Genomic DNA, 247,386 nt, shown 5'->3' with positions numbered 1-247,386 from the left:
GCTCTGCAGGCGTTGGTCCGGCCTGGGCATCCGGCCTGGCAGCCCGACCGCTTCAGCGAGACGCTGCCTTGAAGGCTGATCCTCCCAGACTAAAGGAAAAGCTCATCAAAGCTGAATTTTTTGCTTCAACCCCCAACAGCTCCTGTAATTGAGCTCCTTTACGAGGAAAGGCTGAGGGCGCTGGGCTTGTTTAGCCTGAAGAGGAGAAGGCTGAGAGGGGACCCAATAAATGCCTATAAATATCTGAAGGGTGGGTGTCAGGAAGATGAGGCCAGACTCTTTTCAGTGGTGCCCAGAGACAGGACAAGGGGTAATGGGCACAAACTGAAGCTCAGGAAGTTCCAGCTGAACAGGAGGAAGAACTTCTTCCCTCTGAGGGTGATGGAGCACTGGAACAGGCTGCCCAGAGGGGTTGTGGAGTCTCCTTCTCTGGAGATACTCAAGACCCACGTGGACAAGGTCCTGTGCAGCCTGCTGTAGGTGACCCTGCTTTGGCAGGGGGGTTGGACTAGATGATCCCCAGAGGTCCCTTCCAACTCCAAACATTCTGTGATTCTGTAATCTCCGGAGCTGCGCTCAGGCACCGGAGCAGCTGTGACATCCCTGAGGTGCCTCGCTCAGTGTCTCTGCCGTCTCGCACTGATGACTGACGGCATCTTGGTCGCAGGAGGAGAGAGAGTCACCCCAGGACACGGCCTCCCCATCCCCGTCTGCCCAGCAGGAAGATCCCCCTCCAGCAGCAGATGCTGTTGTTCTCCTGCACCCTCAATCCCTCTCAGGAAGGGACGGGGATTAGATGGGGGTAACACGTCTTAAGGTAATTTCTCTAAATGGCATTTTGCTGCCTGGCTTTACCCTCAGTCGCTGGCGGGGGGCTGTGATGCTTCAGCTCTCTCTGCGGTCCCAGAGGCCCCACGCCAAGACACGGGTCTTGCTGCGACGGCCGCAATGGCTACAAGTCACGTCTTTGACCCAAAGCAGTGAGGCCAGGTCACTGAGAAGCCACATCGGTAACGGGACCCCTGTGCAGAGGTACTTCTTTTGTATTCCACTAGGCAAGCAGCTAAAGCTATGGACCACGGGCAGATCAGGCACCTGCTATACTGGGAGGGAGGCGATGACCCTGGTCTAAATAAACACTACTAGGGGCCGCATTTTGCTGGAAAAACATTTAGGCAGAACACTGCCATAGGCAAGTGAAAGGAACAAAATCCTGCTCGCAAGGGTTTTGAAGTAGAGAGGGTTCTTCCACCCCCAAATTCTCTCTTTTTCATCTAAACTTTCTCTGCATCCCAGCAGGAAGGGGGAACAGCAGCAGCTTTTCCGCTGGACCCAGCGGCATCTCACACAGACAGAGCTGGTGGGAACACAGGTGCAGAGTTAAAGGATGATCCTGAGCGAAATCCATCCTTAAGCAAGGCGACTGTTCCAGACCTGCTCCAAGGAGGTAGCGGGGGTGCCAGAACCACATCTAAGGTGGACCTGGGCCCTGCGTGGGGCTGCTGCAAGGGACTGCTCTGGCAGGGCAGCAGCACCTCCGTGTTTACAGCTGAATGCTCCAGCTCACTGGAGCTTGGGCACAAGCCCTGCCGGCACATCTGGTGCCTTCTGCTCCCTTGCAGGGCCCAGCTACTGTGGCAGCTGCTTGTGTAGTGCTGGCCAGGTGGTCTGACTGCACCCCTGCCCTCCCGCCCCTGTGACCGTTTGCAAAGACCTTGCTGCTTCTCCTGGACAAGGGACCTTCACATCTTCACATCACTTGAATCTCTGCATTACCCAGAGCTCTGAGGTGGGTATATGGCCCACCTCTAGCCAGCGCTCACAGCAGAGCTGCTGACTCCTCGCGACTGATCTTCACGTTAATGATGGAGTCATTCACACTCTTTCAGAGGTGCCCAAGTTGTGGTCTGTGACGCCTTCCTGCCCTTCTCACACCTCCACCTTGTAGCAGATGCAGAGTTCAGATTTGTTCCTATACTCTGCAGAAGACCTGGAAGTCCCCATCTTCCAGCATCACCCAGTGTAAGTTCACTTCCCATGAAGCTCAATGCTCCTTGCTCTGCAGGTCTCCAAGCTGCTAAACTTCCCTTGTAAGCAGGCCAGCAGCATTGTGCACCCTATCGAGACAGGTTTAGCATTTGTTCTTCAGTTTCTTTCAGCAGAGGTTGGACCAGTTCCTGTAGGGAAGACAGAGGCCGAGGAAGATCCTGGATCACAAATCTTCCCTTCATCACCATGTTTCTATCCACAGAGATCAGAAATGTTCCAGTGGCCCTGGCGTTGCTCCACAAGGCTGTTTTTCCAGCTCCTGGATGGGTTTCCACACAATCAGAAGTCTCATCTGAAGCAAAAGCATGTGGCTGGCTGCAGCTCACGTACTGCCCAGCTGCCTGAGGCTCCTGCTGTCCTGCCTAGAGTTAGTAACGCAGAGCTACAGCTTGGAATTCAAGATCTACAATGAATAAAGGGAAGGCTAGGACACGTCGATATGTAGGTCTAGAGCCATGGACAGGACGGCTTGCAGTATGGACAGGTGACTACAAGCAGTATAATCTTCACTAATTTGAAAAAAAATGATATCTGCTTTCATCTCTGAGGTGTCTTTGAAGCAGTGTGTGGCTACTGGTGTCACCAGGTCACTCAGGAAGTCTGCAGGCTCCAGCAGAAAACCACTGAAACACCCCTGCTGAACTGGCAAACAGCTGCTGGCCTCTTCTGTGCACGTTCAAGAGGTGGCTTGTCTGTCTGCAGCCTGAAGTTCAGGAGCACGTTTCAATCCTTTCCAATAAGTTTTTGATTTTTATTTAAACACCAAGAACTCCAGCTCAGAGGCATGTTGACACTTACCACCGTAGCAGGGATGTGGAAGCAGGAAGAGATGAAAAACATTACTAAACTAGGTTTGAGAGCAGCTTCAGACTGAAGCTATTCCATGCTACTCCTCACTCTTGTAAGTTTAGAGGCAGCTGTAGTAAGTTCTTCCTGTAGTATACCCTGGGGAAGAGACTGTGGAAATTAATTAGTTACCAAAAAACCAAGCCTAATGCTGTTGCTTTGAACTGAACAAAGGTAAATACAGTGAAACCGCCTCTACCGCAGCCATTCTGGAGCCCCCTAGTTTGAGTGCTCACGGCTGATTCATCTACACAAGGGGACTGTGAGAGAAAATCCAGATTTCTTAATTTCTGGTGGTAACTAAAGTACAAGAAATGCCTTCAGGCCTTGGGGAAAAAATCCCACGGGGGGACGGACCTAGTCCCACACTGCCTTTCAGCACAACGCAACAAGCGCCAGGGGAGGGGATGTTTCTGATCAGATACTACAAGAACCAAGAGCAAACTGGTAGGAACTGCAGAGTAGCATTAACACTAGATTTAAGGTTCCAGGTAAACTTAAAGCTCATTCAAAACATTTTTTGGGTGGTACAGCAAGCGACTGATCAGCTTCTCCTCTGCTCCGATGTGGTTAGCAGATGTGACAGCTGTCACAAATTGTTTGTCCCCTGCTCTGCTTTTATAAAAAGAGACCAGAGCAGACATCCGCCTGGGTGCAGACAGGAGGATCTGTTCTGTAATTTACAGAGGAACAAGGCAAAGCCTGTACCGTGACACACTATCGTTTTTAGTGTTACTCGAACAGCAGCTGACGAGAACTAGTCAAGACTCGCAGGTTTTGTGCACGCCGCAGCCCGGGGTGGGGGGGTGTAAGCTTAAGCACAAGTTGACAAACAGCACTTAGCTTATCTCAAGATGAAACTTGAGCACTTTCTCAGCAGATGACTGGGCTGTAAATCATGTCACATATCACTCTAAAAGCACCATGAAGACAACTTGAAATCGTTTTTATTAGATAAGAAAATTTTTGGTTTGCAGCTATAAAGATGAAAACATCTTACAGCCCTGTGTACGTTCTGTATCCAACTGAAAAGCCTCCAGCTGTGTTTTAGAAGGGCTAAAATAAGTGTCTCATAAAAGCACCGCCAACAGCCTTAAACTCAAGATGAAGTTGATAAGTTGGCTGCAAGAATGTAAGGTGTGAAGCTGAACTTTTACTTATGGATGTTTGCTCCTCTGTCATATTCTGGTGTCCTGGCACAGGAGGGTTACTGATGTAGGGTGCAAATGGCATGAAACTATAAATTTACAACAGGGTAGAGTGTGGGCAAAGTAAAGTTGGTTTTTGTTGATCGCTGGGTGAACTGTCACACAGAATTAGAGTCTGGGGAGGGGGGACGCATCTGAATACAAATATTTATGGGGTTGGAGTGTTTGGGGTTTTGTTGGGTGGGAGGGAATTATTTCTAAGTTTCCCTGCTTGGTATTTCAGATTTGCACCACTTTCACTGGTTCTGATTACCAATTGGTCTCTGGTCAACTATGAGCTTGAAGTTTGCCAGGAAAAGGGTAAGCAGACCGAAACTTTGAACAAGCGAGCTCTCTGGACATGCATTTGTCTTGGTCTCTTCCACTCCAAACAGTGTATGAGCTATCTACCTCAATTTTGGCTTGCAAAACTAAATCAATACATGTCACTGAAGAACAAGTAATACAAGTAGGACAGAGAACTGAGTAGATTGGAATCAATGGATCTCTGAACGCTGTTATCTGAAATACTGTGACAAGGTAGAAACTGAGCAAGAGCAGAACATTTAACCAGACTGCTTTCCCTGCCCCGTGTCCATAATTTCACACATCCCTCGCTCCATATGTTTAGCCTATATAAATTTAAAGGCCCCAAACTAACTGAGCAGAACGTTCTATGACGAATGCAGGCTATGTCTGCGCTACAATTCAGTGTTCAAGAAGCCATCTTACCACAGCGGTCTCCTGAGCCCTGTGCTGCTGCCGTTACTATTTTTGATACAAACCAGATCTGGTAACTCCACGCTCCAACTTTTCCTCTGGCTAAAGGAGATTCTCATTGCTTTCTAGCAATTTCAAGTGACTTGTTCTTTTTGGAGCAGTTTTGAGAGGCAAGGGTCTTCAATGAAAACTTCCAAGAACCGAGTCAGGGAGGGGAAAAATAATCTCTGCACGCTGGGTTGGAGCTGGAATTCTACGCAATAAAGTCACTCCATCCAGGAAAGGCTAGTACTGCCTGGGTCGGTTTGAGAGCTGCTGTTGGGTTCGGCAGTCCTGTGCACAGGCGGAGGAGGGCCGCGTCCGGGACACAGGGCCATGCTGAGCCCTTCTGTTCAGCCCGAAGGGCCAGCTGTAGAAAACAAGACACAGCGGGCTGGCTTTCGTAGAGCCCACTGAAGCCACAGAGAAAGCAATTGAAACTCATGGACAAAGTAAGTGTTTTGATGCTAACTTTAGTAAGTAAAGTTTTTCCAGATAAAGGCAATTGCATCCATATTTAACAGCTGTTAAAGAGATACACATTGAATTGCATTATATAAGGGGTGCTTTATATTCAGGAGAAAACATTTCAAGTGTTTTCGTTCTACCTGTTTGGAATCCAGACTTTCTCCCTAGAAGATATTCCAGTTGACAAAAGGGCCTTGTTCAGATATCTGGGATCAACTGAATACATTTATTTAAAGGCAATTTTAAATATTAAAAAAGTAGAAATTAACACATACAGTACTCAAAAAACTGTCACATTAAATACAATGTGAATAGACATGTGTACTGATGTTTTACCTTAACATTCAATGAGAAGTCAAGATTTTAACTAGTGGCATGACCAGATCTGATTTCTGTACACGCTGATGTACTATGCAATAAAAAAATAAATAGCAACTGTTGTTCAACAGTAAATACGACATCATCTGCAGAGCATACTTCCCCCTCTGGGGGCACCTTCCCCTGCCCCTCCCCCCAACCCCTTTTCAGCTCTTTTTCCATAAAGATTTAGACTTTCCAAATACTATGTCATGTACAAAATTGCAGACAGTGGCTCATTGAGTTCAAATATAATACTGTACTTAAACTCAATCAATATCATACATTTTCAGATCTCTTATGACCCACAATAAGCCAGAATAAACAGAACTATTGTTCCAGATGGAACTCATTTAATTTTATAAAATGCATATGTATACTATTTTAAAGAGCGTAGAAAAGAATAGACATTTGACTCTACATAATTTTACATGCCTAGGTTTTCTTTGTATGATTTGCTTTTATCAGTTTATTTCAAGATCACTTAAAAATACAATTGACCACAAAAGTGAATAGGTTTTGTTCTTTAATGCAACTTAAAACATTGTAGTAATGGATAAAATGGAATGCTAAAAAAATGCTAGTCCTGACTTCCTTTCCATAAAAAAACCCAGAATATTAAGTCTGAAATACTGGAGCTGGTAATACTGAAGATTAGATGCCAGCAGGCTCACTCATTGCATAATTTTTTTTTTAATAAACTTTTGTTATAAATGATAAAACCATTAACAGTTGATAAATGTTTTGCAATTTTTCCATGTGGGGTTTAGACTGGTATTTGTTTCTATATTAACCACAAACAGAATTAAATATTCACTGACTACAGTCTTGGAAAACTGAATTAAAAATGAAAGCCCTCAGAAAGTCTGAGATGTGTTTTCATGAAATGAAAATCTTTCCATGCAGCCAAGACAATCTGCTTTGAAACAGCAGTACTAGGTACTGAAGCCAAAATAACATTTAAAGCAAGTAATACAAAACTACACATGAAAGTCATGGAACCTGCTACAGACAAAGCTATGGGAAAAACACAACTGCATTATGTTTCAAAGTTAAAAAATCATGTTGAAAGTGACATGGGAAATGAAAGTTTTCAGTGATACATTTAAGTGTTTTCTGGCCATGCAACTTTATACCAACTTTCAAGAAACCTCAAGTCAAATGCAGCCTTCCAAAGATTTTCTTAGACATTAGCTTTATAACAGTATGTCTGTTACTTGGTGCTTCGAATTAAGACTGTTACAATTACATGAACTCTACTAAAACCAGCCTGATACTTGTGATCTGAGTTCTATCGTTAACAGCCTGATCAAATGCATGAGAGGTCATCTCAACTTCCACTTTTTAGAGCAATTAAAAATAATTTAAATTTATCCTTATATCACCACTTAACAAATTTTATTTTAGGTAACTAACTTTTAGCAAGGTTGAAGACAGAGGAAAAAAAAACCCACAAAATCATTTTTCAAAGAGCCAATTTAGCTATAAACAAATACTGTTGCAAGCTCACATTAATCTGAATAGCAATTAAGTTAAAATGTACTTTTCTTCAAATGTAGCTATATGACTACAGTACTACTTTTGTACAAAGGCAGGTTTCAAGTAAGCGTCTAAATGCATGCATAATGTCAACAGTTAACATTTTCTAGAAGTCCTTGGTTACTAAGAATTCAGTGAAAGAAACCAGCAAATTTCACATATATCTACTAAAGAACAATATGACTAATTTTCATTAAAATAAGTTTTCGAATGAAATAAATTTGTAACTTTTTATAGTGAGGTAATATCACAGGGGAACTGCAATCACAGTTTGGCATAGGTCCACAGAATATAAACATGAAATGCTGTATGCACACCATAAAACATTACTGTTATCTGTAAAGTCAGTGAATATTTGTCTTCATAATTACACTTAACTGAGCACTATATTAAATAAATACCGAAGTGGGTTTCATAGCTGTAAACTGCATACACTTATAAACTGCAGACTGATTTTTAAATTGTCCAAAACCATTCACTCATTCTAACTTTCTGCTAATTGTATATTGAGAATACCGAGTTATTAGGAAGAGTCATTGCTGTACAGTTACATGGTTGACGGAGACCACCTATGTCTGGAAAGCTGGCAGTCCATACGTATTTTGAACAGCATAGACAGAGATGTAAGTGCTAGATGCCGAGGATGGCTTCAACGAACCCAATAAGGCGTGCCAGGTTCCAAGGCTACCATAATACTGGCAAAGGCAGAATAACACAGTATATTTACAATACATGTAATTCAACCTCATGAGGTGAAACTTAAATGAATTCTTAATTTGTAACAGCAGCTATATATACAATTGTGCACAGGATTACAGGGAGGCAGCAGCGTTCGCTTTTGCTAAAAAGCCCGTCTTGCATGAAGAATGTGCAATGCTCAAGTTTAGGATTGTTTGTTGGTTTGTTTTTACTAGTCTGACAGAATGTGCACAAAGGACACTGGGAAGACCCCTTTCCTCTCTGGCTGTCCTTCGATGTGGCCAATCTGGAACACAGGAGAAAAACATATGTAAACGTATAGGTGTGCGCAGATAATAGACTCATAGAATCATAGGTTGGAAAAGACCTCTAAGATCATCAAGTCCAACCATCCGCCCAACACCACCATGCCTGCTAAACCATATCCTGAAGTGCCAGATCTACACGTTTTTTAAACACCTCCAGGGATGGGGACTCAACCACCTCCCCGGACAGCCTGTTCCAATGCCTGACCAAGAGTTCGCAGACTGCATTTCATTCAAAAGCAGCAGAACTGCATGGATCCTTGGGAGCCTTTGCAAGTTCTTGTACAGTTTAAAGTAGATGTTAAGTTAGTTAACATCTGAACTTGCGTAAAGGAACAAAATAAAACCATACAAACACATTATAAATAAGACCAATTAAGCCAACTAAATCAAAGGAGAACAAAGCAACTACAGTTCCACTGCAGTTGAACGGGGAAACCTAGAAGGGCTACGTAGACCACTGAATTTCAAGAATCTCACCAAAACAGAAGCCTTATTTTCTTTTGCCTGATGCATCTTGCTTCTGCAAGTTAATCTATGCCTTTCAAACTCACTCATCTTCATTAACTGAATAAAGCCTAAACATCTCACTTGAGGGAAATGTCTGCTACAATTGTGAAGTTAGTTATGATAATCGGCATGCTTCATGAAGTGAGAAGGGCCCAGCTATTTTCTCACTGAATTAGTATGATTCCTAATGATTTAGGTGAATACTAGTGTTTATAATGAATCACACTACCATCTGATTAGGTATCCTTCATGTACAACTTCTTACATGTTTTGCATAATAATAATTAATGAAGAAATAGCCAAGCAACTTCTAAAAAAACAGCTAATAATGACACCTTCTGTATGAACTTTGCACGTTTAAAATGCATAGTTCTAAACAACTATCAAACTGATAGCACTGGAGTAGCAGCCTTGACTGACCACATAACCCTCTTCTCATCCTGCTACAGTGCTGCTCTGTACTTTCAGAATAATGGTGCACCTCCTTCCTCTCCCACAAGCTAAAAAATGGGAAGGGGAAACATGCAGGGCTGGCCATTTCCTCTTGTAGAGCCAAATTTTTGAAGCATATGAGTCAACAGCCCTCGTTTCCCTTCTCAGAAACACTCAGACTGGAGCACTTCATGGAATGTGTCAGGCATGTACCCAGGGATCTTAAAAAGCCACTTCACAAAACAGATTCAGCAACTAATACAACCATAATCGGGGACTGGATGATAGGGTTAATAAAGCAGCTTTTCACCGGGCATTGCTCGTTTGATGCCATCTTTTCAGTGGAAAATCTTCCACACTTTAAATGATGGGTGAGAGGAAACCGTGTAGCTAGAACCAAACCAGCAAAGGTTGCGCCGCATTTAGATTAGGAAGACATAGGCAGCATTGCGATAAGAAGTTGTTTCAATCAAAATGAAATCCGTCTCATTTTCCCCAGTAATAATTCTTAGGTAGGGAAGGATGATGTAAGCAGGGCTCTGGAGGCAAGAAGCAGAGTGTCAAGGGAGGGTTGGAGCCTTCAAGTGGGGTTGAGAAAAACCCAGTGTTAGGACTCAAGAACCAAAGACAATATGCAGTCCAGAGTAGGGGGGAGTATGATACAAACCAATGGCACCGGAGGGAAGAAGGAAAAGAAAATATTAACTACCTCGCATTTAAGGAGGAAAACGATCAGCTTACAGCACCATTTACAAATAGTTTTTCAGACTTCCAGCAACCCCTGTAGGTGTAACTTAACATTTCTGGTGAAGATAATTACATACCTTATTTTTCACGAAGGGTGTAAGCATGCTAAATGGAGTAAAAATCACCACTTTTTCGTTTAATGAAAGGTTAGTGTGCATTACAAAGTGTGACGTATGTAAATACGTGTTTTTACGAGCCAGCAATAAAACCAAACCTAGTCAGGACGGTTCTAGCAGACCCCCAGGAAGAGACAGACCCTACCAGAGAAAGGGGGTCTTCTCTAATACAAGTTTAAGGGCTGGATGTTAGCTCAGGCAAAAAACTCCCCAAAACCAACAAAATAAAAAACCACTACCCACAAACCAAAATAACAAGAACCTCCCCAAATCTGCAAAAAGAAGCTTTCCTGTAAAAGTCATTAGTAAGTTATGTGGAACTATAGAAGGAAAAGATACATACCCACCACTCTTGGTCCTCTTCACCAGTTACAATAATTACTTCTCCTTCAACAAATGTGAGCTCATCATCATTATCTGCCTGACAGTCATAAATGGTCTTCACTCGCCTAACTTTGTTTTTCCCCTAAAAATAGAATGAAGGTTTAGATGAAGGACATGAGGAACAGCAAAAACACATATATGATATGAATGTTGCCTTGCAGTTATGCTTTATTTTACAAGAAGGTGAAGACTACCAAATTGCTTTCCTTGCAATCGGGGAAATAAAAAAATCAAAAAACTCTGCTTCAACAAGACTATTTAAAAAAAAAAAAATTTACCTACACAGGTATAGGTTTTCTTTTTCTTAAGATTCAGAACTCCCAAGAGACTTTAACGTGCAGTGCATGGCTTAAGTAACCTATGCTTCCTCTGGTAAAGAAAGTTTAAATAAAGTCTTTACATCGTTCCAGTCCACAAACACTCCCCTTCTCCTTTAATACACACTTCATTAAAAAAACCACCATGAACAGCAAATGAAACCCAGTCTCCTCTGAATGTTAGGAGAGAGGTAAGGGCTGAGGAAAATGCTGCACTGAAATCCCACTATTCCCTACAGTTTTGGATGTAGTGCAAAAATACCGTATCCTTTGATTTCAGATCTGCTTATAGGACTGGAAATTATTTTTTGAGTGATTTTTCATCCAGATTGTTAGCAATTTCTTACCTAAAGAATCTTAAATTTCAGATGGCAGTACTATTTTGTGATGATAATTCACAATAGATACTCTCACAGCTCTACCATTCTGAGTCCAAGTATTTTCTAGGTCATACTTCGCTGCATACTGCTAATTCAGATGAAAAAGCCTGAGCCGTGGACTCCTCCCCAAACATATGTTTCTCACGGCAGGGAAAATGCTTTAAAATATTTCCAAATATAGTAAGGAAGCAATATTCACAGCAAAACAGTCCTGCTACTTTATATTCTCGTATTTTCATACCCACAGTTCTTCAAAAACTACAGTTCCTTCTTTGAACAGAAGTAGTCAGATAACAAGAATGCAAAAAAACAAGAGCAGCAGAAGGAGATGAGAAGCAGAAGGGCTACGAAGGAAAAGTCAGCAGGTTTAGGCAAATTTGAGCCAAAAGTAACTTCACAGAGGACATCTCCTAGGGACCCTTCTCTTTGCTATTACCCACCCACTTGAAATACCTCCACGTTTTGGCAAAAAAAAATTCCCTGCCAATCAACAGCAGAACAGACACACAGCAAAGAGCACTCACACTCAAATGATGGTACAGAAAAATACCAATGACAGCGGGATCCAAGGGACAAAGCAGGTAACACAGTAACATTAGAGTAAAAACCCCCATACTCAAGACAAACAAACAGAAATACCTGAAGTTCATATGAGATCAAAGGGGGGTTTTTTTACAGCAAGAGCTTGCTGCAACAAGAAGTTACTTCAAAGAACACTTTCTCTCATTTTTAAACAAATTCATATAATCTGAACAAAAATCTCCGCTATCACTAGGGACTGGAATTCAATATTAATGGGTATTTGGGGCCAGGCCCAGCTTTCAACGCCAGAGAACCTTTACAGACTAAGAGTGCTTCCAATCAATCCTCCAGTGATGAAGGGAAGCAACTACTTCTGCTACGTAAAAGTCGTCTCATTCAATAAAGAGACTAAAGAAAGTTAAATTCCTCTAAACTCAGAGAACTGTATGCAACTCATCTTGTACGAACACATGAAAAATGACAGCGATTGCTCCTGGTTCCTTCTGATTAGTATCACAAATGACATTTTAATATTCTATTCCTTCCACTTAGGAGAGCAGTAAAAAGGAGAATTCAAGCTCAAGGTGTATTTAATCTTGGGAAGGTTTAAAAAAGGAAGGCTCTGAAGAGAGTATCTATTTTCCAGAACACGGTTTGGGGCACTGGTGTGTAAAGTAACAGAAACAATAACAGGACATGTAATCTGCGACAATGAAACAAATACTAGTCTCCCCCCAACTCCTTGTAGCCAATATTTGTACTTATTAAGAAGAGACTTTTATGCTTAAGACTGAATAATAATCAGCTGCTGTGGTCATTAATAATCCCTCCATGCTCTTACTTACATTCAACACTTTTTTTTTTAAAAAAAAAAAAAGTATTTTGTCTCCGTTATAGAAAACACACACACAGAGAAGAACAATCAAGTGCTCAGTGTGATTTTAGAAGCACTCAGAGCAAGTTTCATTTCCCTAAAAATATCCTTTCAAGTCCTTATATATTAACAACTTTGGTATTTTTTACCTAATAATTCTAAACAACCGATTTTCTAAAACATCCAATAAAAAAAAAAAAGCGCTTCTCTATTTAGTGGCTTAATAGTCAAACCCACGAGTGAAGTAGCCACAAGTACTAGTGGCTGCCGTTACGGGTCTTACTGCTGCACTGCGATGTAGCATTGCACCCGTTTGTCGGCGAGGACAGAGCCACAGGATGAAAATGGAGGCAAGATACATTTAAGAGGAATTCTTGCACATCGTTACTTGAGCAAAAAAGACCGCAGTGAACAAGAAGAGATACACATGTGCATGCAATGGTGTGCAGAAAACTGGGAACTAATTAGCACAGATTCATCATAATTTTCATCACTTCAAAGCAGTGAAACTATTTACTGCACATGTGAAAATGGCTGAATTTGGAGAACACGGAATTTTCCTCAGAATTTTTTTGTATAAAGTAAGTTATGAGCTTAAAAAAAACAAAACAACTAATCCACTATTTGCTCTCTTTCTTTAATAAAGTGAGAAACAGCTGAGAATGTCCAGCATAATTTGCCTGCTTATATTTAAAAGCATGCAAGTAAACAAATCGTAGTTGCAGCCACCTTTTGCTCAGGTCCACATACTATTTTATTTACTCTCCAGAACACTGAGGAAGCCCAAGCAACAGCCCTGTCATTCTCGGTTCAGACAGGAGTTTGCAAGTAAGTCCATGACAGAAACCAAGCTGAGTGACAGCTCCAGAGAAAGGGTGTTCTTCCTCAGACAAGCCCAAAAAGGGAGAAACTCACCCTCTGCTTTCACTACAGGAACGGAAGTCTTATTTCCTTTTACATAAGTGCTTTGCATAGCCAATTTGACATGCAAAACCTCTCCTTTTTGATGTATTCTTAATGATGAAAGTCTTAAGAGAGCTCTGGAGTTTCGTAAAAAGATTTCACTATACATATGCATGAAGAATCCTCTGCTGGATGGAGACTGCACTGGTTAGCAAGATGAACAGCACGATGAAATGGGGGTTGAACAGGAGACTTGGAATTGAGTTATAGTTCCGGCTCTGCTATCACACACCGTCCAGCAATGTCAATTCTGCCACTTCAGCAATGTATCTGAACCTCTGTTAACCACTTAAAAGCACTGACATTAAATACTCAAAACAGGCACATTTACTAGTTTGTCACAGTTGTCCTTACTTTAATTTTTTTTCATCTACTGACAATAGGTGCTAACAACCCTTCTTAAAGCTCACGAAAAGCAAATATATAAATATTCTAGTAATCTAAGGAATACAAAGCAGTGAGCAAAGGCAGCAGAGAACATCACCAATTAATTCCGAATTATGACTGGCACAGATAAAAATGGCCAGGTTCCCTAATAAACCTAAATACACCATCATGCTCCCAAGGATATCGTTTTACATTACTAGGATTTGTTCCAGCATGCAAGAGGCCTTGTAAACCCCCAGCATTTGCACAAAAAGAGCACCCCATTCCCAGCCCATAACGTTATGTTACTTAGTGTTCATAGCTCAAGGGTGGTGGGTTTTTTTCTTGCACAGATAGTGCTACAGTAACTTCAAAGCCTTCCATGGATGCTCTCAACTAGCTGGAATAATACCTACCATATTTATTTTCCTGGGAAGTGGCACGGGGGTTTCTGGCAGGGTATGTGTTATGTCATTAGACTCTTCAGATGCTTGCCTTTGGACGGTGTCTCTAGATTGTACGTTTAGAGAAAGATCCAAGGAGTGAGATTTTTGATTTGCCTCTGAGGGCTGCAGCTTCGGTGATGCTTCTCCACCTTGAGTTTTAGCCAACAGCTCTCCTAGCTGAGGCTTTGGAGGAAGGTCCTTCATTTGCGGCTTTGGAGGCAAGTCTCCAAGCTGTGGTTTTGGTGGTAAGTCTCCTAGCTGAGGCTTTGGGGGTAGTTCTCCAGGTTTTGGGGGTAAATCTCCCACTTGAGGTTTCTGAGTTAATTCCAGAGGCAGAGGCTTTGGGGGCAAGTCTCCAGGTTGTGGTTTCTGTGGTATATCGATGGACAGTGAGGGCTTCTGAAAGATTTCCGTGTGCTGATGGGATTTATCTATTGAAAGATGATGACTGGTTTCTATTTTTCTTAGTGCCACTAAAACAAAAAAGCATAACAATGGTTTTTCACAATTTCATTTTAATATTAAATAAGTTAAGCACATATCAAAACTGTAATTGTGTAAATGACTGCATGTTCACTGAGCCCCAATAACTGCCCAGATGTCCCCCTAGCCTATGACAAGTGCAAGATAACACAACTTTATGTAACCCTCTTTCACTGAGGTCTCATTTCATTGCTCCTCCTGGAGGCCACGAGTGTATAATCCAGCAGCCACTAGGTGTCAATCTATAGATTAACTACTTAAAATGAAATATAGTGATCACTTTTTGGACCTAAACCAAAAAATATTAAATATAAGAAAAGACGTATTTTGCAAAACAGCCTATTAACCCATTGACATTACTGCAATGAAAATTCTCTTTAATCCCAGTTATTCATATATACAGTTGAGGTCCATACAAAAAACCCACAATTCTGGCTTAGTAGCTGCGACATCTTAAAGAAGAGAGCAAGTGAGCACCTACGTCTACACAGTGTACATAATGAACTGTATTACAGACATTCAAACTAAAACTAATAAAAACTGAATTATTGTAAATATGATTTAGTAAAGATGAGAAGTTTTAAAATGTGTATTTTGCAGATTTGATGGAAGTAAATTGAAAATAGCTTTTCAAATACTTTTTTCTCAGTGTCATGTATTGATTCTAGAGCTAAGTTGCCTAAGAAATCTTGACTGAAATTTACCTTAAAAACAAAACATAACAACACAATAAAAAAACCCACAAACCCCTAAACCAAACAACCCTATATTAAAACAGATGAAGGGGGACAGCAGAGAAAAAATTATGACCCATGATGAAAGCAACGCATTTTGACTAGAAGAAGTAATTTGCTATTGTATTCTGCTTTGGTATCATATAATACCAGCCAAAAAGGTGGCCTGACATTTTACTAGGAAAGCAACGACACTTGCTTTGGATATCACCTACTGCAATAACACTTCCATGCTATATTTACGGTTATTTATACAAAAAAAAGAAAATTTTGCACAATTTCCATAAAAGAATTCGTTTAGCTACTATCAGATGCCTCATTTTCAAAAACGTCTGTGTTGATACCTGTCTGCGGCTTTGCCTCCTGGCCTTATCTAGTACCAAATGCAGATGTACTGATCAGCCACATCGGTTTGAGGCTTACGTAAATGAGAGGAGAAACTGACAGTATCCCTTATCAAAGTGCTTTGATTGCACCCATCTTAAATTTTAACCTTGGTACCCTATCGTGTCATCGGTGTCTCTTTCAAAAAGATGATACCATGTCATAATAATCATAATTTATATAAAGTTGAAATTTCAGATTTGCATTTTCTTTTAAAATGATTTGCAGTCTCAGTTTCAGTCATCGAGCTTCCGAAGTTGGGACAAGCACAATTTCCTGACCATCAGGCTCTATAGCGATCACCCACTCCCGCGGCCAATGTATTTGTGATGGATTCTGCATTAGACAGAGCTACAAGGTAGGTCTACTTTCAACTTGTAGTCAACTGATGCAAGAACTCAAAAAACTATAAAACCTGCCCAATGAGCTTAAAGAGAGAGTAGAAAAAAACATTTCTAAAAAGAAAGGCCCATAAGGTGTCCACTGGGGTGATGGTTTCAGCAAGTTCGTCACCAGTATATCAGTGAGCATGTAACAGGACCTGATTCTTTTCAAGGTATTTATCAGGACAACAACCCTGATCGCCAACACACGGCGACAGACACAACTGACTTCAAGGGTATCACGAAATTTGATTTATGGATATTAAGAAGAAAAAAGAGTTTAGCAATGAGTATGGTCAAAGAAACGGGAGCCCGGATAAATTATCCACGGAGATACTCAAAACACGACTAGACATGGTCCTGAGCAACCTGCTCTGATGTCAGAAAGTTAGCCCTGCTCTGAGTGGGGGATGGGACCAGCTGACCTCCTGTGTTCTCTTCCAGTTTCAATTAGTTCATGATTTTTTCTTCTTCCCTCCTTATGTTCCATAGGTCTACCTATTTTTTCAGTTTAATAAAAACCTTCCCGATCATCCAAAATCCTTTCAGTTTTGCTGGAGTTTCATGGTTTGTGGCATTTTAGAAATAAAATTTTTGCTGAAAAGATCCATATATTTAAAACAAGTATCTACTTTCATACACATTTAAAAGATATCATTATGTGAATACCCACAAAGAGAACTCTTACCTTTCTGAGGTAGTTTGGGAAGAACTCTAGGGCCAAGTGCAGTTTTTGCAGTCCCACTGCCAAATCAACAGATGTGAATTATTAGTGCTTACAACTGTTATAAAACATATTCTTCCTTCCCCATTTCCCCCCTTCCACATCCTTAACTTAAAAAAAAAATATATATACACAATTATTTTGCTTCTTTTGTATAACCATCTTGTCTGTGGATCAATCCCGAAACCCAAAGCCCTGTTAAGAATGAACTGCTTTTTTCAGAGAAAGAGACATACAAACCCCACACAGCTCTGATGCTACAGGGCAGATATATTCTATGAACTATGGTATGTGCAAAATCGTACTCTGAAAATAGGTGAAGCTGAAAGACCAGCTCAGTGGGCAGATCCTGAACTTTGCAATAATCACACTGAAGCATTCAAAACATAATCTGTCCTTTATGTCAGGGGTTTGAAGTCTTCCAGGACTGAGCCCATGCCTTGCAGCCTACTGCAGGAGTATGATATTGTCTTGGACACAAACTGCAGCTGCATTGGGAGACAAAGCCTCTGCTGCTCCCAGGAAACACACTGCTGATTGTGGGAAAACAACATGCTTTACTCTGTCAACCTACATTACACCTCTGTTAGCTACTCGCAGTGATAAGCAACAAAACAAGCAGGACAGTTGCAAGCAATTTAATTACAGTGTAAAAATCTGAGAGAGTTGCATACTGCCAAAACTTTCCATCTATGCTTTCTGTTGTTGGCAATTTTTTTCAGAATCAACATCAAACTGACACAAATTTGCAAATATGGCATGTGAGGGCAAAACATATTACAAGTTTCAACAAGAAACCACCAAATTTCTTCCACCAAAACCACACCTGAGTCACTTTTATAGAAAAGGACTGTGGAAGAAAAAAAGAAAGCCACTTGATTTAAGACATAAAAATCAAACAATAAATAATCAAATAAAAATCTGCATCACCTCAAAATAATTACTCAAAAAACAAGGAAAAGGAAAAACTAGGGAGGAAGTTGTCAGAGTGTGTTCAACAGAGCAGAGTCTTCTGCATCAGCAGCCTTGACTCTGGTATTAATTGCCTCTGAAGCTAACATTTCAAAATGAGTATGATGAAACAATTTTATCTTAATTTCCTATTTTTGTTTTTAAATAGTCAAAATATATGATGACACAAAACTGAAAGAACAGTCAAGGTCAATCTTGATCCAATAATTACCTGGGCCTTTATCTACTGCCATCAAGCACAAGTACCACACTTTTGCCCTTTTTTTACAAGTATCAAGCATGGCACCAGCTCTTTGTGCTGTAGAACATCACCTGAACGGATTCAGCAAACAGGGCAAGCCAGCTGTGCTACCACCGCTGCGTCCACTGCCTATCCTGACAAGGCAGATCACAGCCTGAGGAGCGTCCAGAAACTCTACCTACACATCTCCTACTGTGATTTGTTTGATGTCGCACATCCATCTCCAGTCATGGCCCGATCACGCACACTCCTGGTCATGCAAGGTCTCCACCGCATTGCCCAAGGCACACGTTTATTAGAATTACCATGCTTTGAACCTTTTGGAATCACAACACAGATAAAGGAGTAACAAAGTGACAGGAATGTATGGCTATCCTTACTACTCCAGCGACTGGAAAAGGCACCTGTAATGTACTGACCTGATGAACCACGAGCTAAACGCAGTTTGTGTTATTACAGACTGCGTGTCAGCATATCAGCTTGACAGACTGGAAACCAGTTAATCTGGAAGACTGAGATGGATTCTCTCTCTTACTGAGCTATCTTCGATGCCAGCCTGTACCCAGAGCGACTCTTCGGCAGCTACAGGCATGAGACCTCACACTGAAGCAGATAAAATGAAATGCCCAGAGACATGAAAATAAAACTTTTGTCCTGCCAGACTGCAGGTCCGAGGCAACATTCCCCAGCCCAGAGAGCACTTCTGTAGGAGCGGTAGATGGCTGCTGGTACAAGTTGTTCTGTCCATCCCGCTCAAAGGATGAATTGTGCACGGACAGCTACGAACACAGCGTGGGAGGCTTGATGAAGCCAAAGTATTCATATGGTAGTAAGGCATGCAGAAAACCAGCAAAGAAACAGAGCTAGGATTTTATTTCATATGAAAGGCAATTTTTTTCTAATTTACACATTGGATGTTTAGATAATTTTTCACCTTTGCCTTCACATACACAAATTTTACCTTGACTGCTGAGACATCCCCTCAAACTTGTTTGCAGCCTTAGTTGAAGGTGGGCCCAAATCATTACCTGAGGTGAAAAAAACATAAATTAAAAAAAAAATTATCATTAGGGTACCTGAAATATAATCAGCAGAGGGTGCAACTTAAAGCAAAGTACCCATCCTTCCAAGTATCTTCTATACAACACGTCTAAAGATTTTAAAGATCATTCTTTAGTAATGATTTCTTAACTGAAAAAGCAGCAGGGACCATAATAATCCAACTTGACCTTTCATACAACACAAATTAAAACAACCCACTGGTAGCTCACATCTGCTGGCAAGGAAAGATTGAATGACATTGCTGAGTTACTGCTGTAGGGCTTTTGTTTTGAATAGTGTTTCAATGTTCTCTGAACAGAAGGAGATACTGCAGGCCAGCATCAAATCAATTATCGCAGATGTTTACATTTTGTGTTACGAGGCACGTCTTTTTAAAACCACCATGAATTTGATTTTAGTCACAAAACATCAAATTTCTAAGGATTGGTGTTTTATCCTACGTGAAGAATAGCCTTAGCTGATTTAATGACTAAGTCAGGATGTTACCGTAACCTGAACGTTAACCGTTGGTAAAGAACTGAACGTGGGTATACTCAATTCTGTCAAAAGCAGTGAAATCCAAACCCAAGTGCTTTGGAGCTCCTTCAGCAGAAGGCTTCTCTTTCATCAGCCGTCACCATGCCCAAGGTACATTTATACAAACTACTTCGTTTTAGTGCCTTTATCATTCCCCCTTCCTTCTTCTATTACAGCATGTCTAAACAATCTTAGAACCAACTTCAACAGCCATTAGTAAATTCTGTCACTGAAACAGATGTAAAGTGACGTTTAATGATCCAAGAACACAAAATACTTCCCATGCAAAAGAATGGCAGATCTGCCTAGATACCATTCTTAGTGCCCTCAAGTCTAAACAAAACAGCAGAAAAGGCTCATGCTGAGCCTAGCTAGAAATATGTTTATATTTAAAAGTAAAAAGAAAAAAAAAAAAAAGAAAAAGAAAAGCAAGTCAAACAGCAGTCCCTTCACATGTAGATCCTACAGACAAAGGAAGGAAAAATATCTCATGGTTGCTATGGAAATCCAAAATAATCTAAAGGACATTTTTAGAATATCTTTGAATGGTAACTTAATTTGCTTAGACATAAGCTAAGGATTACTCTGCTTGAAACTTCAATTAATGCACAGATTAGAGAACAAATGCTGAAATTCAACATAACAAGAAATACAGCAACACAGAAAAAAAGCTTGTGAAAGGGAAAGCAGTGAGCATCCAACAACATTCTTAAACCACAACCACAGAGGCAGATATAAGAAACATCTTCCTTTATAAACACAAAACTTCCTATTTGCTAAAAATCCAAATGGACTTTGAAATAAGTTTTTGTACAGATCTCAGCTAAGAAAAAGGGGGGAAGAGGCCCCTCTTCCATCCACTGACGTGTAGTCTGCACTGTGGAGCAGAAAAGAGACAGAACAAGCAATGATCTCCTCTGGCCCTGCTCTGAAAAGTTATTCTACTGCTGCAAGGTTCTTCAGCTCCACACCTGCACCTTTCCCAGATTCTCCTTTTCCTTCATCTGTTGTCCAGTACTTTTAGAGAAAAGTTGGCACTAGCTTTACAACTGTTCCTACCACACTTTTCATTCTAATAGTGTTACACTATATAGTATTCCAGTATATTGTAGTTTACGTGCTGCTTTGGACATAAATATTTGGGCTTTTAAAAATTTGTCATGTCCAAGCTCTTGAAAATGCATTTACTCCCTCAGAAATAGGGCAGGGCTGTTGGATTCCAGAACATAGGAAACATTTTTTCCACAGCCCAGATATCTTAAAAGTGGAGAACTGAAAAGATTGCCATTATTTGTATTCCTTGAGAAAAAGACTTTGCTTTTCATCAGACTCTGTAATTCTCTTCATATTAAGTCCTAGATTAAATCACATATTCTACATGAGTACTCCAGGATTTACTACATTTAACTGAATTTGCTGAAAAAAATGGTGATTTTTGGCTTACAGGTTTTTATAGGCTAGTAATTTTGTCTGTATTAGAACTGAGAGAGGCTACTCCTAAGATGTAAGTTTTGTATGGATAACCTCCCAATGTAAGCATTGGATTCCAGCTCCAAAGTTTATTGATTTATGGAAGTCCTGCCACCAAAACTAAAATTATAGAAAATTACACGGGTTTGAGATTTATAGCTACCAGGAGAAGCTGACTGCATAGAGCAATGTTTATCGAAAAAAGCAAGCATTTGTGTAGTCTGGAAAATAGAAGCTTTTAAGAAACTGTCAGAAAAGTATCCTGTTTAAAAAAAAAAAAAAATGCTGTTTCTCTATAACTTCTGCAGGTAGCAGGACGCAAGCCCACCAGTCTTTGTATCCGTACAGACAATATCACAAAATCCGCAGACATCAGACATGAAGACAACACATCCTCACCAGCTTGGTGCAAACGCGTTACGGGAGAGATCTGGCACAGAGCCCAGGGAAACAAGCCCTTGGGGCAATCAGGAGAACCGCAGAGGTTCCTCGAGGTCTGTCTGCCCCAAACCAAGACCCGCCTAGATCACCGAGCTGGTCGGAGCAGGAGCAGGGGTGGGGAGGGAGATGCAGAGCGGATGCAGCAGATGAGGGGCCAGGGTGAGGGCAGCCTGGGCAGCTAGGGTGGAGAGGGGGAGGCAGCACAGGAGACTGAACTGGGCCCCAGGGGAGCGTGGAATATTTTCAGTTTTCTCAAGTGAGACTCAGACACAGAAGCCTGGAAGCTAGAGTGACAGAAGACAGAACTGTTGATTTATCTGAGCTGACGTTACATCAAGCTGCAATCATTAGAAAGCAAGCACCAGGTAAAAGAAACCAGAGATCATGTATCATCCATCATAAAGGTTTTTCCCCTGCCCTTTTGTTCTGCGTTTCGAAACTCACCCCAAGGAATTGGGCCCTTATTCTGGGGTCCATGAGGTAGTGGGCTTGGTGGGTCAGAGAGGGTTCGTTTGTGTCCTGGGGGTGGGGGAGGTGGTCTCTTCTTGGAAAGAGTGGAGCTGCCACTAGAGGTTTGAGTGCTTAGAGGGAGGGTTGAAGGTGGGCCTGCAAAATAACAAACAATCTTCTTACAAATACATGGGCATAAACATCAAAGCAGCACTGAAAAATTCACAGTCAGACCCACAGCGAAGTGCAGCAAGAGACTAAAATAAAAAGACAAGCCATGCCAAAACACCGTTTAGATTAAACGACACGTTCACCACATTTTTAACCATCGTAGCTGCGGGAATATAAGCAACTTGACAATAGAATGACATGTGTAGTTACATTTAAAAAATACAGGATTAATCACTCCAGGATTTCAGATTTTAGGCATTGTTTAAAAAAAAAAAAAGCAAGCATGAAATCTTAAAATTAAGTAATATTTAGCATGTGGGATTAAAATTACTATGAACTTATAGCAGAACGATATAGCTTTCTAGATGTTCTATTATGTGGGGGCTTTTTTTCCCCTCTAGACCATCCCATATCTGTTAATAAACTTGGGGGGGGGGGGGAGGAGGGGAATAGAAATCTATCTACAAATTTTTCTTGCATTTCGAAAACAGAATTGTAACCTTAAAAAGTTCTTCTGTAGTTATTTTCCCTCTTCTGTGTCTTAAATAGACCAGAATATGCATTTTTAGAGTGATGTAAATCGTATGCAGTGGATATAAAATAAAAATCAGAAAAGCCCTTTCTGAGGCTGAATTAGATTTTTAATGGTAGCATTGCTTATACGAGCTTACACAGTCACACCTCCACTTAAACCCTTTATTTCCCCCTGCATCAGCGTTGGCACAAGTATTATTCAACGCAATGCATGTTTTACAGGATACGGGAACAGATACAGATTAAAAGACAAAATAACTCAGAGGGAAGACAGGAGTTTTCCCCACTCAACTTCACCATTCACCTTCAAAAATGTCTTTAATACGAGGTTCAAGGAAGCAGGTGGTGCAGGGTGCAAACATGCAGCGAGGGGACAATTGCTCAGGTCAGCTGCCACGACCGCCAAAAGAAACTACTTGTAGCACTTACCTAAATTAGTTCTACACTAGGTTAGAATAGCTTTAGGGTTTTGTTGTTGGGGTTTGGGGTTTTTTTGTTGGGTTTGTTCTGTTTTCAATCTAACCAACAAATACTACTTCACTGCAGTCATGATCTTGCAGTTAATTTTGCATGCAAGAGAGCTTTGCCACCATAGGCTCTGGATAAATGCAAAAAAATACAACTTTTAAAATCAAAGTTTATTGATGCCTGAAATTTCAAGTCTATCATCACATATTTTTGTAGAACTACAGAAGCAACTTGCCTATTTTTGAAAACTTGTTTGAACAGTATCTGAGACAAAAATCTTCATTTTGTTAATCAGCACATACCCTCACTTGCACACAGAACCAGAGCTGCCTCTTTACCAATCTCTGTAGGAGAAATAAAGATTACCAAAGTGTGCACTCCTTCCCAAATTACTACACATCATAGAAGTATAAAAATCAGAGAAGAATAGTCTTTGCTGAAATTCCTTAGGTGAAGTATTAAACATTGAAAAAAGTAACTTCAGTTATCGTCTAAGCATGTGTACATTTGCCAGATATGTTCAGCAAGTGACCTCCCTCTTTCTTCTTAACCCCACAGAAGAGATTAATAAAACTGCCCATAATGAGTTCATAATTCAATCTATTCTCTTCCAGATTCAAGCCTGGAAGGCCTTTCACTGCTCAGGAGAATCTCTCAACCACAACCCCAGCAGGTGTTTTTGGCCTGGCTTTCCGTTAATTGCTTACTCTTGTAAATCAAATTATATATTTTGTGATTGTTCCTCTCAATTTACTTCCAAGTTCGCAAAACCATCAACTGACAAATAGTCAAATGCTAGTGCAAATTAAACAAGATTGTTCTCCAATTTTCATCCTTTCTCATTTTAATTTCTTGCATGAGCTTAAGAAAGCGAGCTGATTTAAACCACGCATTGAAAAGCTTCTGCCAGCAAAAAGAATAAACTTTTCTCATGCTAAGTTTTGACTGACAATCCCTTAGACTTCTGCAAGTTATAAATTCTTTAGTTCGCTTATATAAATGTGAATCAAAGGTTGTTCTATAAACCATAAGTAACTCAGAGTACACCTAGGCGTGGCGACGGGGAACTCAATATCCAGTGTTAACAGTAATGTTATTTTTAAAGCCCGCAGAAAACATACACAGTCTGTCAGTGTAGTATTTTTCCCTTGTCCTCACACACTGAAAGGGAGTTACAGGCTTCCAAAACGTCTGCGAGCGGGCACGGCCAGCACGGCCGAGGGTCTGTCCTACCACCGTCTGCCGTGCTGCTGTTCATGCTGCACTGAGCCGTGCCGTAGATAACGGCGTCCCCAGCCCGGCCACAAACAGTTCCAACTCGGCGTGAAGGAAAAAAAAGGGGAGGAAATGCACTGACATAGTAGTGAGCACTTACTGCAAAAATAAAACTTCTGATGGGAAGTAAAATTGCCACTTTTTATTGCCAATAAAATGAAGAAATCCTCCTCTACAAAAATAAAATCTAGTAGGATTAAAAACTCTTTAAGTGTGGTTGTATGGACATATTTTTTACATTTCAGACTAGTGGTATATCTCCAGACATCACAGAAGAGTTGGAAAACATTATCACTTCATAGCTGTCAAGAGTTCTCGTGGCATATAACAGTTCCAGGGAAAAGGTGTTGAGGTATTAAAAACAGTGCAACTTTTCAGACTCCTAGCATTTGTTCCTATATTAATTTCATGGAAGGAATAAATGATACACTAATGATCAGATGGCTGGAATACAAAATAACTTACTTTCACATAAACAGAAAACAAAGGAAAACTTCAAAACATCTTTTCAGAAAAAGGTATAAAGTCACATCACGCTTTGAATAGGGCAAGTGTGGGAAACGTTCTGGAATGTAAATCAGTTTACGGAAACAACTGGCGGAATAATATAAAGATCCAATGATGTATGAAGTGCAGTAAAATTATTATAAAATACTTTGTATTACATACATATATACACAAAATCTCAAAAAAATTCTCACGTGATATTTTTGACTATGCAGCACTAGCCAGGTATTTCTAAGTAATGATCCGAGCAGTTCTTTTTCTGGAGCAAAGACTTTTCATGACTCTAACCAGGCAGCAAGTAAGCCAACCATTTCTTCTCATAGTCAACTTAATGACGATTTCTCACACAGCTGCCAAGTTCACATTTCATGTACATAATTTTCCTCACACAAGTGAAAAAAAAAAAAATCTTGACCTAGAATTTTATTTTTTAATTTTACTTCCTTTGGGCTCTCTTGTCTTCAGCTGGCTGGGGAGCAGTTGCTTTCAGTAAAGCTGCTGTCATCTTCTCTCACTTTATCTTATTACAAGAGTCATGTGCAAATAAACCAAACTGCAAATTTCCTGTACTAAGGTAAATAACTGGAAAAGGTCTGCAATTCATAGTGCATTGCCCTTCAGCTTTTGTGCAGTTAGTATAGTATCAACTTGTGTACTTGTGAAACCATGCAAAGCTGTTACCATCCACTCAAGAAATGGTGGGTTTACAGTATAAAAACCTCATATTTTATTTGTTTTTTACCCCTTAATGAGAGATATGGAAGAACCAGTATTCCAGTTAATGGCAGAACAGGTACTGCAAAGGAAAGTAAGTTTATATTAAAAATAGCATTTTCATTAACAAGTGTGGTTATACTTATTTTTAATGCTCTTATAAGTGACATTTTTGCAGAGATATTACTAAAAGTCTTTTTCAGTTTGTCTTAGTTTGGATCATATATCTTCAGTACTGAAAATAAGACTATAATTAAAGAAAAAATGATCACAATCATTGTGAACAACAAAGCTAAGAATATACATTGATTCAACATTGGCATCTGAAGTATATTCTATAATTAATGCTACAAGAAATCCTGTTTAAAAAGAAGCCAAAATTTATATTGAAGAATGTTGTTTTTTAGGTTGATGCAGAAATACAAAAAACCACATGAAATCAACAGTTGTCAGCCTTCCCTTCCTGTTCTGGTACTGAAAAGATACAGAGTTTGAGAGGGAAAACTAGTATTATTTAACCAAAATGTACAACACATTTGTAAGAATATTGAAAAAAAGTAAGTCTTTAAGTGTATGCAAGACAGCCATAGAATTCTGAAAGCATTCAAAATAAACAGAAGAAACTGGATGACTTCCAAGACTGAGTTAACAGAAATGACATTAAATACAACAGTGTATACAGCATTAAAATCCTAGACTAAGAAAGCAGCCGTACTTTAAATTAGGGACTCTGCTTGAAAATGGTAGTCGAGGCTACCTGTGTAACGCCCGCTATGCCATAGTATGATGCAACCATGAAAAAATAAACAGGATGAAAGGTTGTTTTGATATAGTATTTCCAGCAGAAACAGCAAGGTTTTAATGCTGTTCCCACAGTTCCAGTCAGTTATATTCAAGAAAGCTGATTTAAACAGCAAAGGTCAGAGCAGGGCTCGTACGATGAAAGGACAGCTTGGATGACAGGAGAGTGCCAATGTTCTTCTGTCAGAAAAGGTGAAAGATACGTGATTTGTTCAGTCTAACAAAACAAAAAATGGAGACCTGTATGATTGCTCTTTAGGTAGTGCCTCGATACAGACACCAAGGACAAAAAAACCCCCATAACACCAAAGCCAAACAACAATGCTGGTACATGAACACAATAATTTACTGGACTTGAGAAGATTTCTAATCCCACGAGCAATGCAGCCAGACAACTTCTAGAAGTTACCAGTAAGTGCAAACAAGCTAATTGTTTAGAAATTGAGTCTGATCACGTGAAGAAGCAGATGATACGACACGGTGCCTGCAGTGGCCTGAACCACAAAGGAAGTGCCTTCTGGGCTTACGTCCCTAACATCAGAGCTGTGAAAGAGTGTAAAGCATGCAAACTTGTATTGAAGATCCAAACTTCACTTCATTACATAAAACTGACCCCTAACCTCCATGTTTGTCCCATATGAGAGAAACAGGCAGAACCATTAACAACCAATTACCTTTCTGCTAAAACTAAGGAAACCTGTCTCAGACTGCCTCACACTTCTACAAAACTTGTTAGCAACACTGCCCTCACACTGGATTTGCAATTGAGGTTGTGCAAAAGTTTATTTAGCTACTGTGCTGAGTCATGCAACTACTGAAATGCCGGTATTTTTTTAAAAAAGCTTTTTGTAATAAAAACAGGCAGGACACCTGTTAGATGTCTGAGGCCATAGTGCAGGTGTAAGCTGGAAAGAATAATGAAAAAGATGATTTTCAGAATGTTATAAAGACTTGCCTGACAACACAAGGAAGTTGAAGCTGAATAAGCTTAGATAAACTACTGGAAAATGCACAGAGTGGCTGACTTCTGCAGCTACTGTACTTGTTCTGTACTTTCCATTCTATTAGGATTAACTAAATCTGTAGCAGAGATAGCAGAAAGTAACATGTATCCACAAATGAACTGGTATAGAGTAGAATACACTTAGAATACACTAATGTTACAGCATTTTTTAAAATATTTTGAGAAGTTATCGAACAGGAAAATCTTGCCTTACTTCGTAATGACGTATGGAGAAACTTAAAAAAATCCACATATACAGGTCCTCCAACAATTCTACGTGTGTAATTTTAATGATGAATCAAACTAATTTTTAGACACCATATCCACTGAAAACCATGGGCAAGAGTGGTGTGCATTAGGTAAATTGCTTTAAACTTACTTTCTCTCCCCAACACAAAGTTCAGACTTGATGGCTTCCAGTCCACTGTTCCATCCAGCAAACACCACGGAATCTTGCTACCAAGGAGCTTCACTGGTGAATGAAGCCAGCTTACAGAGGGCTAAAGGGAGGTGTTTTTGCTTAAATATACAACATGTTTTGGAAAAGAGTTTTATCTGTATGTCCCAAAGGATAAAAAAACATAAATATTCAAAACCCTCTGCCTCCTTCTCAAAGACAGATTCCACCAGCCATTCCCTCCCTACAGACTATCTCCATGCTCTAGCAGGGTCCCATGGTATCCGCTGGGGCCTCACTGCAGAGCAGGGATGAAAATCAGATTACATTTGGGGACAGAAGGTAAGCTTAAACTTGATTACAGATTCAAAGCTCTTCTTACTCCTGCAATTTAGGGAACTTAGAGTGAAATTTAATACTATGTTTTCATATAATCTTAAATAGGTAGCTATTAAAATGAACTTTGCTAACAAAAAAAAAGTATCTCAGACTGTTTCAAAACTAAGATGTGTCACTGGTGTCTTACAGAACTGAAGAGACTCTACTTTTTCTTTTAAACAATCTGTTTGGGAGCGACAGCAGGAGAAGACAGCAAGGTGTAGCACAGTTTACAATAAAGCATAAGTGCATCTGCAATGATGCTTCTAGCGCGACTCTTCCAGACCAATGAATATTCCATGCATTTGCCACTTTGTTCCCCTGTGCCTTTAAGGCCTGTAAACATAGACAGCACCAACCTGTATTTAAGAGATGATTCTAAAACTGATTAAATAATTTATAATATTATTGAATAGAAATCAACCAACAAACCAGCATCGCTCACAGACTGTAAAACTGTGGCACGTTTGAAGCAAAGAAGCCGAGTGACTTTAAGGTAACAGCGGTTCCATTCAGCCTCTCAGACTTACACTGTGAATCTGGCATTTTCCACCCTGCTGATGCAGTTAATATAACTGTTATCATTAGAAGGCAACGATTCTCTTTTTTTTGGATAATTTCATATTATTTTGTTGCAATACAGATAAGGATTCCTTTTGTGTCATCCTTGACATGAAAACACAAAAGAATTCAATGTGTCATTTCTTTCCAAGCAGCTTTGGTGTTGTGTTGATTCACTCATCTGGGAAAGCTTGCACAAACACCTAGGAAAATGTCTAACATTTCTGAAACTTGAATACTTACTTAGAATGAAATATGCACATAAATATTCCCCTTCCTGGAGAAAAATACAAATTTCTGAGTAAGTCTGCATGAAAGCTACACTATTTCATGACAAAGAAATAATGTTCATTATAATCCACTGAAAGCTGACAACGTACCAAGCAGTGTACAGACAGATACAAGACAGGAGCTCCTTAACCTTCCTAAGGAAAGCGGATTCATGATTAGGCTTGAAGTCCTGAAACTTTATGACAAAAAAGCCCAAACTTCTCCTAGGTCAGACTGAAGGAACTTCTAAGCCAGGGTACTGTGTCTGACAATGGACAGTCAGTAGCAGCCTGATAGACAGAGCATGCAAACAAGGTGGGGGAGAGGGGAGGAGAAGTTAGGAATGTGTAATACCAACAGGAAGGTCAACATAATAAAGTCACAAGGAGTACAAATGACTCCCCAGTGAAAATGATATAAAGAAACTCAGACTGTGAAGATGCATATCCTGGCAAAGTTGCTTTGCCTCTTCATGGAAAACAAACCTGTTCAAAAAAATTTCATTCAGAAGTTGCCAGCACATGACATAGACTGATGGTGGAACAGCAGCTCTTGAGCACAGCATCTGAACTGCGTATCAAAGCAGATAGCTGACGCCAGCAGACTGTTCTGTCCCTTTTACTCTTTCACATTTTAGTGAGAGCTGTTCTTCATTATTCTTGAAAACAAAGTTAATTATCAGTTGAGGAAATCAAATATGAAGTTACAGCAGTGCTAACAAAATGGAGCATCCTTCAGCATAACTGCTGAAGCCTTAAACTATACTGTAGCCTTCATCACAACTAGAGTTTCCTCTAAAAAGTAGATTTGCACAAATTATCATGAAGTAACAGGTTTTGTTGCATAAATATGTCCTCTAAACTTGAAGTTTATAACTATCTAGGTCAAAGAACCACCACCCACTACCGCTGCAAGATTAAGTCTCATTCTCTTCCCTTTCAAGCACTACCAAGAGTGTCACTACTGTTACTCAGAAGAAAAAGCATCTGATTCATTACAACCTAATGTAGGTTGCAAAACTGATTGAACTGCAGCACAAACCCTCCTTATGGATAATTCCACAACAGCAAAATGGTGGTTTTACTCAGGGAAGAATGGGTGATGTTTAGTTTAGATCTTCAGTGTGTGACTCGTTAGCTATCTGGCAATAGGCCTGGTGTCTTCTCTGCAGTTCTTTACACCCCGCTGGCACTCCCCAAAATGGAAGAGGAGAGTATTGATGCCCTGAGAGGGAAGGAACTTTAATACCAACCTGCTCAGGACTTCACAGGTCATTCTGGTATTTTTCCACAGTGCCTGACTGCAAGGAGAGGAATCTTCTTGCACCTCCTCTCCTCCAAGCTTTGTTTCTTTGCCCTCTCTGCCAGACACTACACAGCACACTATCGTGTACCACTGCGCACCATCAGCCTTTTTCTACAGCACCTGTATTTTTGTGACTGCAGACGCTTAAAAATGTTTCTCCAAAATAGGAACAGAATTTCTACATAAAATGAACCAACTTTTATTTAGCAAAGTATTATTTTATTTTTTCACTTATTCATGTACACTTTTATAAATGAGTCCACTACAAAGCGTCCTGTCCCTCTTTTTTTTTTTTTAAGTTTTGAACATGCATTGTACCATATTACTGCATCAATGTAATACGAAAAATACACTACATCTTGAAACATTGTAATGCACCTGGCCAAAGGAAGGACAGCTGTGGAAAAACTACTGCTTACAAGCCTAATTTGAAGACAGACTTACCTTTGCCGGCATTTCTGGGTGGAAGAGGAGGAGCGTCTGCAGTTGGAGAGGTGGGTGAATCTGTGCTTGCAGAAGCAAAGATCTGATTGGTAAAAGCTCCATAAGAGAGTCTTTGCTTGTCTCTAGGAGTGCTAAATGCAGGATGAGTCAGTTTGTCTTGGGGAGAAATGCTCGAAGAGTGACAAAAACTTTGGGGCCTTGGAGATCTTTCTTTTTTTATAGGACTAGGCTGTGAATAGAAAAACAAATGTATTATAGAGGTGTCTAAATACTCAATATAGTTAATATAGTTGCAAAGAATATAACAGAAGATATTCTAGTAAACATGAGCATAATTTCTTTCTTTATTGGACAAATAAGCCCACATTCCCCCTTTTCTCAGGAATCCAACCTGCATGATCCTCTGCTCTAACTGAAAAATAAAGATTATAGCATCAACAAATCATCATGTACACAAAGTTAGATTTATTCTTAAAGCAGTAGATACACAATAATACTATACTAAATAATTTACTAATAAAAGCCTAGTAAGGTTTTCAGAATATAAGAGTAATTTTCAGTTCAAATAGCTCTTTCCTCAGCCCTGACAGTTATCCTCAAGCATCAATATGCATCATATTGCATATGCATATGCAATAATATACTTATATTACCCCATTGATGCATATTGAAAATAAAATAACCACTTCTGACACATCAGACTTACTTGTTGACTGAACTAGCAATACATTCAGTGATATGTCTCTTCTTTTAAGCGTATATAATTCCTCTTTGAAGAAATTTTACACAGCAAATTTGGACTGCTGTATATTAATAGCTGCATATGAAGCACGATCTGTTTCACTGCAGCTCTGGTTCGGGCAGGCTATTATCTCCAATACAGCATTAGTCATCCTCCTGAGGCTCCTTGCACAGATAATCATTTTGTTCTCTACTGTCCTTGAGGACACGTAAATTATTTGGGTTTCTGAATTTTTCAGTCCCAAGTGTCACAGAAAATGAAAAGTTGTCCACATTTCTTTCTACAGCAGCCGTATAAAATAGGAGAGATGTATTCCCATTTACTACAGAAACCAAGCACAGACTAATTAACTGACTTGCAAAAGTAGGACACTGAAGCTAAGTTTTCACATGTTCTAGGATGGCAATTATCCTATGCCCTCAAGTTTTTTCTTTCTGTTTCTTCTTTTTTTAATCAAGAATAAAGTGCAAAGCACAGCTTTTGAAAAATAGAGCTAATTGATTCAACAACTAAGTTTTAAATTAATTTATGGAAAAAAAAAAAAAGTATGTAAGCTTTGGGTTTCCTCCAGCAAAAAATGAACAGACTAGAATTCAGAAGGGGATAAATGACAAAGTAATCTACATCTACTGCTTTATATTATATTGTATGTCTTGTCAAAGCAAAACTTCTGAAACTCAAGTCCATAATAACTAGATTGACAAAGGGTATTCAAAAACCACTTTGGCAGTCTTTAATACAGGCCTCAAAACTAGCTTTTTCCCCACCAAAAAAAATCTGTAAGAAAAAAAATGTTAAACTGGGTCTCTAATTTCCATTCATTTCCACTGAACAGAAATTTTGAAGGTTCTTATGCAAAGCTGTATCAGTAATTCATGCTCACCTTATCATCTAAGTCATCATCACTTTCATCAATTTCTTCCTGCCGAAGATTCCACTCATACTCTACATGGACGTGTGGGTTTAGCTTTCCTGCCTTGGCTTGAGAAAGCTGAAAAAAATAACAATTCTCATTAAAATACTTCCTGTTCCTCTGGTGTCAACGAAGTTAGTTTTGTAACAGCAAGCAATAAAACTGAAATATTTATAGGTTTAAAGCTTTTCCAGACATTAAAAAGAAACAATTCCAGGGCAATCACACAAACATCCTTCAATTGTTTAAGGTGTAGAAAAACAGCTAAAAGGCAAAAAGGGAAGATTTTCTCAAAATGGGCAGAAGTTGCCATGTGTGACACGCAGTTGAAAAGATGACATGAAGAGAAGGTACATGCACAAAAGCAGAAGCAGAATGCATCTGGAGCCCTACTTTCCAAAACAGAAAGGCAAAACCTATTTATAAACTCCAGTATGCACAACTATTACCCCTCCCCAAAATCACAGTCCTTGTGGAATAAAAAATAAAAGGCCTATATCCTTTATTTAAATATTTCCCTCCCTCTCACTGGATGAGGCCAATGTGTCTTATGCACAAAATTCCTCTACTTTGCCAGCCCAAATAATTTATTCACATTCTTTAAAAATCTAGTACTTCAATAATCAGCAAAAAGGAAAATTGCAGTTCATGGCTATTCTGAGGAGATAAATTCTCCTTCTCAGTGCTTAGATTTCTCATCATTATTTATTCCTTCACATCCTTTGAAATGTAGTCTGCTTAGTACTAGTTGATTCAGGAGAGCCTTTAACCACCTTCCCAAAAGAAAATTTGAAAGAAAAAAAAGTTTTTTCAATCTCTTATGTAAGTATTAATGGACCCACTTGAGTTGAAATTTAATTTAATTATACAGTTCAGACACCAGCTATAAAACAGAAATTAGCTTAGTACATCTACCATATTGCAAACATCTAGATATTTATTTTGTACCTTTTTATTGCCACAGTAAACAATGTGCTTACTTGTATTTCTTTTTTACTCTCAGTCTTATTTCATTGCCACTTTTGAGAAAAATGCATAAATAATTTTCCTCTTCAAAAATGAAAAAAAGACAAAATGCGTAAATGGTCTATTATAGTTAACTGAAATAATCAGTGAGGTATTAGTGGAATTTCGATTACAATAATTGAAACAATTAACTGCTAGATAAGCTCACGGATAACATCCACTTTGTTTTTGTTTGTTCTATAACACAATCAGTTGGTCCACATTAATGGCAGATCAGATGTTACTTTATTAAATATACACTGCAAAGAAAAAAGCAATCCATACCAATTGTGTGTTGTACAGCTGACCTGCTTTCCAGCTGACAGAATACTCAAAGCACTGGAAGCCGTACTTACACAGCAGACACGGGAGTAACTGAGAAGTCAGTGAGAGTACCACCTCATCAACCAAAGCAAAGTGTTGACGTGCATCTCCAGAAATATGCAAAATTATTCTGATTTGTGAAGGACAAGCTCTCTTGATTATGCAATAATTAATTAACACATGGCAAGAGCTTCCAATTGTCAAAGGAAAGACATTAAAATTACCAACTGCAGAGAAAAAGTAGATATCCTCCTTGGATCATCAAAATGAGGCAAAAAAGTTCTGAGAAATAGAATTAAGCAGCAAGTGACAACTGTTATGTAAATTCTTCTGGTTTTGTCCTGAATGTTAAACTGCCACACTACTTACACTTTCTAATCTCTCCATGGTGCTTGAATTTGCTTGCCTGCTAAATGCATCTGGTGAGAGGCACCCTGGAGGGCTAAGAACAAACAAGACTGTGGTCTCACATAGAATCCTTAGTTCAGGCTAACGGCTTCAGGGCAGTACCTGTGAAAATTCCTTAACCTCAGCACCTTTATTGAACTCCAGTTCTTTTCTTGAGTGACGTCCCTTAACATCACTCACACATTCTCAAAATTTCAGGAAGCTTTTCCTCTGATCATGTTCAGTAGAGGGACAAAGTCTCACAAAAGATGGTGTCTTATATTTTCTGATACCCTAACTTCCAGACATTATACTTTTGCTTCTTTCTCCTTTCAGAAGGGTTAATTTCAAGTTATTTCAATTCTCCTTGTAAGAGGACTTGCACCATCTCTGAACTATCTGTCCCATTAAAAAACTGGAAAAAGCCAAAGCAAGAAAAGTCAAAGAAAGATCCAGACCTAAAAGGTCTTGACAGACTGGCTGGGTAGATGAGGGGAGAGGAGTGGATGTTGTCTACCTCAGCTTCAGCAAGGCTTTCAACACAGTCTCCCATAACATCCTCCTAGGGAAGCTCACGAAGTGTGGGCTGGATGAGTGGTCGGTGAGGTGGATTGAGAACTGGCTGAATGGCAGAACTCAGAGGGCTGTCATCAGCAGCACTGAGTCTAGTTGGAGGCCGGTAACTAGTGGTGTCCCTCAGGGGTCAGTACTGGGCCAAGTCTTGTTTAACTTCTTCAGCAATGACCTGGATGAAGAGTTAGAATGTACCCTCAGCAAGTTTGCTGATGACACCAAACTGGGAGGAGTGGTGCATACATCGGAAGGCTGTGCTGCCATTCAGCGTGACCTGGACAGGATGGAGAGATGGGCGCAGAGGAACCTGATGAAAGTCCACAAGGGCAAGTGCAGGGTCCTGCACCTGGGAAGGAACAACCCTATGCACTGGTACAGGCTCGGGGTGGACCTGCTGGAGAGCAGCTCTGTGGAGAGGGACCTGGGTGTCCTGGTGGACGACAGGTTAACCATGAGGCAGCAGTGTGCCCTGGTTGCCAAGAAGGCCAATGGGATCCTGGGGTGCATCAAGAGGAGTGTGGCCAGTAGGTCGAGGGAGGTTCTCCTGCCCCTCTACTCTGCCCTAGTGAGGCCCCATCTGGAGTACTGTGTCCAGTTCTGGGCTCCCCAGTTCAAGAAAGGTGAGGAACTACCGGAAAGAGTCCAGCGGAGGGCTACGAGGAATGATGAGGAGACTGGAGCATCTCTCCTATGAGGAGAGGCTGAGGGAGCTGGGCTTGTTTAGCCTGAAGAAGAGAAGGCTGAGAAGGGACCTAATAAATGCCTATAAATATCTGAAGGGTGGGTGTGAAGAGGATGGGGCCAGACTCTTCTCAGTGGTGCCCAGCGACAGGACAAGGGGCAATGGGCACAAACTGAAGCTCAGGAAGTTCCAGCTGAACATGAGGAAGAACTTCTTCCCTCTGAGGGTGACGGAGCACTGGAACAGGTTGCCCAGAGAGGTTGTGGAGTCTCCTTCTCTGGAGTTATTTAAGACCTGCCTGGACGAGGTCCTGTGCAGCCTGCTCTAGGTGACCCTGCTTCGGCAGGAGGGTTGCACTAGATGATCCCCAGAGGTCCCTTCCAACCCCGAACATTCTGTGACTTAATATTTCAGCAAGTGTTTTGTACTCCTGATAGAAATGTCTGTAATAACTTCTGAGGTGATGAAGCCCAAATGTCCATGAATGACGCATTATTAGGTATTCAAATACCTGACCTTCCGGTATTTAAGGTCTTCGAATACGCTGGTCAAAATAACTAAGTACTTTCAGAGAAGTAAGATCTTTAACTGCTACAAAGGAAATGACTGTTGTGTTTTGAAGTTAGAAAATATTCATCGATGGTAGGGCCTTCAGATCAGCCTACAGCCAGCTGGCAGCAATACCAAGTTTGAGATTCAGTGGTAACAATATCTTAAGTAGATCACATCCTCAAAGAAGTAAACATGCCCCCCCCCAACCTCTTCCTTCTGCCCCCCCTCCGCCCCGGTTCTTACCAGTTCCTCACACTGGACAGCTTTCACTCTTTTCGCTGTGTCCAGAGCCGTCTCTCCAGCTTGGTTTACTACAAAATGAACAATAAAAAAAAAAGAATGATTCTCTGACATGTCTAAAGAATCAATTCATTAAGTTTCACTGTTTGTAGCAGAGTAACATCTAAAAGTGATCAAAAACATTTATTTACTCTATAGCAGCTGCAGCTCTTTCAGATTCCACCCTAAGTGCTCATGCATTTCATGTATCATCAGGTTCTTTCTGAATAGTAGCATCTGCTGGGACAGTTCCCAAATCCCTCCTAACCATCCTAGCCGAGAATATAAAGAAATTTAGTCATTTCAATCTCCGCTCAACTGCTTTGCCAGTAAAACTCTCACATGAATAAGCAGGAAAAGCAAACAGAAAGGGTAAGATAGCTTAAAAAAGAAAACTATTCTAAGATTAAAAAAAAAAAAAAGCAAATGTTGATCCAAGCATGTCTTACTTTGATTAACAGGTAGCAGCTTGAAGTCTGAATCTGAAAACAGAAGCCCTAGTCTAAGATGACATTTGAACAAGAATAACTTTAATACTTTCTAGCTGTTTTGTCTTTATAAAAAGTCTATAATATGTTTTACATTTGAAAATACTGCCTGATTAGAAAGAAGGCGGTATCGCAGCACTCTAGCAGGTCCTCTGGCAGAACAGCTAATGGGACCGTTCCTAGATGCTCAGTAGCAAGTCTCAAGAAACAAAAACAACCCCACACCCCAAACTCATGTGGACAAACCTCAGGTAAAATTCATTCTTACAGTATAGCTGGAAATGTCACGGAGCTGCAACAGAGTATGCTCTACACCCCATCCAGATTGTAAAGCATTTCTGTGATGGGAACTGAAAACAGTCAAACTGAGGTCTCATAAGCAAATATATCTATGTGTAATATTACATATAGAATATCAGTTATGAATTCCAGAAAATACAAAGCAGTCATCTAGAAAGGCCTAAGAAGGTGAAAGAATTAAGTTCCCTAGAAGAAGGAGGACTCCTTATGGAAAGGTCTATCTGAGATGGTTCAGGAGTTTTAATATAAAAAGGAATGAACATATAGTATTTCTTCACTCAAGTTAACACACAGCTAGCTTAAGAGACTACATAAATTCCAAACTTTCAGCCTCTAAGTATAAACCTGATGTTTCAAGGTACAAAGAAGATACACAGTTCCTATGTGAGAGCATTAAAAAGAAATTGACAAAAATATCAAAAAGGTAAGAATAAGAACACTCTTCTGGCATCTACCTAGGAGATGGTTCAATGTAAGGACCAAGAAACACAATTAAGCTTGTTCAGACAGCTCTCCCATTTTCTTAATTAGGCATATATCTGCTAAAAAAGGTCACATGACATTTTTTGACTTATGATAGTATTAGGACATATTCTAAAGATATACGAAAAAGCGAAGGAAACAAATGACTTCTGCCACTGAGTTATGAACTTAAATTCCTGCAAGTTTTTTTACTGAGCAGTGGAGGAAAATGATATGATAGCTATAAAGAAAGAGGGAGAAATAAAAGTTCATACCCTTCCTCCTATACCTAGAACTGACAGAATGCAAATGTTTTATAGGCATGCTGATGACATTTAGCTCCTGAGCCTGAGAAGCTGGATTCATGGAATTCATTCCTAATTCTCAAAATATGGCAGGGAAAGGACGACATCTAGTATATGAGAGATTATCCAAAGCATGAGCAAACGGTTTACAGAGGTACTATTTCTGATTAAACTTTCGCTAAATTATGATGAAAAATGGACTGAGTTAGGTACAGCAAGTGTTATACATCTCTCACATATGTAGACGGCAAACAGAAGCAGCAAGGCAGCTGAGAAAGCTAATCCCTTCCTAATCAGCCACAGTGGTGGCCAGGGCATGCTGGGTGAAGCCGCAGTGCCAACTGACATTAATATTAAAAGAAGAATTAACTGTTGTGTACACAAAGCCCACCTACATCTAGAGTGGAATTAATGTGAGTAGCCATTTGAAGCACTATAACATACAAGTACTAGATGAATTTTACAATATACACAACAAACCTAAATTCCAGGACATTTACAATGCATCAGAAATAAAACTCTTCAGAAAAAAACAGGGTTTGCCATTAGTATCTCGTATTAGAAAATTTTTGTCATTATTATCTTATTAGAATTTCAGTTCTGTTTCTTAACTGAATGCTTCCTTTAGGCTTGTTGGTGATATAGTCTTCATCTTTCTAATACAGTTTTATTTTTCCTTTTAGAAGTTCACTTAACACAGTGGGACATAAATAAAAGTGGTTAAAATAATGGAAAAAAATTTAGGAAATCTTTGTTTCTCAGTTTTAAATAACGACCTTACCTACATCAATAGTTGGCTTCCCCCTCAAAAGCAATTTCAAACACTCAGGCTTGTTGTACATACTGCAGTAGTGTAGAACTGTATTACCCAATGCTGTTTGCTTATCCAGGTTTCCACTAAACACAAAAGAAAAAACGATGAAGAAAAGTACAGTAAGCTGTGCTATTCATTTTAGATCTAGCATCCCTACAAATAATAAATGCATAAATACTTTACTAGACAAATAGGAAATGGAGGGAGAAAGAAATATTTTGAAATTAAACATTACTTTCAAAGACTATTCAGAATAGTTCCAAGCATACTGGAACCTGAGCTGTGGCTGAAAAGGAGGAAGCAGCTATAGATGTTGATGGAGAAAAAAAAAAAGGGGGAAAAAAAAGAGAAACTCAAAAATTCAAGCCCAATTTTTTGTAAGGTCATGGCAGTAGTTTTCCACCTGCCACTTACTGGAGTTTCTTTTTCAAACATGCTAAATTAGCCCAATAAAAAGTATCTGTAATATAGATAATAAACACAGACAGCTGACAGAAACACGTAAAAGATGATAACTGTCTGCAGAAACTATGAAGTTTCATAACTAAACAAAATAATTTTAAACAATCATCCAAAATAATAAATCCTTCAATAATGCTCAAAATAATAATGTGGACTTCTAAAACATTTTTCAAATTATGACCTCAAACAACTTGCAAATATTAGTCACTTATTTTTTATTGTACTTTTTACTTTAATAACACTCCTACAGTAGTCAGCACTCCATTTAACATGAAGGAGTAGTGGTAGAACAAAGTTTAAGAGCAGGCCACACAGCTCATCCCCACAGGCCAAGAGATGGTGTCAGGAACATGGATTCCAAGTCTGTGCTGTTACCAGAAGATCAAACTTTCTCTCCAACACTCCCTATATACAACGCTACAGAAACTATTAGAGAGGGGAAGGAAAAGAAAGAAGTATTCATTGCATTTCAATAGCAGATATGACTTGCTATGCCCAGTGAAAAACAAAAAAAGTTTTAAAAATTCTCAAGCTGTCCCCCCGCCAGCTCAAGCAAGTTGGGATGAGTCCTCTGCGTTTCCCAAAACCTCTCATTGTTCTGCAAAAAACACCATCTGACACAGCAAGCGACTGCTGCTGCTTTCACTTAATAGCATACTATGGAAGCAGACTGGAACTGATCTCATTTAATCATTACTTATATTGTGAAATATATGTAAAAAAAATGTTGTACCACTGTACCATTTGATTTTTTTAAATAAAATGTTTTCATTAAGGTTTTTCACTTCTATGAACACAACTTTTGACAACAAAGAATAGCTCAGCCAATAAACTAGATGTTGAAAATGACTAGTTACAAAGATTATGCCCTCAATACCTTTAATACAGTTTATTGACTTTGAAAATGGTGTTCTAATAGTTAATCTAGCTTCTATGCACAATTTCCTGAAAAGATCCCTGTTTTGTACTCTTACAATTCTTTGCATGTGTCCCATATTTGGAATGCTTACTTGTCATCCCCTCTTTACCTGAACTATTCGTTTGCATTGTTTCATGCTGTCCTGTGTTCTAAATCAATGCTCCCTTTTCCTCTACATAGGAAGAAAGGAAAAACTATTTTTATACAACTGCTTTCTATGTTTTTAATGTACACTTCTTTCCCTCTCTCTACTCACTAGGAGCACAAAGGTCAACTCAAGGTATTAAATTATGCTCTTTTGAAACACATCTAAGGAGAACAACTGTAAGCGATGAGCAAACACTGTCCAAAGCACAGCAAGGATAGCTTTGAACATCTACAATTTAATGAAAAATGAGCAATCCATACCAGTTTTGTACAAGGAAGTCAACCAGATGGAGAGAGGTTTGGTCAGCAGTCCGGACTGCTAAATGAAGTGCTGTTTCACCTGGCTCCTAAACACATGTAAATAGAAGTTAGATCTTTGTATCTTATTTCTGCAAAGCTTATAACATCAGACCCACTGACATATATATCACTTACTCTTTTACAACAAGTCCTTCAACAAGAAAATATTAGGTAATTATGACCAAAACAGTTACTGCCTTTCTGATCTCTAAAAGACACTATGTGCTGCAAAGGAAACGACATCACACTTTCTGAGATCATAGCTTTCTCGAAACCAGTCTTCCTTTTTTTTCCCAACTGGGTGTAACAATCCTGAGAAGCCTTTAACCATTTTGGCTACTAGTAACTGAAGGGTATCCTGTAAAGGAATACTGAGCAAGTTTACAGTACTTATTGCTTTATGACACTTTGGTGAGCACCAAGCATAGCCACAACATTACTTCCTACAAAACCAGGGGAAAAAAATCCACAAAAATCATAGTGCTGCATACACTATATGTCTTACAGAATCACAGATTTGGTTGAAGTTGGAGGGAATGTGTGGAGGTCATCCAGTCCAACCTCCCTGCCCAAGCAGGGCCACCTAGAGACAGTTGCCCAGGACCACGTCCAGATGGCTTTTGAATGTCTCCAAGGATGGAGACTCCACAACCTCCCTGGGCAACCTGTGTTAGTGCTTGATCACTGACACAATTTAAAAAAAAAAAAAGTTTCCTGATGTTCAGAGGGAACCTCTTGTGTTTCAGTCTATGCCCATGACCTCTGGTCCTGTCACTGGGCACCACTGAAGAGAGCCTGGCTCAGTCTTCTTTGCACCCTCACTTCAGGTACTTATATACATTCATAAGATGCCTCTGTGCCTTCTCTTCTCCAGGTTGAACAGTCCCAGATCTCTCGGCCTTTCCTCGTACATCACCTGCTCCAGACTGTTACATGTCTTTGTGGCCCTTTGTTGCACTCTCTCCAGTATGTCCAAGTCTCTCCAGCCCAGAACTGGATACAGTACTCCAGCTGTGGCCTCACCATTGCTGAGCAGAGGGGAAGGATCAATTCCCTCGACCTGCTGGTAATACTTTGCCTAGTGCAGCCTGGGATACCATTGGCCTTCTTTGCTTCAAGGGCACACTGCTGGCTCATGTTCAACTTAGTGTCCACCAGGACTCCCATGTCTTCTGCAAAGCTGCTTTCCTACTGGGTGGTTCCCAGCATATATTGGTGCACAGGTTTGTTCCTCCCCAGATACAGGATTTTCCCTTGCTGAACTTAAACGGACTCATACTTTATTTTTATACTTACAAAATATGCATTACTACATTTAAATAAAAATACAAATGTTAATTGAGTTTAAAAGTTGCATGAGAAATTAATCTAAAACCAGACATCATTAACTGCTATTGATCATAAAAGGCATTTAAAAAAAAAACATATTACAGTCTGGATATTTAGAATTAAAGTCACAACTTTCAAAAATACATGACTTTATTAAACATCATAGAATTTACAGTGGAGAATGCTGCTACAAATGTCCTAACTGCAGACTACATTTCACTCAGTGTTCATACCTTTCTAGCTATCACTGATTGTAATAGCTGAGAAACACTAAGGAGCTAGTTCTCTGGTAACTGCTATGGATGACAAATATAGAAAATCTACCGTGCAGTTAGAGAATTTTCAGTGTGTTTCCATGATAAGCACTCTGCGGTATCTCGGGCACTAAGACTAGATTGAACTTACTCCCTCCACTAGATACAGACAGGCACTCTGTCCTTTGCCAAGTTAGCTATTTTCACAGAACTTGTTGAAAACATTCTCTGAGATCTGTCTAAGTTGGGTTCAAAAGAAATGGGAGAAAATATTGCCAACCAAGCGGTTACACTGCTTTAATTATCTATAAAAACAAGTTCTGTGGCTCGTGAGCAACATTTCTATGTGGATACCTGAGGTCAATCTGCACTGATTTTCCGAAAAACTGTTACTGACTTCAGAAGGAAGATCAAGTATTGGCAACTTTATTTAAAAAAAAAAAAAAAAAAAAAATCTCTTCCTATTTGAAAGAAATTGCACTTCTGTAATTGTTTCATCAGAGGCTGCGAAGGCATCAGATTTACTCTTTCCTCATATAAACAGAGATTTGTATACAGTCAATAAAGTGTTCCTTCAGCAACTATTTTAAAATCAGATATGATACTGCCTGTGATACCAGGTGGCCCCGGGTTATCAAGTCAATCCCTCTCTCTTTGGGCCTTCTCCCAAAAGGAACCTATTGCGGAACAGGGGCTTTTCAACATACTACAGCTGCACCTAGAACAGTGTATGACATTACTATTGCATTTCACACTCCTTTAGAGTCTTCTCCCTCCCCACAAGGATGCCACATTAAGAAAAGAAATAAAAAATGCACCATTTTAATCTGTTATTTCTCTTGTTTTAGCATCTAAAGCAGCAGTCCCAGGTCCTGGACATTTTGCAAATACACATTTATTTAAAATACTCTGCCTTGTTTACCTGATAAGCTTACCTGTCCAGGCTCTAACAGTGGCTCCATTAGCTCTACCCCCTCTGCATAGACTTGAATTAGTGCAAGTAAATCCCTGGATTTGACAGCCTCAAGTAATTCACTCAGTTTAGCTGCTGCAGATACACAAGTCTTCCTAGAGAACTTATGATCTACATATTTAGCAGTGATAAATTCTTTGCGTGCCGTCCTGTGGGGTGTGAAAATAGAGCTTAGGTTAGAAGTTTTTAGAAAAACGGGTCAATGATATATATTTAAAATCACCTTGCCTAACTCAGGAGCTGAGGAGCAAAGAGGAAAACGATCAGATAAAGACTGTGTTATTTATCATTATAAAACATGTCTTTCTTGCAAACAAGCCCAAAAGAAAGTACATATTCAATTTTATCCTGCCGCCTTGTTACACACGAAAATTACACTGACTCTAGGGACTAAGACCAAGGAAAAAACAAAGCCTGAAGTGTGATTTCTCATGGAAACCTATCTACATGTTAAAAACAGGATAAGCATGAAAAACATGCTAAAAACAGGATAAAAGAAAAAATACTAAGTCAGCTAGAAAACAGCATAATAGGTTAAGAGGTCTCCTGTGACAAAACCACACCTTTTATGTTCTCTGTAGAACTCCTACACCAAGCAAAGGAAGAAAAAGCTCGTCACTGTCTCAAGGCAGTACCTGAAGCTAGCCTCATTTAGTCAAACTGTGCTTATCACTCAAGGGTATACTACAAAACTCAAAAGCATTCCAGGTTCAAAATAATGAATACTGAAAGTTTTCTACACTGAGAAGCTGAGACAGCTAAAATCTGACTATATGACAAGAGACTGAACTTCTAAAACTCCACAACTGGAGTAAAAAATCCCAGTCTTCTGCCATGCTACCCCTCCTCTGGCTTGGTTACTGTTTAAGACATTTTATGTCACATATATATTCCACAGTAAACTTAATGGTAAAGAATTTAGAGATTGAAAACTTACATGTCACTTGATGGACTGGGTTTAGGTGAAGGACTAGGTAAATTCCCTTCCATAATATCATTAAAACTAGTATTTCCTACATTCTTGGCCAGCTGCAATAAGATCAAATGAAAAAAAATTAGTGTGGGGTTTTTTTGAGTGTAACAGCAACCTAAAAAATGGACTATTAACATGCATTTTCCACACTTACTAATAAGAGATGGAACACACAGGATTGTAAAATTAGAGCATTTAAATATAAAGCAATTAAAAAATATTTTGAAGTGTGAATGTTGTCATCCCAGAACTTGTACAATAGGCTCTACAGTCACAGCTAATTATTTGTATTTCAAGACAATCTGCTTCCAGTATAAAACCAGAATGAGGAACTGGCAGCATGAACATTGCAAGAGTACTAGTCCACTGATCAGGAAGTTACTTTAGGAAAGAAGCTCAGACCTACTGGAAATCCATGCTTAGCAAAATTTGATCTAAATAAATAGTAACTCTATGAATAACTCAAGATTTCAAAAGAGTAACTAGTGCTAATGTTAAACCTATACACAAATCCTGAATTGCCATCTATCTTCTCTCAATTTTCCCATACAAAGCTTCTGTAACAAGTCTCTTCTCACAGGCCAAACACAGTTGGAAAGATAAACCTGCTGTAACTGGATTTTTTTTGTTTGTATTTTTTTCTTCCTGGTTGGTTTTTTTTTTTTTAGTAGTCTTACATCAAACTCCTTTCATAACTTTAATTTTACAGGGTTTCTTCCATCAAATTAAAAGATTCATCCAACATTTTTCCCTCAAAATTAGAAATAGTCATTCTCACTTGTCAAGTTAATTTAGCTTTCTTTTTTTTAATCACATGAGATTTTAGACTGTCCTGGTTTAGGGTCAAGATCAACTAACAAGACGCAACATTCTGAAGGCACTAATGACAACAGATGTCAATGTTAATTCTGCAAAACCTCAAGAAATGAAATGGAGAAGTGACAAGTGGTCAAAAGCATCAATAATACATAATACTAAAAGCCCTCCCATAAGACTGTAAAAAATATGAAGGAGACATTCTGCAAAATCCATACCTTGAAAAAAAACTAACTGTAAATTATACACCTGAATGTTTCCTATACACAGGTCAGCATTTGACTAGAAAAAGAAATCCAAATTAAAGAAACTTACCAAGAGTTCAGACGTCCCTAATTTGTCTAATTCCAAAGACTGGATTCGAGAAATATGGACACCCATTTCTCTGTGTATTCCAGAACACTCAATGCAGGTTAAAATGCCCAAATTAGTTGATAGCCATGTTGGATCTGTAGAATTGAAAAATAAAATATTTAATCGAAGTCCAAGAAGAGGTTTCTGATGGCAGTAAGAAATCCCAATGTATTCTGAAATAATTCTTCATTTAATGTTTTAACAAATGAAAATAAACAAAGAATATTCCATAATTTTGTCCAAACTGCAGTGCAAATTTAGCCACAAATTGCAACCAAAGGAATTTTTTTGGAGAGTCCCCAAGGCACTGAATTTAAATTTATAAATCCATACTGAATTACCATATTTGAATACATTTAGGATTTGTTTCTTGTAGAAAGAATTTAAAGCTTTTGTTTCCTGTTTTTAAAAGGAACAGATCTCCTAAATTCCACTGTTGGCAACCTCTGAAGTTTTAATCTTTACTTCTTAAGGTTTAAATAGTCTTTCTTCATAAAAGATTAACAACGGTGTTTTCCAACATGTAAAAAAAGTACTATGTTGCAGACAATTTAAAAAACCCTGGATAGTCCAGCAAAAAAATAAATAATTGCTGTCATGGATGAGATCTGCAATGTAGCATTTGACTAGACTGTATACTATGAATGTTACATAAGAAGGAAGACCAGTTTTTAAGGAAAAGGAAAAGCTCCAGACATCTCTTGTGTACATACATGTCTTCAAATTCATCTCTTCCTTGATCTTAAATAGTAACTGATAAAACGCTCAGTCAAGAGTTTTAAAGCAGCAAGCTGGGGTGCAGGAGCAAAACTTAAAACTTCACTCTGAATTAAAAGATGAATGAGAACGGTAATCCAAAGTTTCTATAGCTTTACACGATAAAATAGTTGAATGAACCAATTCCAGGATTTGACACAATCATATTCCACTTTGTATTTTTATCTAGGTATTTCTTATTTGGATCAGTCCTGCGTCAGTAAGCACCCTCAAGATACATACTACCTACTCAGTTCCAAATGAACATCACCTTCTCGAAGTGTCTCTTTAGATGCGACAGCTGCAACAGCTGCCAACTACCACATCGATTCAGCAGTTCTGTGACAAGCTGACTCTTCTCAAGCTCTAAGCGACATAAAACTGACCTGTAACTCTGTACTTCTGAAGATACAACCTGATAGGATTCAAACTCTGAGTCTCATTCTTTGCACAAGACTACTACGTCCGCATCTGAATAATTTTGATGCTGCAATTCCAGTAGTCTCATGCCAAGATAAAACCTCAGAGTAAGACCTTGGCCAGGTCAATTTTTCCACAATCATTGTCTAAGCATTACTCACTTCTACTTAGTAGCATGCACAGGATCAGTGATGCCAAGCAACTTCCATTCAAGTGCAACAAGCATCTAGAGACAGTGCAACAAGAACAGTTCAAACTCCAGAGGGGCTTGAACTGCTGGAAGTAAGCACAGACAACACACAAAAATATTTTAGTGAATTAAACGGGACTAACGTATGAAAGTCATATTTGTTCTTTTAAAAACAGGTTGAAGACTGGTCAACACATCACTTAGAAAATTAGTTTGCACTCTACAAACATTTCTTTAAAGAAATTACTTTGCTCCCAACAAGAAGTTGATGACATTAACAAATTGAGATACCTGGTGAGCCACAATCACAACAGACTTCATTGCCGGGTAATCTCTGTATGTCATCAATAATGGCTTTTGTCAGATCCTCTAAACTGTTTTCCCCTGTGCTCTGCTCTCCACGGAATGCCATATTTAATGCTTCTTCCTTGCTGTTAGTCAACACTGATATCCACCTAGCACAAGATAAAGACCTTAATGAAGATCTGCATTTGCAAATACAAGTTAATCTATAAACTGTAGAACGCTTGCCAGGAACAAATTATTAGTGGGAACATGGGGAAGGACTGCCTTGTGGGGGAGACCGAGTGGGGGAAAATTGAGAGACGGGAAGGAAAGAACTGAGAAAACGTAAGTAAGAATGAGAAAAGACACAGAGAAAAGGTCTTAATTCTAATCTCCCTTTGGTGAACAATTTTGAAGTCAAAGCAGTACAGTTCTCAGGTTCCTCAAATGAGCAGAAGCTGTGGAAGAGAAAGGGTGCAATTAAGCTGCTGTAAATGTAACTGCTTTAAAGGAGGTGCCTAATATCTTCCTGAAGTCTATCCCATTATTAAAGGAGAAAATTATAACCACTACTTTCTCCAGTGTGCATCTCTCTCTTCATAGAGGAGACAGCAAGCACATTTTTGAATGTGCTGATGTGTAGTTGCCTTTCAAAATGCAGGTCTCGGTGCACTAATCAGAGTCAGATTGTAATGTCCAAATTAATGAAAATTGCCATGGCAACAACCGGGGTAAGGAAGAGAAGACGACAGGAGAGTAACAATATTGATAGCCAACATAAAATTTTAAGAGTAACTGCTGACTGCAACAAATCAAGGCTCTTTAATGACATTTCAGGCACTAGTTCCCCCCACCCTCAACCACTCCCCAAGTTTTTGTTTACACGGTAAGGTTTTAATTAAAAACAAACAAAAAACCTCTCATTGGCTGCTGCCCTACAGGTGGAAGTAAGACAGGGAAAGTGGTTATACTAAGGACAAGCACATTGCAGATGCAGTTTTGCCTAATTTAGAAAAAGACCAAGTTAAAAAAAGAATCCTCCCAGGTACAGGGATTTTAGATGTTTTTAGATCTGCTGCAAATACACATTTCTTACACAGAAATATTCTAAATTGGCCATGTCCTCAAGCCATCTCCTGTTTACAATATCACAATTATCTGCAACCATCAATCCTTTGAAATGTGCTAAAATGGCCATGGTCATCTAAAACTAACAGAACTTCAGACTGAAATTCATAATTTCTCACTGAAATAATACTGCAAAGAAACTTTAAAGGATTTCAGAGGTAAATTTATGTATATAATCTTGCAATACAGACTCACAGCCTGAACTGGTATATGGGCATTGTATATTATATACTTCATACACATATGTTTTTTAAATTTTTATGGGCAGAGAATAAACTGGGAACTTTTACTTAAAAGAAAAATGCTTAAAACATTATTAAGAAATCAACTTTAAAAATAAAAGAGAAACTGAAAGATTTGAAAAAAATTTGCTCCATGGTTTACATGCTGAAAACAAATATATTTACATGAATCTCTCTCTAGTTATATTGTACAATATAAGAACCCACACTAGATGGCATCCTTCTGCAATTTTTCTGATGGAATCCAATGTTATTAAAAAAATAAGAGGCAGCAGTGTCTTGCTTCTAATATTATAGCAATGTTGTGTTAAACACACAGAGTAAAACAATCATTAAACTCAGACAGACAACATTTATTCTGACATTTGTTGACAATTTCTTTCAGGGTTACAGTTTGATTAGTTTGTTAAAAAGGCATAATTTGAATAAAACTCAACTACGCAGTAATAATTAAAAAAATTATTAGATGCAATTAAAATAAACACGACGTGACTGAGCCAGCAGTTAGTTTGATACAGATTTCCACATTACGAGTTTCTAAACCATAAGAGCAATAACTTATTTTGGTCGCATTTCCTCAGCTAGAAGGAACCCGCTGCCCACGGCTGCATGTCACTGGTGTCACCTGCGAGACAGCCAGAGCAAGAGGCACCACCGCATCAGCTCTTCCCAGGCAGCAGCAGTAAGACCCAATTAACACCAGCACAGTAACACACCCATTCTTAATGACTGGTGCTATTTATACCAGAAGTCCCTGGTCCCTGACCTACCTACCAGAGGTCACCAAGCCTTCCTGGCAAGTTGCACACTCAAAAGTAAACAAGTCAAATCAGTAAATATGGTATTTTAACTCAGTGTCAACAGTTTATAAAATACTGTCTTACGACTGCTGTTTTCCCCCTTTTTTATCTGCACTAGTCTCTTTTTCTTCCCTCCTTTTTTTTCCCCCCCCCAACGAATTCGCTTTATTTCACAATACCACCAGTCTCAAGCTAACAGTCAAAAAGCTGCTGGCAACTCTTTGTAGTGTTCTTTCAAATAATTTAAAAATTACTTAAGTCTTGCAGAACTGCTTTCTCTTCTATCCAATACAAAAAGATAGGCTGTTCAATCTTCTACTGCACTTCTTTTTCTGTGTCTTGGCAGTTTCTCATCGTCCTTTAAGGCGTTTTGTTTGCTGGAGATTCCCAGCTTTGAAGAAACTCATGACGCTAAACAAAAATCTGGCATCATGAGTGGCTTCTGGATCCAATGAAGGCAACAGAAGTACTCATTAACCTCAGGTGGACCGGCCTCTTGGATTCCTCTTCATTTTTCTTCAGTATTTTTAAGCCAATAAAAGCCCCCCCCCAAAATAACAAGGCTCACAGTTTTTTTGGTTTGCAATAAAAATATATCTCTGTCTCCTCTGACAACCCCTAATGCAACATTGTTGTTTCCAGGTAAGCACATACACAGAACGCTAGCATAGTAATTTTCAAACTTTCACAAAAAAACTTTTTGCATGGAACAAGCAACGGCTAGTACCAAGAGTTTCCAACTCAGTCTCCCCAAAGTAGAAAACGTCTGAAGACTGCTGCTAAACAGTAGGCTGAAGTCAGACGTTGTCTCTTCACAGCAATATTTCTGAATATAGCTTTGTTTATAATCCAGGCTTTTCCTAGAGAAATGGATATACTCTTGACCTTCAAAAAGAGTAGAAAAGAACTAAAAGGTCATGTCCAGAGTATGTTGGGCCCTATTCATAACTGTGAAAAACTAGAAAGCATCTATTATTGTATATATTAAAAAAAATAAATGTGGTTATTTTAGAGATCTGAGGTTACATTTCTTACACACATAAATATACACACACTTCCTCCCCCACGCTGTACTTTATCTACCAGAGAAACTAATAGTCCACTGATAATTTTGAAGCCCAGTCAAGCAGTAATTAGAGGTCAACAGCCAGCTAGCTGAATATTAAAAAAAAAAAAAAAAAAAAAATCAAGAAATGCACTGGACTAATGGAAATGTTTGAGGGGAAGCAGTAACAGACCTATAAAAGAATGTAGGCATCACTGATTTGTGTTTTAAACTGTCTGCTTTTTATTATTATTCTTTTTAATTAGTTTGAGGAGCTATTTATGGAAGCAGTTTAAAATGATCACTAGGACAACGTATGCAAGGTCTGTTAAACTAGAGTATAAAGAAATGCATCTTGCTTTTTTTCTCTATTTAGATGTGAGGCTGGAAGGGAAGTCATTTGAAAATCTATTTATGCATTTATTCCTCAACTGGTGCACAAAGGAAAAAAGGCAGAACAGAGGCAACACTAAAACTGGGTGGACAAAACGCAACAAGATGGAGAAGAAAGGGATGAGAGGGACACACATGTAAGAGTCAAGTGGAAATTAGAACAAGAGGATGACAACTCTAACCAAGGAGCTATGTCACACAGCTCCTACAGAATGTTCTTAAATCAACAAGGTTGGAAGTCAAAGGGTGCTGTTTGCATGCCAAATTAGATAATAAAGCTATTTAGGACCTACTAGTGGCTGCACAAATAAAACAGAACATTCCATTATATCGTAGTTTTTCATTAATATGTTAACAGACATTCTGGTTCATGAACTTCAACTAACTAAACATGTTGCACAAATTTTCCTGAAGAAAAAAGCAAGTAAGTTTCTGTGTGCATCTCAAATTACATACCATTACTTGGGTCACTTCAGTAATTTTCTGAAACAGGAAACTTGTCCTAGTGGCATTACAATACCTTTTTGTTGGTGGATTAGTGGCAACACAGGCAAAATACACTTAGCATCTCTTAGTTTGTCTGCATGTATTCCAACACTTGGATGCAACTAATGTGTCTTCAGCTAAATGAAACTTTTTAAACTCGCAGCAACATAAAAATATAGCAGTACAAGCCATTTTCTCAGCCACTGGACTTTGAAGTGATACATCAGACGTTAGTGGTTAACAAACAGAAACTCTAGTTCTAATGGGAAACAAAACTAGCCTGGAATTCCAAAACAGTCCAACAGGCAGCCAGCTAAACTAGATTTATTGACCTGCCAATCAGATGAATTAACTTACTAATGTATTCTCCCCCTACCTTCTTCATGCGTTAAGACAAAAAAAAAAAAAAAAAAAAAAAAATCAACTTCACCTTTTAAAGCAATAAATATAGTAAAAACTAATTTGAGGCAGAGACACAAAAACTTCTGACTCACCAAGTGCATTACTGATCAGAAATAACAGTATTTTCTTCTTGACTAAGCAACTTACTGGAATAATTAAGTTCCAGAATGAATCCTGTAAGCATGATTAGCAAGTCAGCCTTGCACTCTAAGAGCCAAAATAAAGCTGTGGAAGACTCTGGAAGCAAACAGCTGCACAGCTGCATGACAAAGCACTCTCCAGCCTTCCCATTTCATTCACACCTTCCAATGTTGAACTGTCAATGCCACTGCCCCCCAGTGCTACCAAACAACTGAAATACCCTACAAACATTCCCTGCACCTTTAAAATACACACGGAGCAACACAATCTTCCATTCAAATACGGACATGCAACAAAAGAGCACAACAGTCCTGAAGAATGAGGCAGCCTGGAAGGCTCAGGCTTGCTGCCCCCTTCACTTCAACTTTATTCCTAGAATTGTCAGGCGATGAGCGTTAGACTGCAGTGTTCTGCACAACGTGTTTCCAATGACATCGAGAGCAATATCCAGGAGGAAAAAAAGTGGTACACGGTTCTCAGGCCAAGAAGTAGTTCTGACATGGCAGGAAGAAAGATTGTTTTAAAGGAACTAATCTGGTTGGAAACATGCATTAATGAAGGAAGTTACTGGATTCTGAAGTACACAAATCTCAAAGAAATATGCTTTGCTCTTTATTTCTAGACCTACAGTAGAAAAGATAAATATTCTATATATTGTAAATACGTTCTATGTGTTATATAGAGATCTTTTATCTATTTATTATTTTTAATTTAAAGGAAAAGATTGGATCAGGAAGAAAAGAAGTAACTGCAAAAAGAGGGTTGACACAGAAGATTTAAGAAGAATTTAAAATATTTCATTTGAACCCTAATAACCTGATCTGCTCTATCATGCCAAGCAACCGCATGCGAACCATGTGCTGGCAGGGTACACAATCTACACAGCTTTTTGGTTGGATCGGATTTTTTTTTTTGTTTTCTTTTTAACGTTAGAAAGTTTTCAGAGCACCCCATACCGTGTCACAAAATAGTTCACATTTAGAGATTCACAACAGCAGATAAAACAGACAGTAGGCACTACCTCCGCATTAACTAAGAAAACTATTTCCACTGTTATATGTGATTTTTTACGCCTCTGTTGGCAAAATAAACTTGAAAAAATGTGAACATTCTTACGCTACGTATTCCTGTTCATCTTCTGCTTGAAAGTGGTATGTTCTGTTATCTGAAATAAATAAATACATCTTTTCATTTGGCACATGATAAATTTTAAAAAATCAACACATTTGTTACTTAAACCTATTTAGCAGCTACAGCTTTTAAGAGCAGTTGCTCTTAACCAGCAATATTAATACTTTATTTATAGGTATAGAAAATAATTCTAAAAAGAAGAGATGAAATTGTGAATTTTGATTTACACCAAATGCATGTATTTCAAAAGTCTTATGTCTAGAAATATTAAAGAAAAATAAGCACATGAATCAAATTTTGCCCTTCTGAAGTCAAATCTGAAACATAAGTAGCAGAAAAGGGCAAAATGAATTTGTTCCTATTGTATACTTAACCCTCCGCTTGTGTTAAGAAACTTCCTTTTACTAACTAAAGGATGAGATATGAACTGGGTACTGTTCCTCACATTCAAAGGTTTAATATAGACTGTCCTTGTAAATATAGAATGTCGGAACTATTTTTTGTTCTATATGTAGTCTTTACTATATATGTAAAGACTGAAAACAGTAAATTGACTCATTAATTTCAAAAGTGTTTTCAAAAAGATCAGAATCGATACAAATATCTGCTATACCAGACCAAACTGGGAAGAAGGGAAATCAGAGAAGCTTTAACGCTGAGAAGACAACTAACTACCAGTTTCAGACAAACAGAAGCATATTTTAAAAGAAGGATAAGAGGACAAGAGAAATTGGGTTCACCTTGCCTTCCTCAACGCCCAAACTGCACTCAAAAAGCAGAAGTTTCCAGTGAAGGAAAACCAAGATGAGGTGAAAGGTCTTTTCCATTTCCTGGTAGATATAGCTTACGCACGTTCCACTAAGCTGTTAAACATCTCTCTGAACTTAGGAGAACAGCACATATGCTGCATTTCATGGTTTGTCACACATGAACAGTATTTATGTCACACATACACAGAAAAAAGGTTCTTTATTCATTTGTCTATTTAACCCTTCTTCCAAACTAGAGGGATCTGAACGCTTGTGAGGCAATGCATGTATCTGGATGCAGACAGGAATTTTGAACTGTAACCTTATTTTTGCTCAAAGTAGCTTTTAATGACATTTTTAGAAATCCCACATAATGCAAGATTGTACTAAAGTTGCTACATACGTGATATTAGATCAAAAGACTTCTTGTCTTCAGCATTTGGCTTCACCTGGCAGGTCAATAAATTCAGTTTAGCTGGTTGCCTGTTGGACTAAAAAGAAAATTTATTTTACTTTAAAAATGTCTTTATTTAGGATTATTTTTCTTTTCTGGGCAGTGGGCATGTATGATATTTAATTTAAAGCATGGGCACGCATACATGTACACCCTCAAAATGCTTGAGACCAGCATGACTTCGTCTGACTTGGTCTGTCAGAATGAACAGATGGCTAAATCTAAACAAAATTAAAGTCTTCAGGCAACTCTTCCTGACTATTTGTCAGGGACTAAAGAAATAAACCTTAATTTGGAATATGCTAATACTGAAGTTTTTAATTTTATTTCATAAACAATGGTAAAACTATTATGCAAATTTTCATTACAGGATGCCCATATTCCAATTTTCGTCCCATTCTGAGTAAATCAAAGATATAATCCTAAAACTTTAAAAGAGAAGTGGGAAGCAGGAAGCTGGAGATGTGGAGTTTCAGAACTTGGAATAAATACAGCTACTAATATTCTCTGCTGTAATTCAGCTACTTAAAACATGATAACTAAATGTGTCTTTGAAGTATTTTGGGTTTATCCAGGTTTATCAGAAACCATAGAGGTACTGAATTAAAGTTATTACAGCTGGCAGATACAAAATGAACTTGAGAAGTCAGTTATCGGTAAATACTTCTGAACTGAGTTTTGGAAGTTCTTCATGTTAGAAACTGTAAACCAAATATAAAAGTAATGCAAAAGTAGTGAACAACAACAACAAACAAAACTTGAAGTGCATTTCCCACACTGTCAAATGGGCAAAAAAGGCAAGAAGGAGGATCCAGGGAACTACAGGCCAGTCAGCCTCACCTCCACCCCAGGAAAGATGATGGAGTAGCTCATTCTAGAGGTGATCGTCAAGCAAGTGGAGGAAAAGAAGGTTATCAGGAGTAGTCAGCATGGATTCACCAAGGGGAAATCATGCTTGACCAATCTGATAGCTCTCTACGATGGTGTGACTGGCTGGGTAGATGAGGGCAGAGCCGTGGATGTTGTCTACCTCAACTTCAGCAAGGCTTTCAACACTGTTTCCCATAATATCTGCCTAGGGAAGCTCAGGAAGCGTGGGCTGGATGAGTGGTCGGTGAGGTAGATTGAGAACTGGCTGAATGGCAGAACTCAGAGCATTGTCATCAGTGGTGCTGAGTCTAGTTGGAGGCCGGTAACTAGACGTGTCCCCCAGGGGTCAGTACACAGCCCAGTCTTGTTCAACTTCTTCATCAATGACCTGGATGAAGAGTTAGAATGTACCCTCAGCGAGTTTGCTGATGACACAGAACTGGGAGGAGTGGTGAATACACTAGCAGGCTATGCTGCCATTCAGCGAGACCTGGACAGGCTGGAGAGATGGGCGCAGAGGAACCTGATGCAGTTCAATAAGGGCAAGTGCAGGGTCCTGCACCTGGGAAGGAACAACCCCAGGCACCAGTACAGGCTTGGGGCGGACCTGCTGGAGAGCAGCTCTGTGGAGGGGGACCTGGGTGTGCTGGTAGACGACAGGTTGACCATGAGCCAGTAGTGTACCCTGGTTGCCAAGAAGGCCAATGGGATCCTGGGGTGCATCAAGAGGACTGTGGCCAGTAGGTCGAGGAAGGTTCTCCTTCCCCTCTACTCTGCCCTAGTGAGGCCCCATCTGGAGTACTGTGTCCAGTTCTGGGCTCCCCACTTCAAGAAAGGTGAGGAACTACCGGAAAGAGTACAGCGGAGGGCTAAGAGGATAATGAGGGGACTGGAGCATCTCTCCTGTGAGGAAAGGCTGAGGGAGCTGGGCTTGTTCAGCCTGAAGAAGAGAAGGCTGAGAGGAGACCTTATAAATGCCTACAAGCATCTTAAGGGTGGGTGTCAGAAGGATGGGGCCAGACTCTTTTTCAGTGGTGCCCAGTGACAGGACAAGTGGCAACGGGCACAAACTGAAGCATAGGAAGTTCCATCTGAACATGAGGAGGAACTTCTTCCCTCTGAGGGTGACGGAGCACTGGAACAGGCTGCCCAGGGAGGTGGTGGAGTCTCCCTCTCTGGAGATATTCAAGACCCTCCTGGACAAGGTTCTGTGCAGCCTGCTGTAGGAGACCCTCCTTCGGCAGGGCGGTTGGACTAGATGACCCACAGAGGTCCCTTCTAACCCCTAACATTCTGTGATTCTGTGCAATATTTGTCAGAACAAGCCCATCAACACAACATTTTTGACACTCAAGGAGCAACGGTTCCTTGAAGGAGTAAACATGTTATTGCAGTCTCAGTTTTCAGAGTTTAGTCTTGAATAGACTGTCATGATCTGAACTTTTCATCATTGAAAAGAAGAAAATTACTTCCCTGTTAGCACTGCAACAGAAAAGAGCAAATGAACTATTTTTCCACAGCTACATACAAGAAAAGGAAAACTACATTCAGTAGCGCAATTCAAAGAATTCTGAAGTGGCAAGTCTTGAGCTTGACAATACACTTAAAAAAAAAAATGCTGATAACTGAATCATTACTAACCCTGGCATAAATAATTTGACTAAGCAACTCCTCAAAGCGGGCAAGGATATCTTCCTAGCTATTAGAAAAACTGAGCTCTCCAGTACAAAATGTAGTGGCTTCCCTTTAACTTGCTTAAGGTAAGTAGTTAAGTTTAGACACTGATACTCATGGCCATCAGTGGAATTTGGGGCAAAGGAGATGGTAATCAGTGGAATTTGGGGCGAAGGGGAAAGAACGGTGATAAAACAGGACCATCTCCTTTAACAAGAGTAACAGATGTTACTCTTGTTTGCAACAAGTTTGTGCCATACTGCTGCAAGGCAGTTTTCGGACTGCCTCCACCATGATCATGTTGTTGCTTCCTCACGATCTAGCACTCCTAGGAATATACTTCAGATACATGCCTGATTCCCAGAACTCATTATGATCAAAACACTCTAAAATTCCACACTTCAGTTGAAAGCACTCAACATATTAACACATTCACTCATCCGTCAGACTCTATTAATAACATCTAATATCAAACACTTCCCAAGTTTCCACATTATACGCTTCACAGATCTACCGTGACAAACCTTACAAGCAAAACCAGTCGAAGTATTCATTGAAAGGTCCGTTCAATTTATTTGCTGTTTTCTTATCAAACTATTGACAAATACATTTAAGTATTAAATCAACTGTCATAAGCTATAGCAGTGGGAAGAAAAAATGAAGAAAAATTTTAGAAGGCTAAAGAAGAGTTCACTTAATACAGTTCACAGGAAGTTTTGAAATTAATTTCAAACCAGCCTTTAGTCTCATTTTCTCACTCAGATTAGTTGAATTATTTTAAATTTTTTACAAAATGAACGAGTAGGCATTAAAATGTATTAAACAGTTATCCTATGTAGGAATAAAACATCTGTAATACAGACATCTATGTATGAGCTAGTTATTGGTCTGCTAGTACAGTCAGCTAGTTATTGTACTTCTAGCACAACAGCCAGAACTGAGTTTATAACAAGACATCCGATCAAATCTACCCAGACTCCTTAGACTACATTGACCAGCTCTCCAGTGGCTAAAAGAGGAGTCTACATGATCTTGCTCTGATGCAGACAGCTACACTCCATACACTTCATTTTATTCAGATGAATCTCATGCCATATCTCTAAGGTATAGTAAGAACAGGTGTATTGCTCTGTTTAACCCAAAGCACTGTTCCCATTAGTGGTCAGCAGCAGACAACCAGGAAAAATTTTAACAGAGCAAGTGTAACAATCCTTTTGTAAGTCAGTCTCCAACTCTGATAATCCATAGAACTTCAACAGTCAGAAGCAGAAGTGACATCTTCTTTGTAACAGCAGAATAACACCAACAGATTCACTGGGAAAGCATAACATTAATTTATTATTTTAATAAAAAGATATAAAAATAACTTACCGTTGCATGTGATATGGTAAGAATTCCATTTTTAACAGTGCACTTTCTTCTTTGCCATACTTTCCTTAACCTATATAAGAGCATCAACAACAACAAATTCAGTAACTAGACACGATTTCAAACACGTCTTAATCCCATCAACATTTTGAGAAGATTAGCCTTGAGAAAAAAACAGATGCAGTCAAAATTTTACTAAATGTCTCATCCGAAGTAACTTGGAGATTTATGACAGGTCTTAATCACCTTTCAGAGACTTCTAAAGACAATAGCTTTCTTTTTAATATAACTTTCTTATGATTGCTTGTCATGCTTTTTATATTTATGATGTTAAATTCAGATCTGTGTTCAGATCTGAACTGTGAAATTCTCGAGTACTTGTGGCACATGGGTTAGCAGAATGTGCCTTAAGCACCCACAGTAAAACATCAGTGCATGAACATAGTAATAGGTCTCACTATGTATTATATGTTCCAAGAACATACCCATCGCTCTTCTTTAAAAGATAACCTTTCTTCTCACTGCCATATTCCTTATTCCCCTGAAGCTGATGCATACTATATCCTCCTTGCCTGCTCTGTGAATCCTAAAAACAGGAAAACACCATTAACATTTCCTGACATGCACAGTAAGTTTTCTTAACCTTTAAGCCTATTTTACTGTATTTCTCTTCTCTACCACAACTTCACAAATTAATAAAGGTTAAAAAAAAAGACAGAGAACTCCTAATGCATGTTTTACATCCGTAGGAGACCTTGCTTTTACATCCCACAATCGTGAAGTAACCGCATGTTCGAGATTCAATTACTTCATTAGGCGTTTCAAGTACACTAAGGATGCAAATATGCATCTCAAAACAACAACTTCTGAAAATATAGAAATATAATACTGCATAATTTTCTAGTCAAAGGCTAAGATAAAAGTTCACAAATAAAGCAACAGAATAGAGCATGCATATACACAGAACACACATATATAAACAAACAAAACCAAATGCTGATAATTACTATTTTTTCTAATCCAGTTAAAAATACAATTTATGAGTTTAGCGAATGAAGTCAACTGAAATAACTTTTGGCCTGATCTAATGAAACAATTAAGTGAAATGTATTAACTTATTATAAGCATGTAAAAAAAAAAAAATCCCCAAAAGTTCATTAAAACATTGACTTACTCTCCTAGACTTCGATCACGAAAGGCAAAAGCAATAGAGGAAAGAGAAAGCAAATAATTTAAAACAAGAATTATTATTTTATTTAATAAGCATGCTCCTCGAATCTAAATTTTATAGCCCCCGTATCTAGTAAAACAATTTTTCCCCTTTTTTAACGACACTACTAGAAAGAAGGCAAGATTTATTTTTTTTTAGGCACACTGGTGCTTTTCCTCATCAAGTAACAAAACATCACAACAAAATTCTGTGCAACATTGCATATATAACATTTGCTTCATAAAGCAACTAAGATGACTGCAGGATCAAATTTTACTAAATATCTTCAAGTGTTTATTAAATTGTCTAAAATGACAGCTATATTGTATCCTCCACCAAACTGAAGTTAATTCTGAATTTCCATTGAAATAGATCAGGCCCAAAGTTAACTTTTAATTTTTTCAAATTTATATAAAAAGGTATAATTAAGGATACATTGATACGGTTTTAAATATAGCTGTGAAACAATTGTCTGCAAAACATCTGACAAAATCCCACAAAAAATATCAAAAGAATGCGAAGTTCAATTACTCTCTTGGCAATCACCTTTTCTCTTTGATAGCAGAGCTTCTTACAATTACCACAAGCAATACGTATCGAAGATTACTCCCTCCTATTTTACTCAGGGTCCTTACAATTATTTTTCATTTTGTAACAAATTTGTCAGAGGAGTTTAGAGAGAAGTGCTTTGGTAAACTGGCAGTTGTGGTTGGAACCAGCAATAAGGCTGCTACATGCCATGTTTACACCATCACAGTAAGCAGATAATTTGTTCTAAGTAAATTTCAAACCCTCACTGGAATTAGGGTTCTACTGGCATTAGCATAGGAAAGAATGTAATGAGATATAATTCCTGTTCCAAAGAGCATACCAGATGGACATTTGGGGAAATAATTTAAAATGTAAAGAAACAGTTTACAAAACAGACAGAAAACATGATTCTAAAGACTCGCTATATCCAACATAAAGCTGTTCAGTTATATTTGTACCAATAATTAATACACAAAAATAGGGAATGAAAGCCTGTATTAAAGGCCTGGTTTCCTTTAAAGTTTAAGCTTCTTAACATATAAGCATTTTTCAACATATAAAATAAATATTTACACAATTAAAATTACACTAGTATCCCTTAATATATTTTCCCCAAAACCTGTAAAGCACGGTCATTTTAAAAATCGGGTAATTCGTGCGCAAAATAACAGAAACTGTCGCAACTCGATACCAAGACAGTACCCAGCGGCAACAAGAGACACGGCATGTAACAGACCCACAGTAACTTGTAATTCCCATAGCGAAGCTGCCTCACTAGCACTTCCCTGCAACTCAAGATTCAAAAGATTGTCAGGATGTGCTTTTCCAAGAACCATGTAATTGCAAAAATTACAGTCACATTTTTTTCATGAATGAAAGGACAGGTATCCCAGAGAAATGTGTAAGAGCATTCCAGATGTCCACAATGCTAAACAAACTCCTTGAATGCACGCCACAGTAGAACAAGAGTTGCACTGTGACACCTCCAAAGCGTAGAGAATGAGGTTAGCTCACTGAGTACATGAGGGTTTTTTCCTGAATGAACGCATGGGTGCTGAGGAGTAATTTTTCCATACATATTATTTTAAATTCAAAAAGATTCTAAATGCTTTAATAGATATAACAGCCATGTCATCTGTGACAGTAAGTCAGTCTGAGACTGCTAGGAAGTCTCACTTATCTAATGGCAACTCCAAAGACGTTAAAAGGTGAAAGAATTTACAATTTGGACAGGAGTCACTGGTTTCAACTTCCTTCTCTTGCCCAAAGGGTCACAGAAAACTAAAAATACACACAAACCAGGGCCTCAATTTTATTATTTCAAACTGTTTCCCTGCCAAAGTAATTTATGGTAAGAGCACTTCTGAATCTTTACAAATTCACCAGAGAAAATCACATTCATTGCATGTTCTTCAATAGCGTCATTAATCTATACATTTTTCAATGGTGAAATTATAACGTACTAATATAAGGGGGAAGAAAATGTATTCTTAATCACAACAAACCAGGGCATCTGCCCCAGCAATAAAGTCCAGCTTTAGGTACCTGAAAATTCGGATACACACAATGATGGAGAGCTGACTGGTGAAACTCAGGGCATGTGTCTTCAACTTTCCTTGTCAGGTAACTACTGAGTAATGAATGTTTGCATGCTATTTCAGGATTAAAACATTGAACATCTAAATAACAGAGACACTGTTTAAACAAGCTGCTCAATATCTGCCAGCATCATTATGCTCTGACTCATGTAATGTAGCAGAATCACGAGTGAAAGTCCTCACGTTGATTTTGAAAGAGACACTTGAACATCAATGTGATCAAAGAGCTACAGCAGGTCTCTCTCTCTCTCTCTCTCTCTCTCTCCAGTGATTTGCCTGAATATCTGAGAATCACAATATTGCTCCTTTTTCTTCTAAGACACAATTTTAATTCTCGTCAAGCCAAACACTTTATTTTTATATTTATCATGTAACTTTCTATAGATATTATACATACACACATGCAGTTTTTTCAAGATCCTTAGGATTTGTCTGCACTATAATTAAAGTCAGTAAAGTTGCATAGTTTATTTTGCTGATGCCTTTGATGCTACCTTATTACATACATCTAAATTTCAGAATTTGATTTGTTTAGTTTTTATATTTTAAATGAGGTTACTTTCCACTGAAACAGAATAATTTTAACCACATATCCAGGAAACAGGTAAACAAAAAACCTAAAGATTATACCCAATTTAGTCACTCTACCTCATAATACTCTGTGAGCAACTTTTGACACTTGACATGTACAGCATGCAGCCATGTACGTACAATAGAGAGCACTGAAGAACAACCCATTTGTCCTACTTTATTTCTGAGATCTGGCTGATTACCAAGTAGTTCCAACTTAACAACATACGCAGCAGTCACAGAAAGAGGTATTTTTCTTTGCTTCCCAGATCATCAGCTTGTGGAAGAAAAAGGTACCCAAGGAGAGAGCAGGTCTTGTTCCTCTGTGTGTTGAGAATCGATCCATATAAACACTTCAAATCCTAAAGTTCTTTCCAAATAGCTCTTGAAATCTAATGTTGGCAGTTCAGCTTTTAGGGGTGAGGATGGAGAATGAGCATGAGTTACGTTCAGAGTGATTTAGACACTAGTGAGATTACAATGTAACACATGTATTATGGAAGAGATGTAGTAGGTCCATGTGCACATTGGAGATGGAAGACAAAAAATAGAAAACAGAGCACTGGGAAAGACTGTAGAGTATGAGATGAGGAAAAATGGAGTACTACAAAGAGCTGGCAAGTCTTACAATAAAATTGGATCTATTCAGAGGTGCTCTGTAGTGCTCCTGTCATCATTTGTGACATCAAATAAATTCTAAAGACCATGTACAGTGTGTTGTAAGGTTGTGTCATCCTTCAGAACAATGGGATTAAAGATGCACGGAGAGGAACAGCCTACTGGCCAAGGTTTATCTGCCATATAATGTACACCTACATTATGAAACCAAACATGGGCAAGCATTCAAAAGAAAAAAAAAAAACACACCACCACCATAGTGTAAGCAATGACTCAGCAATCATTCCTTATTAATTATGATTCCACCTGAAATAATTCACTAACTTCAAGCTATTTATCTACAAGCAGCAGCCATAATTACAATGTGCCACCTACAAAATTACATGAAACACCACAAAAACACTTGCTCCAGTTACTAAAGTCCTATTTTCGAAGAAGTTCCAGAAGAATTCCTGGGAAAAAAGATTAGTAAGCTTTACACCACATAAGAAAGACTAATGAAAACTACTTTTAAGAATACATTTAGTATTATATATACACTATTACATCAGTGCAGCTTTTGTACAGAAAGGTCATGTCTCAAAAATATCCTGGAGTTCTTTGAAGGAATCAGTAAGTAGATACACAGGAGAAATCAGACTGATGCAGTGCACCTGGACTTTCAACGGCCACTTCGTGTTATGAAAGGGAAAGCACGACATTGCTACAGGACAAGAGGAAAAGTCCTCAGAGAAGCTACCAAGTTAAAAGCAGGAAACCAACCAATGAGTTTCACAGGATGATGTGCCAGTGCAAGTGGCGTCTAGCACTAAAACAATCTGGAAGAGGGGGAACAGTAAACTGTCAAAGTTTGGTAGATGGCATTAAATTATTCAGGATACTGAAGAAAGGCTGACTGAAGAATTACTCAAGGACCTCACTATAGTGAGTAACTTGATAATAAATGACAGGTGACTATCCGCATAAACAAATGGGAAGCGATGCAGAGGGGAAAAATAAGACTCCAAGTTGACTATTAACATTCAGAAACAGGATGATATGGTTATAACTTAACAGCTGATTAAACTTTACTTTCTCCGCACTAAGCACTGGTCAAAAAGCAAGTCAATGTTAGGGCTTCTATTAAAAAAAAAAACAACAAACACCAAACAGTTAAGCAATTAGCTAGTGATGGTATTATAAATTCACAAGTCATCCCATCTTGAGTAGGGTATGCAGATCTAAAAGCTCAAAACAAATAAAAGGAAAAAGATTTTTCCACGCAACATGTAGCGATGGTGGGAAAGACACAGCTGTAACAGAACCTGATAGTTACACTGCTTCAAAAAGCAACTGCACAAATTCAAAGCGAGGAAATCCACAGGGTGGTGGAGAGACTGCAAACACAGTCAAATTACTAATGGGAGGGTATTCTGGGGAAGCATCAGTGTTTATGGCCCCGCATTTTACTCTAAACATCCATGATCGATTGCTCTTGGAAACTTGGCTGATTCAGTACATCTAGCTGTAAATTATATTCTCATGTATATTTGAAATACTGTCCAATCATATACATGGATGATCATATAATTGCAGCAGAATGACATTGGCCTAATGTTTAATTATAAGTCATTCACATTTAATAATAAATGTTTAATAAGCTGAGCAGACACCTGGCAAATACTAACGTTTTATTTACCTAAGAGAAAACTGAACATAGAATAAGCAATCTTTACGTAACAGAAAGCCACTCTCTCCCCTCTGCCCCCCCCCCCTCAGCTTCACCACAGGATATTCAGCATTTCTGACCCTCTTGCACTACGATTTGGAAAAAGTCACAATATTATTACTGCTTTTTACCTGAGATATCATATCCTATCTCCTAGTTCAGGGAGTATTCCAGAACATCTGCAATGGACATTGCATGTTCCCTCTTCGCATCTGACACCAGTGTAATTGATGATGCATTTATCTTTTTAACTGTCCTGTCTCGGCCACTTCTATCTGCTTAACACACAAATTTTCTTCCTCATGATACAGTATTAGCAAAAGGGGTTTTGGAAGGAGAACAACAAATCCATGTGAGTTAGCAGATGAACAGTAATATGGAAAACATACGTAAAGGCAAGACTCCAGTTCTTGTTCTGGTTTACTCGGGATCACCTAGGTCAGGAAAACCCTGAACACAGTCTAGCTGGAGGATGGCAGGACATCAGAAAGAAGTGTGCATCCCATCCCTTTGTATTTTTTCCTGAACACTCATTCTTTGTCGTTGTCAAGGACAGGATACCAGGCTAGATGAAGCATTTATCTGATCCACTATAACTGTTCTTATAGTACATTAAAAAAAATACATTAAAATTTAGTTACACAAAAAAAAGAACAATTTCTTTTCATATATAAAATGGAAACAAAAAATTAATCTAAAAGTATTGTTTGTTGATATACAGTTGAACATTCCAAATATTAGTATTGTCATGATGTTCTAAGTCCAACACTTCTGAACCAATAACTACACAAATTGAACACCAATTAAACCGATTTCTGAATACAGAATTCATAAATTCACATTATCTCTTAGAATAACATGTCTGAATTATTTACCTCCTTCTGATCAAGCTGCAGAGAAGATTTTATCAAATCACGAAGAGCAGTAAGTTGTTTCTTCTCTTCATCTTGTGTCTGCTTTATCTATGGAAAGAGATTGCCATTATATGCTTTCTGGATGCAACTTCATTTTTTATGCATTCCAATATACCATTTTAGATGTCCTGAACAACCAGCTCAGCTATTCTGTGTTTCTTTAATATTTGAGTTAATTTTCATGGACTCGTCCATTCTTACGTATTCACCTTCTACGCACGTATTACTTGAAGAGCAAGCTAAAATGAACGCACAGGTCCACACGCTCTCTCTGTTACATTTTAATGGTTCACTGTACGCAATGCAACTAAATTAGTTTCTGAAATATTAATTAAATAAGTCCAATAAGCTTGACATATGACTTAAGGAATGAAAATACAGTTTAATTTAGCCCCAAACTACAACAGCAAATGGGATTATTGTAATTCTGATTACACAATACTAAAGCACTTGGGTGACAAGTGAGCTTTGATTTCGCATTATTACTTGCATTCAATGAACATCACAAGTTAATTCATTTAAACACTGTGGTGCTATCATCAAGCAGTTTGGTTTTGAAAAATGAAAGTGGTAGCTAAAATTGGTGCTAATAATGTAATCTGATTCAAAGATTCCCACTTTAATAGTTTTATTTTAATGCAACATTAAATTCATAGTAGAATGAAAGCTACTTTTCCTAATAACTATAGAAACAGAATACAAAGTTTAAGACAGTCAACACGCTTTTTCCTCACTCTAGCTATATTCAAAGTTACAAGGAACACATTTTTCATTTATAACATACAAATGAAATACAGACTCTTGTAGTCATATCTAAAATGTATTCATATAAGCAAAATGTTTCAATTTTCAGACATCAAACTACTTATCATTAAACTTACATTATATAAGTCAGTAGCCAACTTTTCAATATATTGTTTAAGTTTATCAGCTGTTTTCAAGCCATCTTGGAAGAAACTATAATGAAAAATACCTGTGATTTATCAGGAATACATATAATTCACAACACAAAGTAGAGTGTCTTGTGGAGAAAAACAACCAAACCAACAAAACCCAGCTTCTCCCATGTTCAGAAATAAAAAAACCTAAAAATATCCCCCCCAAATCCAACCAAAGAACCCCCTTCTTAGTAGTTTTAAAGTATGACATCTTTCAGCAGCAGAGATACACCATTGTGACTTTAACAAATATCAAATTAGAGAGAGTATAGCTTAGCTTATTTTTATCACTGTTAGACAACATGTTTCCCCTTAGTAATTTCTAAAATCTTTTCCTGTATGCTTGCCTCTGTCATTCTACTGATGACAAGGTCATATCGTACCATTTCCACCTCAGGGAATTTCAGAGAAATTGCTGGCTTTCACAATGGTTTTAAAATTTACATAAAAAACTAAAAACCATTAAATAGAATAAACAAGCTATTTTAAAAATTACATTCTAGATCTACACCTCAGGAACTATAATTAATTTTGTATGCAACATGCACGGCTTTCCCTTGGCCTCTTTCTCCATCACTCCCCTCCCCCCTCACTCACTTTCATACTCTCTACTGAAAGACTATAGCCTAATAAAATGAAGTTGCAGACACCTGGCAGACAACAATTATGATAAAAATTCCCGATGTTATCAAAACAAACTCAAAACAAAGGGCAACAAGCACTTGTGTAAAAAAAGGAAAACTGTAACTAAAGCCTAAAAGCCTTGCACTTACTTGCACTGTGCGTGATAATACTTAATAAGGTTCTGCAGAAGGTCCACGCCTTTTTTTGTCTTGATTTCATTAACCTTAATAAGATACTGTATAGACAGTGAAAAATATGTTGATAATCATGCCTCACAACCTTCGACAGCTTTCAATCAATAAACTGTAATTTGCTAAATGAATTCACTATCTCTGTGTTTAACCTGGGTGCTGACTCCTAAGCTACCAGTCCATCACAGTTAAGCAAAACCTAGAACAGATAACAGTTTATTTGGCCATTCCTAAAAAATTCAAACGCCCCAAAACATAAAACAAGTTCAGGAAAAAGTTTCATCTTTTACAATTGTCTGAAGATGTCCCTTCTTTAATGCTATTGCAGTAATTAGTCAAATATTCTAAAAATACAAATACTATGCAATTTAAAGTAATCACCACTAAAATATAATAAAGACAACTATTAATATAAAAAGCAGTTTTAGGGAACTAACGCATCACCATCATTTATGACTCTATTAGAAATTTTAAAAGGCTTCAGAAAGCATGTTGGAAGAAAAATATCAGAAATACTTCCCTAACAGCTCAACCATAAACCTGAAAAAATAAGAAGTATTTCCATAGTATATTTTCAGCCCGAGAACCTTAACATAATAATCTAAAAACACAGAAAAAGAATAAAATAAAAGGAAGCCAAGTTTTGCACAGAGTTGCTAAAATAATTATCTTTATATTGCTGTACTACGCAACATTGAAATAATTTCCTCCCTCCATCCCCACTACACGACATAGTAAATTTCACCACTTTTAAGTAAGGCCCACAAGGTACGTTTAAGTTATGGTGTCATAATTAAAAACTGAAACTTGTTTCTTACTTCACACATCTGTAGCTGAAATAGCCGCCTTTCCTTCTCCATTTCCTCTGCTATCTCAGCTCCTGTTATTTCGGTTCTTATCATCCCATGCTGTTTTGCATGTTCTCTTTTTTCCTTTTCGATTTTTGTACTGAAATTTAATTAGAGAATATTTTAAAGACTTTCTTCTACTATCATGTGATCTAGTATTATTTAGGAAAAAAACAGTAATCAAGAAATATTAAGGAAGACATTCTGAAGACTAGTTCCTCTATGATACCAAATCCTGTATATTTTTTCTAAATGCCCAGAAGTAATGGAGTCATGACGCCACCCTTCCTTCCCTTCATCCTGTAACTTTTTTCCCTAGTCTGTGTGCTACTTGGCGGGGGGGAGGGGGGCGGAGAAATCTCATTCCTTCTATACGATGTGCTCCACAGGCTTCAGCTCTATATACTGCAGTGTAAAGCATACATGTTAGGAACAACTGACTTGGCAGCATATGAAGCTTACCACCTACACCAAATGACATGACTTCCAGCTATCACATTTGCAGAGAAGGCCAATACCGAAACTGTGAAATAGTTAAATGCAATCCTGAGACTTTAGAGTTTTGCAGTGTGGCTGTCCTTATGCATCTACTCTGCAGACTAACTGGATACTCCATTTGTAAGCAAACTTAGATTTCCAACCTAGAGCAGAAAAATCTAAACAATTTTCGGATTACTTTTAAAAACAAAAAATCTTTCTTCTCTAGCAGTCTTTTAGAGGAAAATAAACACTGATGCTGTACTACTGTAAACCAGGTGACAAAGCACTGTGTGTTTATTAGACTGGTACTCCTTGCTAGGGAAAAAAGGAATTAAAAGGATTAATTTATCTGTTTTTGAACTCTGCTTTTCTCCAGCTAAGAAAAGCACCATCTTTGCACGCAGAACAAAGTACTTTTCAGCACTATGTCTCTAAAGTTGACTTGATATTTGGTCTTGAACAAATTCTGGGCAATGGGATTCTCTCAGAAATTTAAGGGACATCTGCTTCTTGGTCTTTATAAGCCTAAGTGAAATTTGCACACAAGAGAATAATAATAATAATAAATACTAACACGACAACAGGCATTTTTCTGTGAACTTCCCAAATTCTGAACAGAAACCCACAGAAGATTCCACGTATTGAGTCCGTATGCCATACCTCTATCTCCCAAATTCTGTTTAATGGCATTTGGTATAAATAGGCTGGCAACAATATCCCTGATTTTACATATAGCAAATCGAGAGGCAGAAAGAAATATTTCTTTAAACCAGTTTGCTGTCTACAGAAAAATATTCAATATTGTTGTCAAATATGCAATATCTGTAAGAATTAAATAACTAAAAAGGAACAAAAAAACCCCAATTCTGCATGTAAATCTGAATGATCTATTGAGTATGACGATGCGATTTTGGGCCAGGAATCTCCTTTTTGCCTTCGATTAGTAATAATCTCATTTCCAGTTAGGTCATCCAGGATTTAAGATTGTAATGAACTTTTAAGGCAAAAGTTCCTATATGTAGGTAAGAAAACTATGCCGATAATAAATATTTCAGCAGTACTTAATGGCCTTTCTCTTTCATTGCTTTTTTCCCTTCCTGGTTAGACATAAATAAAACAAAGCTAATAATAGGATTAAAAAGGAGAATAAATGGAAGGATACAAAATACGATTAACTCTTGAGAGCTCTCGAATTCTGGCAAAGCAACTGCCCATCACTTCCTTGAGAGCATTCTGAACCATTCCACTAACAGTTCTGCAACTATAATACTGCTTGTTTCCAACCTTCCATTTTTATAAATCATTCTTTACCCACAGAAGACAGAAATTATAGCAAGAAGATATTTTCAAAACCACAGATATTTTAGAAGACACACCAACTGCACTAAAATTCTTGCCTCTTGAGAACATAAAGTTCTGCAACATAGGACAATATATAAATCTCATAGTTTTTACTATCGATAGATTTTATGTATATGGTTATAGGAATGTGTAAATGCTATTTGAAATCTCCACAACTCACTTGACATTGTTCAGTATCTAAGCATTAAGTCTCTACATTAAAGAAATATTCGGCAGTCATTTAACTACTTCACAGAGCACATAACATATTTCATTTCTATTAGTGCAGAGGACAGATCCACAGAAGAGATGCCTTGCTCATATTTACATTTACATCCACAGATACAGCACACAGCTTGGGACCAGGAGGGAAAAGGGGAAGGGGGGAATAAAAGGGGGGGGGGGGGAAGAGGGCAGGAAGGGGAGGAGAAAAATACTTACAATTTGGTTTCATAATCCTTCCAGGCTTTGTCAAATGGCTTTTTGAGGTCCTTGGAAAACAGAAAACTTGCTTAGAACATTTTTAAAACTGTCTTTGTAGTTATAAAATTATAAATAGTAACAAAAGATACTGTTCTCTCTTCAAACTTCTCAGACAGCCGTTGGAAAAAGTACTATTTTTGAGTCTTGTAAAGTACTGCTTTCCTGTGTACCTTAAGACAGGAATTCACAATGAAATTCTAAAGAAGCACCACAGTCATGCCAATTTTGAATTTTTACTTTGGACTCCATATAGAATATTAATGTATACCAACATAAAAAATAATATCCTGGGTGAATGGAGAACAGTCACAAGACAGCTGAACCTGGATACATTTCCCTAAATAAAAAGGTAGTTTTCAACACTTACCCCTTTGACACCTTTTAAGTCTCCTTTTAAGAGAGAATCCAAAGTGAAAATAACATTGTGGCTTAAACCCTGGAGCTAAAAAGAAAAACATTATACTGTTATCATTCAAAAAGATATATTATGATCTTATCAAACTACTGCCAACAAGTCTTTTAACTTCACTAATGAAGTTGCAATCACCTCCAAATTTCTGAATTAATAGTAAATTCAAGTCTGGGAAGAATTAATAAATATTCACTTGCATCAGACATAGCAGCATTATAATTAATCTTCACTTACATAGGGTGATATAAAACCAGAATTTTAAAAACAGCATATAAGCATAGTTCTGAAAGCAGCTCAAGGTAATCTTCAGTCTCTCAAAGAAAACATTTGAATACTGCTTAATTATTTAGGAAGTGAATTATTTTTTGGAACAAATGTTTCTTACAGTCTCCTGAGTAAGAAGGTAGGACCTGCTGTGCCACAGGCAGATAACATGCAAGGCACATGCCAATTCAACCCCAAACAAAAGGAGCAAAGAGAGTCACCAGCTCTTTGATTATTCCCAGTTATTTGGGAAAAACACTCCTTTCCTTGTCCAGTGTGGAAATCTGACATCTGCTTAAACTCCCAAGAGTTTAAATTTCACCCTCTTAAGTCCATGCCTGTTTGATTACGTCTGTGGAAATGTTCCGTGCATCTTTGCCAGTCTGAGGGTAGATAAACCTACTACTGCGATCCTTTCTGAACACGTATGGTGTGTACAGTTCCTGAAGACTCATGATCACAGGAAAGAGATGGATGAGGAGCCAACCAAGAGCTTATGGGTCAGGATTAAAGGCAGGGCTGAGACTGGTGACATTATAGTGGGGGTCTGCTACAGGCCACCAGACCAGGCAGATTGAGCGGATGAAGCCCTCTATAAGCAAACAGGAGCAGCCGCACGTTCACAAGCTCTGGTTCTCATGGGGGACTTCAGCCACCCTGATATCTTTTGGAGGGAAAACACAGCAGGGCATAAGCAATCCAGGAGGTTCCTGGACTGTGCTGATGATGAGTTCCTTCCCCAAGTGACAGAGAAGCCCAGGAGGAGAGGTGCTATGCTGGACCTTGTTCTCACCAACAAGGAGGGTCTGGTAAGGAATGTGAATCATAGAATCATAGGTTGGAAAAGACCTCTAAGATCATCAAGTCCAGCCAACACCACCATGCCTACTAAACAATATCCCAAAGTACCACATCTACATGTTTTTTAAACACCTCCAGTGATGGGGACTCAACCACCTCCCTGGACAGCCTGCTCCAATGCGTGACCACACTTTCAGTAAAGAAATTTTTCCTAATATCCAACCTAAACCTCCCCTGATGCTCTATCACTAGTTACCTGAGAGAAGAGACCAACACCCGCCTCACTACAAACTCCTTTCAGGTAGCTTTAAAGAGCAGTAAGGTCCCCCCTCAGCCTCCTCTTCTCCAGATTAAACAGCCCCAGTTCATTCAGCCGCTCCTCATAAGACTTGTTCTTTAGACCCTTCAGCAGCCTCGTTGCCCTTCTCTGGACACACTTCAGCAACTCAATGTCTTTCTTGTAGTGAGGGGCCAAGTGAAGCTCAATGGCAGCCTTGGCTGCAGTGACCATGAAATGGTGGAGTTCAAGATCCTTAGGGCAACAATGAGGGTGCAAAGCAAGCTCACTACCCTGGTCTTCACATGAGCAGACATTCACCTCTTCAGGGACCTCCTTGGTAAAGTACCATGAGATAAAGCCCTGGAGGGAAGAGCAGCCCAAAAAAGTTGGTTAATATTCAAGGATCACCTCCTCCAAGCTCAGGAGTGATGCCTCCCAACAAAGAACAAGTTGGGCAAAACTGTCTGGAGGCCTGCATGGATGAAGAAGGAGCTCCTGGGCAAAGTCAAGTACAAAAAGGAGCCTACGGAGCGTGGCAGCAAGGACAGGTAGCCTGGGAGGAATACAGAGAGATTGTCAGAGCAGCCAGGGATCACGTTAAAAAAGGTAAAGCCCTGACAAAAGTAAATCTGGCCAGGGACATAAGGGTAAAAAGAAAAGCTTCTACAGGTATATCAGAGATATAAGGAAGGCTAGGGAAAAAGTAGGCCCTCTCTGGAAGGAAATGGGGAGACCTGGTTACCCAGGATATGAAGAAGGCTGAGGTATGCAATGACTTTTTTGCCTCGGTCTTCACCAGCAAGTGCTCCAGCCACAGTGGCCAAGCCACAGAAGGCAAAGGCATGGACTGGGAGAATGAAGAACCGCTCACTGTCCATGGAATGTGGAAAGAGAGACAAGCCACTTGGGAAGAATACAGGAATGCAGTCAGAGCATGCAGGGATGCGACGAGGAAGGCCAAGGCCCACCAGGAAATGAATCTGGCAAGGGATGTCAGAAACAACAAGAAGGGCTCCTTCAACTACATCAGCAGCAAAAGGAAGGCTAGGGACAATGTGGGGCCGCTGCTGAATGAGGCAGGTGTCCTGGTTACGGAGGACGCAGAGAAGGCAGAGTTACTGAATGCCTTCTTTGCTTCAGTCTTCAGTGCCAAGGCAGGCCCTCAGGAATCCCAAGCCCCGAAGGTAAGAGAAGAAGCCTACACAGAGGATGACTTTCCCTTGGTTGAGGAGGACTGCGTGAGGGATCGCTTAAGCAATCTGGACGCCCACAAATCCATGGGCCCCGATGGAATGCACCCATGAGTGCTGAGGGAGCTGGCTGATGTCATTGCTGAGCCACTTGCCGTCATCTTTGAGAGGTCCTGCAGGACAGGAGAGGTGCCCGAGGACTGGAGAAAGGCCAATGTCACTCCAATCTTCAAAAAGGGCAAGAAGGAGGACCCAGGGAACTACACGCTGGTCAGCCTCACCTCCAGCCCAGGAAAGCTGATGGAGCAGCTCATTCTAGAAGTCATCATCAAGCAAGTAGAGGAAAAGAAGGTTATCAGGAGTAGTCAGCATGGATTCACCAAGGGGAAATCATGCCTGACCAATCTAATAGCTTTCTATGATGGTGTGACTAGCTGGGTAGATGAGGGGAGGGCCGTGCATGTTGCCTACCTAGACTTCAGCAATGCTTTTGACACTGTCTCCCATAACATCCTCCTAGGGAAGCTCAGGAAGTGTGGGCTTGATGAGTGGTCGGTGAGGTGGAATGAGAACTGGCTCAATGGCCGAACTCAGAGCATTGTCATCAGTGGTGCTGAGTCTAGTTGGAGGCCGGTAACTAGTGGTGTCCCTCAGGGGTCAGTACTCAGCCCAGTCTTGTTCAACTTCTTCATCAATGACCTGGATGAAAAGTTAGAATGTACCCTCAGCAAGTTTGCTGATGACGCAAAACTGGGAGGAGTGGTGAATACACTAGCAGGCTGTGCTGCCATTCAGCGAGACCTGGACAGGCTGGAGAGATGGGCGCAGAGGAACCTGATGCAGTTCAATAAGGGCAAGTGCAGGGTCCTGCACCTGGGGAGGAACAACCCCAGGCACCAGTACAGGCTTGGGGCGGACCTGCTGGAGAGCAGCTCTGTGGAGGGGGACCTGGGTGTCCTGGTGGACGACAGGTTAACCATGAGCCAGCAGTGTGCCCTGGTTGCCAAGAAGGCCAATGGGATCCTGGGGTGCATCAAGAGGACTGTGGCCAGTAGGTCGAGGGAGGTTCTCCTGCCCCTCTACTCTGCCCTAGTGAGGTCCCATCTGGAGTACTCTGTCCAGTTCCGGGCTCCCCACTTCAACAAAGATGAGGAGCTACTGGAGAGAGTCCAGCGGAGGGCTACGAGGATGATGAGGGGACTGGAGCATCTGTCCTATGAGGAAAGGCTGAGGGAGCTGGGCTTATTCAGCCTGAAGAAGAGAAGGCTGAGAGGAGACCTAATATATGCTTATAACTATCTGAAGGGTGGGTGTCAGGAGGATGGGGCCAGACTCCTTTCAGTGGTGCCCAGCGACAGGACAAGGCGCAATGGGCACAAACTGAAGCACAGGAAGTTCCATCTGAACATGAGGAAGAATTTTTTCCCTCTGAGGGTGACGGAGCCCTGGAACAGGCTGCCCAGGGAGGTTGTGGAGTCTCCTTCTCTGGAGATATTCAAGACCCGCCCGGAGAAGGTCCTGTGCAGCCTGCTGTAGGTGACCCTGCTTTGGCAGGCGGGGTTGGACTAGAAGAGGTCCCTTTCAACCCCTACCATTCTGTGATTCACTGGAGGAGAACACCAGGTTCAAGACCATCTAAGGAACCTGAAGGTGCACAAGTCCATGGGACCTGATGAGGTGCACCCGTGGGTCCTGATGGAACTGGCAGATGAATTTGCTAAGCCATTGTCCATCATATTTGAGAAGTCATGGCAGTTCAGTGAAGTTCCCACTGATCAGAAAAGAGGAAACATAACTCCCATTTTCAACAAAGATGACCTGGGGAACTACAGGCCAGTCAGTCCTGCCTCCAGCTCTGGAGCCCTCAGCACAGGAAAGACATGGACCTGGTGAAACGGGTCCAGAGGAGGCCACAAAAATGATCAGAGGGACAGAACACCTCTCCTATGAGGAAAGAACGTTCCAGGGAGACCTTAGAGCAGCCTTCCAGTACCTGAAGGGGGCCCACAAGAAAGCTGGAAAGGGACTTTTTACAAGGGCATGTAGAGATAGGACAAGAGGTAATAGCTTGAAACTGAAAGAGGGTAGATATAGGTTAGCTATAAGAATGAAGTTCTTTGCAACAAGGGTGGTGAGGCCCTGGCACAGGTTGCCAAGAGGAGCTGTGGCTGCCCCCTCCCTGAAAGTGCTCAGGGCCAGGTTGGACGGGGTTTTGAGCACTCTGGTCTAGTGGAAGGTGTCCTTGCCCATGGCAGGGGCATTGGAACTAGATGATCTTTAAGGTCCCTTCCAGCTCAAACCATTCTATGATTTTATGAACACAGATTATTTTCACCTGATAGTTTGTCAGCCACCCCTGAAGTTTTGTTCTTTTTGGACAGCTTGCAGATATCATAATTGACAATTATTCTAGAGTGAGATGGATTAAAATTTAGAAAACACATGATACACTTGTATCTTCATGTTCAAGATATCTTGACAACCATTTCATGTGTCAAGATTTTATATTTTTTACATTCACAAATCTTACGTTCAAAATGTATTCAAAGCAAGATGAAGGACAGCCAGTGGGACACCTTGAGTTGCACATTCAAACAGTAACATGAACACAGAGCAAAGGTTTGTCAACGCTTAAAAGATAAAGATCCAGGAAGGGATTTTCTCCTTAATTGCAACAACACAATCAGTGCTCAGATATTAATTTTGTGTGAAACAAAAAAGCAACCTCATCACTTTCAGCAATTAAAACCCCCAAAGTTGTTTTTTTTTTTCTTTACCTGGCTTCACCAAAGGTGTTTATAGCAGATAGTCTAACCTTTGATTTCATTTAAAGAGCTAGGTTCTGTTTTTCTGTCTTCTTAGCTTAAACATTTGCACATGCACACATTCCCCTCCCCCTATTATTTAATAACAGAAATAAAAGCAGCCAGCGAATTTGCAGAGGATTACACCTTTTTGCAATCTGTCCTCTGTTGGCTTTTTATCTCCATACATCATAACTAACAACTCCCTGGCAACATCAATTTTATTGGAGAAGGAAAAGAATTATGAATATAAAGGCAACAAAAGATTAAAGTAATAACCTCTTTTATCATTACACAGATTAAATAAAAGGTATTATTGTTTTCATTCTCAACCATTTCAATCAGCTTCCACTTAACAACCCTAACTGAAGTTCATATTCCAAATGTGAATTCTGTGAAAAAAGTATTCAAAAGATTATAATCCCAGCCTAGTTCATAAAAACAGACAGATGCATATTTCTGTAATATGGGCGAGTATGACAGACTTGAAATAGTTACCAAGGCAGGCACGAATAACAGTAGATTACTGCAGCTTTTTTTTGTTTTTCTAAGTGTATCCATTAAGGATAACCAATTCAAGCCATTAATATTTGGCTTGAAATTACTGAACAGTAGCCAGCGAGTATGTCAGCTAGGAAAAAAACACCTTAAATAGCAGTGCACTACTCCAATATGGGAAGATTTTGGACTCATTTATTGCATAGCTGAAGATTTGATAAACAGTAGCCCAAACAATTTGGAAACACGTCTGGTAAGAAAGCAAAACAGTCTCATATCTAGAGAAAATAAAGGAAAAAAACCTTAACAGATGGAAATACATATCATAATTTGGGGAGGAGGGATGTTAACAGAAGATGATTTGTCCACAAAGATTAGCTGAAGACATTTACAGGAAAGGGAGGTGGGAAAAGCCAGACTTTAAACATTTGGAAAAAGCCAAGCACCGTGCAAAATTTTAAAAAAGAAAACAAAAACCAACAAAAAAGCAACCTAATCTGCAAGTGCTCCAAATGTTCTTCCAAAACCTCATCTAGATCAATTTAAAGATATTGACACACTCAGTTTCACATACACAGACCGTCATACAGTTTTTTAACGCACTATCATAATGAATTACTGCATAAAGAATGAAACCTGGAACAGGAAAGGAGGCAGAAGTAGAAAAAAGCAGAGAAACCGATTCTGGTGGGACACTCAGAGATTGGTGTAAACGTACACCAACGCTGATAATGGCCAATTATAATGTAATTACCTTTACAAAATGTTACAGAAGTGGTCATTGTGTGTCACTATTATAATATAACCTTAAACAAAAATAAACTGAGAAATATAAATGATATTTATATGTTTTAAGTTTCAGATATTATATGTAGTGATAACATCGATAGTTTATAGTAAGATTTGCATAATGACTTATTTGTTTCTGTTGAAATGATTAATGGATATGCTTTTATTCTCGACCTTTTGTGCAGAACAATCATTTCAAAATGACAGTTTCCAAGAGTTGTCTATGTAATACAAGTTGCTGGCTTTACTTCATAGCAAGCGATCATAGCAATTAAATGAAGATCACTCTTGAAGTTATCACTTTATAATTCCTTCACACAGAAGAAAATAATTACTTTAAATAAATAAATAAATGATCCCCCACTTCTTGTTTGCCAGTTCAAAGAAGTTAAAAATTTCTGTGGAAGCCCTGCAAGGAATGATGAGGTTCAGAGAGTTTCCAACAAACTTGAGTTCCAGTCCCAAACTGTCCTCAACTGCACTTTAATACACATTTTAAAATACCTATTTTTAACTGTGTGCTAAATTAAGATTACAGGAGGCAGAAGTAACCCAGAATGACAGAAGCCTTTACAGAGGAAAGCAGGTCTATCACATATCTACTGGGCATTAAAACGGCCAACATTGAAACAAACAAAAGATGATCCAAGTAATAGGCCAGAAAAAAGCTCTTAAAGAAAGCAAGCTTCATTAGGATAAGTGTGATCATCCTTAAATGAGTAAGTAGGTGATGAAGAAGAGGCAAGAAGAAATTAGCACAAGCATGAGGCGTCAGAAGTGACACCCCATTTTGACTGTTGTTAGGGCCTGTGCAGTCTGAGATGTTTATAACTCAGAGGAGTGCAGACGGTCAGGTGAGAACATCTGCTGATACTAAGCTATTCTGGGTAGTAAAGCAAAAGCCAGGTATGAAGAGTTGCGTAAGAACGTTGTAACTCTTACCCCTGAGAGAATGAAATTAAAGAGTGAAGTCTATGCTGAAAAATGTGAAGTGAAGCACAAAGAGATAAAACTGCATACAGAATCATGCTTATGAAATAACAATCACCAAGAAAAATTTCTCAAGGAAAAAATACTTTGAAATTACAACACAGAATCCCCTGAAAACATCAAGCTCAATGCTCAAGAATCATAAAGCAATCAGGCTTCAGAAAAGGGGATAAGTAATGGAACCATCTTCAAGTTTGTCCCCCCTCATTTCTGAAAAGTGTACAACAGTACTAAGAGAAGACACAGCAAGGACCAACAAGGACAATCCAAGTTATGGAACAACCAAGATTCAGCTAGAAAAGTAACAGAGGAAGGGAAAGGAAGAATGATACCTATCTGTAAATTCCTGGGAAGAATAGGGAAATTCTTACTTTTCTTGTAAGATACAAGAAACAGAGAACAACAAATGAAAGGACCAAGTTCAAAAGAAATAGAACTGACATTTCAGAGAGCAGTTCATGTTAGTGCTCTGGAGGAATCCACCATAGCATACATTCAAGAAATCCTTAGACAAATTCATGGAAGTGATGTCTAAGAAGGACTACAAAGCAAAAGATACTGCCTGCATCTCCAACATCTGCGGACTGAAAACTGTGCTCATGACCACAGTACAGAAGTTATCCCTGTATGTTTGCTCTCTTCCAACATTCCTCCCTAAAGATTCACTCTTGGGCAACTGGCAAAGCTAGATCCTGGCTACATGGACCTTTCATGTGACCTAAAGCCGTTGTGCTCCTCCTAGGGACTCTATCAAAGAAAATCTGTAATTTTGCTAATACTTTACACACCAAAAAGCTTGGAGATAAGCCCAGCTATAAGAAAAACATAAAACTGAAGCTACCACTTCCTGAATACAACAGCTATCAGACCCATAAAATATAGTTTCACAAGAAACGTTGCTTCGTTACTTTCAGTGTTCAAAGACATTTGCTATGACTACAGATTTACCATCCAGCCTTCAGACATAAGAGGCCCAAGACAAACTTCAGATGAGACAAACATTTAAAACACCTTCATAAGCCTAATATTTAAGCAATGGATGCTTTGTATACCACCGGGAGAATGAACTATTTACACCATTTAAGCACGCCTCCCAAATTATTTTTCTTCAAAGAAGTGACAGTTTCTCTTTTTGAGGCAAGACAAAACAGCCATAACTAATGGTATTGGATTTCTAACTGGAAGGACTTCAAGTCAGGGAATAATTTAAAATTACGGTGCATAAGAAGAGATATATAACACCGTCAATCACTTGAGAATGATGCCTCAAGTGATGTCTCAACATTTATATTTTTCTTCTTCTTCTTAACTGCCAATTAACAATCAAACATCAGTGTGTAATAACACCCTTTAGACATAATCTCTGCAGAAATCATGGTGTTGTTTTTTGAAAAAGAAATGAAAGCATCTCTAAAATTATCATCAGGATCATGAAATTGTATCGTACTTTATTTTGGGAAAAACTAACAAACTAAGAAAGTTCGAATGTCCTCACCAGGTTCTTCAGTAGCGTTGATAATTCTTTAGTAAGCGTGGAAAATTTTACAAAAGCCGTGCCAAGATCTGGATTATCCCGACTTAAAAAATTACTTCCAAATTTATCTAGTACTTGAGCATAGTTTTCTTCATTTTGAACATGATCTGCAAAGAAAAATTAAAAGTCAGAAAGTTTATTTCTTGTAGACAGTCAATTATTGTTTTAAGATTCTGTACTGCAATATAGTGACAAATCAATTGACAAACAGTACTTTCAAAAAAGCCACAAGTTAATATTTTAATACTAAAAAGAACTATTTAGCAATAGACATATACATGCTTCTTCTAAATCACTGACTTGAGTTTGTAATACATCAATGAAAAAAGCTCTGTAGTCATTAATAAAGTGGCAAGAGCAATAAAAGATCAATTGAACAATATAAATACATGTGCTGATTTTGAACAATTGTCGACTGCAATGCAAACTTTTTTTTATTGTAATGTAGGACACTTATGCAGAACAAATAAAGTCAATAGTACCAGTTATAAAACTAAGGAGCCCAAGTCTGCATCTGACTGCAAGTGTAAAAGACAAAGCATGTCTAACAGACAGATTCCCTTTTCACCTGCTTTGTAAAACTGAGTTACCCCACAGAATGAAATGTACATTGATATGTAGACAAACACTTGTTTCAATATGTTTAATTGAAGCTTGGACATACAGAGAGGTCAGAACCAAGACGATGAAACTGAAGACAGTGAAAGAGAGCAAAATCCTTAACTCTAGGGTGAAGGAAATCCTGAATTACAGACCAGTGTGCCTGAAATGTTTTTCTTGCTTCTATTACTCTCCTTTGTGGCATCTGTTTGTATATTTTTTGTTACTTCAATTTTAGCATCTTGAAATAGAAAATGTGCCACTACAGCCCTTTGGGACACACTTTATCACCTCCATCCCTCTTAGAGGAATATTGTTTGTATTAATTAAATCAACTTTTCACTTTAATGAGTCTCCTAGTCTTACTACATTTTTTTCTGCAAGCCACAAACACAAAACCACAGAGCTATTCCAACTAGAACAAGTTCTGTGTAGTGAAAGCGGGTAAAGACAGAACAGTTGCCAAGAGGCACCATGTTTTTCCCCAAACGACCTGCAAGTTTTATATTCTTCAACTTGTTGTATTGCCTGAGAACATTTGAAAAGAGGGGGACGGCATGACAAAAAAGACGTAATTTTCAAACAAGGCTCATGAGTGATGTCCCACAATGCATGAATCTGTGTTTCATCCGTTCTTAGCTAATGACAGAGCTAAACAATAACACTTGTAAGATATTACAGGTACTCAAAACCACAGTGCACTAAAGCTCCAACAAAAAAAAGTGAAAACCTATTAGAAGACAAAAAACAAACACAACAAAAGAAATCACAATGCTTATTTACTAAAACCAAACCCCAAACATCAGACAAGTTACATTCTAAACTCAGACATTAACACTGAGGTTTTCAAAACAACAAATATTTAATCATATGTTAACATGGAGTTGCAACTTAAACAGCATGTTTTTAATAAGAATAAAACTGTTCCAAAAGCACACGATTTTAATCAAGTAGCTTAGCACCAAAACCTAGGAAACCATTGTGTAATAATAAAATACACGTTTTGTTCTGATGTAAAAACTGTTGCATAAGTATACACAGAAGACTTCATCTAAGAAGGAGCTTTGGCTTATGCAGTCCTGAGCTATTAAAGCTCAAACGTACCCTACTGTTCTGAAGGAAAAGGAATGATAATGGACCAAGTTCAGGAAGGAATCTGCTAGATCATGGAATCCCTGTCCTTGCCAGTGAAGCTCTTCTAACCCCACCATATTTCCTAGTCCTTTGATTTTAAGCGCTTTGTTGTTTCATACAGCATTTTCAAAAATAATTTTGTAAAGAGACTGAAAGCGAGCTGAAGAAAAGAGTTTCCCTTATCTGTGGAAAGGCAAAAGAAACTCCCGGTCAGAAAGAGGAAGCAGGAAGCAGCTCATTGTCCTAGAACAATATATAGGAAATTCTCAAGAATCCCAGATCGCAAATCACCTAAATCTAGAAATGAAGCTTTGACTATGATGTAAATGGAATACTTCTGTAATTATCACACATACACACACAAAATTCAAGTACTGTGTGAGAATGATAAACTTTCAATTTTTACAGCTGTATCAATATAAATCTCGTAAAAGGAGAAAATATACTTTCTATTGAAGAGGTAAGGGAGTTCCCTACTTCACCCTAAAGGCACATAGATTAAAAATTAAATCTGCAATGTAGCCTATGCTAAAATGCAACATAGGAAAACCGACATGCTTAGAGCACAGCACATGCTTTAGTCTCTCTGTAGGTGCCTCATGCAAACACAGAAATACTTCCTAATGTCCTAGTAGAATTTTCTTTGCATAAAGAAAGCTATATCGTGCATGACGATGTTTACTTCCTTAGATACAAGTATTGTAGGAAGGACTTTAATAACCCTAGAGAGAGACAGGAACACTGACAGCAATACACAGGATAATCTTTGCCTTCTAGAACTGGCTCATGTCTTGTCAATATTGTAAACAAAGCTCAGTACTGTGACGAAAATGGAACAGCTTCCCCAGACAGACATCCTCCTCCAGCAGCTCCCCGAGAGGTGCCAGAACCGCAGACATTTGAGGATGGGATCTAACGAAGGGAGCTCCCTTCAAAGGGGCCTCACTAATCATCCCCTCCCTGATGGGATCTGGCACAGCAGATGGTGCTTGAGCCCATGCCGAGGGCCTCACTATAGAACAGCAGAAGTAGTATAAAGCAACACACTGGACTGGATAGAGCAGTGATATTTTCTGAGCTGAAAAATGCATCTTTTCTTCTCTGTAAGTCATACCTTCAACTGCAGGCAGTTGGACTAGATGATCATTGTAGGTCTCTTCCAATTGAAATATTCTATTCTGTTCTAACTCTGAGAAACACTCAGCACAGAATTTACCTTTTTTTCTTCGAAAACCCTGGCAGGGCTCACTGCACAGCAATCTTGCAGCAACCTTCACACTGTGCTATAATGCATATATTGAGGATTATGTGTTCACAGCAGGAAATAATACAAACAAATTGGAAGACACAGATGCAGGCAACTGAGGAACGAACAAGAGCCACTGCTGCTTACAGCAGCCTTGTGCTACACAGAGTACTCACCAGAAGCAGGGAGCACTCTTGCTCTGAGCCCCGAGGACTGCGGAAGCTCAGGCTTAAGGGCTCACACGGCTGAATCCGGCATCGTTCTGCCGCCCCAGGCAGTCTCTGAATTTGCCTATGCCTAAAGCCATCCTGTGGTAAACTTTTCCCAGGACAAAGACAGAAGTCTTAAATCAGATTCCCTAGGCATACAAAGAATTTGTATGCTTTCACTGAAACCCACACCATTCATTATGATGTTTATTTCCCATTCAGAAGTTATCAGAATTTTAGCATAGGCTTCTGAACCCAGTGAAATTCCTGTCTACTTGTGCACATTACCCACGGAAACCAAAGAACAAATACTGTGAAGAGAGGTTGAAGAACAGCCGTTCTATTCTGGAGCTAGAAAACACATCACTAAAATTGAAGTCTTAACTTTCCTTCGTCTAAAACAGTTTTGTTCAGATATATTACCCTGCAAACACTGGAGAACAACAACAATAAAAAGTTAAATAATTTACAGAAGAAATATGCACAAATACTATCCTGTCCTGTGATTATACCCAAACTACACTCAAAGAAACATGAAGAAAGTCTAAATTACTGAGAATTACTTCTGCATATCTGGTTACGTCCAAAAAAGAAGAATCATGATTCAGAATCCTGATCACTTGAAACTATTTTTATGTTGCTTTTATAAAAGAGCTTTGTTCCACGGGTAGTCAGAGGAAAAATAACCAAGGTCAGAGCCAAGCTGCATTTATGAATGGAAAAACATACACACGAAAAAAAGACTCAGAAAGACTTCAGAAAAAGCAAGAAAGCTGGCAAGGTTAAAAAGGATGGCAAAAGAAGTTATTTGAAATAAGAAAGCATCCTTTCTCATTTCACCCTTCACAAAACTGTGATCTAATGAAAAATTATCGGAAAAGAAAAAAATATTTGACCACCTTCTTCTTATCTGGATTTGATAACAATAATGCCTTCTGGACTGAAATTGCTGAAGGTAAAAGTAGTAAAAGCTTCTTTCAAAGATTTTCAGAGCAAGGAGCACCTCAGCAAGTCTGCAAGTTTCTCTAGATCATCATGGTATAAGAGCACTGAGAGATAATCCAGCCCGGAAAAGTAAATGACTTCTGTTTGCACCGGGGTTCATGGCTGATGTGCTTGAAGAAGTTCTCATGGAAGAATTTTCTTTCAATGTTGTTTCAGAGGATTTATACCAAATCTAAGTGGTAACAGCAGAATTCATAACAGCTGACAAAATGAGAAATGGCAAGCCACTTAAACCCACATACAAAAGAATAAAATGGACAAACTATATGGCTGTAAAGTAAGGCCTCTTATTTATAACAGCCTCAATACTAGACAAAGAATGAGAAGCAAATATAATAGCTATTTTTAATAAGAGCTCCAGAGAGAACTGAGAATTGAAGTATGCACCAGCAGAGCAATAATGATGATATATTCCTCAGGCTAATTTGTAGAAACTAGAGTGCAAGTCAGAATTGGTGGAGACCTGGATAAATACAAAATGCTGAACAAGAAACACAGGGTTTATAAAAAGAAAATTTTACTTCAGAAAAATCCACCCCCCACAAGAGATCAACAAGCAGGTGGGGAAAGGGAATCCACACTAAATGCTCTGTTCATATTTCTGAAAAGGTCTGTCCTCATCAAAACACTTAAAGGAACTAAGCAAACAAAGGATAACAGGGATGAGCCTCACACAGAGGAAAAACAGGTCAAAAAGATGAGGTGGGGGAAAGGAAAGAATAAAGAGTTAATTTTCTCAGCAGAGGGAGGTCCCCAGTAAAGTCCTGTATAGAACAGTGCTAAGGCCCAGATTGCTTAACAACATATAAATGAGTTAAGAAATAAGATTCATAGCAATAAATTCTGTTGTTCTTTTCCATACAATGCTATAAGTTAATCAGGGCAACAGAAACAAAAGCTGACTCCAAAGGTGAGATTAATTTGTCCAAACGCAGACTTCAACAACACAGACTAGAGCTTGGGATCTACTCTTCCCCTTACATTCAGCATAGGAAAAATTACAGCTCAGCTCACCCTAATCTAATTTCATGGGAAGTCCTCATCCTAATCTAATTGCATGGGAAGTCAGATGTATCTCACCCTAGAAGTATGTACATACTTCCATTAATTGTGCAAAGAGCCTATGGCAGCAGGCTCGTATCTGGGTAGCTCCCAAATAAGATGTCGAATCCCATGTTGAATGGCCAGTGCATGAAAGCATGCACTGGGCAGGGTTAACACATATGGAAAACCACTCCTAACTTCAAGAATTCACTGTGTAACTAGACATTATAAAGAAAGGGTTTGGAGTTATACTGCCTCACAGTACCAAGCAAAACAAAGCTGAACACCGAAATAATTAAGAAAGAAACAGAGCATGCAATAAAGCAACATAAAAACATTGCCCTAGCATGCTTAAACCCTTAACGTTCTGTGCAGTTCCTGTCCTTGTTGCCCAAAATTCACTCCTCTTTTTTAAAAAGAAAGTCTATGCTGTCAGTTTGGAGAAAGTGAGTAAAGATGATTAAATGTATGTGACAGTTTCTGTACAAAAACAACTAAAAAGCCACCCCAAAAAAACCCTAGGGCTGCTGAGTTCAGAAGAGGGATATTGTGGGTGACAGCAGAACTAACTCCATCCAGAAACCTGTCTCAACAGGTAGAATGCATGACATTGAATCAAGTTTGGATTCATCTGCCAAAACATCCTCCAACACTACTCTAGCAAGCTTTGGGACTTCATAGTCCTCTACAAACTCTCATGCCCTAGGAAGATGTAAAAGTTACTCAATTTCACATCAAACAGGTCATTCTGGTGAGCTCGAGGCCAATGCTTTGAGACATGGACAGGGCCAATGTCCTCCTCAGGGAAGCTGACGCCTGAAGAGCGTGCACAGGACAACTTCACACGGCAGCAAGGGTACATTTAACCAGATTGATGCAAGACTATGAGTGATGAAGATTTACATGAATTTAAATTCCTCAGACAAAACAAATTGTGAGAGTCTATTAAGAAGTATCAACCATCAGTCCTGACTCAGGCAATTCCTGCCCTACATATCATTGTGAACTGAGAAAATGTTCAAAAAAATAAATTTATTAAAAAAAAAAAAAAAACACTCCATCTTTGCACCATTTTTCTACTTCCTCAAGCATCCGCTGTTGATCATTGCAGGAGACCACATGCACTGTGGTCCAACTCAGTACCTTTGGCCTTGCACGGATTTTATGTTTTTATTTCTCCATTGTCTAAGTTCTTTTAACTGTATTTGGGAGTTATACCAGTGAACTAATGACAAAGAGCTATTGAAAAACCTCCAACAAAACTAATTGTGCAATCTACTGCTGTTACAATTCAATCCAAATGTTATGGGAAAGCTAGCCAGAACAGATTCCCCATGAATCTCAAGCACCATTCACGTAAGATCGTTCCTAGTTACAGATGCAATCTGTCATGCCAGAAACAAACAGCAAGCCAGATAAGGAGGAAGTGGGGAGAAAGAGGTATCCATTTGCATGTCTCACTGGATTTCATAAACAGTACTTTCCCAAACAGTACTTTCAGATAGGGAAAAAGGGAAGGGAGCTTTCCAAGGGACTTCCACATTTCTGTGCTGCTATGTTTTCATTTCCAGAGCAGATCTAAATCTAAATATGACAAATAGGTGGGGGATGAGCACAAAAAGCAAAAAGTATTTGGGTGACATTTAAGCTCTCTTCGTGATGTAAGTCAGTCCCTTGAGGTTCAGAATTCAGCAATGAAGAGGAACAAACCAACAGACCAGAAGGCTCAGGCTTTCTGAAGAATTGTGTATGAGACATCACATTGTGTTAATGTCACTGTCCAAATGTGCCTTCAGGCAAAAAAAAAAAAAACAACAAAAAAAAAACCACACCAAAACCACCGAACCCCAGCAAAAAAAAAAAAGAAAAACAATAAAAGCAAAAATATCCTAGCTATGACTTTTGGTAGATTATAAATTAGATTACTGAACTGAAGAAAGAAGATTTTCTATTGCCCTTGAATAACCATTTCTCACCAGTCCAGCTAGGGTTCTCAAAGGAAATTATGAAGCAGGTAAGTTCTGAAAAACATTTCCTACTCTAGTAGTTTAAATACGGTCTTCTAGCCAAGAATTCAGTTTGTAAAACAAAATTCCAGTTCTGAGTTCTCAAAATGTTATTGGAGGCTTTCTTTTGAAATACGAGAATAGTCACCTCTTGCTCGAACTGTTAAATGACAATGCTTTTTACAGCTGTTTTTAGTATGTTTTATGTGAAGTTAAACATCAGTGAAATCCACTTCCATCACTGAAGCATAAGAAAACAGCTGGCTTAGCAGTTCTCTTTGAACAAGCAGGGAAAATGAGTTTGAGTTTTACTTCAATCACTTTATTTTTATATTTAGTTTTACAAGGTTTCACATGTATGTCACACGCCTCACTTCTTACTAACCCTTGCTTATGTTTATCCATTACTGCATGAATTCCCTCCTGTGCATACCTTTTTAAATTAAATGTAGCCTATCACAACAGCATTCTGAAGAGGGAGCTAGAGCATTACATATAGTGCTTTCTTTATCCAAAAGGATTTATACTAATTTGTATCTTTCAAACAAGACTTATTAAAAAAAAAGAGAGAGAGAGAGAGAGAAACCGCTACCTAGCTGTCTCTGGTCCTTTTTAAGTGCAGAGGCAGCCAATCAAAACCATTAACCAACCTTCTACTGCTTTTACTCAATGTGACTAGTTCATGATACAGTATGGCATACTTACAGGCACTGAAAACCATACTACTTTTATTACAAGACTTAAATGATAGCTGAAATCTCTAATATCATTTATATTTTTCAAAACAGGCACAACACTTTTCACGTGTTTGACAACTTTCATCAGTTTTGAAATTCAGGAAGTAGGTAGTTTCAAACGGAAAAGCTGCTTGGAACATCTGAATACTTTTAAAAGCATAAAACTAAATACACATGTACCAAACACTATTCCTATTTTGTATCAGGCTCCACAGTGTATAGGGAAAACATTCATCATCAACTGAAGTTACAGAACAGCTAATTAAAACATAGTGCTAGTAGAGCAACAATATTAGTCACTGGCAGATGAGAAAAGTTAAGAATCTACAATATACTAAAAACCCCACACAAGTCCATAAACACGAGCTAATGGGTCAGCACAGAAACTAAGACCACTCAGAAGCGGCTTTGCATAAGGAAAATACTCACTAAACTGATTATTATTGCTAGGGAATAGGAACTGAGATTTTCTAAACCCCAGTCTTCACAACCAGATGGTTATTGGAAGGTGTACAGCTCTGCTCCCTTATCTGTCTTTGGCACAGATTTTTAGACCTTAAGAGAAATAGAGGTAGAAGCCAGGTATACTTTTGAATATTTTTAAAACCGAATTTGTATATTGATTTGTGTTTGAGCATCATTTGTTACTGAACTCCAACTAATCATCAATTCATACTCCAGCCACCTACCCTCTCAAAGTTATTACTATAGCTCATGTAAAACATCAACAGTGTCTTCAAACAAGCAAAATAACAATAAATCTCCACTATTCCATCTAAGAAGGGAGATAACTTGTGTTTATTGCACATATGATGAGGGGAGAGCCAAGTGTTGAAGGCACAAACACATACAGAAATATCTATAGGTAATTCTTTTCATTTATTTATTTTTAAACTTTTTTGACAAGTTCACATTCTTATTTCACTTAGAAGTGCCCTCCATAACTTCAGTCTAGGACATTTCCTAGATTGAATAGTTGAAGATAACTGCTTGAAATGTTACGTCAGCAGGAACATTTACACACGGGAATTCTCCTAGAGGCCTTTGAGACGGAATATGAGGGTGAAAGAATTGGAGAACATATTAATCCGATGTAAAATCAGAAGCAAAGAGAGAAAAATTTTAAATATAAACACTCCTAAACAGATAAGCATCTCTCATGGTAAACACTTCAACAGCATAAATTGGAAGATGCTTCTCAAACTCAAAATCAAACGCTTACGTTCTCATGTAAAACTGAAAACAACGTCTTACCTTGCCCCGAATTATATATTGCTTTCACAGATTTTTTCACCTTCTGTAGTGCAGTTCTGTCTTGATCCAATGCCTATAATAACAACAAATAAACAAACTTTAAGTATTTACTTCATTAATCAACAGAATACATTGTATTATTTAAAAAGAAATCCACAAAATAAATAGTTTCACAGGCTGGAAAAAACTGCAGATACATCATCTTCAGCCTGCAGGAAGGTCTGAGATAATTCAGTCCCTTCAAGATGAATTAAAGAACTGAACTGAAAATGCTCAGAAGACAAAGTAGAGCAGCAGTGACAGAGCAAAAAGAAAAACACTATTTTAATTTTGCAAAGGGCAAAGCATTTATTCAAATTGTAATATATTTAAAAAAAAAAAAACCCAACCAAGCAGCAGTTAGTTAATGCTTCTACTATAGCCCTACAGTTACTACTACAACTAAATTTCTTGTTAGCTTCTGTGGATTTTCCACAGTAGTAGTCTTCCAACTACAGACACAAATTATCACAGTAACCTCTTGCCCAAACTCCACAACAGAATTTTATAAATGCAGAAGATGAAAAGTAACAAATCAAAAGAAAAAGGACTAAGATCTGATTTTTTGCAACATAATGTGACTGAAAGGAAATATTTATAGTAATAATACTCAAATATGCCTTTTGAGGATTCCATCATTCTGAATCTCAAATTTTCTGCAACAGTTTCAAAATCCAGAAGAAAATGTTTTAAAATAATTATGACTGTGGGATTATATTTCTAGGTACTTCCTTCAAGCAACATAACTTTTCCCTACCCACTCTCAATCTGATGTAAGAAATTAAATTGATAGAATCATGGAATCATAGGTTGCAAATGACCTCCAAGATCACCAAGTCCAACCATCCACCCAACACCACCATGCCTACTAAACCATATCTTGAAGTGACACATCTACATGTTTTTTAAACACCTCCAGGGATGGGGACTCAACCACCTCCCTGGGCAACGTGTTCCAATGTCTGACCACTCTCTCAGTAAAGAACTTTTTCCTACTATACAACCTAAACCTCCCCTGACGCAACTTGAGGCCATTGCCTCTCGTCCTATCACTAGTTACTTGGGAGAAGAGACCAACACCTGCCTCACTACAGCCTCCTTTCAGGTAGTTGTAGAGAGCAATAAGGTCCCCCCTCAGCCTCCTCTTCTCTTCTCCAGACTGAACAGCCCCAGTTTCCTCAGCTGCTCCTCATAAGTCTTGTTCTCCAGACCCCTCACCAGCCTCTTTGCCCTTCTTTGGACAAGCTCCAGCAACTCAATGTCCTTCTTGTAGCAAGGGACCCAGAACAGAACACAGTACTCGAGGTGCGGCCTCACCAGTACCCAGTACAGGGGCACGATCACCTCCCTACTCCTGCTGGCCACACTTTTCCTGATACAAGCCAGGATGCTGTTGGCCTTCTTGGTCACTTGGGCACACTGCTGGCTCACTTTCAGCCGGCTGTCAACCAATACCCCAAGGTCCTTTTCCGCCGGACAGCTTTCCAGCCACTCTTTGCCAAGCCTATAGTGTTGCATTGGGTTGTTGCGACCCAAGTGCAGGACCCGGCACTTGGCCTTGTTGAAACTCATACAGCGGGCCTTAGCCCATTGATCCAGTCTGCCCAGATACCTCTGCAGAGCCTTCCTAGCCTCAAGCAGATCGACACTCCCACCCAACTTGGTGTCATCTGCAAACTTACTGAGGGTGCACTTGATCCCCTCATCCAGATCTTTCATAAAGATATTAAACAAGACCAGACCCAAAACGGAGCACTGGGGGACACCACTTGTGACCTGTCACCAGCTGGACTTAACTCCATTCACCACGACTCTCTGTGCTCGGCCATCCAGCCAGTTCTTTATCCAGTGAAGAGTACACCCATCCAAACCATGGGCAGCTAGTTTCTCCAGGAGGATGCTGTGGGGAACAGTGTCAAAGGCCTTACTAACGTCCAGGTAGATGACGTCCACAGCCTTTCCTAGGTGGGTCGCCTGGTCATAGAAGGAGATCAGGTTGGTCAAGCACGACCTGCCTTTCATGAACCCATGCTGGCTGGACCTGATCCCCTGGTTTTCCTTCACATGTCCAGTGAGCGCACTCAGGAAGAATCACTCCATAAAACTGCCCGGCACCGAGGTCAGGCTGACAGGCCTGTATTTCCCAGGATCCTCCTTCCGGCCCTTCTTGTAGGAGGGTGTTACATTGGCTAACAGGGCAGGTCCCAGATGACTGGAGGATCACCAATGGAAGGTCCTGATAGATCACAGAATCACAGAATGGTAGGGGTTGGAAGGGACCTCTGTGGGTCATCTAGTCCAACCCCCCTGACGAAGCAGGGTCACCTACAGCAGGCTGCACAGGACCTTCTCCGGGCGGGTCTTGAATATCTCCAGAGAAGGAGAATCCACAACCTCCCTGGGCAGCCTGTTCCAGTGCTTCATCACCCTCAGAGTGAAGAAGTTCTTCCTCATGTTCAGATGGAACTTCCTGTGCTTCAGTTTGTGCCCATTGCCCCTTGTCCTGTCGCTGGGCACAACTGAAAAGAGCTTGGCCCCATCCTCCTGACACCCACCCTTCAGATATTTATAGGCATTTATAAGGTCCCCTCTCAGCCTTCTCTTCTTCAGGCTGAACAAGCCCAGCTCCCTCAGCCTTTCCTCACAGGACAGATGCTCCAGTCCCCTCATCATCCTCGTAGCCCTCCGCTGGACTCTCTCCAGTAGCTCCTCATCATTCTTGAACTGGGGAGCCCAGAACTGGACAGAGTATCCAGATGAGGCCTCACTAGGGCAGAGTAGAGGGGAAGGAGAACCTCCCTCGACCTGCTGGCCACACTCCTCTTGATGCACCCCAGGATCCCATTGGCCTTCTTGGCAACCAGGGCACACTGCTGGCTCATGGTCAACCTGTTGTCCACCAGGACACCCAGGTCCCTCTCCACAGAGCTGCTCTCCAGCAGGTTTGCCCCGAGCCTGTGCTGGTGCATGGGGTTGTTCAGATGATGGAGAGTGGCTTCCCCAGCTCCTCTGCCAGTTGCCTCAGCATTCTTGGGTGGAGCCCATCCAGCCCCACACACTTGCAGGTGTCCAGGTGGCACAGCAGGTCGTTCACTGCTTCCTCCTGGATTATGGGAGGTTTGTTCTGCACTCTTTCCCTATCTTCCAGCACTGGGGGCTGACTACCCTGGAAATAACCAGCCTGACTAGTAAAGACTGAGGCAAAGAAGGCATTAAGTACCTCAGCCTTTTCCTCACCCTTGTTGGCAATATTACCCCTCACATCCAATAAGGGATGGAGACTCTCCTTGGCCCTCTTTTTGTTGTTGATGTATTTGTCAGAACCTTTTTTGTTGTCCCTTACAACAGTGGACAGCCAGAGTTCTAGCTCGGCTTTTGCCTTTCTAATTTCCTCTCTGCACGACCGAACGAGACCCCTGTACTCCTCTTGAGTTGCCTGCCCTTTCTTCCATAGGTGGTAGACCCTCCTTTTTTTCCTGAGTCCCAGAAAAAGCTCCCTGTTCAGCCAGGCTGGTCGTCTTCCCCACCAGTTTGTCTTGTGGCACATGGGGACAGCCTGCTCCTGTGCCTTTAAGATTAACCCAAGAAATAACTACTATGATACAGCAAAAAATAAAATCAAAGTAAACCTTAGTCTAGATCTGTAGAATTCAGCACCTTAAAAGCCACATATTGGTACCGTGCGCAGTCCACTTAAGTGGGAGGTTTGGATATTCTGCATGCTTCACATGTTGTACATGGTTCCCTGCTATCCATGGAGAACAGAGAGAACTGTTTAAATCCTTTCCTATTTAATTTTTGCCACTTACATCACAGGCAATTTCCCATCCCCTAACTAATGTTTGATCAATAATCTCGAGTTGTAACGAATCTGGCAGTGTTCGCCATATTATATTCACCTTCAAATCACTGAAGGTTGGAGAACTTGTACTCAGAATTACTGTCAGGACAGCAGCCCAGCTGAGCCCATTAGCTGTTGTAGACCCCAAAGTTCACGCTGCAGTGACCTTTGGGCAGGCCATGTTATCCAAACAGCTTAAAGCCTGGAGCTCCAGTGGGTCTGGTATCTGAAGAGTGGCAGACCAAGTCAGAATGGCAGCTACCCCTACAGCAGGGTGCACCTCAGCAAAGAGGGTCATCACCAGCAACACTATGAGTGAAAACTTAACCAATAAGCAGAGTTTTTGCTGTCAAAGCTGAGATGACTGAAGTAGATTGCACGGGGCGTTAAGAAGCTCCAGAATACCACAGCAGGAGCTCCAGGTCAACTAGAGTGTTAAGCACTGGAGATGGTCACACGCAAGGGTACCGCTCCTAGGTAAGTTCAAAACGCTGAGTATTTCTGTGTACGTACACTTACAGTAGGAACCCACACAGACAGAAACCAATTAATAAATAATAGTTCTATTTTGGAGTGGCCCAATTTCAACCAATCAATACATTATAGTTGACCAATACATGAAAGTGTGTAACAAAAGAAAATGTAGTGTTTCTGTTCTTTATCTGAAACCCAACATATTCTCAAATCATACAACAACTTCTGTGGTAGCTACAACAAGAAAGTCTGGAACCACAAAATTTATGTAAGTGCTTTCTAATGCTATTTATCTCTAGTTTTTAATTTGCAGCAGAACAATGGATTCAAACATTCAGAACTGCAAATATCATTAATTCTCTTGTTCCCCAGTAAAATAGTGGATTTTACTTTAATTTCATCTTACCAGAAATATTTAAATTTTTTTTAATAAAATAAAATACTAAGAACTCTGTATTCCTTTTCAAGACAGTGCATAGCAGGTGATTCTCCTTAGCCTCCTTTGGAAACACTGTCAAAACCTTTTGCTTCTGTCTGCATGCTCTGCCAGACAGTTGTTACACATTTCTACTGCAGTTCTCTCCATCTTCAATGACCAGAAAAAAAATATTGATTCACTTGTCTATCGAGAGTTTGAACTCAGGATAGTGCAAGAATTTGAAACCAGTATTTCAGAAAAAAGGCAACGCTTGATGCTGATTAGACTCAGAGACTAAACTTTGTACTAAATTCTAATACTAAAGCAAACAGGACACTCAGGAGGAGAAAACAAATACACAAACTCCATGGTACTTGTTCCTAAAGATATCATTCTAGAAGACTAGGACAAATAGACTAGAAAAATCTTCCAAATTGGGCTTGATATAAAATTTAATTTAGTCACTAACACGGGAGCAGGAGGGAAGGGAACATTCATTGTTTTAAGCGAACAGTCACTGAGCAAAGCAATATACAGAGATGACATCCACTGCCTGAAGGAGCCAGTGATCTAAGTCAGAACGACATCACAGGTCAATTTATATTTTTATATTTGCAAATACAATCTTTAAATGAACTAGTTCTTTTTAGTCCAAAAGTCTCTAAATAAAACAGATCCATGCACACTGAAAACCATACACCAGGGTAGAGTGTAAAACACCTACGACAGTGGAAGCCAAATCCTATGTAGGACTCTACGTATACAAAAATTGCTATCTAAGGTTTTTTGGGTGGTTTTGGGTGGGGGTTTTTTTGGTTGTTTGTTTTTGGTTTGTTTGTTGTATATAACTGTAGGTAGTGTGTTTCCCAATATATTACATTCCTCTTGAATATGTTTCACTAATAAGTTTTAGCTGCACTCTGCTGCAAAGGAAATCTGCTGCACTTAATGCTCAATTCAATTATTTTTCCAGCGTAATGTTTTAAGTCCATTAAACTAGAAAGGAACAGCCTTGCTTTCCCCAGTTAGGTGAAAGCATGCTTTTGCAGTATCTGTTAATTTTATTTTCAAGTATTGAAAATACTAAATATTTTTACTCCCCATCTCAGAAAATGCAAAAATCTGATCTTCCAGTAAAAGTGACATACATTTACATTATTGAAAACTGCAATGCCTTAGAGAACCAAGGAGTCTCTGTGACGACATCTAGGCATTCATATCTGCTCCTTCCTACCTCCCTGCATACTAAACACTTCCTCATCCTCACCCATTCCTGTAAAACGGTTCTTTCTTCATTTCTGTGATACCACCTCCCTGGAGGCCTTTTTAACTTCCCTGAGAAAATGTTTTCTTACTCTCCTATGCATTCTGAAAAGACAGCTAATCTACTAAAGGTATGTGCAACACAGATTTGCTACCTCCTTGGCTGAACAAAGCTTTATTCTTGAAAACATTCATCTAGGAGACAAGCTCCATCTTTATTCAAAATAATGAAAAATTAGTGTCCACGATGCCCCCCCCCCCGAGACATTAGTGAAGAAATTAAGGAAAAAAACCCCACACATTTAATCTGTTTATACAAAATTAAACAAGCAAAGTTTCTTGCTCCTCATACTCAGCAGATTTGCAATGCATGCCCTGTGACATATGCCCTGTCAAGGTCTCATCTTCCTGCATTACCTTCTATTGAAGCTTAAGCTCAAGAAGAAAACCCCCAACCATGTAAGATCAGCTCTTCTAACTAATCAGTTTAGAATCCCCCAGACAGATGCCCCAGATTTAATCTCTCCTTTCTGCTAAAATTCAGCTACTTTGAACCTACAGCCTGCAGTTTCAAACCACCAACCTAGCTCACAGCTGTACTACTGAAGAAAGCAGTGTCTCTCCTGCTTCAGACCAGAGCACTGACATTGGCTACACTGTGATCCAGTTCTGGAGGTGCTGCGGTGACCTCAGCTCCATGAAAACCAGGGGCTCTTTGGAGCACTGTGAATTTTAGCTCACCTTCCATCAGTGCATGAGCACACTGATAGGAAGTTGTACATACAGCCACCATTTCGCATTCAGAGGCAAGACTTTTCGTAGCACCTTCCCTCTACCAGAGCTATTCTGGTAGCTATTTGCACCAATATAAAAACAGGAAAACTTGTCCACCTGAGGAAACAAAATCAAATTAATTATGGGGTAGAGAGTGGGCGAGTCCTCCCAATGGATCATTTCACTGATGTGGATCACGAGGTAGCCACACGTAGGCTTTTACTGGCGTGACACGGCACACAAGCCAGTACCAGGTCAGAAAAGGTGTCTGCCAACATCCCATAACCCACACCGCAGCCTTCTCTGCGAGACGTGGCAGAGATGTGCACTGCTGTTCACACAGACACTGCTTTTGCCTCTCTTCAACCCTCTAGAACCTGATCTCGTCTCATCAAAGAGTACTTCTATTCTTGGGCCATGCTCTGTTTTAATAGCTACTAAATTTGAAGCCAGAAATTATACTACTGTGCAGTGTGTAAAGTGCTAGATTCTGGATTGCTATCTATCTTTGCTGTACTAAAACTTGCCAAATTCACATTTACATAGACCATTAATTATTTCTTTAGAACCTTGTGTCTCTTTGTTACATATAGGTAAGCATATATTTGTGTGCATGTATGTGTGTAGATATTAATATGTATATATTTGTATGCATGCGTGTGTATGTAGAAGTCTATATACTGGAGATCATACGTGAGAATATTTGATGTACTTATTCCTAATAAACATGAAAAGTATGGTTTGAGCAACCCAAAATATCTTCCTTTCCTGACTGATGTAAAATTACTATTACAGAAACTGATCATAAATGTGTCTCGTATACATACTAAATTTAGCTCTTGTAGAAATCAGCATCATCCTAGAGGCACACATCTCCACAGAGGATGCTACGGCCCCCTCAGCCCACTACATCTACTAAAACACCAAGCATGTTTGTGTACCTTGCAATCCTTTACAAACTGAAAAGGAGAAAAACCCCACTGATTTCTGTTTCAGCCTTACAATAATAAAAAGACAAGTGCAGCTCAAGACACTGGCAATCCCATTAGTATGTCAGCATACATTATTAATCCCTTCAAGTAAATTATTATCCAGAGGAGATGCATTTTCCAACCGGAACAAACTGCTCATCCTCATATCAGAGGAGGTTTAGAGTTTCACTCCATTTTTAGGTTTGTCATAAAAAAAAATCCATATCCTACCACTACCAAAACTCACCTACAAAAATAATATACTAAGCCAAAAATGTTTTAATCAATTACAGTATTTTGCCCAAGACAAACCCATGACAGAAGCTTGAAGGCTATTAGAGCATGCATAATCTATGTACTTATGACTAAAACACCTCCACGTATTTTAAGAAATTATTTTCATATATTATAAAAACCAATCCATGTGAAATATAAAATATTTGAGAGTATACACACAAAGGGGTATGATGAATGCTTGGTAGTCACATGCATGCATGTATTGATGCTATGATGCTATTGTCAGACACAAGATTAATTATTTCATAGAAAACATGTGGATGATATATTGGTTTCAAGGGACTAAAAGAAGTCAGTCTTCCACTTATCAATTAACACACTAATCTAACTCTGGCACTGTAGTGATTGGCATTTACTATTGTCTGTACTAGAAAATAGGCTTGCCATCCGCACAAGTCCCAATTACAACACCCACGTCACAAAGTAGAGCAATGGCACCTTACAAAGTTACAGCTGTCCAGCACCACTGTCAGTTTTCTTCACATCAAAATCCAAACTTTATCAGATGGCTAATAAAAACAAACTAGACAGGTTAGTAAGTCATTACATGCCACTGAAATTGCAACAAGACAAAACCCAGTAATTTCCCCAGTGAAATATAACCAAAAGAGTAGATAAGAGTCAAGTGCTGGTCTCCTGTAGCTTTCCCATTCAGAAATGGGCAGACTACCAAACTCACTTAATTCTGTAGATGGAGAAATGATCCCAACCACCTGTCCTGTCCTTCCCTCTGCTCGGTTTGTACTGACCCTGCCAGTCACCCGTTTCCAATCGTTTGTCTCAGCACATATCCACATGACAAAAATAGGGCAGTGGTAAAGAATTTTCTTGAGACACTTAATCTCTTCATGTAAAAGATGTATACAGACAGGCACATCTTGAACTTGTGCTGAATTACTTAAAAACCCAAAGGGTCCAAATAACAGAAAGCAAACAGAACAACCAATCACATCAACCAGCACTTATCACTGTAATAACTGCAGCCAACATCATCTAGTACACCATCATTTACCAGCTACTCCCAAAATACGACAAAATAAAAGATAATATTCTTTAAAAAATTGTGATTTCCTTGAAAACTGGGAATGTCAAGTGTTTTAACCATAAACTAAGAAAAAGAGCATCAGCAATCAAATTGAGGAAATACATTTTTCCAGAAGATAGATTTTTCAAATAATGCCAAAGCTTAACAGAGATCCAGTCAGCTGAATTTCCCTCACATCTCCATGCTGCACATGGCCTGATTCAACTTATTCTCTCTCCAAACTGGTGCACGTGAGAAAAAATCATCAGCCCCTCAGTGCTGCAGAGCTCACACTGGATGAGCAAGCTCATTTGTGTAGTCTCTAGAAAGAGCTGCAAAAATAATAGTGACTAACTTAGTCTTCAAGTATTACTCAAATGGAAGCCCAGTAGATATTCTTGCTTGCAAAATCACTCTCTCAAAAGTCCAATAATGCTAATTGTAACTTGTTTTGACAATCGATCTTTGGATCCTTCTTTGCAACCGCACTCCTACCCAGAAGCCTTTTCTGCAAGAGCATGAATGTAGAAACTAACTGCTATCTATGTATGATTACTTCTAGATAAAATACAATTAGCATCACATTTTTCCTAATGAGCATGGAGCAGATATTTGATCTTGTGTACATTCTGACACATTTGGGAATATTAACAACATTTTGGGCAGTTCCTTCCTTTAAGTTCTCGGTTGAGTTACACTAATCTTTCTGACTTTGGCTCATTTTGTGCACAAGGTAATTTAGAACTACAAAATAAAACTATGAGATTTTTTTTCCAGATATGGTTATAACCAGATCAGATTCATTTTCTAACTTCTGTTGTGTAGGAGATGCTGAAAAGCCCACAACTGGTGACAACACTTGAAAACATCCAGTGACAGATACAAAATTTTCCCCACAGGCTCTAAAACAGTTTCTGCTGGGTAGAAACTAATCTTGGTGATAAATCTCACAGAATCACTGAATGGTTTGGCTTGGAAGAGACCTTAAATGTCATCTAGTCCACCCACTCTGTCATGGGCAGCGACACCTTCCACCAGACCAGATTGCTCTGAGCCACATCCAGCCTGGCCTTGACACTTCCAGTGATGGGGCATCCACAACTTCCCTGGGCACAACAGCCAGCACCAATTTTCATGTCACTGCACCACAATTTTACCTATTTCTTACTCCAGCAGCAGATAAACACATGAGCATGATTAACAGGGTAAGATATGGTTAAAGCTCAGAAACCAGCAAACCCCTCACCAGGCCCACAGCTCCTGAAGATACCACCGTACAAGATTCCCAAGCTGCACACACAACTTCTGCTAGGATTAAAGCTGCATAGCACTAGCAAGAAGTTGCACAGAACACAAACAGAAGAGTCTTCCTACAACATGAATGCTGCTATGTTTAAAAATAAGCAGTGCTGCTGCACTCTACTTTTTAGCTAGTTATGGCATATTGTCAAATTTTTGCCTGAGTTGATTCTTCTTGTCCACATTAGCAATCTACCAAGCATTGCTTTAAAAGCATGAAGGGGGTGATCTTCATCTAAGAAACAGAAGCTTATCCTGTACCTGTGCTCTCACAAACCTCTACTTACGCTTTTTTCAAAGTCCACTGGAAATATATTACTTTGAGTGCGAGTACTGGCTACAGAATACTACCCTACAAAATCTTTTTTTCCAGCATATGGATATACAGTTCCATAGAAATAGTACATAAACAAAAATTTTAATTAATTGACTGAAGATGTTATTTGAAAAATCCAACACACTATGAATGAAGTGCCATTTTCATTTAACAAAATCTAACCTAAAAAGCTTATATGCAAAAGACATAACTAAATACAATTCAAAACAGCCCAGAATAAAAGAAGATTATTTATTTTCTAGAACAACCAAAACCAAATATATCAGAAGACAGGGAGTAGTTGAGGTAAGATCTTTCAAAAGGAAGCAAACTGAAGAGAAGATGGCATACAAACAGCATAAACACAAACACGCTAAATAGACGTGTTAGCAGATATAAATTTATCAGAAGGAAATGTGATTATTAGCAACTTGAATTGGGGAAAAAAGCACAAAAGTCTTTGGAGAATTGCTCCTCTCCACCACATCTAACTGGAAACTTCACTAACAGGAGAGCTCTTCAGTTGCCCCACCAGAGTTAAATGCCACAAAATACTTCCCTCCCACGTTAACTTTTCTCTTTCTTCTTCTTTTGAACCCACAAAATCTTTTGCAGCATGCTCTGTACTTAAGCTGTTCTCCCAGTAACTGACAGGTATTACCTAGTCAGTGAGGGAAGAGGCACTCAATCAGGACTTGTGAGTTAACAATTATTACCACCTTCTCAGACAGCAAAATTCTTCAAATATTGTACACACATTCTACGAATGTGCCAGAAGCTCAAAAGTGACCCTCAGGGATAAAGTACTCCCTCCCTCAGCCATTGCCTGCCTCATGGTGGTGTTGCAATTACACAATATGGTTACACCCCTAGCCCTATAAATTTCGATCAGTATTATTATTTGCCAATATCTGGCATCAGCTAGCAGCAGAGATATGGAGGACATCAGAAACATATTCGTGTTAGACCAAGCCATTTCAAAATGTTACTACTACTATTACAAACCCATTTTACTTTAAAAAAATCGCATCACTGGGGGAGGGGGCAGACATGGTCCCTTACTTCAGAACAGAAACAACCCACGCTTCTTCTCCTCCTAACCCCTGAATACATACTTAGATACATTCATGTATGACTGCAATATTCCATTTCAGAACTATTCCATTCAGAGAGAAACAGCAGGTATATTAATGCATTAAAATGGTTTTATGAAAAAAAATTGTGTCTATTCGTTCCAAGGTACAGATTTCAAGAGTTTAATTAGGTTAAAAAAAAATAAATGGGATATTCATCTAAACACAGACTTTGAAGACTACTACAGCATTCTAGGATACTGCTTACAGCTCAGTTTGATTTTGTTATTGGAGAGTGCTATGATGACAGACTCAAGAAGACTTCATCTTACATCATCTTAAACCTGTAATCACAACCACTTACTATGAAATTCAGAGCTACACTCCGAGGAGCAGCAAGGAGACTCTTACCATCTCATCCTTCTTAATGTACCATATACAATGTACACTGACACTATAGGATGACAACAGGAGGGAGAATAACAACAAAGTTAGAAATAGTCTAGAAAATAAGCACACATCCAATTTTTTTTGTTTCAAGGTGAAAGAAATGGAAATGAGAAGTTTTTCAATATACAACAGGAGTTGTGTTTCTAATCATTATGATTAGACTTTGGCTAGAGATGATTTACAAAATGCACAGGAAGGGTTTTGAGTCTCCTCTTACAAAAGGAAAAAAAAAATCACAAGAGCATAATTTCAATGTGAAGCATTAGAGTTAATTTTGAATTTTAATATATCATGTTCGTTGATACAAATACATTTTCTGAACATATTTAATTTAGTTGGGGAAATTACAGAAAAAGAAACACAGTAACTGGAGAAGTAATTTCTAATACTTCAATAAAAGCTTCACCTAAAAACCCCTACTTTCTCCTACATTGTCTTTAATTTCTTTTGATCAACACATCAAAATAACATAAATGTACATTAGAAAACCAAGATGCACGTCTCATCTTCACTGTTGTACAGAAAACCAGCAGACCTCTAAAAGCAATATAGGCTGAAAAAACCCAACCCAGAAATATGTGTGTAATATATATTATGTAATGACATATATGCTTTAATTAACAGAATAATTCTACACACAACTTAAAACCAGAGTGAGACCCTCTTTCTCAATATACAAGTAAAATACAGTGAAATGAGAAGGGATACCCAACCTAAAGCAAAGGCCTACAATCTAATTGGATTCTCTAGGGTTTATTTTGAAGACGCTGGCACACATTATGCCCACAGGCAAACCAGTTAGGTCTAGAAAGGAATTTTGATTTACGTACAAATGCGTAAGCTATAGCAATCAAGCCAAGCTATAGCAATCAATCAAAGGTGGAAGAAAAGGACATATTAATACTGAAATCCTACAGTGTAAAGGTAACCTTAATTTCCCAAACTGTGTATATGACCTGACAAAGTCATTGGGACAACACAGAAGCTACCACTTTCCCTTCCACAGGAAGGACACTTTAAATACAGCGCTGATTTTAAAGCTATTTTAAAACCACAATGAAACTTAAAAGAATTTCGCAGTAATTTCCAGTATGTTAGGAAACAGTATGAGTGCTTTGCAAGAAAACTGCTACTTACTTCATAGTATTTTTTAATATAGTATTGTATTTGTTAACAATAGTCCTATGCTATTTCTCTTTTAAGACTGTATTAGAGAACAGATGCCAGTACAGCATATTCTATAAATTTTCTTAACAATACTAAGCTTCAGACATAATTTACGGCCAGGATCCTAAACACAAGTAAACTACACTAGCACAACTTTCTTTAAAATATTCACTGTCAGATATAAAAAGAGTGGCACTGTATTCCATTTAGAAAATGCAACTAATTTATCTGATCACAAATTTAACTGAATATTGTTAATATAAGTAAGGCCACACTTATAACATGAGTATACAGTTGTGCCACTAGCTGAACAAATAACTGTTTTGTTAGGGAGTACTTAACTGCCAAAAAAAATATCCCAAATTAATGATGCTTTTTAATTACATTGTTTAATTTTTTGGGGAGGTACTGTGAAGCAGCTCAGGCAAATTAGCAAAAAATAAAAGTGTTTTCAGGAAAGGAAAAGTCTTAGGAATAAGCTGGGAGAGAGGTGTCTGCCTGAGGAGCCGGGGCTTCTAAAGCATTCAAATTTCACAGATACAAAAGCAAAAATCAGGCAAAGGTAACAATGTCCCCATGTATGCAGGACCTAAGTAGAAGGTTCAAATTCAGTGGAGGTAGAGAAGACCACGCACAGTCATCCTTCTCTTCCTCAAGCTAGGGCTTAAAACACTTTTGCTAACACTCGTGCTAGACTCCCAGGCATACACCCCCACTGAATAACAAATGACTGTGCAACAAACTCTGACAAAAATGCCCTGAAATAATATTTTATAGAGCAGATAAAACAGGCTTTGTACATAACTCACCTACAGTGAACTATAGAAATAAGGGACCTTAAACACAGCAATAAATACTAACTTTTTGGAAATCAATATTCTTGCTCTACTAATGGCAACAGCAGTTTACTCAGTAACAGCCAGATTCCAGCAGCAGGCATTGACTTTCAGTTTATTTTGCTTGGAGTCAAAAAAAACGAAAAGCTCCACACCCAACAAAACTTCAAAATGCTCAGTTTATCATTTCCTTGTGATATCACATATTGCATGGAAAATAGGTTTACACTGTTTACGCTTGTTTCCCCCATTGGAAAAGGCATTCCTATGGCCATTCTACAGAGAACTACTAAGGGGATTTAAATTACACAGGTCCCTGGACCTTGTCTTCTGCAAGAAGCAGCAAGGAAGGTGAACGTAGAATGAGCTTCAGTAAATTGTCAAATAGCATTTCTCACAGGATTAGCTAGAATATAAATTAGAGCACTTGGGGCAAAACAAAGTTTGGAAATAATACTTTTACATACAGGAAGAATCAGAAAACACCAGTGAGAAGGAAAATATTGTTGGGTTTTAGGCTTGCTTATTTTGTTTTGTTGTTTGTTTTTTTAAACAGCAGTCCTAGAGCTGAAGATGATATATATCACTTCAGAAGAGTACAGGCTGGCAATACTCTTCTCTAAAATAAGGGATGTAGAGGGATCAAGAAAGGAATTCAGGAAACCTAATGAAAACCAAGACTGCTACCACAAGGCAACCAGAGTGCATGGACAAAGCTGATCATTACCATGTAGTTTTCGTTCTTATATAATATGTAACTAGAAAATATAGGTTACACTTAAACATAGGACAAAGCAATAACACACTTTAAAACCCACCCAAAAGAGCAGTAATTACATAATCAAGTATATTTAATGAGAAACCAAGTTATTAATATTTTAGTCCAATGATTTTTTTCTTTTAACTAAACAATCCCTGTCCCCCCTCAAGCAGAAAATTAAGACTAATACTAAAATAATTAATTTATGGCATTTATCTTGAAGTTACCTTGGTTCTCAAAAACAATTTATTCATTCCAGCTCACTCTAAAAATTGTATTAGCTAATCCTAATGGATGCAGTTAGTGCTTAAATCAAATTAACATATCAACATCAGTCGTAAAGATACTCAAGAAGCTCATACAATTGATGAATGATTTTACATAAAAACTAGACAGACTGAAGTACTAGAATAATAGTAGATTAATAGGCTGCAGTATTACAAAATTAAATAATGACACTGTAGCTCTCACAAAGTTGCAAAGAAGCTATGAACAGAACACAGATTTCCAAATTAATGCAACAGTGTACTCTCTTGACAAACACCCTTAGACTTAGATGCTGTGGGACATGACAGAATGTTATCACCAAGAAATGTAGCACCTTTTCATGACCAGTTTTACTTAGCCAGAATATATTTTCTTCATTTTTCAATTTTGGCAGCTTCTTCATTCTATTTTTTAAAGCTTAAAACCTCCAAACGCAATTTAATTCAGCAGAGGCACATGAATGAAGATGGATTTTCTTCTTTTCCTTAGTAAATAACAACTGTTTCACTCTTTCAGATGTCTACAAAATAAAATAGATGTCTCGTAATATACACTAAATGTATGTGTATGGTTAAAAGACTCTCTTTGGAATGCAGAATGAAAATACAGAAAAAATGGTGAGTAATATCATGAAAATTTGGACAGGAAAGATGAAATGGCGAAGCAAATGAAGGTAAAAATCAATAGCATTCCACATTTCAGCTGGTATATTTTGCCAGAAGCAACAGGTCAACCAGCATCCCTGCAGGTTTCTGTGGAAAACCACAACGCTCAGTTCCTCCCATTTCCCTCCGACAACCTCTCACTCCCATCACCTCCTCTGTACCAGCACACCAGCATTCAGAAAACCACAAAGTCAAGAAATCAGATCAGATTAAAATTGGCCTTTTTGTTGCATTATGGCCACCACAAAGGACAGCTACACACATGGTGGCTCTACCCCTTCCCATGGATGCACAAATTTATACCAGATTAAAATTGCCATGTGACCATAACCTAAGAAGACTGATGATATTTAGTATTTCAAGTACATTGAGATCTGTTCCATCCCAGCTGCGCCCCTTGCATTCCACCTACTTTTGATCCACGAAGATACATTTTGAGACTAAAACTTGACTCCTTAGAAACCAACTCTGTGAAAACGCAGCAATAGTCATGCACACAGGAGTTAGATTCAATTTTCTCCTTCGCCAGCAGGGGTGACCCGGGCTACAGATTTCCTTTTTTAATCTCACATCCTTTCTCAATTTTAATATCATCATATCCTTCAGAAACTCAGTCAACTACTTACACTACAGTAACTAACTGGAGTTCCTCATGCCTTTTCTCATGATCTTCACAAATGTGTAAACCATTGCTGAAGTACAGACTGAAGTTTTACGCTTGCAGCTATGAAGAATTACCGCACTTGATGATACCAATCAAGCAAAATCTGAAAAGGACCGTAAGCAATATTCAGTGTGTTCTACGATTAACTCTCTACAAACCTAGTTTAAACATCTCCTGCTACTTTTATAAGACCATTTATCCCCTACACCACACATCGCTCCAAGCAAGCAGCACTTCCTCTCAGCATGCTTCTCGCTCAGAGAGAAGGCATTATTTAGTAAAGGTGAATTTAGTTCTAAAGGCCAGAAGCTGGCCTTGATGGAGAGCTAAACGGAAAGAAAACACCAAGTGGGACAACAGAAGCTGTAGGAAATCGACAGTAGCATCTCCAGAATTACTCTACCTTGAATTTGCTTTCACAGAGCAGCCCCTTCCAAAGTTCCACCTACTCCTCCTTCTTACCCGAGACAGTAAATGCAACCCTTCGGGTCCCTGCAGAGCAGCTACAGCAGGCACAAGCTACATCTCTGCAGAAGAGCACGTGGCAAGACAAAGGCCAAGCACCGTGCCTGACCTCACAGGCCTGTAAAAATCCCAACTGGCAAAGAGGGGTGGATATCCAACCACTGAACACAGTCTATTCCGACACAAAGGGCAGAGGGCTTGAAACAAACCAGCAGGTAGCAGATTTAAAATAAAAGAAAGGCACAGTGCTTTGCACCACATACGGCAAACTGTGGAACTCCTTATGGATCTTAAACTCTTTTATACTCAAAAAAAAAAAAAAAAAGGGGATAAAGTCATGAAAGAGGAATTCAGCATGGCTATTTAATATAAATTTAACACCTTTATTCTGCCATACCCTGAGCTGCAAGTTACTGGGGAGTGGGAGATCATACTGGAGAAGGTATCCCTACATCTGTGCCCTTTTCCTACACTCTTCCCTCGCCATCTGCTGTTGGCTACATCAGAAATGCTCCTAGGCTTTTATCAACTTCTGCACTGTCCCAGTACAGCTGTTCTTCCACTCGCTAATGGTATTTCTGTTATGTAAGCTGCAATAATAAGGAATTCACCAGTAGATAACCATATATGCACAACAGCAAGCGACAGACAAACCTTAGTAAAAAAGTGGAAAAAAAACCCAAAAAGGCCTGTAGCAAATGAGGACAATTTTTCCTTTTCCTTCATATAGATTTTGTTTTCTTCAGATCTGAATATTTACCTATCACTGCAAAACCACAAGCTATTTACATAAAGAAGGGGTAAGATTTTCTGAAAAATTTAGCAATAATTAAGTAGTAAGGTATTAATTGAACAATTATGTTCATTGGACCAAGGAAACATATCACATATTTTAGTTTTTAAATGTACATATAGCCCTTAGACATTAGTTCATGTTTCACAAATCATATCAATGTGCCCTAACAAAACCAAATGATTAAATATAAAACAAAACAAACAATTTGTTCAACTTTCCATTGTGTATTTTACAGTATGTCATAAATTCGAAAGAGAATGAAAGCTGATTTTGTTTCATGTATCGATTGCGGAATGTTTGTTTTTACAGTCACAGAAAAAGAAAACCTGTGATTTATTGCCAGTCTTAACAAGGACAGCTGTTTGATATTGTATCTTTTGCCCTAAACACACCAAGAGTGAAAGTCAATTACCTTCTTTATATTATTCCAGAATATACAGTCTTTATGCAGTGAATGGAAACTTACTGAACTAATGCATCTAATTGAAACACTAAAAGTATAAAATCTTTTCAGAAAACCATTGTGTTCTGATAAAATCCATAATCCTCTACAGAAACATGAACTGACTGTTATTAAGCTAGCTCATAGCCTTTTAAGAGTAACGTTTTTAATATCGATTTTCATTAAATTTATACTGTTTTGGAAAGAATCTTGGTGCATCAGACACTGAAGAAACTCACCATGCTGAGTTCAGCCCTTTAATGATCCTTACCAATGAGTATAAGAAGGTATGCTGTATTTGAGAAGTATCTACCTTGACACAGAAAATTTTGACAAAAAGAGAAAAATTATTGGTGAAAATCTACCAGGCAAACCACAACAACATTCCAGTTTACATCATCACAGGTTTGGATTAAATTGAGGATAGGGAAAATAGAAATGGTAAAAGGCATGGTAATGACGCTGCCTTTAAGTCAGAAAGTCTTAGCTGAATCCACAACAGCTTTTGCGGAACTCCCGCTCAAAACATCCCTGCTCATAAACAGGTGGAACAGCATACCAAGACAAATAGCACTGCATTCCTTCCACAAGGATCCATTTCTCACCTTGGTTAGAGACAGCTATTGGCCCAGCACGCACAGGTACTTACATTCCCATGATCACATATCTTTCCTTGTGAATTCACAAGAGAGTATTGGAGTATTCTACCTTTGTCTTGGCTTATTACAAGCTACCAGTAGGCAGCTAGAACAGAGTAAATCCTACACCTGGCAACTGCAGTCTTTCAAAGCTTTCATGAACGTTGCATTGTTTGGCTCTCTGGAAGCCAGTACTGCACAGAATGCTAAGGGCTGCATTTGAGCAGGGCTGAAGGCAGGCCACAAATAGAATGGAGCAGTAGAAAAGGAAGCTGTGTGCAATGATGCAAAAAAAAAAAATATCCTATTGCTGATTTGTATTCTGCCTGAATACAAGGAAGAAAATAAGAAAACCTCCAGCTCGTTCACATGAGGAATATAAATAGAAGATTCAGTAAAGAACCATTTTTCTAAGCATTGGCATTTGGAACATATTCAAACTCTAGTTATACCCTGACTAATTGTAAAAGGCAATGCTTGTTAATTACAAAATTGGAGAGTTCCGAAATTTGGAAATAGACTCCTTTAATGCCAGTGTTACATACAGTTTGTATGATGTACCCAAGTATAAATCACTGTTAAAGAGATATAATACAGTAGGCGATGGCAACCGTAGATAACTATCTCCTATGGTGGATGTGATTGTATGGCGCATTTCACAATAGTTATAAAACTATGACAGACAGAGCTTGAAAACCATAAATAAGGGATTATTTTACAGAGACTCAATCGACAAAGTTATAGGCATTGAGCAAAAAAATTGGTGTTCAGGAAATAATGCAAACAGTGAAGCAAAATAAGCAGCACACTGAAAAGCATTTAAATATACACTACACTAAGGAAAAGATGAAGCACGTTTGCAATCCAGAATTTTTTCCACGGGTATTTATTACTTGCAGCTCCCTCTTCAGAAGGGTGCACAAAAACAAAGCCACCTTAGAGCACATGGTAAGAAAACTCCTCCTAGGTGAAGCTTTGCTGTTGTTTAAAGGAGCAAAAAGCAAACAAACAACCCACACCAGACATATTTGTGCCACTCCATAAAATAAAGACCACATCAATAGCCACAAGTAGAGCACAATATTAGGGCAGGATCTGGAAAAAAAACCATACTTTATCCACAGAAGAAGCCTTTCAGACAGGTTTACTTCAGATCAGATCTAATCTGCTCTGGGCACTGCATGCTCAGCAGCAGTTGGGAGTGTACCTTCCATTTTATTTTCATCCGAAAGTAAGCCAGCTTTGTCTACTATAAAACTGCTCCATGACATGAGACAATGCATAATAAGAAAGATAATTAGGAAATTAACTTCAAAACAACACTCATGCTCCAAACTAGAACACAGCAAACAGTGGTTAAAATTGAGACCACCATCACTTCTTGTGATATGAGTCTGGCTTTCAGAAGGCAACAGTCAGCCTACTATATGCCTACTCATCCTCCAATTCTTTAAATTTTGTGCTTATTTCTATACAAAATTATATCCAATCATTGTTCCTTGAAAGTGGGAACTGTGGGTTATAGGTTGTGCAGAAAAGGGTGGCTGTCACTAGCTGCCCTTGATTTTAAAACAGCCACTATAGGAAGAGGCAAGAGGCCCTCCTGGTATTAAGTATAACCTTCAGAGGGCTCCAATAAAAAAAAATAATAACCTAAAGCCAAAAGTGATACTTGTTACATCTCAATAAAGATTTGCTATCTTTAGACTTATAATTTGGTAAATAAACCTCTTTTGAGCCGAAATCTATAAAGAATCTCATTGCCATGTTGGATATTTCCCAAGAGTCTACCTTGTACTATTTTTTAGCCACACCCAAAAGAAAACAGAGGAAAAAGACAACCATACAAACAGACTCCATCTCAATGGGTTATGGGTTGCTGATTCTAGTAGCTTGATAAAAGGGAGGTTCCACGTTCCTAGTTTCAGCCAGTTGAGCATGTATTTCCAGCAGACACATGCAGCACGAAGGGCTCCTCATGCTGGTCTCCACTGTGGCTGACCAGGACAAAGGTAGGTTACTGCAGCGTAAGATGCCTCAAGCACAGGGACACATGCAAACGGGTCTCAACCAGCCCAGAGACCTTACGAGATTTCCAGTAGTTGGCTTGGACCTGCTGGCCCCTCTAGCAGCCAACTGGCAGACCTTCTGTTTTCTCAGTCTCTCACAGATTGATGGCTGCTTCAATACCTGGCTCCCAAGCATCTTACCTACTCATCATCCTAATAATAGTCCTGCTTAATATTTATTAGCTTAATATTACACACTGACATACATATCCACACATTATGCATGCACTCCAATTGCTGGCACCCCAAGGTGCGTGGGTCCCTATGACCCAGTGGTCTGACTCCAATGTGGACTGTGTCCAGCACTAGCACTTTGCGCTCCATATATATACACACATACAGAAGTGAGCCCCCTTACCCAGGACAATACAACTAGTCCCTTTATTTCCCTATTCTCCTGTTTTCTTATGCTTATTCCTCCCCAAACCACCTCAAATCCTCCTTTAACCTTCCTTTGGTCCTTCCCCTAAACGTTCCATAATAAGTTCTTAATAATTCCATGATGTTCTTCCCCTTCATCCCATAGTGAGTCTCATGGTGCTGATTATCTTCCTGTGGCAGACTTGGGAAGAGTCAAGTCAGTGTGCTCCATTTCTCAGATTATTAGGATTTTCTCACCTGTCACCATTTCACTGGGTCCCTTTGTGTTTGTGGACACGAGCCTTGTATCACACAACGCAACTTCTACTCCCACTGAAAAGTAAAGCCAGCAAGGACTGTACCACTGCACACTTCGTACCTCAATTACCTACACGAGTTAAGGTGCTGTCATATGAAAGAAAATATTTTTGATAAAGGTTTATTTTAAAGCATGCAAATGAAATCAGAAACTTCCTAGGATGCACGTGTCATTCCCTATCCCCTTGAAAAAAAAGAAGGGAAGAAAACAATTTGTAGTGGCAGTAAGGACTTGCCTTGACCAATTAATGACAGCTTCCCCACAGACAGTATAGTCTAACAATTAAAAAAAAAAAAGAAGTCAAATTGTTAGCTTCAGCAAAGGCTGAAGTGTTCTTACTTCTGTTACCAAAGTGCCCAAGCATAAGCCAAACTCCTCTGGGGTAAGAACTCTGCAAGTGCCAAACAAAGCCTCTGATCTGACAGAGGCAACACATGAAAGAAAACGAACACGCTTTCCTCCTCAAAGGAGGAGTACAACAAGACAGCACTTGACAGCATGATAGACAGCGCTCTCTTCAAGTTTCTACTGACATCATGAAAGAGAAATATGCAACATTTGAGCACGTTTGTAAGGAGTCCCTACAAAGCATAAGAGATATCACAGAAGTAAAGAAGCTCCCTTTAAGTTTACCAGCAAGTGAGCACAGAAGGCCAGAGTCAAGCATGGGCACAAGTAGAAGACAGCGAGAAGGAGACAACAGGTTAATAAAACATGGAAAGCTGTAAGGTTACTCCTCCCCACAAAGAAAAACCAAACAGCTGAAGCTGTATACACAAGCCACCACAGCTATTTTAGAGTCATCACAAGACACCCATTTCCCATGAGAACAATCTCCAAGATAATGCACCTTCTTCATCTGTATCACACAGATCAATGAATTTGTCAAGGACTGCATTAAAAAAAGTAAAAATCTACATAAAAATCTCTGCAAAAGCAGAGAATCTCACTCTCATCAAGTTCAGACCTTGGAAAGATCCCCAAGCTCCAATATGCTGCATTTCATGCACCTCTGGAAGTGCCACAGTTTCCTGATGTCTGCCTTGCTGCACACTGCTAAAAACATACCACCACGGGTAATGCTTGTTTTAACTTACTGACCTGAAAGACCTACAGACGACTCACGTAACACTTCGTGTCCTTTGCCTGCTGTTAAGGTTCTCTGGGCTCCTCTCTTTTCTGAATCTTCCATCGTGTTTGTTTAACCTCACCCAGCATGCCTAGTCTTCCTTCCATCTAGTCTCTTCCTCCTCACTTTGAAAGTTTCATGGCTTTTTTCCTCAAGTTTCCATTATCCCCATTATCTCCATTTGTCAACAGATCAGTGCCTTGCAGATGGCTTACAAAACACATTTAGCTACAACTCGTCTGGCTGAGAGCTCAGTAAAAGTTCACTTCCTTGCAAAAAAATACTAATTTCACTACCTACTGAAACAACTAACACAAGTAACACAATTTAACACACATTCAGTATAACTGCAAAACAGCCAAGGAACACATCACATACTCACAGACCAACCAAACAGTTAAGTGAATTCATAGGTTAACTGACCACAAATTTAGAACAAATGAGTATGATAAAATACAAACCTTAAAACCACGTAGTTAAAAAAAGTTACTGTTCCCAAGGTGCTATTATAGGTACTACTAACTAAATAGAAGGCAAAAATGCAGAACATCTTCAATTTTTCAAATTTTACTCAAGAAATTACTTCCCAGTTAGACAACTCAAATCCATACTGCTGCTGTGCCCTCCACGTGGCACAGCAGAATTTGCAGCCCAGGGCTGGAAGGCAGGCAGGACTGCACCACTGCATCACCTGCTCAGGCTCAAGGAGAGTGAGCACCCTCAGCTGGCCACAATGCCTGACCCTGCAAGAGCAGATGCTACAGCAACTTTGTCTGTGAAATTCTGAAAAGTGATGATTTAGGTTTTGGCCTGTAATTATGATTTCCGCAAATAATTAGTTCAAACTTACGTGATTCATAATGCTAATATTTACAGTAAGACTTTTTTAATCACTAAGAAATTTAAATTATATTTTGTTACCCTAAACTACCTTGAATTACAAGGATTACAAGAATTAAACCTGTCTCTTACGAGGAAACGCTGAGGGAGCTGGGCTTGTTCAGCTTGAAGAAGAGAAGGCTGAAAGGCGACCTTATAAATGCCTAGAAATATGTTAAGGGTGGGTGTCAGGAGGATGGGGCCAGACTCCTTTCAGTGGTGCCCAGTGACAGGACAAGGGGCAATGGGCACAAACCGAAGCATAGGAAGTTCTGAATGTGAACACGATGAAGAACTTCTTTGAGGGTGACGGAGCACTGGCACAGGCTGCCCAGAGCAGCTGTGGAGTCTCCTTCTCTGGAGATATTCAAGACCCGCCTGGACAAGGTCCTGTGCAGCCTGCTGTAGGTGACCGTGCTTTGGCAGGGGGATTGGACTGATGACCCACAGAGGTCCCTTCCAACCCCGAACATTCTGTGATTCTGTGAATTACCTTCTCATGACAACAGGATAAAACTACGTGGTCACTCAAGTAACAACACATGTTCACCTACTGCAACTGCTGTGGGCATGCTCTTACACACAGAAACTGTAAAATTAAAAAAGAACTTCATTGCAACATCACTATTTCACAGCAGTTAGTTGCAACTTCGCTCCTTCTCTCAATTGTCTTGTGAAGTTAAGAACTAAAACTTCCTGGGCAATTTGTCGTAGTACGTAACTTGATTTTGGCTAGCATACTTAATTTAGAAAGTGTTATTCGTAGGACGAAGCATCAACTTCAGCTGGGCTCAAGTAGTTCAGAGAATCCTCAGTCTTATAAGAAAGCAAGCCTTTCTATGCTACAGTGGTATCATCACAGACTCCTGCAGCTAGGTTAGGTACGGGATTACAAGGTGCGTATTGGATGTCTTGGGAATCTTACGAAAAAAAAATCTCAGTTATATTCTAAGCTTTGTGAAATTGAAAGAAAAAGCATACCAAAACAATTAGCTGGAGGCAGTTTTCTACTATAAAAAGATTTTCCACCGATGCACGCATGAAGCTACCACAGGATACTCTTTCAGTACACATTTCTGAAACTCATAGCTAAAAAACAAACACCTTTTGCTCCTCTTAAGTTTCACAGCTGCATACTACAACGGCTAATTTGAAACCTCAAAAGTAAAGATTTTTTCCCTGGTTCTCACCAGGCGAAACTCCGTGCTGGTTCCATTGTTGCAATGAATCCAAAGTACCCTCTGCTTGGTAAAAGAACAGCTGATAATAAAACTGACACTCTAAATTGAAACAGACTCTTATTAAAACAATTTGCATGTTAGAAAGATTGCAGTGGAAGGGACAGTCACATGGCATCCTGCCTTTTTTGACTATGGAAACTTGTATAAACCCCTTATTCAAAAGTAAGGCTGTCAAAAACATACCATTATTCAGTATACAGAAACAACACTATTTGAAATCAACTTCTCCTCTTAATGTCTTATAGAACACAGATGTCTTGGCAAGGTCGGCACTAAAAAAAAACCCCAAAACTCAAGCTATTCAACCAGCTGCTTTGATTTTGTTATGCCTGAACAGTCACATGCTCAGCTGAAACCCCTATTCTGTTTATGCCTTGAGTCAGTATACAGCTTTTTGTTTATTAGCATAAGCAGCAATTTTTAAATGTTTTCTTGTGAATAAAGAAACAAAACAATTCCTGTAGAAATCATTCACTCAAATTAATAAAAATAAAGCAAGCCTTGAAAATCACTAAGCTATTAATGACGTATGAATGTCCATAGACAATACAATAGAAGTTGGCTTCTTTTTTTCCAAACCTTAGATATATAACCAACACACAACATCTTGACAAGTGAAATGAAATTGAATCGTTAGTAACTACCCCTATGCATGCTGCTAGCCTGGAGCAAATTCAAAGTAGCATAGCTCACACTTTTACAGGTTACCTTCTGCACAATCATTGCAACTACCTAACTTACAGGCTTTAACAGCATCTGCACCATAGCTGACAAAGGAGTATTACAACCAGAAAGTATGCTTTCCACATTGCCTAGCCGTTTCCAAGCAACTCACTTGTCAGGAGAAATATTCTTTTCAAAAAGTACCAAGAGAGACACTAAAACACACATACCTTAAAGGTATCTTTTAGGCACTCCAGAGATGAAATATAATTGTCAGCTTGGAGCCAAATCGATCCAAACTGCTGGCAGAAGGGGATGAAAAACTAGCTGTCCACTATTCTGCTTTGCTTGTAAATATTATCATCTGAGCCATCTTCAGTGTTCTTAAGAAGAACAATGCATCTGTGTGGTCCTAACATCAGGTAAGTCATCACTGGTGCAGTTCAGTACTACTGAACTAAGAGCAGAAATTTTTCACTGAACACTGGCATCAGTAAACATAAAGGAGTAATTTTTAAGGGGCTGTACTACAATTCATTCATTATAAATCACATGAAATAGGGAATATTTGCAATAAAATGTTTATTAATATACAAGTATTTCTTCTGAATCTTGTATCTTATTGCTCTAGTTTCGGCTGGGATAGAGTTAACTTTCTTCCTAGCAGCTGGTATAGTGCTGTGGTTTGGATTTAGGATGAGAATAATGTCAATAACACACTGATGTTTTAGTTGTTGTTAAGCAGTCCTTACACTAAGTCAAGGGCTTTTCAGCTTCTCACGCTGCCCTGCCAGTGAGGAGGCTGGGGGTGCACAAGAAGCTGGGAGGGGGCACAGCCAGGACAGCTGACCCAAACTGGCCAAAGGGATATTCCACACCATAGGACGTCATGCTCAGCATATAAACTTGGGGGAAGGTGGCCAAGGACGCACCGCTGCTCAGGGACTGTCTGGGCTTCAGTCAGCGAGTGGTAAGCAATTGTATTGTGCATCACTTATATATGCTTTTATCATGTTTATTATTATTATTATTATTCCTTTCCTTTTCTGTCCTATTAAAAACTGTCTTTATCTCAACCCACAAGTTTTACCTTTTTTTTTTTTTCCTTGATTCTCTCCCCCATCCCACTGGGTGGGGGGAGGGTTGAGAGTGAGCAAACAGCTGTGTGGTGTTTAGCTGCCCGCTGGGTTAAACCACATCACTTACTATACATTAAAAATACCCTTAAAGTATATAAGAGAATTCTTGAATGAGTTATTCTTTTCCAAGACGATGCTTTTATTACAGTTGTGTTAAAAACAATTGAATACACCTGATCCTGAGAGAAGAAAAACAATTATGGACGAAAGCAATGGGGTTTTTCATTTTGCTGAAATTCTCATTTCACAGCCCCCTTCATACTTGATAAGCAGGTACAGGTTACTGCCTACCATTATTGTAAGCTTAGCAAAAAAAGCTGGAGGTCAGTTACCCCAAAAACTGTAGACCCCGTTGTGGCTAGACCTAATTCAACACCTGTAATGATACATATTTATCCCATTCAGTACCCTGTATAAAATACCGTTGTTTGTGTACACAGTGTTAGAGTCTGCACCATCAAAAAAAAAAAGTTAAATCAGACAGACTTTGCAGTGCAACATACTTACAAGTCACAAAAAGGGACAGGAAAATTTTACCACACTCTCAGGCAAACATTTATTAATCAGCCTGTCAAATACCAAAGGCTGGTTTGCAAGACACCTTGACCCATATTTGCTTCTCTAAGCAGGAAAGAAAAAAATTGGAGAAAGGTTACAAGTCTAGATCCCTCCTTCTTTTCCACCCATGACTTAAAGGATAAAATTAGTCATACACAAAAACACTCTGCATCAAGACTGATTGTGCTGTCTACCAGGTGCAGCAGGAGGCACGATGAAAGAAAGAATCCAGGACAGGCACTTGTCCAGCTGACTCAGTGTGCTAACTTGATAGAAAGAGAGGAAAAGCTCTAAGTGAAGTCAGGTGCAAGTATTAAGTATTATTCTTCCATTTTTTTTTCCTGCATCATTCAGAAACATTTGCAACTGTGTTGTCTATTCTCAAAGTCATGATGAATGTTCTAAATTTACACTCTGTTTTACCCTGGTTTGAGCTGAGTGTGATTTTAAGGTGAAGTAATGAATTTTTCATTCTAACATGTAGCAAATTACCAAACACAGACATGCTATCAAACACCTCAGCTGCCTATTACATCCTTTAGATTATTCAAGGGGGTTATCAGAAGCACAGGTTCCCGCTTCAACTATGGTCCAAGCAGTGGAGCGGTATGGCAGCCTAACAAACTCAGAAATCATGCCCACGCAAACTGAGGATTTTCTGCAGCTGTCTGGATTTCCAAAGGTTTTGTGACCCAACACCAGTACTGGCTCACAACTCGTGCAACAGAAACTCCTACTGGGCCTCTGTATATTCAGGAATCTGGACATCAGCACCCACTCCTTATATGCATTCTGCAAAATCTACAAGGCATGCACAGTAACTCCTAAAAGCACATTTGTTATACACTTCCACAGCAACTCTACTGAAAGCCTACTTCTCCCAAAATTGTCAAACCTGCTACATATGCATTAATCCTGGAGAACTGATTTAAATGTCCTTTAGGCACACTTATCAGTCAAGCCAGTTCCTCACAAATACTTCTAGGCAATTTCACGTTAGAAAGTCTTATAAAAAGCACTGCACTATCAAACTGTGTGCTGATGTCAGGCATGTTTAATTGGTCTTTCACTACTCTGTTCACCAATCCACAGCCACATTTGACAGTTGTTGTTACCACCACTTGGCTAAGGATATTTTCAAATTCAACATTAAACTAACTTCGCTGCTAGGTAGATGTCCTACTTGGTATAGCAGGTTTACATGGCAAGGTTTTGGTAGTGGGGAGGTGGAGGGGGGCTGCACGGGTGGCTTCTGTGAGAAGACCTCAGAAGCTGCTTCCATGTTGCACAGAGCCAGCTCCAACTCCCCAAAAGTCCCCAAAGGACCAATACACTTGGAAATATTTTTTTTAGTTTTAAGTGACTCTCAAATTTGTCTTTGACCTTTGGAGTAATATTTAAAAAAAATATTTCACAATTTCATTTATTATCTAATTTATCATTCATTCAACTTCATCATACAAATTATCACTTTCATGAACTGGGTAAAGCTCTTCAGCTATGTTCCTCATAATCCCCTTTAATGAAACACCATAACAACCAGTAAATGCTATTCATTAAGAAACAGAAAAAATTACACATGTGAAAGGTTAGTGAGAACCTGTAGAAGATACAACTTCTCTTAAGAGAACCTGCAACATCTCAGTGGTATCAAGATGACTGTTCTCAGCTGCTGCAGTGGTGCCCTGCGACCTATTCAGGCCAGCCTGGGTCATAACAGGACTACAGAGACAGGAATCTAGTTTATTTATCAACCTTCAAACAGCAATCCTCCTATCAGTCACACAAAGTAACCTTAGTACAGGTGTCTCATCTGCTTCTGGGCTTAAGCTGAAACCTGGTAACTTCCTGTACATACTACAGAGATGTTTCATTAATATCAGTGCAATAGTCTGAGCTTCTGTGCAAGTTGCTTTCGATATATCCATTTCTTTTAACTGTTTAGTAAGCATGCGTGACACCTGGCTATAGTACCAGCCTAGCCACATTACTTGATACGGAAGTTTACAACTTGAGGCCTACAGAGGTTTAAATATATTGAGACTGGGGAACATAGCAAAAAAAACCCCACAAAAAAACAAACAAGCACCAGACAAATCTTTGAAAGCTAAAAATAAAATTACAATTTCTATTTGCTGCAAGTGATGGTTTGCAGGGAATAACTACTCTTTTTCTTTCTAAACAGTAATTTAAATAGGACACCAAATGTAAAGTTCTACTAATTTTATGAAGAGTCATCTCTTAAAACTGTGAAGTGACTCCATTAGAATTAAAAAACAAACATTTATTTAAAAGTATCTGAAAGCCAAACACTGAAATACTCAGAACATAAACAGGAAATGAAGTTAACTTACAATTTACTGTCTATCATAAGAAAAAAAAAGCAAGTGCAGAGCATGACATCAAGCCTGTGATGTTTTAAGTACTGGCTTTAATGACTGTATGGGGATCTTATCCATTCATATGCAACTTTAATATTAACACGCTGTTAAAAAAAATATAGTCCTTTGTATAAAAAAAGAACATTAATATAAAAAAAAAAAATCCCTTTTCCCTTGCATTAAATTTGAACCCAGAGAAGTCAGATAACCTAATTTTCTAAAGCCTAGGAGCTTGTCTGGGAAAGAAAAGCTAAAGCTAAATAAGAAACATTAACAGTCACAGGATAAAGTAAGAAACAGTAAGACTGCAGTTTGCAAAGGAAATGAAAAAGCAACTGGATAAAGTAAACACTGCCTGGCACAGACACAGAACTACTCCCTAATGAACATCAAAGGTCCCAGAAAAAACCTAGGCTCTCAACACCTTCAGGCCTCAAACAAACTCCTAGTTAAATCTAATGATATATTTTACTATCTCTGTAAAGAAAAGAAGAAACAAGATGAGGAGAGCCGCATGCTGAAGATAACATGGAAGCATATCCCCCCACCACACACAAAGAACTTCATCTCCCTTTTTATACCTTTTCCCTTTTCCTTCTCACAGAACTGCATCATTCTGCACTTCCAGCACAATGTCACTTGTGGGGCAGATGCCTTTTGGTACTTTTTTTCACACTAAAAAACTGGCAGCCAAAACATCCAGCTCAGGAAACAAATATTCTACTAGAAAAAAAAATTCCAAATGTCCAGTCAACAGCAACAAAAGCAAGGAGAAGCAAGCAATCTCCTTCTTCAGCAGCAAGAGCCAAGGTACCAGCCCTTGCTACTGTACAGCCCAGCGCTGCCCACTCCCTGGTCTAGGCCCACAGCAAGTCAAGAAACGCAGGCTGGGGAAGGAGGGCAGTAGCAAACGCCACTCCTGCTGTACACACAGCTACCACTGGCGAAAGGGGACTTGTGCAACACCAGCACAGCGGTCCACCTAGCCCTCATAAAGATGTGTATCAAAACAGAGAACAAAGAAACATCTCGGTTAAGGAGTTAAGCTTGGAGGACTACACCCTTTACTTCTTCCACGTCTACTACACAGGTGATCAAAAGGAAGAGATGAGAAAAACAACCCCAAAAGGCAATACGAAAAACCAAAAGATACCCTTCTCTGACTAACAGTGTAACTAACAGCAGTCGGCTATATACTTTTAAATCCTGAACTGATCATCCCCCCTTGAAGCCTGGCAATCTGACCTTTCTCTCTGATCAACCCCATTCAGGGGCAGAGCAGAGCAGGTACCTTCTTCCTGTCGAGACGCAGAACTTCACGCCAGCAATGCCACCTACACGACCCGTGCCACAGCTTCTCTTGCAGCGCATGCAAGCAAGTTTCCATTTCCTGCGCAGGCACTCGTGCGGTTAATGCAAGCTCCAGCAGCGCGGAGCAAAGACTCTGCCTGACTGCAACGTACCGAGGTAAGAGAGGAGGAAAAAAAGGCAGCCAAAATATTCTTGGTAAAGACACAAAGAGGATATTGTAAACTATAAAGGGCTTCGTTTTATTTTTAATTTAACTCATGCAAGTAGGTGAGAGAAAAAACACTGTGAACCTTACCCTTTGTTTTACTAAATGGATTAACTCAGTTTTAGGTACTATTCATTTTTTTGAAGTAAGCATCTGGCCAATTTTCAGACTATGTAAGAAAGCACTTAAGACCACTTTCTCTGGAGCACGATATTCTAATATTAGCTTCCTCACAGAAGTGCTGTCTAACTTTCCACAGTGAAAGAAGGAAGTTTCCTGACATTTTGAATATCAGCTCAATGGACAGGGACAGTGTCTGGAAAGCATACAGACTGATCCCATTTGCCAGTGGGTGTGAGAACCTCTTCAAATAAATAATAAAAGGAGATTTAGATTCCATTATCTTTAACATACTCCTAAGCTAAAATTCTTCCATGCAGCTTTCCAGTCTCGCACACGCTTTAAGCAGAGGCCAGCAAGTTAAAAAGGTCTTTTTTCTTGGAAATGTACTAGCATGGGCATTATTAATTGAATTGTAACAGTTTATTTGAAAACACATGAACTTTTGGAAAGTACATTAAAATTAATGTGAGATGGTCTCTTGCCGAAACAGTATAAATATTTAGCTGTACCACATTAGCACTCACATATAATTTTCAGTATTACAGTGTTTCAGCAACATATGTTGAAGGAGATCATCTTTCTCCCATTCTCCCCGATACACAACGTCAAATCTTTGACAGTAATATTTTAAGTAACTGTACCTAAGTAACTGAATGGCTGTCATTTCAGACACGTATCTTTTCAGAAAGACCACAATGACAGAAGAGCCAGTAAAGAAGATTACTAAAAGAAGACATCCTTCAACAACTTGAAGCCATGGGCAAATGAGGAAATCACACAAGTACTCCGCAAATTGAATGTACAAATCACAAAACAGGAGATTTACAGTAACAATTTTTCTAAATGCATAAAAACTAGAGTATTTTTCAACTGCATTCAAAGCGAAAAGCTTGTCTTAATTCTGCTGTGCACCTCCTCTCTCATTCACTCACCTCAAACCGACAGAGAAACTGACAAACCACGGGGAGAGGGGTAACAAAAATAACAAAAATCATGAGTTTTGTAAAGAGATCTCTCAAGATCCAAGCGATTTAATATGCTATGTCCACGTTTTGCTGGGCAAATAGTCTGTGTCAAGTAGGTTGCCAACAAACCTATCTGAAATTCCAAAAAGATGTAACAATGTTCAACACCAGTGATTCTTGAAAAAATAAACTGACACGAGATGAGGTAGCAAACAGCAACTTTTTAAACAGCAAAGTTTAAAAAGAAAGGAAATAGGAATAAACTGCTAGTTGTCATTCAAGAGAAGTCATCAGGAAGCAGTTCTATCATTTGTGCAGCTCAATGTATTCACACATTATCTAGCAAAGGATGTGAATGAAGTGACAAAGTTTGCTGATTACATAAGCTGTTTGAGTAAGAAAAATGAAAACTAGACAAGGAGAGTACAGGTAACTTCACAAAGACTAACTGCCTATTAAGACAGCAGATAAAAAAATATACATACCTAAGCATAAAGCAATGTACACAGGAAAACCACTTTTGTAGAGTTTACATACATAATGTGAATTTCTGAATCCTCCACTACCAGGGTAGGCAAAACCATGCTGCATTTTTAAGAGAAGTTTCCCTGAACTATTCCTTGAATACTCAAGAGCTACCAGGATATCAAACCATAATGCTGCAAGTCATCAGGGATGGAGTAAGAGCAGCACATAGGGGATCATTACACCAAGACGCAAGTTCATAGTACATCTGTGTTTTGTTCTTTCCATCTCTAAAAGGTAAAAGAGGGATAAATGAAGGCAACTAGGTTGAGGTCAGCTAGGCAAACATTTACTGAGAGGTGGGGTTAAACATGCTGATGCTAAGATTCTTCAACCTCAAGAAGAAATGACTGATGAAGAACAAGAGAAGTCTGCAATCTGTAAGGAACAGACAAAATAAACAGGGAATAATTACTTATTTTCTCATACTATTGAAACTAGGGACGTCAAACTAAGTCATCAGGATGCAGACAACTTAAAAGTCTGCTTTTTCCCCTAAACACCATCTAGTTAAGCTGTGAAACTTAGGTTTCCATGGATGTTAACAATTCTTTCTGAACTTGTGTAATTAATGAGAGGGATATCCAAGACATCTGCGTGTTTAATAGTTCATCACCTTCAACTTGGAACACTTCTGAGCTGCGAGTTGTTGGAATAGTATCACAGCATGTTTCCCTGTTCTTCGTGTTCTTCGCAAGGCGGCTGCTGTTGATCACTGACTGTTAAAGGGCAGGACACAGGGTTAGGTGAACTTGCGGTTGGACTCAATGTGGTGGTAGTTTCAGGTGAAAAAAACTGACAATCTAGAAAACTTTTGAGAATATCTTGTGCACATAAACGTCTTACTGTTTCAATCATAGCACACAATTCAACTATGTTTCTCAACCCACACAGCATGTTTCGATTCCTACCAATTCACCTTTCTTGTTTCTTAATACAGATGGCCATATTCACATAGCCAGGGAGTCTGAGAAGCTGTAAGTTAAAGCAGCTACAAAAATGGATAACAGAATAAAAGTCATAACTAGTACAATTCTGAGGGACATATATTGTCTTTCAGAACAAACTACACAGCAAAACAGAATCTACTAAGTTGTGAATAACAACTTTATTTCTGCAAAATAAAAGCACTTTATATAGAAAGGGTTGTTAGGCAAGTCTTTTGGAGATCTTGCTAAAAGCACTGAACCATTTAAAAGCTTTGATAGCATTAAAAAGAAGCATTAAAAAGATTTTATATCAGTCAACATCAGGCCCCTCAAGAAGGAACAAGACACAAGGTACAACAGAAGTATGGAAAGCTGGGTAGAAAGCATGAACACCAGTGTAAAACTGAGTTAGCAAAATAAAGGATTTTTCTCCTTGTAAGAATTTAACTTTTATACTTGGCAGCAAATATACTTAAATCTTAGATAAATCTTGCAAGTAAATCTTGTATCTGTAAGTAAATTGTCTACTATGGCTATAAGTTAGTACCATCCAAATGTTCTGCTCAAAGTCAGAGCAGAAATTCATATAGCTTTATTATAAAGTACTACTCAAGTTTAATACTCCTGAAGTTTTTAAATATTGTTTCCTCTTTGCTCAGTTAAAATTAGTAAGTTTTCTGCCTCCAGCGTTCTGGAGCAACGAACTGAAGCATCCTGCTACTTAGTACTAAACTGTATCTGGTCTCCAGAAGTTCCTGGAACACAATCATAATCTTTCATCATCTACCTTTGCTTTACACTTCATCATATGGCTCATGCAATTTTTTGGCAAGCTATGTCGAAGACAGCACAACCCATTACACCAATATACCATATACGCTTTCGGAGCACAACAGTTTGTCTGCTTTTGACCTGTCATTCTCCCATATGCATTTTTGTTTGTCTAGACAAACTATCTTTCTCAATCAACGTATCCTTCTATACTATTTTGTCACCTATTATTAAAACAAAAAGAAAAAAAAAAATGCTTCACAGGCTGCAAGCTCAATGGGGCAGAATAGCAGATCCAAACCAGGCAGTAGAGACCATCTACAACATACAAAGTACGCATTTGACCACGTATACTTTTAGCAACAAAGTAGTAAGCAGGGCTTTTTCAAACTCAACTGAAATCTTCCTAGGAAGGCTCAAAATGGATCTTAATATTAATCCACAAAATCAAAGCCCAACACAAATAAAAACATTGATTACTGGAAGCCAGTATGAGCCTACAATGTAGTCCAATAAACTAAAGCATGTGTACCACTCTGAACTGACCAACCGTCTTTAAGTTTCAGGAGAGGAGTGACATTGCTTTGGGCAACACTTACTCTTTACGCATCAGCTTAATTCAAATGAAATACCTATATTGCTGAACAAAGAGCACCATTTCTCTACATGCTACATTTGCCTTGCTTAGTGGGCCAGAAACCATAGCACAGAAACAGAAAAGAAGTAGCTCCATTCACACAACAGTTTTGTACTGAGGTGTGTGAGAATTTTCATACTGATGCGTGTGTATATACACTCCCACACAGGGTAAAAGCGCAAGGTTAATACAGAACACAGAAGCCCAACTGCAGGCTCCAGTCACATCTTAATTGTTACTGTGTGTAAGACACGCACACACCTATACTGTGTCACTAAATGACCACGTGTCTCTATAGCCTTTTATTTTAACTTACCCTGGTCCATCTTGTATAAAGGCTGGGTGGTGCTCAATCAATGAACTGCTTTTTAAAGCATTTTCAGTCTACTCTGATCATATACTTCTAGGCTTGCATTCTTTTTCCTTCCTGTTAAAACTACACGCTATTCAAACCCTGCTCTGAAAACTGAAATATTAAATTTCCTCTTGCAGTTTGATGAGACTGTACTACAATCTCAGAGCTTTACAATAGGAATGAATTTGCCTGGAACCCCGTGAAAAACAGCAAGATGACAGATTAGGGTTAAAATCTTCCATTAATGTTAAGTGCCCAATACACAAGCATTTTATAAAATATGTGCAATGAATACATTCAATTGCCTTCAGGTGGAGACCTCTATATTCTCTTCCTTCAACTAGACTACTCGACTTCAAGGCAAACTCTCAGAAGTTATGAAATCCCAATTACTGGTCACCTGGAAAATGTGTTCTTTACATGACTTCTCTAATATCTCAAGCAAATTCTTTAACTGGACAGGGACAAAACCCACTTCTCTACCATTCAACTGACAAGGAGATCTTAATTTCTTTTTTCCTGCAACTGCTCCCTTCACATACAGTTTTTGAGGCCAGACAGGAAATATGCTAAAAACTCTTCCAGTTTGTATAAGCACTGGATAAAAATTCTCACTATCAAAACCTAGCATTTTATATATTTGGTTAATTTAAAGTTGTTTTAAGAGTGATCTCATTCTCAATCACAGTCAAGCTGTAACTTCCTTTGTAAATTCTTCCAACAGAAGCACCAGAAACTCTGCCCTGGTAGAGTTATTCAGCAGGTTGGTAGCACAGTGCACATCCATGCTGACCGGAAAGTCTTTCAAGCACTGTGCATCACTCTGGATGCTCAGGAATCACAAACAAGTACTGTGTTTCTTACACGTACTACATTTTCTACATGTGCATCTACTTACTTTTAAAACCTCAAACAAAGCTCCAGCTCTACTTCACGCTGCTTTATGACAAAGTTCAGGTCTTCTTCTACTACAGATTAAAGGATTGTTTCAGAATTAGAGATTCATACAGCAACTTGATGAAAGATATTCCAAAATGCCCTGCTGAGTAAGTCATAAATCATGGCATTCTGGTTTAACTTCTGGCACATGGACAAAGGTCCAGCCTACATGTTTACAATGGGCAAAATGCTTCTATCAGTGAAGAGGCATCCACCCAAGTATCTTTGTACACATCGTACACGTGCTTTCAGCACACTACAACTACCAGTAGAGTATCATCACTCTGTCCAGCAGTTCACCCTTCTAGTTTGACTCGTGAATCAATCATTTTGTACAATCAATCGTTTCTCCAAGACAGTCATTGTTTCCTGGGTTTACAGCATGAACTATGCTCTGCACCCAGCTAGACTGTCTGTACTTACTCTCCACATTTCCCTTTGCTTTTCTCAAGGCAAGTACACACGCACACAAAGTACTTCAAAGAAATAGCTATATGGCTCTAAAAAATAATCACACTATGTAACGCTCACTGCAAAACAAATCAGACAGTTGTAATAAATACACATCAATTTTATTGTATAATTATCTTAGGGTAGCAGTACACACATCTGGACCCAATGAAGTAGCACCATTACTTGTAGGAACAAGTTATATGACATGTAGCAATATAGATAACAAGAGAAAAAAAAAAATAAAGGTGGAGCAGCTCTTTATTGTTACCATCAAAAGACAGCAACAGAGAGAAAAAAATTTGAAAAGGAATACACAGAAAGGCAGATAATTGCTTTATTTGCAACCAGGTTTGGCCTTCCACACAAATATTAAAGCTTCAGAAAAATGTCTAAGAATTTTGTAAGATTCAAAGACATATTAGTTGCTTCCCTATTTAGAATACGCACAATATTCATTGATTCAGTTTAAAGGAAGCTGCTTTGCTGCAACTTGTTGCCCAATTAAATAAGATGACAAAACCAGGAAGCTATACTAAACTACAAATGAATTCAGCAAATAGACTAGGCTTTGCTGAAGTAAAGCAACACTGCTACAGATATTTTAACCAGAAAGTACTGTACCCATTGACAAAAATATTTTTGAAGAACCTATCATAGACAGAAGGGAACAAAGCAAGTAAGGAAGCATTCCAAACACTTCAAATAAAACGGAGAGACAAGGAAGGGCAAGCAGTGAATTTGAGGGTTTAAGTCAGTAGCATCTACAACAAAGAGCTTCATTAACCTGCAAAGTGTGAGCAAAGAAAAAACTGCATTTCTTCTCATGTTTTTTCTGCCAACAAGGTTTCCTTCCAAGCACTTCCTGTGAAAGCAGCACTAACTTGGCAACAGAACTGCCAACAGAGTACTATAAACATTTTTAAAATGGAGATTTTTAGAGAGAACTAGCATCTCTTTCCCTATAAGTGTACTAGTGAGCAGACAATATTTTAGGCACTGAAGCTTCTGCATGTGACCCCACCCTAAAAGATGTTAGTTCTCTTGTACGTTTAAATCACAACAGTTACATAACACCACCATTTTTTTCCAAATCCGTGTACAGACAGCCCTGGTATCATAACACTGAAAACTAATTTAAGTAGGTCTTCACATCACAGAGCCTCTTCAGGCTTCTTTCATCCCTTCCAGAAGAGGCTACCAGGTGAGGGAAAAAACAAAAAAAACAAACCACCACCCCTCAAAACAATGACACCAGTAAAGGTGCTGCAGACACGACAATATACTAAAAACTATAATATATATCCCCCTGCCTTGCAAAAATCAAAATTATTTTGCCCAACTAATTTTTCCCCAAATGAAATCATAAAAAGCCTAATTTCAGTAAGGCCTCATACAAAGAACAATTTGCAAAAGAAATCACAGCATCATTTACAAGGTTAGGAAAATGCAGTGAGCAAGACAAGTTTTACAGTAAAAACAACCAACTTTGTCAAAACATTCAAGGCAACTTCATTCAACTTTCTCTGTAGTTATTTACTATTATACTGAGTTCCATCGTAATGACTAACACAGACAGTATAAACACTCTTCTAGGATAAGAGGTTGGATTAGACAACAGACATAGTCAGGATATCCCACTTGCATTGTCATAGCATCATCACTCTTAGTTTTCCAATTTTCACCATAATTCTGACACGTAGTGAGTGAAGAAAAACACCAAACCAAAACACAGCCAACAAGAATGTCAGCATATCTTATATTTAAGCTACTTCCTTAAATAATCCTAGTTAAATGTTACCCGTTCCTGCTCATTTCAAAAACACCATCATTGTTGTACATTACATTAAGAACACAGGAATGGACCATCATGGTCCTGCACGGTTACAGCACCGGACAGGCTGGCACAGAGTTTGCACATTGTTATACTTTACAGACCACTTCTCTGGAGTTCCCAGGCAACATCCTCAGCACAGAACGGATTGCTCAACATGCCAAGCGATTTTAATTTCCCAGATCCATCCCAGCATCATTCAACTGTATTAAAATCCAACAGTTTCATAAACTGACAACTAACAAATAGTTTTTGAAGGCATAAACAGGCATTCCTGTCACCAGTAAACAAAAAAGTGTAACCAAACGAACACAACTGTTGCATTTCTCTAGCAGTTGTCTTCACTTCCTTGATACACATTGGACAAAACAACAGCTCAACTACTTTCACTGTATTGTACTTTAAAGACAATGACATTGAGATGTAGAAGTATTTGTTAAGATGGTCTTGCTTGTTTTGCAGTGAGCATCACGTACATGTGTCATTGTTATGTACTTTCATGTCGTCTACCTTGACTTCTGTAAGGCCTCTGACAGTGTACCCCATAACATTCTTGTCACTACACTGGAGAGATACAAGTTTGATAGATGGACTACTTGATGGATAGGAATTGGCTGGACGACTGAATCCAAAGAGTTTGACTCAACGGCTCAATGTCCAAACAGAGAGCAGTAATGAGTGGTGTCCCTCAGGGACCCATGTTGGGACCAGTACTGTTCAATATCTTCATTAATAACTTAGTGGGATTCAGCGCACTCTCAGCAAGCGTGCAGATGACACCAAGCTGAGTGGTGCAGTTGATTCACTTAAGTGAAGAAGGGGTGCCATCCAGAGGCACCTTGACAGGTGGGAGTGGGACCATGTGAACCTCATGAAGTTCAACAAGGCCAAGTACACAGTCCTGCACCTGGGTCAGGGCAATCCCCAAGATCAAGAGACTGGGGGATGAAGGGATTGAGTGCAGCCCTGAAGAGAAGGATTTGAGGATGCTGGTGGACAAAAAAAACAAAACAAAACAAATTGGACATGAACCAGCAACGTGCACTTGCGGCCCAACCAGTCAATTGTATCCTGAGCTGCATAAAAAAAAAGCATGGAGAGCAGATCAAGGGAGGTGATTCTCCCCTTCTACTCTGTTCTCTGCTGGAGCTCTGCATCCAGTTCTAGGGGCCCCAGCACAAGACACAGACTTGTAAAAGCAGGTCCAGAGGAGGCAGGAGGGACACAAAAGTGGTCAGAGGGCTGGACACTTCTCCTACGAGGAACAGCTGAGAGAGTTGGGGTCATGCAGCCTGGAGAAGAGAAGGCTGCGGGGAGACATTATTGCAGCCTTTTAATACTGAAATAGGGGTTGTAAGATAGATGGAGAGAGACTTTTTACCAGGGCCTGTAGTGACAGCACAGGGCATGACAGTTTTAAAGTGGTAGAGGGTAGGTTTATATTGGAGATAAGGAAATTTTTTTTTTTACTATGAGGGTGGTGAGGCACTGGCACAGGTTGCCCAGAGAAGTTGTGCATGCCCCATCACTGGAAGTGTTCAAAGTCACGATGTACTTTGAGAAACCTGATCTAGTGAAAGATGCCCCTACCCACAGCAGGGGGGGTGGATTAGATGATCTTTGAAGGTCCCTTCCAACCCAAACCATCCTATGATTACTAGCAAGCAGGGCTACTAAATGCAACATAGTGCTACAGGCCACCTTCATGACTAAGGACTACCAACACCAGCTCTACAAAAACACTGTGCAACCCAAATTTGAGCATAGCTAATGTATCCCTGTTCCAGAAGATGTGTAATAACCTAACTATTGCTTGGGCAAAAATAGTCTTCATTAACTAAAATATGAAGTATCTCAGAAGCCCAAGTTTCTACACCCAGCAGTAACATGACAGTCTCATTCTAAGATGACCTGAATACAAAAAAAACCCAAAATCCAGCAACAGTATCAAAAGCATACACACCGAGATTTAAATACTGAAACATTTTCTCAGCGATATGCTCAACGTGAAAATCTTTTAATTCTAACATACATGTAAATATTTAAAATAAAATGTGGAACTTGGACATACATCTATCTGGAGCAGAGCATAACAAAAATGTTACGTGCGTCTCACGTAATCATTAGGGTTTTCTGTCTTGTTTTAAAGAAACAAGCTGACCCTGAACTTGTTCAAGACTTGCTGCTCGAGCTGCATGCACAGAAGTCTCTGGGGCCCACTGGGATTCATCCCAGGGTACTGAAAGAGCTGGCCAATATCACTGTGGGACTTCTCTGCATTATTTTTCAATGGTCTTGGGAGTCGCGAGAGATCCCAGTTGACTGGAAGTTGGCAAGTGCTGTCCCAGTTTTCAAGCAGGGTAAGCAGGGAGACCCTGGTAATTACATGCCTGTCAGTCTCACTTCAGTGCCTGGTACAATTACAGGGGTTATTCTGGGAGTTACTGAAAAACACTTGAGAGACAACACAGCCATTGGTCATAGCCAGCGAGGATTCATGAGGGGAACGTCCTGCTTAACCAACTTAATTTCCTGTTATGACAAGGTCACCCATCTAGTTACCCAAGGGAGACAGCAGATGCAGTGGTTTTGGATTTTAGCAAAGCTTTTGATACTGTCTCTCACAGGATCCTTCTGGACAAAATGTCCAGCACACAGCTAGACAAGTCCATAACACGTTGGGTGAGCAACTGGCTGACAGGTCAGGCTCAAAGAGTTACAAGTAAATGGGGTTACATCAGGCTGGAGGTCAGTCACCAGTGGGGCTCCCCACAGATCAACTTTAGGGCCAGTGCTCTTCAATGTTTTTATGAGCGAGCTGGATGCAGGAATCAAATGTACAATAAGTAAGTTTGCTGGTGATACTAAACTAGGAGGTGCTGTGGACTCCCTCGAGGGTAGAGAGGCCTTACAGAGAGATCTGGGTAGACTAGAGAGCTAGGCAATCACTAGCCATATGAAATTTAACAAGAGCAAGTGCTGGATTCTGCACCTGAGATGGGATAATCCTGGTTATCTGTACAAACTGAGGGATGAGAGGTTGGAGAGCAGACCCATGGAAAGAGATCCAGGGCTTGGGTTGATGGCAATTTGAATATGAGTTGAATACGAACCTTAGGAAAAGGTTCTTCACGGAGAGAGTGGTTGACCACTGGAACAGGCTCCCCAGGGAAGCAGTCACAGCACCAAGCCTGTCACAGTTTAAGGAGTGTCGGGATGATGCTGAGTCATATGGTTTAGTTTTAGGCAGTCCTGCAAGGAGCAGGAAGTTGGACTCGATGATCCTTATGGGTCCCTTCCAACTTGGGATATTCTGTGAAACAAAGTCTTAAGCATCTAACCAAAATATGCTACCGAAATCCTAGTGGTTTCATAAGAAGCCACAACTATCCTGGCAAACAAAACATGCTGCACTGTATTCCTTCTCACCCACCACCCCTAAGAAGTTATACTGAAGTGCTATGGAAAAGTTTCTTACTGAGAACACTTCTTCAAGGATGTTCCCTCTTTAATCCTGAATTCGCGTGCTAAATTCCAGGTGGGAGCTCCAGAATTCAAAATTCAGATCATCTTCCTCACAGAAGAAAAGTTAATCCAGCAGAGACATATTTAAGCTGTAACACAGTCATCACTTTGCAGAATAAATTAGCTGAATTTCTAGAGGTGCAGGTTGATTATTGAAAAAGAACTATACCTTTGTCAAACACTCAGTAACTATTCAAACTATTCTTAAAAATCATACAAAATCCTAAATTGTATAAACTTTCTGAAACACAGATTTATAAAAATATGAGTAGTATCCCATTTCCTCTATTAGAGAAGTCTTTCATTGAACGAAAAAAATTATCAGCTTTGCTTACATCAGTGTTATTAGGTTTAAACATGCTGTTTGTACAAGAATAAGCTCAGTGTAAACTTTTACCTGAAAACACAAAAAACACATTCATGAAACTAACCACTTCACTCTGCCTGCATATCTTCTAAAAGATTAAATTATGCAGTCTAAACAATTTTAAGAAGGACGGCTTCTACTGTCAAGTGGAGTTCTGAATGTCTGTGCGGACAGAGGTTCCACAGTCTCTCTGGGCACCTGTTCATCACACTCATGGTTCAAAATAAGCAAGCAAAAACCTCCAATAATAATAATAAAAAAAACATACAAACATGAGCCTCCAGAAAACCTCTTCAAATCTAATCAGCTTATCTGCCTTCTCAGTTTTCTCTCATTACATACTTGAAGAAAGCAACATAACCTTCCCTTAGTCTCTCTTATAAGTTGAGGAAATCCAGTTCCTCCTCCTTAACTGATGTGCTCTAGGCTGCTTATCATTTTGGTGATCCTCACCTGGACTTGTGGCAGTAAGTCATTTCTCTCCTGTACTGGTGAACCCCAAACATAGTACTTTCAGATGTGGCCTCACAACTGCTGAATAAAGGGGAAGAACCACATTTTCTGGCTCCTGTCTGCACTCCTGCTAACACAGCCCAGTACGTGGCTTGCCTTTGTTACTGTCAACCCACATTCAACTTGTCATCCGAGTCCAAGGTCCTCTCCTGGAAAGCTGTCTTCTAGCCAGCTTGTACTGCTGCATGGGGCTACTCCATCCCTGCAGCAGTATTTCGCATTTCTCTTCACCGAACCCCACAAGGCTCCTCCTGACAGACTGTTTCTCCAGGTCTTACTGAATGGAGACTCTGCCTGCTAGCATATCAAGCAACTTGGTATCATCCAAATATACCTGTTGAGATCATATTCCAGCCCATCATCCAGACAATTAAAGGACACTAAATAGTACTGGCCCGAAAACTGATCCTGGAGAGATGCCACTTGCAACCTGCTACCAGCTGGACTTTGCTTCAGTGATCATCACCCTCTGGGCCTGGCAATCCAGTCAATGTCCCATCCATGCTGCAGGTCACTTATCTGGTCCACCTCTCACCAACCTGGACAGAAGGTGATCAGAGCAGACCACGTCAAAGGCCTTGCAGTCCTACAGACTTCTACTTTGCAGAAAGTTATCTCCAGCACCATACTAGATTTTTAGTTCTTAGGAAAGGAAAAACAAAACAAAACAAAAGACTCTATTGAGATTGCAAGTATTTCTGCACCAGAAAGACTTTTGTATTTCTCTTGATAACAAACGTAACCAGAAGGATAAAACAAGTACGGTCAAGACACAGGTGGCTATTCAAAGCAAAGAAAAAGCATACACTCTCTGGCTTAACCACAGTAACAACACAACTTCAGGCCTGTCATTTCACCAGCGAGTGAAAGAGACAAGGAGGCCACGTGGGTGCCCGTGTGAACATCTATGTGTATAAAGGGGGAAACGGGATCCCAGCAGCGTTTTGTTGCTTTTGCACAGGAGCACTGAAGGAAAAGTTTCCCATAATCACCGCAATCAAACCCACTGTCCTCAAAAGATCTTACTTGTCACAATGCTTACACAAAACCACAGCATTAGCCCACTGGTGTTTAAAACCCAATATATATATAACACAGATCAATATTGTCTCTTCAGAAATATAAAATAACTGTTTGCTGCACTTCTCAGCAGGGAGCGTACTTCCAGCTGTACTCATTCAGGAAAGGAAACCCATGCTATAATCTCCGGAGTTTTCCATCACACTCACCAATAAACTTTAGGCCTCTTGGCCAGTATCAATCAAACCGGACAGAACAGTCTCTAAGAGAAGTACCACAGCACATGCTATTAACTGGATATTGATAAGTTTCCAGTGAAATATAAAAATACACTATTATTTAGGGGACTTTTTTTAGAGCATGCTTACATTGCCTATCTCTGCCCTTGAGACAATACTAATAATTAGCATCCTTGACTTGATTCTGCCCAGTGATTTCACTGCAAGGTACTATTCCATTGAAAGTTATCCATTATGTTATTTCTTACAGTTCTCCTCTGTAAATTTGTTTCACTTCTGTTTTAAAAAATTATTAACAAACACCTTCATTCGCAGTTACAAATCACAGGAATAGTTATGAAAATTGAGTTTATCTCATTGCAATGAGAAAAATATTGGAAATTAAATCAACCAATCTAATTCTGTTCCAAAACATCTGCAGTCTTTCAGTGACGCCATACTGGCATGGTTCTGTGGGTTGTTCCCTGACCCCTTCTTTTTTCTTTAAACAACTTTTTCCCTTTTATTGCTTTTTAACTACAGAAGATATTTCCACAGGACTTCCACCTAAATACTAAACCTAGCTTAAAGTCATGTCACTTTAAACGTCTCTCTCTTCTCCATCAGGGCCCAAGTTCCCAGGACTACATGGTACACACTCTGTCAGGATTTATCTGAGAGGCATACTGAGCAGAGTGCGCCAAAGAGCACTTTCACAGTTTCCTAACTGATGAGCAAACATGAAGAAGCCTGTTGGGAGTTCAAAACAAGAAGCAGTACTTCTCTAAAAAATATATGAGCTACCAAAAAGCAACAAGTACTTTCAAAAATGTGTCTAAATGAATACAAATTCTCAAAAGGCAAAGCTAATTAAACTGCCGTGACTAAAACTCTGAGCTACCAGTGAATATTTTTTTGTTTTTTTCTCACATCAGTAACATTTAGATAAAAGAAGATTGCCTGCTTATTACAACCAAATGTTTTGACTACTATCAGATGAGGGGTAAAACTGATTACATACTGAATGAATAAGTACTGTAGCATGTAAATGTAAAAGCATTCTCAACTGCATTTTTGTGAAACACACTATTGTAAATACACGATATTGCTGTTGAGTCTTCTTCATCACATTTTCCGTATTGTGATCAGTAGTCACCTACCAGACGTCAGAGCTGTCACTGTGGCCTCTGTATTTTAGAATGCTCATGTACCCATTATTACGTCTTTGGTGCAATTTGCCATTCAGTGTAAAAACAGTAATAATTATCCCGATTTTTATTTACTAGTCAAAAAAAGTTTTCTTGTCTGGTTCTTTTAGGATGGTCTGCTACCAAAAGCATATTTCTTTGACAACTGAAGATTGCTTGTGGTCAGTTATGTAAGAACCAGCTCTAAAGTACAAAGCTCTCTATGATGCAAGACTGTTTCAGACTGCTAAGTAACAGGTTACAAGGTTCGGAAAAGCTGGTTTTAAGGCTAGCGCTGCTGGAGTCTCTTGGATTCCACCCCCTCCAAAAAAAAAAATCTTTTTTAATTTAAAAAAAAAAAGAAGGATAAAGAAAAGGATGTTACAACTTAGCTGTTGTAATTATATAGAGATGATCCTTCAACAGAAATGAAGTGACAGAAATGATAAAAAACTTTCTTTCTCTTAAGACACACACACAAAATAGACCTTACCAGTTTTCACAGTCCAGGCTAATGAACAAAGTCTGTACGTACTGCCAACCAAAACAAAAAGTCGATTTAGAACAGAAGGGCTCCTGTTCTCTTTCATGGTTTCACCTGCCTCCCTTGATAGGATACTTTGTTGCTGGAAAAGGATCTTGTGGTAGGAAAGCGTATGAAATCGCTGTAGACCACCTGACTGTACAGCAGTTTCAGTGCTACACTAGTTTCTACAAAATCATAAGGAGGAAAAACCCTGTCCTCTTACCCTTGTCCCAAAAGTCAGCTCCCCAGTAGAATAAGAAAAACTCACAGAAACTGAAGCATGAAGGGAAAGTTACGAACAGGAAACTGAAAATGATTCATACACAACATACTTTCAAATAAAATTTAAAAAAGGCAAAATAAAAAAATTCCCCATACTCTCCTCTTTCCCATCTCTAATCTTAGATATGTTTCCACGGCACGATGAAGAACATTGAGAAATCTTCCCCCTTGAAGTTATCTTAGATGATACCAGCCTTGCACTGAGAACAACAAAATTTATGCTAGGCTGAGCAGGAGCCAGTCAGTCATTCTTTCACTGAAGCAGCATGCGCTCATCTGTTACAGGACCAGTCTAGACCAACAGACCTCTAAACTCGAGCAGATCAGCACAGCGAGAAACACAATGAGCAACAGTCATTGCAGGAATGGTGGTTTGGGGGTTTTTTATTTAAAAAAACCCCAAACTTATTAGCAGCCGTATTTCATCACACGCATCGGTTAAACATTTATTAAAAAAGGATGTGTATGACAAGATCTAATTCTCAGAAAGCAAATCTCGAGTTTTCAGCTTCTCATTGAAGAGGGTAAGAAAGAAAGAAAGAAAGAAAGAACATTAATCATTAAAGATGTCCAAGTATTACAGAAGTATAACAGTAAAACAGGTATCAGAAACAACTGCAACTATTCCTTACTGTATCATCAGCTTGCAACTGTCCCTTCTTATCCACCAGCCTGCCTAAGGGGAATTTAAACATTTAAGCTTAACCTCTGTATCTCAGGACAGTCCTGCAAAACATCTGCTGTTTTAGGAGAAAGACTCAGAACTGCCTGGTCATGATAACTAGTTATCCCTCAAGTGCAAAGATGTCCTTTCAGCTGGAGCTGGGACACAGCGGAATGGTAATCACAACAGTCTTGTGGTGATCCCACATGTGCACTACTACTTCTCAGAAGTCATCATTCCCTAAAACTGAAAATCAGCTCACACAGTAATATCAACTCAAGGACTAAAACCAACTCTTCAAAATCTACTGGAATAACACAAACCATGGAGCTACTGTGGATATAAAAACATATTTGATAAGAACAAAGCAGAGGCTATCTTTCAAGACACTGTATCACTAATCTGTCTATACTTATCTTAGGATTTCAACTTTTTTTATTTTTAAAGTCATTAATGACCCATCTACATATGCAATAATCCACCTCTTATACAAATATTATAAAAATCTTCTCCCAGTTTCACGCAGAAATATGAAATTAAAAATGTCTTCTTCCCATGAACGTAACACGCTGAAGAAATCAACATGGAAATTTGTACAGAGTGCAAATTTTCTTAAAATAGACCTAGACTACAATACAGTCATTTTGTACCATCCCCTCGTAGTTTGGGAAAAAAAAAAAATTAAAAAAAATCATTACTTCAGCAATAGAATGAACCTTCAAATTTGTGTTTACTGATGGCCATTAGATAACATTTATGTTTTAAAAAAAGTTATGATTAAAAAGCATTTGCAGTTCTTTGATAACTACTGCATAAGATGCTTCAGGCTGGCTATAAAGATCATGCTCTTTGTTTTGGTCTGATGTGACTGGATGACACAAAAATAAGTTTTGTCTCTTACGTGGAAAAAAAGGCTTGCACATTTCCAAGTTTCAGTAGTTTAAACAATGTAGCATGAAAACTTTCTAATCAATAAACTGCTACACAGCAGCATGTACTTACTGTTTTCTCCTTTGATAATATTAAAACAGATTTAAATAAAATCTGTGGGCTTTTTTGGGGGGAGTATTTTTTGTTTTGCCTTTTTTTTTTTTCTTCTAATAAGTGACCAACAAACACACATAAGCCCTTTGAAGAATCTTTCCTAGCGTTCTGATTTTGAGGTATGCCTTCGTATTTCGTTGGGCTCTCCACTAAAAACTTCTCAAATGCAAAGTCATCAGAATCAGTAAAAATGCCTGCTCTGGTTTTTCATCTGAAACTTGTCCCAGAATTGCATCTAACTGAATGCAAAGTCTCCTCTGAAAAGAATTTCAGTTACAGTAGGAAAAGAGTCACAACTAGGAGAGAATACGCATCAATTCACCCAGCTGAACTAACTGTACATCTACTGGAGGACAACAGAGTGAGAAAAACAGCAACTGAGTTCATCATCTATTTTATAATTTCAGCAAACTTGTCAATTGTGATTAAGGAACAGTAAATTCACAATTCACTAGTTCACTTAGTTCATGGAACTAAGCAGAAACACAGACACACACAAAACAGTCTATTTCTCTTTTTGTCACGTTCTTTGTGAAAAGGTGGTTCTGATCTAACCACTGATCTGAGCTATGGTAGGAATTACACCAGACTATGAAACAGATCTAACTCTTGTTAAATTTGTTTAATTTCCCTACCTTTTCAGTTCAGAAAATAGTTCTAGTTCACGATTCTATTTAGAATAAATAAAAAAATTAGTTTATCCACAAACCAGCTTAAGTCACTGAGGTAGGTGCAGGTTGTGTTGAATGAAGTTAACTCTAAAACAACGACCTAAGATACTTCAGGCTGCACCACCATAACAGCAAAGAGGACGCTGCCTGCAAGAGCCCAGCAAGGGCTCCAACTCACATCCAACATGAAGTTAAAAATCAAACAGCTGCAAGGATAGGATCATCCCCTTTGCTTTAATATATTGGGTTCAAAATTGAAGTTCAGGAGCTGCTTGAAGAGCTCTTCAGTCATCCACGATGCACGGACAACAGCAGCGGTAATAAGAGCTACACAGCAGCCACTTCAACCATTCCATTTCAATCCCCTGCTCCGTATGAATGACAGCCTTAGGTAAGCAGATGTACAGAAACCAATCTAGCTTTAAAGCAGCAGCAGCGGAACTGCGTATGCAAGCTCCAACTACAATAAAGACACACAATCAAAGACTCTAATGGAGCGCTTCGCCTGCCAGATTCTGACCATCTGCATTTCTTCATGCAAATTAATAAAAACAAATTTGGGAGAGCTGCAGATTTTTTACAGTAAGTAACAGCAGAGCATATTTATACCTTGTTTCCTGTCAAATAAAGCTTTTTTGTATTTGCAGACAGTAAAAAGTAATACAAACCAAGTCCAGAATCAATTCAAACTGCAAACAGCTTAAATAGGGCACATAAAATAGTTATACAAACAAAAGAAAATCAAGAAATAGCAACGCAAGCACTAGAAGCGCCCAGTATTCTCTATTTCTCTGATTTATTGCTGTCAAATCAGACATAAAAACTTTGAAAATACACGCAATCCACACAAATGACGCAGAACACTGCATATTTATCTTCCACATTTCAGTTTTCTTTGGATGGGCATTACCACACTCGGACTGTACCAATGTATCTCCCAAATCATGAACGCATTATACTGTATTCTTACCCTAAAAGTCACCACTGATGGCAGAATACATATTTTTACTTAACTCTATGAATGCTGTCACTGTACTAATAAGTATACCAATGGCTATACCTATTCCACATAGTTAAGACCAGGGGGCAGCAACACTGTCAAACACAAACCAAAACAGGTTGATTTCTGACAAATGTATAAGCAACCACGCTTAGCTACACGAGAAAAAAGCAGTGAAGGATATGGAAAAGTTACAGAAGTTACTCTAGGTTACATAATAAAAAAAAAATATATAGTTTTAAATGCAATCTTACAATCACTCTATTACCTAGTCAGTTACTGTAAATAATAGCGCTGTTAAAATTTTGAACATAGACAGTTCTTCTACTAAGCCAACATTAACTAATTTTATTCCTCTGGAATTACATTTTCCATACCCAAGACTATCAGGAGAATGCCATGGTTAATACCCTTCCCTTGCATACCGAATGCTTTGCTCATGCCAACACATTCAGCAAAACTAAAAAGAATCTATTAAATCCATCTCCTAGGTACCCACTGACTCCTGAAGAATTGACAAACACTACATGAACTCTATGACAAATTATCCAAAACAACTAACTGCAATCTATGGAACAATAGCAAAAATACTGTCTTCTTTCAGTGTCATTATGCTAGTATCTCCAACCAAGCGCAAGGCAAGAGAAGAACTACGCACTGTCTTGTTTTAAAGTCATTTGGAAGACATTTCTTCATAAGTGCTGACCTAGTCTGTAGGAAATCACACTGAAACCTCAAATAGGAAGCAGTGGACTGATATTCTACAGAAACCAGCTCCTGAAGTCTACCTGTTTTCACACTCCTATTTCTTGACAGTAAAGCAGGATGGAACATTTAAATGATGCTGATAATAAGCATTAAAAAAACCCCAACACCGAGCCTTCAAGGCTGAGATGATATGACTGCATAATCACTTCTGGTACGTTACTTAGTTCTCCTTCAACCACTTACTTTGTTTTCGTATTATTTTCCTCACTCCACGTTCATCCTTACCTCATTTCTTATACGAAGTCTCCCTTGGCAGGTTTCCGCAGTCAGAGTTCTGCACTGACTTGACCTAACCAGCGGCTGGGGAAAACCTCTACTAACGCTCCCAAGCAAAACTCAACCTTCGCCTTCCCTCTAAAAATCCCAACATTCACATTTTTTTCTACTGCGACAACCGCCAACACCAAAACCACCAAGAAGCAGAACGGCAATGTTTAAATTCAGGCAACTGCCTTACGCACCAATCTTTAAGACGCCAGGGCAGGAAAGCTTTCTGGAGCTAACTCGACCCAAGAGCAAAGTCCCACAATTAAAAGACCAGATTACACGCATACCAGTGCCTGCAGCTCCCGTGGATCTGGGCGGATGGTACTGCCCCGGCCCTGATGCTCTTTCTCAAAGACAATAAAAAAAACCCAAAACAAAATAAAACAAGAGGGGGGAAAAAAAAAAGGGGGGGGGGCTGGGGGGAATGATTTACCTCTTCCAGCAGTGTGACCGTGTTCCTGCAGTTCTGCAGCCGGGTGGTGAAGCTGGAGGTGGTCGGGGAGTTGTAATCCTCTGTGGTCTCGGCGATGAACTCCGACACGGTGATCTGGTCCGGCATGATCCTACCCCACCGGTACAGCCCAGGAGGAGCCGAGCACACGGATCCGGCGGAGGGGGAAGCCGAGTTTTTTGGGGGAAGATCGAGTGAAAAGAAAAAAGAAGAAAAAAAAACAAAAAAGCAGAGGGAGGATGTTAAGAGCCAGCAGAGACCCGCAGCATCAAAGCAGCGGAGCCGCAGAGCCGGGCTGAGGCTTCGCCCTCCGCACGCAGCCTCTCCCCGCCGCCCCCTCCTCCTCCCGGGCAGGAGGTGAGGGGGGAGAGGCCCCCGCACGGCACCGCTCTGCCCCGCCGCTGGGGAGCGCTCCCTCGGCGGACTGCGGCCCCCCGACGGCTGCGGGGACGGGGCCGCCTCTGAGAAGCCCGGCCCCGCCGCCGGCGCTGAGGGGAGGGCGGGAGGGAGGGAGGGAGGGAGGGAGGGGAGGGGAGCGGCGCCCGCCAGCCCCCACCCCGCCGGGCTCAGCCCCTTTCCCCACCCGCCGCCGACCCCCCCCCCTCCACCCCTCACACGCCCCCCGCCTTCACCGCCGCCAAGTTGAGCACTGACTTGTGCGGGCTCCGGCTGCGCCCCCCGGCCGGCCGGGCGGAGGGAGGGAGGGAGGGAGGGGAAGGGCCGGGGGCTGGCGGGGGGGGGCCGGGGCTGGCGGGGCTCCCGCCGCCGCTGACAGTCACCCGGTGACTGACACGCGCTGCCCGGCGCCCGCCCGCAGCCGTTACGTCGGCCAACGAGGAAGTGCTCTGCGCACGCGCCGCCGCCCGCCTCCGCCGCTCCCCTCCCCCGGCCTCGCGCGCGCACCCGCGCACCACCCCCCACCCCCCCCCTCCGGCCCCGCGCATCTTTTTTCTCTTTTTTAAAAAAAATTATAAAAAAGGGCCTTTTGGTAGAAAACCACCGGGGTGGCGGTGGGTGTGCCGTGCTCCCGCTCTGTCCCCAGCCGCGCCCCCCGCCTCAGCCGTGGGGGAGCCCCCGGGCAAGGCAGCGGGGTCGGTCGCGGCTCTCCCCTTCCCCGTCCCTCCCGGCCCGCCGCGGCCCCCGCGCTTCGGGCCCTTGTGCCGCAGGGAGAGCGCGAAGACAGCGCATTTCTGGCAGCCCCTGCTGACGGAGTCGTCGCTTCAGGCAACCTGACTGTATGGATTTTCACCTGCCTGGTACTGAGGTGGTTTTTAAGAAGTTCTGCTTGCCTCGGTGACACCCTTGGAGCCCCAGTTGCTGGTAGATATTACTAATTCTGCCCCTGAGCCTTGTCAAAGAGCATGGGAGGTGACCTCGCACCACAGAGCGCAGCAGCCCCGGCCTGAAACCTCGGTCACCCCATCCCCGGTAGCCTCCCTGCGTGCCAGTCCGGCATCCCCTTGCCGGCAGCGTTTCTGAAGAAGTTCAAATCTCCCTCAAATCTCCCTCAGCCGTTACTGCATCGTCTTGCTCTGGCAATTGACAGGCAGCACTAATGAGATTTTTTGCTTTCTTTCTTTCTTTTTTTTTAAAGCTCAGATTTTGGGGCCCATATGTGCCTTTCTAGCAAGGGCTGGGTCTCAGGTGGTGCGAGTAATTATGGTCATCTGCTGCTTCAGCCTGATTTATTTGGTCACACTATATGTTTTCCTTTTCTTTGCATTCGGGACTCTCTCCACAGAAGCCGGGAAATTCAGGGATGGTAAATATTCTGAAATCTGAACAGCTGAAAATGAGCAATATTATATGGGTATGTCCATTTCAAAGGTTTTAATGTTCCGTATATGAGGACCTACTCCTGTATTACAACACGCTTAGGCTTTTACAGGGCTTTGTATGTAGTTCTAATAAAATGCCTGTACAACTCAAAAATAGTTGAAAATACCAACAAAGGGCTGCGATGCCTGAGTAAGCGTAAAAAGGAGATACCTGATTTGTGTATACCCATAAAAAATGATTTGTATGCAGTTCTGCTAGCAAAAATATGACCAATGCTCCTGGGAAATGGCCCTGCCTGAACATGTCTCTCTGATTTCATTGCCTTAGCAGAAGCCCTCCATATGGCCATGTGATTGCTGCTGCTGCTGCTTCACGTGATCCAGCTTTCCGGCACAAAGCTGCGGGCTCGTACAGATGACTGTTAAACGTCATGAGACTCTGAAAGGTAGAGTAGGCAAGAGCAGGAGGAGGAGGAAGCCAAGAAAAGAACCGTGTGGGAGTTGCACTGAAAAATGGATTTGGGAAAAAAAAAAATTGAAGCACTGAAGAAGCGACTGGAGGGGTAGGAAGAATATCAGTTGAGGATCGTGTTCGTGGGAGCAGCAGAGGAGGAAGAGAGATCAAGAAGATAAAAATGGCTGGTGGCATCAAAAGCAGTATGGAAAGGAGAGTGAAGAACCATCTGGGGGCTTGGGCCAGGGTGAAGTTGTTAGTAGCATCAAAAAGAGCTGTTTGGGTGTGCCTGGGCTGCATGGAAGCGGGATGAATGAGGGGCTGGGATGTGGCCCGAGGGCCAAGCAGGGTCTCTGTGGTCATCCCCTGTAATTTCCCACAGAACATCCATCACAGGCTGTCACGCAGCCGTTCCTGAGCCAGACCTGTGGTCTGTGGGTCAGCTGCGGTGCTCACGTCAGGAGGAGTCCCAATCCCTCTCTAGCAGATTTCAAGTGAGGATAAATCCGTCGCACTGATGGGTAAACTGGTTTAATTAACTGAGTACTCTCACTGTAAAGTTGAATTGTTCTTCTTCAGGCTGAGGTTACTGAGGTTGAGCATTAATCTTTGGAGTGTAAAATAACCTCATCTGCTATCCTAAACAAATCCTGCCCCAAAGAGTGTGGACAGAAGCTGGCTATACGGCTGCAGACATAATTTCTTTAATACTGTTCAGAGGAAATTTAAACTGCAGAATTGAAGAGCAAGTTTGACAAAGAAAGGGAGGAGGAAGGCCAGGGAAACTGGAGCAGTGAAGAGTGACAGAAATGAAGGCATAGCAGAGAGTAACAGTAGCTGAGCTTCTGTGTTTCCTCATCAGGAAAAAAATGATCTGTTAAAATAAAGTATTAAATATATAAAAAATGGAATGAATACAGGAGAACACTGGGAAATAAAGAGAACAGCACAGGGCTTAAAGATGAAAAAGGAAGATCAATAGCTACCGATCATAATTGCCTATTAGTCTGTTTTTTTGACAGTTCTTGAATTATTAGCTTTATTAAAGAGAGTATCGTGCTCAGTTTTGCTGCTGTGAAGCAGCATTTCCTCTTCCCCTATACAAAAGCTAGTACAGACAGCAGCCCTATGGGCATGACCTCTTTAGGCTTGGATTGTCTTCAGTTAAACTCACTGGAAGCAAGATTAGTTTAATTAATGTGATGTTAATAAAAAATAAATGATACAACTTGCTGTAAAAATGTGCTTACATTTAAAGTAGTCAAATTATATAACTGTTTCAGATAGCTTTTAGCGGATTTCAGATTTAACCATGTTTCCTGTTTTGAATTGCGATCAGTATCTGAGATTCACTTCTAAATTTGTAAGATGCACCTCTCTATAAATTGTCACTAACTGAAATCACTGTTTCACTTCACAAATGTCAAAGAATAATCAGCAGAGTGTGAAAGTTATATTTCACGGCGTCTGCTCTAACGCTATCTCAGTCTGTGCTAGATCCTGGGGGAGGCTGCGCCGCAGTCTTTTTCTCATGTAAGGCTTGCCAGTAGAAGTTATGCTTAGCTCACTCCTACTGGCATTCGTATCATCCTGGTATATGTGCGGTGCATCTCCGTGTCCACCCTGGGACACTAGCGCGGGTGAGGAGCGTGCAAGCAGCCCTGGAAAGCACGCTCCTTACCGATGAGACATCGCAGTCAAGGAAGTTGTGCTCGCTTGCCATCCCACCCAGTGATTCAGTCTACAAATCCGTTTGAGTCCCTGGCCTTTTTACTGTGAGTGCCAACAGGGGAATTAATTACGGCAAACTGATAATATTGCCGCAATATTGATGATAGTCACTGTGCTTAGGGAGAGGCTAAGGAACATAGCAACGGCAGCACAAACTACTAACAGGTGTTTTGCAATAAGCTGAATATTAACTATGGTATTTTTCAATTTATAGTACTCTAGTCATCTTATATTGAGATTGAGATCATCAGTTCATTCACAAGAGCCGAGCGGTAGTCATCAGGTGATGATGACTATTGTCATCGTTGTGAACTTTCAAACATTACAGATATGTGCCAGAGGTGAAGAGCTGCATTGCACTCACATAGCTCTTTGTGTAGTCAGTGCAATTAGCTGTTTAAACCACGCAGCAGTGAGGTAGGGAACAGCAAGATTATCTTTCCCCTACAGATAAGGAGACAGATACAGGAGGCTGTGGCCCTGCTGACCAAAAGCAGGGCTGTATTTTTGGCTCTCTAACTTTAGTCATGCAAAATCCGCTCTTCAGGGTATCAGCGCCTCAGCTGAAGCCCGTGGTGGATCTCCTGCGGGATAGGATGAGGCTGCCCACAGAGAGCAGCCCCAGGACCACCCCGAGGCCACGCTTGCCTGCTGCATAGATAGCGAGCTCACAAATACAAGCTCAGGTGTTTTTGGAAACAAGCTTGACCCGGGTCCCTGGCTGTGCACCAAATATGCTGTCAAGCATGCTCAGACAAGCTGCCTCAAGGCCATTTGCAACCTGTCAGGGTGGCGGCAAAGTGAGTTGTTAGCTGAAGAAGGAAATCACCCTGCACATGGCTACTGCACAGATGACTCCTCGTGATTAGTACAGACATAGTCATGCCAGGCTCTCACATGTCAAATTTCGGGGGTTTTTTCTTCCCAAATATGACAGTGATGATGCCACTTTGCAAGCAAGTGTTTGCACCTACTCTCATTTCTTTACTTTGAAGGTTCCCATCTTGGCTATTACTGCTGATAAAAGTGGTGTAGATCAGGCAGTAGTGTTTAATTAAACATCAAATCATTGAAATACGCATGCTTTTGTTAGTAAACTGTATAGTTGTTCTTTTTATGCTCCTTAGCATCTTCACAAACCTGGAGAGTATCGCCAGCTCAGCAGCAAAGAGCAACAGAACTAGTGGCGTGCTAAAACTCATCAGGAAAATATCCTTAGGCTATGCTGCTCTGCTACACTGCTATTCTGAATAAATTTGTGGTTTGGTGTTATATTCGTCCATTTCAGCTAAACACAGCAGTCAGCATTACTTCCCATCCCCCCTCCTATCCTAACTCACTGTGTGGGATTACCATATGGCATAAAGCAGCCATGGCATTTGATCCCCAGTAGAGTTGGTTTGAGATTCCCTGAGAAAAATCTGTATGGTAAATTGCTGTTGCTGCATTTTTATAATTTCATTTTCAGATAACTTCGGACAAAATTAATGGGAAATACTTGTTTAAATGTGTGGCCATAACTATTAGAATATCCACAAATATTTCTGAACATCGATTCTTCTCATTTGAGCTGAGTGTTGGGCTTAGGGGATAAAAGGAGCTTCAGATCAACAAGAAGCTCAGCGGGGTGAGTTTAGCTTTTGGTTTTGGAGTATGTCATGTGCAAAACTCAGTAAACTTTTTTTGTTGATGGAACTCCCATAGTTTTGTTTTGAAAACCACAACCAACCCTTTTATGTAAGGACACATAACATCATCACTTTGTACTTCAGCGGGAAATGTTTAGTCAAGAGGAGTTTCATCTCTGGGAGCAGTGTCCTCTCAGAGGACAGCACCATCGGCTGACTGAGCCTTGTATGAAATGTAACAACTACATATTTTAAACTGCAGCATGTTTACACTTTCAATATCACATAAGTGGATGATGTACTCACAGGAAAAGGCAAAGCCTATTTTAAACACTGAAGCCTACATCACACATTGCGACTGGTGCTAATTTGCTTGAAGGGAACTTACATGGTAAACTGCGAAGGGTTTCTGCTTCAGAGAGAAGGCTGTTGGATTTGACATTTGCAAACAAAACTTTGAAATGATGGTGTTATTGGGGCAGAATAGCCAGGTAACTTTCCAGTCAAAGAAAAATGTTCTTAGCTAAATCGTATCGCTGTACATGCAGAAAACCAAAATCCAGATCCAGCAAACATGCTGAATGCAATGCTCTATTTTTAAGTGACAGTATCTACCGGTATGTCTTATGGACTACATGAGCTGCATCAACAATGTGTATTGCTGCTGTGACTGTTTTGAATACAAGGATCAGCTGATTTCAATTTTGATGCTGGCGTCTCTGAGCATTTGTCTTCATTTGGTATTTAGATAAGAAAACATAGGCAACTCTCTCAGAAACTACAGTATTAGTTTAAAAGCCTTTTAGCACTAGCAGTAGTGGCTTAAACAAAAGGTTCTTTTTGCATTCTTTCAATATTAATATGATAGCAAAAAAAGAACCCATTGTGTTCTCATTATAAATGACATTTTGGTAACGTTAAGATCTTGCGTTTTTAACGCTGTATGTACCAAATGAAAAAAGATTAGATCAAAACATCAGAAACATACCACTGAAGGATGTATTTTGCATCTTATTTACTTGAACGTCCTGTGCAAGGAGCATGACTGAAGGATATGTAAGCTCAAATAGCCATCTCAAAGGACAGCTGAAAATAACAGCACTGAAAATGAAGTGCAGCACTGAGTTACACAAGATTAAGCTGACTAATCTGCTGATTCAGTTTTGCCTTTGTTTTTTGGTTTTGTCATGCAAGATTAAGAGTCATGCAGACAAACACGTAATGGCATTCCAGGCTCACAGTAACAACAACAAGCAACGGGCTGTTCCCCTGCAACCTCTGCATCCTCCAAAGAGAAAAACAGCAAAATGCTCACCAGCAGCAAGAGGCAGCAGACTAAGGACAGGGAAGGCATGCTCTGGTTTTTTTGTTGCAGGTGTGCTGATTTTGGTATTTTTATTGCATGGAGTTTTTTTGTTAGAGATGCTTATTTAAGAAACCTTACTTCAGTTCATAGGAAGCGTAATCCTGCATGTGTCAGGAGAGATCAGAGTCGAATAGAGCCCTTGAAAGAGCTACAGAGCGTAGAAACCCAGCAGTGTATTCTTCTATAAGGACTGTATTTTGGACAGTCCAAAGATATCAAACTCTTAACAAATGCTGATGGATAAGAAAACAGTCAGTGGAGCCTCTGGCAAATTTAACCCTTGCCCGCGGTGCAAATGAGAGCCTGCTCGTTGCTCATGGAGACAGTTATGCAAGGACTGCCAGCCCCATGGGAGCTGCTCTCCCAGCAGTGTCGGTGAGGACCAGCGCGGAGGAAACCCGTCCACGGTTATCCTTGCATTCCGAACCCTGACCAAATCCTTGGAGGATTGTTGGGAAGAGCACAGCAGACTCATTAGCATGAGAGCAGGCCATGCCAGTGGGATTGCAAAGCACAAGACAAAGCCAGTGTATCATGAAGGGGTACTCGCTGATTGAAACAAGAGAAATAAGAGTCCTTCCAAAGCAGGAATCATAGTAGCTGAATATTTTTTTTTTTTTAATATGAGATAAAATCAGAGCGTGATACTGCAGAAATGAACATGTTGCAGGGCAGCTGGCATAGCAGGCTGTCCAAAATAAAAAGAGAACGAAATAAAGCCTCAGCCCGCACTGCAAACATTTCAATATTTTCTCTTTCCCTCTGGAAACGATATGGCTTTGTCATTATCAAGGCACGTCTCTGGTTCTACCTAAGCTGCTAAATGTATGCTGGTGGCAGCATGTGCCTTGCCTGCAATGAAACTGGAGGTTCAGGCCAAAATGAATCTGGGAAGCAGTCTGAGAACTAACTAAGGGCTCTGTAGACCTCGGATCATGTCCTTGAGCTGCCACTCATGGCTGTGACATGGCATTTGATCTCTGTGTGCATCATTTCTCTATCTGTGGAATGCAGACAATTACATTTATTTTTCCAGGTGCAGGGACACGCGGCTTTTCCAGTTGAGCAGCGCTATAGCAGAACTAAGTATTTTTATTATACATTTTATTGTAAGAGTTTCAAAAAAATAGCTGAAGGATGAGAAGGTCTCTCAGGCCAAACAATTTCATCAGCATTTTACTGGATAGACAAAATGGATTGGCAGATAAATGAAAGGGTTTGTTTCTACTAGTTGTTCATGATGTGAAAATATAAAGCAGAGAGATCTGGTTTTGTGTGGGTTTTTTCCCCCCTGTATTATGAATTTTTTAGCATTAAAGAGGTATTTGGTGGAAGAAGAGGGACTAAGACCCCATCGTGATAAACAGATAATGTTTAGTATGGACTTCTATTGGACTATAGTACTGGACCTGTGGGAAGCATTTGACACTGTTCTGCATGACATCTTTGTCTCTAAATCAGAGAGACATGGATATGATGGATGGACCTCTCAGTCGATAAGGATGGTCGCACTCAAAGGGTTGCGTTCAACAGCTCGATGTCCAGGTAGAGACCAGTGACGAGTGCTGTTCCTCAGGGATCGATATTCAGTCTGGCACTGTTTAACATCTTTGTCGGCGACATAGACACTGGGATAGAGTGCACCCTCAGCAAGTTTGCTGGCAATACCAAGACGTGTGGTGCAGCTGACACGCCTGAGGGATGGGATGGCATCCAGATGGACCTGGACAGGCTTGAGAGGTGGGCCTGTGGGAACATCATGAGGTTCACCACGGTCACATGCAAGGTCCTGCACCTGGATCGGGGCAATCTCAAGCACAAGTACAGGCTGGGGGATGAAGGGACTGAGAGCAGCCCTGAGGAGAAGGACTTGAGGGTACTGAATGACAGAATCACAGAATGTTAGGGGTTGAAAGGGACCTCTGTGGGTCATCTAGTCCAACCCCCCTGCTGAAGCAGGGTCACCTAGAGCAGGCTGCACAGGAACTTGTCCAGGTGGGTCTTCAATACCTCCAGAGAAGGAGAATTGACAACCTCTCTGGGCTACCTGTTCCAGTGCTCCGTCACCCTCAGAGTGAAGAAGTTCTTCCTCATGTTCAGATGGAACTTCCTATCCTTCAGTTTGTGCCTGTTGCTGCTTGTCCTGTCGCTGGGCACCACTGAAAAGAGTCCACCCACCCTTGAGATGTTTATAAGCATTTATAAGGTCGCCTCTCAGCCTTCTCTTCTTCAGGCTGAACAAACCCAGCTCCCGCAGCCTCTCCTCATAGGACAGATGCTCCAGTTCCCTCATCGTCCTCGTAGCCCTCCGCTGGACTCTCTCCAGTAGCTCCTCATCTTTGTTGAAGTGGGGAGCCCAGAACTGGACACAGTACTCCAGATGGGGCCTCACTAGGGCAGAGTAGAGGGGCAGGAGAACCTCCCTCGACCTGCTGGCCACACTCTTCTTAATGCACCCCAGGATCCCATTGGCCTTCTTGGCAACCAGGGCACACTGCTGGCTCATGGTCAACCTGTCATCCACCAGCACTCCCAGGTCCCTCTCCACAGAGCTGCTCTCCAGCAGGTCCGCCCCAAGCCTCTACTGGTGCATGGGGTTGTTCCTCCCCAGGTGCAGCACCCTGCACTTGCCCTTGTTGAATTTCATCAGGTTCCCCCGTGCCCAACTCTCCAACCTGTTCAGGTCACGCTGAATGGCAGCACAGCCTTCCGGTGTATCAGCCACTCCTCCCAGTTTTGTGTCATCAGCAAACTCACTGAGGGTACATTCTAACTCTTCATCCAGGTCATTGATGAAGAAGTTGAACAAGACTGGGCCCAGTACTGACCCCTGGGGGACACCACTAGTTACCGGCCTCCAACTAGACTCAGCGCTGCTGATGACAACCCTCTGAGGTCTGCTGGTTGGCCAGAAGCTCAGCATGGGCCAGCAATGTGCACTCACAGCTCAAAAGGCCAACCATATCCTGGGCTGCATCAAAAGAAGCATGGCCAACAGGTCAAGGGAGTGGATTCTGCCCCTCTGCTCTGTTCTGGTGAGACCTCACCTGGAGTCCTGCCTCCAACTGTAGAGCCCTCAGCACAGGAAAGACATGGACCTGTTGGAGCAGGTCTAGAGGCAGGCCAGAAAGATCAGAGGGCTGGAATATCTCTCCTATGAGGAAAGGCTGAAAGAGTTGGGGCTGTTCAGCCTGGAGAAGAGAAGGCTCTGAGGAAATCTTATAGCAGCCATACAGTACCTGAGGGGGGCCTGCAAGAACACTGGAGAGGGACTTTTTACAAGGGCGTGTAGTGATAGGACAAGGGGTGATGGCTTTACACTGAAAGAGGGTAGATTTAGAATACACATAAGGAGAAATTTCTTTACTGTGAGGGTGGTGAGGCCCTGGCACAGGTTGCCCTGAGAAGTTGTGGATGTCCCCTCCCTGGCAGTGTTCAAGGACAGTTTGGATGGGGCTTTAAGCAACCTAGTCTAGTGGAAAGTGTCCCTGCCCATGGCAGGGGGGTTGAAACTAGATGGTCTTTAAGGTTCCTTCCAACCCAAACCACTCCAGGCGGCCAAGAAGGCCAACGGCATCCTGAATTGTATCAGGAATAGTGTGGCCAGCAGAAGCAGGGAGGTGATTGTGCCCCTGTACTCAGCACTGGTGAGGCCGCGCCTGGAGTACTGTGTTCATTTTGGGCCCCTCACTACAAGAAGGACATTGAGTTGATGGAGCGTGTCCAGAGAAGGGCAACAAAGCTGGTGAAGGGTCTAGAGCACAAGTCTTATGAGGAGCAGCTGAGGGAACTGGCTGGGGCTGTTTAGTCTGGAGAAGAGGAAGCTGAGGGGAGACCTTATCACTATCTACAACTACCTGAAAGGCTGTTGTAGTGAGGCAGGTGTTGGTCTCTTCTCCCAGGTAACAGGCGGTAGGATGAGAGGAAACGGCCTCAGATTGTGCCAGGGGAAGTTCAGATTGGATATTAGGAAAAATTTTTTTACTGAGTGATCAGGCGTTAGAACAGGCTGCCCAGGGAGGTGGTTGAGTCCCCATCCCTGGAGGGGTTCAGAAAACATGTAGATGTGGCACTTTGGGACATGGTTTAGCAGGTATGGTGGTGTTGGGTTGACAGTTGGACTTGATGATCTTGGAGGTCTTTTCCGGCCGTAATAATTCTATGATTCTATGATTCCATAATACACAGAAGTAATTTTTGGCTTTATGTAAGCTTTTCTCAGACACAGTTTGAAGACGTGCACATGTATGGGCCTACTGACTTGAAGTTCAAAAGCTGGCTTATAGTGTTAACTGAGCATACTTCATTTCTTAATTTGCTAAATAGCTTCTCCTTAGAGAAATGCTGGAAATAAATCTGCAGATGTTGGATGTTATAAGAAAGGCCCTTGCATCCACTCAACTTACTAGCACATCTGCATTTCCCTTATAAAAGCTTCTGTTTTCAAGGATGCATCACTTGGCAAGACTCTAGACTTGAACTTAGCACAGGAAAATTTCAGTTCAGGAGCAATGTCTTCTGGGTTTTGTTGGGAGGGTGTGAGGGTTTTGTGGGTTTGTTTGTTTGTTTGTTTATCAAGGAGATCGAAATGTTGACAATATACGTGAGACCTGAAATAATTTGAGGCATACCTGCTTTAATGCTCAAAGTCTTGTCATCAAGCAAGAATGACTCAAATTTAAAATTAGGGTTTGAATGTTTTACTAAAGTAGATATTTGAATGTTGTAGTTGTGCAGTTCTGTTAAAACCCAGAATGGCAGACAACAATCTGGAAGCTTTTGGAAACTGGTCTTGCTGCGTGGACCTAGTCTCCCTTGGGTCAGTGTTCACATGGTGCTAAATAAAATAAAGAAGTTCAGAATTTCAGTCTAGAAGTCCATCAAAGCAGCTCCTCTCTCTGATTACTCATTTTCTTCTGCTTTTAATCATTGAAATTGAGCTTGCTGCCTCCTAAGTTAACTGGCTTTCCATTGACTACAGTAGAGGGTGATCATCTGCTCATCTGTCACGCGTCTAATGATTTTTTTTACACAATGCTGATCCCAGCAGTTTTGAAAGGGGGGCAGGAAAGGAGTGAAAATTCTTCAGCTCCTAGAAGTTTTGTGGAAGAATAAAAATGAGCAGAGGAAAATGATGTTTATTGCCCCTGTGGATAGAAAAGGCTCATCCTCATCTTGTTCTTTACCAAGATAATCTGTACAGGAGAAAGATCCTGTAAATGTCCCAGTCAGAGGAAAAGATTCACGGATGGTTTGCACCTCATCACGAGCTGCAGTTAAAACACAGATCTGTAGGAAATCAGGTTTCCTTCATTTCAGTGGTCTTATTGCTACTTATTTGCTTGTTGGTGATTGTGTTTTATTTTACTCCTCCAAGAAAATCTAGGAGCAGTAGGACATAAAAACTTCAGTGCTGTTTCAAAATCAAATAGGAATATCCAGCTTAATAGCTTCATACTTTTAAAAAGATGATTGTTTGACTTCTGAACTCTTGCTTATTTAAGGAGTCATGGATTTTAAATGGAAAAATATGTGTAGCCATATGACAAAGCAAATGCCTCAAAGAAAGATTTAGTCGGTTTTCAGAAGATCAGCAGCAGTGATTCACCTCTCTTAGCTGGGCTGGAATGCAATATGGTCAACTGTTTGCCCCAGGGAAGAAGAAAAGATGAAAGTCCCACACTGCTGCAATGGCCACGCAGGGAGCCAGGATAGGTCCAGCCAGTGCACCAGGTACAAAGAAAACCTCAGCCTTAACCGTCAATGTTGTTGTTGTAGGGGGTTCAAGTCAGACAATCCAAATGTAGCTTTTAGTGATTCAATGAAACACAGTAAAAACTTTAAAACAAGTGCACTCGACATCCAGAGACTGAATAAACCAAAGCATATTTAGACAACTGTGTGCTATTCAGCACTTTACATCACAAGAAGAGAGTTCCTCCTCTTTCACACTTCTGCATAAAGCTTGCCACAGATTTTTCAGGCTGATCTCAGAGATTTGTTGTTTTCAAAGTTAAAACAACATCAGCTACCAGGTCTAGATGAGTTCAAAAGAGTTACAGAAAGTGTCCTTTTTAAACCCTCCCCCCCCCCCCCCCATCCAGCTTTGAAATCTATGAAAGCAAAGCAAAATACGTAATAAACATTAGTGGCTGTACCAGTACTTCCTCACAGGCAGTCAATGTTTGGTAAGGATTTACCAATATATTGGATTTTTCGATCCTTGGAAGGATCAATAGGTTAGACCTTTTTTGAAAAACACACACTGTAGTAATGTCCAAAGCACAGAAAAAAATTATGCGCAGGTATTGCAACTGATAAAAGGAATTTCTTTTGGGCTTCTTCTTCATAGATTCTGAACTACCTTTTACACTTTAAATCAGTTATTTATATTTATGTCTTTCCTCGTTCTTACCGATTCCATAGTGAATCTCTTGAAGAAAAACTTGAAAGCCTGGAAGCTGAAGATCTCATGTCTCATCTGTCACGACCAGAAACCTACCTAGATAAGGAGAAAAGATGAAATAAGTAAAACTGACCAGAGCTTTGGGACTGACAAGATCACTTATTCAGACAGTCAGTTTGAAACAATGTCCATTAATTCTTTAGTGATGGCAATTTATCATACCTTATTTGAATACTGCATTTGATATTGTGAATTTCATTGCGGTAAATAGATCCATTAGAAACCTCCTGAAAATAACACCTTATTAAAAATTGCTACACGAGGGCTTCATTTAGCAGACTGGAAAAACTCTCCATCTAACTAAATGTGGCAACTACTCGCTCAACTGCACTGAGTGCAGAGCTGGTAACAACGCCTGTCCAAGTTGTCTGACACTTCAGAAGGCCCCATTTTCAGATATAACTTCAGTCTAACCATTCAGGCTGAAAATTTCGATGTCAGGTGTATGCACCAGACTGATCTTTTTTGGAAGAAGGAGATACGATTTGAAGGATAAAGAGACTGGGAGCAAGAAGTGTCCTGACAAGGAGCAATCCTGCGTGTAGGAGAGAAGAGGAGGGTGTGGGGAGACGGTCAAATCAGGACATAGAATGTTCGGGGTTGGAAGGGACCTCTGTGGATCACCTAGTCCAGCCCCCGCTGACAAAGCAGGGTCACCTACAGCAGGCTGAACAGGACATTGTCCAGGTGGGTCTTGAATATCTCCAGAGAAGGAGAATCCACAACCTCCCTGGGCAGCCTGTTCCAGGGCTCCGTCACCCTCAGAGGGAAGAAGTTCTTCCTCATGTTCAGATGGAACTTCCTGTGCTTCAGTTTGTGCCCATTGCGCCTTGTCCTGTCGCTGGGCACCACTGAAAGGAGTCTGGCCCCATCCTCCTGACACCCACCCTTCAGATATTTATAAGCATTTATAAGGTCCCCTCGCAGACTTCTCTTCTTCAGGCTGAACAAGCCCACCTCCCTCAGCCTTTCCTCATAGGACAGATGCTCCAGTCCCCTCATCATCCTTGTAGCCCTCTGCTGGACTCTCTCCAGTAGCTCCTCGTCTTTCTGGAACTGAGGAGCCCAGAACTGGACAGAGTACTCCAGATGGGGCCTCACTAGGGCAGAGTAGAGGGGAAGGAGAACCTCCCTCGACCTACTGGCCACACTCCTCCTAATGCATCCCAGGATCCCATTGACCTGCTTGGCAACCAGGGCACACTGCTGGCTCATGGTGAACTTGTCTTCCACCAGCACTCCCAGGTCTCTCTTCACAGAGCTGCTCTCCAGCAGGTCCTCCCCAAGCCTGTACTCGTGCCTGGGGTTGTTCCTTCCCAGGTGCAGGACTTGCCCTTGTTGAACCTCATCAGTTTGCTCTCTGTCCAACTCTCCAGCCTGTCCAGGTCTCACCGAATGGCAGCACAGCCTGCCAGTGTATCCACCACTCCTCCCAGTTTTGTGTCATCAGCAAACTCGCTGAGGGTACATTCTAACTCTTCATTCAGGTCATTGATGAAGAAGTTGGTCAAGACTGGGCTGAGTACTGACCCCTGGGGGACATCACTAGTTACAGGCCTCCAACTAGACTCAGTGCCACTGATGACAGCCCTCTGAGTTCTGCCATTCAGCCAGTTCTCTGTCCACCTCACCGACCACTCATCCAGCCCACACTTCCTGAGCTTCCCTAGGCAGATATTATGGGAGACTGCGTTGAAAGCCTTGCTGAAGTCGAGGTAGACAACATCCACTGCTCTCCCCTCATCTATTCAGCCAGTCATGCCATCATAGAAAGCTATCAGATTGATCAAGCATGATTTCCCCTTGGTGAATCCATGTTGACTACTCCTGATAACCTTCTTTTCCTCCACTTGCTTGATGATGACTTCTAGAATGAGCTGCTCCATCAGCTTTCCTAGGATGGAGGTGAGGCTGACCAGCATGTAGTTCCCTGGGTCCTCCTTCTTGCTCTTTTTGAAGATTGGAGTGACACTGGCTTTCTTCCAGTCCTCGGGCACCTCTCCTGTCCTCCAGGACCTTTCAAAGATGATGGAGAGTGGCTCAGCAACAACATCCGCCAGCTCCCTCAGCACTCGTGGGTGCATTCCATCAGTGCCCATGGATTTGTGGCCATCCAGATTGCTTAAGCGATCCCTCACACAGTCCTCCTCAACCGAGGGAAAGTCATCCGCTCTGCAGGTTTTCTCTCTTACCTCCGGGGCCTGGGATTCCTGAGGGCCTGCCTTGGCACTGAAGGCTGAAGCAAAGAAGGCATTCAGTAACTCTGCCTTCTCTGCATCCTCCATCACCAGGACACCCCTCTCATTCAGCAGCGGCCCCACGTAGTCCCTAGTCTTCCTTTTGCTGCTGATGTAGTTGAAGAAGCCCTTCTTGTTGTTTCTGACATCCCTTGCGAGATTCATTTCCTGGTGGGCCTTGGCCTTCCTCGTTGCATCTCTGCATGCTGACTACATTCCTATACTCTTCCCAAGTGGCCTGCCCCTCTTTCCACATTCCATGGACCTTTCTTTTCCACCTGAGCTCCACTAGAAGCTCCTTGTTCAACCATGCAGGTCTCTTGCCTCCTTTGCTAGCTCCTGAGCATGGAGGAAGTGATGTTTAACCAGCGACCAGCACTCTTGGACCCCCCTGACTTCGAGAGCCCTGACTCACGGGATTCCTCCTAGTAGCTCCTTGAAGAGGCCAAAGTTAGCTCTCCTGAAGTCCAAGGTTTTGATCCTACTTATAGCCCTGCTTCCTCAGCGCAGGATCCTGAACTCCACCATTTCATGGTCGCTGCAGCCAAGTCTACCTGCAGCTTTCACATCCTCCACCAGTCCCTCCTTGTTTTTTATTAGAAGGTCCAGCAGCGCGCCTTTCCTTGTTGGTTCCTCCACCACTTGCATCAGAAAGTTATCATCGATGCTCTGCAGGAACCTACTGGATTGCGCGTGCCTAGCTGTGTGGTCTTCCCAGCTGATGTCAGGGTGGTTGAAGTCCCCCATGAGAACCAGGGCCTGTGACTATGAGGCTGCTTGCAGCTGCCTGTAGAAGGCCTCATCAACTTCCTCCTCCTGGTCAGGTGGTCTGTAGTACACACCCACCGTAATGTCACCCTTATGAGCCTGTCCCTTAATTCTAACCCACAAGCTCTCAACTCCTTCTTCATCTGCCCCCAGGCAAAGCTCAATGCATTTTAGTTGTTCCCTCACATATAGAGCAACTCCACCACCTCTCCTTGTTGGCTAAAGAGTCTGTAGCCATCCATGACAGCATGCCAGTCATGCGAGTTGTCCCACCACGTTTCTGTGATGGCGTCGCCGTCCTGCTGTACAATGGCTTCCAGCTCCTCCTGTTTACTGCCCATGCTACGTGCATTGGTGTAGACACACTTGAGCTGGGCTGTCAATCTCCCCCCTGACCCTGGCACGCCAAGCCTGGGCTCATCCCTAGAGAGCTGGACGATGTCCCCTTCCCCCTATGAACCTAATTTAAAGCCCTCTCAATGAGCCCCGCCAGCTCGTGGCCAAGAATCCTTTTTCCCCTTTGAGATAGCTGCGCTCCGTCTGTCGCCAGCATGGCGACTTGTACATGTTGTTTCATTTTTTCTTCAGACTTCTCCACTATTTTATTGCATAATGTTTCCGGTTGTGTTGCTGCAGAGAAAGGAAGCTGATAGGGACACTGCAGAGCCTTTGGAGGAGGTGGGTAGGACTGGGGTATACCTTTCATTTTGAGACCTGCTGGGCTGATCTGCATGGTAGGTCCAAAGGGACAAGGTGGAAAAAGATTGACCAGGGCTTGGGGCCAGATGTCGGTGCTAGGGAGGAGAAGGCTACCCAGAAGTCATTAGCTTTAAAGATGAGGCAGCAAAGCAAGGAGACTGGGACAAACCACATGAGACAGAGAGATGTGGACTGGGTAGGCTGGCAGAATGGGAGACATGACAAGAGCTCATAAGGATGAGACTGGGATTGAACAGAAGGGCCAAGGCAGAAGGGGAGCAGGACAGAGGCCACCTACAGATCGCACCCTTTGCTTAGCCAGTCTGCGTGTTTCGATTTGAGCACACCACTTGATTCCATAAGGAAAAGCCCACCTCCTTCTCTAAGTCTTTTTTTTTCCTTCTCTCTGAGAGAAGCCTTGTTACTTCTGTTGACCTATTTCCCCAGAGACTACTGTAGTTTGTTTATGGGGTTTGTCCTGTTTGTTTTATGTTTCCAAATATGTCCTGTGGGTCTGGATGTTTGCCAACACTTAACATTAAAAATAACATAGAATAATCCCTGTCTCCAAGACACGTGGGATTCAATTAAAAATTGCAACATAAAAGTTTTTGGATGGGATGTTACTGTATCTCTTTTCCCTTCTGTTTCTGAGCCTTTGAGATACTTTGGAGGGTTGTTTTCGAGAGCTCTTTTGCAATTAGGAGGGCTAGACATCTATTGAACCCACAGATTTCAGATTTTTACATACTGGCTTGAAAGGAACTGAGATTCTACCTGATATGCCACCAGCTTGGCAGCATGAGAGAAGAAATGGTTATGGGCTCTGCCCATAAGGAAGAGATGTGTCCTTTGATATGAAGACAAGGGTGTAAGAGGAGAAGTATCTGCCTTAAACAAAGAATATTATGCTTCAATATTGTTACATGCAGGAAAAAGTTGTTAGAAGAAGACCTGGGTGCTGTACTGGTTTCCATGGGCTGGGAAAAGCCTCCACCAGCAGCCAGCTGAGTACCACAGTCCTACAACAAAATCAGAGCCACTGGCCACCCTGGATCTGGCTCAACCCATGATGACATGTCTGCTTTTTTTAACTTTACAGCACATCTGTTCCTTTTAATGATATTATCCATCTCCTTAGGCAAAACAGTCACCTTCATGATTATAGGTTTATGCTATTCAAATCAAAGTGATGTTAGTTTAAAAAGAAAAAAAATATGTAACGGCTCATTGCTTTCTAAATCAAATGATGACTTAAGTTCACAAGTAACTATGATTTACAGTAGATTCTGTTTTGAATTGATGGTAATTTATTTTTCATGAGCAAAAAGTTACATAATCTCCTTACATCTGCTATAATAAGCTACTGAATATTATTTGATTACCCATTTGCTATAGGCAGTGTTACCAGCATTTGTGGTTAGATCTCAGTGGCTCAGGGTGATTTTCCTGATGTAGTTGAATATGTCTCTGCACATTGCAAGGGGGTCGGACCTGATGGCTTTAAAGGTCCTTTCCGACACAAATCATTCTATGATTCTATGATTCTATTCACTTTCTAGGACTCCTACTCATTTCCAGAAACACATTTATAAAAAAAAATGAGTTGGTTGAAGTTATCAGGATTGATCAATGAGAAACAAAGCTGAGAAGAAAACATATGTGGCTCCACTAGAGAAATGATGCCCCCCTACTGATGAAGATGCTCATGTTGGTTTAACATCCTTTCTCGGTGACCTTGGGCAAGTTATTAGAGCAATGTTCAGATGGCAAATTCCACAGTCCTTACACCCATGTGAATGTTTTGTCTGGATAAAGAATCTTTCAAGGCTACATACAGCTTTTATGAAACTCTTGACCCAAGCACAATAGTAGAATTTGGGCTATGTCAAGATGGCATCTTGACTCTGTTTCTCACCCGAATAAAAAGAGTGCTTCCCAACCGCCCTCGGCAATGTGAAGGTAACACTATCAGATTTATGCAAAGTCCTTATACATGACAGTATGTGAGTGGGAGTGGGGAATGAGTAGGAGATATAAAACCCCAGAACAGATAAAGAACAATGCAAACCTGGGGAAATATGATTGCTTTTTACCTGGGGACACCTACACCTGAAAAGAGAAACACTAGTTGGGGCGTAAGTAAGAGAAAGCGGCCTAGCTCAGAACAGGGTGATGTTAATGGCAGCTGGGTGACAATACAATACAATAATACAATAGCAAATTCTATTAGTCCTCAGATGAGGAAAGCATTTGTTCTTGTGACTGATTACAAGTATGTACAATCATATTGAATTAATTGGTACAATCTAAGTGCTTGACTAATCCTAGCTCTTAACTAAGAAATATAATGAGTAGAATCCTCGTAATTTTAAGCTTTTAAAACTGATTAAATAGTGTGGAAAACCAATGGATTCTCAGGAATAGAATATAAAAATGGCCAATATATTAGATACTAGTCAAGAAGAAAATCCTATGCAAGGATTTTGCAGAGGAGAGGAAAAGATCAGGAAATATGCTTACACACTTTAATTACCTGCATTTGATATTACTTAAACTGTGTGTGATTTCATGCGCAAGCCATTTAATGACCTGTTTTGGTTTGCTTTTTGTTTTGGAGGATTTTTTTTCCTTGCGTAGTAGAATACACAACCTGAACAGCAATAATATAAATACGTATTTTGCATATCTAATGAATACTTTAGGACAAATATTAACCAGCCAGCTTTCCTGTGTGCTTGAATCGGAGTTAACCTAACTAGAAAAAAATCAAACCAGCAAAAGTTAATATTGTTTCTACAGTCACTGATTTAACAATAATAGTGGTTGTACACCACCATGCTGAAAATTAACTCCCTTTATGTCCAAACAATAGCATGAATCACCGAATTCTGACCTTGACATACAAATGTGATCATGTAGTAATTATAGCTCTTGTGCTTTCTGTATAAACAGACTACTTCATCTGGAAATGCTGTAGGGTAGTGCTTCGTTCTGCAATTTACAGCTAATGAATGAGCAGAAAGCTTTTATGTCCCAAGAAGTTTTAAAATAAAGCAGGTAAAAAAAATCTTTTTTCCTGCAAATGAAAAAATTAAACAGATTATTTGAACTACAGGGAATCAAGTCTATATATATTCAGTTGAAAAGCATATCCTACAAATCTAAAGATTGTCTTCAAAATCACATATTGCAAAGGCTATTGAAGCTATATTCATGGGCAAAATATAGAATTAAATTACTCAGTCCGTGTGATAACTGACATGTTCTTGAAAACTGTGAGATTAAGGAAAATGTCTTTCATATTGTGCCAAAATCTACTTGTTCTGTTTGCGTCTGTGTTGGTATCATTCAAACAGGATGTGACAAACATATGTTCTTTGGCTTTGCTCTAATCCATGATTTGGATAACGCTATTAAGATGTGGTCTAACAAACTTCAGTGAAACAAATCTGAGGAAATTTGTCTGTGAACAAGTCACCTCAGACTTGATTTTGGTATGTCCTAAGCGACAGAAGCTCCCTCCTGATCTCATACATTAGCTATATGTGTTTTAAGTGCTTCCATAAAAATACACCGTCAAAATACTAACATGCTTACAGCCATAAGCTGAATCCTGAAAGAAGCAATAATGGAAGAGTCATCACTGAATTACGCTAACCCAGCACAGAGCCCAGGAGTGACCCTGAAGAGCTGGCTCACATTCTCTTGATGAGAAGTCCCTATTTATAAAGGTTTCTGATATATGCCAATTGCTCAGTTTTTAATCTATTAAATAATTACAGTCATGACTTTAGATAACTCTAGTTTCTTAATCAAAATGTTGTTTGGTGACAGAAGTTCTACCAAAGTTCAGAAGTGTTCCATCAATAGTACAGATTATTTTTCAGGAAAACTTAAAACCTCAAAAAATATCAAGATAGCTTCCTTGAAATAAAATATATTTTCCTTAATTCCATCCTGATTAGCATTACTTTTCTCTGATTCTTTATGAATAGTGCCTGGAATTAGCCATTCCAGTGTTTTACACTGGATTGATGTCAGGCTGAGAGGGTTATTAATCCTCAGGTCATTCCACTGAACTTTAAAATACGTTGGCAAAGTATGAGCTTTCTTCCATTCCTCTTGAAATACCCATGTGTTTGAATATGTATGGAAAATGAGCATAAAAATTCAGATAGTTTCTTGGACAGTACTCTTAGAAATAATAACTGATTAAAAAAGGATCTAGTTTTAGGAGATGGCATTACTGTTAGAATGGATATTAGTTCTCCTCCCTCATCATATGATCGTTATGTGATTATGAAATGAGTATGATTGATAGGTTATTTGGGCTATGCAAGTGCTATAGAAGAGGTGCACTGGATAGCTTAGATCTGGTTTAGGAGTTCATGCTGCAAAACGTGATAATTCTAAGACTTAATAGTTTTGTAATGTATCACCACAGTTGGTGTACGATGTTACAACACATTACTATAGAGGGCCAGAGGGCTTAAGCGTATTTGTTACGTAATTTTATTCAGTCTTATTCAAAGGTGAATTTTCTTTAAGACACAGATACATGACGAAGAGATTTGTGAAAGACTCTAGTCTTGAAGCCTGTCTTTTGTTGTTTGTCTAAGGGCTTCAGGGTGATGGTATTGTGACTTAAATCTCCTTGGATCCACTTAAGAGTGACCTTTTTATCGCTTCCAACTGCATCCATCAGCTGTTGCTTAGGCTCAGAGAAGAATTTTCATTTTGTGGAGGCAGCAGCTAATCAGAGTGTCAGCTGCCTGGTGTCAGACCTCTGAAGACCTTTCACTGATGTTGTCAAGGGTATTATTTTGTATTTGATGACAAGGCTGCCATCCGCAGTCCAAGATTTTGAGTTACTTACAATCAATTTCTGAAGACTGTGAGGGGCTAATAAAGCATGAGAGGGTTTCCCACCTGCTCTGTAAGGTTAGTCACTGCTTAATTATTTACTCAGTACTTATACTTAGTCTGTAGCAAAATAGCGTGTACACGTTATATGGGTAATAGATTAATAATATAATGTGAATGCGACATCAAGTCCACTTGTCACTGCCCCCACTTATTCTCAATAGCCACTGATGGTGGGTTGAATTCAGTATCAGACATTTGCTGGATGTATTTTTAGGAAGGACTCATTGCAAAAATCGGTAACTAAACCTGGTGTAGCCGTGTTGAAGATCAGCTTGTCTCTGTATGATAAATCTGGTGCATCTGAGTTTTCCATGTCCTTTCTACAGGAGCTTTTCTGCTCTGTGTTGGCAGCTCTCAAGCAAAGCAAGTGGGACACCTCCTGCTTCTAGCCCGCATTGATTAGTCAGGCACTAATAAAGTCTGGCATTGTCCTTGTGTCTGAATGCCTCACAGAAGTCAATGAATATATTTCATATATATTTGTAGGATGAATATATATCCTTGTGATCAAACCTGCCTCTGTACGTGAGACCCTAGACAAAAGATGAGCACACCAGACTTTGGTTCATGGCAGAAGCATGAACCCTCTAATTCCACATTCAAGAAGAGGTGCCAAGAAGAAGTAAACAAGTTTTAAAAAATGAAACTTTTAATGGAAATCCCCAGAAAAGAAAACTATTGGTGCATTACCATGGATGCTGACATACCTTCCACTGGCAGTCTAATGGGAAGTTGTAATGATCTTTAGATTTTCTAGGATAGAAGAAGACACACAAATAAAATGCAATAAAATTATATGTTGTCACATAAGTTTTATATTTTTACCAAAAGAAGAATAATGCAGCTGAAAAATAACCTCAATTTTTCAGTTTCATGTGTATCTGTTTCCTGATCAAGCTCATGTGATGGTACTTGGACTGCCTTTCTTGGTGACAGCGTGAATTTATGCTGAGACAGAAGCAATCAAATCATATGGTTTTGAAGAGGGTGGGAAAGCATTGAAACTGCGTGTGTCCATGCCCTGATGGTAGCTAAAAATACTGAAGAACTCACACATCACACTCTCTAAACTTCTCCTATTATTTAATAAATCTCTTCACAAATAAGTGAATTTTACTAATGTATTAATTAGTTAAACTGGCTAATGAGTTGCTCAGCAAGTGACAGTGAGATGACTATTTTGGATGCACTCAGATGTGGTTGGCTGACATTATAGAAAGTAGAGAATTGCATGGTGGGAATCCTGAGGTTTCTTCTGCCCTTCTGCAGCTGTGGATCTGAGCTGCCTGTTCAGTGAATACTTGCCAAGTGACAGTGTTAAAAAACGAGAGAAAAAAAAGAAAGGCAACTATTTCAAGGGGTAATTATCCAAATGAGCTAGAAAAACCAGGGATGACTAAACCCCCAATATCTGGAGAATTTGTTCTGAGCACTTTGATGAATTTTAAAATGGTATCGCATTCTGGGTTTTAATAACGTAGCCTTGCTCTTCTTCTGGCTCTAGGCAACTGATGTTAAGTCCATTTTTTACAAAAGCCTAAGGAAACTGAGTTTATTAAGCAAAGTCAGTAAAGCCAATCCTGTAGAGCTGCCAGGTGCCTGAGAGCAGGCAAGAAGGCAGGTGAGTACATTACCTTCTGCATTGCGCCTACCAAGGTCGGCGTTTTTATCTGTCATGTTAGGGATCTGTTTCACTTTCAGCTCAGCAAATAGAATTAATTAAAGGGGGAAGGAGTTTTGGTATCTCTAGCACCATCAGTGGTAATTTATTCAGCTTTGAGTTCCTTCATGTGATATATCCAAGAACCAAGTCTAAATCTTGACAAAAGAAGAGATATCTCTGATAAAAAAACACCAACACCAACAGGAAATATCAATACTGGTCACCGGTTTACAGTTCTAAGTCAGTTTCTTGAATGAACTGTTTTGCTGCTTGAGGTTGGAGTCACAAGCAAATCTAGCATTGAAACCCCAAGCCAAGTGTAGGTTTTGGGCGCCTCAGTCCCTGGGGAAATTCAAAAGCCTGAGTCAGCTGCCCCTAGTGTCTTTAGCTGACATCTGGAAGGCTGGATGCTTAAAAGCAGATTCACAGAAGACGACACAGTAAGAAGGAGGCACCTGAACCACCTAACAAGGAACACAAGAAGTGCAACTGGGATTTGATTGCAGGCTTTGAGAATTCAGGGGCATCTGTCTCCGTGGCAGACCTGTAGCCATGAACCTGCCCCTGGAGGTGGGAACTAAAAGTCAGGCTCACATATCTTGTAAAAAACATGATGTCCCCTGTAATGCGTCAGCAGTTAGTGGCATCGTGTGTTGAGGGGGCTCAATGTTCATCTCTCTCCTCTGCCTGAGCAGGACCAGGGTTTCCAGCCAGGGCCTGTCCTCTCCTGCAGGCCCCTAAAACCACTCTGCAAGGCCTAGAAATTGTGAGTAGTTACAAAACAATCAAGCTAAATCTTCCTTTGTGAGAAACAAAACCAAAACCATGAAGTGTTGTGCATTTAACTCAGATTTTTTTCCAGGGAACATCTGATCCAATTTAATTCAGTAAGTCCCATTCCAGTCATTAATCTCCAGCCAAATTTTGTTTTTTATTTTATTGCACGTTATGATTTACTGCACAGCTCTCTGTTCATTATTACTTAGAGAAGCAGTTGCTCAGATCCTCTTTCTCTTGATCTCCCAATCAGGAAAATACTGCGCAGATGTGAACAGAAGTAAGATTGTTACTCCTCTGAGAGAACTCTTCTCCAATTAAAAACAGTGTCTGCGAGGGAAATTATGATCTTGCAAATAGCTTCTGCTTCTAAGAAAGACTACATTAACAGCACAAATGAGGCCAGGTTTCCTTACATCAGGTCTACCGTTTGGTGCAAAAATAGTGCAGTAACTGACACAATTAATATTGCACTAATGTCCTGGGAGTGCTTAAAAATGTTGAAATCCCACATATGTATCCTTCAGTACATAGAAGAACCTGATCTGCCCAGTGCATTCCACAATGAACTTATTTCCTTTCTGGGAAACCAAGATCTTGTTTGTTTTTGACATGCAGAGGAAAGGACAAAGCAGAAACATGCTTTCTTGTGATAACTACTGTCGAAACGAGAGGGTGTTACCAGTGTTCAGACAGATGCTGCCTAGTCACTGTGGTCCTTCTTCCCCCTTGCATTGTGTCTGTGGGAACCAGAGCAAAGCCCACTGCAGTTTGCATCTGGAGTGGAAGCTGGATGACACTGTTCAGTCCTGCTGCATGTGACCACCACTCATCTCCTGCTAAACATGGTAAACTACTACACGTTGAAGATGGCTGGAGGTGCTAAGGAGCGAAAGTGCAAACCTTTCCGGGGATCTGAGTTTTTTTCCTGTCTAAGTTCACATTCTGAAGGGAAGCCAATGTCTTTCTCCAAGATGCAAATTGAATTGTCTTCAACAATCTGGCCCAGCTGATGATTTCTATTTAGAAAGGCCTTTGAATTATAAAAACAAATGTTGCACAGCTCAGGACTGAGTTACATTGTGCTGCCCTGGGAAATTCAAGAGGAAGTGCTGAATCATAGAATCACAGGTTGGAAAAGACCTCTAACATCATCAAGTTCAACTGTCAACCCAACACCCCGATGCCTACTAAACCATATCCTGAACTGCCACATCTACACATTTTTTGAACACCTCCAGGGATGGTGACTCAACCACCTCCCTGGACAGCCTGTTCCAATGCCTGACCACTCTTTCAGTAAAGAAAATTTTCCTAATATCCAATCTGAACCTCCCCTGATGCAGCTTGAGGCCATTGCCTCTCATCTTATCACTAGTTACCTGGGAGAAGAGATCAACACCCGCCTCACTACAGCCTCCTTTCAGGTAATTGAGAGAGTAATAAGGTCCCCCCTCAGCCTCCTCTTCTTTTCTCCAGACTAAACAGCCCCAGTTTCCTCAGCCAATCCTCATAAGGCTTGTTCTCTAGACCCCTCACCAGCCTTGTTGCCCTTCTCTGGACAGACTCCAGCACCTCAATGTCTTTCTTGTAGTGAGGAGCCCAAAACTGAACACAGTTCTCAAGGTGCGGCCTCACCAGTGCTGAGTACAGGGACACGATCCCCTCCCTACTCCTGCTGGCCACACTATTCTTGATACAAGCCAGGATGCCATTGGCCTTCTTGTCCACCTGGGCACAATGCTGACTCATGTTCAGCTGGCTGTCAATCAGCACCCCAAGATCATTTTCCACTGGGCAGCTTTCCAGCCACTATTCCCCAAGCCTGTAGCGTTGCATGGGGTTGTTGTGACCGAAGTGCAGGACCCAGCATTTGGCCTTGTTGAAGCTCATGCAGTTGGCTTCAGCCCATCGATTCAGTCTGCCCAGATCCCTCTGCAAAGCCTTCCTACCCTCAAGAAGATCAACACTCCCATCCAACTTGGTGTCATCTGCAAACTTGCTGAGGGAGCACTCAATCCGCTCATCCAGATCATTGACGAAGATGTTAAACTAGACTGGCCCCAAAATTGAGCCCTGGAGAACACCACTCGTGACCAGCCGCCAGCTGGATTTAACTCTGTTCACCACCACCCTCTGCACTTGGCCATCCAGCCAGTTCTTTGTCCAGCAAAGCGTACACCCATCCAAACCATGGGCAGCTAGCTGAACTCTTGTCTACAAAAACCCTGATTAGGGGGCTGAAATAACTGACCTTGCTTTCAAAAGGACATTGAAATAATTTATCCAGGACTTTAGTATAAGCTAAGGCTCTGAATTTTAGGCAACCAGCTTTTGAAAACTACTGATTTAAGCCTTTATGTACAATGGCCAGGGTCCTCTGCTGGTATTGCTTGTCTAAGAAAAACGTTGCCACTATACTAGCAACCAGCACTAATATGCAAGCAATACTGATGTCAGGATATTATTATTCCCAGGAAACACTTTTCACATTAACGTGGTGGTTTAATGGCCTGTGATATTGCAAGAAGGTATTTCTTCCAAGGAGAGAGAATTTAAGTACTGGGATAAATAACAACAGGTGTCTTTCACCTAACTGTTATTGCTCCTAAAGCCATGCTGGCACACACAGATTTGCTTGAACACCAAGAATACTGGGGAGAGCTGGAACCCTAGACAGCCAGTCTGAAGGGCAAATACCAGTGGAAGCTTTTCCCCCAGTTGTGGTGAGCACAGAGCTGCACTCCCGTGGAAATTCTCTTATTGTCTCACAGCAGTTGTGGCTTTTCCTGTGGGGAGGTGATACTCAGAGGTTACAAACAGTGGTTTTTTCCTTCTAGCCATCTGCCTATTTTTCCAAAATGTGTAGGAGCACTTGAGACCTCTGTTCCTCCATCTGTCTTGGTTAACGTGTGTTCAAAGTCTTGGGGGGACACGTGCACACATGGTGCAGTTGCATCAGCCTCATTTGTAGAGATCAGGCTAAAAATATTACAAAGTTCTCAGTGACACATTATTTAAACTCCACTTAAATGATCTAAATTTCTATGATATATGTTCTTTTTTTCTCCCAGGATGTAAATCACAACACGAATAAGATTCCCTAGTACGTTAAGGTTTTCTTCAGCATCCAACATCATGAAAAAGTGTTGTCTAAGACTCCTTGTTTTCCTTAGGGTCAGGCTAAATCTGGCCGCACTAGGTGGGGTCGTGTCCCTTTTTGTGCCTGATCTGCCTAATGGTGCAAATCTACTGTAGGAGTTTACATGTAAGTCTAACTCTATTGCTGAAGTTGTAGCAACTGGAAGACTTGGCTTAGGAAACTGCCGATATGACTCACGGACCTATTGCAGATACCAGCCTTGAGAAGGAGCTCGTTAGGGCCTTCTGGCTGTTTGGAAAATGAAACAGTCTTACAATGGGCAGAATTAGTCTTAGAAATGATCCTTAAGGCAAGGAGGTTTCTGGCTGAAGAGGAACCCTACAGCCACGCTGTTCTCTACGCTTGAAGGCAGTGGAAGGGACAAAGCGTAGGAGTTTATGATATACCATGTGCATACGTGTATATACTACCCTGTAGGGGGAACTGCGTAATTACTGTTCTGAGCTTCCTAAGAACTTGGGGAAGAAAAACATGAATCTAAAAAGTTGAGCTATTTCTCTAATTCAGACCAGGTGCCAGGTAGGCTGTTGTATGACTCCAGCGTACAGGAGGAAAACATGACTTGCAATCACCTTTTTATCCTTGTTCCTGCTGCTACTGACGCCCTTTAAGTCAATATTCTCAATGGTAAGGAAATTTGTTCCAAATGAGCCAAATCCCATTTGTCTGTCTAGGTGGTGAGAACAAATACCAGCTGTAAATCATCTTGTGTCAGAAGTAGATTTTTAACCCTATCCTGGTCAACATATGAACATGATAGCTCCTTCTCAACCACAACTTCATAAATACAGGGAAAAAGAAAAGATAAAGTTTAAATGACCTGTGAGATCTGGGATTCTGTCTAAGACCTACTTTACCATTCATTAAATCTGGAGTCAGATTGTGACGTTAATCTAGGACAAGTGTAACATCATAATTATGTCTTGGTAGTTGATAATAATTTCAAATTTCTACATTTAATGTAGAATTATGGTACCTGCTAGTTTTAATAAAATATCTTCAGAAATTGTGCTACCAAAGTAGAGATCATGAATATAGATAACTACTGAATTGTAGTAATTTGTGATCCTGACAAGCTCTGCTAAGTACTCAGCTACTAATTATGAACAGGAATAAAAGGACACCTACTGAAGCAGTTATTAAATGACATGCAACTACAACCTGCCTCTGATCAAATGGATAGAGCCAATATCCCACATCAGCAGAGAATGCAGTCTTACACATTTTATGAGAAATATACCATTAGGTAAGTGATTACATCAGTAAGCATATTAATTTGGGTCACTGCTGAACTGTTTGGATTTGAATGCAAAAGGAAAATAGCAATATAGTTCGACACTAAATTAGATAAAATAAACGGATGAGTTCATAAAATCATAAAATAGTTTGGGTTGAAAGGGATCTTTAAAAGTCACCTAGTCCACCTCCCCTGCAAGGAGCACAGATCTCTTCAACTAGATCAGGTTCCTCAGAGCCCCATCCAACCTGAGCTTGAATGTTTCCAGGGATGGGGTATCTACCACCTCTCCGGGCAACCCGTTCCAGTGTTTCACCACCCTCACAGTAATAAATTTCTTCTTTATATCTAGTCTCAATCATCTACCTACTTTTAGTTTAAAACCCTTACCCTTTGCCCTATCACTACATGCCCTTGTCTGAAGTCACTCTCCAGTGTTATTGTAGGCCCCCTTCAGGTACTGGAAGGCTGCTATAAGGTCTCCCTGGAACATTCTTTTTTCCAGGCTGAACAGCCCCAACTCTCTCAGCCTTTCCTCACAGGAGAGGGGCTCCAGCCCTCAGATCTCTTTTTTGTCCCTCCTTTAGACCCACTCCAACAAGTCCATGTCTTTCCTGTGCTGAGGGCTCTAGAGCTGGAGGCAAGACTACAAGTGAGGTCTCACCAGAGCAGAGTAGTGGGGCAGAATCACCTTGCTCAACCTTGTGGCCATGCTTCTTTTAATGCAGCCCAGCATATGGTTTGCTAATGGGATCCTGGGATGCATTAGAAAGATTGTGGGCAGCAGGTCGAGGGAGGTTCTCCTTCCCCTCTACTCTGCCCTAGTGAGGCCCCATCTGGAGTACTCTGTCCAGTTCTGGGCTCCCCACTTCAAGAAAGATGAGGAGCTACTGGAGAGAGTCCAGCGGAGGGCTACGAGGAGGATGATGAGGGGACTGGAGCATCTGTCCTATGAGGAGAGGCTGAGGGAGCTGGGCTTGTTTAGCCTGAAGAAGAGAAGGCTGCGAGGGGACCTAATAAATGCTTATAAATATCTTAAGGGTGAGTGTCAGGAGGATGGGGCCAGACTCTTTTCAGTGGTGCCCAGCGACAGGACAAGGGGCAATGGGCACAAACTGAAGCATAGGAAGTTCCAGCTGAACATGAGGAAGAACTACTTCTCTCTGAGGGTGACGGAGCCCTGGAACAGGCTGCCCAGGGAGGTTGTGGAGTCTCCTTCTCTGATTCAAGACCCTCCTGGACAAGGTCCTGTGCAGCCTACTGTAGGCGACCCTTCTTCGCCAGAGGGGTTGGACTAGATGACCCTCAGAGGTCCCTTCCAACCCCTACCATTCTCTGGTTCTGTGATTCTGCGATTCTGGGCTATGAGCGCACATTGGTGGCTCATATCCAGCTTTTCATCCACCAGTACACCCAAGTCCTTCTTGGCAGGGTTGCTCTCAATCACATCATCCCCCAGCCTGTATTGACACTAGGGGTTGCCCTGACCCAGGCACAGGATCCTGCACTTGGCCTTATTGAACCTTATGAGGTTCACACAGGCCTATTTCTCAAGCTTGTCCAGGTCTTTCCGGATGGCATCCCTTCCCTCAGGCATGTCAACCATACCACAGAGCTTGGTATCATCTTCTAACTTGCTGAGAGTGCACTCGATCTCTCTGTCTGTGTCGCTGATGAAAATATTAAACAGCACTTGTCCCAGTACAGACCCCTGAGGGACACCACTCATCACTGATCTCGATTTGGACATTGAGCCATTGATCACTACCCTCCGGATGTGACCACCCAGCCAATTCCTCATCCACCAAACAGTCCACCCATCAAATCCATATCTCTCCAATTTAGAGAGAAGGATCTGTAGCTCTTCCCTTGTCCACTGATGTAGTCACTCCATTGTAGAAGGCCACTAGGTTGGTCAGGCAGGACTTGCCCTTGGTGAAGCCATGCTGACTGTCTTGAATCACCTCCTTGTCCTCCATGTACCTTAACATAGCTTCTAGGAGGATGTGTTCCATGATGTTCTCAGGCACAGAGGTGAGGCTGACAGGTTGGTGGTTCCCAGGGTCCTCCTTTCTTCCCTTTGTAAAAGTGGGTGCAACATTTCCATTTTTCCAGTCACTGGGGACTTCACCTGACTGCCATGACTTTTCAAATATGATGGAGTTCCAAGGTGCTGGCATAGATTTTATTTGCCCACAAATAAATATGGAATGTCGACTAAATTCAGTTTGTAGCATTACCATAAATCAGGTAGGAGACTAGGATTGGACCCTCATTGTCAGTAATGGTTGAATAGCTGTAAATTCAGGACAAATTTCCTCACAAGAATTTAGCTTTCCATTTTTGTCCACCAATTTTTTGTACCCATATAAGCCTTTTTTTTTTAATGTTTAAAACACTTATTAATTTGAGTAGAAAAAAGCCTACAAATCTCTGTTGCAAAGATCTGCAGGACAAGTTCATCCCAAGTGTGAGCTCTGATTCAGAAAATCCACCAGGTGAGATCCTGATAAGCTGGGACCATCATCTGGGAAAATACTGCTACATGTCCTCCCTGTTCAACTCTTGCATCCTACACATACATCAGTCACTGCTGGAGAAAGGATCCTGGAATTGTTGGCTCAGATGGTTTTACGTTATTGTATAGAACCATAGTATTATGCTAAGGGCTTGGTGTTATGCTGAAGCTAGATACCATAAGGCTTTTCCTAGCACCTGAAATGTCCTGCTGCCTCCCTGGCTGGCAGTGCTGGCCAGAACAAAATTGCTTTCTATGCATTTGGCCAGCTGCTGTAAAAAGGGCAGGCAGCTGTGCTAGCCTTGGCAGGAGACATCTCCCTCTTCTTGCCTCAGTAGTTTGGAGGAGCACATCAGCCATGTGCTCTGCATTTCCCACTTCCATGCTCCCTTCTGCCTACTCCAGAGATGCACAAGCAGAAAGGGGGAGCCAGCCATGCTTCTCCTGCTGCTGATCTCGGTAGTGCCATGCAGTGACTTGCCTGTGGTCACATCATAATTCAGTGCCAGAAGGTGGCAATGCCAGGGCTGTCGTTCAGCCGTTAACTAAAAGCTGGTTTGTTTTCTTCCCAGACTGAAGAATACGTATAGAGAAATGCATGTGGTTGCAGATCCTCCCAGGATCCTGAGGCATAGCTCGCTTTCTAGCTGCAATGCCACCCCATCCCTATGCTACAAGGGCACAGCTCCAGCCACTGTAACCAGGAGAGAAGACATGGCAAGGCCTTATTTGCCCTTCCTCCAAAGCAGGTTGAATTTTCAAGCTTAAGGCCACACTCCAAAAGTTGTTTGCTTTCCTAGATCAGGTGCCATTCTGATGATTGTGCAGATACGGTATTTTTACCTGCTGAATTACAAATGAGGCTTGCAGCTGGGTGAAGAAGATTAATTGCACAATTTTATTTGCACAATGAACACTTAGGAGCATGTCTGTTTGCAGCCAGAGAGAGGCTCTCCTAATCACAGACCGAGGATGCACTGGAGATGGATGGAAATTAAAAGCCTGTGACCTTTGGGAGTCACAAACCACTTGCAGAATGTCTTACGGGCATGTCCTCCCATGGGGAAGTGTCACAATCTTCATTTTTATTGGTTTCTTTAAATTCTTTAAAACTGGATGTTACTGTAGCCCCGTGGCTCTGTGAATACGAGCGCTATGGCACCGTGTGGGTGGTGGGACCTTTACCCCCACAAGCACAACTGCTCATGTCTTGTTCGCACATATCCTCCCTCCAGCCTTTCCTCCATGCCCAACAAATTTGAGTTTGAAGGATGGAACAGCTCGAATGGGGCATTTTACCACCCTGAGCAGGGTTGGTCCTTGCTGTCCCCCCTGGAGCCTGGCTCTCCAGCCCCACGTTGCCCGGGGTCTCAGGTGCGCTCGGCTTTGCGACAAATCTTTTCCAATTTGTTTGTTATTTTTCCTCTGGCTTTATTTATGAAAGCTGCGTGCCGAAATGCCCTTGCCCTCATCACCACCCGTTTTCTCTCTGTTTTGTTTCCTGATGGGTGTTTCACCCTAACAGACCAAATAAAGACACGAAACAGAGGTGGGGGACATCTAGCCCTGGTTGCAGAGCATCATCAAGAAGAGAAGCTCCTAGAGATAAAATCATTTTTTTTTCCCTCTTTGTGAGACCTTGCTGTGGGATGTTCAGGGCTTCCTGCTGCCACCCCCGGGGCAGCCAGCAGCCCTGGCCAGCACTCCTCTCTCCCTAACGCAATTACAGTCTGCAAACGTTTAAAAGCAGTTTCTTTTGAGTTAACCACATGCTTCAAATTGTTATGTGGTTAACCACTGAGAACAAACCCCCACACAAATACCTACGGATCAACTTGCTTGAGCCAGGGTGGTAGCGGTGGGGGCGGAAGGGGAGGGGGGAGGCTTCCTCATTTTGCTTTTGATGAGAAGAAAATAGAGTTTTCTTTCGACTTTTCTGAACTGCTAGCAGCCACCGCATCGCGGTGTGTGCTGGTTGTTGTCATTTGCACATTTGTTCACATTTACCGCTGATGAAAGGAGCCTTGTTTGACAGCCATGGCCATGTACACCATGGGCCAAGTCCTCCACTGGTGTAAATCAGCTTGTCTGGTGAATGGGAACTGAAAATGCGACCTCGTCTCTGTGTGCGTTGTGCAAACACTAAGCGGGGGGAAGACTTCTGCACTTTGACATTGCCCTAGCCTATGTCCCTTAACTCTTATAAAAACCAAATACTTTTCTGCTGACTCACAGAGGCAGATGGATTTTGTTAACTCCAGCCGAGATAGTGGAGGATACACAAAAAGCATCACTGCGTCTTGGCGCAGCTGAACCTGGCTTTGGAGTTCGGGGGGGACTGCGCAAGGAGCTTCATGCTATGCTCTGTTTGGCATGGATGGAGCTTGGCTGGTGGGCACCGCATGGGAGGAGCGCGATATGTGGCCCAGGCTGAGCCCTGCTGCTAATCAGTGTCAGAAATAATGAACCACACTGCCATTCTCTCCCCCACCTCATGCCTGCTCTCTGAAGCACTGCAGCTCCCCAAAGCCCAAGAGAGAGGCGAAAAACAAAACCACCCCAAAACAAGCACTGAGCTCAAAAACCCTCAGTAATGCGATTGCCTCTACTTAAATCTTCTTAAATTATGGAGTTTTTAGTGAAGTAAATTATCTTCCCTTTCGTTGCATTTCCTTGTATTTTTGAGGACTATGAAGCCACTGAGGAGCAAGTTGTCTTACAAACCTGGTCCTGCATGGGGACAGTTTCCAAACATAACTGGCATAGCTGTTTGTGTAGCGCTTGTGAGAGTGGACCCAAGTGGAACCACAGGTAATTATTTTGCCATAGGTGAACTTTAAGGTCCATCGTAGGTTTATTTTCATTTATAAAATGGCAGACTAGACTCTACAAGGTGGCTAGAAGAGTCTTGAGGGAACAGCTGCAATCCAAATGTGGCTGGTTTGCTCAGGTATGAAACAAAATTGCACTCTTTGGTTTTTGCAGAAAACAGCGCAAAAAGGAGGGATTAAAAACTTTACATGTGGGGAATAGTTTCAGTGAAAGTGCTTTAGTTCCTCTGGTCCATTTATCATCTGAGCAGAGAAACATCACTGTGCGTATGAAGTTAGCTCTGCAGGACTCTATGCCTGTCAAAACTGTTTATCCATACTTGCCAACAACAGCAAGAAAGACAGGAGGACTGGCAGTCGTGATGGTGAGTGAGTTGGACACATGCAGTGAGGGCGCATGAGTCGAACCTCCTCACTGATGCAGAAAGGGAAAAAGAGGGAGGGAAAGAATATTAAAACATAAAGTGTCTAACCTTAGAGAGTTTAGTGGTGCAGCTGGTTACCAAAAAAATGATCTTTTGCAGAATTTCTTCATGGGCAACTGAGTAGATAGGTCTTAGCGGACAGTTAGTCCTCACACTGCTGAAGGTACAGCAGTAAATGCCAGCAGAAACAGCTACTGGGGTATATTGGCACATTAACATTATTGGCCGTGGGTAGCTGAATTGGGAATATTGCACTTAGATAATTCAAAACTAAGGTGATAATCACTTATTAAGGAACTATGTAGTGCTTGGTATGGTTATATGAAGAGATAAAAAAATTCCCACAGACTAAAGCAAATAGAAGCTTAAACCTGTGTGAGGGCTATCAGGAGAAAAAAAAAGGGGCGGGGGGGGAGGGAAGAGAATTCAGGTTTATAAAAAGAAACACGTACACAATGAGCTGAAGGTTGTGCTTCTGCACTTCCTGGTCTGGGCGTGAGCAGAAGAGGAAATACCAAAATACCACCAGAAACACTATTCCCACAGCATTTCCAACCTAACTGAAACTAGAGAGTTCTGACAGTCCTGCAAAAAAGGGTGAAAAACCCCACAATCGACCCAGTCCCAAGCATCCTGCTCATTGGAAAGGCAACAAAATTTCCAGAGCTAGGAGGTTAGGATAGACCTAGAAAAGTCTTCCTATTTCCCCTGAATCCTCATCCGCACTCTGTATTTTCTGCGATTCACTGATCGTCGGCAACATTTTGACTCTTCTGCCAGCTTTGAGAAGAGTACATGTCTGCCATAGCCAGTTTAATCGTGTCTGTGACCACAGACCACCAAATTGCACGTTAACTGCAAGGCAGAGCACCCCAGTCCAGTCTGACTCAGGTGAGGGTTTCCTGGTCCTTGCTTTTATTTTTTTGTGGGTCAGTCCCCTACAATGAGAGCACAAACCTACGTACACAGCAAGAACCAGCATTTCAACACATAAAATACCATTGGTTTCAGTGTTGCCCTGTGTTAATAATTAAAACTGAATTCCTGAAGGCTTGCAGGCAGAAAAGACACAGATTTGGTCTGGCTGGTCTCACATGAACCTTCCACTGATACCAAAGAAAGCCTTGAAGAAGAGCAGCAGCATCACATTCAAACGGTTCTGTGGAAAGCTGGCACACCAGGCAATTAGTTCAAAACTTCAGATTTGGAAGCTCTGCAAAGAATTTGGAAAATGGCTCCTTCCCTTTGTTGGTATAAAAAAGGAAAGTGCTCTCTCCTGCTAAACCTCAAGAATTTAAATGTTAAAGTCTCCTGACTGACACGCAGTATTATATACTGGAATCAGGACATTTTCAATAGTCCAAGGAAAATCAGGGCTAAAGTAAAATTACTACAGAAAGCTGTTTTCCCCATAGATGTTTCCTAGCATCTAAGTAATTTCTGAATCAAGCCTTTTTTCCTAAAATTAGAGAACTGAATCCCTGGAGCAGCTCCAAGGAGCAGCTTAGGAATGTTCAGTGCCACTGCAGCCTCTAGCTATGGGACAGAACAAAAGTTGCAATAGTGATGATGCATTATCTTCCACATCTTACTCCAGCAATACTTCCACGGGTGCCAGCAATGAAATCTGCTTCAAAGACGTCTGAAAAGAAGACTTTTTCTTTTCAAATGCTGAGTCACTGGTTTTGAGACTGGTCAACTCATGGCATTTGTGACTGCAGTTTAACTAAAACCACCTAAAGCTAATAACGCCGTCATGGACTCTCACATCCAGAAATGAAGCAGAAACCTGAGCTAAGCCTCATATCTGAATGCAGCTTTCCAGTTCATTCAGAGCAGCATAGCACTCAGCATTTTCCCTCCAACAACAGAAAGCCCCTTTCTGGCCTCCCGGAACACTGCTGCATGAAATACATTTTCACTCCTACTGCAAACTTATTTAAGAGACAATAGGAGAAATAGTTGGCACATGGATTCTTCTTAAAACTTAATTCTAGATCTACAATAAAACATAAAATGCCAAAGAAACATGCAAAGACACTCAGAAAATTCTCATCTTTCTTTTAAAACTAATTTTTGCTGGGATTGAAAAGTTGCAGTTTAATCAATGTGGGCCCCATTCTGCAAGTCTTTTCTCACATGAGCGCTTTCTAAAGTCACTGAGGTTGTTTACATGAATAAAAGTTACTTACGTGAGTAAGGACTCACAGAATCTGGCCTTACATATTTTGCTACCGTAAAGTTTACCTAGGCTGTAGACCAATGTGTATTTTTAGGAATTAAAAGTGGACTTCAGTATTTTTTTTTTGGAAGAGGTTCTGACTTCAGCTTCTCCCATCTGCTTTTTGCAGTTTGCTCAGCAGCCACACTGAATGGATGCGCTCAGCCTTTGTCCCCGTCTCAGAGCTGCTCGTTACCAACCACGCTCAGCCCCAACGCTCTGTAACTCACCAGGACGCGTGCGGTCTGAATTCCCATTCCAGATTTGGTCCTCAAACCTAAGGCCATGATTCCATCTCAGACCAAAACATATTCTCCCATGGGCAGTTGAAAAAGAGCATAATTCTTCAGATTTTCTTGCCACAAAAAGATAAAATAATGTGAAATAAAAGAATAAAAAGGGAAATCCAATGTACAGTGATCCCCAGAGTTCTGGAGTCTAAGAGTGTTGATCTGCATCCATAAATGTCCTGACCGGTGAGGAGACACAGGCACTACAACTGGAAAGAGAGCAGGAAGGAAAACCTACCATGTGAGCAAAGTGAAAAAAAAAAAAAAGAAGGGGGGGAAAAAAAGTGAGAGAGAAAAAAAGGTCTGCTCAGTGGACAGCACTTGGGCTGATAGCAGGGATTTCAGGAAATCCAAACACTCAGACAGGAAATCTGAACACTGGATAAACATGCCATAATCTCCACAGATACAGTTAACGTGCTGCTTCTCCTGTTAACCCTTCCCCTGCCCGTGGCTGAGGCTGAAATCAGATATGCGACGCCTGGAAACACAAGTTGCCCGGGGGCTCCAAAGTCTGAGCGCTGAAAAGTCTGAGCGGCAGCCCTGTGTTCAACCCTGCCCTCTCCTTCCCTCGCTGCTCTGGTGAGTGTATTTTCCTCCCTTTATTTCTACGTAGTGATGCTTTAGTTAAAAAGTGTATGATTTCCCTCCTCTGAGGAGGAGATGATATTGCACCCTGTGCCCCTGCAACAGCAGGGCAACCTGCCTGAATGCCTGTGTGTCGCCAGCTGTGGCTACCTGGTAGTCCTGAAGTAGTTTTACCTGTTTTTTTCCCTCTCTTTTGCTATAACACAAGATTTACATGGCTGTCTGTGGGATACTTGCAGGGTACCAGCGTTGATTTACTCCAGGGCTGGTGCAGCAGGGTTGAAGAGGTACCTTAGAAATTAGAGGGATAGTGTTCTTAAAGGAACGGAGGAGTTTGAAAACTCCCTTTATGCCATTTTGTCAAGGAATTGAGGATCAAACTCTGTGGTCCTTAGTAAAAGTAAGAGAAAGCCTGTTTGGTTGCTTGTTTCTGGAATATAGGCTTTGCTCTTTCTGTCTTGTGGTTCACTCCCCATCATTAACAACATTACTTTCTTTGTTTCTTTCGGGCTTCTTAATTGATTTGTTTTATATGATCTACCTTGGCTAAAATATAAATGTAAACTCTCAGCTAGCTACAATGGCAAGAAGAAACAATAACATTTTGTAGAGCTGACCCCTCGCTCCCACAGATGTAATTAATAAAATGAAGTTTACATGAGAGTTGTCAGTGGAAATCCATAGCACTACGAGCACACACACACACTCACACACGCACACAACTAAACCCCTGTGTGTTTGCAGGATGGGGACTTCACTGTGCTTTCCGTAGGAGGACAATTGCAGGCTTCGCTGCTTTTCAGAGGTCACTGACTCCTAAGGCAAGGACCCACTGCAGAAATGCTTATTCTCTCTTAAAACTGACTTCTGGGGACAGTCCTGCCTATATGCCATGTTGGAAAGAAGATGCTGCATCTTCAGATTTTCTGGTTCGCCTATGACTTCATAGTGATAAAAAAATAATAAAAATTATTACCTTGAATTTCACTCTGCCATTTGCTGGTGGAAGTAGTTAGACACAGAAGTAATATCCACTGACCAGTGCCGTTGCTTAAGGTGTTGGCAATTAACTCATCTGAAATAGCCTTCATGTAAGTCTCACATGCACTATTAACCTATATCATTATATTAAGGTACCCACCAGGAACAAAATAGGACTACTATAGGAAAGGTCTTCCTTTAGCACCTTGTACTGTTTATGGTGTGTCTCTGCTTATTATTTCAAAGACAGAAGCTCTGACAAACCAGCATCGGTTACAGCATTTCCTGGAAGTGGCCAGGCTTAGAAATCACACCTGATCTGCTGAGGTAAGTTGTGTTGGCCAAGCAGTGCCATGGGGACCCTGGCAGCAGAGCTGGGGTGGAAAGCAGCGCTTTTGGGGCATCGCTGCCTCAGGATATCTCCTCCGATCTCCAGCCCATTTCTAAGGTAGGAAACATCTTTCAAGTTGGGTCCTCACATTCCCAGTCATTCTCCCACTGCTTTTTAGGATGCATGAAGCCAGTGGTGGAGGTTGGTCCCTGTGAGCATGGCTGGAGCGCTGGCGGCAGCATCTGCGCAAATAGCTGGTGGAACAAAGGCTTGGCTTTAGAGGTACGAAGTCATTCCCCTTGCCTAGCACGTGCTACATAAAACAAGTACCAAATGGTTGCTTGATGATGTCAACAGGGAACTGGTGGAAAAACAGGGAAAAATTAAAACATGTCAGGGTTGGACTTTTTTTTTTCCTTCTTGTTCCATGTGCTTTGCCAATGAGCTATTTCAGTTATTCACTTTTTTCCATAGTTCTTCTGTTGTCACATTTTTTTTTCACCTTCTCTTTTCTTGTTTTTTCCCCTTAGTGCAACTCTTTCCAGTAGCAAAAGGACAGCAAAAATAGAGGAAAAGAGTAAAGCATAGCCTTTGTTTTTCAGTATAAGTGGAGAAAAGAGAGAAAATATTCATAAACCTTCAAAATATGTGTTTTGAAAAAAATGCCTTTTAAGATTGAGAGACTTTTCATTTGAAAACGTTCAAGCACCTCTAGAGAAAAAGGAGCTGGGGGAAGTAGGATATAATTTATTACAACGAACATCTGCTGTAAATCAGTTAGAGGTAGGCAAACAATCCCTGCCAGGGCATAGTTAGGTCAAGGTGAGGGGGGATAAAGCAATAATTAAAAAGACCAGGGTCATCCAGCGAGCTTCAATAGGCTGCAAGCAGAAGAGCAAGTGCTTGCTGCAAAACTGCTTTTTGTCTAGAAAAATTTCAAAGGGGGGAAAAATATTCATTGGTATGTTCAATGGAAAACTATCAGTTTATAAAACAGCTCTAACAATTTCCCTACAGAAATACAAAAATTATTATACTTTTCTGGTTTCCTAGTTAAAAAAAAAAAATAAAGTTGACAAAACATTGTACTTCTTGTGAAAAATTCCATTTGATGAGAAATTTCTGTTGAAATCTCTACAGAAAGGTGTTATTGTCAGTCTTGGTAAAAGGGAGAACAGGGACGGCATGGTAGGCAGAAGAACAAAGCTGACAAAAATAAACCGTACAGAAACATTCAGCAGAAGCAGGGTAGAAAGCAAACTTCAAACTCAGGCCAGCAGAGTTATCGAAGCTAAAAAGCGGATAAAGATTCCTGAAAGGGCACAGCAGCTGCAAAAAATCCACCATCACCTGAGAAAAAAAGCCAGTGGCCTTACTCAATACAGATGTGAAGACGCTTGCTTTTAAATTGGAAAAAACTCCTCCATCATATCCACCCTTGATGTACCCACAGCAGCTGAGCTTTCTGCTCACTTGCTCTATATCCCCAGGAAGTAACTTTCTGTAGTCCTAGAGCTGATAACAAAATTCTTGCTTCTTCCACAAAGAGCTCTATAGCTACTGAATTAAGACAGATCTGTTCATTAAAGATTAGATGGGGTTAGCGATGTATGTGAAAGATAAAGCACGTGGACTTATAATTGAGATAGTGAACAAAATGCTCGTGGAAGAGTTATCATTAACCTATGAGGCCCCAAGCTCTATTATTTTTCAAGTTTCAATGACAAGCCTTATCATTATGAATAGTTAGGATTATTTTTTTGCAGTATAGATTTGAAAGAAAGATCCATTCTTTAATTTTCGCCACCCTACTTATTGAATTTGGTGAACACTTCAACACAGTAATTAAAACATTTGGAGAAAAAAAAATCGCAGGTCCCAGTTTTGTCATTCTTCACCTTCAGTCGCACTGAGGCTTTACACCCTTGAAAAAAATGACTTGATATATTTACGTGAAACTAATTTATTTTCCCTTTAGAGCATGGCCAGCTCTGTACGCTCAGCAATCCCAGACCTCTCAGTAGCTACCAGAAACGGGATGCCGGTAAAATACTGCAAAGCACTTAAACAAAGTTCCTCATTCACACTGTGGTGCTCTCTGGATTTACAACAACATATGCGAAAACTTAGCAAACATTAGAGAAAATGAGTAAAAAACACTAACCAAAATGATTTCATAAACACTGACACAACTTACCAAGAGTTATAAACACTATTTTTCTTGCGAAACTTCAGTAATTAACTGGTTTAGAGACTTCTTGCTGCGCTACAAAACGTATCTCTTTGTACACTGGCTTTCAATTTTAACATGTTTGCTTGGAGATCCCTGCCAATTTTCTTACTAGTCCGCTCTTTCTTAAATAAGCAGTCAAGGAGGTTTACTTTCTGAGAGCAGCATCCCTGCTGGCAATGTTGCATTTGGAAAAGCACCGATCCCCGTTTGTCCAGCAGCAAGCCATGTGCTCTTATATTAGACAAGAAACATTGCCACTTTCCTCACTGTTCGTTCAGTGAAATACAGCAGAAGCTGCGTTCTAATAGGTGTGACGACATGTTGGTACATTTGTTAAGCAAATAGCACCTCTTGATGTTGCAAAAAGGTCCAGGCATTAGAAACTGCCTTGACAAGAAGAACTTGACCCTTGGTGGTGCCTACAGGCTGTACCAATGCACAGGAGACCGTGCACATTTCATTTTCAGCTTTTTAATGTTTTTATTGTTGTGTTTTTTTTTCTAATAAAAAAGCACAGAAGCAGTCCTTCTTTGCCTCTCCTTTTCATTCATCCTCCCTTGTTACAATGGCAAGAAAAGGGGAATTTTTTCATAGTCCTCTCTTTCTTCTCTAATTTTGTTTTTCTGAAATGTTTTTCTGTGCCCAGCGACAGGACAAGGGGCAATGGGCGCAAACCGAAGCATAGGAAGTTCCAGCTGAACATGAGGAAGAACTTCTTCACTCTGAGGGTGACGGAGCACTGGAACAGGCTGCCCAGAGGGGTTGTGGAGTCTCCTTCTCTGGAGATCTTCCAAATCTGCCTGGATGAGGTCCCATGCAGCCTGGTGTAGGTGAGCCTGCTTTGGCAGAGGGGTTGGACTAGATGACCCACAGAGGTCCCTTCCAACCCCTACCATTCTGTGATTCTGTGATTTTGTGACACGTGAAAAGAGGAAACTGAAGACATGTTCAATCAATTAAAAAAAAAAGCTGTAAGAAATATAATCAGTAAAGAGCATTAAAGAAAACAGATGTCAACTGTCATTCCCATGGTCAGAGTGTAGCTGCTGGCTCCATCGTTTGCCAGATATGTGTGGGTACTCCAGATAACACTCAGAGACAACTAGAAGTTGAATTATACACCACAAACATCAGTAGCAGCAAAATGCTGATGCATGAGGAAGAGGATGAAATCCAAATTTCTGAGTGTCTCTCTGCATTGTTCTCTAGATTTCCAGGCCATCAGATGTGCTGAAAGGGCTGGGTTAGGAGGACACCTTGGACATGCTGTGAGTGTCACACCAGGCTTGTTCTCCCTTTGCCACCAAAGTGTTGCTCAGCTTCCTTTCTAAAAACAGGTGAAAAAGATGCCTCCTCAGTGTGTTGTCATTGGTTTGTTGCAGAAAATTTAAATGACATACACATGTGAATTCCAGACATTAATAAACAATATGACAAACACCCAGATGATCACAATGTTGGTTTAACAGTTATGGGATTTTTCAAAAAAGAAATATAAGCTACTTATGATCTGAGTCTTTGGAATTCAGAAGAGAATAATTGTAAGCAATTTTTACAAATGAAGACTAGATGCATACATCAAAATTAGTGCTAAAATTCTTGTCAATCCTTATCACCAGGAGCTGAACATGGAAAAGTACGGATGGGTGCCATGAGACTTGCCATAGACATGCAAGAGTCAACACTGCTATAAATGCTGCAGATTTCATATGCTATAATCACTGTATGTTTCTATACAGCATAGACTGTATACAAGAGCTATTAGCCTGGGGAGCTTTAGTGGGGTCTGGAAAATGAAAGACCACAGGAAAAAATAGTTATTTCTAATTCTAGTTACAGCTTTTGGAAATAGGCAATATATCTACAATGAGGAAGATAGATAAACTCAAAGCCAAATTTTCCTCCCCAGCTGTAAGCCTTTAGACCTTTAGAGTTTTATACGTATACATATGTGGGTGCGGTCAAAATCCAAACTCTCAAATGCTGATGAGAAAGCGGGGCTGAGAAACAAAGCACAAACATAAAATACAAGCCTGTCCTGTTATGGCCCTGAAGTATGTAGGTGAGAATGAAATGGCCCAGCAGAAGGTTGGGGCTGCTGCAGAAAGATGGGACTTTGTAGGGAGAAGCCAAGACAGTGAGGAGTAGGTGATGGGGTTGCCTCTTAGATCCAATGAGTCAGAGTGCTATATCCCATACTCAGAAGGGCTGCAGCTCTTGTCCTCCACTACCAGTGCACCTAGGACCATCACCAGAGATGTCTGATGGCTCTTGGGGGAAAAAAAAACATAGTGATTAGAGAAGAGACTCATTATTGTCACAGAAGGACTGTAGCACTTCCCTGAAGGAGGAATGGGCTCTACAGATGTCATGTTTACATATTTCTCCCCATCACATTGCTGTTCTGGCTGGTTGTGCTCTGGTTGTAGGCTTCTGCTTGGGAAAGGCTCCTTCAGCTCTTCTGCAGGAGGTGGTGGCCGCCTTCATCCCACTCTCACTCGCTGTGAGTCCCTCTGTAAGTGTTCACCATTGGAAGCACTCATCCTGGCTCAGTCAGGATATCTCAGCTGCGCTCTGCCACGTTATTGTCAGAGGTTTCAAATGCTGCAGTATTATGCTGACCATATAGGCTACACAGCATGTCTGTGGAGGAGGGTCATACAACACCAATCATGAATTAATCCTCTTTCTGAATGACTCTTCTTGGGTTAAACATCTTGCTTTCCTACCTTTTAATTGCAGGACACACTGCCTCACTAACTTTGTGCTTCAGAAGGACGTACCCGTATCTCCTGGTGCCCTGGGCAACCATGCAGTAGCATTCATGCGGTGCTTCCAGTACAAATTAGGGATCATGACTTTTCCTCATGCAGAGGTCAGATGAGTGATCTGCTGTTCAGTCTTTGGTTACTCAGTAACTAAAGGCCAGGGGTTTATAACCTATTCCTAACACCCTAACACCTTCTGACCAGCCTTTCCATTGCCTGGGGCCCAGACCATGCTCTGCCACAGTGATGCTCATGAAGTTTGGTGTGGCTTGCTCCTTCTGACGCCTTTCCAGTCCTAGGAAGCAGATTGATTTGTTAATGAAGATTCGTTAAGCAGATTCATGGATACTGCTGAATTCAAGCTCTGATGTTGGCCTTGGTCAATTCATCTAGGCTTCCTTTAAACTGACAAACCACAGGGCACTTCCAAACTGCTATGCAGTTGTGTTTTGGCTTCACCTCAACCTAGAGCAGGACCCAGGGATGTGCACTAACCCACTCCCCTTATATGCTGCCCCACACCTGCTGCTCAGGCAAGCCACAACCTGGGTCTCTCTGGCTATATCTCTTATCTTGATGAACTATGCTGCAAGGTGGAGGCTGTTTTCTTGTTAAGCGCCTTACATTGGTTATATTTGCACTGTCTGTAGGGACTGCATCTCAGTCTGTAGCTCTGTGCCTGAATTTCTCTGGTTGGTGAGCCCATGGTCTTCCCCAGACTGAAGACTGAGTGGAGGCCAATGTCTCATTGATGTAGGTGATCAATAGAATAGAATATTTCTGTTGGAAGGGACATGGTTTAGTGGTGGATTTGTTAAGTATGTTTACATTTAAGTGTTTTTTTAAGTGTTAAGTTTACAGTTGGACTCGATGTTCTTAAAGGTCTTTTCCAACCTAAAATGATTTTATGATTGTACAATTCTGTGAAATGCTTCCTAAACCTCCACTGGTGCAGCTTTGAACCATTCCCACGTGTCCTGTCACTGGATACCAGGGAGAAGAGCTCAGCGCCTCCCTCGCTTCTTCCCCTCCTCAGGAAGCCATAGAGAGCAATGAGGTCACCCCTCAGCCTCCTTTTCTCCAAAATGGACGAACCCAGAGTCCTTAGCTGCTCCTCATAGGACATGCCTACCAGCCCTACCACCAGCTTTGTTGCCGTCCTCTGGATGCATTTAAGGACCTTCACATCCTTCTTAAATTGTGGGGCCCAAAGCTGCACACAGAAATGTCAAATGCAAGCTCGAGGCCTAAGCCAACACAGAGGCACAAAGGTGGCTGCCTCAATTCTACATGTACAAATGGGGATACTTGCAATTTATGACCTTACAGCACATGACTGGGATATGCTGCAGGACACAGGATGCACACATGCTTCAAGGAAGGGGGTTGGAAGGCCTAAGCATGTGTTGTAAGGATGGGATGCTATCTAACCTTTCTACCATTATGGCTTTAGTGGTCTAATTGGATTCTTCACTATACAGGAAACTAGAGAAAATGTCATACAAGGCGGACTGGATGACATCAGCTTTCCCTCTTTTGCTTCAACTCCTTATATACATTCAGTGTGAAAGCATGATAAAAATGTACAAGAAGCTTAGAAGAAAATAACATTGTTTTCTGGGGGAGCTCCAAATTAAATGATTTCTAAAATGGCCTGAAATCAAGAGCCACTGCTGTTTGCTATGTGAAAAAGGAGAGGAATATTAACTTCTGTAGGATGAGGAGCTGTACCTTAAAAAAAAAAAGTTGCTATTGAATGCAAAGCTGGTTTGGAAAGCTCAGATAATTGAAAACACATGTTCTTGGCTGCAGGCGTACAGCACATAAACTGCAGAAGAAAAATAATAATAAAAAAGACATAGAATATTTGAAAACATAGCGAGAGAAGTCAACATTTTACGGCTTGTTAATAGTGACTATACCTGAAATATTGTTTTGCTTTGTTATTAGCCTTAAGAACACAAACATATATGTAGACTTTCCTATATAGACCAACTTTAGAATAAAATAGAGAACCCAGGTATGTTGGAAGATAGTATTACATAAGGAGAATATTTTAATAAACTATCTGAACGAAGATGACTCATAATGATACAGATGAATATTTTATTTTAAACACATAATGTTGTGAATTACTTAGCACCTAAAAATAACACGCCCCCCTTTTAACTTTCAATGAACTGTGTTGACGTTGCAGGAGTTTCTAACTTTTTCAGTACAGCAAATCATCCATCTTTTGTAGTCTGTTAACGCAAATATCTCCTTTCAGGCCAAAGCTTTGAAACCAAAGCACACATAAACCCCCTCACACCCACACTCCCTTCAGTTTGCAGCTTTTTGTTCCGCCTCTCTCCCTTCTTGGGTAGTAAAAGCCACAGGAGGAAGGAAAGACTGTGAAAATCTGCACAGAAAAATGAAAACTCAGTGTATACTGTAGAATACTCTATACCATAGACATTCTATAAGGGAATGTAGATCAATCACTTAAAGATGTGTGGACAGAGTTGTTGCCAACTTGCACCTTCCCCATCTTTGGCCACTAAGTTTCTTCCCATCCCTGTTGGATATGTGCATATGTATTTCTCTCTCCTTGAATCATTCCTGATTTTGCCCCCCTCACTTCCCAGCAGGGATGAGTTTTTCAGCACCCAGATGTCTGTGTACTGGTTCAGTTGTGGTTTACATTGGTCCTGGTCAGCTCTGGCAAATCCCTTTTACCAAAAGTGCCTCGGGCAATTTTTGTCATTGAAACCTAGATTTGTCTGCATTTATGATGGCTTACAAGGATCTGAAAGGCACATCTCTACCCAAAAAGCCATTTTACAGTCAAATTTCAGGTTCTTCTAATGGAGGGAACAAGTGAAGTTTCAAGAACAAGGCCCCCACAGTGCTGTAACATGGGGGCGCGGGGAGGAGGTGGAAAAGGAACTTTCCCTGCAACTTCATCATCTGAAATGACTCAAGCTTTTAAATATCCAGAAAGAAATAATTATTTAAAATAGATCAGCCTGAGACAGACAGCTAAGGTAGAAAATGTGGCACAAATAGATACAGCTTAGTGAACTAATTTTCTCAGGGTTTTTATATGGTTTAAGTTATTTTAGTAATTGATGGTGCTTCCTGCAAAACATTGTCATCCAAAGGCTACTGGAGTCAAGAGGAAACTTTCCCTCAACATCTGTGATCTCCAGGTCAGACATCTGAATCATTCAGTGTTGTGCCTTTTATTATGTTCGTGGAGAACAGAACATATGCGGTGGTTGGAGAAAATAATACCTTGGTGCATTAAAAGCCAATTCTAACACTGTGTCTCAGGATTAGCATGATCTTGCATTTCACACGTTTCACTTCCTCACTTAGCTAATGTCACTCAGCTTCTTTTCATCATGGGCTACCTTAACTGTGTGGTTTCACGTTTTTTCTTCTGCTGGAAGCCAAGTAAATTATCTCGTCTGTGAAAAAAATGAAAGGATCCTTCTGAGTACAGACAGAAATAGATGTTGTACACTGTGGGATCTTGAAAAGCAATGACCAGGGTATGTTTTATTCCAGTAAGAGTAGAAACTTATTCCCACGCCTACAGGTGTTTTCCAGCTTTTCTGCGATGAGCTCCACATCTCAATAAAGAAATTGCCTCATGGGCACTTATCCTCCTAGTCATTGTGTAACATCCTCGTGGCAATTTACATTACATGGAAAACCATACTGAAAAAGCATATGTGCCTCTTTTAAGAGGTCTTTAGAGGAATATGGGTATTGACCTTCCTGTAAAAGTTGACCATGGTTTCTGCTTTTGCTGTTTATCTCATCTCTTCTCCTTCTCTTGGCTCTGTTGCTCTCAACTGCAGTCCAAGACGAAAGCCAGCATACCACAGGCACAGTGAGCTCACCAGTGCGCTGTGGACCACAGCTGAGGAATCTCCATCCCAGTTCTGTTCTAGTGTGAAGCTTCAATGTGACATGCAAAGTGCTAACAGGATCGCAGATCATATTTAATAAGCAAAATAAAAGAGAGGCAAGTCAACACCCCCAGTGATTACTTAAGAGAGAACTTTACAGCCAAGTATAACACCTCTCACTGATGCATTCTGCTGTATTTTTCCAGGATCATTTGCCCTGTTCTTGCAGAAACAACAGGATGGCACTGGGGCCTGAACTCTGACTCTCTGCTGTTTCTGCTATCCTGGATGCTGATGCTGCTCTTTCACAACAGCTGAGTTGGATCCAGGTGGATATGTGAATTATCTTTTCTCTAAAGAAGAAACATTAACAAAACCCCTGACACTTTCATAGAGTTAAGAAGTTGCTTCTGTCATTTCTTGGCATGATAGATTGTAGACTATTAACATGGTCTAATTGCTTGTGGAAATATCGAATTGTTTCTTGTTAAAGTAACAGATTAACATCAATCCCTGTTCATTTTAAATATATGATTTTCAGCACTTTCAGGTAAAGAATGTGTAGATAAAAGGACGTTTTTTTCTTGGACTGGTAGAGATGGGCATGTTGGAAATTTCAAAAGGAATAATACATAAGGTTGCATTAGCTATGACTGCCCAGGAAAAATATTTTAATGCATAGAAATGTATATAACTTTTGTGAACATTGTTATCCTCTTACAACACAGGCAAATCTTTAAACCTTGGTCTATTCTAAAAAGCTTCTTTAGGACCTGTCAGATGTCTGCTCCTATCATACCATGTAGGACAATCTGGGATAAGAAAATAACGTGACAGTGATTAAAGGTAAAAATACATGTAGTAGCAGCAGGAAATTCCTAATAGCTGATGTCTGTCCCAGCTCTCCAGCTACTTAATGTCAACTTTTGTTGTTAGATTTTTAAAATATTTGTTTATGTTTTCAAGAAGACTTATTGAGCCAGTCAAAACACATATCTGCATGGCTGATATCAAGCAAAAGTGGAAAACTGAATTGCTGGGATCAATCCAGTCAAAGCTTTTTCATTTGGGACAGTGTCTCTAACTGAGACAACTTTAATAATTTCATTATCATTGTAATAATAATAATTAATAATATGAGGAGCGTTCATCAGAACATTCTTAATATAAGAAATGTGGTGAAAACTGCCTTAGAAGAAGGCTAAAGAAAACAGGAAAAAGGAAAGAAACTATGGGTAGCCTTAACTTCAGAAAACATATGACTTATGTGACTGATTCCTTATCTGAGCTTTTCCTTTCTAGGAGCTCCTGATGCTCAAGAGGGGGTGTGCCGTAAGACTTCAGGCGATGGCAGTGTTGACTCCAGAGCACTGGAGGAGGCTGGCCAATGCCCAAGAATCAGAAGCCTCTCAGGCATGCTGCATGCTGATAACAAGATGCAGTGGAGAAACTTTCCTCTCTTACATCCATAGGCAGCAGAGCACAATATGTGCATTACTCACATAAAATGCTGTACTGTGTTCTCCGTTTTTCCCTGAGCTCAGTCTTAGAGCTGAAGCTTTTGAGGGGATTAAAGGGACCCATTTGCATGTAGCAAAATCTCTAGGTGTTCCAGCATCAATGAATGCTGGCGACCCACTTTGCTGGAGTCCAGCACACTGAGAAATATCTGATTTTAATGTAGACCAGAGCGATGCTCAGTGGAAGTGAAGGAGGCAATGTTATTTCTTCATATCACACTCATTCTTTGAGGGTTGCTGGGTCACCTGTTGTGCATACAAAGACATCTTCCTTCACCCATCAGAGCTGCAGCAACTGCTTATTGATGTTCAGAGATGCAACAGAGGCCGTGAAAGAGCAGGAGCCCACGCTAGGAGAGTGAACCAGAGAGCTGAAATTACAGCAGCTGGATCTTGGCCAGAAACACCAGGGCAAAAAACTGAACTCTCCAAAAGAGCTGCTGAGACCTTATGTGGCGGTCATGGGCAGGATGTTTGTTTTCCATCTCCTCCAAGGGAAGGCACATCCAGCCACAGTTTCCCATCTTAAAGCCGTGCTGGGACCTTTGTTCAGGACTGACTCAGAGGAAAGGGTGCCACTCAGTGAATCACTGTGTGACTTCCCACATTTTGGGGGTTTTCCTTAGAGACCTTAGGGCTCACTCTGGAGCCATCCTGCCTGACAGATGGGAGCTGCTGGGACAGCAGCACAAACAGCCTCGCTGCAGGCAGGGTGCTCTGCAAGCATGGCAGCAAGCATGCTTGTCGCCCAGGGCCTGCTCTAGCAAACGCATACACATATGCTTAACTCTACACTTCTGAGGCATAATCCCATTAATTTAAATGGGATTACTCATGGGCTTAAATTCCTGCAGGATCAGCGCTGAGGTCTGTTGCTCCAGCTGCCAGGGGCAGCACAATTAATGGTGTAACAAGAGTTTTGCTCATTCTATAACCAAGGGCTGCCCTGCTGAGCGTCACTGTTTGTATGGTCAAGCCTGAAAAATGAGCTCTTCCTCAATTCAAAGGTCTCTTGGATCTTAGCTTTGCTTCATCTTCCTTTATCTGCAAACCAGACTTTCCTAAATTGAACTCTCCTATGGCTTCTGCCTCTTCTTGATTGTCCCCAGGCTGTACGGAGGATTTTTATGTCTGCCACTGTTCATGGATCACCTTAACTGCCTCGATCAGTACAGTACAGTGAACCCCTCCCCTCTGCTTATCTGCTCTAAACAAGCATATTTCCTCCTACTTAACATCTTTCTGCTAATCTCCTCCATCCTGCTGGAGCTGACTGCCTCTTAAAAGAAATATTGTCTCCACTTGCCCTCAGGTCATTTTGGTCATTGGACTGTACTGCCAGCCCAGGAGTAAACCCATTGTCTGCAAGAGGAAAGTTAGTTAAGTGCCCTAAAAGTACTGCTCCCCTCCTGCTTTTTACATGGAAGGATAAATTATTTTCTAAATGTAGTTGCTGATTTTCTTTCTGAAATCACCTGGCCACTTATATTTTAAATGAATCAATAAGGCTGTGAAGTTAGTGACTTTATTTTAATAAATAGCTTAAAAAATAAATTAATAAATAGTCTGCTTTGAAAGACCCCTGCACATGTGTGTACATGTAAGTATGTCTAACACATATAGATTCAGGAGAGGCAGTGTCTGAGGGAAAGTGAATTTCTTTTGTCTAAGTGCATGTATTTTAACATTTTGGGTTTAGGGAAAAAAAAATAATTCTCCCACTGGAGACCTTTTATGCCAAGTTTGAGCCTGGAGCAACTTTTTACGGCTCCGTTGCAGTAACCTCTTCAATATAGGGGTTTATAATGGAAAGTCTGACGAACCCTCAAAAGTGCTAAAGCTCTTCTAACAGATGTTTCTGTAATGAAAGGGCTGTGCAGAACAGGCAACAGAGAGCAAACTGTACTTTGTATTTTGCAAAGATTATGAATGATTGTGCACAATTTATAAAACGATGGTGGCTTTAACCCAAAGTTGCAGTGCTCACACCAGACTGTGCTCCGTGCGTGTACATACTTTAACAACATAGCATTTCAGTAACGTTACCAGCTGTTGAACCTAACTCGCTGCCTCTCTTGTATAGATTAGAAAATACAGCTCACTTTGCTCTTCTGAACAATGATTTGGCCATTTGGTAGTGGTGGTAGTGATAGGTATGCTTTTGTTCAAAGTGCCCTGGAGGCGGATGCCAGCGGTGCCCCATTAAACAGCTGGTCTGAGTGGAAATCAAGTGTACTGCTCCGTAAATAAGAGGAGCTGATTTAGTCCCTCGGGACTATCTTGGCTGTCTTCCTACACTGTGGTATCTCCAGCAAACCTAGACGTGGCAGACTGGTCCTCCTGGTCACCTTCCCTGGGGGGTGGGTTTGTGCAAGCTGAGTGCCTGGGGTCTGCTGCACTGTCTTGTTCCCAGCTGGCTTGTGGGCTCTGGGGGCAGCATGGATTGGAGCAGGTCAGGAGGCTTTGGGGATGAAATTTGGCAGAGAAACAGGGAGCCGTGTCCTTACAGCACTTTGCTAACCCCAGAGACCCAGATGTCTTAGCCCACAGTCACTGAAATATTGAAGTCTGTCTTGAAACAGAATTATTAAGAGAGAAAAGAGCTCAAGCCTATAGCTTCACCAGAAAAGGAGGTTTTATATCTAGAAATGTTACCAGAGGGTATTTTGGTTTTTGTTCTAATCTCCCTGTCAGCGCTCATTAAGTGGAGATCAGAGTCACTGGACCATCATCTGAGGGTATGCTTGATGGCGCTGCGGAGACCGTGGCAGCTTGTGGAGCCTTCATGGGCAGGATGCAAATGGCATTTATATATGTCACACATACATCAATTTGTTCCAAATGCCTTCCTCTTTATGATCATGTTTTGCCAGGCTGAATTCCTTTTGGGTGAGCAGCAGTGACAACGTGTAATTAACATTCTCCTGGTTAACGCTCTGTTAATGCACTGTACCCAGAAAAATGCAGTCCCTGGGGCTGCGTTCATCACTGCCTCGAAGGTAGTTTGGAGTAACCATGTTCCCTATGTGAAAATTTCACTCTCCGCTATCAGTACAATGAGCAGAGGCGTGTTAGTGCTGAAAGACAGAGGTGGAACTGTTCTTAAAACATCCTTCAAGCAACAGTGGAGAAACAAAGCCCCTGGATTGACTTTATCAATTCACTTTTGACATCGCTGTCGTGTTATTTTAGGGCTTAGTTCATGTGAAAGTATGTGGGTTCAGGGAGTGCTTGCTGGAGTGGGCTCCTCCCTGCCGTGGCATTTTATGCTGCAGTGGACCTGAAAGGATTCCAGCTACCCACTGTGAAGAAGCCACTCTACCCTTGCAGGGCAGCTTGCAGCATCTCCTTGCTCCTCTCCCTGGCGGTGTTCAAGGCCAGGCTGGATGGGGCTTTGAGCACCCTGGTCTAGTGGAAGGTGTCCCTGTCCATGGCAGGGGAGTTGGAATTGGATGATCTATAAGGTCCCTTCCAATCCAAACTATTCTATGATTCTATGATCAGCACATCATCATCTGAGACATCCATTTGTAAGTGTCTGGCCAAGTGCTTTTAACTTCTCCATTATCTGCTCCTTGGATATGGTTTGGCAGCAGCACTCTACCCTTTTCCTGACTTTCTGGTGTTGCTTTTTGTTCAACATGGTCCTGGTAGAAGTTGAAGCAATGGCCTTCTTCCCAAATACCACCTCTGATGTATCAGAGACAGAACGATGCTCCAGCTGTCCCAGGCTCCCCAAGGAGAGCACAGCCTGCCCTGGATTAGGAGCTCACTCATCGCCTGCCTGCCTCATGGCCATTAATTCCCTTGTTATGAGAAGCTCAATGTTTTCACCAGCCTTCCCTTATCTTTCTGTGGTAGAGCTATCAAGAAGCAACAGATAGTTTTTTTCTGAGTGAAAGCAGTAAATTTGTTGCAATGGATTCAAATGTGGGAAAGTTTTGCTTATCTTAGCTGAGGGACAAATAATACAGTTGTAACCTAGGCACAGAGGAAAGGAAAACCAGAGAAGTGCAGCACAGGAGGGGTCTCGGGAGAGCACTCTCTCAAGCTTGCCCTTCATCAGTCACTGTGGCTTAAAGGGATAAACATTTTATGCTTTCCTTTGCCTACACCACAGCCGCCTCGTCTGTAGGTAAATTTGGGCCTGTGCTCTGCTATCCTTAACAGACCCCTAATAATCCTCCTCTGGAGGACCTGTTTTGATTTTTAAAGGAATTACATTGAGAGGGAATAAGCTGTAATTGAGAGTTCACTGCTTGGACTTAGGAACTGCTGATCTCTGGTGTGCCTGCCAAAATTGACTTTGGGCAAGGCACAGATGCGCACGTTTTACTTGCCAAAAAAATCAATGGCTATTTTGTACTGAAACTTTCAGTAGCTCAGTTTCCATAACAGAAAATACAGGTAGCCAAATTTAAGCTCACAAAAGTATTATAGTCATTAAAATACACCAATGCTGTATAAGTGCTACATACATTATTTTAATGGGAAAGACTTGACAGTGTATTCTACTTATTCTTTAAGTGAATCATAGTTGCATCCATCCTGAGTGACCAATAGTAGGTCAAATCTGACCCATGGCAGTGAGCATTGAGCAGTGTTTTTCACCACTTATGTATGAATATTATTTTTGTTTCACCCAGTACAATGCTTTCCCCCATGCTCAATATTTTAACATCCTCTTCCACTATCTGGCTTCTTGGCAGAAGGCTGTGCAGGTTGCCAGAGGAGTCTGAGTGAACTCATGCAACCATTTGCTGGGCATTTGAAATGCTGGATGTTTTCCAGTTATTAATCAGTTCTTCTCACTGAGGCTCATGTATGAACAATAAATTAGCAGAGAGTGCACAGTGACATACTCTGAAAATTTATATTTATGTCTGTATATTTAAGAACATCCATAAGAAGATATTAGCATACTGCAGGAGTTGAGGGTGTGTTTCTGCATTTGGACTACACAAAGGGAGTCTAGGGTGCAGAGCAGTAGGCAATCAAGGCCTTTTAGTGCCCGATCTCTTAGGGCATGAGTGGTAATGATAGATTTTAATTAGAAACATCATCTTGGTTTGTGATATCATTATCTTCAACAATTTATTGTATTGATGCAGTTCATGATAGCAAAGTGGCTATGAAAAATGAGGAGCAAGGGTTAATTTCTGGCCGCCTTTAAGTTGATGGCAGAACTCCCAATGACTTCAAAGGGTGAAGATCTCACCTCAGTTGTCAGCTGGTGTAAGCTGACATACCTCCATATACTTCAACGAAATCAATGATGCCCTGATGATTTATTGCAAGTGAGAATCCAGCCCTGAAGCTATTAAGGCCTGTAATTTATAAAGTTATAATTATGGAACCATAATTCCATCAAGGGCTTCTGGCGATATCATGGACCAGAGTTAAGTGAATTGTGCAAATAAACGTAATGGTCTTGCAGTGCAGTGGAAATACCTCTCTCTCTCTAGATAGGATTCTTAGCACAAAGATATTAAAAAATATTTTATCCACTTACAGCAATAATTGGAAAAGAAATATTAGCTGCAGACTTGAGACTCCCAGGGCACTGAATCAAAACATGCATTTTGCAGCAGCCACTCCAGAACTATGGATGGTCTCCTGCGCTGCTGTGATAACTCAAGGCAGAAAAACTCCTCTTGAATCTGATTTCTGCGTTATTTATCATTATCCACCAGCTTTGATAGCAGGGTTCAAATTTCAAAGCTGGACTCATCCAGATAGCACATAGGCGTTTGGACTTGTATAGCCTAGCAATGTCAAGCAACGCCTGTGTGTGCAAGAAAAATGTATCTGAGCGGCAGGAGTGCATAGAACCCAACACCGGGGAGTGGACAGCGTAGATATTTAGAATGCAGGAGCATAGATTGCATTTGGTGGAATTGATATTACACTCTTCTACCTCTTTTCAGCCTTCTTTCTCCATTATTTTATAAATCAGTACCTGGATAATTAGTGTCCCAATTAAACAAAGGTATATACAATATTCAATCATCATGTTCTCGCTTATATGAACCAGGCCTATAAAGAAGTACATGCACCAGTGGATCTTCCCTCATTTAAAAATCTTCCTTGGCTGGTTTTTCTGCAGCCTTTTAGGTCTCTGAAACTGCAAGGAAACCCATATGTAATTAATCTTCATTAGGAAGATGTATCTGAATCACAACCTGAGTCTGAAATAGCCTGGGGCTTGGAGGAAACACATGCGTGGATCAAGATTCAGTTTGGGCCAGATGTGATAATTTTGAGAACACAGTTCTGTCCTGAGTAGGAAAAGAACACTTTTTTGTGAGTCAGCCTCTTAAAAACAAGGCAGACAAAGGAAGAAATGAGAAAAGCCCTGCAAAAGTGAAAAACTTTGAGTAATATATTTTCCCCTTCTCATTCGCTCATGTAACAGGATCTTTCAAACAACATACTCAGCTGCAGGCATGAGATATCAGTCACAGCTCCAGGTATTTGTAACCTCAAGTGACTGAAAAGCAACTTCAAATTCAAGTCTCCCGTGTGCCACCATAAACTTTATTTTGTCTATATTTTCTCAGTCAGGACTGTAAAGAAAATAAATGACAGGTTTCCTCTGTGGAGAAGTCCTGCAGAACTTAATACTGGTAAAGCTGTGAGGATCTTCAAGGATGGAGGACCATAGAAAAAATCAGAATTACCCACTGAAATTCAGCAGATTTCCTATCTTTTCTATAGCATTTTAAATGTAATTTCCTGTTTAAATTACAATGATTAAAAAGTCCCAAAATGAGTGTTAGCAAGGCTGGAATTTACTCCGAAATTATGACTATTCCACAGGGACTGTGGTAGGTTAACTGCAGTGTCTGAAAGCTACGGCTCTTGTGTGTGATGGACCGAGTCGCAGTGAGAGCATCCGCCCTGGGAAGGCAAGTGGGTATTTAGCAGCACCACTCAGTGCAACCCCAGTTCCAGTTTCTGCAAATGAAACTGCAGCCAGGCTCCGAATCAGCAACGCGATTACCATGTCGTCAAATCGGCCTCTGGAAAATTCTCATTTCTGAATCTTGTTGCAGTCACTGAAAACGAGGCGCGTGGTAAAAGTTAATTACTTGTTTAAGCAGTGCTTTGCTGTGCCAGGCTTAGACCTGATCCTCAGATCAAAGTACAGCTTTTCACTGCTTTCAATGGGCTCTAGGGCAGGTGCTATGACAGCATCTGCCACACACTAGGATACATCACGTGTTATTCCTCCCATTGGATTTCTCCCAGGACTCAGAAAAAGTAACTGTAGCTTGAGGCTCAAGACGTATGCATTAGTGAGATAAAGATCTTATTTGGGAATTTGCAAGGAGACTGCCCCAGTTTATATAGTTGAAGATCTAATCCTTGCTATCTAATAAAACAGTCAATGTTGAAAATCGTTTTGGTAGCCTATGCTAAAGGAACCCCAAACTGGCAATTAGCTCAGCTTTTTAAATACACCAAGCGTACGTTTTAAATATCCGCACATAATTGTGAGGAAATGATTCACAGGGATGCAGGCAGACCTGAGGTGAAAAACATCTCGGAATAAATTGGGCAGATGATGACATACATCAGTTCCTTTTAGGAACAGGAACACAAGTTTTATTGAAATATCAGATAAGAAAGCCTCTTCTTTATATGGAAATCTTGCCAAAACTGAGTGGGATTGCCTGTGTTAGTACAGACTCATCAATGAGTTTCTCTTACCACAGTATACATTACTGCATACTGTACCACACGCTGTACATCACTGCTTACAGTAACTTTGTTGGTTTAATTGACTGCAGCGTGTCATCTGATTTATTAAGCTATGATGAGGCATATGGAGACTTAACTGAAACATATTCAATTTTTATAAAGCTCTAAACAAGCCCAAGGAGCAGACTCCAGATCCAAATTTTCATAGTGTTTGGAATAGTCTGTTTGCCAGTATAAGAAACGAGTAATGTTTGTAGGTCAACTTTACTTTGGGTCTTTACTCAGCCTGTTCACGACTCTAATGTGCAGTGAGTGCGAAGGCAGGCAGGCGGGCAGAGCAACAGGATGGTGTGGAAGAAGCGGCCATGACCGGCCTATTCAGCATCTCCCCTTGCTGACGTTGCTGTTGGGTGTCTGAGGCACTGCCGGCAGCAACCCAGCAGGGCTGCGCTGGAAACACCTGCAGTGCCTGGCTCTGGCTCTTTCCTCGCGTGTAGGAAGCCGGGCTGGGGCAGGGAGGCGGGAGCGCAGCGGCGGAGCATGATGCACTGCGATGCTCGGCAGATGGGCAGACAAGCACCGAGAACCCACAGCTGCTGGCTGCAGCAGATGCAGTGGATGTGAGCATACTGAATAGACTCATGCTCAGATTAGTAACGGCTTTGGCTCAAGCACGGGCTGCTTTCCTCAGAACAGGAAAATTCTCCTACATCATTGATGTTTTGGAGCAGCTCCTTCAATCACAGAAGTCCTGCAGTCACCTGAAAATAGTGAAAGCATCTAATCTACATCCTGAATGATAAATTAAATAGTGCCGGGGATTTTCCCAAGTGCTGGAACTTGTCTGCACTGTTGCATTGTTAGGAAAGTCCCCAGCACAGCTCAGGAATTACCATGGGTGAACCACCTCTCCAAGTAGGCAAACTGGAAGAGCTTACACTGTTTTGGAGAGCAAGAAAGCTTAAAAGTATAGGTGCAGGCTGTTCCAAACTGGTTGGCCACAGTGCCAGAGAAGAGTCCTGAGCGTGTTTACTTTACCAGTACGGGTGCAGCCTCTGTGTCCCCTGGAGCACCGTATGTAGTGAGGAGACCTGCCAGGGGCTAACTGCTTGCAGGTGGTTGGTGGGCATGGGGACGACCCCCACCACAGGGCTGATGGGGACTGGTCACCGTAATCCAGTCTCAGAGGGGCTTCCCCATCACTCACACACGGTCTCCCGTTCTGCAGCCTCTGGCTCAGGGTGGGACACCCAAAAGAGGGCACATTTAAGTGCAAAGGCAAAAAACACCCTTGCTGCAGTGATTTCCATCAGTGTCAATAAACGAACCTGACACAGGGCCAGGCGCAAGGGCAGAACAAGCACGTTTTTAATGAGAGCTAATGTGGGGCTCCACGCTGTGCTTCAGGGCAGCAGCCAGGGCATAAGGTCTGGCAGGGAAAGCCAGAGCAAAGGGGTGTGCAGCTCGTGCTGGTGCCTGTGGAACAACGGGCTTTCCGCTGGTGTAAACCTTGCTGGAGTGCTGGGGGATTAACCAACCCCAGTTGGGCCAGAGCCAAAGGTCTAACAATGCCACCCAAGTCTGTTTGCAAGCTCAGGCTGCACCCCTTGTTTAGTTTTTGTTTCTGCTTTTGGAGGATTAGGGAGGATTTGTTGCGGGGAGCAGCGCTAGTGTCTTCAGCACCGTCTGGAAATGCACTGGCTAACCCAAACCATCTCTCCTGAGCTTTTCAGGTCGTTGCAGAGCCCCAGCAGAGCAGCGTGAAGACTTTCCCCTTGCTTGGCAATCCCTTGCAAGGAACTGAGCCCACGCTTGCCTTTAGTGTGAGTGGGAGCTGGGGGGGATGGATGGGCCACCTCGGGGTGCTCTATGCTGAGTCCCTGCCCTCTCCCCCTCGCTCCGCTTCTCCTCCTCTCCTGCTTTCCTTGCCCCACCCCCACAAGGCTGTGCTTCCAGTGCAGTAGCTGACTGTGAGCAAACCAATGATTTTGTTTTTAATTAGGGTTTGATACTAATGGCCTTCAATGAGGCTATTTTCACATCACAGCTGACCAAAGCCAGAAGACGTTAAGTCTGTCTCCCTAATAAATTATTCCTCCTGCTCCCCGGGGTTGGAGATGAAGGGTGAATAGTCAGTGTACACTGCATCGCCCTAATTGCCTCCTAAAATATGCAGGCAACTCGCACAGCAGTCAACAGAAAGGCACGTGTGCATCTGAGGGGGCCTTGTGTCATTTCCAATGCTCTCACACCGAGGGTGCCATTGTTGGCTTCCCCCTCCATCACCAGCCCTGGCAGGAAAGCCTCCACGTCTGCCAGCTAGGAGGATGAGCTGGAAGAAGATGAAGAGGGGAGGTTGTCTCTTTAAAGCCAGACAAAAGAAACCTCAGCCCTCCCCTTGCTCCCCCCCCCCCCCCCCCCCCCCCCAGTCAAATAACGGCTGGGAATAAATCTTCCGTTTCCACTGACTTGCCAGGTTTGGAGAGATGCCAGCTAGTGATCTCTGGCACAATTAAAAAATAAAAAGGCTTCTGTGGATAAACACTGGTTTGGCACTGCAGTCTGACAAATCCTTCCCTAATCCATGTGAAACCTTCCAAATTAGGCAGAGAAAAACCCAGGGAAACTCGATTGCTCTGAATTTGTCCACCACCTTCATCGCATGTTGCCCTACTCCACCGAGAGCTCCCAGTCGCCCCCTCTGTAGCTCCAGTTGCCGCAAGCCCAACTTTGTCCTCAAAATCCTGTCTGAACCGAGCCTGCTGAGCCCTCTGCTCCTGCAAGACATTGCCTGGCCTTGGCTGGTAATATTTGTACCATTTGTACCGACAGGGAAGACTTGATCTCCTGTTAAATAACAGACATCAGAAAAATTGGGCAGGGAGGGACTCCAAAGAGCTGTCTGGTCTCCGTTGCCTCCGGTTAGCATCAGTGAGAGCTGACCCGCTCCTGGCAGGTATGTGCCCAGTGCCACCGAGGTGATGCCCCTCTGAGCCGAGCTGAGGGAACACCTTCCCTTTTGGCAGCAGACGCAGCTGACGGGTTTCTCTCTGCTTTGTGATAAACGCATTTTTCACCTCTGATTGCATATGATAATTATTAAAGGCTGAGGGCCAGATCCCCCCCCGGTACGAGTTGGCAGAGCTCTGAGGAAGACAGTGGAGCTCCGTCAGTTTAGATCAGACAAGAGCCTGACTGTGCTCCTGCAATCCTTGCAAGCCCTTTGAGCTGGTGCTGTTCCAGGCTTTGCCCGTACATCCATAGGAATTGCTTAATCCAAGGTTGCTGAGGAGAAAGAGCACGTTAGGTATTTAACAGTGTGGCTGATGCGATGCTCCACCTTGGAGCAGGAACGGTATTAAGGCAGGGAAATCAAGGAGAGCACTTCTTTTCCCAGTCTACCCATTTACATGGAAGAAATAAATTCCTTATCAAAGAGACAAAGGTTAAACACACTCACACACAGACACACATAAAAGAGAAATATTAAAAGTACCTTTACATTTTCACAATGGTGGGTTTAGATTTCTGATTCTCTTATTTCACAACACTGCAAAGGATCTTAACAGGATTGATGGCTCTGCAAGGCAGAGGCTGTGCCTCTGTTTTCTTTGGAAAGTACCTCGCTGGCTGTTGGTTCTTGCTACCAGAAAGAAATAACAAAAAGCTGAAGGGATAAGACAAATACGCTCCTTCAAGAGTTTCTAATAAAATGATAACGTTGAGCGAGGCTGTCAGTACGTTCTGTGTCCAGATAAACTGCAGCAGAAGGGAAGAATTTAACATGTTTTGAAAATGCCAATTGTCTGTTGCCAAAGATGCATATGATCCCACTGCCAGCAGGGTAGGCGGCAGGGATTAAGATGTTAGAGGAGACGTCATTCTACCTAGGCAACGTTGATTTCACTGAAGAAGACAATGCAAAGACAGTCTTCTTTTCTGCAAGGAAGATTCCTTTTTTCCTCATGGCTCATTCTGAACTCTCCATTGTGGCAAAGCTACTTTCACAGGAGCCCATTTTTCGCCCTGGAAAGTCTTGACAGTGACAGTAACCAGGATGTAGGGTGGAGGTACTTTTCCATCTACAAAAGGATCTTCTGTGGCCCCCCATGTCTGAGAGCATCTCTTGGTCCTCCACTGTCACGTGAGAGGTTGGGACAGATACTAGAGTCACCGTGTTGCAGTGGGAACATAGCCCAAGGTCATGTCCAAAACATGAGTCAAAAGAACAAATGGATCTTGTGAGTTCAGGGCTGGTGCCCTCAGCATCCTCCTGCCTGTAAGTAGGGCATCCACATGGGAATTGTGAAACCCCAGATGTCATCAGCTCCTGGCTGTGCTGCTGCATCGCAGGGAGGTGTAATTGCCACATCTTGTGGTTTGGATCAAATCTGGCTTACATTTTTGGCCTTCTGAAGTGTCTCCAGATGATCCTGCTGTTTTCTTCAGACTTTTTCTTCCCCTTGTGGGTCTCCCTGGCATGTTTGGTAGAGACCGGGTGCAAGTTTGGATTCCTGGCCTGGTCAGCCCAGACTCCAGAGGCTTTTTTGTAACCCTGCTCCAGTTCAAAGGTTTTAAGCATGTGTCTAAATCCCTCCCTATTTGGGCCAGCATTAACCACACACTTAACCTGAAACATGTGATTAGAAACCATATTTCAGTGGGAGTTAAGCGTATGCTTAAATTCTGCTCTGTTCTAAATGGATGCTTTCTTGAACTGGAGCCTACATTTTTTTTGTATGATCCATCTTTGCTCTTTCACATACCTTTACCACAAATTATTCTGCAATACACATATGGCTCAGTAACTATACTGCTCTGCGGCTTTTACACAAAAAGCCCAACTGATACATCACATACTTAACCTCTTGAACAAAGGAGTTAACTTTACAGGATCAACTTACATGCAGGGGCCAAAGCTTTTGGATGGAAACTAGCTGTCATGTGGTGTGCAGTCGAAAGAGCAAACAGCTTATTCATTATGATAGCACTGGATTCAGAAACAGAACACAGACGGCAGAAAGAGTCTGTCTAGATTTCCAAACATATCGCCTGTCTCTGCACCGAAGCATGTTTATTTAAACCCACTCTCTGTGCATGCAGTCAGTTGTTAGTCTTAGCTCCCAATTTCCTCTCGTTAGGTGGTTCGACCTAGACCCTGCTGCTCACACTGTGCTCTCCATCACGTATGGGCAGCTCCTACCAAAGCAAGCAGGAATTGCACTTCTGTGTCAGCAGTACAGCTTTGATACCAGTGCTCAAATGGAAATCAAACACTGGGCTTGTTTGTCAGTGTGGTGTGTTTATGCGAGAGCACACACCACTCGTCAGATCCACAAACTCTGCAGGTTTGAGCATGATTCTCTGAACAACAGTCCTATACTCTTCCTATTATTTCTTCACTTTACCCACTCAGTTGTCTGCCTTTTTTTTTTTTTTTTATTAATCATTCTCATCTCTAGGCACCCCGATGTGCTCATTTCACTTTCAGTGTAATGGATGTGCAGGCTATTAAGATGATGACTTAAGTCTGTTAGTGCTTGGCCATGCAAACTTAACCCCTGTCGGCAAATGCTTGGTCACAGAAATGGTCTCATTAATCTGTTACTGATGTGTGCGTGTCCTTTCTCCGTAAAGCTCATGTGGGCTAATCCCACAGGACCTGATCCAACATTTGCTGAAGGGAGTGGGAGTCTTCCATCAATTTATTGGGCTTGGCACCAGGGTTTTAAGGAAAAAAAAAAGCATTATAAGAATGAATTCAACTGCTTTAGAATGACATTATTTATAATGTTACATGGTATCATCAGTTGCCTCCACATTTAATTCAGCAGGACACCTACAATTTTTTGAATGTCCTCCTACGGTAGTATCAATCGGAAACAAAAAAACAGAAATAAAGTGACTTTAGTAGGTTATTTCCCCTGATTTTTGAAGTCGGATTTAGGGAGATTTCTATCCATTTCTTTTACCATGTATCCAGTTTTGTGGTATCGATTGGTACTGCTCTGGTGTGTTGGATCAAACTCGGGTATTAAGCCCTACATTTATGGCTGTACTGCTGTGTCCTCTGGAGACATGGCCACAGTCAGGCTACAATAAGGAGGGAGTCACAGCTGGGTGAAGCAAACATATGAGCAGAAGGGAGGGAGTGACAAAAATAAGGAAAACATCTTTTATATCAAAGCCAGCCATCTGGGCTCGCTGCCTGTCCAGTGGAAATGGGCTTTAAGTGGGACAGTATGCAGTCTCCAGACTCCCTTACTAACTAAGGGGGAATTCAGGTCCCGTTGGGAATTCCCAGTTTAGACTCACAGGCTCAGGACAATCCGCAGTGCTGAGAAAAGTCAGCTTTGGACTCCTGAGTCCAAAGGGCTTGACTCCTGAGTCAGACCTTTTGACTACGCCTAGGCTGGTGAGCTAAACAGGGCTAAGACACAGGCTGGAGATGCTCCCTGTTAATTGTTAATTAGCACATTCCCTTGGAGGTTTTGGGTTGTCCGAACCAGCGTTGCTCCAGATGCTGCCACACAGCTCAGAGGACAGTGGGGGCCACCAGGTAGCAAGGATGAAGCTGTTCTGGTTTGGCCATGCAGAGCATAATGGATGTGAACTTTGCTTCCTCTTAAGAACATTCAAAGTGTCTTAGCTTCTTTTATTTACCAATGTAGGTTTTTCCCTTGACACAAATATTGTTTTTTAATGTCTAGGTTGTGTGACAACACTACTTCTAACCTACATGGTGGGGTCTGGCTTGTCCACCGAGGCACATTAGCAGGAGCATCCCTTAGCACGGAGACAGATCAGGAGTGATGCACTGCTCCCTTTGACCACGCCACCCTCCTACTTAGCATCATAGAATCATAGAATGGTTTGAGTTGGAAGGGACCTTTAAAGGTCGTCTAGACCAAGGCCCCTGCAAAGACCAGGGACATCTCCAACTAGATCAGGCTGCTCAGAGCCCCATCCAACCTGACCTTGTATGTTTCCAGCGATGCGGCATCTACCATCTCTCTGGGCAACCTGTTCTAGCATCTCACCACCCTCATCATAAATAACTTCTTCCTTATGTCTAATCTAAATCTACCCTCTTTCAGCTCAAAGCCATTACCCCTTGTCCTATCACTCCATGCCCTTGTAAAAAGTCCCTCTCCAGCTTTCTTGTAGGCTGCCTTCAGATGCTCGACGGCTGCTCTAAGGTCTCCCCAGAGCCTTCTCTTCTCCAGCTGAACAGCCCCAACTACTTCAGCCTTTCCTCATAGGAGAGGAGATCCAGCCCTCTGATCATTTCAGTGGTCTCCTCTGGCCCCACTCCAACAGGTCCATGTCTTTCCTGTGCTGAGGGCTCCAGAGCTGAACGCAGGACTCCAGGTGAGGTCTCACCAGAGCAGAGTAGTGGGGCAGAATCACCTCCCTCGACCTGCTGGCCTACTCGCTGTGGTCATTATTTGCCTGCAGATTCAAAGCACTGGCTCTGTTCCTGCTCAGAATAAAGTGCATCGCTCAGACAGTTTGCCTGGTAACGCAGACCCAGGTCAGGAAGCAGTGTTTCTGCTTCAGCATTGGTGGTGCAATGCAATAGGGATGAATTAGCCAGTTGGGTTCAAATTCCAGTAACAGTATTTGGGATCATCACTAACAGATGGAAACCAACTCGAGAAGCATCTATGCATTTCTCTTGAATGCCAGATGAATACTTATCCATATCTACAGCTTGTTCTGTTTTGGGATTTTCCTCCCACAGAACAAGAGTGAGAATCTCTGGAGTTATTTTGGCACAAAGCATACATGTATCCTGCCCTGGGCTAAGTGACGAGCAGGGGCATAAGCGTGCTCACACAGGTCAGTTCACAGTGTGCCTGATAGCATCCTTGCCACATGCCTTGAGCAGAGAGCCCTTTTTCTTACAAGTGGGCTTAACTAAAGGAATTAGCTGCCTCTCTTCCTGAAAAGCCTCAGGAGGTAGGCACCTAACCCCCTTACACATCTTTGAAAACACCAGCCGTGAGACTTGACAGCCCCACTTTGAGGACCACTTGTAGCAGCATGAGTGGTGGTGAAGGGTCAGATCTCCCAGAACTGGGAAGTGCTACTGACGTAGTCAAAAGCAAAACAGGAGCTGTAGCTGTGCTACAAGGCATACCTACACAGGGTGCAGAGAGACACCAGGCCTTTTGCATGAGGTGCAGTCCTGCTCTGCAGGCTTTGAAATACTGCAGAAAGTAATGGGGGAGAGAAACAGGAAACCACCTTGCAAATCCAGTCTTTTGTGGCCAAGAATGGATTGGAGAAGTGTTTTGAGTCTTGCAGAGGTGGAGCTTTGCTGTGGCAGTCTCATGCGGTTCATGTTCACACTCAGGGGTGTAAGCTATGTGTAGCATGCAGCAAGCGGGGAGCTGCTCCATGTGCTCAGCAGCTGCATACATCACCGTCCCCCAGCTTCAACAGCAGTATCGCCCCGGTCATTCTCCTCTGGATGGGTGTAACCTTGTGACTCGGTATTTCTAAGGGATAACAGCTCAGGTACTGCTCCATCTCCTTGTTCTCTGTCCTCTGCCCTACTCTGCTGGAGACATCTTTATCTGGCAAGGATTACTGCATGTCAGTGCAGAGAAATAAGCAGAGCCTGCGTCGGCTGTTGTGGGTTCTGATTTGCTTGCCTATATATTCAGAGTTTATCAATATGTTCGGAGCAGATCAACATGGTTTTAATGATTGGGAAGGGAAAGAGACAAACTCCAGTCATTAAGTGCTAATTGCACAGTTGCTATTTTACATAGTCAGACCTGTCAATGAAATACCCATCTCACTGGCTGCAAAGGATCACCAATCAATTTTTTACATTAACATTTTATGCCTTCCCATACTGGACTTTTGTTCAGCTGGTTTATACTCACACCACATGGCTGCAAGCTGTGTGGTCAGTAATAAATGAATGAATACATTTATCTTTGGAAACTTAGGCCAAGCCAAAAAGTTGATCACTGATTTTTCTAGGAGAATAACACATGTGAGATTTACTGAGATAAATCCCATCAGCGGTAATGGGATTGCCTATGTTAATTGCCCACATAATAAATTCTGATAACAGCTAGGATTTTAGAGTATGCAGCAGGTTTCTACCATTCAATAACTGATGATCTCAGCAACGTGGGGAAGTACGGGGCTGTTTCATCTCTGCAAACAGAAGTGAGTCTGAGAGCTAGGTTCAGCCTGTTGGACACCAAATTCTAATGCAGCTTCTGCTCATCTCCTTTGCGCTCAGTGAAGGGGTCACAGCCAGACCACCACCTCCCTTCCTGAGCACCTCAGTACCTACTGGTATGAGGGTCCCTTCACAAATATACATAAGGGCTAGTTTTCAGCAGTTCCCACCTCCTCCTTCCAAACCATGGCCATGCTTAAGCCAACCGATGATGGCTGACTGCGTAGCCATGAGAGGCCGCTTCCAGGGGTGACAATTTGCATCCTGCTGTGATTGCTGAAACCGCCTAACTTTCGCCACTGTCCATTTTTGCCTTGTTTTGCTGGGTATTTTGGTTAATTTGGGACAGCCCGCGCATTTGGTAGGTGACGACGTGTATGGCCAGGTGTGTGGCATCTGCATGCCCTGCCTCGTGGCAGCCTCCCTGCCTAGGTGAATCAAAGGTTTTCAGTAATTTTCTGTGTAACTGCTGACACAGAGGCTGTGCTTCTGCTGCCTCCCACCGCCATTTCTCCTGTATTCACAACAGCAGCTCCTAGGACCCTTTTTACCTTCTTAATGGGCTTGACTTCCTTGCATATTTCTCTGGCCTCATCCCATGCAAAAGGCAACTGTATATGCACGACACAAAAAGAGTTCAGTACATGTCAAAAACTGAAGCTTCTGTAGCAAATGGATTATGCAATTTTCCCTGCCTAAGCTGCTTAAACCTTGCGAGAACAAAACATTCCAGTAACTCTTTTGGAATAAAACCCCATGATTCAGGGAGAGCACAACAAGCAGTTTGCGCCCGCAGCCCCCTTGTTATCTCCAAACTGGTTATTTTGCTGGAGCACGGTTGAGCTGAGCCTTCCGGAGACGATGTGTCTTTAGAGGCACACATCTCTCCCCTTCTTGCAACTTAGAGCAGCTAATTTAAAATTTAATTTCCTGAAAGTCACCATTCTCACAAACACAACCAGGGCTCCCACTCTATGATGAATCTATTTATACCTCCAGCCTGAGTAAAATGAAGCTACTGTTCTAAAATCTATAGCGGTAAGTGGATCCGATACTCACGTGGACATGCTTCTTTTCTGCTGGGAACCTCTTACACACAGAAACATTAATGGGATTTACAAAATCCATCTGTTTGCAAAACCAGCATCTCCGAGTGCATTCAGTGCATTCAGACTTGTAAGTCACAGCAGGTGCAGAAACTGTGGCTGACTCACACAGCATACAGATAGCCTAGTGCCGCTCCCTGTCTCCTCTCCCTGACAAAGAGCACGTTTTTACTCCTCGCATCATTGCGAAAAGCCAATTCGAATTCAACAAGTCAGAAAATTCAGAACTCAGATGATTTGAATCGGTGGATTCGGTAGGGGAATTTTGAAAGTCGGAGCACAGCAACAAGATGCAAAACATTTCCGCTGGCATTTCCAGAGCCCTTATGGCTGAGGATCTCTAAGCTCCTTATAGATATTAATGAATTAAAGCTACAGCATTCCCGAGTGCTGGGTAATTTTATTATCCCCTCTACTAAGAGGAAAACTGAAACACAGAGAAAGTGGCTGGCCTGCGGTTTGTCTGCTCAGCTGCTGGAAGAGGCTTCAGGATTACAGTGCAAACCACATGGCAGCAGCGTTAGACGAAAACTGTTGCCTCTCTTGGGGAGCGGGGATGGTGTCTAGCAAGTAGTCCTCATGGGCATAAACGCAACATGTTCTGCCTTTGTAATGGCACCAGAGGTCTGGTCTCCCCGCCTTGCTGGGCTTCCCAAGGCATTGCAGCAGGAAAGTGGTTGGTGCAAGTTTGCTCACTGCAGACTCCTCAGAGAGGGAGTAAGGAGGGGGGGTCTCACATAAAGGACAGCTGGCATTTATTTGTACTTAGTTCTGGTATGGGATAAAAAGAGCCCTTTCCATGTGTTCAGCCCTCCAGAACTGACCAGGTAATTAATCTTTGCAAATACAAGTGTAAAAAGCTCAGGGCTGCCAAGGCGATTCCATTTTGCTGTTTTTCTGAACAGTCTTTTCTTTCCCCTCCATGTCTTTCCACTGATGTTATTTTCATCCAGGTTGTTTTCATGTCAGATTTTGAAAGGGTATCTCATAACAGCCCCAACAAAGGTGAGGAAACCCTATTGCTTTAAGAAATAAAATAGTGAAAAATCTTCAGGTGTCAGAAGAATTAGGAAATTATGAAACCAGACGAAATCCAACCAGTCTGGCAACATGTTTCAGTTCCCCCAGTTCTCCAGTGACTTTGATTTAAATGGAAGTCTGGTGGCTGACTTTGTTCAGGGAATCAGCAGACCTGGGCCTGAGGATCAGTGGCCTCATGGGCCAGCTGTATTGCGGCGTATGCCAGCATGTGGGAATGGGAATTGTCCTCTCCTGTTTGACATCTGCACCTAAGCTTGTCAGGTGGCCTCCATACATCGCCGACATCAACATCAGCCATCTGAGCTCCCCTAGATCTGCTGCCTGCTTTAGGGTGGATATATAATAAATAATTAAATTATTCCTCCAAGTATTGGGCCTCTTGTTTCGTTACCAGAGGAGATTCAGTGTCAAGCTGAGATGTACTTCTCTACATTTTAGTTACCTTCGTCTCTTTGGATGAATCCCACCCTTCCTTTCCAGATAAATGCCTGGCTAAACCAGGGGCCAAATTTTAATTTAGTGCCAGCAGTAGTACTGGTGAGATGTGTTTCTTCATGACTGCTGCTTGTGTGAGGGCTGCAGGCACTGAGCCGGGGCTCGGCAGAGGTATTCAACTGAGTTTGACTTGGCTACTAGCAGGATATAGGCTGCAGTGGCACGAAACCTGGAAGCTCAGTTACCCTCTCCATTGGATGCTTTTTGCAGGTCACTAAGATGTTTGCAGCATGAATGTGGCCTGACGGATAACTCACTAAAAGCAATTTTCTGGATGCTAGGATTCACTGTCGTCTTGCAATCACTGACTCACACCACACCATACTGTTGTCTGTATTGCTAAAGCTTCTTCACAATAACCTCATGTGACGATATTGTAATGAGGATTTGTAGAGCTGTCTGTAGCAGGTGTTTTGACTTCTTTGGTGCTTGCTTATTTTCCTGCTGTGTTTCTGAGGTTTTCTTCTTGCTTTACATACTTTTTTTTTCCCTCTTTCTTATTCTGGGAAAGAGATCTGTGAAGAAGGTGAGTCATGTGCCACGCGCGCAGGGAAGGGTCATGCTTACAGGCTCATTCTGTTTTCCTGTCAGGGGGGCTGAGTCAAGAAGGAGCTTTTATCTGGAAATCTTTTATCACCAGCAGAGCTGGATCAGTGAGTCGTGAATGGAGAAGCTGCTAAAGCAAGAGCAGATCCTTCAATCACCACCTGAAAGGGATTGGAAATGGCAGACCACTGGGATAGTAACAGTGACTTAATACAAAGGGTCTTTGGCCCACCTGGCAGCCAGTTTGCTCCTCCATCTTTTAATTATCATGGTCCAGCACTTGGGATTCTCTATGTCAATGTTCTCTGGGGAACTGATGTTGTGGACACAGCTGATATCTGCGCCAAAATGTGACATGCCACTCTTGCAAGATCCGGTCAGAAGGCTGGGATGGCTGTAGTCTCATGTCACCTACAGCTGAGAAAAGCAGAAGAAGGTGATTGTGTTGTGACTGTGCAGCAGCACTGGTGACTTCTGCTGTCCCTCTGCCTCCATGCTGGGGTGAAACCTGAAGGTCAGTGCTTAGCTGGCCTGCTCTGCTCTGCTCTGAAAGGAAGCAGGTAATGTGGAAAGGGAGGAGATCAGGGAAGGTCAGGAAATCAGGTTGCTCCACAACCACATGGCTCAAAGTGCTTTCTTTTTGGCCATGTCCAGGGTGTGCAGCCTGACGGAAATACTGTCAGGACCTCTTCTGTTCTCGTTGTGACCCAGCTTACCATTTGAGGTGAAGCGGGGCGGTTTCTGGTTGGGCTGAAGGAGGCAGAAATGATTTCTTAGTGCCGCCCTGCAGCCGTGCAGCGTGAGCTCAGGTCCCAGATGGTATCATGATGGTCTGCTAGCTGTCAGGGGAGAGGCAGATGCCTCTGATGGAGGAATTAGCCCTGTCTGGTCTGTGCCTTGCCTGATGTATCTGGACTAATTTTGAAGAAGCTGGTTTTCATCTCGCTGCGGGCTCTGTGGTGCTTTACATGCTGCACTTAGTTTTTGGATTAAACAGGTGACACATGAAACCCAGACAGAGAACTGGTGAAAGCCTCCTTCATTTTCTATTGCTCTCTGCTACATGCAAAGTAGCTCTTTCAGGGGAGCACCCTGCCTCAGATCTCAGCAGCAGATTTCCCAGGGACGGTGACAGACAAGATGCAAATTAAAGGTCTGTAGACCTTTCCCCAAGCCACTAGCACTGTCTGCTGTGGTATTCATATGAGAATGGCTCTGCCTCTGTCCTCTCCTCGCTGCAGTGCCTGGAAGTGCCACAGACTCCTGTGATACTAAATAACTTCTGAGGCTTTGCCCATGTCTCAGAGAAACTTGACCTAGTTTATCCACAAAAACACCTGCATTACCCAGGTTACCTAAGCAGCAGATCACAGACTGAGCAAATCTTAAACATTACAGGGTTTTCTTTTTTCCTCCCCAGAATTAAATTAAAATCAAAAACAACATGTGGCTGCCAAACAAAGTCTTATTTCAGTTTGAGTTATTCTAAGCTGCCCTAAATATTTTGCTTTCCTCTTCTGTTGAGTGCAGTATTTTCTACTGCAGGCTCATGGCACCATCGCAGAGATCTGAGGGGAGACAGAGATTTCTGGATGTGCGAATGCAATGAGAAGCAATTGGGTGCAGTGGAATATGCCTGTGATAATAATAACTATTGTGAGGTTTCTGTTAAGTTGGACCACACAGAAAGAACAGAGTTGACATTTGTCATGATTAAGGTGCCAACTGTATCTTAAGGTTTGATCGCACTGAGATTAAAGGAGAAAATATTCCTTCTGATTACAGGACACAGTCCAAGGAAACAGGTTCACATCTAACATATTTTTTCAGCTACTTGGGCTAGGAACTTGGTTTCTTTAAAAATGTCATGCTTAGATTCTGAAATCCGGGTCTATAATTTGGTATTTTCTGATGATGTCCCAGGGCAGATAACTGCAGAGCAATGAAGACAGCAGGCCCCATCTTTATGGAGTATTTTGCCCCCATTATTGTCCTGGACTTTATTTCAAGCAAAGAAATTAAGTAGTGGCCTGCAAAGGGGGGATCAGAATAGGCAGCCTGCACCTCTACTTGCAGGGAGGATAAGGATTTGTGATCATATTTCAGTGGGACTTCAGAAAGCACAGCACCGATCTGTTTTTTCTTTCAGTTGGTTTGCCTGGGAGTGATATAGCCCTAATAGTTTCCCTGGGGTCTTACTCCAGCCAAAGCACACCCCATGTGAAATCTATCTCTATGATGCCCTCTGTCTGCTGAGTCACACCAGGGCTGGGTGTGGAGGTTTGGTCGTAACAACATTGGTGTCCTGGCCCCTGCTATGGGTGCTCTTACTGTAAAAAACTGATGTTTTAAGGGTAAAGACTGTTTTCCTCAAGGGATTGATTTTATTATACCAGCATAAAGGCAACTTTGACAGTATAGCTGCTAGTCTAAGAGCACTTGACCAGCAGAGCGGTCCTGGGGTCGAGGTAACTCAAGTCCTGCTTCCCTTACAGCAAGATCATACAAGCATGGAATCATAGAATGGTTTGAGTTGGAGGGGACCTTAAAGATCATACAGTTCCAACCGCCACACTATGGGCAGGGACACCTTCCACTAGACCAGGTTACTCAAAGCCACATCCAGCCTGGCCTTGAACACTGCCAGGGAGGGGGAAGCCACAGCTGCTCTGGGCAACCTGTGCCAGGGCCTCACCACTCTCAGAGAAAAGAATTTCTTCCTAATATCTAATCTAAATCTCCCCTCTTTCAGTTTCAAGCCATTATGCCTAGTCCTATCACTGCATACCCTTGTAAAAAGTCCCTCTCTAGCTTTCTTTTAGGCTGCCTTCAGATGCTCGACGGCTGCTCTAAGGTCTCCCCAGAGCCTTCTCTTCTCCAGCTGAACAATCCCAACTCTCAGCCTTTCCTCATAGGAGAGGTGTTCAGTCCCTCTGATCATTTTTGTGGCCCTCCTCTGGACCTGCTCCAACAGGTCCATGTCTTTCCTGTGCTGAGGGCTCCAGAGCTGGAGGCAGGACTCCAGGTGAGGTCTCACCAGAGCAGAGTAGTGGGGCAGAATCACCTTGCTCGACCTGCTGGCCATGCCTCTTTTGATGCAGCCCAGGACACGGTTGGCCTTCTGGGCTGCGAGCGCACATTGCTGGCGCATGCTGAGCTTCTGGCCAACCAGCATAGCCAAGTCCTTCTCCTCAGGGCTACTATCAATCCATTCTCTGCCCAGCTTGTATTTGTGCTTAGGATTGCCCCGACCCCGATGCAGGACCTTGCACTTGGCCTTATTGAACTTCATGAAGTTTGCACGAACCCACCGCTCAAGCCTGTCAAGATGCACTGCAGTAGCCTGGTGAGGACACTGTCAGAAGTAGAATGTAACTGCAATGTGCACAGAGTATTACTCAATCTTGGAGAATATTTCCTCATGTTCAGCATGGTTTATTTTGGAGTTCACTGCTGCCAGGAAGAGCTGCAGTGGGGCTGTAATGTTTCTAAGGCAGATGTGGGGTGTATTCTACCAGCATTTTGCTAATCTCATACACCACCTGGTGTCAGACGTAGTATTTGAGGGTAACCTTTGTGTGGTCTGGTTATACAGAACAGCATCACAAGTTATTTTATTTGGTGAAAGTTATTTTGCCAGATGAGAATTATGACTGAGACAAAGAGCGATGGATTGTTTTTCCCTCTTTGTGTGTGACAAGTCTGCCCAAGGCTATCTGGCCACACTTCACAGCACGGCAGAGAAAATTTCCCTCTTGCTCATGAATTCATCCAATCGTCCAAGTTCTTCTTGTGTTGTCCCAAACTCAAATGCTTCCCTTTTGTCTTTTAAGACAGTAAGACTTGCGAATTCCCCACGTGCATGTGCTCACATGAGCACAGGGAAAGCACTATTTAGTACTCACATGCATTATATTTAACAGCTGCACAGCTTTAGCAAAACAGGAGTCAGACCAAACCGTAGCTCATTGTTTTGAATAAAAGGAATACCAGTTTTGCCAGATGTGGTGTATGTTTTTCCAAATGAACTACAACAGTGTCTGCAGCTGAGTATGATATGGGCTTGTGCAATATCATCACTTGTTTTTGCATGCCCATGAATGGCAAGGCACAAACTGGTGTTTAATAAAAGACACAAAGGGTTTTCCTCAGAAGAACAGAATGAACTTGGAGTACAGGATATTTGCTATACTGTTAACTCTACTGTAGCACTAGCCAGCCTGTGGATCAAGAGATGTTTCTCCCAGCAAAGACAAACAAGGCTGATGGTCTCCCTTATGCTGGCTATTGTCATATCATACTACTGAAAGCTGATGGGACTGAAAGATAGATAACAAGGTGAATATGGAACATGAAGCTGCGGTTCTGGAGAGGGTTGCTGTCCTCTTCGCAATCCAAAGATAAAACACCATAAACTAAGCAACATACAGAGTGCATTGCAAACAAGGGAGGTATATGGGCTCAGAAAGGTGTGTGAAGCTGAGCTGATTAGAGCTTTCCTCAGACCAAAAGATCCAGGAAATATCACTGATGTAGGACCAGGTTTCCACCAGGTGTAGACTGTAGTAGCATTGTTGACTGTGCCTTGATCTTAAAGTACCATAGTGTTTCTATATCTTTTTCTGCTTGAGCTGTAGGAGACTCCAAAGATTGCCTTGACACTCTTGGTATGACATCCCTAAGTCATCCTGGAGCTCAGATTGCGTCACCACAAAGAATTTTTCTCCCAACACCAAGGGTGGGTGTATGACTCCTTTCCTTGTGACCATTCCTGCTACTGTTTGACATCTCCATCCATTGACAACCTCTGACATCTGGAATTTGCTAGGAGAGAAAAAACTAATATTCTCATACCACATCACCTCTGAAAAGGCAGCCACAGTCATTATCTTTTCTGTTTGATGTTAAGATTTTGCTAAATGGAGAGGAAAGGAAGGATGTTAGGGTCAAGCAGGCTGCTTGTCCTCATCAAGCACTTTAGTCCCTGTAGTGAGCTGCTTTCAGTTCTGCACATCATGGAGCAGACGGGTCTTGGAAGAGGGAGGGTGTTCAGCGGAAGTCTAGGTACTACTGTGCTGTAGACAAACTTCCCTTTTAAACCGCTTGTTTCAGTGCTGGGTAGATAAACATCATCTTGTTTTGATCACTGACTCTAATAGCAGCAGCAGTGCCTGCCGCAGCCACTCCAGGTCTTGATCCTGACGTCATAAAAAAAAATAAATATTTCCTCTCCTTTCTGGTACAGTGGTTCTGGCTAGATAACTTCACAGCTGGAGAATGGATGCACTTAATTCACAGGTAGCTAGGTTTAGGATGCCAGTATGCTAATATGGTTATTATCGTGCCTTTTTAAAATAGTTACCACAAGGGTAGCATAGACAGGCCTGGCCACAGTGATTTCAAAGGCAGAGGAGAGCACATCCTAGCTCAGGCAGGAGCTAATTGCTTTCAGGCGGCCTCACTGCAGACTGTATTGGAGCCCCAGGGTCCTAACTCCTCTGGCTCCCTATGCCTTCTCCAGCACAGCTCAATTTCTAGGATCAGCCTTTGAATTCTGTGTACACGAAAGCCATTCAGTGGATGAAAAAGAGAAATGTTTTATTTAGTGAAGATAAGGTCTTTAAAAAATGGCATTCTGGAGTGAGATTTCCCTCATGTGGGCAAAGGCATCAGTTCAATATTTGCACAGGTGAGGGACAGGCGAGTCCCCAGGCCAGGAGTGCAGATTTAGCCAGAACCAAGTGATTCCTCTTACCGGGTTTAAATGCTCCTGTGTTATCTGAGAACCTTCTCAGAGTTTTCATCAGAGGCATAATTAGCAGCAATCATGTGTGACTCCTCCCTTCTGGTCCCTTGAGGAATCTGGGCTTGTTCTTTCCCTTGCCATTACATCACAGAGTCATTCCGTACCAGGGCAACTTCAGAGAAGTTTACCGGGAGTGGGAGTATCGGTTCGGAGACCCTCAGTGGCCCCCACCCCCACGTCTTTTCTTTGAATGCTTCCATGTAGCAGCACCAGCGAAATGCTGTTGCCACACCAGCATGCTGTCAGTGCAGAAATGACCTGGACTTTCTCAGAGAAGGAACGAAACTGGGTTATAAGACTGGGCTGTTCTCACTGATGCTGAAGTCCATGGAGTTTTCTGTTTTCATGTTGTTTGCTGTGTCTCTTCATCATAGTGTGGCAGCCCAACCTTCAGGTTTGCAGCACCATCAACGCCTTGAGAGGTGCTTGAATCCCAGGATGGATGAATCTGCCCTTCGCCAACCTTCATTTTTATTCTGCAAGCTGACAAATCAGTATAAGATGATTTTAGTTTGTGTTCAGGACCTGGAGGCAGATTTTGAAATGAGTTGATACACAGCTTTCTCCATAGTAACTTACGCATTGTCCAGTGCAGAGCAGCATTTAGCCTTAGGTTGTGTATGTTCCCATTTTGTGGCAATGAAAGAGGCAGCAATGTGAAAAGCTACTAAGAGCTCTTTAGAGTGAATGTTTCATAATTGCAGGCCATGACAAAATAAAAGTCACTAAAAGATTCAGACTGCACAATGCATAGCTCAGAACTCAGCAGCTACCAAACACTGAGAATTAACATCTCCTGCACAGGCAGCAGGCTGGTGTGGCTGGGTGATGGCATAAACACAAAACAGTAAACGTATCACTTTAGTTTAGCTTCAGATGCTGCTCAGTAAAGTTTTTCTTTACTCGTTTTTCACTGTGTTCATTGTCATAATAGTCAATGATTTGATTATTTGCCTAGATTTTTCATACGAATGTATAATGTTCAAGGCACAGTACATTGCTGGTATTGGTTTTGGAGTCTGTGATTATTATTCAATAATTTTTCACCCAGAAGACCACCCTGCATTGGCTCAGCCCCAGAGTAGATCTGTGCATCTCAAGTGCATGTTGCATCTTCTTCTAATACAACCCTTGACAAACATTTAGGCAGTGGAATCACGGTAAGAGAAACAGGTCCTTCATCCTTATGTGCTGGACATGCAAAGGAGAAAAGTACGGGAGGAATATCACTACTGTCCAGATAAAACACATGTATGTAACTACGACAAGCCACACTAATGTTGACAGTTTAGGCATCTTTACAGTGAGTGCATAATTTCTTCTAAAGAGTGCAAGAAACCAAAGCATAAGAAAATTTCAAAGGAATATGTGCACAGAATGAAATGCAGCTCTGCAAGCAAACACAAACCGAGCTCCAGAAATGGAGCAAATATATTGCTTGAGAGGTAATACATGATAATGTAGGTAAAGACCATGCCATCTCATTTACTGACATTGGACAGAGTTAAGAATGTGCAGCAAAGCTTTATTTTTATTGCAGTTCTAAGGTAGTAATTTTTAATTATTTAGCTTATTAGTGCATTATTTAAAAATGAGTGTTTTTAGGTACTCCTGTTTTTACACCACCTACGCACAGAGCATTCTTGCTCTTACATATCCATGTGGATTTTTTTTAACAAAGAAAGTAAAGATGTTGTTACAACTCAGGAAAGAGGTCTTCAAGCCATCACTGACAACACTTTATAATCATCTAATGGGTGCTGGGGCTCATCAGGAAGGATATTGCAGTCATGACAAAGAGTGATTTTGCCGCTACATTTTTGGTACTCCCATGCTCTGAATCTTGTGTGTGGTCCTGGTTTCTGCATCTCGAAGACATTAAAGAGTTAGGGGAAGTGAGACCTCACCTGGAGTCCTGCCTCCAGCTCTGGAGCCCTCAGCACAGGAAAGACATGGACCTGGTGAACCGGGTCCAGAGGAGGGGCACAAAAATGATCAGAGGGACTGAACACCTCTCCTATGAGGAAAGGCTGAGAGAGTTGGTGCTGTTCAGCCTGGAGAAGAGAAGGCTTTGGGGACACCTTAGAGCAGCCTTTCAGCATCTGAAGGTGGCCTACAAAAAGCTGGAGAGGAACTTTTTACAAGGGCATGGAGTGATAGGACAAGGGTTAATGGCTTTGAGCTGAAAGAGTGTAGATTTAGATTAATCATAAGGAAGAAATTCTTTACCATGAAGGTGGTGAGGTGCTAGAACAGGTTGCCCAGAGAAGTGGCAGATGCCCCATCCCTGGAAACATACAAGGCCAGGCTGAACAGGGCTCTGAGCAACCTGATCTGGTTGAAGATGTCCCTGCTCATTGCAGGGGCATTGGATTAGATGACCTTTAAAGGTCCCTTCCAACCCAAACCATTCTATGATTCTCTAAATTGATGAGGAAGGCAACCAAAATAACCTAGTGATTGGAGAAGCTGCCTTATGGGGGGGCACTATAAAGGCTGGGTCTTTCCTGGCTGAAGAGAAAGCTAAAAGGGGGATATGACTGGAACTGACAAGCTCAGGGAGGTGGTGGGTATTGTGACTGCAGAATGGTTATTGACCACATCTCACAATGCTGGAACTACCCAATGCTCACTGAAGCCAGTAGAGTACCTTTTAAGAACACATAAAAGAAAGAATTTCTTTACATAGGGTGTACTAAACTTCTGGCGTTGCTGCTACGGGAGACTGTGAAAAAGGCCATGATCAGCAACCAGAGAGAACTTGAACATCTCTTTTCCGGTGAGTGTTGATGCTGGGGGAGTGTGAGGGAAGTAAGCCACAGATAGTATCCGGGCTTCTGTGTTTTTCCTAAATAGCATCTCATGCTGTCAGTGGTGGAATAGATGGATGATGCATCTGACACAGCAAGGCAATTCTAAAGAACTTATGCTCTTTTGCACAGGCAGCTGATTCATTTTGACTTCTGAAGAAAACCAGCAAAATTTTGAGCTAAATGCAGAAAATTTCAGGGAGAGTTTTGGGGAGACATTGATGACTTTATATAGAAGCTTATTACTGAATAAAATCAGGCATGTTTAAAAATCATGTTACTTCTTAATAGACATTCTACATAGCATACATTTCATTCTCATACTTCATAGAACCATAGAGTAACTGAGATTGGCAGACACCTCTGGAGGTTTCTCAAAGCAGGGCCAGCTTCAAAGTGAGATCAAGTTATCTGTTGCCCCTTTGCAGTACACCTCTGAGAAATCTGGCTCCATATTATCTACAATGCTCCTTTTAGGAATAGAATAATTCAGCGAGCTGTATAAAAGTGTTGTGAGGTTTTTTCCACGTATATTTCAGTAACGGGCTGTGACCTTGCATTCATACAAATTTCCTGTGATGGATATACTTTCCCTTACCATCTCTCTTCCCTGCAGCACTTTCTCAGCTCAAGTGTTGAGTGAATAACTCATTTCCTTGGAAAATACACACCCATTCCCATTTTATAAGAAATTCCTACAGAAACTTAAAGAGGAACTTCAGGTCTCTGAACTGCTTCCTCTTTTCTCTCAGAGTTCTGCTGTAAAGGTGGTGAGAAAACAAAGACTGATCCTGATCTGCTCTGGACTCTCCTCCTCCATGTCCTAGAAATGATGATGATTGTGCACAGGGTGGTTCGTAGCATATGTAGGAGGGAAGACTGCCAAAGCTATTCATATAAACAGTGCCCTGACAAGGGGGAAGCAGATCTGCACCTTCCCAGGGTCTTACCAGGATATCAGTGCAAACAGGAGTTCAAGGTAGCTGGAGAAAGGGCACATGCAAGATGTCCACAGATAACTTCTCCTGAGTGTAGAGCATGATGAAGGCTGACTTTTGAGTAAAATGGGCAGGGAAAGAACAAACCTTTTTATGACTTTCTACTGTAAAAGCACACATATGGACTTCTTGAGACAGGACAGCATTAACCCAAGAACAGTGGGAAAATATATAAATTGCTGTATGTTGTGGATCTCATTAGCCATTGCTTGGGAGAGTGAGAAGTGACTATTCTTGACCCTAAAATCCGGCGTTCTATGGCCAGGCAATAAAGATACTCTGCGCCGAGCCACCATCATGGCAGAATCCATACATTCATCACTGAATATAGGACAGCCATGAGCTTAACATTTTAGTGTCACTAGGCACCTTGGCTGTATAAATTCCATGGGGATTATTCTATAGGGTCCAATTACACAGCAAATTCAATGTGCAAGAACAAAAGCAATTTGGGCAGCTAAGATGGGTAACAAGAGTAGTGAGACAGGATTCGGTGTATGCTAGCGATGAGGATTTGTCCCTTGAGGGCTCCTATTCAGCCTGTCAGCGTACACGAAAGGCCGTACCACCATGCAGTGTTTTCTGCCCTTGTTCAGTCTTGCTGGATCAGGTCAGTATTTCCAGCTCTATGGAGAAATGTCATTCACTGGAGCAGAGAGCAGGATGTTGCTTTGAGAAACATGAAGGTGTTGCAGAAGCAATGATGGCCCTCGCAAAGTGGCTGCTCACATTCACTGCAGAGTGGTGCTGCTGGAAGTAACAACACTTAGCACTGACACAGCACTTGATCCAAACTTTGGGTAATTAATCTGCAAAGCAGCAGGAGATGCTCTTTGCGACTGGTTCTATAAGCACAACTAACGGACTAGAGTGAAGAGAGCTAATAAAAAGCATGCTTACATCCAAATTTTCCCTTGGCAACTAAAGAAAAACCTCCAGAACTTACCATGTCTTCTCTGTTTTATTAGCCCTCTTAATATTCAAATGAAGAGAAAGTTTTCCAGAGCTGGTCCTCAGCCTGCCCAGCTTGCAGAAGCTTGGCGGACTTCAAAGGAGCTGCAACAATTTATTGTGGTTCTTACTCCAGACATTTTGTGAGGATGAATATATATTCTAGCTGGAAAACAGTTCACTTACAAAGATTATAGTATATCCCAGTTAGCAGAACACTGTAGATTATCTGTTTTTATAGGTTTTCCCCCTTCCCTCCCTTGACTCTTTGTAGTTTAAAAGTTTGGAAACAATACTGCTTTTGCTACAGAGTTCATTTTCCAGTTAGTGAGCACTGACTGTATTTTTCCCTCCCCCAGTGAAGCCGCACAAGAGCAGCCATGGGAGGAAGGAAGGAGAGTTTTGTGGTTACGGCTTAGATTTGGAAGCTGGGATGCCAGGGCTCTGCTGCCGGTCCTGTCCTCTGTTTCCATGCAACTCAGAGCAAATTGTGTAACTTGCTTTCCAAAGTGCTTTACTCAGTGCACCATGTCACTGCATCACATGACTGCAGCCTCTGACTGGTATCAAACAAATAGTATTCACTGTTTTTATATAAATTTCTCCAAATGACCACACTCATGTTTGGAAGGCAAACCATGCAGCAGAGAGGGTAATTTATTAGCCTCCTATGGAAATGCTGGGTTCTCATTCTGCTAAGGGTGCTTACTTAAGAATCTAAGGTTGAATTTCCAGTGTAAAATCCATACTGTTTTGGGTTCAAATCCTCAGCATTCATGGGACGTGAGTGTTACTGGATATTTAGAGCTGTGTTTATAAGAGAATGGAGCTGTGGCAGCCCTTGGTTTGCATACTCCAGCTCTTTGTGCAGTTATGGAGAGCCGAGTCCTTGGGCAGAACATTCAGAGAAGCTGGCAAGATTCAGTGTCATCTCTCTCTGGACAAATCACTTCAGGCAAGTCAATCACTTTAGGGAGTCTCAGCCCTGAGCTTACTGAAGTAGGTAAGCACTGATTTGTGGCTCAGCAAAGGCTCATAGGAAAGAGAAATAGCAGAATCTTTGCTCCAGTAGCATAGTGGTATAGGTGTGAATCTGGGACAGATCCCTCCATCAATGTGCATCATTGCTTCGTGTAACAGAAGTGCTTTGGACAGGAGAGGTTGAAGTTATGCCATCCTAAATGGCTTTATAACTGGCTGTTGTGGTTCTCTTCTGGGTGGTGGGAGACGTCAGCTCAAAATTACACAGTTAAACTGGCAATAAGGAAAAGTGTCAACTGAGACAATTTTTCTGTCTGCCATAGTGGCAACTCCAAAAGCCACTAGAGATTACCAGGAAGAAGGTTTCTCTTAGGATTTTGTTTCTTAATGTCATCTTCTGAAGTTTAGCTGCTTTCCAAGCTCCATTCTGAACAAGTATTTTCCTTCTGTTTGTATCCCGACTTCTTTGTGGGCTTAGAAATGCCTTTTCTATATCCTTTCTTGAGGAGGATAATTAGAAATTACATTGATCTTAAGTTAGCTTATTTTAATCTCTTTGCGTGGCAGTCATTTACTGATTTTTCCACTAACTTATCATAGAATCACAGAATGGTTTGGGTTAGAAGGGACCTTAAAGATCATCCAGTTCCAACATCCCTGCCATGGGCAGGGACACCTTCCACCAGACCAGGCTGCTCAAAGCCACACCCAGCCTGGCCTTGAACGCTGCCAGGGAGGAGGCAGCCACAGCTGCTCTGGGCAACCTGTGCCAGGGCCTCACCACCCTCAAGGTGAAGAGTTTCTTCCTAATATCTAATCTAAATCTGCCCTCTTCCAGTTTCAAGCCTTTACCCCTAGTCCTATCACTGCATGCCCTTGTAAAAAGTCCCTCTCCAGCTTTCTTGTAGGACCCCTTCAGGTACTGAAAGGCTTCTCAGAGGTCTCACTGGAGCCTTCTCTTCTCCAGGCTGAGAGAAGAGACTCTAGAATATTATCAGTACTTATTTTCTGTATTACAGCTCAAATGATATCTAGCACATACAAAACCTAGCAGAATAATTCAGGAGTGGTTGCTCCTTCCTTTTACCACCGAACCCCAAAGCAATAAGATATCTTCCCAAAGGTTTGCCCAGTTAAAATATGGACTAGCAAAGCACAAAGTGGTATACAGACTATTAAAAATGGTCCAGCCATTGCAATGACAACTATTGATGTGGCTGAGAGAAAGTCATTGAGCTTGATAGAAAAAGGGAGCTCTGAAGATCTTCTTCTATGTGAAGACACATATAGAAATGGAGGTCATTGACCACGGAGGGAGAAGGGTGATAGAGACCAGCTGGGATTGTGGTCGACATGCCAGTCTGGGTGGTGTTTGGGCAGCTGTAGTGAAGCACAGGCAAACTACTTTACCTTTTTTTTTTTTTTAGAATGTGAATAAGTGTGAATGCACTTTAAAAGCAGACCCCAAGACTGAGGGAGCTGAGACAGGCTTAGCTGGGTGAGGTGAGGAAGTACAGAGACAGGTGTGGCACATACAGAACGGTTTTTTCTTGGTTCCTCTTGCTCTCAATTTGCCTTTTTCCATAGTGCATCCAGGACTGTGACTAACATCTGTCACATGCTGTTCCCCACTCCTGCTCCCCGCAGGAACAGAGCTGCATTCCTGGGAGCGGGGTTTATTTTGATCAGCTTCCTGATGTCCTTAAACCGATTGATTTTATCTGTGTAAACTTCTCATTTTCTATTACTCACTGTTTCTTTAAGAAGAAAGCGATCTCTGTGGTTGCCATGGAAAGCCTTTCATGTCTCATGAGACTGAACCACAGAATATATAGAGCAGCCACACAAAATATCTGGAAATATGTTTGCCTGAGAGCAGCAGTCCTCAGGAGCTTGACAGGCTTGTAAATGGAGATGCCCCAGCTGGGCAAGGGAATTTCTTTTCCCCAGGCAGTTAATGTGGGCATGGGGATGGGACGGTGACTGGAAATCTTTTGCCTCTGTTAACGGAGCAGGGGAGAGCTTGGGAGCAGCTCGGGGATGTTGGGATGGCGTGGTGCCATCGCCGCTGCGGAGTAAGCCAGCAGCATGGTGAGGACCATGGCGAAAGTGTGAGCACAGCAGTGCCTTTGCATCCCTCTCACCTCTGCTGGGCAACAACTTCTAAAGCCTGACAACAAAACCACACAGAAACAGTGTGCACAAGCCCTGCTGCTCCGACCGCTAGCTAACGAGCCGATTCCCACACCTTCCTCTAATCTAAAAACCACAGTTTCCCCTCGCTCCAGCTGCCAAAACCTACAAGTTCCCCCACAACTTCCTTAATGCAAAGCCGTGTTTCATGATAAAGTGAAACTAGGAAGTGAAAATCAATTGGGATGAATATTGAATTAAAGATAGTGCATTGATTGAACTATCCATTTTCATTAATTTTTTTTTTAGAAATGCCCATAAAGAATACCTCAATCAATGATAAGATTAAGGGGCCTGGATCAGAACTGAGGCGGAGTGTTGCTTTAAGGCTTGCAAACTGTCCTCTGTCTCTGCCAAATTTTTATTGTTTTTCTTAAAGTGAACATTACTGGCTTATTTTTTCAATGCAAGAGTTAAAGAAAAAAGTTCAGAAGTATAAAAATAAAGTGAAGGGAAGAGAAAGGAAGAGAAGAGGAGAGAAGAGAAGAGAAGAGAAGAGAAGAGAAGAGAAGAGAAGAGAAGAGAAGAGAAGAGAAGAGAAGAGAAGAGAAGAGAAGAGAAGTCAAACATTCAGATGTGATCCTGCCTTTAAAATATGTCATTTTTTGCTGAGGGTCTGTCAAAATTAGCTGTTTCTAAGAATGCCAACTAAGGTAGTTCTGCTGTTCCCAGGAGCGAGGATGGGGACACATGGCACAACCTGGGTGCAGTTGCCACAGGTCTCTGGGCCCCTGGAAGTTGCTCAAGATGCCTCATGTGCCCAAAGATGGCAAAGCATGAACTAGGGCCTCATGAGGGGCAGCTTGGTGGGTCTGAAAGGGACTGATTTGCTCAGAAATAATATGACTTCCTATTTCTGCAGTGCTCAATGCTTTGCACACACTGAAAAACTCCATGGGCAAAAGAGCCACACGCAGGCCACTGCTTTAGGGGTGTTGGGGAGTCACTGAAATTAATTGTCAAAGCTGGCAAAGTCCTCATTACTGTTCTTATTCCTTACCTTAAGCCAGCTGCTAGGCCTTTCGTGCACACAGGAGGGTCGCGTTGTGGCTTAGTGTCTCCTCAGCCCAGGTCAGGTTCTGCCTTAGTTCTCCTTCTGCAGGGGCCGTAGCAAATGCTTTGGTGAAAAGCAAACTCTTCCCACTCTTCAGCCAAGCTGACTGGGCTTTTCTTCTGATGCTTCAGCCATGCTCCTACATCCACATCTAGCCCACACATGCTGTTGTTAGTCCTAAACTCCCTGCAGGTCCTCAGCACCCCCAACCTGCCTTGCAGCCCACCCTTGGCTCACAAAATCTCTTTGGGAATGGTTGGCATAGCTTCTGAACATGAAAGAGTTGGTTTAATTTGTAGTTTGAATTACCCAGTTTCTCCAAATGCAACACTTAACAGTTTCCAGAGTCTTAATTTCTTCTTAAGGACTTTCTCCCACCCTGGGCTGTGGGTGGTTCCAGCTAGACCTCAGCAGGTACGGCCTCCCTCCCAGCTCCATCCAGGGCACAGATCACTCCACAGATCCCCTGTACTTTCAGGCTGTTATGCCAGGATCATGTTGATCTGCGTCAGGCTGTTTCCCATAAGTGCATTTCTATTATATTAGCCAGAAAGCAGAGTTTTTGTGGGCACAGAAGAAAGGGCGACAAAGCTTCTCTTGTAATATATAGATCCCTTTAATCAGGTCCCACCATTATGCAGTGCCTGAACTCTGGCCAGAGCCCAAACTCACCAGCTGGAAGACGGGCGATTGGGCACAGAGGGGACTGGATGCTGCTCCCCCTCCAAAGGTCAGTTTGTGCAGTGATACACTCATTTGCTACTCTCAGTTTTCATAAAGTTGAGGAAAATAGTGCTGAGGTTGGCTTGTGACAATTTACTTTCAGTTTCTAAAGAGCTGGCCTAAGAAAATACTTCTTACTGAACCTGGTGATATGACTACATTACGAATGAGGCCTAAAAAGCATTTTCACAAATGCTTTAATACCAGTTTAAGAGGAAACTGAAACAGTGCAAATGTGTTGCAAGTAATATCATCAAGTTCTCTGCAAGAGCTCTGCATGGAAAAACTGTTTTGTGTTTGAGGCCAAAGCTTTGTCACATAAAACAATACTTGGTAGCTAGAGATACAGCTATACCCAGCGTGGTGCACAGTTTTGCCATTTGCAGGTATAGGCTCAGGATGGAAAATTCTGCAAATGGAGTACTTTCCTTGTTTCACATTTCAATAAATCCCCTTCTTGTCTCCATCTGCTGGGCTCGAGGGTGTCCATGGCCATCAAAATTTCCCCTACTAGAAGCCATTTTCTGCCAGTTAGTCTTTGACTGCGTTAAAAACCATTTCACCAACATGTAAGCCACTCGCTCCTTTTAGTAGCACCAGTAACATCTTGGTACTCCCAGCAGTAACAGTGGTGCTGGGCTGTCCTGCTCCCAGGCTGGACAACAGCATTACCAGCAGCGTGCTGCACAGTGGAATTCAGCAAAAAAGCTCCAAATACTGCATGCAAAAGAAAACATTACTTTTGGCACAACTTTTTGTACCAGAAGCCAATTGCCACCAGAATACAGATGCAGAATTTGCCAGAATAAACCTAATTGCAGTATTTGGGAGGTGTTTTATATTTCTCTTCCTAACTGTGTCCAGGTGTTTTGAATTATTTGAGGGAAATTCATGGTGTTGAGAAACAGAAAAAGGCTGTTTAACTAATGATGGGAGCGACGCATTCTGCTGATCCTGAATCTCTGAACTGGTGTTTTGCTTTGTTGTTTCTGCTTTAAGTAGCATGAATCTAAATGAAAAACATTACATGTAACAGCTACTTCTGAGAAGCTCGCTATTGCAATTCATGGGTACATTAATACATAAACTAATGAGTTATTTTTCAGTAAGGCAGCACTAATAGGTAAAAAAAGGGTAGTGGGAGAAATAAGGTCAAGATTTAGTGAGAAGTTTCCAAATACTTAAAATAACGCTTTTGATCAAACCCAAATACTTTTAGGATTTTTGATCTACAAAGTATTTTCATTATTTTGACTTTTCATCTTGGTTCAGTATATGGATATTTTTCAGAGTTCCTGAAAATATTTGAGTGAAAGTTTTCTCTTATCTGTTGTAACAGTTATTACAAATCGGATAACTGAGCAGTGAAATATCCTGTAAACAATATATATCCCTCCAAAGTCCTTCTGCTATAGCAGTTTCTTTGTTGGTAACATGGAGATAACCACAGTCTTTTTCCATTGCCAAATACTTTGCAGTTTGCCAACATACACAGAGCTCTACGTAAGAACTGAAAAGTGCTGTTGTTACCAGCAATGCCTGAAGAATAAAGAACAGAAAATGCTGTAGGATGTGTGAAAAGGAATAGCCAAGAGAAATGTGAAAGGTAGCTGTTGTCTTTATTTGTGTGCGGATACACAGAGGCTGTGCTCACACCAGCAGTTTTCACAAAGCCTGTTCAACCACGTGAAAAACTCCTTGAGTTCACTAGCTCATTTCAGTTCCATTTGCTACCAAGAATGCATGTGTGCATCTTCCTAGGATGGCTTCTTCAGGTATCAAGAAGCCATTAAAAGACAGTTCCTAACTCTATTAAATAGGTACTGTGTTTTTTAAACTGATAATTCTCTTTATTTACCTGTGAAATGCTCTGTTTGTAGGTGGCACTGAAGTGTGATATGGCCCTGCACACTGACATCGGTTCTGTCTCAGAAATAACCCAGATCCCCAACAAGCAAAGGAAGAAGAAATCAACAACCTCTGACATTCAGGCACTGAATGCGGAGGCCTGGACAGAAAAAAATATTTGTAAAGACAGCGAGGAACTCCCGTTTCCTCACACCTCAGGGATGGGTTTGGTTGTACGCTGTAGGCAGAGGGGTTGGTCACAAATAAAGCCATGGACTTCAGCAGAGAAGCGGGTAATTGCCTGTTGAGTCTCACATTGTCTTGTTTCACAAAATGGGTTACATTACCACAGGGAGGAAAAAAAGGAGGAAAACTGCAGGCAAAAACGGTTAAAAAGTTTGTATGAGTGAAGAGAGATCTTCTGCGCCTGCTCTGTCCATTAAGCTGCTGCTGCGCTGCTCCCATTGCCCAGCTGCTGGTTACAGTAAATAGGATGTTGGGGAGGGAGATTTCCCTCCACGCAGATCCATGGAGGTGGCACGCTGCCGGCTGACACTCCCTTGGTTTTCTTACCTGAATTTTCCGTGGGGGAATCCGAATTGCTGAGGGGCTCCAGCAACCTGGCACACTGCTGCAATTTAGACCCCAGTCAAATTGAGCTAATATTGCAGTGACAATGACTGCTTGTTATTTTGGCATTCTTTCACTTTATCTTTATAAAACATTCCCTGGAAAAAAATAAATTCACCTCTTTCAAACCATAGACGGAGGGAGGGAAAACACAGAGACTGCAGTCCCACTATGGGGACTGTGCATTAACGTATAACCCAGCAGCACTTATTTTGATTGAGACCAAGCACAGAACAACAAGAATGAGAACAACTTTTCCATTGAGTTAATTGAGCAGGCACCATGAAGTTCAGGCTGGCTCTGTGTTTTCATGCTGGGTTTAAGCTTCGATTTGGGGTGACAGAGTTCTGTCATCAAGTTAAGCAGTGGAAGCAAGGGATAACTTTTTCCAAACTTTTTCCAGCCTGAAACCTGTCAGTCTGAAGTCAACCTGCCCACAGTTTTTGAAGAAATTTGAGATGTCAGAGTGAGTTTTTGTCACATAAGAGTTTTGTATTATGAGGCTGCAGAGATCTTTGTGTGATGCCAGGGGTCCTAAGGCTGGAGTTATTGTATAGTCAAGACTTGCTTTCAGTGATTTCTGTGTCATTTGTAGTTTTTCCTTGTAATTTACAGAGGTATTGGGTTTCACTGAAAGCCGAGTCAAACCTCTGGTCCAAGTAAATGACAATCCATTTCAGACTGTTAGCTCTTATGGTAGTGGCTCTACCTGGTTTAGAAAATGGCGTGGCAAACTGATTTCTTCAGAAGCATGTTGTTTGGTAGAAGCGGTGTAAGGAGGATCAATGCCTGTGATAATCCTTCCTGTGGTGAGATGGAAGGCCTTCAATTGCAGGGCTGCCTCTGCTATATTTCTCTATCATTAAGTCACTTAAAAAGACAAGCAAAATATTGCTTCTAATTTTTCTTAAATACAGTTGGTACATTTATCACAACATTTTGCCTTTTCCTCTTGTTTGGTTTCATTCCATATCTCTCTTGGTTGCGTGGGTTTCTACGGGCTGTCCTTTGACTAGCGCTGTCACAAAAGCTCTAGCTCATTCCTCCTTCAAGAATAGCTTCAGATATATATACCATAAAACAAACCCTATGTTGTGTGCTCCAGTCACTGGTGCCATTTCTACTAATGTGCACGGTGTTGAACCAAAGAATGAAGACATTCATATTTTTTATTAGACATTCTATGCAATTATATAAACAAGACCCAATGATTTTTTTTTTTCAAACTTTCTTCCTCAACCGAGCATTTTCTTTCCATTTTCACAGGAAAACTCTCTAAGAGAACACGAACAGAAATCCAGCTGCCTCATGTGTTTCCCTGGAGGGCCTAAAATATCGTGGTATTTCAGCAGATGATACCATGGTAACATCAAGGATGATGTTAGGATCTAGGCAGGCTGAGAGAGACCACATTGTTCTCAATTTGGATCAGGCTATGGGGCTCCCCACTTCCAAGGAGCATCACCAGGGGTGGCCATTGAAGGCCAAGGATGGGCCTCCACCGGTGTACAAGCACAAACAATGGTCCAGACTGAGGCGTTTCCCTAGAGGGATCTGCAAACCAACTTGTAGAGCCACACTGTGCCTCTGGAAGCCTACTGTGATGTCTGCTTACTGGCTGCACAGGCAACAGCAACACAGAAGGAAACATAACACAGAAAATCAAAGTTGAAGTACCCATGGAAACACACTGAGATCTTATAGAAGGTGTCAGAAAACCACCATGATGGAGATGTGCACACATTTTGGAGACTGGCAGATGCTCCTCAGGACACATCTTCATGTTGTTTTCTTCTTTATCCGACAAATCCTTGAGGCTACCAAGTTTCTTCTGCCATTCACTAAGGGTAGCACAGATTGAGTCAGAGTGCTTTGCATTTTTTTGTTTCAAGGTGTTTGCCTGAATGTTTGAGAATATTTTAACATGGGTATGCAATTTGGCTACCCAGATGCAGATCCTTTCTTTTACCACTTTACCAATGCCTAGGTAAAGCTATGCAGCACCATTTTAAAGGGAAAGACCAGGCCTGGGGTGATGAAGTAGCTGGAGAGGAGAGAACAAGAAGCACTGGGCTTTGGCATAACCATCTGCAACCCTCCTCTCCAATGCCTTCCACTCACCCCAGCACCTCCAGAAAGAGAGGTGCAAATGGTCAATGGAAGTAATGAGACTTAGAGGGCTATAATCTGGAGCAGCTCCGAGAATTTCAGTGATGTTAAATGAGAATAAAACCAAAATGCTGACTGCACAGAAATATACATTTGTCACCCTCCCCAGAAACCTTTCTGAAGAGCAGATTCCCTCTGCACAGAAGATCGAGAAGCCAAATGCCCTCCCACTGGAGAAAACAAAATACAATGTCTTTTGCATAAGCCTGGATAGCTCCAGAGCCAAATGTCACCCTTGCCCCTCAAGTGCAGCTGGAGGTCACTGAGACTTATTGGCTGCTGGGGTGGCTGTGGGGCTGAGCCCTGTGTGACAGACCTTGGTCCTAAAGAGCTGATGTGTGACTGTGTGGGGCATGCGAGGAAGGAATACTGGAGAGGGCTGGGAAAAACTGAGTCAGCTCTCACAATCACAGACTCAGTCATTCCTAAATAGGTGGGCCCCTGTGGCTCTGACTTTAAACAACTTTTTGAAAGCAAGTAGAATCATAGAATCATAGAAAGTTTTGGGTCAGAAGGGACCCCTAGAGGTCATCTAGTCCAGCCCCCCTGCAGCAAGCAGAGACACCGCTAACTAGATCAGGTTGCTCAGAGCCCTGTCCAACCTGGTCTTGAATGTTTCCAAGGATAAATGATTTTTTTTTTCAAACTTTCTTCCTCAACCCAGCATTTGTAGTTACTTTTTGCTGCCCAGTCTGGCTTCATATAGTTCTTTCACATTGCTGATATGCTACCAGTAGCTGTAGTTACCAGTAGATGTAGTTACATCACAATCAGAAATGATGCACCTAAATTCCTCTTCTGCCTTGAGGCTAATTGATCTTTATTTCTTGATGTTGATTCAAGCATTAGTGAGAGCTCTCTCCTGTGTCCAGCCAGGGCTGAGCTTGCTTTGCAGCCTTCTCCTTAGCTGAGTCTCTCACCTCTAACGTGTCTAATGATGCAGTAACTTTGGGACGTCTTTTCCCCACCCAGATTTGGCGGAGACTGGCCTGTGAGCTCAGAGTCACACACATATGTGTGACAGTTGTTAAACAGAGTCGGTTGTGACAGCAATGCCAAAGCTCACTGGCTCAACCAGGTTCCTCAGGAAAATGCAACAGAGCTGGGTGTTAATGCGGAAAGTAAGGCATAAAACCAGCCTGAATATATGGATGGAGGCAGAGATTATGTAGGAGCAGGGAAGGGCAGATCAAGAAAGGAGGCTGTGATCTTGGGCTGTGGCCCCTTTTCGCACTACTGCTGTGCTCTGCCTCAGCATCAGGTTGCCATCTTCATGGCACATCATGCTCCCTCCTCTGGGCAGGCCTCAAAAGCTGAAAAATGGGGAGGTGAGAAACTGGTAGCATATCAGCAACGTGAAAGAACTATATGAAGCCAGAGTGGGCAGCAAAAAGGAGGATGCGCCAGAAGGGAGGGCAGGGTTTTGGAGCTTGAGTTTGATGTGAGGAGGCAGGAAGGCAGAGGTGTGCGACCTCACAAGGGCTCCTGCATCAGATGACCTTGTTGTTTGCTTCACTGTTGGTGTGAGAAAAATATGAATGACACAAAAATGACACCACCTGGAGTCGTGTGCTGATGTGTACTTTGCACTCTGAAAAACACTTCCGTTTGGGGTTGGGAGAGGGATGGCGAAGCCTGAGAGATATTCATTTCTCTACAGCTGCAATAATAGCTGCTACTTACTGGAAAAGTGGTGACCAAGTACTCCTTCAGCTCAGTAGCTTGAAGAGTACAGGATGACCTTGCAATGTGGGAAATAACCTGCCAGAAAAATGACAAAGCCACGGACAACACAGCGTCTGGGGCAGCCTTTCATCTGCTACACTAAGAAGAAACATGCAAGTCAACCAAAATAACATTCTTTGGCACTGAGCAACCCAGAAAGATTGAAAATAAAGAGAAAGAGAAAAAGAAAGGAGACAAAAAATAACAGCGTTTCTGAAGATACTCATTAGTGGTGACTTTCAATACTTCTGAGCTGGAGATAAGCCTGTGCTTACATGGCTGGGAGCAGAGGCTGCCTTGGGAAGCACATGCAGCTGCTCTCAGAACCATTTTCCAGTTCACGGTTCTCCTGTTTCCCTGCGGTGCTCAAAGGCCCAGATCACTGCTTTGGGGAGTAGATCCTCTGCCTGGAGGACATGGGACTGGAAAAAGATTTGTTTGTGTGGGACAACCAGCATCTGACTAATCTGTTCCAGTTCACAGACCGGTGCTTCTCGATGGGTGTCTCTCTGAGCATCCTGGTCAAGCAGTCTGCAAACAGCATCTGAGCGAGCCTCTGGCCGTGGGCTGCATTTCCTCCCTTGCTCAAGGTTACTCCTCAGCTTCACCACCTACCAGCCAGCCGAATTGGCCACAGACTCTTTAGAGCTGCAGTGATTTCAAAGGACCAGACATGAGAGTGGCAGGATCTGGCCCTGTGGGAACAATAGAAGCTGCTCCACTTTCTTTCTCTTAAGTCAGCTGTGCTCTTGGCATCTTCGAACCCATCTCTCATGGCCATCATTACAGTGATTTAACACATCATGAAGTGCTTAGTGTTGTGCCTTGGGAGACACTGCTTTCATAATTGATCATCATGGTAATAGAGCAAAGCAGAGCGGCTCCCTCACTTCCCCCCCCCAAGGCTTCCTGTGACGCTGGGAGTACAGCAGGGAGCAAGAATATTTGTGTGTGCAGAGAGGCTGAGGAAAGCCCTCTGCCTGACATAAACACAAGGGGGATTTCTTCCGTGCTATGGCTGACCACACATTCTTCTGACCAAGAGCAGCCAGGCGTTTCAGACAAGCAGAAATTTCTCCACTCTCATGTGCTGGGGCAAGAGTTTTGTCAAAGGAAGGGTCAAGTTCCTGGTACACTCCGAACAAATTATGGTATTGAGGATAAGAGCTCTTAAATGTAACCACAAGGACTAGAAAGAGCACTTCAAGCCTCTTTGTCCCAGGGCAGAAGGGGCTTGAGGGACAGTCTTCCATAACATCTGTGCCAACTTCTTCTTGAGGCGACATCTTATTTTTGACAGAAGCCAGCCATTCTTAGCAGCACAGCCACACCAGAGCCAGACCTCTGCTCTGGCTGCTGGACCCAAGCCCTGTCATGCTCCAAAGCCAAACGCCACACCTGGCTGTCTCCTCTCCCTCTCTGCTGCCTCTGAAATGAAAGCACTGGTCTTTCTTGAAAATAATGGTCTCATCCCAGAATTGTACATAGAAAGCACCAGCGGTCGTATAGATTGTGACAGAGTTTTCTGAATCACCTTATTGGAAATCTTGAAGCAGAAGTCACTGTTTCACTGATAACATCAATGCCCTTTAGCATCAGCACAAGCCGGCTGGCAGACGTGTGGTGTGGAGACCCCGGCCACCAGCCCTGCTGGTGAGGACTGCAAGTGAACCGCTGGGCACGTCAGCACTCAGTCAAAGCCAGAAAAATCCCCAGTTAGTCACAGCAGGAAGATAGACAGCAACAACATCAGAGCACACTGTTGCATCCAAGTGGTTTGTGACTATTACAGGTTTGACAGTCTTCCAGATCACAAAGCTGTAAGCAGCAACAGCGCAAGCCCAAGACAAGGAAAGCAGAAGTTCCCAGCTCCTCCTCCATCCTTGTTCGCATATGTTGACTAAGTAGGTTTTGTAAAACAGAACGTGCTGCAAATCAAAGCTGGGCAGAGTTCACCAGTTGGGTTAAATGTGGCTTTTAGGGTGCACAAGTGAAGCACTGTCATTTAGAAAACAGGACACTACTGCTTTTAGCTTTTCCTGAATGACTGCGGCTGGGATCCAAGTGGAGTATCATATGCTTCACTGAAGTAGTCCTTACTTTCAGGACTATATTTTTATGTAATCCACATTTTCTTGGATTACTTGTGCATAAGGATCCCAGTTCAGGGTCATCTGACCAAGAAGTTTCTCAGCTAAGACTACTTGAACCTGCCTGTCTTGCCCTTTGTGCCCAGAGCTTCCATGGCTCCCAGTGGTATTTTTTCAGGATCAGATGGTCTCATTTTGACCATTTAGCACCAGACAATGTGTGATGCTGTTATTTTGCGGAAAAGCCAAATTAAAACCAGTATATGAATAAGGATGTACCCTTCAGATGTGTGTGTTTGTCTCTCGCAAAACTAACAATTTACACTGCACAAGATGGTTTGAAGAAGGCTGAGTTCTGATTGTCAAGGGATTTTGGAACAACAGGAAATATTACCCAGTAACTGTAAGTGTCTGTTAAAAAAGCTTTTTTAGTCATTGGTTCAGTTTTCAGGAAGCTGCTTCCTCTCATACACATTACTTGAAGTCTTTAGCTTCCTGATGAGCTGCTGTATCGCTCTGCAGCTTGGCCCTTCTGCACATAGTCCCAGCTCCACCAGGCCTGCCTGGGTGTGATGCTGGAAACCCACAGGCTGGTCTTGCAAATCATGTACTCAAAAGAGCTTCTTCCTTCTAATACATTGACTCCATCACTTTAATAAGATTTATAATCCCGTAAAGAATCTATAATTAGCAGTTGAAAAATAACTTCATAAAATCAATATACTCTAATGTAGTTCGTATAATAGGCAGCCTTTTAGCTGCATATGGATTTTCTTTCTTATGAATGTTTTATCCCTTGTTTTTCCCTTTTGCACAATTTAATTAAAAAATTAGAAACTTTAAAAATTAAAATTCTCTGTGGAAGGAAAATCTTTTAGTAGAGATAAAAGTGGGCTTGTAATCTTCCAGTGTACCTTTCTTTTCTGACAACCCAAATGGAAAAAAAATTGTTATAGTAAAAAAAAGGAAATAGTTCATTTACAAGTGTCACACAAAAAAATATCAGACTTACAAAAATCTGAAGGAAAAAATGCTGACTTTAGTCAGAACAACTTATTTTTTAAATAATACATTTTCATAAACAGCTAAAAATATTAAATTTTAAACTAAATATTTCAAAGTGACTGAGATCAGGGAACATATCAGATAAAATATTTTTTTTTCCTGTATTTTAGTGAAAATTTTTGAAGTCTTGTTTTTTTCCTGCAGTTCAAAATGGGAACATGATGCTGATTTTCTTGAAATGGGGGATCCACTTCTATGCCCAAATTAGTTTAAAAATTCTTTCTTTTACTTACAGCAGGCCAATAGAAATTTTTACTTACAATAGACTTTTTATTACACTTAATGCAAATTAACATACATTTTCATTATAGAAACACATCAGTGTTCCTTGTAATTGTGAATAAGCACTTCTTTACAATCTTAACATCCCCCAAAACAATAGCATTAGGACAATGATTAAGAAACTGAGAAACCTTCTCGCTTAAACTGTCTGCAAACAGTATCGGAAACACTGTCCATGCTGACCTGGAAGCTACTAAGACACAGCAAAAGGGTCCATTATGTTTTGAATGAATTAGATTTTAAGGTTTTTTTCCAGTTCTTAAAGCTAGTTCACACCTGAGGCACCTGTCCACACACTGGTGTCTAATTTGTTCACCACAAACAGAAGTGTGAAAATCAAATATTCTGGCCTGCCCCACCAAAGGACATTGGTGTCCTGATGATCTGTGCTGCAAAGCCTGAAGTTTGGGTGTGAATTCACGGGCTGAGCATGGTTCATACAGAGGTGAGAGGCGCTCCTGTGTCAGGATCCAGGACAACTGGTGTGCTGAGGGATGGGTGCCCAAACCAGATGTAGGAATTGCTTAATCCTGGGTGGTGTCTGAAGCTGTTACACACCTAAAAGGCAGGTAAAATGAGGCTGGGTTGGGCTCTGCACCCTTTTCTGTTTGTTGGCTTGGGTATCTGTCTTGCAGTTTTTCCTCTGGAAAACAAGGTAGTTGGTGAGCATCAGCTCCAGAGTGGCAGAACAGTTGCCCAAGAGCAGGAGACCAGGCTGGCTGGAGACCCGCTGTGACCTCCACAGTAAGACTTTTATCTTAAGCAGTGATATTTAATGTATCATGGTCTGTGAAAGTAAAATATGCTTTCTCCTCCAGCCTGGGCACATGGGGAGGAATCCAACTGTCTTAATGATGGGATCTTTCTCTCATTTTCCACAGTGTTGCTGAAACATTATCCTGGTGTCCTGCAGGAGGCTGTCTAAATCCTGCTCTGAACCCCGGAGTCTGGGGGCTGCTATTTTAAACCTGATTGTGGGCCTCGTGACATGCCGAAGCAAAAAAAGGTCCATTTCTGATAATGAATCTTGTTATTTTCCTGAACTCGGAGGAAATCTGCAGCACAGCTGGTGGTCCTGGAGGAGAGTGAAGGAATACTGCTTAATGAGAACCTGGTGGGTTAATTAGTCTGTTCTGTGATGTGGTTAGTCAATAGGACAGAAACACTCGGAAATTTTGAACGACATAATCATGATTGACCTTAAGGTAGTGGTGGCCTAATAAGCAGTTAAATGTGCCTGAGCAATAGGGGATGTTTGAGCAAGAGAGGATTAAGCGGAACTGCGCTGATGTGTCTCTGCACAGTTTGAAGCAGAACTGCAAAAGTAAATGCATTACTGAGGCTTTTAGAAGCAGAAGAGAGACTGCAGCGTTTCCAGCTCAATACACGGTACATCCATGGTGTACTGACCCATGGAGTTTGTGGGTGCACAGAGGGGCAGCACATATCGCAAGAACCAGGAGGAGTGTGGCCAGCAGGTCGAGGGAGGTTCTCCTTCCCCACTACTCAGCCTTAGTGAGGCCCCATCTGGAGTACTCTGTCCAGTTCTGGGCTCCCCACTTCAAGAAAGATGAGGAGCTACTGGAGAGAGTCCAGCGGAGGGCTACAAGGATGATGAGGGAACTGGAACATCTCTCCTACGAGGAGAGGCTGAGGGAACTGGGCTTGTTCAGCCTGAAGAAGAGAAGGCTGCAAGGGGACCTTATAAATGCTTATAAATATCTGAAGGGTGGGTGTCAGGAGGATGGGGCCAAACTCTTTTCAGTGGTGCCCAGCGACAGGACAAGGGGCAATGGGCACAAACTGAAGCACAGGAAGTTCCATCTGAACATGAGGAAGAACTTCTTCCCTCTGAGGGTGACGGAGCACTGGAACAGGTTGCCCAGAGAGGTTGTGGAGTCTCCTTCTCTGGAGATATTCAAGACTCGCCTGGACACGGTCCTCTGCAGCCTGCTGTAGGTGACCCTGCTTCAACAGGAGGGTTGGACAAGATGACCCACAGAGGTCCCTTCCAACCCCTACCATTCTGTGTGATTCTGTGAAAAAAAAAAAGATAGGCCTCAGAGCTTCAGGGTTATGTTTACTTTTGGCCTACTCAGAGGTGCCAAAAAGGTTTTTTCTCCCTCTCTCTGGCTCAGCACCCGTCATGTGCACCCAGACTGCCTCCTCTAACGCTCTTTCAAAACGTATGCTTTTGCAACCTGTACTTCTCCCTTTCGGCTTTATAACAGTCGTTGCACTAACTACTCCCGTTTTTGTGGTTTTTTGGTGTGTGTGGTTTTTTTTTTAAAGAAGCATTTCTAACTGAAGTTCGAGGTGTACAGTTAGGCTTTTCCCAGTCATTTTTCTGTGTCCTACTAAGTTGCGCAGTCCTTCTCCAGCGTGGGTCTTTGAAGAAAGCTCCCCCTACCAGCGGGTGCTTGCTGAGAGCGCAGGATTTGCCTCGCTGCTGCCCCAGGCAGCTCAGTGAGGTCCTCCTTAGGGTCTTCTCCTCTCATACTTTTCATTTCCTCTGACTCAGCTGGTTGCTGAGCATCTTGCAGCACTTTCCTGGCCTTGGCCTCGGTACTACGAGGGCTCCAGCTCCATGCCATTACTCTCCCGTCGCTACTGGTTTCATTTCATCTGCTGTCCCGAGTCTGTTGCTATTTCATATAAGCCTGCCAGATTTGCCTGCGTGATTGTTCTTTTGTCCAGCTGGATGTTTAGCTCAGGCTGTTTAGTGCTGATCTGGTTTTGCTATTGCTTTGTGCGTACCCAGGAGAAGATGTTTTGTATTAAAATTCTCCTGGAGTGCTGAGTCACTTGAACTCTGCTACTGTGTCATGTGCTCAATTGTCTGAGTACAGGACCTGGTTATGTCATATCTTGCAAAATGTTTTTTCTGTTTCCCCATCAGAGTTTTGCCTGAATGGCTTCCAAATTATCCACCTACTAGAAGCTGGGAAAGTTCTCTCTCATGATGTAATTCCCCTCTTAAAAGTCTGTTTTGATCTTTTCCAAGAAGCTGGTTGGGATTTGACAACTGGGATGCTTTTCTGCATGTTTTGCTCTTTCTGTATATTGCTGGGCATTCAGGAGGATTTACTCTTTGTGGTTTGGCCAGCCGTGTAATTCCCAAATGCCACCTGTTAGTACTATTGCCCCAGCAGATTGTAGCCACTTTACTGTGTGCTCAGAGAGGTTTTCCTAACCCAGCAAACTCTTGGTTACACTGAAAGACATACGTAAATGTTTCTGGCTGGGCTTCCACTAGTGTTTCAGTGTTCACCAGACCCTCCTTGTGGCTCGCTGAGACTAAGCTCAAGCCCAGAGAAATTCATTATACACAATACTTCCCCAAAATCTCTTGATACAATGGTCAGCAGACAATTTTGCCTTAAACAAACCAAGTGCTCTGGCTTCACTCACTGGTAATCAGCAGTGACAATTTTCTTTGGTGATTCTGTTCAGTGTTTTGGGGTCTATGTAAGTGCTCAAGTATCTGCAAGGCTTTCAGTGCTATTAGACTAGTGGGTCAGCCTGTGCAAGTTTCCAAAGCTGTAACGATACATTTGCTTTGGAGCCTTGTAACTTCCTTCCTTAGTGACTACACTGCACATTCCTCAGGTCTCATTGGCTCCATAGAAACTTATTTATATCTTCACTTCCTTGTCTTTCGCCCTTGTCCATTAAAGTGCTTGACCTCCAGTGGCTGCTGTCTCACCCTGAGGACATTCTCTGGCTCTACTTTACCAGATCAGGGTTTACATTGTCCTGCCTCCTGCTGGGTCCTATAAACCCCAGGCAATGCATTTTGTAAGGGTTTTGTATTGATGCGCATGGCTTTTTGTATACCACCAACAGTCACATTTTTGCAACCTTATACTGACGTTTACCCGTTTACCGTTGCTGGGATGAGCACTGCAGCTGACTCCATTGTTTGCATGGAAATGAATCAGATGTTCATCCTGCAGCCTTGTGGTGTGTGTACTGGCTGCATGGTTGGCAGCCTTCTTTTCCAGGCAACACAAGGCCACATCAGGCAATTGAATGGACCTAAGTCTGTATTGTGTTTCTTAAGCAGCTTTAACTTTAACCTGTCTTTGCTGATCTCTTGACTGCTTCTGTCTGATCCTCTCCCTTCAACAGATCAGCAGCCCTCACAAATTTCCAAGAACTGCCCTAGATTTAGATTTATGTTGCCAAGCTTCTGCTTACTTAGGCTGAGTTCATCTCAAGAGTAAAACGAACACTTAAATGTACAGTACCTGTAGGAGTCTACACATACATGAGGTGTCTCAGCTTACATTACAGTCAGTGAAGGTCCAGTCTAGAGAGCTGAATGAAGAACTCAGCTGGCCAACATTGGGTGCCTACTTTAAGGCAGAATGGCTGAATATCTCTCCATTGCAATCTCCATTGCCTGTAGTGACAAAGCAGGGAATGCTGTTGTTTAAAACAAGTCTAGGGCTGTTTCAGATTCCCTGGGATATCTGAGACATCTGCAGTGGATTGGCCAATATGACAGAGCAGCAGGTGGAGACCAGAGCAGATACTCCACGGAACCTAAAATTACGCTGGACACATCAGCTTCTGCAAACAGGACTTTAGACATCTACCACACAGGTTGACATTTAAGTTTGGCTATCTCACTATCAGGAAAGTGTCTGGGGCTACTTGAAATGTCCTTGGATGCTCTGCTTGGCCTCTAGTTGCTGTTCCTGGGCATCTCACGGGGCACCCAGTTTAGGCAGCTGCATCTATCTCATCATCACCTTAGGGAGGTGGTTGAGTACCCATCCCTGGAGGTGTTTGTTTAAAAAACTTGTAGATGTGGCACTTCAGGATATGGTTTAGTAGGAATGGTGGTGTTGGGTGGATGGTTGGACTCGATGATCTTAGACGTCTTTTCCAACCTATGATTCTGTGAATCTGTGTTTACAAAGTACCAGAGCATTATCTCGGCTGATTAATCTGCCGTATATCTCCACAAACATGGTTGTTTTTTCTGTGGTGTGCTGATTCTTCCATTTTCCCCAGTGAGATAATGAAGGAGTTTTCCATCATTCTCTCACCAGCGTTCAACAGTCAGGTCTGAACACAGAGTCATTACCAACTTTCTCTATATTCATGCGTGTGCTTCTTCATTGTGCCTTCATATTTTCTTCCTGAAGGTCACAGCTGCTCCTGTATTTTCCTGTTTATTTCTGATCCTCTCCCCATTCAAATTGAAATGGCCAATGAAACCTCACCTTTTTGTGCTGTGTTGCAGCTAATGATATTTTGGCTTCCATACGTCTGCTACTAAGAGCTGTCTTCAGGCTCTTAGTAGCACAGATATTTAAGAGTGCTATTCATATTCTATCATATGTACTTAGAGAGGGTTAGGGATACCTCCTCCAGAGTTTTTCTTATTCTAGTCTGTACTTCATCTTCCAAGATTCAAGTACATTTATGAAGGGGTAAAGTAGAAACATTTTTGTTATACTAAAGAGGAGAGAATGCTGGCAAATATCCTGAAAGCCATACTCATGAAGATTATTTCTCACTGTTGATACTGTGGCTCCAGATTACATGAAAATAAATATTTCCGAATTCCAACACATAAAACCCATAAGAATGGATGTGTATATATAATGGTTGAACACTCAAGTATTTTATTTGATTTTCGTTTGTGTCAAATGGAACACTTTATTCCTCCAGCCACTAGCTTCAGTCTCTGACCTACATTTGTCAAGAACTGCATTAAAGCATAAAACAGAAAAAGATAGGAATGGTTTAAGATAGCTTTTTCCATTTTTTTCTCTGACAAACAAGACATTGTCTCTGAATTAGAGTCAAATTTCACCCAAGTCCAGATCTCCAGCAGGTGTAAAAGTCCCTCACAAAAAAGAGGGCTGACACACTTCAGGTAAAGGCAACAGCCCCTCCGCCACCCCTATGTTAATTCAAGAAAAGCAAACATTTGAAAAAAAAAGCCATCCATCTAGAAATTTTGAGAACATGTGTTTTACTTGTTGCAGCACAGCCAAAAGAGACAAACTTCCATTTACAGAGTATCACATTTTGCCAAATTAACAGTAACAGTACTATTAATATTTAATATTTATATGACACTGTCATCAGGAGGCCAGTCAGGTCTGATCCCTGCTGTGTGAGATGTGCAGACACCACCAAAGATTTATATTATTTTTATTTATGTTGAGGAACCACTGCAATATGCTGCGACCCCACTGTTCCTGCCAACATGTGGCCCCAGCTCCAAAAGGCTTAGGTGCATTTTTAGGACAATTTGCTTTTATAACTGTGAGGGTCTCACGTAAAGTTTGTTCTTTGTAGTTTTTTGAGAGATCATTAAAAGGTGGGTTTATATGTTGAATCAGGCAATTACGGGATCTGATTCTGCTAACAACTTTTCGGGATGTTACTGAGTAGTGGAAGAGGGCATTTCCCATGCCTGGGATAGAGTTGCAGCAGGACAGGTGTACGTATTTTTCTTTTGACATGGAAAACTTGAGCATCATGGCATTTTATCTTGATGTATGGGTATAAAAACAGATCAGTCTGAACATCCAGTGAAACCAGTGAGATGTTTTGGTTTACCAAAACTATGTGAATTTTTCAAAGGATTTGATAACCACAAAAAAAGAGGGTCCCTAGATGTTGTCCTAACCCTGTGAATGCTCTGTCTCCCTTATTTAAGGCATTACGAGGCATGAGCTGTTTGCTAGTGTATAAACTGGGTCCTTCAGCACAACCACCAAATAAGTAAAGCTTATAGTATTGCTTCTACTACTACTACCACCACCAATTTGCCATCAGACATCTCTCAGGTCATTTTAATATACTCAGCTTAAATTTGAATAGCTTCTCTTTCAACATGGACAGGACTGGTCTGAGGTTCATCCTGGTATTAATTGACCAAGAAGGCTAATCTCTGGCCAGCTGGGATGGTTGAGCCACCAACTCCAAATAGCTGTATAATACTACCAGCATTATCTAAATTGCTTCTTCAGTATGATGAAGTTACTCCAGTGTTAGTGCCATTTTGATAGTGCTTTGCATGAATAAATTCACCTGCTCCGCCCCAGGGAGAGACCTTGGGCAGACACCCCATGGCTATCCCTCCCAGCCTGAAGCCTGTAACAATCCAGCTGCCATCACAAAGGCATCCAGAATGGCTCATGTGTACCATGGGAGCTGCACCTGGGGTTGTAATGTTCTCTGTGGTCCTGGCTTTGGTGGCTTGGAATAATCTTTGGCTTTATCCACCACTGTGAGAAAGAAGATTGAAGCTTTCTATGAAGCACAGGGTTTTCTGAGTTGAGTTAGTGTAGAAATGAAGGGTTTGAAGTCAGAAATCAGCAAGCTTTTAGCTTCAAGCTTTGTGCTTTTGACTCTCCTAATTGATTGTCCTCACTCCATATTTTGGTTTGCATCATTTGTCTCAGAGTGCATGAGCGAGATCCCTGCAGATGAAAGTAAGCCAACTGATGTGCTCCAGGCAACCAAGCACCTAATGTGCTCCAGCAATTAACAGGACTTCTGTCCTGAGGACCAGATCTGAGCATTCCTGAAGTAAAATCACGAGGCGTGCAGTGTAGCTCTTAGCTCCTTAGCTCAAATGGTTTTGCTGCTGTTGCAATCTGTAGTAGGACAATCTGATGCTCCTGTTGCACCACTTCACTTGTGAATGCAGATGTAGCCTAAATCCATGTGTGTCTGTAAGGAGCATACACATACATGCAAGCTCATTGTCTCTACACGACAGCCTGTCTTCTGGAAGATCAGTGACTCCCCTGGTACTCAGGAGCCTGAGGATTCTTTTTTTGGTGAATAAATTGCAGTAGGAAGATGTGTGTGAAATATCTATCATCTAGGGTTCTTAGTAAACTCTCCTGTGACAACTGCATTGGGGAAAACTAGGTGAATATATTTGGAAAATGTTTCTTGGAGCTGTATGCAATGACAGTTCACTGCGTTTATGTAATTCCTTGCAGAGTTATTTTACTTGCATTACTTCCAGAATGCTTGCTACAAAGCAAATTCAGGCAAAATAAATAATATAAATAATATAATCTCACACAGAGATTTTCTGAACATTTTTTTTCTTAGCCAGGAAAAAAGATATTCTCAGCTCTGGAGAAAACAGAAGAAATTTTGTCCTGATCTAAGTACACCTATCACTCAGACCCAGGGAAGCTAAAGCTTTGAACATCCAAAGGTTCTGCTAAGTCCTCAGCTGTTCCAGTTCTTACCTGACTTTATTCATGCCCCCAAGTTATACTGTACAGGCGTAAAAGCGAGCTTCACAATTAAATCAAATGGTTGGCCTAAATTCTACTCTCTCAGCTAGCTACTTTTAGGTAGGAAAGAAGCTCTGTATTCCATATAGCTTGTGCAGAAACATCATGCTGTGCATTGAATGTGGATTTATACATAATTCAGGGACCCTTGTTCACCAGAGCATGTTGATTTTTTTTCTGTATTTTTTTAAAGACAGAACTGTAATAGTGATTACGACTTTTTTGCGACTGTTTGCAAGAATTTTACCTCTCCAGCTACTGATGCTACGTCTTTAATATATCACAGACCAATGCCAGCCTCTGGCACAGTTAGTAGTAACTTTCAGCTTTAAGGCTGTAATCCTGTAACATGGAAATCAAATGAATATTTCTGATCAATGTAATTCTAATACATCTCTGTTTACTTCCAGTAAGACATGTTTGGGTTCCTATGCACCACTTTGCTTCCCTCCAACCAATCCATATACTTCTCCACCAAATCAGAGATTTTCACCACCAAATGGAAATAATCACCTACCAGAGGCACCTTCTGGACCATTTTTTCCATCAGTTCGCTAACCCAATCTGAAGTGCACAGCCAGATACAGGGTAAGAAGCTGTCCAGGTATGAGGAAACGATAAATGAAGCCAGACATAATTTGTGTAGTGCTGGAGTTGAACCTAAAGCTGTGAAAAACTTATAAATATCATAAAATATGTGCAGGTTGGAGTAAGCTTTGGTTGTTACCTGTTCTGCCCAAAAAGTGGCATTTCAGTGGTCTTAGAACTGCTCCAAAAGTAAGGATAAATTTGTCCTTTTGGAAGGTGAAGGGAGAAACGAGAAAGAGATACATCAGGATTACTTGATTTAAAAGCCACCTGTCTCCTTTCTTTCAATAGTTCATTTGGCAAGGCAGTAACTGAAAATACTGAAAATAAGGCTTTAATTTCCGTGTCTGCCTGAGGAGATCTGAGCCCACCCTGGTTTCTCAGGAACGGCCCCTAATCTCCCGACCGTTCAATATCTTCCAGTGCGGGAGGGAGAGAGAAAAAAGGTTGTTGTTTCAATACCTCTGATAGAGTATGTTCTACTTTGTTTACAATATTGAAATATTCATGAGAGTGATGTCCTGCCTCTCTGCTGCAGAGCCTAAACACCATGATATAGAGTTGTTCTCTCTGGTTTAATGAATATTTCAATATTCTATACAATGGAAGAACATCAGCATGGACAAAAAAAAATAAAACCTGAAAGTATTTCCCAGCAGAACATTCACTGTTCAATAGCTGTATCTTCCTTCTCTAGATTCAGATCTCTGTGTGAAAAGAGGGAACTGAACCCCAGTCTTCTGTGCTTGCTGGATATTGCAAACACAAACATTTTTTAAAAATATTATTTCCAATTTTCTTTTTTTTTCCTTTCAAAGAGGCCAAAATAGAAATGTATTGCTTTAGTTTTTCATTTAATCGAGAAAATCTGTAAATGCTTCACATTAGCTCATTGGGTGTTGCCCGGTTTTTTTCCCCAACTTGAGAATTTGTTAATTTACATGACTCCTGATTGGTAGAAAAATATCAGGGGAGGTTAAGATAAATTTGCAGTTGTCTAATGTGAAGATCAGAAAGCACTGTTTGGAAATCTGATGTTAGCAATTTTGGAGTTGCCTTCTGATTGTCTCCTGATGGTATAAGGTCGAATATAGTCCATTTTAATATTAAAAGTTCCCCTTACCTCCCTTTACTGGTAGATAGAGAAATTCTACATGAAAGATTTTTGGACTGTGAACACGGGGAGCAGAACTTTCAAATAAGGACTACTTCTGAACACATGCCTTTTAGGGTATTGCTGCTGTTGGATGACTTGTTGGATTTACTTCAGACCTTAGCAGAAAAATATAGCTCATGGCCATACACAGAAGTACCTGAAATTTCAGACTGTCGGTGGTTGTTCTGCCTCTATTTTTAGATCCAAGTCAGGGTAAGAGGTTCACAGTCTGGTTTGTTAAGAACAGTGTCTTCTCACTTTAAATGTAACCTTCTTAGTTTTACCTTCTTGGTTAGGATGAGTTGCAATTAATGCCAAAAATGCCCTGCCAGCACTGAGGCTCTAGTTTCATCACTTTATTAGATCTTGAGCTACATGATTAGCCTGAGGGATAGATTCACAAACAGCTGCTCAGCTGGGGTGTTTCCTTAATCCGTGCCTCTCAGAATCCAAGTTATACAGGGGTACGAGAAAATTATCTCTACCCTACAGAGCTCTGCAGAGTCAATAGGAAAGCGAGTAAATAGGCATGTCTCTACTGGCAATCTTGCAGAGGCTGATGAGACAACTGCACTTCAGTGATGGAACTACTCTCTGTTGACCCATTTAATCTAAATTAATTTTTTTGTTTTTATGAGGCAAACTAAGATCGAAACTGCCTAGGGCACTGGAAGAAGCAAGCCCAAAAAGATAGCTGTAACCAAGCTGCTGTGTGAGCAGTACCATGGAAGTGCTTAGAATGTTTTTAGTGCTAATTGTTGCAGGTAATAAAACATATTTATCTTTCTGCTTGGGAAATCCTAGGGATGTGCTGCATTTGTCCATTCCTACCTCTCTGATACTTTCCTTCATATATACTTAGCAATACTTTTTGCAAGGAAAATTATAATAAAGTATACAATATGGAACCTGACTGTTTACTTATTTACTTTGGCATAAAGAACAATAGTTTCACTGAGTTCAACTGACCTAAACCTTAACTGATGAAATCACTCTGGAGTTATTGGTTGAAATAGAAACCTACTCATTTATATTAACTGAAAAACTAGTTAACTGAATCTAAAGGGGTATAAAATTAAAGTATATGAGAAGAGATTCAGTCCCTTTTGTTTATTGTTTTCATACCTACTGTGGTTTTCTGATGCTGTGATGTGAAATAATTTAATTAGTATCTTACAGCCAAGTAAGTAGAATCTGATGGCAAAAAAATGTCTGTTTTCTAGCTGCAATGAACCAAATTCCTCTAATACTAAGACCACTCTTCTCTGTCTGAAAGCTTCTGAATGTGTTTGGGATATATTTTGAGATAATAGGAATTATTGTGCTAGTTTCAGAAGATTTTCTGGCACTTTATCATCCTGAGTTTTTGAAGTCAGCCCCATAGGGTAAGTAGGGCTGCTTTAAGAGGTGAAATATGAAATCATAGAATAGTTTGGGTTGGAAGGGAGCTTTAAAGGTCATCTAGCCCACCCCCCCTGCAGTGAGCAGGGACAGCTTTGACTAGACCAGATTGCTCAGAACCCTGTCCAACCTGACCTTCAAAGGAAAGAAAAATATTATTCTTAATTCTTGGGCTATTGGACTTATGTGGATATGTACCCTCCGTGCACATGAGTGTGTTCATACATAATTTGAGCTCAAGAGAAGGTGGAGGGAGCAGATGCAAGATAAATGGTTCCTATAAGAGCAACGTGCCCAGTAATTTTTTTTAATTTTAAAACATCTCTCTCCTCTGCAGAAATTATTATAGTTATTGTCCCTTCATTACTCTAGTGGTCTGTTTCCTGCAAAGAATCAGAATAAAATATGCCACTGGTAGTGACATAAATAGTGTTTTATTTCTGCTAGCCCTGCAGAACAGCACTTCAGGGAGAGGAAAGCAGGATTCTGCCTTTCCTTTTGTCTTGCGGAGGGAGTATCTGACTAGTTTCCCATTAAGACTTCACTCTGTATAGCTGCAAAAGTGGTGGAATTAGAAAGCTGTTTTTCAGGCAATGATTTGAAGCTTTGCACAGGTCAAAGTTAGGCCATATCCTCTGTCAGCTCGAAGGGAGATGGGTTGGAACTGGCACGTGTCTGAAAGTCTCAGGTAAGCTTGTAGCATCCATGAAAAGCAGCTGCAGAAGTTCACAGACCTGAAGGCAGCCTGTGTGCCCACCAGTCTGCCTCCTTTTTACCCATTGTTCTAGTTGGTTTGATAAAGGATATAGCTTCTGCCTATGAAACTCTCAGTATCACTTATCTTCATGTTAGATACACAGGTTAAAATTTTCTTCCTCAACATGTACAACAATTTAAACAGCTGACTGTTATTTTTAATCTTTTATTGGTATTTTCTGCTGTTCCGCATTGTTATTCAGGTTTGGGTTCGTTTGTTTTTTGGTGTTTTTTTTTTCTCCTCCTGTGTCCCTGTCTCAGGAGCAAATACAGTGCTTGCCTATTTGTCTTCTGGTGTCCCATTACTTTGGCTGTCACAGCTTGATGCTCAGTGATATATATGTGGCTTACTCTGTGT

General features: G+C 41.3%; 1 protein-coding gene across 4 annotated transcripts; it reads right to left on the bottom strand.

Annotated features, from left to right (window-relative positions):
• Positions 1–5,311: 5,311 nt before the first annotated feature.
• ASAP1 (ArfGAP with SH3 domain, ankyrin repeat and PH domain 1) lies at positions 5,312–200,756 on the bottom strand. 4 transcript variants are annotated; one of them, XM_075415544.1, is made up of 30 exons: positions 200,618–200,756; positions 153,289–153,375; positions 139,899–140,028; positions 88,693–88,765; positions 79,419–79,564; positions 70,263–70,337; positions 69,854–69,903; positions 67,562–67,691; positions 66,702–66,787; positions 65,872–65,947; positions 64,952–65,038; positions 58,327–58,427; positions 57,845–57,914; positions 53,879–53,966; positions 52,712–52,760; positions 46,965–47,128; positions 45,269–45,402; positions 44,102–44,193; positions 43,127–43,313; positions 40,570–40,655; positions 38,748–38,863; positions 36,376–36,443; positions 32,580–32,687; positions 30,955–31,183; positions 22,121–22,282; positions 19,149–19,215; positions 16,939–16,994; positions 14,237–14,739; positions 10,358–10,480; positions 5,312–8,190 (listed from the first exon to the last, which is right to left on the bottom strand). In XM_075415544.1, the coding sequence occupies exons 2-30, from the start codon at positions 153,345–153,347 to the stop codon at positions 8,116–8,118; spliced, it is 3,390 nt and encodes a 1,129-aa protein (XP_075271659.1). In that variant the 5' UTR covers positions 153,348–153,375; positions 200,618–200,756; the 3' UTR covers positions 5,312–8,115. The 4 variants fall into 4 exon arrangements, with proteins under 4 accessions (XP_075271659.1, XP_075271661.1, XP_075271663.1 ...); XM_075415546.1 differs by having other exon boundaries at positions 200,624–200,756; XM_075415548.1 differs by lacking the exon at positions 22,121–22,282 and having other exon boundaries at positions 200,618–200,755.
• Positions 200,757–247,386: the final 46,630 nt, after the last annotated feature.

The sequence above is a fragment of the Opisthocomus hoazin genome, chromosome 3 (assembly GCF_030867145.1).
Source record: "Opisthocomus hoazin isolate bOpiHoa1 chromosome 3, bOpiHoa1.hap1, whole genome shotgun sequence".
NCBI classification, from domain to species: domain Eukaryota; kingdom Metazoa; phylum Chordata; class Aves; order Opisthocomiformes; family Opisthocomidae; genus Opisthocomus; species Opisthocomus hoazin.
Note: the sequence above shows the minus strand (reverse complement) of the source record. Positions and strands in the feature narration are given on the sequence as shown.

Bases quoted from the DNA above. Each gene is read 5' to 3' on its own strand.
- ASAP1 (XM_075415544.1), bottom strand. From the start codon at position 153,347: ATGAGATCTTCAGCTTCCAGGCTTTCAAGTTTTTCTTCAAGAGATTCA. The intron at 65,948-66,701 runs GTAAGTGCAAGG...TTTTCATTATAG, and splicing joins TATTATCACGCACAGTGCAA to TTTCTTCCAAGATGGCTTGA. The intron at 52,761-53,878 runs GTATGTAGCAAC...TATTTATTTCAG, and splicing joins GTCTTTTGATCTAATATCAC to ATAACAGAACATACCACTTT.